The sequence below is a fragment of the Neovison vison genome, chromosome 1, assembly GCF_020171115.1.
Source record: "Neovison vison isolate M4711 chromosome 1, ASM_NN_V1, whole genome shotgun sequence".
NCBI lineage: Eukaryota > Metazoa > Chordata > Mammalia > Carnivora > Mustelidae > Neogale > Neogale vison.
The window spans coordinates 9,034,293-9,301,163 of record NC_058091.1 but is presented as its reverse complement, the minus strand read 5'-3'; the positions used below and the strand labels follow the sequence as shown (position 1 = coordinate 9,301,163).

General features: G+C 44.3%; 1 protein-coding gene across 3 annotated transcripts; it reads left to right on the top strand.

The window, feature by feature from the left end:
• Positions 1-32,248: 32,248 nt before the first annotated feature.
• TULP4 (TUB like protein 4) lies at positions 32,249-262,749 on the top strand. 3 transcript variants are annotated; one of them, XM_044243067.1, is made up of 16 exons: positions 32,274-32,317; positions 84,818-84,866; positions 90,653-92,874; positions 180,678-180,806; positions 194,043-194,204; positions 220,440-220,620; positions 223,051-223,185; positions 230,128-230,294; positions 237,814-238,038; positions 238,955-239,189; positions 243,454-243,598; positions 246,439-246,583; positions 247,863-247,956; positions 251,012-251,155; positions 253,812-256,330; positions 258,040-262,749. In XM_044243067.1, exons 3-16 carry the CDS (start codon positions 92,623-92,625, stop codon positions 258,154-258,156), a joined length of 4,650 nt encoding a protein of 1,549 aa, XP_044099002.1. In that variant the 5' UTR covers positions 32,274-32,317; positions 84,818-84,866; positions 90,653-92,622; the 3' UTR covers positions 258,157-262,749. The 3 variants fall into 3 exon arrangements, with proteins under 3 accessions (XP_044098992.1, XP_044099002.1, XP_044099009.1); XM_044243074.1 differs by lacking the exons at positions 32,274-32,317; positions 84,818-84,866 and adding an exon at positions 86,172-86,192 and having other exon boundaries at positions 90,653-91,200; positions 91,309-92,874; XM_044243057.1 differs by lacking the exon at positions 84,818-84,866 and having other exon boundaries at positions 32,249-32,317.
• The last annotated feature ends 4,122 nt before the right edge of the window (positions 262,750-266,871 follow it).

Sequence of the window (266,871 nt, the reverse complement as noted above, 5' to 3'; positions counted from 1 at the left end):
CCACCTGTATTATGTATCCATTAGAAATACATACTCTTGTGTTTTAAACATGAACGATATGTAAGAGGTATAATCATGTAAACCATCATTCTGTAATTCTTTTCACACTAGTTTTGAGATCTCTCTTATTAAACATTTGGTTTCATTTCCTTCATTCTAACTTATTACTGTCCAGTCATATGAAGACATACAATTTACACATCTCTTCTTTATTGTTGAACTGTTAGGGGCTCTCCAAATGTTACTACACTGAACACTTCTATGTGCATCTTTTCCTGCGCCTATGCAAGTGTTCTACATTGTTTCTCAGAAATGGAGTTACCAGGTCAAGATTAGACATGCTTTCAACTTCAAGAAATCTTGTCAGGGGCGCCTGGGTGGGTCAGTGGGTTAAGCCTCTGCCTTTGGCTCAGGTCATGATCTCAGGATCCTGGGATCAAGCCTGGCATGGGGCTCTCTGCTCAGCAGGGAGCCTGCTTCCCACCCCCCCCATCCCCCGCCTGGCTCTCTGCCTACTTGTGATCTTTCCCTCTCTCTCTCTGTCAAATAAATAAATAAAATATTTTAAAAAATAAAGTTATTTTAAAAATAAAGAAATCTTGCCAGATTATTCTCCAAAATAGTTGTATCAATTAAAACTATACCAGTGATATGTGAAAGTTCTATTTCTCTACATTCTTGCCAACACTTTTACTAAGCTGATAGATTTAAAAACTGCTTTTATCTTTTTATATTTATTTTCAAAAGCTCTTTCAGTCTTGTGCATGCATCATGGGTCATTAACACACCTCGTGTTTAGTGGAAAATTTATGGTATTTCAGGTCCATTATTACTCTTATTATTATCTCCATTATTCTTATAATTATCTCCATTATTCTTATTATTATCTCCATTATTATTCTTACAGGTTGACCTTTACCCTACCCTTTATTCTAGGACTAAACCAGTGGGCAAGTATCATTTGTAACAACTGAATTGTAAATGAGCTGTTCTACAAAGACCATTTATGGTCATAAATTGGGGACTTCCTGCAATAAGCTAGTTTTCCCTCTTCACTAGGTTTTGCCACAGATAGCGAACCACATGTGGCGTCTGTGAACAAACACAGCTTAGGAGCTGTAGCTGCCACAGTTGATCAGTAAGATGCGATAGAAGTTTTCAGGTTGAATTTTTTTTTTTAATTTTTAAAGGTTTGATTGATTTATTGGAGAAAGAGAAAGAGCATGAGAGGGGGAAGAGTACGAGGGAGAAGCAGACTCCCTGTGGAGCAGGGAGCCCGATGTGGGACTTGATCCTGGGGCTCCAGGATCATGACCTGAGCCGAAGGCAGAGCAGCTCAGGGTTGAATTTTCCAGGCAAACTTTTTAATTGAAGTGTAGCACAAACAAAAACTGCGCAGACCAGAAATGTACAGGTCTCTGAATGTTCACAAACTGAACACGCCTCTCTAACAGCACCCAGGTCAAGCAAAAGAAACTTAAACCACCATCCCAGAAACCCTTCCATACAAACGCCTTCAGTCATAACCTGCCCAAGGTTAAATGCTGTCCTGCTTTGAATAGCAGAGTTGTCTCCTTTTTAACTCTGTATCATTGTGGTCACGCAGCATGTCCTCCCGCGGCTGGCATCTGTCACTCGGCATTATATTTCTAAGATTCCTCTGTGCTCCTGCTTCATGTAAGACTGTCTCATTCTCATTGCTGTATGAAAAGTATTCCATTGTTTCTCAATGACACTGTAGATTTGGTTAATCTATCCTAAAAATTAATAACTATACATGTATTAAACTTCAATTTGAACTTGACAAACATCAAAAAATGTCATCACTGTGAAGTATTCATGCTAACAGGTTTTTTCCTGCCAATGTCAGAATGTATATAACTTTTTTTGTTTGTTTGTTTATTTGACAGAGAGCTAGAGAGAGAGCACAAGTAAGCAGAGTGGTAGGGAGAGGGGGAGAGAGAGAAGCAGGCTCTCTGCTGAGTAGGGAGCCCGATGTGGGGCTTGATCCCAGGACCCTGGAATCATGACCCAAGCCGAAAGCAGCTGCTTAACCAACTGAGCCACCTGGGCGCCCCTGTATATAACTTTGAGAGAAGAAATGGGAGTACAAAGTTTAACTGCAAAATATGTTAGCATTAGTTACATTGATACTCTGTGTTGATTATAATCGCTTTTTCAGTTCATTCAGTCCCTCACTTACTCATTCAAAAAATAAGTGCCTACCAGGTCCTAGATGTGGAGGATAGACACAGTTGTAATAAAGATGCATGAGGCACCATGTATCAGAAATGTCTGACTTCAAGTACCAGAACACCAAGTAAGAGTGACTTAGGCAATAAAGAAGTTTAATTGTTCTAGATAGTAAGTCTGGAGGCAATTCCAGGGAGTTCAACCCTCTTCTACTCTGCTATCCTAATAATGTTGGCTTTTCGTTCCTGGTTCAGTGCCTCATGGTCACAAGATGGTGGCTGCTGCTCCAAGGATTACATGTTCACAGCAGGAGCCCAAAGAAGGAAGGTTCCACTTGGCCTGCAGACAAAACAAGGAGGAACTTCCTTCTGGTATAACTGTTTCTTTTTATCAGAAAAAAACATCTTTCCTAGAATCTCCCCACATGTCCTTCCCTAGACCACTCACTGGTGAAGAGGAGTGGAATAATCATAATTGGCTTAGACCAATGACTCTTAACTTTAAAAATTACCTGACGTCTTTCTTACAGAAGAATCCCAAATAATTTCTATAGACTCCATCCAGTCCAGGTGGAGCTTAGTCCCCTGTCAGTAGTGTGGGCTGCTCTATTAGTGACTTGTTTCCAAAGAATAGATTTGGACAGGCTTAGTAAGTAACACTGTAGAGTAACCTGGAGAATACATTAGCCAAGTAATCAGAATTAACATCAGATATAAGTCAGGTTGAGAGCACATACCCCTAAAGTGATGTGATGAGAAGGGCATCTCACGACTATAGTTTCTTCCAAAAAACAACATGATCCCAGTCTCAACCTTGAGAACAGCATCAGACAGACTGAAGGAAATTCTACAAAACACCCGACTGGGGCTCAAACACATCAAGATCATGAAAAACAAGTCGCCACTAGGAAGCTTAGCCGTCTTCTGCAATGTGAAGTAGATTGTAGATGGGATCTGGAATAGGAGAGGAGTGTTGGGGGTGAAAACAAAATCTGTGTAAAGTGTGCAGTTTAGGAAGTCACAAACGTTGATTTTTCGTTGTGATAAATGGACCATAACTAACGTAAGATTGTATGATGTTAACTACAGTGGGGGTGGGGATGGGGCTAAGTGAACCAGGATTGGCGGCATGTCGAAAATGGGCCACAGGTCACTGGGGCCGTCATGCTGTTCTGTCTACTTTCATCTATCCTTGAAGATTTTCATTAAAAGTTCTAAAATGGATAAAGAAGATGTGGCATATATACACAATGGAATACTATGCAGCCATCAAAAGAAATGAACTCTTGCCATTTGCGACAACGTGGATGGAACTAGAGCGTATCATGCTTAGCAAAATAAGTCAAGCGGTGGAAGACAACTATCATATGATCTCCCTGATATGAGGAAGTGGTGATGCCACATGGGGACTTAAGGGGGTAGGAGAAGAATAAATGAAACAAGATGGGATTGGGAGGGAGACAAACCATAAGTGACTCTTTTTTTTTTTTTAAGATTTTATTTATTTATTGGATAGAGAGAGATCACAAGCAGATGGAGAGGCAGGCAGAGAGAGAGAGAGATGGAAGCAGGCTCCCTGCTGAGCAGAGAGCCTGATGCGGGGCTCGATCCCAGGACCCTGAGATCATGACCTGAGCCGAAGGCAGCAGCTTAACCCACTGAGCCACCCAGGCGCCCCATAAGTGACTCAATCTCACAAAACAAACTGAGGGTTGCTGGGGGGAGGGGGTTGGAAGAAGGGGGGTGGGGTTATGGACATTGGGGAGGGTATGTGCTTTGGTGAGTGCTGTGAAGTGTGTAAACCTGACGATTCACAGAACTATACCCCTGGGGATAAAAATATATGTTTATAAAAAGTTAAAAATTTAAAATTTAAAAAAAAGTTCTAAAATGTGAATATTTTCTTCTAGTGCGTAATATGCCTACATTTGTCCAATAAATAATAAAGTATAGGGTAATGGTTAACAGCATGGATATTAGGGTCAAGAATTCTGTATTTAAATCTCAGTTTTGCCGTTTAATAGTTGGTGACTTGGGGGAGACCTGGTTGGCTCAGTTGGTTAAGCGACTGCCTTCAGGTCACGATCCAGGGTCCCGGGATGGAGTCCCGCATCAGACTTCCTGCTCGGCTCGGAGTCTGCTATTCCCTCTGCCTGCTCCTACCCCCTCTCGTGCTCTCTCTGTCTCTCTCAAATAAATAAAATCTTTAAAAAAAATAATAGTGGGTGACTTGGGACAAATTCCTAAACTTTTCTAAATCATGGTTTGTGTGGAAATATAGGTAATATTATGACAAGCACTGAACAATTCGGAGGTTTCCTCACCAGCATATAAACTTACCTCCTTCAGTTCTAATTAACTGAAATGTATTTCAGTTAGATTAAGCAAAAAGAAGAAGGAGGAGTAGAAGAAGAAGGAATTTATTATGAGGTGTGTCTGATATAAAAAAACAAAACAAAACAAGGATAGCATGTAGCTGATCCTCATGTATGAGCTAAAACCAAAGATCTTCTGGCCCCTCTCTAAGCATACCTTCCTTCTTCCGGTGAGGATTAACTTTCTCTGCTTCTCACGCTTAAATTCAAGAGGGAACCCTGGTGGCCCACAGATAGGTTCGTATCTGTCCATTCAAGATTCCTGCCAGACCGATGCTAAGCTCCCTTGCTCCCAGTGCCTAATTTCCTAGGAAGGACTCACTACTCCTATCCAACTGTGGCCAGGAAAACCGTTGCATTGTACAGACATAAGAAATAACCCCGTGGATGGATATGGACAGCCCAGAGAGGAGGTGTGCACCAGAACCAGCTAATTGACAATCATGGGCTTTGCAAAGTATAATATCTTCACCAAATTCTCTATGTTGAAACATTAGACTACAATAAAATCCAATTAATACCCACGCATTTTTCATTCATTCAACAAATGTTTATCGCACACCTGCTAAATGCCAGATACTGCATAACAAGCTCAGGACAAGGGCTCCTGGGAGGCTCACTGAGTTAAGCGTCTGCCTTTGGCTCAGGTCATAATCCCAGCATCCTGGGATCGAGCCCCGCATCAGGCTCCTTGCTCAGCAGGGAGTCTCCTTCTCCCACTTCCCTTCCACCTGCTCTTGCTCTTTCTCTCAAATAAATAAATGTCTTTTTTAAAAAGCAGCTCAGGATATATTAACTGAGTCAGATTTACTCCTCATTTAGCAACATGGAGAGCAGAATTCAGTGATTTACTTGTATGTGCCTGAGACAAAAGTGTGAGCATCCAAAACTCTTCCAAACTCTTGAGAAAAATTGGTGTTCTGAGACAGATGTGGGGGTGCTGTGTTCACCTGTGACACCCGTGTGTTCTCTAACACCTTACAGTGTGCTTCCCAGGAGTGCATATACCCTAATTTCAGAGGCATCGAGTCTGGTTTTGTAGATAAAATGAAGGCCATCCTGTTGCCAAGTCTCCCTGCGATGTTTCTTGGGAACATTCCCTGCTTTGTTCTAATCCCATCCTGAGCGGGCAACCCTCTGACCTAACGTTTGGCCACCAGTGGTCAGTGCATACAGTTGTGGTTGTTAGCGGTTGTCCTCTTGTTCAGCTTTATTCTAGAACCAGAGACGACCTGCTTGATCATCGCAGGTACATAAGGGAGAAGCATAATCTTAAGGTTTGAAGATGTCTCTGTCTGTAAATAAATATATAAATTTCTAATTTCTGGAGAAAATAGCACAGCCTCAAGTTCTTGTTTAAGGACTTTATATTTGAGAGAGAACGCAGGGGGAGGGCTGGGGGGAGGAGGAGGAGGGACAAGCAGAGTCCCATGCGCGCTCCATCTCACAGCCCTGATTTTTGTTTTCTAAAAACCCAGATGAGGGCCAATAAGGTATTTAATAAAGCTCATAAGAAAAATAGAAGTTTATACTGTCCGGTGACTCTATACCACCATCTTCTTTACTCACATGACATTTATATTTGGGAAGAAAAAAGGCAATTTGACACATTAGCTCTTCAAGGTGTGTGTGTGTGTTAATATTCATTCTAATGTCAGATCTTGAGAGCCACATATGGCCCGGTGGCAAAACCGTATCTATACGGTTCCAAATTCCAAATTTGGAACCGTATAGGGCTTCCAAATTCCAAATGCACAATTAGCCAGTTGAGGTCATTTTAAAATAGCTACACCTCAGAGAAAGGAAGTGCCTGGTCTTTTCCTCCTACAGACGCCAGACAAGCAAAACCCATCAGAACCCTGGGCACTCCCAAAGCCTCCAGACTCCACGAGCTCAAGCTGATTAACAGAATTCCCTCTCTCCCTCTCCCCCTGCTCCTTCTCTCCCTGTGAGGCTGGAGCCTCAGAATAACCACATCAGTGGCCTCTTCTTTTCCAGAAAGCCAAATTTCAGCAGCGGCTAAGCTTCTAGGATGCCCTGACGAGTCCCCAACCTGCTCCGGAAGGATCCGCTCTGGGTCCAGGGAGAGGACCTGAAAACTGACTTGGGGAGCCACAGGAAGAGCAGATCAGGGGGTCAACGAGGGTCTTCCCAGCACTCGTCTTGTGCCTGTTGATCAACCTTGGGCCTTTCATGCATGTGACCTGAAACTGTACCTCCTGCCATCCTCCCAGTCTGGGGAGAAACGTAGGGATTAAAGACACGTGATATAGGGGTGGTGTTTGCGAGGAGGATTTATAATGTCACCCAGTCCACAGAGGAGCAAACACACTTTTACCAGCACAAAGCCAGGCTCATTACGTCACAAGAAATGGAGCCAAAGTTATGTTAGTAAAAGAAATACAAAAGGAAATCTGAGATGCCTCACTTCACAGATGGGAGGGACAGAGCTGCCCTGTCCGGTGCTTTGTGCGAGTTGGCAAGAGGTGGCAGGTGCCTGGCTTTGCTACTGGTCAGTGCCTTTGGATGAAGAGAAAGGGCGCCCTTTCTTCCCTGAGTCTTCACAACTCTAAGTAGGGACCCGGAAACCCTCAGTGCAGAAGAGAAATGACAACATGTGACAGGACAGCAAGGCGGCTGACTTTGCCTACCAGCTCACTCAAGTTCCCTCCAGCCATGGCAGACAAGTAAGCCGCTTCATTGGCCAAATCATACACAAATTCTATGACAGAATTTACCATTATTGCATCAAGAGTCATTAGATGTCTGCTTCTTATTTTTAGACGTTAATTTCCCCCTTTCAAAGGCAATATGTCATGGGGTGCCTAGGTGGCTCAGTCTGTTGAGCATCTGACCTTGGCTCAGGTCCTGACCTCAGGGTCCTGGGATGGAGCCCCAGGTTGGGCTCCAGGCTAAGCCGGGAGTCTGTTTGCCCCTTTCTCTCTCCCTCTGCCCATCCCACTCCCACTCCCTCTGCTCATGCTTGCTCTCTCTCAAATAAATAAAATCTTTTTTTAAAAATTTATTTTAAAAAAATAATATATCAGGGTGCCTGGGTGGCTCAGTTTGTTGGGCAGCTGCCTTCGGCTTGGGTCATGATTCCGGGGTCCTGGGATCAAGCCCCGCATCAGGCTCCCTGCTTAGCAGGAAGTCTGCTTCTCTCTCCCTCTGCCTGCTGCTGTGCTTACTTGTGCTCTCTCTCTATCTCTCTGTCAAATAAATAAGTGAATAAAAATCTTTTTTTTAATTCTTTTTTTAATTTCTTTTCAACATGACAGTATTCATTGTTTTTTCACCACACCCAGTGCTCCATGCAATCCATGCCCTCTCTAATACCCACCACCTGGTTCCCCCAACCTCCCACCCCCCGCCCCTTCAAACCCCTCAGATTGTTTTTCAGAGTCCATAGTCTCTCATGGTTCACCTCCCCTTCCAATTTCCCCCAACTCCCTTCTCCTCTCTAACTCCCCATGTCCTCCATGCTATTTGCTATACTCCACAAATAAGTGAAACCATATGATAATTGACTCTCTCTGTTTGACTTATTTCACTCAGCATCATCTCTTCCAGTCCCATCCATGTTGCTACAAAAGTTGGATATTCATCCTTTCTGATGGAGGCATCATACTCCATAGTGTATATGGACCACATCTTCCTTATCCATTCGTCCGTTGAAGGGCATCTTGGTTCTTTCCACAGTTTGGCGACCGTGACCATTGCTGCTATAAACATTGGGGTACAGATGACCCTTCTTTTCACTACATCTGTATCTTTGGGGTAAATACCCAGTAGTGCAATGGCAGGGTCATAGGGAAGAAATAAAAATCTTTAAAAATAAATAAATAAATAAATAAATAACAATATATCATATAACATGAAAATAAAAAATATTTGCCACAACCTCACCACCCTAATCCAGCCAAAACTAGCACTTTAATGTATTTCCTGCAAATCTTCTCCAGTGTGCTCTACAGCTCTGTGGACATCCCCTGGCCCAGGGAAACATCCCAGGCTATGCATTTGAGGAAGATGGACCACATTCTAGAAACCAGTGTCCGAACTGGGCTTCAGACCCTCTGCACGTTGATGTGGGCTCCACCCAACTATTCCCACACTGTCTCCAGGGGCTATCTTCTCACTGCCCCTGCTCTTTGAATTTAGTGCTTTGTAAATCAACAACTTATGCTTCTGTTGCAACTTGGGACATCCCCTTCCCCTGACCCCACGTCCTGGTTGCCAATCTGCTTTCTCCCCCGAGGCTATCTGTAGGCCACTGAAGAGAGTTCCCTCTTGGCTCAGTCCCAAACCCATCTAGCCGTAAACTCTACTTTCACCAAACGGTATAGTCCAGAACAATGCACTCTCTGCCTTCAACAGGAAGGTAGAATTTATCCATTATGTGTTTGTCACCGTATTTGATTACTGTCAGCTTTACCCTGTGCTATAATCGCAAGTTCATCTCAGCTTCTCAAATTCCTCTCAACTTCAAGGCCCACAAGACCAACAGTGTTCACTGCAAATGCCTGAACCTCCTGTTTTTACCCATTCTGCCTTCATTGCAGCCACTGATCCTCCCCTACCTTTTATTTTTAAAGATTTTACTTTTAAGCAATCTCTGTACCCAACGTGGGGCTCAAACTTACAACCCCAAGGTCAAGAGTCACATGCTCTACCAATTGAGCCAGTCGGCTCTCACTGATACCCCTTTTTAAGATTGTACTGTGACTTTTTAAGCTAAGAGATTGTACCTTCTGGCTGTTCCCCTTAAAGGATATTGGTTTACACTCTAGTTGCTGTCTCTGCCTATCCCAGACCTTTCTAGCAGCAGACCTAGTCTTAGTTAGGTCCTGGGGCATCACTTGGGGGACCATTGTAACTGGAGGATGCATGCAAATGCATGCCCAATGGTGTTATAAGCAATTCTCCATGCCCAATAGTTCCGTTAATAAAAACCGTAGATTTTAATGACTGCTGCCTACCTTCATGTATCATAATTTGTCCAGCCATTTCTCTATTGCTGAAATTTCGGTGGTTTCCAGTATTTTGAGTGTCTAAATAATACAATATGAATAAACTATACAAAAATGTAAGACTATTTCCTTAAGAAAGATTCTGAGATGTAGAGTTACTGGGTTTAAATATTAATATTTTTATGATATGTCTTGATATAGGTTTCTAAAATTGCTCTACAAAATGATGGTGCCACCAGCAGCATCTGAGTGGCCTAGTATCACAGTACATGGATCAGAATGTCTTCATTTTATCCTATAACAAACAGGCACTGTTAGGGACTGATTAGGGCTTGGGGAGTTAGAAACAAATTCTTTTCTGCCACAGAGCTCAGACTCTAGGGCAGCAAAGAGATGACAACATGATAAACACCATAAACTTATAACATGCTATATGAGGGATGGGAACATCTAATTCATTCTTTTTTTTTTTTTGAAGATTTATTTGTTTGACAACAGACAGATCACAAGTAGGCAGAGCAGCAGGCAGAGAGAGAGGGGGAAGCAGGCTCCTTGCTGAGCAAAAAGCCTGGTCCCAGGACCCTGAGATCATGACCTGAGCTGAAGGCAGAGGTTTAACCCACTGAGCCACTCAGGTGCCCCTACTTCATTCTTTAAAAAAATATATCCACTTATTTGAGAGAGAGCATGCACATGCACATGTGAGCATTCAAAAGCAAGTGGGGGGCGGGGCAGAGAGAGAGGAAGAGAAACTTCAAGCCCACCGCCCGCTAAGCCCAGAACCCAGTGCCAGTGTCCAGCCCAGAACCTTGCTGTCATGACCTGAGCTGAAATCAAGAGTCAACGCTCACCGACTGCCCCACCCAGGCGCCCAGGAACATGGAATTCTCCCTGAAACTTTACAGAGGAGCGGCATTCTCTAAAGACGTACTCATCTTCAGGCAACTGGACAGGAGAGGGGTTTCCAGCATAAAGAACCACGTGGACGAAACAATGAGGTGCCCCAAAGTGTGGCATGTTCAAGGAACTGCAAGCTATTCAGTAAGACAAGAGGACAGGCAGGGTGTGTTCAGGAGAGTGGCCGGGGAGGAGATCCCACGGGACCTGTGTTTGCATGATAGCATGTCTGAATTCCATCCTGGAGGCAATGGAAGCCACAGAAATTTGTAAGTGGAGTAATTTCATGATTTGCCCTCATTTATGCTGATAGAGATTCGTTTCTGGCGCCATTAAAGAAGGTCAAAGGGGGAGAAATAATAAAAAATAAAATAAAAAGGGTCAAAAGGGCCATTGGCAGGAGGAGTACAGAAAATGAACCTGAGTGGTGTGGACTGGCGGCAGCAGATCTGGTTAAGAAGTCATCGCATCGTACCAGGTGAAAAGTCAAGGGCTCTCTAATACCAAGGTTGCAATGGAGCAAAGGACCTAAGAGGTTGGGTTGATAGGAGTTGCTTAGTAATTGCATGTGGGGGGCGCCTGGAAGGCTCACCAGGTTAGGCATCTGACTCTTGGTTTCAGCTCAGGTCACGATCTCAGGGTCCTACAATCGAGCCCTGTGTTGCGCTTGCTGAGTGTGGGGCCTGCTTAAGATTCTCTCTCCCTCTCCTTCTGCCTCCCCCACCCTCAACTGCGTGCACTAGCACAAACACTCTCTCTTGTTTGTTGTAAAACAAACAAAACATAATTGCCTTTGGGAGGAAAGAGAATATGGATTAACCCAGAATTATGGAAGAAAATGTGCTTGATTTTGGAATGTATAAGCTGACTCCATGCAGATGGGGAAGTCCAGGGACACAAGGCTATATGTATGGTTCACTGTTCAGGAGAAAAAGGAAAATAACAACAGGGTAGCTCTGTGAATTTGGGAGTGAGTATAAGGGAGGTAGCTGTAGTTTCGACCATTTCCTCCTGCGTTTTACCTAGGTATGCGGGTCTTACTTATAAGTTTTGGTGAGCTTGTTTTATGTAATTATCTGTCCTATTAGTCAAAAATTAGATGTCCCTGTAAACCTGTTCTTCCTATTTTAGTCCTTTCATGTGGAATAAAAATAAAAGTTTAATAAATTAACATTGTCCATGAAGACAATAAGCTAAGTGAGCTATAAATATGGTGAAAGAGAGAGGAAATAGCTACTAATATATTTTAGCCAAAAAAAAAAAAAAAAGGCAGGAGTGATGAAGATTTATAATACACATCTTACACTCAGCCACAAAAGAGAACAATGCAAAGTAGAATGACACCAGCAAAGGGCGTAGAATTGTAGCTGGTGTCAGCGAGCTGGGTCATGGGTTCTCGATTGACAGGTAGCATATGGTGGAGACTGGAGCTTATGATGTAGCCAGTCTTAGGCAATAACCCAGCACCCCACAGCTTGCTCCCTCCGCCCACTCCTGTCATGGTATCCTTGTCTTCACACAGAAGTGCGGTTAGGATCTTTGCCTCATTTTTATTTCCTTCCTCCAGTTGTGTCGTCTCCCTTTGTTCCTCTAATGATGTGGAAGCTTTGGACAATGAAGACATAGGACCAAAGACCGCTTGTATTTTATTTTATTTTATTTTTTATTATTTTTTTTTATTTTTTAAGATTATTTATTTGAGAGAGTGTGTGGGCAGAGTTGGGGGGGAGGAGCAGAAGGTGAGGAAGAGGGGAAAGAATCTCAAGCAGGCTCCATGTTCAGTGTGGAGCCTGATGCTTGGCTCGAACTCAAGACCCTGAGATCATGACCTGAGCTGGAACCAAGAATTGGAAGCTTAACCAACTGGGCCACCCAAGTGGCCCAAGACAGCTTGCATTTTAATAAAAGTTTCCTCTCTGGGCGAAATTTGAATCTGATTATAGTAATTTAATGTTTATAAATATATATATATTCATATTCATATTTATAAATTCAAAATTAAATGCAACAATGTTTTTCATAAACATGTTGTTTATAATATTTTACTTGTTATTTTATTATCATAAAAGAGCAAATAAAAATTCAATATTAAAAATAATTGTAAAAAAAAATGGGGGAGCACCTGGGTGGCTCAGTGGGTTAAGGCCCCTGCCTTCAGCTCAGGTCATGATCCCAGGGTCCTGGGATTGAGCCCCACATTGCACTCTCTGCGGGGAGCCTGCCTCTCTGCCTACTTGTGATCTCTGTCTGTCAAATAAATAAATAAAATATATTTTTTTAAAAATGGGGTGCCTAGGTGGATCACTGGGTTAAAGCCTCTGCCTTTAGCTCAGGTCATGATCCCAGGTCCTGGGATCAAGCTCCACATTGGGCTCTCTGCTCAGAGGGGAGCCTGCTTCCTCCTTTCTCTCTACCTGCCTCTCTGCCTACTTGTGATCTCTGTCTGTCAAATAAATAGACAACATCACTCTTGCCCTAACAATGAGAAGTAAACTAGGTATAGTACCAAATCATTTGTTTCATAAACTCATCAGCAATCTGAGGCCACAAAGAAACCTGACTGAACTAAATTCCAGAAAGTGATGAGACCTTTCCAAACAGAAGAGATCTATAATCATTGTCTTTCTTGCCATTGCAGTAACAATCCTCAAGGAGGAATCTGCCATAGACGGAAGTATGGAAAAATGAACTTAGCTTTCAACAAATTTTAATGGCTTTATGTGGGACAGCATGATGGATTGAACTCCAGTCATCTGGACAGTCTGCATCCCCCTAGCAACTCTTCCACTGGTTTTTGCCAATGTGCACAAGGGGAGTATGGGCCAGAGACCTGAGAAAAATCCCACTAGAGCTGTCTGGGCCTTTACCTAGTGGTGTGCCTGTCCGAAGGCTGGGGTCAGAGCAGGGGAGCAGGAAGCAATGCCTCTAGTAGATTTCAGGCCTTACCAAGCACACTAGAGTAGCCTTCTGAAAATTGAGGCTAGGGCAGTAGGGTGAACAGAGACCTCCCAAGCACAGACATACCAGAACAGGACTGGAGAAAATAGAGAACCTTCTAGCAGTACCCCAAAGCTGGCAGCCAGGCTATTAATTAACCATAAATCACACAGACCTATCGTTCACCGAGCTGGTGATTGGGTTGCAAAATATCAAGAGATCTCTAGAGTCCCACTGGTGCTCAGATTCCAACCCGTATAAAAAGGAAAGTCTGAATTCGAATCTCAATACATTAGGATAGGTGAAAATCTAAAGCTGTCACAGAGCCCAGACCCAGCTTATCTATATATTATTTTCAGTCTCCCCCTCCTTCATTAGTGGCATGACAGGAGAAGCAGCATGGTCTTTTCTGAGATTAAATGACTTTTCCATATCTACTGTTCTTTTGCTCATACTGTCATTCATACAGTAAAAAATGCAAAAAAGAAAAATGTGACTTATGGTCAAAAAAAGAAATGATTAATAGATATGGGCATAGAGATGCCAGACTATTAGACTTAGCAGGTACAGAACTTAAACATACTATGATAAATGTAGTGAAAGATCAAGTCGAAAAGGTGGGCAATACGCATGAACAAATGGGGATATTCAAGCAAGAGATAGAAACTAAAAAAGACCAAATGGAAATGCTAAAAATAATTTTTAAAAGTACACCAGAAATTAAAATTCAATGGCCTTGACAGAAAAACTATATACAACAGAAGGAAAGATCAATGAACTTGAAAATAGGTTATGGAATATATTTAGGCTGAGATAGTAAGAGAAAAAGAATTTTAAAAGAAAAAAAGGAAAGAACTCCCAAGATCTGTGAAACACAGTTATATGGTTTAACATATGTATAAAGGGGAAGAGAGATGGGATTGGGCAGAAGAAATATTTGAAGGGAGAATGGCTGAATTTTTCAAAAATTGATGAAGGATATCAATCCACAGATCTATCTTCTTAGACATAGACACAGATCTATCTTCTTACATCTGTGGATTGATATCTCCCTCTGTCCCACCTCTCTGCCCTCTCCTAAAAAACAAAAACAAACAAATAAACAAAAACCTGAGGTCAAAATAAAGACATTTTCAGACAGACAAAAGCAAAGAGAGTTGTCATCAGCAGACCTGTATTTCAAGATATCCTAAGGTATGCTCTTCAGGCTGATGGGAGATGATGCTTGAAGAAAGCCCAGATCTGCTGGTAAGAATGGACACCAGAGAGAGTTGATACATGGACAAATATAAAAGATCTTAAAATTCTCTTTCTTTTCTTGTTTCCCTTCCCATCCTCTTTTTCCCATCCCTCCTGGCACAGAAACTAGCCTTGGAGGAAGTGAGGCAATGAGGGAGAGAGAGTGCTGCATGGAGCCTACAGCACAGAATGCCCCAGAGTTCCAGAAGAAGGGTCATGGTAGGGGGATAGGGTGTCATACAGAGATAGTAACTGATGCCCTGGTGGTGGGGGACATGGAGGATTGAGGGAGGGATGTCATGCAGAGGCTTTGGTGGAAGAGTAAAGTGAGAAGTGGAGGGAGCGTGCAGAGGTAGTTAGTGGAAGGCACTGGAGACAATGGTTGGGAGATTGGCTACGTTGAGCCCAAAAATCAACTGGTTGAGCAAAGAAGTAAATATACTGGGGATACTAGGGGCCAGGTTTCTCACTATCTGAGAAGATACTTACAAACATAGAAAGCGGGAAGGCTAGAAAGAACATAGGAATGTTGAACTGGGATCGGGACGCCTGGGTGGCTCAGTTGGTTGAGCAGCTGCCTTCGGCTCAGGTCATGATCCCAGCGTCCTGGGATCGGGTCCCACATCGGGCTCCTTGCTCAGCGGGGAGCCTGCTTCTCCCTCTGCCTCTGCCTGCCATTCTGTCTGCCTGTGCTCGCTCGCTCTCCCTCTCTCTGATAAATAAATAAGATCTTTAAAAAAAAAAATAAAAGAAATGATATAAACTCAGAGCACCTGGGTGGCTTAGTCAGTTAGGCATCAGATTCTTGGTTTCGGCTCAGGCCCTGATCTCAGGGTCATGGGATGAAACCATGAGTGGGGCTCTGTGCTCAGCTAGAAGTCTCCTTGAGATTCTCTCTTCCTCTCCTTCTGCCCCTTGCCCCCCAACCCCCCTGTCAAATAAATGAATAAAAAAAGAAATGATATATATTCACGAATATATATGCAAACCTACATACATATATTTATTTTATTTATAAATTTCATAATAACATTTTATATCCAGATACTTCTAAAAATAGTTGTAGATGTGTTTACAAAATTTCCTGTCTCTGTCTCCAGAAAGGGCTTAGGAAGCAATGACACCCTCATTGCAAAAGCACCTAATATTGGGTTCAAATGCTATCCTGTACTAAAAAGAAGAAGTGTTCTTTGGAGAAATGGCCAATTCAAGTCAGAGCACAGAAAGTATAAGATGAGTAAAGATATAGAACATTTGGACAACACTCTTCACCTATTTGGTATTTACAGAATAGTTCACCTGACAAATGCAGAATACAAGTTATACCTTAGAGATATGGCAAATTCGGTTCCAGATCACCACAATAAAGCCGATATTGCAATACAGTGGGTCAAGTGAACTTTTTGTTTTCACAATGCATCCAAAAGTTACATTTGCCTTATAATGTTGTCTATTAAGAGTGCAATAACATTATGTCTAAAAAACAATGTCATTAATTTAAAATTACTTTTTAAAAGACTTTATTTGTTTACTTTAAATTTTATTTTGAATTCTCCTTTTTAAAAAATTATTATTAACATCTAATATATTATTTGTTTCAGGGGCACAGGTCTGTGATTCATCTATCTTACACAATTCACAGAGTTCACCATAGCACATATGCTCTCCAGTGTCCAACACCCCACCACCCCATCCCTCCCACCCACCCCCAACTCTGGCAACCTTCAGTTTGTTTCCTGAGATTAAGAGTCTCTTATGGTTTATCTCCCTCTCCAGTTTCTTCCTGTTTCATTTCCCCCCCCTTTCCCTATGATCCTCTGCCTTGTTTCTCAAATTCCACATATCAGTGAGATCATATGATAATTATCTTTCTCTGATTGATTTATTTCACTTAGAATAATACCCTGTAATTCCATCCACATCATTGCAAATGGCAAGATTTCATTTTTGATGGCTGCATAATATTCTGTGTGTGTGTGTGTGCGCACGTGCACACGTGTGTGTATAATACACACACACACACACATATACACATCTTCTTTATCCGTCATCTGTCAAAACACATCTGGGCTCTTTCTGTAGTCTGGCTATTGAGGACATTGCTGCTATAAATATTCAGGCGCACATGCCCTTTCGGGTCACTACACTTGTATCTTTGGGGTAAATACCCAATAGTGTAATAGCTGGGTCTTAGGGTAGCTCTATTTTTAATTTTTTGAGAAAACTCCATGCTGTTTACCGTAGTGGCTGCACCAGCTTGCATTCCCACCAACAGTGTAGGAGGGTTCCCCTTTCTCTGCATCCTCGCCAACATCTATTATTTCCTGACTTGTTAATTTTAGCCTTTTTGACCAGTGTGAGATGGTATCTCACTGTGGTATTGATTTGTATTTCTCTCATCCCGAGGGATGATGAACACTTTTTCATGTGTCTGTTGGCCATGTGGATGTCTTGAAGAAATGTCTGTTCATGTCTTCTGCCCATTTCTTGATTGGACTATTTGTTCCTTGGGTGCTGAGTTTGGTAAGTTCTTTATACACTTTGAATACTAGCCCTTTATCTGATATGTCATTTGTGAATATCTTCTCCCATTCTGTCCATTGTCTTTTGGTTTTGTTGACTGTTTCCTTTGCTGTGCAAAAGCTTTTGATCTTGATGAAGTCCCAATAGTTCATTTTTGCCTTTGCTTCCCTTGCCTTTGGCAATGTTTCTAGGAAGAAGTTGCTGTGGCTGAGGTCGAAGAGGTTGCTGCCTGTGTTCTCCTCAAGGGGTTTGATGGATTCCTTTCTCACACTGAGGTTTTTCATCCATTTTGAGTCTATTTTTGTGTGTGGTGTAGTTTCATTCTTGTGCATGTGGCTGTCATCAATTTAAAAATACTTTATTGCTGGGACGCCTGGGTGGCGCAGTTGGTTGGACGACTGCCTTTGGCTCAGGGCGTGATCCTGGAGTCCCGGGATCGAGTCCCACATCAGGCTCCCAGCTCCATGGGGAGTCTGCTTCGCTCTCTGACCTTCTCCTCACTCATGCTCTCTCTCACTGTCTCTCTCTCAAATAAATAAATAAAATCTTTAAAAAAAAAAAAAATACTTTATTGCTAAAACATGTTAACCATCATCTGACCTTTTGTGAGTCAGAATTCTTTTGTTGGTGGAGGGTCTTTTCTCCACGTTGATGGTTGTTGACTGATATGGGCGCTGGTTGCTGAAGGGTGGGGTGGCTGTGGCAGTTTCTTAAAATAACACAGCAATGAATTTTGCTGCATCAGTTGACTCTTCCTTTCGCAATTTCTCTGTAGTGTGTGATGCTGGTTGATAGCATTTTACCCACAGTAGACCATTTTTAAAAAATCTCTAACCCTGCCATTCCTTATTAACTAAGTTTATATCATACTCTAAGTCCTTTGTTGTCATTTCAACAATCTTCACAACATCTTCACCAGGTAGATTCCATCTCAAGAAACCACTTTCTCTGCTCACCCATCAGAAGCAACCTCTCATCCATCCAAGTTTCATCAGGGGCAGCAATTCAGTCTCATCCCCAGGCTTCACTTCTACTGCTAGTTCTCTTGCTATTTTTACCACATCTGCAGTGAAGTTGTGAACCCTTCTAAGTCATCTGTGAGGATTAGAATCAACTTTTTCCAAACTCCTGTTAATGTTGGTGTTTTGAACTTCTTTCCATGAATCACCAATGTTTTGAGTAGCATCTAGAACCCTAGAAATGTGAACCCTTTCTAGGAGGTTTTCAATTTGCTTTGCCCAGATCCATCAGAATTACCATCTACGGCAGCTGTAGATTTAGGAAATGTATTTCTTCAATAATAAGACGTGAAAGTCAAAATTACTCTTTGATCCATGGGCTACAGAGTGAATGTTGTGTTAGCAAGCATAGAAACAACAGTAATTTCATTGTATGTCTCCATTGAACCTGTGGGTGTCTAGGTGCATTGTCAGTGAACAACAGTATTTTGAAGGGAATTTTTTCCCCCCCTGAGCAGAAGGTCCAACAGTGGGCTTAAAATATTCAGTAAACCATGTTGTGAACAGATGTTGTATCATCTAGGCTTTGTTTTTCCATTTATAGAGCACAGGCAAAGTAGATTTAACATAATTCTTAAGGGCTCTAGAACTTTTGAAGAGTAGGTGAGCATTGGCTTCAAATTGAAGTCAACAGCTGCATCAGCCCCTAGCAAGAGAATCAGCCTGTTCTTTGAAGCTTTGAAGCCAGGCATTGACTTCTCCTCTCCAGCTATGAAAGTCCTGGATGGCCTCTTTTTCCAAGAGAAGGCTGTTTTGTCTACATTGAAAATGAACTGTTAAGTATAGCCACATTCATGAACTATGTTAGCTCGATCTTCTGAGTAACTTGAGCTTTACCCTGTACTTGTACATCATGGAGACGGCTTCCTTCCTTAAACCTTGTGAACCCACCTGTGCCAGCTTCAGCCCTTTCCCCGAAGCTTCCTCACTCCTCTCAGCCTTCAGGAGCAGTGAGAGTTAGGGTCTTGCTCTGAGTCAGCCTTTGGCTCAAAGGAGTATTGTGGCTGGTTTGATCTTCTACCCAGACCACTAAACCTTTCCCCATATCAGCAATGAGGTTGTTTCGCTTCATCTTCCTGTGTTCACTGGAGTAGGCTTTTTTCCTTAAAGAACTTTTCCTTTGCATTCACTGCTTGGCTAAGAGTTTATCACAAGAGGCCTAGCTGTTTGGCCTATCTCTGCTTTCAACATGATGTCATCCCTAGATGTTTTTTTTTTTTTTTAAGATTTATTTATTTATTTATTTATTTGAGAGAGAGGGAGAGAGAGACAGAGAGCACAAGTGGAGGGGAGGGGCAGGGGCAAAAGCTGACTCCCCACTAAGCAGGGAGCCTGATGCAGGACTTGATCCCAGGATGATCATGACCTGAGCCAAAGGCAAACGCTTAACCAACCGAGCCACCCAGGCGCCCCTAATCACTAGCTTTTTATTTGAAGTGAGTGCAACTCTTCCTGTCATTTGAACACTTAAAGGCTATTGTATGATCAATAACTGATCTAATTTTGATATTACTCTCTCCCAGGAAATAGGGAGGACTGAGGAGAGGAAGAGAGATGGGGGAATGTCCCGTTGGTTGCCACCTTATACAGGCACGATTTGTAGCACTCCAAAACGATCACGATAACAACATCAAAGATCCCTGATCGCAGATCACCATAACAGATAAAATAATAATGGAAAGTCTGAAATATTACAAGAGTTAGCAAAACGTCTGAGCAAATGCTGTTCAAAAAATGGCACTGATGCAGGCTTGCCATAATCCTTCATTTTGTAAAATAAAATGCAACATCTGCAAAGCAATAAATAAATAGAGCAAAGTGCACTAAAACGAAGTGTGCATGTACATTTTTTTCAAGGACATGTGTAACAGTCACCAGAATAGAGGATACACATTCACCTAAAACAAGTTTTGATAAGTTTGAAAGGGTAGAAAGAAAACACAAATTAGAAATATCAGGGATGGAAGAGCAAATATCATTATAGAATTTACCAACATTAAAAGGTTAATGAAGAAAATTACAAAGAACTTTGTGCCAATCAATTTGAAAACTTAGAGGTCATGCACAGATTCCTTGAAAAAATACAATTTATCCAAAATGGACGCAAAGTAAGATAGGAAAGCTGAGCGCCATTTTACTATTAAATAAATTATTTAATCAAAGATATTCCCACAAATAAAAGTCCAGGCCCAATTGAAATTCCATCACACATTTAAAGAAGAAATAATACCTTTCTTTTTTTTTTCTTTTTTAAAGATTCCATTCATTTATTTGACAGACAGAGATCACAAGCAGGCAGAGAGGCTGGCAGAGAGAGAGGAGGAAGCAGGCTCCCTGCTGAGCAGAGAGCCCGGTGCGGGACTCGATCCCAGGACCCTGAGCCGAAGGCAGAGGCTTTATCCCACTGAGCCACCCAGGTGCCCCGAAATAATACCTTTCTTAAACTCTTTAAGAAAATAGTAGAGGAGAAAACACCTCCCAGCTCATTTTATGAGGTCAACCTGACAGCAAATCTGAGCTAATATTATAAGAAAGATGATCAAGTAAGGTGTCTCATGAGGATAGATACAAATATACTAACAAAATATTATTCAGTGGAATCTAGTGACATATAATAAGGGGAGATAGACACAGATATAGACAGATATAAAATCTGAATATCTGAATTATACAATAAGGATAATATATGACCAATTGAGCAAGGTTTGTTCAATAGTCAAAAATCAATCAGTATAACTCATAACTCACTACGTTAAGAGAATAGAGGAGAAAAACAATATGATCATCAAATATGGACTGAAAAAGTGTTTGACAAGACTTAACATTCATGATTAAAAAAAGCTCTCCACAAATTAGGAAAACATGGGACCTTCCTCAATCTGATAATTGCATCTATTGGAATAATAACAATTAATATACAATGATAAAAGACTCTGTGCTTCTGCCTAAAAATTAGAAACAAGGCAAGAATATGTGCTTTGGGGCACCTGGGTGGCTCAGTCAGTTAAGTGTCTGCCTTCAGGGGCACCTGGGTGGCTCAGTGGGTTAAGACCTCTGCCTTCGACTCGGGTCATGATCCCGGGGTTCTGGGATCGAGCCCTGCGTCGGGCTCTCTGCTCGGTGGGGAGCCTGCTTCCTTCTCTCTCTCTGCCTGCCTTTCTGCTTACTTGTGATCTCTGTCTGTCAAATAAATAAATAAAAAATCTTTAAAAAAAAAAAAAAGTGTCTGCCTTCAGCTCAGGTCATGATCCCAGGGTCCTGGGATCAAGCTCCACATCAAGGAGCCTGCTTCTACCTCTGTCTCTGCCCCTACCTACCCCCCACCAGTGTGCACTCTCTCTCAAATAAATAAATAAAATCTTTAAAAAAATAGTATCTGCTTTTACTGTTTCTATTCAACATTATGCTGGAAGTCCTAGCCGGTGCTCTAAGTCAAGAACAAGAAACCACACGTATGCAGATCGCAAAGGAGGAAGTAAATCTGTGGTATTTGCAGACTGCATAATTGGTATGTTGGAAACCTCATGAAATCTTAAAAAGAAAGACAACTGATCATTGAATTTAGCAAAGTCCTAGGATACTACATCAATAAACAAAAATCCATTATACATATAAATTAGCATTATATCTCATATAAAAAATAAAAATTAAAAAATGAAATTTTAGAAATGCCATTTATAATAGCATTAAAAATATCAAATACCGAGAAAATAGATCTATACAGGTATCTTAGTTTCCTCACCCATGAAATCAAGATGATGGCAATCCTCTCTCATATAGTGGTTGTGAAGGTTAAATGAATGAATACTTAAGAGTTCTGCCAGGCAGGTCTTAAGTTCTTTGCAGATAGTAATCAAAACCTCAATGTACATATCAGTTGTAAGGTAAATGGAAGCTGTGACATGGATTTTTAAGAGTCACAATGAGAAGTCTTTCCCGTTCCACAAATAAGGAATATGTGATTTATTGATTATGCAACTCTGTGTTAAAAAGTGTGAATCTTGACCAGGAGTATGATGTACTGAATAAGTTTTTCCAGTAGGGGGAGCTCTGACCAAGCATTTTAAAAGCACAGACACAAGCTTCTGTCTCCGCTTTGGGAATCCAGACGGTTCGTGTCCTAGAATTTGTCCTCCCTTTGCTCCTTGTGTCATGTGAGTGAAATAAAGTACTGCTACAAAATATTTTTTTTCCTCCTTAAGCGCAGTCTATTGTAATAAATGAACCTGATTTGGATTTCAGACTTAATTTCTACCAGAGAAAGAATGCATTTACCTTTCATTGGCAAAATAGTATAGTTTCCTACTTTATAAATATCTACATTTGGGGATTACAATGGCATCTTTGCTATTTTTTCCTTCTTTGGAGACCACTGTACAGAAGATTTTACAAAGACTTTCTTGGCCCGACACTTCAAATTTACCCTTTTGCTTCCATACTCCCTTTATTATTAAAAAAAAAAAAGAAGAAGAAGAAGAAGAAGAAGGGGCGCCTGGGTGGCTCCGTGGGTTAAGCCCCTGCCTTTGGCTCAGGTCATGACCTCAGGGATCATGCCCCACATTGGGCTCTCTGTTCAGTGGGGAGCCTGCTCCCCCCCCCCCGCCTGCCTCTTTGCTTACTTGTGATCTCTCTGTCAAATAAATAAATAAAATTTTTTAAAAAAAAAAAAAGGAAAAAGGAAGAAGAAGAACCCTTGCCTCCCCCTACCACAGAGACTCTGGAGAAACATGTCTTCATCAGCAAGAGCCATTCTTTGTTGTCATGTTTTAATTTTAAATTCAAAACATTTTACCAATTTTCTTTTGACTTGTTTTTTACCTGTGTCATCCCTAGAAGTGCAGGGCTTTTGTTTTTATTGAGGTATATTTGACAATTAAGAATTATGTATATTTAAGATGTACAATTTGATGTCTATATATACAGTAATCACATTAGAGCTAAGCCACCTATCCATCTCTTCAAATATTTGCCACTTTGTAGGACACATTTATTATTTATTTATTAATTTTTAAAAGTTTATTATTTTTTTTAGTAATCTCTACACCCACCGGGGCTCCGACTAATGACCCTGAGATCAAGAATCACGTGCCTTTCTGATGGAGCCTGCCAAGCACCCCGGTAGGAGCCATTTTAAGTAAGTTTAATCGTTACAGGGAAAAGACAGAATATTCCAACTAAAATTACTATTTCCCAAACCAATCTCAATATCCTAGCATGTGGACTACATATACAGCCTTGTTCCTAAAGCTCATTTGCATGGCGCTAGCATTATGAATTTTATATTTTTGTCGTTCATCTCATAGTTGCCCTTGAAGAGCTTGATTTAAAATCAAGTCCATGAAAAGGGACATGTCTCACTAATTTCAGGTTGCTAGGCAACTAGTCTACTGGGTAGTGTCTGTTCTGTTCCCCAGGAGATTGGGGAGAGTTAGCAGAAAACCTGTACCATTTAAGAACAATACATACATATATATTCATTGACATATCACAAATGTGTACTTGTGTTTGTATATTTTAACTTTTGGGATTTTTGTTTTCTTTTGTTTTTGTTGTCTTGGTTTTTTTGGAGAGAGAGAGAGAGAGCATGCGTGGGGAGGGCAGAGGGAGAAGGAGAGAGAGAATCTCAGGCAGGCTCCAGGCTCAGCACGAGACGGGGGGCGCTCCATCCCACCAGCCTGGGATCACGACCTGAGCCGAAACCAAGAGTCACATTCTTGTCCGACTGAGCCACCCAGGTGCCCCGTATTTGTATGTTTTAAAAAGAACTATTTCTAGGAAAACTGTTTAACCTGAAGAATTTGTGTTGTCTTATTTTTCCAAGGAAACTCCCTACTCCGTCTTCTAGTCTTATTAAGACAAGTAAAATTAATATTTAGAATTCTAGTTTAGGGAAATGAACAAATGTCAACCGTATATTTTCTCTCTCATTCCCTGAAGTTTTTTGTATAGGATCTAAGTTTTTCTTAAAACTAATATCAAAACCAAATATTTTTCTTACTGTCTTACCAACTGATAATCATTATTATCACTGTATGCATTTAGGGTTGCAAGGTCAGAATTCTCGTAGTTGATAAGGTCCTGTAGCGTACCTTGCCTCTAATTATATGTACTTAATTTAGAATGATTACTTTGGTGTATAATCTGAAAACCATTTAGAGTTACGGGTTTCTTATGTCATCTATTTTTACTTCTTAAAATAATAATTTAAAAATCTAAAAATGTACCCATTATTAAAATAGCTGAATATAGAATACTTAATTAGTATATCTAATCACTTTATTTAATAGATCAGAGAATATCAAGACAAAATCAGTCCAATTATCTTTCCAAGCTAAATTTTCTCAATATGTCATACTCTCACCAAGTAATTGCCAGAAATAAAAACTAGATAACATATGAACCCTTTCCACAAATATTTGGGACAAATATTTTCCATAAAAATTCAGTATTATTTTATTTGAAAGTATTATAGCTTTCATATGAATCCCTAATTTATATATCTCTTATCTATTAATCGATTTATTCATTCATTCATTTAGTCATCGCAAATTAACCACTACCTGCCACTGTTCTAGACTCTAGAGATGGAGATACGATAGTAAACATGAGGTTGTTCTTTTTTTTCTCCTAAGGTCAAAAACTTTTCTGATGCCTCCTTAGAGCTTCAACGCTTTAAAATAGCTTAGAATCTAAGTTCACATGAGCTGCATTTTTCGGAGGTTTACCAGGATGAAACTCGTTTTGTACGCCTTTAGCAGCCTCACGGAGGCATTTCTGTCTGGCAGTCAGCTCTCCATCAGGACTGATTCAGAAATCCAGGCCCTTTAAGTCTGGTGGCTTTGTTTCCTGGGGCCCTGGGCTCTTTGCATCTAGCCCACAGAGGATGGCAAAGCACATTCATTTAAATGCCTTGACCAGTAGCAGCCCCTGTGACTTCTCGTGCTGCTGGTGAGCACTGGAGCAAGAAGGGGAGGAGGTTAGGAAATACTGTCCCAGCCAAAACCACCCTACAGCCACCCTTCACGTGACAGCCGAAGACAGCCCTGTAGTCCTATTCTCAAATAGTGCTTAATACTTAAGTCCTCCAGAGATGGTCTCCCTCTACCTGTTGGTTTTTTTGTTTTTTTTTTTTTTTAATATATGTAACAAAAGTTACTAAGTTTCTAAAAAGTGATTCTTTTTGGAGCAATGCTGGTCCTACTGTCCGGGTTGGTCCTACTGGTAAACATCACTTTCATCAGGCTGTGATTCTCAGAACTTGCAGCTAAAAAAAGCTAAGCTTTTTACTGAGTTAAACTAAAAATGGCTAGCATTAACATTACATAGCAATTAGCATAAAATTAACTTGTGCACAAAATTGGAATTACAGGGGTCCATGGGTGGCTCTGTCAGTTAAGCTTTCTACTCTTGATTTTGGCTCAGGTCATGATCTCAGGGTCGTGAGATCAAGCCCTGCATTGGGCTTTGTGCTCAGGGTGGAGTCTGCTTGAGAATCTCTTTCTCCCTCTAACCTCCCCCAACTTGTGCTCTCTCTCTCTCAATAAAATCTTAAAGGAAATAGGAATTCCAAAATTTAAGCACACAGTCTTTTTTTTTTTAAGATTTATTTATTTATTTGACAGACAGGGATCACAAGTAGGCAGAGAGGCAGGCAGAGAGAGAGGGGGATGCAGGCTCCCTGCTGAGCAGAGAGCCTGATGCAGGGCTCGATCCGGGACCCCAAGATCATAACCTGAGCCAAAGGCAGAGGCTTTAACTCACTGAGCCACCCAGGTGCCCCTAAGCACACAGTCTTAATCAAAGGTTTACTTTCCTAAATGTGTTGGTTCCAATATATTTTCATTATGTTTTTCCTGGGTTTTGGCCTCTGTTTTTAGAGAGCTGATGATTTCTGTTAACTTCCTTTACCTGAATCTCAAATCTTTTTAATGGAAACAAACCAAACAAATGTAAAAAGTCGCTGAGGTCCTCAGAGCTAAATGTAAATTACAATGGTTGGGAAGATTTTTCAGCTTCTAAGAAGAAACTCAACTTGACACTGCTGAAGCGGAAAGAGGACTTCTCATCTCAGAGAAAACGAAGCTTCCAGACAGTGAAGGTGCATAGGATTCACGCCAAGGTTGGGTCTTCAGAGGGTCAGAGGGACCTCAGAAACTGGTTCTCCGGGCCCCACCCTCCTGGCTGAGTGGGTGGTACCTCCCATGGTCAGAAGATGGCAGCAGCAAGCCCCAGCTGCCACCATGTCCTGGAGAAGCCCCGCTCAGACTTCCTTAGGACTTCTTCCCTTAACACTCTTAAAAATTAAAGGACCTCAGAGAGTTTGTCTTTTTTTTATTTTTTTAATGTGGGTTGTATTGATGTTTACCAATTTTATAAATTAGAACTGAGAAAATGGAAGCATGTTTATCAATTTATTTATAATACAAATAAACCTTTATGTGTTAACATAAATCACCATTTTTATTAAAAAAAAAAACAAGAACACTGTTATCTAAAACAAATGTAGTGAGAAGAGTGGCATTATAAGGCTCTGTAATGTCTGGCTCAACAGAGAGCAGGTGGGTTCTCATATCTGCTTCTGCACACCATCGGCGGGGATACCCCACAATGTGCAACCTCTGGAAAAGACCAGGGTACGTTAATGAGACAATGTGGGTGGACATGCAAATGACATCTTATTATTCGTATTATTCGTATTATGCAAATGACATCGTATTATTATGAAAACAGATCCCAAGGGCTCCCTAAAAATGGGGGGGTCCTTATATTTTTTTTAAGAGCTAAGAAGCTGTTCCCCAAAGGCTTCCCTCCTCCCCCAACTTCCCCCTTGTGATGAACTAACCAGCGCGGGATCACTTGCGTATTTCTAAGGGAAGAGAATCAAATGGGCAGGACTGGCTTATGCCAAGGATTCTTTCGTGTGCATCAGAATCTGTTAAAACAGATTGCTAAGCTCCCAATACCAGGGTTTGTGATTCGAGAATTTTGGGGTGGAACCTAAGAATGTGCATTTCTAGCAATTCCCTTGTAGGGGTGCTGCTGCTTGTCACCGTAGGCACCTGTTGTGAGACCCGGACTTGGACCAGTCAGGGAGTTGGAGGGGGGGTGCCCAGGCTTCCCGGAACACGCTGGGATGTGGAGGGCAGGGATAGCTTGATAAATTGGGGTTCGGTAATACACAAGAGGGGAGATGGCTGTTGGTACAACCAACGGCGTTTGCTGTACTTAACATTCTCAGAAAATTCATGGTAGATTCCTCCAAAATAGAGAAACACCTGAACACTGGTCCTGTTAGGTGACTTAGAGGAGGTCGCTACAAGTATTCCAAACTACAGAGAAGCGCAGGGTAGGAAAGGGCCTTTTCTATTCCTAGCAGTGGATTTCACTGAAAGAACGAAGAGAATTTGGGAGGTGAAAAGGACCGTCAGTAACAACACCCCGTCCGCGCTGTAGAGTGGGAGGAAAGGAGGCCGCGATGGAGGGAGGCCCCACGCTCCCCCAGGCACCAAGTGGTGCTACGAACCATACACCCAGCCCCAGGGAGCTCGTGTGATCTTTGGAAGTTCTTACTCTGGTCTTCCACGAGGTGGCTGAAGCAAAGAAACCAAAACCAAAACCGAGATAGGAGGAGCAGGCTTCCCTTTATTCTTTTGCAGAGTGAGTAGAGAAATACTTTTGGTCCTAGACAGTGGCCCTGGGGTTCCCTTTGCCCAGGAGGCATGCGGCCTGAGGGGGCGAGGACAGCAGTAGCTGAGGAGAGGTTCTCCTCCGCAGGGAGACGGCTGGCGCAGTCACTTCCTTGTGTCCAGCGAGGCTCACCAGATGGACAGAGAGGCCGGGGGCCGCTCAAGGCCACTTTACAAGGCTTACCACTCCCCCGAAGGACCACCCTAGGACAAGGCCCTCCCTTATCCGAACCAAATCCCCCTCCTGTAAACCCCCACACACTAGCTCTTGATTTGGAATGTGTTTGGTCCAAAGTAAGGAGCTTAATAAAAATTTTAAAAGGAATTTAAAAACATACAAAGTTCACCAGCATCGTCTTCTGGGGTTTTTGTTTTGTTTTGTTTTCTTCAGGTTAGACTTTCTTATTTTCTTCAACAGCTATTTATAAAACTGGGTAACATCGTAATAGAGTTTCTAGAGTCCCCTCGCCCCCCATGGTTGTCACCCTTCACAGGTTAGCTGCAACTTATCAATGTCCTTCTTAAAATGTCACCAGACCTGAGGGAAACGGTGTGGATGCGGTTAGCTATCCTAACTAGAGTGCTGGGCACCACGGGCATTTCCTTCCTTATTCTGACCACTATGTTTCCATAATGAAGACTAACTGCCTCTGGCATTTTTGGTTCTCAGGACATAGTAGAAGACAAAAGGCTTGATCTTATTCTCCGAAGGTTCTAGCTCCTTTGCCATGGACACTTTCTGGCTCTCTGTATCCAGGATCCACTTTCCTAATCCCTGTGCCGAGTGTCTTGGTGGTTGAAGGGCTTGAGCCAGTAGAAACTTTGGGCTCAGAATTATGTTGTGGCCGGGAGGGAGGGAGGGAAAATGTGACCAGATTCTGGGGGATAGAGGCAGGAAAGAGGTCTCTAAGGAGAAGAGTTTGGGATTGTCAGTATCTGAAAGTCTTTGCAGGAGGCGTGCAGAGAAGGTAGGGAGAGAAGGGCAGAGACCAGCCCAGGCCCCCGGTTGTGACTTTCGGGCTCTGCTTACAGTAGCCCAATGGGGCTCAGAGGCTGTGCTAGCCCCACTCTCCTTCACAGGTGCACAGCTGAATCTTGAGTGTAAAATATTTATGTCACAACCAGGTTGTCATAATGTTACCGAGATGCTTCTCAGATAGCATTGGAGTTTATCGCATGACCCAAAGCAGATATAAGGATCACAGAACTTTTAAAGAAAGGTCATGTATTTCTCAGAACTTTTGGAAGCTTGAGCAGGGTACTAAGAAGTTTTTCTCAAGCTCGAACCTAGAGGTAAAGGACAGCAGTTAACAGAGTCAAATCATGAATGCCATATGAGAAACACTTTCTTTTAATAACTGCCATTTAACAATTATTGCAGATTGGTTCATTTCTTCAAATGTGTTGCCAAACCTTCTACTATTTAAACACAACAAATACAAACACAATGAAACACACAAAATGAGCCAAGAAACACAACAAAATGGGAATTGTTGACCCAGCGGGATCTCAAAGGCTAGTGGAAGGGTTCTTTTTTTTTTTTTTTAAATGGTTTTATTTATTTATTTATTTGACAGAGACACAGCAAGAGAGGGAACACAAGCGGGGGGGTGGTAGAGGGAGAAGCAAGTTTCCCCCTGAGCAAGGAGCCCAATGCAGGGATTGATCCCAGGACCCTGGGACCGTGACCTGAGCCAAAGGTAGATGCTTAACCAAGTGAGCCACCCAGGCATCCCTGGTAGAAGGGTTCTTATCATCAATCTCCTTTCGAATGGTTCCCAGTTGCCTCAGATTTCTAAACAAGAAGAAATTTCCATTTCATAATTTAAAACTTTTTTTTTTAAAAGCTCAAAATGCAGGGACGCCTGGTTGGCTCAGTTGTTTAAGTGTCTGCCTTTGGCTCAGGTCACGATAGCGTGTCCTGGGATCAAGCCCTGCATCAGGCCCCACATGGAGCTCCTGAATCAGGCTCCCCACTCAGCGGGGAGCCTGCTTCTCTCTCTCCCTCTGCCACTCCTCGCCTGTGCAGGTGCCCAGTGTTTGTCCTGTGGTTAGCATTTAATAAACCTGATCTATTTTTGATTGGGTACCTCTAATGCATACAGCACTATGCTAAGTAATTTACATAAATTGTTCCATTTAATTCTTCCAACAGCCCTGTGAGGTAGATATTCTTGTTTGTACGTATGGTTAAGGAAATAGCGTCAGACATGTTGTTCTGGTTGTCACTTGTTCATAAGCAGTAGAAGCAAGACTTCAATGAAGACCCTTGCTCCCAAGACCATTCATGTAGCCCCGGACACTGTGGGAAGCCACAGTGTCAGAAAATAAACTTGAGGGCTTTTACAGTTTTGCAGAGAGTTGGCTGTACACATGCCCAACAGTGCTTGGATAAAAGAGTTTATACATGTGGGCCCTAGGGAAAACCATGGTTTTGGGAGAGTGGATTCAAGGTTAATGCTTTTTCATTTTGCAGAAGAAAGTACTGCTGCCTCCTGACGGTACCCGTTGCATCATATTTATACTGTTTTGTAGATGGCGTTCGTTAGGTCAAGTTCTTCAACCGCATATTTTCATCTTTAATCCCTTCTGCTGCTAACTTTCACAAGTCTGACAGTAAGGATCAGATTTGTCATGATTTGTTCCAGGCCCTGCTTGCTGATCCCATTAGTGTGTGTGTGTGAGAGAGAAAAAGAGACTTTAAAAAACACGTTATGTATATATTTTAAAGTAATTCTATTTAGAAGTTGATTATTTTGTGGGAAGGACCATCCTGGATAATTCCTTTAGTTTCTCCACAATGTTAGGCGTAATATTGAATTGTCATTTGAAGCATAATGGTCATTACCTTGAATTGAGTGAAGGCTATCTTTTATGTTTAAGGTACTCTGAGACCTAAATAAGATTGCTTATAAAATATTATCCAATAATGCTGATATAAATACTTCTATTAAATGTTTTATATTATGCACATACATGGAGGCAAATATTATCATTTAAAAATTAATTTTTATAAAATTAGAAGAAGTCTAGGTAGCACTTTCCAACATTTGCAAAATCATAGGCATGGAATTTCAGGACGCCTTGTCTGACTCCCCCCTCCCCTTTTTTTCTGAATCAGAAATTCACAGAAGCAGGAATTCTTAAAGCTGAAGCTGCCTCAAAGATTTGGCAAATAGGCAAAATAGAAAAGTGCAGAACCCATGCAAAGAGTGGCTGCTGTACTTAACTACATAGGACATTTATGCTTTCAGCTAGAAAGGATGCCGATCGTATTTTTAAAATTAATAATAATAATTATTATTTTGAGCAGGCTCCAAGCCCAGCCCAGCCTGGAGCCCAACAGGGGGAATGAACTCACGATGCTGAGATCAAGACGTGAACCGAGATCAAGTGTGGCAGGCTTCACCAACTGAGCCACCCAGCCGCCCCTGATCTTGTCTATTCTTTTTTTAAAGTGCAGGTATGTGAATAATCACAATCAGCGTTGTTATTTCTTCGTACATACGGAAAAGGAAGGATGGATGCATAAAGTTTCCGTTCCTGGGAGGAAAACTGTGAATTCCTTTTCTCTGATGTTAAAACGACGGACCCCAGTCTTTTCTCTATGAGACCAACAGAGAAAGAGACGCTGAGGTCTGAGATCACCATCACAGACACTTGAATGACTGTCTTCATGGGAAGCTAGCTGCCCTGATTCACAGCCCAAGCAAATCTGCGCTTTCTCGTGGCTTTCGGTTTACGACAAAATGTGATGTCCACTTCCGGCTCAAATGAAGTTGGGCCCGCGCGCACATCATGACCTGACCCGTGGGAAGACTGCTCAAGTTAGGTGTTCCCAGGCTGGACTACTTCAACCATTTTCATTGTTGTAACAGGCTGGGAAGTAACCCTGCAAGGCGAGGGCTGCGAGTTGTGCGTGTACACGCGCGTGAGTGTGGTGTGTGCCCGTGAGTGCGCGCGCTTGTGAGAGCCGGTGTGTGCCCGTGTGCGTGTGTGCACGCGTGAGTGTGTGCTCGTGTGAGCGCGCCGGGGCCGGCGGGTCTGTGGAGTTGGCGGTTTCGTGAGTGCGAGCAGGTGGCCGGCGGGGCGGCGGCTCGGGCGCGGGGCAGAGCGCCAGGTGAGGGTGGCAGGGTGGGGGTGGGGAGGGTGCCCAGCCCGGCCCGGGGGGCGGGGGGGCGGGCGTCAACCGCCGGGGCGCGGGTCCCCAGCGCGAGAGGGCGCGAGGCCGGCTGGGGAGGCGCCTGCCAGCCGCGCCGGGTCACGTGGCGCGGTCACGTGGCGCGGAGCCGGGCCCAGCGGCGGCGACGGCCGAGGGAGGCGGAGACTCGACCGAGACGCGGCGGGGGGGGGCGGGGGCCAGGCGGCGGCGGCGGCGGCGGCGGCGGCGGCAGCGGCTGTGGCGGCGGCGCGGGGCTGCTGGAGGCGGAGGCGGAGAGGCGCGGAGGAGCGCGGGGCCGCCGCCACGGGCGCTAGGAGGTGAGGCGGGCGCGGGGCCGCTGTCACGGGCGTCCGGAGCCGGGCGCTGCCGCCCTCCCGAGCGGGGAGGCGGCGGGCCCCGGCGCCGCCGGGAGCGCCCTCCCGAGCCCCGACCGGGCGCCGGTCCCTCGAGGTGGTCGCCGGGCCCCCGGCTCCGGCCAGGCCCCTGTGCACGCGCGGGCGGGGGGCGCGTCGGGCGGCGCCGGGCCGGGAGGGCGGCAGCGCCGGGGCTCGGCGGGAGGGCCGGTCCCCGGGCGGGGGGCGGGCGGGCCGCCTTGGGTGGGCTCTCCCGAGGGCGCGGTGGGCGAGGGTGGCGGACCCCGGGCTCCGGGCGGCGCTGGCTGCTCTTCTGCTGTTTTAGCCTTTTGTTTCAGCGTACAAGAAAATGGGGCGAAATAGAGCTTGGTGTGCGTGTGTGTGTGTGTAAATCAGGAGGCGTTTGGCTTGGAGCCATTTTTTTTTTCTTAATTGTGGAGAGAGAAAATCCCTTAACACGGTTTCCCCGGGGAGACGGGGCTGTGCTCCTCCTCTTCCTCCCCAACGTCTGGATGGAGTGGATTTCCCTCCCTGCCTCTGCCCACCTTCTCGTCCTCCAGTCTGTCTCCCTCCCTCCTTCTCCTTCCCGCTCCACCTCGGTGAAACCCCCGAGCGAGCGGGGTGTCTGCAAAGCGGCCCGGTCACCTGTCGTGGCAGCTGCATGGAAATGCTGGCGCTTCTGCTGTCTGGTCTGTGCTTTTTCCTCTGGCAAATCACGGAGATTCCGCTCAGAATACCAACCCTTCCTCTTTTCCCTGCGCTTAAAAACAAAGTGTATGATGCTGGTTCCAAAGTTTGACCCGCTTGGGCAATTAGCGGGGAGAGGTGTCTGCTTTCTCCTGTCACACCACTTCAAGGTTGGAAAGGTGAGGGCCATGTAGCTTTGTGAAAGGAAATGAGGGTGACACAGTCCCACCGGGGATGGATGTGACTTACCTGCTAAATTGCTGTGGTGATCAGAAAGTCTTCTAACACTTCTCTTCTTGGGGACAATCAGCTTCCCTTGCAGGGAGCTGTTTCCTAGATTTCTGGGTTTGGGGGCTCTCCTGTTTGTATTTTTGCAGTTCAGCAGCGCCCTAAGGACGTTTTTGAAAAAGCGCAGAGAAAAATCATTTCTAAGGTTTCGAAGAATGTAAAAATCTACCTTTGCAGGGGTTCCTTTCTTTCTGCCTCTGTCTGTCTTGGGTTTCCATTTCTTGTTCGCTGGACTTGAGCTGTTGCCCTCAGGGCCACTGGGAACAGTGCTGTGGCCCTGGAGAGGACTCCTCAGCAGGCCCGGCAGCATCAGATAGCTGGGGTTTGAGGTTGTGATGGATGTGTGGTGACAGGGCACCTTGCACAGAGCCACACTGTGATCCAGGGAGCAGCTGCCCAGCCTCCTAGCTGCCTGGTGGGGCCTTTTGGAAGCTGATCTCAATATTGATCTCTAATGATAGCCACATTCAGACTGGGAGGACCTCAGGCGTCCCCCTTGCGTCTTGATTGTTTACTGTCTACTGTCGTGGAAGTGAACCTGTGAATCAAATGTGAAAAGCCAAATCCAGTGTTTAGTTCCTCAATTTAAAGAACAATACTTAATTTGTAGGAAAGAGTTATTTGAAGATAGAAATTTTAAGAGTTTTGAGTGCTCTGTTTTAGTAAGGGCGGTGAAAGTAGCAGGATCTTCTGTGACAGGGGAGGTGGTTGACCTCTCGAGTTAGAAGTATGTAGACCTAAAAAAAAAAGTATGTAGACCTGAGTTAGATAGACTCATACAGGGAAAATTTCTAACACAGTGGAGTTCTCAGGGGACAAGAGTGGAAAGCCAACATGGCTTTCTGTGCCTGAGAAAGAATAATAATGTGTTTTCTATTGTATATTTTAAAATTGACCTCATTTAGAAAGGATGTGTGTGTCATACTGAACTTTCTTTTTTCATATGGAGCTGTAAGTGTGGCAGTTTGGTTATTCACACACTTTTCCCACCAAAACTCTGAATTGAAAAACAGCAACAACAACAGAAAAACTCTTTGACCTATGAAAAGATACATGGTACATGAAACTTGATTCAGCCTTAATGCCGAGATCCCAAGTAATGGAAGACTGGGAAAGAGACAGCAGCCTTCCTTCCTGTGGAATGTTCGCCTTCTCACTAGCTAGCTTAAGGGGAAGCCCAGGTTTTCTTTTCGGTTTTACTGCAGATTCACTGAGTACCGGAAGTCAGGAATGTTGACTGAGTGCCTACCACGTGCGTGGCGAAGCTAGGACATCGTTTTTCATCTGTTCCACTGCATTTACAGTGTCAGTTGGAGGCTCCCCGTTCTTTTCTGCGTGTGGAGATAGATTGAAGAGAGATTGAGTGGGCCAGTGATGCATGTGATTCCTAAAAATTCGTTAAAAATTGAGTAAAACTTCTGTTACGAAATACTTTGATTTAGTTATTGCATTGGCTCCTGTTTAGGACTCTGTGAAGCGGTTTTGGTATTACCTTACTGAAGTTGTTCACTTGCACTTAGTAAGACTGCTGAGACAGCAGGGAATATGTAATTAGAATGTAAAATTGCTTTTTAATTTGGCTGGGATAATGTTAATGCGGTTACTAAATTTTAACGTACCAAACGTACTGTTTATTTCTGTGGCAAAATATACATATGAAATTTATCCTCTTGGGACACCTGCGTGGCTCAGTGGATTAAGCGTCTGTCTTCGGCTCAGGTCATGATCTGGGGGTCCTGGGATCGAGCCCCGCATGGGGCTCTGGAGAGTCTGCTTCTTCCTCTGCCTTCCACTCCCCCTGCTTGTGCACTCCCTCTCTCTCTGTCAAATAAAGTCTTAAAAAAAAAAAAAAAGAAATTTATCATCTTAACAGTTTGGTGGCATTAGTACATTCCCATTGCTGTGCCCCTGTCCCCGCCATCCACAGCCAGAACTTTTCGTCTTCCTGCACTGAAACTTCGTACCTGTTAAACAAATGAGGGTTCTCATTCCTTCCTGCCTCTGCCCTGGCAATCACTTTTCTTTTCCACTTTCTTTAGGAGTTCAGCTACTTTGGGCCCCTCAGATAAGTGCAGTCATACAGTATTCGGCCTTCCATGACTGGCTTACCTCACTTAGCATGTCTTCAGCGTTCATTTATCCTGTAGCTTGTGTCAGAATTTCTGTCCCTTTTAAGGCTGATTAATAAATGTTCCATTAGTGTATGTATGTGCTACATACACATGTGTACACCGCATTTTGTTTATAAACATTCTAAATCTTATACTGAATGTTAATAATCATGGTAACCTCATGATGATCAGGAACTTGTCACTGGCAATTGTAGATACCTGTGTTAAAACAGAAAAGTTGGTTATTTAGTGCACAGTACCTTTAAAAAATAAAAGATCCATGAAGGGGAAAGCTAATATGTATGTTATGACCTTGCAGGGTCCTGTGGTTCCCTTGCATGTGGATTGTGACATAGGGCACGCCTTTTTCAAATCTACGGGTGACGCAGATGATGTTTCTATTTCCCAGCTGATGTTGTAATGTGGCATATTTTGCTGCATGGAAGGATGTATAGGGCACACCCTGAGGTATAGATTGTATAGGAGGGGTGGGGAAAGTGTCTGTTTCCCTTTATTTACCACTTAACAGAATCATGTGTTACTTCCCTAGCATCCTCCAGTGGTGACAGATGAGGGTTTCTCTCTCTCTCTCTTTTTGGAGTTATCTTTAGGAACACCTCTGTTTTAGCATTTATGATACATTTCAGTCCATTTCAGTTAGCTTCCTTTTGATGCTCAAATTGCCCTATCTGTGACTAAGGCTTAGTCAGGTTGGCTCCAAATCCTTATGACATGCCTCTAATAATGTATAGTAGTGCTTTTGCTTTCTGCTGTCACGAGATGTTCCAGGCTCATCTTGTACCCTTCCTATTCCAGCTTTGGAATCAGAACAGACCATTTTCGAAGGGGAAAAAAAGGAAAAATAAATGACCAATAAACATATTAAAATATGCAATTTCACTAGTAATTAAAAAAAATGAAATTCAAAGCAGTGATAAGATGCCATTTGTTATGAACTGAATGTGTCCTCCCCAGATTCCTGTGTTGAAGCCCTGACCCGAGGTGTAATGGTATTTGGAGATGCTGCCTTTGAGAAGTAGGCTAGTTAGGTGAGGTCACGAGGGTGGAGCTCTCATGATAGGATTAATGCGTAGGAAGAGACACCAACAGCCTGTTGCCCCCTGTCCTAGTCAGGCCCAAAGTTGAGGTCATGTGAGCACATGGCCAGATGGCAACTACCTCCAAACCGAAGGAGAGGCCTCAAGAATGAATGAAGCCTACTTGCTGGCATTTAAATCTTGGCCTTAAAGCTTTCAGAACTGTGAGAAATAAATTTCTGTTATTTAAGCCAATCAGTCTGTGGTATTTTGTTATGACAGCCTGAGCGAACTAAGACACCATTTTTAATGTATTGGGAATACTTTTTTTTTTTTTTTTAAAGATTTTATTTATTTATTAGAGAGAGAGAGACAGAGAGTGAGCGTGAGTTGGGGGAAGCGCAGAGGGAGAGGGAGAAGTAGGCCCCTTGCTGAGCAGGGAGCCAATGGAGGACTGGATCCCAGGACTCTGGGATTGTGACCTGAGCCGAAGGCAGATGCTTCACGGACTGAGCCACCCAGGCACCCCTGTATTGGCAGTGTTATTCGTGTTATCGCTAAATGTGATGTGATTTGGTAAAGCGTAATATATGTAAAGTATTATATTAATAAGATTCTTTTGTAACCTCTCTTGGTAGTCTCAATATTTGGGCATCTTAGTCTGGAAGGGGAATAAGGCAGATAGTAATTTCCAGTGCTGGGGAAGGTGAAGGGAAACGTGTGCTCTGTTTTAGTGGAGATGTAAATCGATGCACTCATTCTGAATAGCTAGCTGGTATGTATCGAAATGGAAACCTTGCATAGCTTTTAGTCCAGCAAGTCCATGTTAAGTATTCATCCTAAAGAACTATATAGTAGAAAAAGTTAGCACAGGATATAAATACATAATAAAGAACTACTTAACTGTATGCAGTTACATAGTAAATGACTTTGAGTAAAGAATTGATTGAACAGATTGTGGTACTTCTGTTCCATGCAGCCATTGAAAACAATGATATGGATCTGTACTGTTTTCGGTCTGGAAAGCTGTGTGTGACATATTATTGATTTAAAAAGGCAGGTTACAGGACTGTAAGCATAGCACTTCCGTAAAATATAGGCATAAAAAGTGCTGAACAACTAGGCTTTGGATGCTGAGAACCAGGCCTGTGAGGACCTAGGCTTAGGGAACCACCTATTGGATGGTCTGGTTGGTCGCCGTGTCCTAAGGCTCTCCCAACTGGTTTCATTCTTGTATAATAAGATTCAGTTTTCCTGGAGAGAGGGCATATGATTGGCCTAGTTGGGGTAATTTGTTTGTGTGTGTGTGTGTGTGTGTGTGTGTGTGTGTATGAATGGTTGTTCTCAGTTGTTTCACAAAGACCTTATGGCATGCAGGAGGAGTCACAAGAAGAGTTGGGGTGCTTTTAGCTAAAGAAAGGAAAAGACATTCTAGGAAGACAGGAGATAAATGCCAGTACATATTTAGTTAACATTAAATAAAGTCTTTGCTGAAAAATGTTGAATTCATTACCACATTTCCATAAATTACTGCAAACTCTGATAAACTTGGTCTTTCTTTTCCCTTTACCATCCCATTTTGGCATGATAGAACCTATATCAGTGGGTCAGTTCTATTTGGTTTCTTGCTTTCATGGAGAACATTGGGTTGAAATTAAAATTTTTGGTTATTTATGGGTTTTAAAAGTTATGCCGTTTTCCCCTTTAAATGTGATTAAATCAAGATCACATATATTTCTCCAATGTCAGTGAGTAGGAATAGAAGTCTTGCATATGTGTGGTGTCAATGATACCCACCCTTAAAAGAGAATTTTAAGAATAGAATTGAAAAGTCATGTTTCTCTTGAAGCACTGAAAAAATAAAATAAAATAAAAAAAAAAAAGAAAAGTAGTATTTATGGACAGTCTTCAATAGTAATGGTTTAGTAGGTTGTAGTGAGTAACGAATTATTCTTTAGGTGTGCATAGGTGCTGTGCAGATAATAATAGACTTATTTGAACAACTTTCTCACTTGTTTTCAATCAAAAGCACAATTAGAGTCAGTATGGGTGTGAAAGCTCTGAGAAAGCACACGCTACGATTTAAGATATTAATTTCTTGGGGTGCCTGGGTGGCTCAGTGGGTTAAAGCCTCTGCCTTCGGCTCAGGTCATGATCTCAGGGTCCTGGGATCAAGCCCGGAATCCGAATCCAGCTCTCTGCTCAGCAGGGAGCCTGTCTCCACCTCTCTCTCTCTGTCTGCCTCTCTGCCTACTTGTGAGCTCTGTCAAATAAATACATAAAATCTTAAAAAAAAGATACTAATTTCTTACTTTTGCAAAATGAAAGACTTAATTTAGACCTTAGTGGGTGTGAAGGGTTTGGAAATGCATAGTATAAGGTGTTCTGTCGTTACGGTTATTTCTGCTCTCTTTTTGGTAGTCTTGACCCGTAGGTATCTCCTCCCAGCTTGGAATGGGCTCGGGCCACAGGTTCAGAGTTTCTGTTGTACTGGCTTTTTCTTGTCTAGTTAAGGCTAAGTCGTTGGCCTTTTTTGGTTTGTTTTTAGATTTTATTTATTTATCCGAGAGAGAGAGAGAGAAAGTGAGAGAAAGTGAGAGGAGCAGGGGGAGGGGTGAAGGGAGAGGGAGAAGTGGAGTCTCCGCGGAGCAAGGAGCCCGACATGGGGCTGGGTCCTGGGACTCTGGGACCATGACTGCTGGCCACCCAGGAGTCCCAGAAGTTGGCCAGTGGCCTTTTTTTTTTTTTTTTTTTTTTTAAGATTTTAAGTGCTCTCTATACCCAGTGTGGGACTCAAACTCATAACTCAGATCCAGAGTCGCGTGCTCTACGGACTAAGGCACCCAGGTGCCCTGAAGTTGGCCTTTTTATTGAATAATTTTTATGACAAAAGTCTCCACCTTTACTTTTAAGTCTCAGCTGTGGATCCAGCTAGTTAATGGTTGGAACATTGGGTTCTAAACGCTCTTTTGTATCTACTTTCAAAAACGTTCCCTCGGTGTTTTCAGATTCCACTTAAATGTTATAGATGGCTGTCACTGCGCTCTTTCATCCTGCTGAATGTTTCCGTTACCAGTTTCTGGCAAGTGACAAAGGGAAGGTTCGTTTAAACTTCTGAGGCAGTTACTCCTGATTTGTGTGTGTGTGTAGTTTTCAGTCTCTCGCAAGGGAAATCAGGAGTCTTGTGCAGAAGACCCTTGCAGTTCCACATTTGTTGTTCCCTATGTTCTTTTCCTTCCTGTGCAGCTACTAAGCGTACATGGTACCTCCCCTGGGGGAACGCATGACTTTAGGACTGAGCATCAGGACTGAACAGTGACAGAGGTGCTCTGTGAGCAGCGGCCGAGCTTAGTCCTGCGACTCTTCTCTTGTTCCTAGAAAGTTGGTCAGTGGCGATGTTAGCATATGCTGAGAATATTCAGGATTATCTTTGCACATAATCTGCTTCTTAGGCTTCAGACAACCCGCTTAGCCATAAAGCCAGATGGACAGATTGAGCTCCAACGGTTAGATATCAAAACATGCATCGTAAGAAGTTAGGCTTATGCTGTGAATGAAAACTCTGGTCAACCAAAGCTGACATTTTTAGGCAGCCAGACTTATTACTGTTGGGAATTGTTAAATAATCGGAAAATTTAACTGTGTGTCAACGTTTGTCAAATTAGAGAGGAATGCCTTCAAAAAAACAATCCCCATGTTTAATTTAGAGGAATGAGTTGAAAGAGGTTGAATTATGGGCATAACCAGGTAGATGAATGTGGTTTGAGCTCCAGTCCCTGAGTTTTTCCAGCCTTTGCAAGTAATTTGAACCTTTTTCATTTTTCCTGTGTTCTTCTCCTGTGAAATGGGAAACCCTGTCTTGTGTTTCCTGTCTAGGAAGTTAACTTTTTTGGACTCATTTTCTGATATCTGTGATTTGAAATGCTTGAATAAAAACACAATTCTTGGGCGCCTGGGTGGCTCAGTGGGTTAAGCCGCTGCCTTCGGCTCAGGTCATGATCTCAGGGTCCTGGGATCGAGTCCCGTATCGGGCTCTCTGCTCAGCAGGGAGCCTGCTTCCCTCTCTCTCTCTCTGCCTGCCTCTCTGCCTACTTGTGATTTCTCTCTGTCAAATAAATAAATAAAATCTTAAAAAAAAAAATTAAAAAAAATAAAATAAAATAAAAACACAATTCTTAGCAGAAGATACCTCCCAGTTTGCATATCTTATTCCATTAGTAATAATTTTGAATCCTGTGACAAGTGAGAAGGAAAGTGGCATGCATATTGTTTTGTCTCCTTCCCCAGCTTTGATTCTAAGGGACTTGGGAATAAATTAAATAGTATGGGATTGGGGTGCTGCCCAGAATCTATCTGTTCTAGCTTACTAGAGCATCAGTTCCCAGCCTTTTTGGATTTATGGCGTCCTGTTTGGTTTGATTTTTGCATCTCCCTCCACCTCACCATTGTAATGGCTGTGACAGCGAGGACTGTGTTGTCAGGGGAGAGCTAAGTGCTGATATATGCAGTCCACACATTATCACCATAATTCAGTTTTATCTAATTATGTCAACCTTTAATTTTAAGTAATTACTGCCATTAACAAGCCTCACAATTTCATTGCTCTGTGAAATAGATTTAAGTTTTTCATCAATTAAAATTAATGTTGTTTTGAAAAATTTTATGAAAATACAGTGAATAATATTTGTGTCTTATGTATATTTATGTGCAAGGAATGTGCTAGAGAAGCATTAAGTACCGTCGGGGGTCCTTCCTAGCCTAAAAATGCTTTCCCATGCAGAGGCATATACAGAAGCAATAGTGTTTGGAAAGTGCTTTGAAATCAGCTTTCTATGAATTTAATGTAATAAGTTTACTGTAAGTAAATAGAGGGGTCGTGGGGTTGATCGTATGGTTCAGGAATGGTGTATCTTTTTTTAATTCTGAGAGCCCAGGGATGTCACAGTGTCTTCCCTTTCTTAGCTTTCTGTGTGTTGCACGTAACTGGTCCGCTCGGCGGACTTAGGGTCATAGTGGTGCCATCTCTTTGGCTGTCCTTCGCCCATGTTCAGATGGTGGAGTTCTTTGTCTTTCACATGACACAGAAAGATGGCATGTGCTTGGTTTGGGGGAGTCCGTTTGTTTCTCTGGTGTATATAAGACAGCCAGAACTTTTTGTGGGAATAGGAGAGGTGCTGTCCTGTGAGAGATGCCGCTAATGTGTGGAGGTCAATTGAAACCAGTTCCTTCAACTTTTAAATTTTATTCTATTATTATCAAACCTTTTACTGGATTGCTAATGCCTAGCAAAATTGGTTTGAGTTGGACCTCTTTGATGCTGATGAGTGGTAAAGTTGGACCTAAGGTGAAATGTCTGGAGAAGGAGGCATGCTGGGGAGACTGGACTTACTCACAAATTAGATCATGAATGAGCTTCCAGAAGTTAGGATTTGGTGTAACCCCTTCCTTTTCATTTTGTGCCTACCTGTTGTTACCACATACTATGATTTTGAGAAGTGAACTGTCTCGTCGAGTGGGAAACTCCATGCAAGAAGGGTAACAGAGATCGAGATCTGCCTGGGGGTATTGGGTGAAGATAGTCCACTGGGATGCAGACTTTTAACCACTGAATGTTTAATCCAGTGGTTTTAATCACAGTCACACTTTCCTGTGTGAAAAATATTTTGTTTCTTGGCCTCTATATTGTTTTATATGTGGAACTTCAGCGTTGCTTGAGATTTATAACTTTCTGCTTACTTAATTTTCAGTATAATAACATGGCTAATATTGTTAGTAGTCTCACTCTGACTTAACATACATGACATATATATTGGGACATCTAGAAAGAAGCACAGTAGTCCTTTTTTGTGCACGGGTTTGCTTTCTGTGGTTCCTCTTACCCCCATCAGCTGCAGTCTGGAGACAGATGGTCCTCCTCCTGACATAGCCCCAGAAGGTCACTGTGGCCAAGAGCTCTGCGCAGGGCCAGCGTCATTCGCGTCCTCACGTAGACACTGTATCCTCTTCACATCATCGCAACAGGAAGGGGGAGAGTAGCACCAGGTATTTCCAGAGAGAGGGAGAGAGATCATATTCATATAACTTGTTAGAGTATATTGTTACAGTTGTTCTATTTTACCGTTATTGTTGATTTCTTATTGTGCCTGATTTATAAATTAAACTTTATCACAGGTAAGTATACAGGAAAAACAAAACATAAATAGGGTTCAGAACTATGTGTGGTTTCAGGCATCCACTGAGGAGATTGGGTATGTATCCTTGAGAATGTACATATTCTATCTATTCTCTCTTTGAATTCTCAGTCCCCTGATAAATTTAAAAACAAAAGAACAGCCCGTACGTTACTAAGATAGTTTGGTTTGAATATAAACTTCTGAGTTACTTGTAAATGGATTTTTTTTTTTTTTTTTTTTTTTAAAGAGAGAAATGGGAGAGTGCAGGGAAGGGCAGTGGAGATGGGGAAAGAATCCTAAACGGGCCCCATGGCCAGCACGGAGCCTGATGTGGGCTTGGTCCCGCAACCCTGAGATCATGACCCAAGCTGGAATCAAGAGTCAGACCTTCCACTGATTGAGCCACCCAGGTGGCCCTAGATTAACTGTATGTTATTTAGAAAGATGCTTTTTCTTTGACTGAATCTCTCTAGAAATTCAAGTAAATGAGGATCTAAGTGGGAGTGACTGCTCGCCTGTGGTAAAGGCTTTCCTGCTTCCCTTTTTCTGTCCACCTGATTGGCTGGGATAGAAGTTTTGAGTCTGGTTTGCCTTGTAGCGTCTTCGTATTCCTTTGTGTTTGTTCAGGGCTCCCACTTCTGGTTGTGGTTTGACCTGTTTTCATGACTGTGGGCACCAAGTAGCTAAGTTTGACATGACTCCGCACATAAAGAGGAAAAGAGTTTTGGATTCTATAAGGAGAGTTTGGTTAGGACTGGTTGAATGAATTAACCAGAAGGTAGCTGCCTCTGGGAAATGCTGCTCGGAAGCTCTGCCCAGGCCAGGGCAGTCGGAGCCAGTGGGCAGAGTGGGAAGAGATACAGTTTATGGTTTATGGAGGCCCTGAGTTTGAGTTTGGATATGTCATAGACCTGAAGTGTGTGTGCAAATAATAGTGGCAGATAGAGGACCTATGCATGTAGATTTTTTTTTTTCCTTTAAATAAAAAATTTACTGGGGTGTGTTGGTGGCTCAGTTGGTTAAGCTTCCCACTCTTGATCTTAGCTCAGGTCATGGTCTCCGTGTAGGATCGAGCCTGGGTCTCCGCACTCCTCAGGCGGGAGTCAGCTTGAGATTCTCTCCTTCCCTCTGCCTCTGCTCCATCCCTCCTTGCACAGCAAGCCCTCTCTAAAATAAATAAATCTTTTTATTTTTTAAAAGATTTTATTTGACAGAGAGAGTGAGAGAGAGAGAACAGGTGCACGCGCACGCGCACGCACACGCAGGGGTCGCAGCGGGCAGAGGGAGAAGCAGAGAGCCTGATGTACGGCTCGATCTTAGAACTCGGGGATCATGACCTGAGCCAAAGGCAGACACTTAACCAACTGAGCCACCCAGGAGGCCCTAAAAAAATCTTTTAAAAAAAGTTTACTATGTTATGGATACTGAACCCCCTTTCCTTTGTGTATGTTATCTTTTCCCAGTTGGTTGGTTGCCGTTCAACTCTTTCCCTGTTCATGACGTATTTTGACGTATAGAAGTGTAAGTTCGCCATGTATTCAGGTCTACCGGCCTTTTTTCCATGCTTTGACTTTGATGGTTTGCTTAGAAAGTTTTCCATAGATTACTTTTTCTCTCTTTTTTTAAGCAGACAAGTATTTATAACTTTTAAAAATAAGCTTTTTATTTTGGGATGATTTTGGATATATAGAAAAGGTACAAAGGTAGTACGAAGAGTTCCTGTATGCCTTTCCCCCAGCTTCCTCCAATGTTGATATCCTGTGTAACTACAGAACGTTTGTCAAAACTAAGGTACTGGTGCAGCATTTACTAAACTTTCAACTTCTTTTAGAGTTCATCAGTTTTTTTGCAAGTGTCCTCTCCTAGGGCACCGTGCTGATGTAGCGGGGTGGGTTTTAAAGAGGCGGCTCTGGATGGTGGGGTGCTCCACGCAGTAGCTGTGCCCACAGCATGTTTGTGCGGAGTGTTTCCAGTCCTTTCACACAGACGGGATTTAGATGGAGAATGTCTTTGATTGCTGGCCTTGTGAGACCTATGTGCCTGGGGAGCAGACGTCCTGGCCACAGCACTGTTGAGTGTGTGGGACCGGACGGAACTGGGGCCTGGAGATGCCTCTCAGGTTATCCACACTGACTGTGCTGCTTCCCTTTCTCCTTCCTGGTGACTCCCTCAGGTGTCTTTGCTCCCACCCTGTCACCTCATTCTTCTTTTGCCTGGACCAGAGTGTGAACATCATGATACGTTACTGATTTGTGACTCTAGGAGAGGAAGGCACCTCTACTGTGAAGAGGTTTTTTTATATTCTAGACATCAAGGTAAACCCAGAATTTCACTGCCTTCACCCTTCAGAATCTTGGTGTTAGGTACGGCCGGTCTTCTGATGTACTGCCTGGAGGAAGTGTGTTGTACCTAATGGGAACAGTGTGGTTGACACAGATAAATGCATGTCTTACTCCTTTGAAAGCTCTGACAATCTCTGTGGCTTCTTTGCCCATCTCTTCCCTGACCTTAAGTGGAGACAGATGAACAGAAGTAAGGGGTGGATGGGGCGCCTGGGTGGCTCAGTGGTTAAGCCTCTGCCTTCAGCTCGGGCCTTGATCTCAGAGTTCTGGGATCGAGCCCCACATTGGGCGCTCTGCTCAACGGGGAGCCTGCCTCCCCCCCCCCGTCTGACTCTCTGCCTACTTGTGATCCCTGTTTGTCAAATATATAAATAAAATCTTAAAAAAAAAAAAAAAAGAAGTAAGGGGTGGAGAGGGCCGGCCTGGGATTAGGCGGAGGAAGCGGAGGAAGCGGTGCTGGGTGGCTTTGTGCCTGCTCTGCTTGATAGAAGTAGCTTCAGCTGGGGAGGCCTTAGATGCCTTCGCACGTACGGTCTGTAGGCTTCGCAGCTCTAGCGGGTTTCTGTGAATTGGGCTGAGCTTTCTCATGGGTAATGAGTAGCTTCTGCTTGTGCGTTCAAGTCAGTCTCCCTTCTCCTCGCTGAAAACACATTTTCTTAACTTTTCCTGACTTGGGAGACACTCCTGCCATCTAGGAAACATGACGGCCGTGTGTGCTTTAGGAGGAGAGATCAGTGAAGGAGCAAAGAAGGCATTGGCTTTGGTTTTCTATAAACCTTGGATTTCTGTAGCCAGTTTCTGTGGTGTTGCTCTACTCCATCCCAACTGGTAGAATCAGTTGATGATACTGGAAAGCCTCTAGCCAAGCCACAGGTAACCAATAGGAATATAATTTTTAAAGCAGAATGTCCTTTGGTGGATGTACTAGCTTCTGTTTGGCCAAGTAGGAGTCAGCCTTTTTTTTTTTTCTGGAGATTTTCTCAGTGGTTTGTGACTTTCCATTGCAAGTAGTAATGCTCGTTCACATATGCTTAGCACGTAGTTCACAAAGCACTTGTCCCCCTGTGCCATTTTATTTGGTCTTCACAGCAACCTTGTATATTATGTCAAGCACATATTTTCTTATTTTATGAGGAAACTGAGGCCAAGGGCTTTGCCTGTCATCATATAGTTGTTAAGCAGAAGTCTTGGGGCTTGAACCAGCACCATCTGATTGAAAGTCCTGTACCCCTTCCTGTATCCCCTTCCTCGCCCTCTGGCCTCCCCTCTGAGCTGGTCCTGTCAGCTTGTAGGTGTGCTGCAGGCGAGGCTGGTGGGGGTTTGCTGTTGGCCAGTCTTACATACTATTGGGGACAGAGCATATATGCCAGATGGAAAATCAGCAGACCTGTGGAGTGCATGTCTACCACTTTTCTTCCCTTTTTCCTTCATAATGGGATTGGGTTTTGTTTAGACCTCCTCCCTCTCCCCAGGTGACTGCAGAGAAAGTGATCTATCCCCTTACAGGGATAAATCCTGATGTATTTCAGCCCCTCCTGCCGGTCCCATTCGCTGCCAGGTGATTGCTGGAGGGGTGAGCAAGAGATCTGCCGGGTCCTGGCCAATGAGATGTGAGAGAAGTCTGCCAGGAGGTTCTGGAAAATTTTCAACCATAAAATGGCAACACCAGCTAGTCCCTTTCCTCTAAAAACTGTCTAGATGTGATGCCTACAACTAACTGTTACAGTCATTTTGCTGCAATTTGAACATGAAGCCAGTGTACTGGAGAGGACAGAGCCAATAAAACAGCATAGAAAACTCCTCAGAGCCTATCACCATCCTGCTTTTGAGTTGTTATGCAAACTAAGTTTCCTTGTTGATTAAGGCAATTTGAATTGGGATTATTGGTTACTTGAACCTAACGACATGCTAATTTATGCAGTAGCTACCAGGTTGATGGTTTGCTTGCTTACTTGATTCACTTATGCATGAAGGAGAAGTACAGGATATGAAGGTAGAATTTGATCTAGTCAGAGGGTCAGAGATGGCTTCCCTGAGGAAATGGCAGAGACCTTGGTGAGGGAGATTTCCTTTTCATGCTGGGCCTTGTATCCCATGTTTAAGGATTTTGAATTTTATTGCAAAAGCAGAGCCATTGAAGGGTTTAAATACATTGAAGGATATGGCAGGAGGGCAGTGAGCTATAGTTAAGTTAGGCCGCTCCTGCTGAAGAAAATCTTTGCTTAACTTTCCAAAGGGTCAAGTTTGATTAGAGCAGGCAAGGAGTGGTCAGTGGTTGAGGCCGTGGTGATTAGCAGGTGCATCCAGAAAGCACAGAAGAGCGTCTCAGCTTGGAATCTCCTAGAAATAAATAATCCAGATTCTTTTCTTTCTCTTTCCCAGTATACACACACACACACAGAGAGAGAGAGAGAGAGAGAGAGAGAGAGAGGCAGCTTTCATGTGTTTTAATTTAAGCATAATTTGTGAATGAATGTCATTCTCTTAGGGTTTGAATCATTAAAGTTAAAAAATTTCAGCCAAGAAATCTGTGTTGGGGTTACAGAAACAGTATAGATGGTTTCATCGTAAATAAAATTTTAAGGATGCATTAATGTATCTGAAATTGAACTTTTAGCATCTCTGAAGGTTTTTCCTCCAGGTTCGATATAATAAGCTCTGCTCTGAATCTCATACATATGGATATATTAGCAAAACTGGATTCCATCCCAGTGTAAGCAGGCGGGGAAGCAGCCTGAACCGGAGAGTGGAAGTGCAATGGAAGCCGCAGTGTTCCTGTAATTATATTAGGATGTGATGTCGGCCCTCCCTATGTTTATTAATTAGAGGAGTTGTAATGAGACTTCCCCCCACCCTGTGCTTTTAAGGATGCTGATCAGTGGGCATCCGGGCAGGATTTTAGTTGTGTTTGGGAGCCTTCTGTGTACAAGTGGGAGGGATCCGTGTTTCAGGTAGTGGCAGGTGAGCCTCCCGCCAAGTTGGCATAATGGGGACAGGACTCATTCTGAGTTGCCATCTGTTTGTGGCTGATGGAAACCAGCAGTGGCTTCCAAGGAGTTTATGTTGAAATACTTAGGAATTAGTAATGTTAAGACCATGCTGATCAGGTATTAAGGGGTGGGGGAAAATAAGACTGTATGTAGCGATTTTTCATTATTACTTGGGTCGAATAGTCTCCACCCCCAGCCCCTGAAGACCCACAGCTCTTTTCTGCCCACCCAGGCTGACCAGTCCAGTCGGGCTCAGTTCTGCACTGAATTTCCCATGGTAAGGCAACACCCTGCTCACACCGCTCACGTGTAATTTTGTGCATGCTGTTTGCCGCTGAGGGGTTCGGTTTGTCTCCTTACCGTGTCATGTTATTTTGTTGTTTAAATTCTAGTGAGATACAGTTAACATAATTTATGATTTTAATCATTTATAACGTGTACCGTTCAGTGGCATTAAGTACATTCTCACTGTTGTGCGACCATCGTGATATTTTTAGCAAATACTTTGACATACTTAAAAAATTGTGAATTCTTCTTTTCCGTGTATCAAATGTATATAAAAAATAATGAGCATGCTCTGTCTAATGTGATGTCCCTTTGGATTTTAAGCTGGAATATGCTTCCTTTCCATATGGAAGCTGGCTAGGTGGGATAGAGGTGCTGTGCCCACGTCTCTGGGTTTGGTTTGCTACCTTGCCCTGGGAGACCCTACCGGCCAGGCACAGTGGTTTTCAGTGGTGTGGGAAAAGCCGCTGTGTCTCCTGATTGATACTTTAAAGCAAGGATATGGAATAGAGAACAGCTCACTTCTCCTTGAATCCAGCATCACTTGCTGTGTTAGCTGCAGGAACTGAACTGTGGGGGCCTGGTGAGGTTGTGGGCAGTTGGAGTTAACCCTGTTTTTAACCCCTGCCAGAAAAGCAGGGTCTGGGATAGTGCCTGTCACTTCCTGGCTGGAGCCTGCTGGGTCCCACCTGGAGGTTTCTATCTTGCCTTTTTTGAAACAGTCAACAGAAAGGACTGTAGAGCCCTCTATCAGGGGTTTCTTGGTTACAAGTCAAAGAGACCTAAGTGAACTTATGCAAAAAAGGGAACTTAGTGAGAGTGCTCTGAGCTATGTACTGCAGTCTTAGCAGGGATGCAGGGGGGTCTCAGATCAGGACCCAGAGACTGGGATGCTCCACAGATGGTCCTATTGGCTCATTCCTTCTCTCTCTCCCCCTCTTAGCTTCCTTCACTGCCTTTGACTTATTCTTTTTTTGTCACAGACCAGCATTCTCTATTCCTTATTTCCTATGGCAGACATGGCCACCATCACTCAGGTTTTCCATATTATGAACCAAGTGTCTAGAGAGAGACTGGTTTTTCTGTGTTCCAGAATTTCTGGGAAGAACTGAGAGTGGTCCTGGAAAATGGTGACACTTGTGGTGCGCTGTGGGAGGGCACAGGGCAGTTGACGAGGTCACTGAGGTTTAGAGAAAAGACTTCTTTGCTATAGTTTACAAAATGTGTTAACAGTTATGAAAGGACCCAGGCTATAAAAGCACCTCAGCTTTGCATTAAAATTAAAGCAAAACGAAACAATAAAGCTAAAAACTAAATCAAGACGCTACCATCAGAAAGATGCTACCATTACTAAAAAATCCTGTAAGTTCAGGAGATGAACCTACTAAATATATTCTGGAATTACGTTTTCTAAAATTAAGTGTCTTTTTTAGTAGAATGCATTATAGCTTATTTTCTTATCCGCGTTGAGTTTAGAGAAATTGTGATCAAAGTTTAATCAAGCAGGATAGCTTGATGTGGGAGACATATTCTTAAAAACTTGAGTGTAAATAAAATATTTTAAATGCACAGGGAGAGCTTGCTAGCAGAAGTCCATCTGTAATTTTTTTTCTAAAATTGGCTAGTTTGTAAATTTGAATCTTCCTGCATCACGGTCACTTAATTCAAGATGTATGAGGATCACGTATGGAAGTATTGGATCATGTTGAATCACTATATTGTACACCTGAAACTAATATAACACTGTATGGTAACTACACTGGAATTAAAAGAAATTAAAAAAACGGTGTGTCTGTGGATTGGCCATCCTTGTAGTAATTATCTTGTTCGGGTCTCCAGATCGTTCATTGGCAGGTCATGGACTCCACTGATTTCCGAGGTTATGAGGAAGAGCTGTTCCTATTTTTAGTGGTTTGGGTGCACACATAGATCCCCTGTGTGAATTTGAGAACCCTCTGTGAGCTGAAATTAAATTGAGATTCAGTACTCCGTGTGAGTTGTGAACCTATATGCAATTACCCAAGGAAATTTGACAGCATCACTCAGTGACCGCAAGCTGAAGAAGAGCGGCCTGATAATTTTGGAAATTAGTGCCCCTTGAGAATTTGGGAATTTATAAACGTGTTGGTTTGTCATCTTCCCAAATCATGATCTACTTTGCTCGTCAGTTGTAAAAGTGTTTTTTGTTGTTGTTGTTGTTTTGTTTTTTTACCCATTTGAGTTTTAGTATATTTCAAGTTAAAACTCAACCAGTTGTCCCTCCTTTGACCATGTGGGTTGTGTGAAGCATGCCAGGTTACCAGAGCTGAGGGGAAGGGCGTGGTCCGCACCTGAATAAATGTGGCTGCAGTGGAGGGCACCCTCTGGATGGCTGCTCGAAAATGCCCCTTAACTCTGCTAGCTTTCCTGCCTTCAGAAGGGTAGGGAACATTTCTTACTGCTTTAAAGGATTGAAAAACCCAGTGGTATTCTAAATTAGTGCTGGAAGAGCCCTGCTGTTGAATAAAAATTGGGAGTGTTGCATGTAGGTCATGAAAAGCCCTTTATCCCACCTGACCTTTCTCTTCTGTGGGCTTCTTTCCACAGACCCTGGGGGATGCCCCTGAAATGTCAGGTCTTAAATAGAAAGCCTTGAGCCCTGCTTCTCTCATCAAAAATGCAGAGGCCGGGGAGTTCTGAGGACTGGGAAGACTCGGTGTCTTCAGAGTGACAAGTTAGAAGTAATAATGTAAAAACAGAAAAGCATATAGGAAAAGACTAATTTCATGGGCTACCTCATGGCAGCATAGAAAACGATCAAGTTAATATTGTGAATTTGACAAGGCATCACCTTTTAGTTTAAACATATGTTACATTCTTCAGAGCATTTTTTATGAATGCCACTTTTGATTCTTATTTGTTGATAAAGTGTGGAGCATATAGTCTGCACACTTACGGATGGGAAACTGAGTTAGGAGAAGCTGCGTGACTGATGCTCAAGGCTCCCAGCCACTAGCCAGTGGAGCTGCCCAGATCCTCTCTTCTGCTTCCTGGTCTGGTTCTTTTCCCGCTCACTTCCTTGCCTGTCCAGCTTAAGAGAATTTGTATTTGGGGGTGCCTTGGGGGGGTCCCAGTTGGTTAAGTGTCTGCCTTCGGCTTGGGTCATGATCCCAAGTCCTTGGCTTGAGTCCCACGTTGGGCTCCCTGCTCAGTGGGGAGCCTGCTTCTCTCTCTGTCTCTCATGACTAAATAAATAAATAAATAAATAAAATCTTTTTTTTTTAAAAAAAGCAAGAGGATTTATATTTGATGAAAACTTAATTTACTTATTTAGACCCTGGGCTTCTCCCACAAGAGAGTTGAGATAGCTTAAAAGTAATGACTGAAAAGAAAGTTGTGTTGATAGAAAATTTTGGCTTAAGTAAGGGAGATACGGGCTTTCTTCTTAAACTTTAAAATGGGGATCAGAGGGAAACTGTTGATTTGATGAAAATTAAATCCTCGCTGTACACCCAGAGCTACCAACCAGATCTTAGGTCATTGCCCAGCCTGCAAATATTAGGCATTATATAAAAACTTTTTGTTTTGTCCCGAATTTAGGATTGGATGAATGGGGAAAGGAGTAAACAGATGAGGGAACTCTGTGTTTGCAGATACCGTGGCTTTGCTGTCTTGATATTACATCTGGCTTGCTAATTTTTTTTTTTTTAAAGATTTTATTTATTTATTTGACAGAGAGAGAAATCACAAGCAGGCAGAGAGGCAGGCAGAGAGAGAGAAAGGAGGAAGCAGGCTCCCTGCAGAGCAGAGAGCCCGATGCGGGACTCGATCCCAGGACCCTGAGATCATGACCTGAGCCGAAGGCAGCGGCTTAACCCACTGAGCCACCCAGGCGCCCTGGCTTGCTAATTTTTGATGTTTTTATAAGTTGAAGCATAAAAAGCAGCAAAATATTATAGTACATTTATAAAATGGAGCAAGATCATCTGGTCTCCACCATTATTACAACTCCTCACCAGACCTTTATTTTTAATCCTTTTCTCATACACATTTTTTCATGGTTTTAATCAAGACTTAAAAATACCTTAGGGATGCCTTGGTGGCACATTTGATTGAGCGACCGGCTCTTGGTTTCAGCTCAGGTTGTGATCTCAGGGTCATGAGATCAAGCCCCATGTCGGGCTCTGTGCTCGGCTGAGGTTGGGAGGGACCTGCATGAGATTCTCTCTCCCTCTCCCTCCGTCCTTCCTGCTTGTATATGTGTACTCTCTCCATTCAAAAAAAAAAAAGCCTACAAACACCTTTGAGTGCTTTTAAATATTTAACAGGGCATAAATATTTTTCATGTTTCTATATGTTCTTCATAATTATACTGTTATTGTGATAAAATATATATAAAATGAAATGTATCATTTTAACTGTTTTAAAGTGTACAGTTTAGTGTCTTAAGGACATGTGCATTGTTTGCAGCCACCATCCATCTCCCAGAACTTTCTTTGTCTTCCAGACAAAGTGTCCATTAAACAGTAAGTCCCCACCCCTCCCGTCCAGCCCCTGGCAGCCACTCTTTTGCTTTCTGTCCCTCTGAGTCTGACTACTGTAGATTCCTCACATAAGTGAGGGCGCCCGCCGGATGTCTTACAGGGTGCTTGTGACGGGCTTCCTTCACTCAACGGGTCTTCAGGGTTCATGCATGTTGGAGCACGTGCCGGCGCTTCCTTCCTTTTTTTTAAGGTTGACCGATAGTTCGTGGGATATATATGCCACACTTTGTTTATTCGTTCACCTGTCAATGGACACTTGGGTAATTATACGTTTTTGAAGACTGTAGTTTTCCATCAAGCACAAAAATTAAACTTCAGTATTTGGCTGTTATGGGGTATTTGGATTGCTTCTAATTTGGGACTGTTTTTTTAAAAAAGGTGTGATAAATATTGTCCTACTTTTTGATCCTCCTGGGTTGTTTCTTTTGACTGGGTTATGCTAGCACTCATGCTCCGTGTTGTTTGCTCTCTCCTCAGTTCAAGTTCAGGCTAAACTTTGAGCTGAAGAGAATTTCGGTATATGCTAAACAGAATGCTTTCCTCTGCAGTTTACGCGAACACACCTTAGTTGAGGGAGGAAGGACCACCCGGAGAATTCCTCCCTCCCTCGGGGTGTCACCTCAGCCAGAGCAGAGTGCAGTGGCCGCAGATGTCAGAAGTGACCGCCGTTTCCCAAGGTGAACCGATGTCAGGACGGTTCACAGGCGTCTGTGGGATGGTGAGGCGGTCACACCAGTCTTCAGGAGTGATGCACGTGCAACGCCGAGACCGTCATAGTCGCAGGACCCGGTGGTCGTGCTGGGGAGGAATCGCTCTGGCTTCCTGGTCTCACGGTTGCCGGTCACCGGCCCGTCTGGCCCTCAGAGGTCGCGCTTCCCGGTTGGCATGCCAGCATGTCACACAGAAGAGCAAAGCCGCAGTGAGCCGAGGATCCAGCCTGGCTTTACCCAGAGGGAAGGCAGCCTTCGCTGCTTTTTATTTGGCCCGTCGTTAGACGGAGGGCGCGTAGGCCCCGAGAGGCCGCAGGAGAGTTCAGTTCGGGCTCCGGCCCGGCTCCTGCCGTGGTAGCCCTCTGTGCAGGGGTCGCGGCCATCCTCTGGGGAGTCTTCCAGATCACTGGGCAGGCTCGCTCCTCTGCCGGTCACCCGTTGCTGTGGCGCTCCAGTGGCACCCCAGTGGCCCCCCAGTGGCCGTCCGGCCCGCGGAGGCCGTGCAGGCAGGCCCGCCGGCGCCAACGCGCACTCCCCCCGCGGGCCCCGTGCCGACAGCCGTTGTCTGGGGCTCTGCAGCGGGGATGCCGTGTGTGCCTTCGCCTGGCGGGACGAAGGCTCTCTGGTACTTTCCTGTCAGTCCCGTCCCGTCTGCCCCGTGTCTGTCAGAAATTCCTCAGTGGCCTGTCAGTGTACCTGTCTCTGTTTTCTGCACATTGTTTTTGTGTAACTTATTCTCGTGTATTATTTTTTCCCATTGTACTGTATTCTCTTAATAGTCCTAATTTCATTCAATTCTGTTGGGTTTTCCAGATGAAAAAATATTTACAAATAAGGGTGGTTTTGGTTCTTTCCATTTTTATGTGAGTTCTTCCTTTTTTTCCTGTCCTAATGCACTTGTTGGTGAACATCTCGGGCTTAATCCTCCCCTTAGCCAGACCGCCTTTAGCCCTGTCGGCTTTACTCCGTTCTGCCCGTTGCCAGACTGCTTTCTGGGAAGCTGGGCCGGAGCTGGACCGTGTGCGTTATCCACTTCCTCCCCAGTGCTCAGTGACCTGGGCATTGGGAAGGCTCTTCCTGATCCGTGGTTCTTACATTTTTACATCAAATTTGGGTTTGGTCATTTGTTATTTCCTCTAGAAATTCTGGAGTCCATGAGAACGGTTAGAGTTGGCTTAGTTTCATACATTGTTTGGTTCTCATCAAATAATTATACGTAACTTTCCCTCCCTGTTGCAAAGCAACACGGGCGTAGAATGGAAATTACTGTTAATCCTAGCAACACAGTTTGGTGGAAAAAGTATGGGCTTGGAGTCAGATATCAAATCTTAGCTCTGTCACTAACAGCCTGGGGAATTTTGATAAGCTTAACTTAAACTCTTTGAGCCTTGGTTTAATCGTTTGTAAAATGGGGATTTTAGTATCTCACAGGGAGGCCGTGAAAGTGGAGAGAGATGTAAAGTGGGTCCTTAGTAGCGCAGAAGTCCTCAGTTTTTGCCCCATGCTTCTTCCTCTCTCCCCAGTGGTTCATCAACACAGTTGGGCCGTTCTGCAGCAATTGTCAAAGGTTTGGTAGACTTTAATTTTAATTACAGATAAGTTTACCCCCCCCAGTAATTCTTTGTCTTTTAATTTTTAAGTTGAATTAGGTGATTGTTTTACGAATTCTTTTAATAGTTTATGCCAGATTTTAAATGTTGTTTAATGGGCAGAATATAAATAAAATTATAACAAGAGTGTCTAATGTTTATTGAGCAGTTATAATATGTGACAGGCAGCTGTTTAAGGTACTTTTCACCCGGCTTAGGAGTGTGACCCAGCCTGCACACCCAAGGGCCTGACTTTGGCCACGGCACGGCCATCGGGGCTTGAAGGGCTTGTCGTCTTTATTCTGGCTTCATAAGCCCATTCTCTTGTTTATATGTGGAGAGACATAGGTAGAAAAAATAAATCTGGGTTTTTGGAAAAGCTAATAAATTATGAAGTTAGATAGCAAGTCTTAAATATAGAGCATTCGTATTTATTGAATACTTTAATTCTAATCTGTATCATTACGACTTTTTTCTTATCTTGCCAGTATAATTTCATTTATACCCTCTTGAAACTGCCACCCAGATCTGAACCTTCTACTATATCTGTAGAGCCCTGGTTTAACTTTGTCCTAGATTGTTATAAAATCTTCATTATTGGGATGTTAAAAAACGTTTTTATTGTAAAATATATATAACATGGAATTTACCATCTTGATCATCTTTTTAAAAAGATTTTATTTATTTATTTGACAGAGATCACAAATAGGCAGAGAGGCAGGCAGAGAGAGAGGGGGAAGCAGGTTCCCTGCCGAGCAGAGAGCCCTATGCGGGACTCCATCCCAGGACCCTAGGATCATGACCTGAGCCAAAGGCAGAGGCTTAAACCCACTGAGCCACCCAGGCGCCCCCATCTTAATCATTTGTTTAAAGAATAGTTATTTTTTAATGCTTGAGTTCTTTATTATTATTGTTTTTTAAAGATTTATTTGAGAGAGAGCAGAGTGAGAGAGAACACAAGTAAGGAGAGGGACAGAAGGCGAGGGAAAAGCAAACTCCCCACTGAGCAGGGAGCCCAGTATGGGGCTCAGTCCCTGGACTCTGATATCATGACCTGAGCTGAAGGCAGAGGCTTAACTGACTGAGTCACCCAGGTGCCCCAGTATTTGTCTTTTTGTGACTGACTTATTTCATTTAACACAATGCCCTCCAGGGTTTATCTGTATTGTTGCATGGGTCAGAATTTCATTCCTTCTTAAGGCTGAATAATATTCCTCTGTGTGTGTGTGTGTTGTGTGCACGCGTGTATGCACACACATTGTGCTTGTTGGATAAGACACTTGGGTGCTTCCATGTCATTATTGGATATTATTGTCAATATAGTTTTTGTCAATAAATTCTTCTTGTTTATGTCCCAAGATTGAACTCTTGTTTTTTGCTTTGCTGTTGGATAGTTGTGTAGATCCTTCCCTGGCTTTATGTTGCCAAGGACTAGTCATTCAGTCAGGATTCTCTTAGCTCTGCCTGAGAGCACCTTGTTGGCCACTGGTTAGAGAATTTATCTGGTGGTATTGAAGTTTATCTCTTTCCTCCATCTTCTCCCACTCGGCAGGGAGCTCCAAAGCACTAGTCCCCAGCCCTGTGCCTGGGACTTGGTGGACATTTCTTGCATGAGTGTTTCTTGGCTGCTTCCCTTATCTCACAGTTCACTTCTGACTCCTGCAGCTAAAATTAACATATATCATCTTTGGATTTGGTGCTTACCTTTTTTTTTTAAAAGTCTTCCCAAGCTTTAAAAATTTCTTCCTGAAATTCTGGATCCTTCACTGATGAAATCTCATGAATTAGAGTTAATTTATCCCCGCCTTCATGGTGCTTACATATGGCAGCTTTTAGGGCTGCCTTCACTTTTGTACTTTTCTCTCAGAGTTTATATATACCAGCTTCTTGTAAACACAGACTATAATTGGTTTATTTAAAAATTTTATTTATTATTTGAGAGAGAGAAGGGCAGAGCACAAGCAGGGAGGGGGGACAGAAGAAGAGGGAGAAGCAGACTCCCCGCTGAGCAAGGAACCTGACATAGGGCTCCATCCCAAGACCCGGAGACCATGACCTGAGCCGAAGGCACCTGTTTAACCAACTGAGCCACCCAGGCGCCCCAGTGATTGGTTTGTTTAGTATAAGCAGTTTTTCGGTCGTCTCTGCTCTGTCCTATTTTGTTCTGTTATCAATTGTTGGTTATCACGTGGTAATCAAGAAAACACTGGAATTTTAGTTAGGTGGGTAGCTATTTCGGTCCAGTTTCCAAAGGGCTGTGTGCTGAGTCCTTTAAGAGGAGGAAGGGCATTGAAATGTCTCACATATGCTTTGTCTCTTGTAGTTCAGAGTTTGTGGGGTTTTTATTGTTTGGTTTTTTGCCCTTTAGAAATTTTGAAAGTGTTGCTTTGATTCAGGTGTAACTATCCTCCCAAAGTAAAATAACATGTTCTGAAAACTTGGGTTCTAAGGCTCAGTGGGTTAAGCCGCTGCCTTCGGCTCAGGTCATGATCTCGGGGTCCTGGGATCAAGTCCTGCATCGGGCTCTCTGCTCAGCAGGGAGCCTGCTTCCCTCTCTCTCTCTCTGCCTGCCTCTCTGTCTACTTGTGATCTCTGTCTGTCAAATAAACAAATAAAATCTTAAAAAAAAAAAGAATTAAAGTTTGAAAGCACTGAGAATGAATCTGCTGGGGAAACTTTGCGGAAAGTTACATGTGCAAATCTCTACAGATTTGCTTGAGGAAAGACATGGGGTGTGGGGAGGAGCAGGTGGTGGAGGGCCTTGGAAACCTTCATAGGGCACTCATGCAGGGGGACCTTTAAAAGTATTTGCAGATAGGGAGGGGAGTGGAAAAAAAAAAGTATTTGCAGATAAAATTTTAGAATCTTTAATTTCTAAATGAGAAATTTGGGAGTGGAATTTAGAAATTCAGGAGGGTGAGTGCTAAAGGATTTATTTACTACCCCTGACTATAGGCTGTCTGTGTGCTGCCCTCAGGAAAGTTATATGCTCTAGTAGGGAACAAAGCCTTACCGTCTATAATTAAGGTGCTGAGTTTCATGCAGTGGAGTGGCAGATGTGTTTCAGGCATCTAGAAAAAGAATTTTTTGAGTTGGGAATTACCAGCGATCCCCCGCATTTTCACCATTCTATTCTTTTTATTATTTTCTATATAGATCCTCTTCTTTCCTTGCCCCCAGAAGAGTGATCTTACTAATAGCGAAGGTCTTTGGTTTAGTATAAGATCATGGCTTTAATAGCTCCTGTTTGTTCAGTACATAATTATACGCTTTGTGATGAGCCTAGTGAGGGAGAGGATGGGGATGGAGAAGAGGGTCTGGTGGGGAGCCCTGGGGAGCCCCTGCAGCCGGTGTCCGTAGGGATAGAGGAGCCCCGGGGGGGAGGAGATTAACAAAGAACAGTTAAGAGGGAGGAGGAAGGCCAACTGGAGAGTTCCTGCTGAGATCTTTCAAAGACAAGTGTATTTAAAACCTTCCTCTACTCTGTGAGGTAGGTACTCATAATCTCCATTTCACAGACGCAGAAACTGAGACTTTGTGTGGTTGAACAGCATAGCTGTGCTCCGCAGTTCGCAGTTCGGGGATCGAACCAGGCTTTGAAATCAAGCATTTAGACTCCAGAGGCTCTGTTCTTAACTGTGGCTGCTTACCATTTTTTTTCTAAATTTATTTTTATTTGACAGAGACATAGCACAAGTAGGCAGAGCAGGAGGCAGAGGGAGAAGCAGGCTCTCTGCTGAGCAAGGAGCCTGATGTGGGGCTCAATCATGGGATTCCAGGATCATGACCTGAGCTGAAGGCAGTCGCTTAACCAACTGAGTCACCCAGGCACCCCTCACTGCTTCCCATCTTTACAGGTGTTACCACACTCAGTTACAATTTCAACCAGAAACAAATGTCACAGTTTTGTTTGTGTAACTTCGCCTGAGGCAGGTGTGTAGTCGTGGCACATTTTACACTTGATTTTAGCCAAAAGGTTCAGGAGTGATCAGTACATGTCTTAAATATTGAAAAATAGTTGTGGACTTTGATTAGTGGTTTTAGAGACATAGGGAGCCCCTGACCTGTGTTTGGGAATCTGGTCCAGCCTTGTCGTTTTACCTGTGGAGGAATGGATGCCCTTTTTGTTGAGGATCTTACCTAAGACCTCACTGGAACTGGACTTTGGTTTCTTGACTCAGAGGTCAGGGTTTCCCCCACTGCACATTGCCCTCGGAAATGCATGTTCTTTCACGGTGTTGCAAATGGAAGTTAAAAACACTCCCGTCAAGATCATGGATGACCTCCATGTGGCTACTTCTGGCGTATTCATCCAACTTGACCTTTCAGAAGTTGGGACTGTTAGGACCCCACTCGCTCTTGACTTTTCTTCTCCTCTGCAATGTTCTTTGTTGATTTCCTCTGCTGCCTCTTCCACCTTGGCCTGACCTGGGGTATTGGGGTTCCATAGGGCTCACCATTAGACCATCTCTCCTCCACCTTAATCTTCTCTCTCGTCGAGCTCACCATTTTCTGTAGTTAACTCATCTTTGTGTGGATGACTCTTAAGTTAATATCTCTTGTCCAGACTTTTCCTCTGAGGTTCAGATTCATATGTCCAGCTTTCTTGACCTTGACACTTGGATGCCTCATGGATACTGTAGACTTAACACACCAACTGCATCCCCTTCCATAGGCCCTCTGGACCTTTCCACAGTAGCCCCCTCCCCATTCTGTTCTTCACCTCACTTGTTGCCACCACCTGGGAATCATTCATGACGGTAGCAGTAAGGGCTGACATTTACTGAGTGTTATGTGCCAGGCATTTCCTTAAAGGCATTTTGTGAATTCACTCAGTCTCTTTAGTCCTAATACCAGCACCAGGTAATAGTAAAAGAGTAGATCACGCAGCTCCCACGAACCAGGCACCATTGCAAGTGTAAGTGCCACGTCACTGAAGTCTCACAGCCCGTCCGGGAGGTAGATCTGTGACACTCTGATTGGTGTCAGATACTGAAGCACGGAGGGACGAAGTTCCTGCCCACAGCACTCAGGGTCCCTCAGGCAGTGGGGCTGGGAGTACGGCCTCGGCAGAGACTAAGCGTGTGCCACGCCAGCCCTGCGTTTTAGTGTGAGTCTCCCCTGTGCACACACAAGGTGGCCGCTCCTCTGTTTCCTCGCCTGGATCTGGCTCTGCAGAACAGGGTCCAGGTTGCTCTCTTCTCCCTCTGGCCAGTGAGTAGCTTCGAGTCGGCCCCATCACTTTGCCTCTGGATCACGGCAGCCTCCTGCATCCTTCCACTTCCACTCCGGGCCCGGCCCATGGTGCTGGTCCCCACGTGAGAGCCGGAACATTTCAGTCTGCTGCTCAGCACTGGGCAGAGGCTTCCTGCTGCTGTCAGAATTAGAGTTGAGCTCCCTTCTGCAGCCGACGAGGCCCCTCCTAACCCTTATCCTGTCCCCTGGTTTTCTGCTCAGGGCCTCCCCACCCCCGGTCTTTTTTCACATCCTTGTGTGTGCCAGTCTTCCCTGGCTCTCCACCCCACCGTACCCTGGCTGCATCGCTTCTCTGGTCTGTGTTGCGGTCCCTTCTCAGAGGACTTCCCTCCCCGCCCCGCGGAGGGCCCTGCTTTCTCCTTCGTGTGCCCTCACTGCCAAGGGCAAGAACCTTCTGTGTTTGTCTCTTCCCTTTGGCTGTTCATCCCTCATTAGAATGTAAGTTCCTGGCTGGCTAGAGCTCAGTAAATATTTGTTGAAAGAGTAAATATAGGTTAAATTTTAGGCTGCACTAGAAACCTAAATTTTCCTTCTTTCAGAAAGTGTGTTCTAAGTTCCAAAAGGGCTGAATCTTCTATAGACAGGAACACAATGCTTGGCTCTGGTGTAAGTGCTTGTCCAGTCCTGCCGCTTCTGGGGCTCCCGGTTTACAAGAGTCCCGGGACGTTTCACCTGCGTTTTCCATTACTTCACTTTCAGCCCTATTCATTTGCCTCACGCACCACAGAACTTGACCCTCGGGAGACCACTGCTGCCCGGCATGATCCTTCTGGCGCTTTTGTTGGCAGCCAAAGGAAGCCGGGCAGGGGCGCTCTCCCCGACGGTGAGGGGCAGAGCATCCGAGTATTTGGCTCTGTCCCTACCAGGGAAGAACCATCGGATAAGGTGACCTTTAAGGTCCCAGTGCAACTGCGATCAGCTCTGTTCCTTCTGGCATTGGTCTACAGATCGAAGGCCAAGTTGAGACATTTGGATGGCCACAGGCACAACTTGCTTTAGCTCTCGCTTGGTGTCCGTCCTGTTCCTCTGCAGCTCTGTGCCGCTGTCCCTAGAGCTCTTCTGGAACCACCTTAGCTATACAAGTACTTTAATGGCAAGTTTACTTTGCTCAGTACTAATTCTCTCAGGATGGGGTCCAAGAAAATGTGTCTTATGCACATCCCTGGAGTAAGCAAAAAGGAATTTAGGCTAATTTTAGTAAAAAGGCAGTAACTGTTAGCAAATTAATTAAGATCTTGTTTATAGTTCTGTTGTGGAGGACAGTAAATTATCAGCTTATTTAAGACCCTGTGACTTCCAGAGAACTGTCATTCTGTGTCTGTGGAAGTACTTAATGCGGATGGGCCCCTACTAGGAGGCGTAGGAGTGAGCCGTGCACACATCCTTGCAGCATTGGAGCGCGTTATCTCTTACTGACCGCAAGTAATGACTGTAATGAACCAGGGAGACCTTTCTTCTAAAGCAACAAAAACAATATGTTCTTAGTTGACAATGGAAGGGTAAACGTGACCTTAGTTAATGACTACTTCAGCTGTTCTCTGGTCCAAACCTCATGGTGTAGACAGGTAATAGCCAGCCAGCGCGATGGTCCCGGCCTGGTAGCAATCACGCCCCATGGTACCCTTTCCCAGCGTCTGCTCTTCTTAAATTTGGACTGACTGGGAAGTGATGGGGGTAAAGCAGCGTTTTCTCCTCTGCAAACGTACAGAGGTGTTTGTGTTATGCCAATAGGCAAGGCCCAAGTTACCAGAATCTTCACTTGTTGGTTTGCCTGTCTTTCCCTGGTGCCGAATGTCCCCATTAACAGCCCCTCAGTTTGGGAGGTTAGGGAAATGAGAGTCCTCACAGACAGCGAAGAGTATGACTGGGGAAAGTACTGCTGGTGTGAAAGCCCAGTACGTTGTGGGTTACAGTGACTCTCGTGGACGAACCTGCCTAGCAGCGATGGTGCTTAAGACATGACTTCTTTAGAATTACCTAGAGTTCTGAGGAATCCATTGACAAACAGACTTTAACCTGCTAGCGTGTGGGGTAGCTGGGGAAGTTTGTGCTGGGGCCCCCAGAAGCAAGGATAGGCCTTGGCTGCTGTGGCAAGAGCAACAGCTAGCCTCCAGCTGTCCTCTGTGGGAGGGCTCAGTGTGGGCCACGTAGGATCTGTTTCCAGTGTCACACTAGGCCTGCCCACTCTGACTTCCTGGTGGCTTTTATGTGGAAGCTGTCACTCTGCACCTGAATATCAGACCTTCTGCCAGGACACCTTAGGATGATTCACAGGCCGTGCAGAGGACACTTCTACAATGCGGAGAGCCTGAATGTGCTCGCTCCTTCCTGCAAGAGTCTCAGGTGTGGGGGCACCGGGAATATTCTTTTTTCTTTTCTTTTTCCGAAAGCAGTCATCTTTGTGGGCTTTCTGGGCCATCTCAAGCTTGAATTCTGCTTTCTTCACTCACAGACTGTCCTGTTACCTCTGTCACCTGATTCCTGACTCTCTTCCCCACTTGTTTGCTACTGGAGCCCGACTTCATGTTGGGCCTTTTGGGCAAGGGGTGGAGGCAGGTGTGGGCTCCCTTCCTTCAGTGCTAAATTTAACATCCCCAGAGGGAGTGACAGAGCTTTTAAGGGATCTTCAATCTGTTGGTTGTCAGTCAAGTGGGCTACACTGTATTCACTTGAGATGCGGCGCTGGGGGAATGTTTTCACAGCTCCTTGGAGACCCAGAGGTGTCCTGCCTCGGCGTATGATACGGTGAGCGGTACTGACAGTCCTACAGCTCTGTGAGGCAGGAACCAAGGTCAGCACCGCACCTTCCCCTTTAGTTGTTTTGGTATAGTATATTTTGGAGTGTTTAGAGGGGAAATGAAGAATAAAATAGATTTTTTTGACTCCTTATTTTGAATGTAAATGATCCAGCACTTTCCAAAAATGTTTTTGTTATTAGAACTCAAGATGGTCTTCTTGCTTGTGTTGATTTGAAGTGCTTAATTTGAAAGACCTATGCTTTGATCTTTGCTAGGAAAAAGTGAGATGTTACTTTGATAATACCTTTTGCCTGGCTTAATATGAGGAAATTTTTATGTTATGGGTTTAGAAGAACAGTTGCTCTGCCAGTGAGAGGTTTTTCTTCTTGATCATTTTACCTATTTTATTACTCTATTTTGTTTGTAATAGATGTCAACGAGTATTTGTTTGATCCTGATTTTTTTCCCCCTTTTAAACATCTAATTGAACAAATACTTCTGGAGGCCCCACTCTCTGTGAGGCACTGTGTTAGGAGATTCAGACATAAATCACAGTTTCTGTGTTAGGGAGTTGTGTGAATGAGGTCATCCTTCCTTTACACGGGAGTCTGGAGGGTTGGTGTTCAGAGGACTGGGCATGGTTTTTGATAATGTAGAACAGTTAGTGATTGTGAAGAATTTAAATCTTGGATATGTTTTCTTTTTTTTTTTTTTTTCTTATTTTTATTAACGTATAATGTATGATTTGCCCCAGGGCTACAGGTCTCCGAACCATCAGGCTCACACATTTCACAGCACTCACCGTCGCACATACCCTCCCCGGTGTCCATAACCCTGCCCCCCTCTCCTTACCCGCCCACCCCCCCAGCAACCTTTAGTTTGTTTGTGAGATGAAGAGTCTCTTATGGTTTGTCTCTCTCCTGATCCCGAGAGGGAGACAAAATATAAAGGAAAAATATATTTATTTATCTTGTTTGGATATGTTTTCTACCATCTAGTTGAAACCTTTAGAAGATGCCATTAAATTTAACATATAAACTGCCTTAAGATTTTTCCAGTGATTTAGCTCAGGCCTGATAGAAAGATGTGATCTTTCCTTTCTCTGTTATATTATGACCTTAATGTCGGGGGAAGATTATAATATACAGCTTGATAGTAATGTATCTATATTATATACTGTACACTTTAAGTGTACAGTTCCCTCTCTGTGTGCATGAGGAGTCCTCAACATGTGGCGTATTTAAACTGCAAAAAAGTAGTTTCAAATGATTTCACCGGTGTTTAACTTCGGATAATTACAACAAAAAAGAGAAGAAAATGGCTTGTCTCCCTCTCCCAGCCCAGTCATTTGATACTGGTTTAACTGGGACAGCATCCTCCGTCTGTCTCCTTCCCCTGCCCTCCCTTTTGTTCTTACTGAGACATACAGCAGACCTGGTGCTTCTCCCCCTAGAGCTTTCAGGCACAGTTGGTACTTGGCTTGGCTTGGAATTTAGCATGTGAGCCTCTTGACCTCTGCCTAGAAGGTCATTCCCTGGATCATACGGCTGTTATTTCAGAATGCTGTTGTCAGGTGGTGCCTCTTTAGGACCAAGCCAAAGTGTGGCACTAACTAGGATGGGCAGGAGATGCATCGTGGTGGAGGGAAGACTCACTTTCTCAGTAACTGAGGAGACAAAATTGACAATTCAGTAAGTAGGAGAATGGCGTATTTTTCTTTATATATTCTTTTTTCTTTTTCTTATTTATCAGCTTGAATGTTGTTGAAAGGTAAGCCTCGGTGTTAATTTTAATTAGAACTGGAGTATGACATTTGTCTTGTGGCAAGACTAATATGAATACATTTAACGAAAGGAAACCTGAGATATTATAAAATGACTGAATGAATATGCATTTTATGCCATTGTATTTTGGGGGGAGGATGTTATTTTTTATTTTATTTTATTTTTTGGAAGATCTATTTATTTATTTTATGGGAGAGAGAGAGTATGCAAACGTGGGGGGGCAGGGAGAGAGAGAATCCCAAGTAGACTCCCCACTGGGCACCAAGCCCGATGCAACCTGGGGCTCGATCTCACGACCTGAGATCATGACCTGAGCTGAAACCAAGAGGCACATGCTCAACTGACTGAGCTACCCTGGTGCTGGGTGTTTTTATTTTTGATATTTTAACACTGGTTATTTATTACCTTATCCTCCCTTTTTTTTTTTTTTTAAAGATTTTATTTATTTGTCAGAGAGAGAGAGGAGCGAGAGCGAGCACAGGCAGACAGAATGGCAGGCAGAGGCAGAGGGAGAAGCAGGCTCCCTGCCAAGCAAGGAGCCTGATGTGGGACTCGATTCCAGAATGCTGGGATCATGACCCGAGCCAAAGGCAGCCGCTCAACCAACTGAGCCACCCAGGTGTCCCTCCTCCCTTGTTTTTTAAAGTCATCTTTTCTTTGTTTTCTTCATCAGGAGTACCATTTTCTTGACATTTTGGAATAAGTGGCAGCCTAACTGTAGATTTTATTTTTATTATGAAGACTGAGTTCTTAAAGAAATTCTTCACTGAAATTAAAAACCACTTCACACCAAAGGAGAAAACCATGGTTAAAAGAACCCACTGCACAGTTTGATTTCACACTTAAATGGTGGCCTTCGGTGCCTCTGTAGCTGTGAAAACTGTTGGCTCAGTCCCTGGGGACAGAGCTCAAAGCCCTGCTGTCCTTAGGAGGGTGGCTAAAGTCAGGTGATTAATTGAAGATGTGATTTTGTATTTGAAGCCCTGAGCCATCTTCAGGTTGGCAGGAGACAGACAGTCTTACAATCTAATGGTATTTAAAGGTGCATTCTTATCGTGCAGTACACATATTAATTGTTCAAATTGGGAGAAACACTGTCATTTGTCACCTAAATTAGAAGGTCAAGGCTGTGTTTTATTCATAGTTTCTGCACTACTTAGCACAGAAGCTGGGATGTAGGGCGGTCAAGTGTTTGTTCAGTGAATGAATAGATGGACAGATGGAAGGGTAGATGAGTTTACTTAGTTTTAATTTAAAAATATTTTATTTAAAAATAAACAGCAACAGATATCTTATGTAAAATCTGAGAAAAAGCCACTTTGAGTTCCTCCAGCTTCCAGTTCCTTGGGCACATACCTGGGAGGGAAGTGGACCATCACATGGGGCCAGGTGGAGCTGCCGCAGCTTGGGAATGTTCTGGGAAGGATATTCAGAAAGGTAGAAGGAGAAAGAAACAGAATCTCCTTTGTTTCCATGCATTTTACTAGTATCTGAGAGGGTTAATTCAGATTTTGGGCTCCCAGACTGAAGTCCCTTCCTTAATTTCCTGATTTATAGAACCAGCTTAAACCCTGAAGTCTTTCTTTCCTCATCCTGATTTTTATTCTTTCATCAGTCCAAAGAGATGACGGGGACAGGTGGCAACATTTCATGGGTAAACAGGGAGGCAGGGAGTTAGAGTACATACCTTAGAGCCATTAATCTTGTTCATTAACTAGGTTGATTGAGAGTCTTCCTTTTTAGGAACGATGGGAAGGGCATGTTCTGTGTCTATTCGATCTATAGTACATTTTGGACCATATTATCCTAGCCCTCAAACAGTTGCTTTTTCAGAATTACCATTAGTGTCGAACCTTTATTCATACCTGCTGTGGGAAATAATTACAAATCCCGTCGTGCTTTTGTGTGGGGTTGTTTAGACATCATCCTTTTCATCCTCTGGTGGCTCTTCTGTGCTGCTTTAACGGTGGCTTCCTTTTCCTTCAGCTTTCAGTACTAAAGAAAAGCTGTCTTTCCTGTTTCTTCATTTCTGATAATAAGGTTTTTTTTTTTTTTAAAGATTTTATTTATTTGACAGAGAACACAAGTAGGCAAAGAGGCAGGCAGAGAGAGAGGGAGGCAGGCTCCCCTCCAAGCAGAGAGCCTGATGCGGGGCTCGATCCCAGGACCCTGAGGTTATGATATGAGCCGAAGGTAGAGGCTTAACCCACTGAGCCACCCAGGCACCCTGTTAATAAGATTTTTGTCAGCCATCCCGAGTCTCCTTTTGCTTTGATGGCAGGCATACCGAAGGACAAGTTTTTTGTGCATACCATTATCATTTTTACTGTCTCCATTTTCTTAACTGTTTCTCCTTTGAAAATTCTGTTTTATAAGATGATAATCTTATTTTGTATGTGCTTTTTATAAAGTGCTTTTTTTTTTTCTGGAGAGAGTCATGTTTTTTATAGATTCATTAAAACAAACTACATATTCATTAGTCATTAAATACTCATTTTGAGTTTATGCTTGTTGGTACTACAAGTTTTTCCCCTGCTAATTCTGGTCAGTTTTTCTTTTCTTTTCTTTGTTTTTTTAAGTAGGCTCCCACGGGGCTTGAGCTCACAACCCCTAGATCAAGATACGAGCCGAGATCAAGAGTCAGGTGCTCAACCGACTGAGCCGCCCAGCCGCCCCAGTTTTTCTTTCTTATTTCTTCTTGGCCTTGCTCAGTATCTCCAAATGTATGTGTTCACGTACTATTATATTTAAGATCTTAAGGTTGTGGTGAAAGAACTTGAAGGAAATAGAGCTGATCTCTTTCTTCCGAAAGCTAAGCTTTTGATAAATGATTATGAATCCTTCTGAGAACCTGGGTGATATAAATCATTGCCTGAACACAAAACTCATGTTCATTATCTCCAGCTATGATTATAGCCCTTAATTGAAATGTGGTTTAAGGGAAGATTTGGATCATTATCCTGTTCTCTGCTACCCAGTGTCTGCTCTTTTAGTTGAAGTAACACTGTTTCCTGGGGAAGAGTGTTACTCTCCTGATCAGGTGGAAGCACAGTGGAGATTTAAATTCCTTGTACATTTTCTTATGTTTTATTTGCATCCCTACTCAACAGTACTACAAATGTACTGAATTTTCCCTTCCACTTTTCTTTCTTGTTGGTGTTATTGTAACCATACCTGTGGGCTGCAGGCAGCTGGAACCTGCAGGGACACAGACATCTTTCTTGATGAACCCATTTCATAGCAACCATTTCTGTTTTGAAATCTTGTAACTATTTCATATACAGAATGTTGTATTACTTGCACATCTGTGGAGACATGTGTCTGTAAGTGTGAAGATGTAGATGTAGTGGTGTGACTGTGGGTCCTTATTCAGCTTCCTTGAACTTTATTTTGCCAACTGGTAACTCTTTAGTTACTGTTACAGTAAAAGGAAATACTAATTAAAAATCTTGAAGCATTATGCCTTTAATAATTGAGGCCAAGCCTTTGGTGATGGTCCACTTGTTCTCCAATGTGAATAACCAAATTTCTGTGTGAAGTAGCTCCGTGATGTAGAATGGGACATGATTTGGCCTGTGCCCTGAGTCTCCTGGTAGCATAGCGCAACTAGTAACTTTTTTCCAATAATGGAGCATCTACTTCATCTCATTTTATGTACATTGTTTCCACTGCTTTATCTCCTACTTTTCTCCTGTTCTCTGCCATACCTCCTACCTGAATTTGATCTAACTCTGGATCTGTGTGCTTGTCATTTTTTTTTTTTTTGTAAGTTCTGCATACAGAGATAGTACTGTATCCCTGAATTATCCTCTTTAATTGGTGGACGGTACAGTAAATATAAGCTTTGTGTTGTTTGCTGTCCAATCATCCTAAAGAACTTCTTTCCTAAGTTGAGGTTGGTCTCCGTATCATTCGGAAGTCAGATGCCTTTTGTCCTCTGCCCCTGCCCCTCTTGCCTTGCCACGCCAGGGCTGGCCTCCTTTCTAGCCAATCCTAGCCTTGCTCTCCTGTTGACTTCTTGTGTTTCCCTCACCCACGCTGGGCATCTCCTACTTTGATTGCTTACCTGGTTTCAGCTCTTGCTCACGTTGGGGACGATTTCTAAACCTAGACGTGAAGGTGAGAGGTGGTAGAATACGGCCTCCGCTCCTGGAAATGAGGCTGACTGGGTATTGTGGAAAGAAGAAGGAAAGCTTTTTGCTGTAAACACTTCCGGTAGAAATACTGGAGAAGATAAACACCCTTTTATAATCTTTATTACAAGAAAGCGAGAAACTCACAAGTGGGGAAAAAGAGAATGAGGAGTGAGCATTCTTGAGAGAAAGAGGAAGAGTGGGAGGCCCTGCGGATAGTGGGCTCCTAGTGTCCAGAACAAACTTTTTTTTTTTTTTTTTTTTGGAATCTGTTGGGTTTTTAAATTTATGTTATCTATCTGTGTTACCTTTGTGGTCTAGAAAACCCCAGGCTGAGAAACTCATCTCAGTACTTCTGGGTTAGAAGCATCTAAGGGCTTGGCAGAAGTAAACACAGATTCACTCTGGAAGAACGATGCCCTCAACCCACTGATGAAGAGCTCTGGAGTACGAGCAAATGAAACATACTAACCATAGAAGGAAATGAGCCACCACGAATGAGGGTCACCTTAAAGTTGATCGTCGTGTGTCATTTGTTCCATCCATTCACCCACACATTCTTCAAGATTTTATGCATCATTCGTTATATACTGGGTACTGTTCTCAGCAAAGTTTTTCCCCTGGGGAATGGGAGTTGGGTCTTGACTTGAGGATTGACTACATTTGGCTCAGGGCCCTGCCCTCTTGAGGGCTCGGAGTCACTGCCTGAAAACTCTGGTGTTTGGCTGGTCCCAGGTTGAAAACTATTGATTTATGTTAATTCCTTTATTTTACAAATGAAAAGACCGAGACCGCAGTGGTCTGGTAATCTGCCCAAGAGGAACCTCAATTCCTTTGTCTATAGAATGGGGGTAGTATCTGCCCCAAAGTGGAGCTATGACAGTGAGAGTATAACTAGCATATCATCTGCCACAAGTAGGCCTTGTCTTCCTTCTCCATCCCTCAGATAGTCTCAAGTAGCACAGACACAGACACTCAGTCCTCTTGATTTTCAGCCCAGATGCTTTTCTTTTGCTGTTTGACTCCACAAGATCTTTATTTGTCCAAGCCCATACAGAGTCCCACATTTTCACTATTAATTGTTCTATGATCATTTCATGTTTATTAGTTTTGCTGCCATGGGTAGGTTGTGAACTGTTTAAAAAGTCCAGGGACCAGATTCTGTGTTTTATATATATATTGTGTATTTATATGTATATAATCTAGTCTTGGTTTGGTTACTTGGTAGGTGTTTTATAGTACTCATTTATTGTGACTTGATTAAGCACGTAATGCCATTGTTATGAGGAAATAAAAATACTTCTGTCCAGAGAAGTTACTGTGGTCCTTATGTGAGAGTTTGGGCAAAACAAAAAAATGCTTTTGCTGGCCACCTATGAAGTAGACATCTGTATCCTGCTCTCTCTGTCCCTGATTGCAGAGATCATGCCCACATGGTATTCTGCTGTAGTTTTCATTACGATGCAGGACTGCCCATTCATTCAGCGCCAGGGATGGTCATCAGTGCTGCTCATTGGGCTGGGGCTCTTTCTGGGTGCTAACACTTACAGATACCCCACAATTGCTTCTGTAGTCCCAAGCACATGTTTGTAACTGCAGATGTGTCCATTTATATGGGCATAGGGTCATCACTTAGCTCTGGTCCCTTGCCTCCTTGCCATCCGCCCCACCCTCTGCCCCAGTGCCAGGCCTCGAAGAACGGTCGGGCCTGCTTTCTGTGTCTGCGCTGTCCATCTCTTGGCTGAGGGTCAGGCACTCCTGCTTACCATTGGAAGCAGGGAGGAATCACTTGGACATGATCCCTCCCGTAGAACCCATCTGAGGCTGGGCCAGAGCCAGGACTCTGTTCTCTGTGCAGTGGCTGGCTGCATTTCAGCCATCCATTTGAGCCCTTTCTATATGAAAAACATGAAAGTGCCAGGGGATTATTTTTGCAAGCAAAAAAGATGGCAGCAGATGTGAAAACAGATTTACTCATCATGATGTAAATTGGTGCTTTGTTTTTATTTTTGTTTAACAATAAATAGGTATTCATGAAAATATTTGGCTGTAAAAATTAAGAAAAATAACAAATTGCGATTGTCTATTATAATCCAATTCAGTTTCTTTGGAAAGAACTTCAAGTTGTAAGTTAAAAATTTTACTGAAATTTATGTTAGTATTGCAATAAGCTGAAAAAATTTTGAGAATCCACGAGACATATTAATATTCAGATCTATTATAATCATTTGTACCTGTTTTGTGTAGATACAATAGTTTCCAGGAACTGGAATGTGGTAGGGGATCTAATGTACAGTTGTATGGCCACATCCTTTATTATTCTCTGGCATTTATTTTTATGTTTCTTCTTTTTTACAAAGGGAGTTGTTTGTATTTTGTGTTTGCTCTGTGACCGGGAGGGTGATTTCTCACTACACCTGAACTTGTTTGCTCTGGATAACGCGCTCGGCCATAACTGGCTTGACTGGCCTGCGTTGCCTTGCAGCTGGGGGAAAGGTCCTGTGTGGCTGGTGTTCCCGGTCAACGTCATTGTGGTGGTACGGCCTGAACACTGCCCAAGGGTCACTGGCAGGAGCTGGGGACCTTTTTAGCTACACTGAAGTTTGTATTATGATAGTGTTTATGAGGGTGCCTGGGTGGCACAGTCAGAGGAGCATCTGACTCTTGATTTTGTCTTGGGTCATGATCTCAGGGTCCCGAGATGGAGCTTAGAGCTGGGCTCCCCGCTCAGCAGGGGGTCTGCTTGAGATTCTTTCCCTCTGCCCCCCCCCATGCACCCACACACCCTCTCACTAACTAAATAATAATGGTTGGTATTTCAAGACCAGTTTTACTTGTTTTGTAATTATATTTGACGTATTTACATCATCCAAGACTATGGTGTTGAGTTGATTGGAACTTAGCCTTTTAAGAGCCCCCAGATTTTTAGCTTTTTTAATGGACACATTTCTAAAATAAGCAATTCCCTTTTTAATCAGAGGATAATGAATATAATAGAACCTGTGATTTATCATTTAGGGCTTTCAGTTGATTATTTTGTGAGGACACAGACTGTTGTTCTTGGAAGGGTTTGCATGTTGGGCTTCTTCCTACATTTAACCGTCATTCCCTTAGCAATACTGAGTTCTTGTGTTGGTCTGGAGATCGGAGAGAAAACGTATTTCCCTCTCTCAGAAGATTGACCAGGACAAAAGTCTTAGGAAGGCAGGCTGGGGGTATATATGTTTGGGATCCAGACAGATCTGGATTCAGATTACAGGGTGAATGAAATATATTAAACTCTGTGAGGCATTTGTGTCACTGGAATGGTGCGTGCATGAGTCTATTTATCTCTGCATGTGGCAGTGGGAAAGATTTCCCAAAGTTTACTGGCCTATGAAAAAAATATAATTTATAATAGCATCCTTGAGAAAGCATTTTTATTGCTTTATAAGATCATTTGTTCCTAGGGGAAACCCTTTTTTTTTAACACCACATATAAATAAAAGCACTTTTATTCAATTGAATGCACATTTGTTGAGTACTTACTGTATACAGTGTAAAAGATGTCTTGACCAACAGGCATCCAGAAGTCCTTACCCTTAAGTAATGCCCAGGCCAGTGGGGAATACCGGGGCCCAGATTCCTGCAGCGTGGTGGAGAACTAAATGAACAACTCAAGAAAGATAGAAAAGTATACTGTGAAGATTAAAGAGGAGAAGTCTATGCTCTGTAGGGAGACGCTGGCAAGGATGTGTGGAGTGGATATTTTTGAAGATACATCTGGAAAGATGGCTAAAATTGGGGGATTTGGAATGAGCTTTGCAATCAGCAGGGTAAGTTCAGGGCTTGGTGAATAAGCAGAAAGTATACTTTGAAAGGAGCATAATTTTTAGAGGTCAGGGTGGAAGATAGGCTGAAAAGATAGGTGTGGGTCTCTTCTGTGAAGAGCCCTGAATGACAGACCGAGGAGGGTGTCCTTAGGTAGAAATGAGATCCAGTGCTATGATGAATGCTGCTCCTGTGATGAACCCAGTTTGATCACAGTTTTGTTTATATGCCATTTGATTTACTAACGCTTAGTTTAGGTCTTACTCATGAGGGATATTGTCTTTAATAGTCCATTCTTGCACTCCCCGTATCTGATTTGGTATCAAGGTACAGTAGCCTCCTAGGATTAGTTGTGGGTGTTAGAACTTTTGTTCTCTGGAGGGGTTTCTGTAGTACTCTTGTGGTCTGTTCCTTGAGTGGTGGTGGAACTTACCTATAGAATATCTGGACCTGGTGTTTTCTTTATGGGCTGATTTTAAACTACTGAGTCCCTGTTGTAATGGTTATGGAGTACTTTAGACTTCATCTCTCCTTCTTGAGGTAGTTTTGTTAAATTATGTTGCCTAGGAATTTGTCTGTTTCATGTGTTATCAGATTTTTTTAGCATTAAATTGTTCATGATATTCTTTGATCTCCTTAATCTTCACTGTAGCTACAATTATACCCCTTTTCTTTTGACAGCATTGCTGATTTGTGCTTCTCCTTTATCTTGTCGGAGGTTTGTGTCTCTGATTACTTTTTTTGAAGAGTCAACATTTGGCTTGGGTTAGCCTCTCTAATGTTACCTTTTCTATTTTATGAGTTTCTGTTTTTATCATCTCTTTCACTTACTGTCTTGGTTTATGCTGTAGTTTTTAACTGAACATTTAGCTCCTCAATTTGCAAGTTTTTTTTTTTTTAATGTTATAAGCATTTAAGGAAATACATTTCCCATAAAGTATGCTTTTTCTGTAGCAGACATGTTTGGCATATATTAATTAATATTCAGTATTTTAAACCTTCCATTATGATTTTCCTGTCTCATATTATTTAGAAATGTGTTTCTTAAAAAAAATTTTTTTTAAGATTTTATTTATTTATTAGAGAGAGAGAGCACAGCAAGGGGAGCAGCAGGCAGAGGAAGAGGGAGAAGCAGGCTTTCCCCTGAGCGGGGAGCCCAACATGGGGATCAATCCCAGGACCCTGGGATCATGACCCAAGCTGAAGGCAGATGCTTAACTGACTAAGCTACCCAGGCACCCCTAGAAATGTCTTTCTTAAGTTTAAGAATTTCCAACATATGGTTTTATAATTTATATTTTTATAATCGCCTTTAACTTAATTGTTTTGGGGGGCACTTAATAGTTTTAAGTCATATAAGAAGTCTCTGTGACACTTATTCTTAGAAATATGTTGCGACTGACTTTATGTGGTAAGTTTTTGTTAATGTTCCTGTGTGCTTGAAAAGAATGTGCATCCTCTCAATTGGATGCAAGGTTCTATATGTGTTCATTTTGACCAAGTTTGTTTGTTTAAAGATTTTATTTATCTTTTTAGAGAGAGAGAGTGCATGAGTGGGGGGCGGGGGGCGTGGTTCAGAGGAAGAGAGAGGCAGACTCCCAACTGAGTGCAGAGTGCAGTGGATGTGGGGCTTAATCTCAGGAGCCAAAAGCTAGAGTCTGATGCCCAGCCACGACTGAGCCAAGCAGATGCCCCTTGACCAAGTTTGTTAATTATGATGTTTGCATCTTCTAAATGTTTACTTTTTTTTTTTAGCTTGTAATTGAGGGAGCAGATGATAATGTGGATTTTTTGGATAAATACAGTACAGTGTTATAAATGTATTTTCTTTTCCTTAATAACATTTTCCTTACTCTAGCTTATTTTATTATAAGAATATAGTATATAATATGTATAACAAAATACGTGTTAAATTGTTTATATTATCAGTAAATCTTCCAATTAACGGTAGGCTATTAATAGTTAAGTTTTTGGGGAGTCAAAAGTTTTATGTGGATTTTTGACTGCATTGGGGGGTTTACTGTAATTTTTTCTTGTGTAATCTGATACTTTAACTGTCAAAAATAGGTTTTTAAATCATTGACCTGTTGTGATTGCTGATATATTTGCATTTCTACCATCTCTTTTATTTTATTTCACCTTTTCTTTTTCCTCTTATTGGGGGACTGATTTGAGGTATAGTGTCTTGCCTCGACCTCTTCCTACCTTTGTTTCTCGTCTTTTAGTGATTGCCCTTGAAATTTCACCATGCTTACCTGAACTAATCAAGTATGAAGTTTTTTCAGCATTTTACAGTACTTCAGCTCTGGTCATCCTTCCGATGAAACATTTTTTTTTTTTCCTTCCCTAAATTTTTTCTTTCCTCCCCCAAAAAGACAGACACAGCTTGGTGTTTAAACCATGGGCTGGAATCTGGCAGTCTGGTTTGAATCCCAGCTCTGCTTCTAGCGGATGAGTAACGGTGGGCAAGGTGCTTCCTTTCCCGTACCTCCATTTCCTCATCTGTAAGTGCAGACAGTAAAAGGACCTTGTCATAAGGCTAAGGCTTTTAAATGAGAAATGCAGTGCCTAAAAGCATTTAGAACTATACCTAGCAGTTAACAAGTACCGTAAAAGCGTTTGACGCCATTGCTGTTCTTTTTTTGAAAAGACATAGTTTATTTTACTTGTATTTTTGTGTTTTTTTCATTGTTTCTTCTGTCTTAGACCTTCCTTCTGAGTCCTTTTCCACTTAATTTGATCAGTATCCTTTAGAAGTTATTTTTTGATGTCAGTTGGTTTTAAAATTTAGGTTTTGTTCTTTTTAAAATGCCATATTCAACATTAATTCTTAAAAGATGGTTTTTCTGGATGTATAATTCTGTGTTGGATGTCTGGAATCTAATTCTGTATTTTCCTTCCAGTACTTTAAATATATTAGTTCATTGATTTCTGATGCCATGGTTGCTGTGAGACTCCTGCCATCAGTCTGATCGTTGTTCCTTTGGAAGTACCTGTCTTGTTTTTGGCTCCTGTTCAACTCCCTTCTCTGTTTTACTAAAATGTGCCCAGGTGTGGGTTTCTTTTTTACTTATCCTGCTTGGAATATATTATGCTTCTTATATCTGTGGATCTTATATCAGTTCTGGCAAAATCTGTCAATATGTCTTCAGATCTTTTCCATTTTCTCTTATCTTTTTGGAATTCCAATTAAACTGGTCCTCCTCAATCTATCCTCCATTTCTCTTAATTTCTCCTTTATATCTCCAGGTCTCTCTGTGCTACAAAAGATTTCACAGAGTTCTTGAGCTATTAGACCCAGTTCATTAACTCCTTTTTTTGGCCGATGTTGTGCTCATATTATTGTATGCAGTTTTAATGATTAGGTCTTCCTTTTCTGAACGTTTTATTTGATTCTCTCTGGATATTTTAGATCATGTCTCATTGCTTCCTTTTTCATTCCTTTAAACATTTCAGCTACTTTATTTCTTCCTTCCCAATCTGTACACTGTTTATTTCCTTGTCTTACTACATTAGCAAGGACTTACTGTACAATGTTGAAAAGCTGCGGTGAGAGGAGACTGCTTTGTGTTGTTCTCCACCTTATTGGGAAAGCTTTGAGTTTCTCACCATTAAGTAGCTGAATGTTTTTTGTAGATAGCCTTTATCAATGTGAGGAGGTTCCCCTCTGTTCCTAGTTTACTGAGAGTTTTTGTCGTGAATGGGTGTTGGATTTTCTCAAATGCTTTTTTTTGTGTGTGTGCTTATTGATTGATATGACCATGTGGTTTTTCTTTAGCCTGTTGATGTGATTGATTACATTAGTTGGTTTTTGAATGCTGAACCAGCTTTGTGTACTTAGAATAAATCCCCCATAGTTGTGGTATTTAATTCTCTTTATACATTGTTTGATTCAGTTTGCTAGTACATTGTTGAAGATTATTGTATCAGTGTCCCTGAGAGATATTGGTCTGTAGTTTTCTTTTTTTGTATTGTTTTTGCCTGCTTTTGGTCTTAGGTTAATTCTGGCTTTATAGAATGAGTTAGAAAGTATTCTCTTTGATTCTGCCTTCTGATGAAAGAGATCACAGAGAACTGGTATAATTTCTTATTTAAATGTTTGGTAGAATTCACCAGTGAACCCACTAAGGTCTGGTGCTTTTGGTTTTATAATGTTCTTAATTACTGATTCCATTTCTTTTTTTTTTTTTTTTTAATTTTATTTATTTATTTGACAGACAGAGATCACAAGTAGGCAGAGAGAGGGGGGAAGCAGGCTCCCCGCTGAGCGGAGAGCCCAATGTAGGGCTCAATCTCAGGACCCTGGGATCATGACCTGAGCTGAAGGCAGAGGCTTTAACCCACTGAGCTACCCAGGTGCCCCCTGATTCCATTTCTTTAATAGATATAGGACTAGTCAGATTGTCTGTTTCTTCTTGTTTAAGTTTTCACAGATTATGCCTTTCAAGGAATTAGTGTATTTCGTCTGGATTTTCTAATTTGTGGATTTTTTTTTTTTAAGATTTTATTTATTTATTTGACAGATAGAGATTACAGGTAGGCAGAGAGGCAGGCAGAGAGAGAGAGGAGGAAGCAGGCTCCCTGCTGAGCAGAGAGCCCGATGCGGGACTCAATCCCAGGACGCTGAGATCATGACCTGAGCCGAAGGCAGCGGCTTAACCCACTGAGCCACCCAGGCGCCCGGATGTGGAGTTCTTGATAGTATTCCTTGATTATCCTTTTAATGTCCGTGGGATCTGTAGTGATGTCCCCTTTTTTACTTCTGATATTAGCAATTTGTGTCCTCTCCCTTTTTTAATTAGCCTGGCTAATGAAGGGCAGTCAATTTTTTTTAAGGCACTCAAATTTTTAAGGATTTCATTTATTTATTTATTTATTAAGAGAGAGAGAGAGAGACCACCACAGAGGGAGCCTGATATTGGGCTTGATCATAGGACCCTGGGATCGTGATGTGAGCTGAAGGCAGATGCTTAACCGACTGAACCACCCAGGCAACCCAAGAATAAGAAAAATTAAAGTTTTTATTTTACCTTTACTTGTTGCTTCTTTGATTCTCTTTCTTTGTATGGGTTTGAGTTGCTGACCTATATCATTTTCTTTCTCTCTGAAGAACTTCTTTTAATATTTCTTATAGGTATGTCTACTGTTGACAGAGTTCCTCAATTTTGTTTGCCTGAGAAAGTCTTTGTCTTTCATTTTTGGCGGGTAAGTTCACAGGACACAGAATTCTAGGCTGGTGGGTCTTTCTCAAGTTTTTAAATATTTCACTTTCTTCTTGCTTGTGTGGTTTCTGAGGAGAAATTGGGTATACTTTTGTCTTTCTTTCTCTATAGATGAAGTGTTTTTGCTGCCTCTGGTTTCCTTCAGGATTTTTTTCCTTTATATTTGATTTTATGTAGTCGAAAGTGATTCCTAGGTATGACTTTGGGGGCATTTTCCCTGTATGGTGTTCTCTGAGCTTCCCGAATCTGTGCTTTGGTGTCTGACATCAATTTGTTGTATAAACCTGGCATGACTGTTTCAGATGTTCCTCTCTTCCCCTGCTCTCAGTCTTCTCTTTCTAGTAGTCCTGTTATGTGTATGTCACACCTTTTGTAGCTTTTCCACTGTTCTTGGCTATGGTGGTCCCCCCCCCTCCCCGGTCTTTTTTCTGTTTGCTTTTGAGTTTTGATGGTTTCTATTGAGAAATCTTCATGTAAAGAGATTCTTTCCTCTGCTGTGTCTAGTCTTCTTCTTTTTTTTTTTTTTTTTTAAAGATTTTATTTATTTATTTGTCAGAGACAGAGGGAGAGAGAGCGAGTGAGCACAGGCAGACAGAGAGGCAGGCAGAAGCAGAGGGAGAAGCAGGCTCCCTGCCGAGCAAGGAGCCCGATGTGGGACTCGATCCAGGACCCTGGGATCATGACCTGAGCCGAAGGCAGCTGCTTAACCAACTGAGCCACCCAGGCGTCCCTGTGTCTAGTCTTCTGATAAGCCCATCAAAGGCGTTCTTCATTTCTGTTACAGTGTTTGTTTTCTCCGTGGCTTTTTTGATTGCAGCATTTCTTTTTTTTGTTTTGTATTTCTTTTCTTTTCTTTCCTTTTTTTTTTTTTTTTTAAAGAATTTCCATGTCTTTGCTTATATTGCTTATCTGTTCTTATATGCTGTGTACTTTATCCTTTAGAGCCCTTACATGTGAATCGTTGTTGTTTTTACTTTCTGGTCTGATCATTCCGGCATCTCTGCCATTTCTGAGTCTGGTTATGATGCTTGCTCTGCCTCTTCAAATTTGTTTTCTGTCGCTGGATATGTCTTGTAACTTTTCCTTGAAAAGGGGATATAATGTACTGGTTAAAAGAAACTGTTGTAAATAGGTGGTGAGGTGTGAGGGGAGGAGAAGCATTCTACAGTCATATGACTACATCTCAGTCTGTGTGTGGGTGTGTGTGAAAAGGTGTTTTTTTTTTTTAATTGTAAAAAATGCATAACATAAAATATACCGTGTCAACCATAACTAGAGTGTGTAGTTCAGTAGTGTTAAGTATATTCACATTGTTGAGCAAGCAGTTTCCAGACTTGTTTCATCTTGTAAAACTGAAACTCTGTACCCATTAGACAACAGCCTCCCTTTCCTCTCTCCCCCAGCTCCTGGCAATCAGCATCCTACTTTCTGTTTCTGTGAATTTGACTACTCTAGGTACCTTATATAAATGGAATAATTTACTTGTCTTTTTGTGAGTAACTTATTTTACTTAGCATGATGTCCTCAGGGTTCATCCATATTGTAGCCTGTGTCAGAATTTCCTTCCTTTTTAAGGCCAAATAATATGCCTTTATATGTGTATACCACATTTTATTTATCCATTCATCTGATGGACCCCTGGGATTGTGTCTGCCTTGTGGCTATTGTACGTAATGTTTCTGTGGACATGGGGGGTGCAGAAGCACACTCCTTTGGGAGTGTATCTGGGTATATATACAGCTGGATACTCGTGTACCTAGTATATCTAGAAGTGGAGTTGCTGCATCTTACAGGACCTTGCTGAGGAGCTTCTGTACTGTTTTCCATAGCGGTTCTACCATTTTGCAGTCCTGCCAGCAGCAGTTTCTTCAGATCCTTGCCAACACTTTTTTTGTGTGTGTACTAACCATCCTAATTAGTGTGACGTGATGCCTCGTCGTAGGTATGTGTGTGAATAGATGTCCTACTGACGTTCTTCAGAGTTTCTTCAAAATGCCGTTTTCTCTTCTGCCATGGGCTTTGGATGTCTACCCTATTTGCATGGAGTATCTCCTCTTGCCTCCTCCACCTCTTCTTCCAGTGTCTAGCATCCACTCTTCCTTCAGATCGAAGCCTTCAGAACACCATAACTCTTCCTTGTGGCATTTGGCATAGCCATAATTACACAATTAATGCCTAATCTTCATCAGTGGACTGTAGGCTCCTTCAAGGTAGGATCATATCTGTATTTACTTAAAATTGTCTTTTCAGCACCCAACTTAATGCCTGATATATAACAACAACAACAACATTAATAATCGATTGTACTGTGTAGCATTTACTGTGTGGTGAATACTATTTTTAAAAATATGTAAAGTATCTGGGGTGCCTCGTTGGCTCAGTTGTTTGAGCATCAGACTCTTGATTTTTGGCTCAGTCTGATGTCAGGGTCCTGGGACTGAGCCGTGCATCGGGCTCACACTCAGCAGGAGTCTGCTTAAGGATGCTCTCTCTCCCTCTTCTGCTCCCCCTGCTCACATGCTCTCTCTCTCAAATAAATAAATCTTTAAAAAAATTATGTAAAGTACCCTTTTTAATGTGTAGTGCTATGCACTTTTTTATGGTAGGCTCCACGCCCAACGTGGGGCTTGAACTCCTGACCCCGAGATGAAGAGTCACATGCTCTGCTGCCTGAAGCCGGCCAGGTGCCGCCATAGTTCTGTGCATTTTTGACAAATAGACAGTTGTGTAACCACCACCTCATCAAAAATATGGAACCGGTCCCTCACTCCCCAAGATTTCTCTGTGTTGCTTCCTCCCCTTTCCTTCTGAGTATTTTCCCTCCCTGTGTTATTGAGATATAACTGACATACAACATTGTGGAAGTTTAAGGTGTATTTGCAATGATATGATACATCCTGTCTTACAAAAAATGGCCACCGCAGTGGGTTAGGTAATGCCTGCACCGCTCACATAACTACCATTCCTTTTTCATGGTGAGGACATTTAAGATTTACTTTCAACAGCTGTCAAATATCTAACATAATGCCGTTAACTATACTTACCATGCTATGTATCCCCAGAACTCTGGGTCTCCACCTTTTTGTGGGCCTTTTCCTTGGACAGGCTTCATATATTTTTCTGTTTACCCCATCCCTCTTAGGTGGGACGGGAAGGCCAGAATGGGCTGCAGTTGGGTATTTTTCCCCCCTCAGGTCAGTTAGGTTCTGATAAAATCCTGATTGGTTATACCTTGGTTAAATTGTTTTTCCTGAAGACAGACTTTTTAAAAAAGAACAGAATGCTCTGGTATCTTTCAAAATGATTCCTTTTCCCCATCCCCACAGCTGGAAGCACAGGGGGATTTTCCTCTGATACTTACTGTGAGGATCTAGTGAGCTCCTGAAAGTAAAACACGAGTCTAGGGGCCCGACGGCTGGGTCCCCTGACGTTTTTCTTTCTCACACTTGGCCACACCGAACCTCCAGCAGTCCATCCATTACAATCTGGGTTTGCCTACCCCGGGGCTGGTGTGCACAGAGGTTTTAGCACAGTGGTTTCTGCTCTCATCAGTGTAGTTCTTTGCAAGAGCCTTTTGGACTTCCCAGTTTTAGATGCAGTGGGTGACTTACTTTTCTTACAGATCTGAGAAGAGTTGATTTTTATGTTTGTTTAGCTTTTTACTTCTTATTAGGACAGAGTGATGATTTCTGAGCTTCTTTTATGGAAGACTGGAACCCAGAAATCCAAACCTAAATTCTAAACTTAAATTATTTTAAATTCTGTTTATGTTCATTTCACTTTCTGAAATCCAGTGGATCTAAATTTGTTATTTCTACTGACAGCTTGTGATGCCTTCTTTTCTTTGTATGTTTGGTAATTTTTGATTGGTACCTGATTTTTGGTTCAACCTCATCTGTGGGAATCATTAGGTCCTAAATTGGGAATATTTTCACGTGGACAAGATTTGCATTTGCTCCAGTCCAGAACCATGGGGTGCTAGGAATCTGAGATAGTTTTCGCTACCTCTGTGGCCCCTGCAGGATATGTATGATTCAGTTTCTCCATCATGAGGTTGGACCAAATTTTGGATATCTGATAGGGTGACCAACTGTCTGGTTGGGATTTCCTGGGATATGGGACTTCCAGGGTAAAACTGGGACAGTTCTGAGCAAACTGGGATGATGAGGCATTCTAATTTTGATTCCAGGGTTTATATCTGCATTTTTCCAGATAATTCTGGACATATATGCATCTTACATGTGCATTTGCCAGATAACCCTGGCTTTCTCTTATGTTTGTGTGTATGTGGCTTCCCTGGAGATTTCTCATACTTCCCTACAAGTCCAGCAAAAAATTATGTCTGTTATAATTTACCCAAGATCTAGTGATATAGTATTGGGCAAGCTCTTCAGAGCATCCTGGAAGTATAACCTGTAATTTTACTTTTTACTTAAGTTATTGAGAACGTGTTTCCATGTTACTCCATAGTCTTCTACAGTATAATTACTAGGGGTTGCATAGGATTGCGTTTTATGTCTGTACCAACACTTACTGAATCAGTATTATGAAAAATGCTGTAGTGAAAATCCTTACAGCTGAATCTTTGCACAGTTCAACATTATTTCCTTATGATAAATTTCCAGAAGTAGAGTTGCTGAATCGAAAGGTATGCAACATTTTAAATCTTTTGAATCATATTGCCAAATTGGTTTCCCATTTCTTTACACCTTGTATGACACTGGGAATTATCATATCTTTCAGTCTTTATCACTTTGAGAAATAATAAAATGCTCTCCTTTGTTAAATAAGGGACATGATCTTTGCTACTAGTGAGCCCAATGTACGGTACCACCGTATTTCGACAGCCAGGTTTCAGGTACACATTCGTTTTTAGAAGTGTCTCACTGGAAATGTACCTCTTTGCTGTACTCTGAACACAGCAGTGGGCCCCCAGCTTCCTCCCTTACTCACATGTACTTTGGTGCCTGTCTGCCGTAGGCTTTCAGAAGACCCAGATTTCGAGTGGCTGGTGCCGACCCGGGGTCTGTACAGAGAACTTCATCAGTTAGCATTTACTTCCCTTTTTCTTAGACAACTGAGGCTCTGTAGCATATGAAGTACCTTATTGAACATTTACTTGAATGCAGTGCTGGTGGGTACTGGATAAAAGTTGGAGTGTAGGAGTTTGTTTTTTAGTAGATCTGATGACTGACACAGAAAGATAGCTCTACCACAGGCAGAAAAGAGCCTTGCCATGCGAGTCTGCATAGCGCTTTGGTGTCTGCACTACATGTGCAGGAGATGGTGTTCAGAGTGAGACTGAAGCCCTCTGAGGAATGCGTCTCTGAAATTGATGGCGCAAGTCAATGGGAAAATGATTGGATATGAACATGCTTGTAGTAAGCACGGATCTTTTGCATAAGCCTGGGCATAACCATGCACACACAGCTTCATTATCTCACTAGCACGTTTTAAGAATTCCGGGCTGGTGAATGAGAACACAGTAAATGCATTAGATCATGACTGAACTCCGCTATCCTTGCAGGGGTGTTGTGTTTTCACATGTATGGTTGTTCGTCTGTAGGTAGCTGAAGGACAAGTCCCTTCTCGGAGTACCCCTGCCTTAAAAGGCAGTCTTGCATGGCAAATTTGAGCTAGCCTCTAGGCAGCTATTGAAACTAATTAGGAACCAGTTAGAACTGCTTTGGGCTAGGTGGGTATTTGTGGGTTGTGGAAAATTCCCCAGGGAACAGAGTGACTGTAATTAGAGGCAGGTTGTTGTAGTTACTTTAGTTAAGAAGAAATGTAGAGTTCAGGGTCTGTTGCCAGCTGTGGAAGGGGGCAGTCAGGGGCATAGGGAGAGCTGCCTGGCCGTAGAGCTGAGTCCCACACAGTAGATGAGGGACAGCAAAAAGGGGAAGTTGGGGTGGGTTTATTTCCATCACCATGTAGGATAATACTCATTTTCCTTTCCTTTGCTTCACTCCACCTCCAGACAACTTTAGGGTGTTTGGAACATTTTTATTCAAAAGTTTCTATGGTGTTTTTTTTTTTTTCCCTCTCTCTGCTTTGTATTCATTTAACATCTGTATATTTTTTTCCTGAAATTGACTGTTTGCTTCTCATCTCAGTCTTCTGCTTAACCATTCTATTAAATTTTTATTCTTTAGAAAGAAAAGAGCTTTATTCTAAAATTTCATCTCCATTCATTACTCTTTACATGCATTTTCTTTGTGGATGCCTCCTTAGTTTGAGAACTTAGTGTCTTTGGAACTTTATTGGGATTTTCTAGATTGGGAGAGTACTTGTTAAGGTTGGATATAATAATTTTTAAAATTCTTACTAGTTGATTTAAGTTTTCTAAAAATCCAAAAGGATTGGGGCGTAATTTAGTTTCATAGTTTATTAAACCTGTTTATTTTGAGATATCATACATGTTGAATATGTTTGACATATAGGTAGTAAAGTATAGTCAGAGAGTTAGCACCCTGTAATCACCACCCATATGAGAACATGGGATATTGCCAGTACCCCGGCAATACGATGTGTGTTTGCCCCTTCCCATTCATAGTCTGCAGCCCAAGGTCACCACTGTGCTGCTTTGTGTTATCTTTTCCTTGCCTTTAAAATTCTAGTTTTATTATCTTTGTCTGCAGACTTAACTGGTAAAATTAGTTTGGCCTATTTTGAACTTTATGGATTCATATTATAGGTATTTTTTCGTGGGATCTCTTTGCTCAACATTATTTTTGTGAAATTCTGTAAAATTCTGTAAAATCATATTCTGTATTGTGTTCATTACAGTGCTGTATACAATTCTGCTGTTTGAATCTGAGGCGCTCCCTCCATTCAGGTTGGTGTCATTTTGTTTTGGCTCTTGCACACGATGCCACACCTCCAGCAGGGAGTCCCAGGGAGCCCAGCCCTGTGTCTGGTGCACACATTCCAGAGTGGGCTTCCTGGTCGCTGGGTACTCCTATCTGTGGTGGTCCTAGCTACGGTCCCAAAGTGGTTGCATTCTTACAACTTTCAGTAAATGTATTTCTATTAATCGTGGAAATGAAAAAAATCTTTCCTAATTTATTTTATCTCTGATCTCTAACATTAATTCAAGTGATTAAAAATAAACCAAGGATGTATTTTTCTACCCACCTCTCCCACTAGTGAATTTTATCCATGTTGGTGGAAAGTAGGAATCAGAACAAAATACAGTGAAATAATTCTAATTAGAAAATAAAGTATCTAATTACAGACAAGGGAGGCAGAGAATGCAGCACAGGGGCCTTTTGCCTACTACTTAGTTAAGATTTGTTGGTTGATTAATCTGGGAGTGTCTAGTTCTGCAAGATTTCCTCTTCTGAACAGTGTACCATCCTGTCCCTACATTGTACTTTTCCGAATCTGGGGCTCCTGATTTGCCATCAAGAACTGGGTGGTATGGAGAGTCAGATTGGGAAACGTCTTAAAAGTTTACTGACTCTTTCACCCCTGTCAGGTTATGAAGTCAGTCAGACCCACTTACTGTGTAAGACCGTAATCTCCAAAAAGCAGGGCTTGCTTTTTCAGTGGTTTATAAGAATAGTCTGAAAATAAGCTCTAATTACCAAAAGCAGGCCTAGGCCTGTATTATAGTGCTTAGGGTAAAAAATACTGTAATGTCAGATTTAGGAGTATTTACTTTCAGTCCATTATTGAAAGACTTTTTAAGTATAATTGCTTTTCTTAATTTACTCGATTTTAAAATTAAGGTGAGGGACGCCTGGCTGGCTCAGTTGGTTGAGCAACTGCCTTCGGTACAGGTCATGATCCTGGAGTCCTGGGATCGAGTTTCACATCGGGCTCCCTGCTTAGCAGGGAGTCTACTTCTCCTGCTGACCTCTCTACTCACGTGCTCGCTCTCTCTCAAATAAATAAATAAATCTTAAAAAAAAAAAAATAAATTTAAGGTGAAATATACATAACAAAACTTACCATTTTAATCACTTTTAGAGTAGACAACCCAATGGCCTTAAGAATATTCACATTATTTTGCAGCCATTGCCACTGCCCATCTCCAAAAATGTTTTCATCATCCCAGACTGGAATGCTGTCCCCATGAAATAACAGCTCCCGAGGCCGCTCACCCCCAGCCCCTGGCAGCTACCATTCTACTTTCAGTCTCTGGATTTAACTCTTCCAGGTACTTCATAAAAGTGAGCTGACAAGGTTTGTCATGCTGTGACTGCTTGTGATTTCATTGAGCGGAATGTCTTCATGGTTCATCCCTGTTGTAGCACGTGTTCAACAGAATGTTTTTTCTTCTTCTTGGGTTTTGTTTTGTTTGTTCATTTTGTTCTATTTTTTTAAGAGAGCATGTGCACATGTGAGGGGTGGGGAGGGGCAAAAGGAGAGAATCTTGTGAAGGCCTCAGTCCAGGACCCTGAGATCATGACCTGAGCTGAAAGCGAGAGTGGGATGCTTAACCGACTGCGGCACCCAGGTGCCTGTAAGTTCTTTCTTCTGAAGGCTGAGTCAGAGTCCCCTGTATGTGTAGACCACATTTCACTTATACATTCCATCTGGCTGTCGACACTGGGGTGGCCTTCACCTTTGGCCTGTTGTGAATAATGCTGCCATGAATGTGGGTATAAAATACTGTTGAAGTCCCTGCTTTCAGGTGTATAGTTGCTTTTTAACTTTATATACCAGAACGCTTTTACTTAGGAGTGTTGCGCTGATAGTGAACCGCTCTCTGAAGCCGATCAGTTATATCTTCAGTTTCTCATCCTCCTGAGTACGCGGAGCTGAAGGAAGGGAAGTGTGCCGTGTCACTGATTGCTGTCCATGGTCACGCTAGAATAGGGGCCAGCCTTTCAGTGACCGGGATACCGGTATTTTGTTGCTGACTTTTGTATCCATTATTCATCTGAGTCATCATAAATTACTATGCCATTTTTTCTTTTTCTTTTTAATTTTTTTCTTTTTATTTAAAAATTTTTTTTATTTTTTATTTAAAGATTTTTATTTATTTATTTAACAGACAGAGATCACAAGTAGGCAGAGAGAGAGGAAGGGAAGCAGGCTCCCTGCTGAACAGAGCCCGATGTGGGGCTCGATCCCAGGACCCTGGGACCATGACCCGAGCCGATGGCAGAGGCTTTAACCCACTGAGCCACCCAGGCACCCATAGGTCATTTTTTCTTAATATACCTGCCTTATTTGTTTAGCCTATATAGTGCTTTATAATTTTAAAAGTTGGGTTGAAAACCATAGCCACATATAAAAAGTGAAACACTTTTGTCTATGCTTTTAGGAATTTATCCTACATACTTTAGTATAATAGTTATTGAAGGCTTACATTTTGGAGAGTTAGCATATATCAGTGGTTTTCAAATTTTTTGGTCTCAGGGACCCTTCATAATCCTAAAACTGTAGAAGACCCACAGGGCTTTGGCTGATGTGCATGTTAACTGTTGATATTTACTGTACTAGGAATAAAACTGAGAAATTTTTAACAGTTATTGATTCATTTAAAAATAATAAGCCCACTAAACCTTTTAAATATGTTTCCTATGGGGGAAAAAAAAACATTTTCTCACTAAAAACATTAAAACCAAGAAGAGTGGCATTATTTTACATCTTTACAAAATACCTTTAACATCTGACTTAGTAAAAGATAGCCGGCCCCTCGGATCTGCTTCCACAGGCTGTGGCAGCATGCTGTTCGTGCTAAAATACATGAAGAAAATCTGATCACACAGACATGTAGTTGGAAAAGGAAGAAGTATTCTAATAATCTTTTCAGATAATCATGGATTTTTTTTTATACTATATTAAAACTTAACAAGTGACAGTTTCTTAAAGGTTAGTAGCAATAGGGAATTTTAAATGTTATTGGTGAGATTTTTCATACTTGGTTAGATCAAAATCCTTTTGTCTTTCTTGCACCTCAATGGCCCTTTTGCTCAAGTGTAACTTGTAGCCTTACGGATTGGTCACTTGGAAAATATTGGTCCATCAAGTTATGTGAATCTTCCAGATACACACTATTAGATATGACATGTAATATAAAAAATGCACATTTGTTAATGTTTACCTTCAGTTGCATGCAGAATATCGTTAAATCTTAGGGAGCTGTCAAGCTCATGGTGGTAGACACTGGTTTTCCCAAAGTTCTGGTTTTAACTTGAGCACTCAACTTTTGTTAATAGGTAGCAAATTCTGTCAGTTTTTTCCTTAAAGGGACATGCTCCCTTTGTTCATGTTCGAGAAAATGTCTGCCAAAGACCTAAGCCTGGATTACCCTAATTTGTCATTCATTCTTCTCAGAAAACAGGGAACAAACCTCAGCTCAGCTTGTAATTTGCACGACAGCACAGGTGCTTCTCCCCGGTCACCTTTGTACTTCATGAGTGAGCAGGGATGCGTCCTGTGTGCTGGGTGGTTTGAAACGCAGAGTATTAACCAACCATGTGCTAATGGTTGAGACTTAATAAAATTAATAATATGTACTGCATCAAGAATATTCTTTTTTAAAAAAGATTTATTTTCTCTCTCTTTCAAAAAAAAAAAAAGGATTTATTTATTTATTTTAGAGAGAGAGAAAGCACAGAAGAGGGGGGGTAGAGGGAGTGAGGGAAAGAATCTCAAGCAGACTTCCGGTTGAGCACAGAGCCCTACTTGGGGCTTGTTCGCAGGACCCTGAAATTGTGACCTGAGCCAAAATCAAGATTTGGTCACTTAACTGACTTAACCACCCAAGTGCCCCTGCATCAAGAATACTGTGAAGTGAAACTGACATTTTTACAAAACCCTGTGAGTACTGGTACCTTTTGGTACCAGTGCCTTCCCTGGCACTAAGGAGCTGAGTCTGACCCACTGTTGCTTTTGCACCATTGATATAACTGTCAGTACAATGAAGAAGGCAAATAATGTCTTAGTGTTATTATGAAAATATTTTTGACATTATGGATCCCCTGGGAGGATTTCAGGGGAATTGACAGTTTACCCTGTCATACATAATGTGGATGCTTTAATAATCATGGATTTAAATAGTTTAAAACCTGTGTGTATATAGCTGGGTCTTGAGAAGTTGTGTCTGCTTTTCCCATCTGTGGTAGCCCCAAGTCAGAATAGGGACTAAGGCTATATTATACAGTGGTGTCAGCATTTTAGAAAGAAGAACGTGGTGTTACCTTGAATTTTATAGCATTTGTTTTTACTCCCCCTCCCACAGGTACAAGTGCTTCCTTGAGAGAATTCCCGAGAGAATTCGGTGGTTTTGATTTATAGGCTCATACAAAACAACATACCATGACTCATCTGAGTTAGAGTATCTCAGGGAAACTGCACGTAGCTGCTGCCTTGCTCCTGCCTGCCTCCCGTCAACTTTGACTTGAATACCTAGTTTACACTGAATTCTACGCCAGGAATGAGAAAGACAGGTTCCCTGCCCCAGGAGCCTGGAGAAGAGTGTTCGGATGCAGTGATTGAGTGCCATTCTGGCAGGTAGTGCGAGGTGCTCTGCGAGGCTTTGCCGAGCAGTTGTTACTGCAGGCGGCTCTTAAAGGAAGTGTGTGGGGGCTTGGCAGGGAGTGGAGACGTGAACGAGAGGAACGACACAGTACTTTCCAGGGCAGGGAATGTCCAGATGCAACAGTGTGACACAGGCGGGGCTGGACCCAGAGGCTGTGGCCAGAGGAGAGGAGAAAGGTCTTGCTGGGGTTTGATCCCATAGATTGGAGGTTCTCAAAACCTGGTCCCCAGACTAGTAGCATCAACATCTCCATGGAACTGGTCAGAAATGCATAGACTTTCAGTGGTGGGTGTTTTTGGTGGAGCGAGACTGTTTAACTGCCCTCTAGGGGACTTCCTGGGCCAGGGGAGAACAGTGTAGGTTCTTCAAGTAGCCTTGAAACTTAGAAAGGTCACCCTGAGGGCCCTCTGGAAGGTGGGATAGTGTGGGATAGTGTGGCATTGTCCAGTGTTTTTGTGGATGGGACGCAGGCCTGGACTCATGGCAGTAGGAAGGAAGAGAGAGCGAGGATTTGCTGGAGGTGGATTCTCCAGGACTTTGTCACTGGTAGACAGCTTATAAGCTATGAAAATAGCTCTTCTTTGCTCTGATGTGCCAGCACTCAGGGATGGAGGCATTCTTAAAGGCCCTTGCTTCTTGTGTCTTCAGGCAACAGCTTTTACCTATAATGAAAAAGCCAGTCAGGTAACTTGCCTGAGCCTCTTGAGTCTCCTTTTCGAGGTTGCCCACTTAATTAGGAAGATGGCCTCCAGAGGGACAGAGTTGGCACATGTGGGACGAGTCTTAGAAAGGATGGCGCGGTCTGGGAGAGTGGGGGGGATGATTTTATTCAGATACGCCCAGCTGCTGGCAGATTGAGTAAGTGCTACATGGCATTCAGACTCCCTTTGTTGTCCATTGGCTCTGAGCGGGCTAGGTGCACCACTTTCCTGTTTGAATTTGAGCAATCAGTAGCTCTGTTTGGTGAGTGTGTGTGTGTATATATATATAGTGTGTGTGTGTGTGTGTGTGTCTGAGTGTAAAGATGGGGTCCTCCAGTTTCAGTTACAGCAGTTACTCAGTTAGAACCTTTCTTCATCAGGGTGTTGAAGTTCTTTTTTTTCCTATCGTATTTTGTTTTACAGATTCGTGAGGCTCCAGGGCCTTCAAGCTGTGATTACTCAGATGGTTCCTGAAATGACTGGGAAGGCGGACGCTTTGGTGCCCATCGAAGAGCATATGTCTGTGTATATCTGAGACCTTCTTTGTACACACACACATTTACACCAGAAGACAAGCTCATTCTTGTGCACACTTGAAGAGTTTTACAACTGATGAAAATTAATTTAAGAATCAGATGGATCAACTTGACACTACTGGGCCCAGGAGCCCGGGGAGAAAAATATGTTACTGATGGTCAGTTTTCCACATGGTCTTCACGGGTAAAGAAAGTTTGCAAAAAGAAGAAAAAAAAACTTTCACGGTTCAAGCCTCAAAAATACCTCTGCAGCTTAAAGAAGGAACTAAGTGAGAAGGTGGCTGGGGGAGAAGTGTGTTGTCGAGCGGCGCAGGCAGCGTCATGCAGTGGGCTTTGCACTTTATTTTCCAGTGTTTTTGGTAATTTGGACAGACTTCAAAACTCTGGACTGAGAAGTAATTCTGGCTGTGTGTGACTTCAGGAAAGCAAGGTCAGGTATGATGGGACAAATCTGAACGATGAACTGGTTCCTTTGCCTTTTTCAGTTAACTGTGTTCTCGAAGTTTTAATTTATTATTTTCCTTTTCCTTTCCCGATCTATAGGATAATATTTTAAAGTAGCAATTGAAACCAGTATTTACAAAGTAAGTATCAAGGAACATCCAAGCAAAGCTTCTTTTCCTCGGACTGCACCCGTGGTGTTTGCACGCATCTCTGAATGTGAGCCGGAGAGCGCCCGTCAGCGGGACAGGCTGACTCTCTAGGGAGCGAGTGCGGGAGACCCCGACTCTTGTCTGCGCTTCCTCTGAAGGGCTTCTCTTCCTGTCGCGTCCAGGAAGCCCTGCAGATAGGAGGAAGAGTACTTGATGGACTTAATTCTGAGAGGAGTCTTTTTTTTCAAGATGGAGAAATAGGTGATCTTTAGGAGTGGAAAGGGGAGAAGCCAGAAGGGGAGGGAGGAAGGAGACGGGGTAAAGAGACAGAATCCTGTAGTGACGCTTGGTTTTGTCAACCAGAGGATTTAGGATTCACCCAAAGCGAACACTCAAGAGCTTTAGAACCTTCTGGCTCCGAGTGAAGCGGTTTTCTCTCTCCACCTCTATGGCACCGAGGAGCGCACCGGTCTGTGGCGGGCCGGTCAGATGGAGCCCAGCTCTCTGCGAGGACACAGCAACCTGCCTGCCGGGAAGCCAGGCCGGGCCCTGAGGGGGAACGTTTCTGGTTCAGAACAGTGGGGAGAGTCTTTTTCCCTTCCTGAACTTGGACTGCTGTCTGCACAAACTCTGGTCTGTTTTGCACGGTTTGTGTGCCTTTTTTTCCCTTTATGCAATCTTTTTCAGCTTCAGCAACAGAAATTTGTCTAGTCGAGAAAACGTGCCAGAGGGTGGCTTCAGAAGGAAGATGATCCCATGTGTTCTCTCTCTGCATCTGAACTTTTGAAGAGAAAATTCCAGCTCGAGGGATTCTTTAAAGCCTTAAGTTACTTGAAATCTATGTATTTGCAACCCTTTGTCTCTGGAATCATATTACACTAAACTGGAATCTCAGGCTGAATGAGAATAACCAAGTTGAGTGAAAAGAAGAAAACCCCGTTTCTTGATCAGCACGTGGTAATGTCGCTCTTCCTCTAAGGACTTGAAAACAAAAATGGACACGTGTTGTTTTTAAGCATTACCTTTTCCTAGCAGACTGCCATCATCTTTTCTAGAGGATTTTTTCACTATGCATTTGGGTGGATCTTTATAAAATACTGACCTTGTAATTAGATCCAGGTCAGTCTTCATTAAAAGGGGTCGGGGAAAACAACGCAAGCCAACCACAGAATCACATCAGTCAGTTGATCCATGAAAAGAATTAGTTTGAGTTTTTTGGCATTCAGCATTACTTTTTAAATAAAACGGTTCACTGAGAAAAAGTATGTATGCAGCAGTGGAACATGGGCCTGTCCTTTGCAGTGACTCCAACATCCTCTGCCTATCCTGGAAGGGGCGTGTTCCCAAGAGTGAGAAGGAGAAGCCGGTGTGCCGGAGGCGCTACTATGAGGAGGGCTGGCTGGCCACGGGTAATGGCCGTGGCGTCGTCGGGGTGACCTTCACCTCGAGCCATTGCCGCCGGGACAGAAACACGCCGCAGAGAATAAACTTCAACCTGCGGGGCCACAACAGCGAGGTGAGCTGGGGCTCGCTGCACTTTCTGTCTCATTGTCTGTGGTCTTGAGCCTGCTCCCCGTGGGTTCAGGCTTTGTCGTTTTCTCCACTTGCTGCCGAGGGACACTATTCAAACTGTGAATTCTGTCTCCCGTGTCCCAGTGGGAATGCGTTAAGGTGGACACGGTTCCCAGTAGCCTGTGTCCCTTCCCGAGCGTGTCTGTTCTCTCGGGCGCCCTCACTCTCCTCTCCTGGCAGCATGCTACGCGCCGGCGCGGGCACGGGCACCAGGGCGGCTCTGCCCAGGCTGGTGGAGGGTCGGTTGGCTGATCTAACCAGCGTGTCGTGCTCTCGGCCTTTTTAGTCACTCTTTCTGCGTAACAGAGTTAACTGCCCCTGTGTGAGGCTGGTGCTGTCAACAGGAGGGTGGTGGTGTCCTTTTCACCTTCAACGGTTAACAGCCGCCTTGCTCTGGGTGATGGTTTAACACCTGCCGTGTATTTCTTGTACTCGGAGGTGCAAGAACGAAGGAGTTAATTGGGCAGAGGTGACAGTAATCCACTGGACAAGAGCCATTGATTTTCCTATCTGTTGGGTGTATGATACTGATATTATGCTCTATCTGCATACTTAACACAGTTAAGGATCTGTGCACTAACACGAGTGAGAAAATATGACTAATTTGGGGTGAAAGCCAATGAAAAATCATTGCAAATCTTTTTTCTCTTCCTTATAAATTCTTCACAAAAATGTGAGTTGGTGGATTTGTGGTCTCCCATTGTGGTTTCCTAGTGATGGCTACGGGAGGGGACTGGGCTGTGTTTCCGGGGTGCGGTCCTCTTCTCCCATTTCTGTTCCTTTTTTCCCCATATTCTTGTTAGAAGAAGTTCTAGCTCCACCATTTAACTAGCTGGTGTGGTCCTGCGCGAGTCATTCAAGTTATTAGATCACTCATGGTTAAACTGAAATAATAATTCCTTTCTTTCAGAGTTGTTGTAAGGATCTGTGAGAATATGGTTTTGCGAGGGCTTTGAAAATGGCAGGTGCTGGGCATGTGGATGACATTGTGTGCCTCGTACGCCGACTTAACTGTATTCTTACCATCCAGCCCTTGCATGCTACTCAGTACCCTTCCATTTCCTTACTAGTCTGACTCGTCAGGCCAGGAACAGTGTTTTTTGATTTTTGGTTCACAGTTGAGAGTTGAAAACACATATGCAGTCGGTAGGTGTTCGTGGCATCTCTGCCGAGTGCTGGGTGCTGTGTGGACTCCCCACCACGGGCCGAGATGAATTATGGATTGTGCCTGCTGGGAGTCTACCATCTGGCAGTAAAGGCAACGTGTGCACCTGGATATCTCTTTCTCTGTGTGTGTTTCAGCTAAGTATGGAAAGAAAGATTTGGGTCATTGAAAGAACTAAGGCTGAAGTTTGCACAGATTTTGTTATGAAGAGGACCTTTCTGCGGGGTCTTGAGAAATAGAATTTGGATAGGTTCCCCCCTATCCCCCCCCCGCCCCGAGTGATGCAAGAAGATTAAGCTACATTCTGGCCTCAGAGAAGCAGTTTCTCTCTTCTGTGTGACATGAGGTGCTGAGTTTCCTTTGGCTCCAATCTAAGCACGGGTCTGTATTCACCTTATCACACCAGGTGTGCCCCCAGGAAGATGCATTTGGAGTCTGGCTGGACAGGGACATCACCTGTATGTATATTTTGCCATCCCTGGGACAAATCCACCATAGTCGATAGGAGGTTGACATGCTTAGCTCTTCCCGCTGAACTATGATATGTTTACTGTGTACAGGTATACCCTGGTTTGTAATGGGGATTTTACTCATATCAGGTCATTCTGTACGCCAGTTAATCCAGGGCAGAAGGTTTAAGCAAGGTGCTGCCTTAATAATCTATCTGATTTACACAGTGCTCAGATGTAGCTGTTTCTGGGCTTAATGTATCAGCATGCAGTTGCAGTCAAGTTTGAAAATTGACATGCTCGTCTTCACGACCTGAGTTAAATAAATATAATTTGTTAGTGACTCACTTTGGGTGGCTCTTCTGGTCAAGCAACGAGCTCTGTTTATTGGAGCATATTTGAGAATGCTAGGTGACCATGTCTGTCTTGTCTCCTTCCCACTAGGCCTTCTAAGTGCTCACCATGTAGATGCATCCCGTTCAGAGAGCATGAACCAGAAGCCGCTGTTCTTTGTTGTAATTGATGGGGAGGCTCTCTGTAGGGTCACCCTGCTGGTGCAGTGGGGGCAGAAGGAGCTCACGGCTGCCAGGTGGAATTGGGGGCTTTGTTGGTGTGCACAGGAGATTTGAAAGTTTAATTATATGCAGATAATTAAAGATACGAATTGCAAAACCACAGTCCCTCAGCCTTTCTTACAGTTTTTCAGGTAAACTTGTATATAATAACAATGAAACAAACAGTGGGAACTTACCTAATTTTATATGCTGGAAGGGAATTTAAAACTAAAGGGTACTACTAAGTTGATCCATTTTTATTTTCCAGCGTTAGTATTAAAGCTTTTCTGAGTGGGGAAAATGGGATAAGAGGATCTTCATAGTGAGGCTGGGAGGGTGGAGCAATATATGAATGAAGTAAACATGTTTAAAAATTTTATTTTTGGGGCGCCTGGGTGGCTCAGGTCATGTCTCAGGGTCCTGGGATGGAACCGCCTCATCTGGCTCTCTGCTCAGTGGGAAGCCTGCTTCCCCCACTCTCTCTGCCTGCTGCTCTGCCTACTTGTGATCTCTGTCTCTTACTGTCAAAAAATAAATAAATAAAATCTTTAAAAATTGTTATTTTTTAATTTCCCAATTGTAGTCATAGTTTATTTAATTTTCCTGGTGAGGGATATATCTTCTTTTTTATTTTTAACTTTTATTTTTTAAAAAAGATTTTATTTATTTCTTTGATGGAATGGGGAGGGAGAGGGACGGAGAGAGCATGTATGCATGAGAGTGCACACAGGCAGGGGCATGGCAGAGGGAGAGGCAGGTTCACCCCTGAGCCCCTGCTGGGGCTCCATCCCACAGGATCATGACCTGAGCCGAAGGCAGACCTTAGCCAACTGAGCCAGGTGCCCTGTCTTCTTTTTTAAAGTAGACTCGAAAGCCTGGGTGATGGTCGTGCTGGAGTGTGGAGAGCTGCGGTCTGCAGGAGGAAGTCTTGGGGCCAGGAGTGGCTGGCAGTGCTTTCTGGGGGCGGAGCTGGATCTCGGCCTTCGGTTGGCCGCTGCTGGGCTTTGGCTCCACAGCCACCAAGGAGCAATTTCTGCCCAGGTGACCTGTGTGTGTGTCAGTGGATGGATGTGGTTTGCATGGAAATAAAGTTGGTGACCGTAACTGCTGGTGACACTTGCCATGTGTTAAGTGGCCACAACTTTCTATGCGTTTTATGTGTGTTATTTTGTTCAGCCCTCGTAACAGTTCTCTGCAGCTCTGTTTATTCCTCTGTGCGGCTGAAGAACCTGAAGTTCCGAGGCGTGCTGGGGTTGTCCGAGGCATGGAACTAGAGGAGGATGGCAGACCTGGGATAAAATTCATGTCTGACTGTGTTTCCTTCTGTGAGATGCTGCTTCAGCAAAGGTGAACCACAGTGAAACGCAGTGATCAGAGGAACAGAGTCAGGAGTGACTGTGTTTCAGATGGTGAGGTTTGGTGTGAAGGGTCGCAGCCGTGTGGGCTGCGAGGTCTGGGCCCCGAGGAGTCAGGATGAAAACACAGTAGTGATGAACGTTCGCGGGATGGAAGGGGCGCTGCTTTTGGTTCAGGTTGTGTTCTAAGACCATTAGAAGACTGTTGTATTCAGAAAGAAGTGCTGAAAAATTCAAACGTCCTTGTGAATGAGTTCAGTGTGTTGATCCACCGATGTAGAAAGCTGAATTAATAGCATTGACTTAATTTATTATGGAATTTATTTGATTATTTTAATATTTATTATGTTCTTTAACTTATATTATTGTATTTATATATTTATAATTTTAAGATAGTTTATTATAAAAATAATAGTCTTCAAGAAGTAACGTCTAAACCTGTCATCCTGATGCTATGATAGTGTATGGATGGCTTCAGGAAGACTCTTGAGTCAGAGTTTAAACAGGTATTATAGGTGGAAGGTGTATGTGAGAAACAGCTCTTTTAAATGTGTCTTACGAATTGCTATTTTGTTTTGTTTTGTTTTTTTAAAGATTTTATATAGTTATCAGAGAGAGAGAGGGAGAGAGCAAGCACAGGCAGACAGAATGGCAGGCAGAGGCAGAGGGAGAAGCAGGCTCCCCGCTGAGCAAGGAGCCAGATGCGGGACTCGATCCCAGGACGCTGGGATCACGACCCGAGCCGAAGGCAGCTGCTCAACCAACTGAGCCACCAGAGATCACAAGTAGGCAGAGAGGTAGGCAGAGAGAGAAAGAGAGAGAAAGGAAGAAGCAGGCTCTCTGCTGAGCAGAGAGCCCGACGTGGGGCTCGATCCCAGAACCCCGAGATCACGACCTGAGCCGAAGGCAGAGGCTTTAACCCACTGAGCCACCCAGGCACCCTGACAAATTGTTATTTTGGACAGGGAACTGTTTTAGCGAAGAAGCAGAAATAAGACTATTTCTCTATATTGAGATCAGAGTTTTGTTTCACCTAACCTGGCTTACCTATTTTTATGCCAGAGCTCAGGAGCGTGAGTTCGTCTTTATCACAGGAACACGTACACACGGGTAAATGCTAATAATGAAAAATAGTGGTGTTCTCACTTCTGTTTCCTGCCCCCGCCTCCTCTTCAGGCTGTTCACTGAAAGCTTCTTTATTACCTGTTTGATTAATCAGTATTGGGATTTTGTATGTTGGCTTCTTTCCTGTCTTGGCAGGTGATGCGGCTCTCTCTTCCTTAGTTGCTCAGCCCAGCCTTGCCCTGCAAGCCAGTCATCCTGGTATTGCTCTGTCGTAATTGGATAACTCATTATTCAGTGTTTACGTTATTTAAACCGTGTCAGTATTGTCAAGTCAAGTAGGATACTATGATTATATTTCCTTTACTGTTCAGGAATTTTTTCCTTTGCGAGGAAAGTAGTCTTACTTTGCAGGATGCCTGGGTGGCTCAGTTGGTTAAGGTGGCTGCTGTTGGCTCAGGTGATGATCCCTGGGTCCTGGGATTGAGTCCCACATCGGGCTCCTTACTTGGTGGGGAGCCTGCTTCTCCTTCTGCTTGTTGCTCCCTGTGCTTGTGCTCATGTGCTTACTCACTCTCTCTGGCAAATAAATAAATAAATAAAATATTTTTCTTTTAAAAAAAGGTCTTATTTTTCCTAGTGGTTTGGTTTCTTTATCTGTTGCAAATCTTCCAGCATTTTCAGTATTTTTCTACATGTTCAGACCAGTAAGATGGTTTATTCTTTCTGTTTTTGTTTTTTTCCCCGGGGACCTCCATCTGGGAGTCCTTTGTCCTCCTGCTACTCTTTGGAAGACTTGCTGTCCAGCTCACTTCCTGAACTTCCCTTTTTCATCACCTTGATAATTTCCGTTGCCTCTTACTTTTGCTATATCTTTTGGTTCTTTGACTTTGTATCTTTCTCTTTCTTGGTTTACCTCATTTTTTCGCTGGAGCATAATCACCAGTATTTTCCTAAGAAAAAATTTGTAAGTCATGAATTTCAAGACGTATGTCTGAAAATGTCTTAATTCTTCCTTCACTGTTGATTGATAGTTTGTCTGGGTATAGATTTCTAGGTTGGTTTCTTCCACATTTTGACAGCATCTTTCCATAGTCTTCAGACTTAGCTATTATTGGGAAGCACAGTAGTTCAGACGCTGAAGCTAGACTCCATATTCTAAATTTAAGTATATTATTTAACATCTCTTTACTGTTAATCTTCTCATTTGTGAAATGGTTTACAAATTGTACTTTTCTCATGTAGATTTGTTGTAAGGATTAAGTGAGTAACTGTAGGTAAAGCATTTAGAACAGTGCCTGGTACATCATGGGGGCTTTATAAATTGACTGTTATTATTCTAAATCCTCTATATGTGATCTGTTAAAAAAAATCTGCAAGTTTTGGCAACTGCTCTTTAACGTAGATATTCTGGAATTTCATGATGATGTTTAAAAGTAATATACCATAAAGCTGTTTGGCACCTCTGTGTATGTGTGCATGGGAGGGCGTTTCAGCTGGTGGATTTTACTGTGGAATAATCTGGGGGAGAACCGACAGTTTCTTTGCTAACTGCCAAATGTCAGCATCCAGGCATATTTCTCTGGGGTTGTTCAGTTTCTCTAGATAAGGCCCTTCCAGTCACATGCCTGTGAATTTACTTTTGCTGCCAGCATTAGAGAGCTAAGGGGTGTGTGTGTGTGTGTGTGTGTGCTGGGGAAGAGGAGGCGATAGGAAGAGGTGAAGCAGCTGGTATTCTCTTGTGCCACTCGGTGTTGGACGCCATTCTAAGAGCTTTAACTCATTTAACTCATCAACTCTCCGATTTTTGAACCTGTTTTTATCATCTTTTATAGCGGAGGAAACTGAGGTACAGAGGGAGGGGCTAAACAGCTTGCCCAGGGTGACATATCTCTCTCATTGACAGAGTTGAGACTGAACCAGGAGCCCCATAGATTCATCCTCTTAACCTCTCAGAAAATCACCCAGGGTTCAGTCCCTGTACCATCTTCACGGTGCCAGGACCCAAGGCTGCTGTCTTTGGTTTGTGGTGCCGGGAGAATGAGCTGTCATCATCTGACACTGTGAGGGACAAGCCTGCTTGCTTCCATCAGGAGTGCTCTGAGGGAAGGAGCATCCGCTGCTGCCCTGTGCCGTGCTGACTCGTGTGTGGCTTTTCTCCTGGCACCCGGGCTCATGCCTAAATCTTTCTAGGCTTTCCGCTGCTGGCATCTCTCTGGAGGCACTCAGTTTAGCTTTGTACTATTCTGGGACTCCACTTGCCACTCCTTATCCATTTTCTGTCTTCATTTGCTGTGATCTGGGCGTCGTGGAATATGGCCTTTGTGTTTGTTTTCATCTCTTTCTTTCTTTCTCTCTTTCTCTTTCTTTCTTTTTCATGAGCAACAGAGGGTAAGAGAGAAAGAGAAAGAAAGTGCACTATGGGGGCAGGGGCAGAGGGGAAGCATACTCCCCACTGAGCTGGCCTGATCTCCCCATTAGGAGATCATGGCCTGAGCGCAAACCAAGAGCTGGTCACTTAACCTACTGAGCCACCCAGGCACTCCTGTGAAGTGATTTCTGGGAGAAGGATTAGGATCATCTTTAGTTTGAAAACTTAAATCAGAAATCTCCTGTTAAGATATTTTTGAAGGTTCTTAAAAGCATTAAATATAGATTTTTCCCCCTAAACCAAAGCCAGAATATAATAGAATTCTATTTTGTTAAAAAGCTAGAATTTGTTGAAATGATGGCATTAATTTTTTTTTCCCTTAGCAGTTTGTGTAAAATTTTTTTTCTCCTAACAGAAATAAATAATCATGTCTGCAAGTAACTTCAGTGTAGGAAAACATGGTCTTTTGGGTGTATTTCTGTTAGAGAGAATGAGAGAGGAATGTGGACACAAGGCAATAATTTTTTTGGTAATAGCCTCCTAGGGAAGCAGCTTCAAGCTACATCATGTCAAAATGAGAGTGAGTGAGATTATTACTGAAAGTTCTGGGCAAATAAATATTTCTCCCCGTATAGAATCTGTGTTCATGATTTATTAATAGGTGAGCCCATGGGTTCTTGGACCTGACTGCCTCTGTGCTGTGGTTGTATTATCCGTAAAGGACGATGACACCTGCCTCCTGCAGTGCTGGTGACCGAAGTTGGAATCCACAGATGATATACACGAAAGAGCTCATAAGTCTTTGTTCTTTCTTGATAACTATTAGACTCACTGTCATCCTTGGGTATTGTACTCATCTGTATTTCCTTTCAAGGCTAAAACAGTGGAACCGTGGCCTCTCTGCTGAGGAGTAGCCTCATGTTTGCAAAATATGGGAGTGGAATGTGAGGTGGGAGGCAGGTGAGGTGTTAGGAGCAGGTTGGAGGTGTTCTTGCTAGGAGTGGGGCTGGGCTCGTGCCAGTAGTTTTATTATAGGTTTGGGATTCTGGAACATTGGTCACCTCATGTGTATTGCTTCCTTACCTGTAAGGCATTCCTGACTTTGTTTTAAGCAGGGCTCATTCATCCCGCCTACTTCCATCTGAGCTCACCGCACCTGACTCATGCCCTCAGGTCTGTCAATCCCCCGGCAGGCACGATGCAGCAGTGGGTGCGTGGTACGCGGGACAGTGGGTGTCGTGCTCTAACAGGAGGTGTGTGGCTGAAGTTGAGCAAAGTTGTCTCTCTGGGATGTGGTCTGGGCCGGGCCTGGAGGGTGCGGGAAGGGAGCGAGAAGGGAGCATCTGTACTGTGCCACAGTTGGGTATTTCTAATTGGGTCCGCCCACATGCTTGTCTCTGAACTTCCAAAACAAACATGCCTGTGCGTTTTGCCCAAGATTACACCGCTGGGTGTTTTTGTTGTACCTTCTGGCAGCCTACATTTGGTTTCTCTTCCTCGTTGTTGCTGTTTTATGGAATCTTTACTGGCATTTGTTGTTTTTCCACTTGGCCTACTTAGATTTGGTCTACTAAATACAGAGGAAATTGTCTCCGTCCCAGGGGCCTTTCTTTGTCCTGGAGTGACCCTCCTGTTCAAGCTCCCCTCTAACCTCTCCTGCTGCTTGTGACCCCCTAACGGTGCTCAAGACAGAAGCCAATTTTGTCTGTCTTACCGCTCTTCTCTTTCCTTACTTCTTAGGTTGTAGAGTTTAAGGACATGGTCATTAATCAGAGCCTTAAGATAAATAAATAACGTTGGAGATAACATGGTTGTGAGGTCTATTTTATTAACTCCTTTGTAGAAGAAATAAATGTTTAGTGGCTTTGTTGATAAGATGCTGTAAGTTAATGTTGAGGGCTTGAGAAGTTGATCTTATTCATTTTACTCAGAGTTTGAAAACAAAAATGTGAAAAACCGGCTATTGTCTCTCCATTTACTTGATGTTTTCATGATCTTGGATTTTATTTTTCCCTCTTCAGGAAATTTGCTATAGATGGCATTTGTGACTAATTAGGGACTTACCTAAACAATACGACTGAAGAGCTCTTTCCTGTGATCTGGGCCTTGAAATTTTCTTCAACCTTAATTATGCCTTCAAAAAGCCTAATTATCTACCTTAGTTCCAAGATTGAAATTATTTTAAGGTAGTTAGGATCTGTAACATCAATTGACATTTTCCCCTAGTAATGACATACTTGTTTAATTGATGAATACCTTTTTATTTATTTTTTAAAGAGATTTTATTTATTTATTTGAGAGAGCACATGTGCACATGAGCAGGAGGGAGGGGCAGAAGAGGAGGGAGAAGCAGACTCCCTGCTGAGCAGGGGCTTGACCCCGAGATCATGACCTGAGGCAAAGGCAGACACTTAGCTGACTGAGACACCCAGGAGCCCGAGATAAAATACCTTCTTAAAAAAAAAAAAATTACTGTATTTTAGATCAGCATTGTGCAACAGAAACACGATACGAGCCTCATATATAATTTGAAAGTTTTTAGTAGCTACATTAAAATAAAAAGTAACAAATGAAATTAGTATTAATGCTTATATAACTCAATATATCTAAATATTTCAACTTGTAATTGATATAAAAACTATTATGTTCTTTTTTCATATTAAACCTTTGAAATCTGGTCTATATTTATATCTGGTCTATATCATTTCAAATTAGCCATATCTCAGTTGCCACCTGTGGCTCGTTTGGACACTGTAGTTTTGGACAACACTGTTTTGAGTATTGTGGCAGAGCTGCATGCCTACTCCAGAGAGATTTTTAATGTATGTCTTAGAACCTTGGATGAAAGGCATTTTTAAAATGTTTTTATTGGGAAATAATTTCAAACTTACACCAAAGTTGCCAGGAAGTAAAAAGAACACTGAGTTTTTACTCAAAATCACCTCTTGTTAACCTGCACTCATTTGTTTTATGTGCTCCCTCCTTCTCTTGAGCCCTCCCTTCCATGCCTCTGTGTGTGTGTGTGTGTGTCCCTCCCAAATCATTTGAGAATATTTATCTTGATCTTTATCCTGAAGTATTTCAGTGTATATTTCCTAAGAATAAGGACATTCTGTCACATAACCAATATAGTACAGTTACCAACTTCAGCAAATACAGCATTAATTTAGTACTTTAATATATATATATATATTTAATTTAAAAAATTTTTTACTAACACATAATGTATTATTAGCCCCAGGGGTACAGGTCTGTGAATTGCCAGGTTTACACACTTCACAGCACTCTGCATAGCACATACCCTCCCCAATGTCCATAACCTCCCTACCCTTTCCCTACCCTCCCACCCCCCAGCAACCCTCAGTTTGTTTTGTGAGATTAAGAGTCTCTTATGGTTTATCTCCCTCCCGATCCCATCTTGTTTCATTAATTCTTTTCCTACCCCCCAAACCTCCCACGTTGCATCTCCACTTCCTCATATCAGGGAGATCATAAGATAATTGTCTTTCTCCGATCGACTTATTTTGCTAAGCATAATACCCTCTAGTTCCCTCCACATCGTCGCAAATGGCAAGATTTCATTTCTTTTGATGGCTGCATAGTATTCCATTGTAGATATATACCACATCTTCTTTATCCATTCATCTGTTGATGGACATCTAGGTCCTTCCGTAGTTTGGCTATTGTGGACATTGCTGCTATAAACATTCAGGTGCACGTGCCCCTTCGGATCACTACATTTGTATCCTCAGGGTAAATACTCAGTAGTGCGATTGCTGGGTTGTAGGGTAAGTACTCTAATATATTTTTGTCCATATTCCACTTTTGTGAACTTTTTTCTCTAGTACAGGATCTAGGTTAGGATCACATGTTGCATTTAGTTACTATGTCTCTTTAAGCCTCTTTACTTTGGGACAGTTCTTTAGGGTTTTGGTTTTGTTTTTCGTCTTTTATGACATTGGCATTTTGAAAGAATACTCCTCCCCCTCTTTAATAGAATGTTCTGCATTTGGAGTGTGTCTGATTTTTATTATTATTAAATTCAGGTGAATCATCCCTAGCTGAGTCCTCCATGAGTTATATTGGATGTTGGGTCTTAGGGTATCACATATGGAGGCACACGGCATCTGTCTGCTCCTCGTCGCTGATGTTAATTTTGATCCAGCGTTCTGGCTGTGTAGTTATTGTGTTTTCCCCTTGTATCTACAAGCAGGCAGTGGGAGGATACTTTAAAACAACGCACATTTCCTGTTCCTATGTGGATTGATCATCCGTTGATTCTTGCTTGAACCAGTCTTTACTGTGATGGTTGCAAAACGCTGATTTTAAACTCCAGTCCTCCCTGCATATATGTATGTGTGTGTGTGTATATATACACACACATAGTATATATACAATAGTATATAAGAATTTATATAAGAACACATCAGCCTGACAGAGCTTTCACTGACCAAATCTGGAACAACCTGAGCAAACTGGGTATAATTAAGTTAATTGTGCATATATATTTATATAGATAGATAGATAGATAGATACACATGTATAGATACATGTGTATCTATCTATATTTAGATACATAGTATCTATCTATCTATATATAGATACATAGATATATATAGATACATAGTATCTATCTATCTAAATATAGATAGATACACATAGTATAGATACATGTATATATATGTATATATGTATATATATGTATATATATACATATATATATGTATATAGTATATATACATGTATAGATACATGTGTATCTATCTATCTATCTATATAAATATATATGCACAATTAACTTAATTATACCCAGTTTGCTCAGGTTGTTCCAGATTTGGTCAGTGAAAGCTCTGTCAGGCTGATGTGTTCTTTCAATACACTCCAGCCATTGGGGGTGCCTCTTTGGGACATGGCAAGATGTCCCAGCCTCATCTCATATATAATTTCTCTGAGGAGAAATTCTGCTTTTGTCGGGGTATGGAGGGATATGGTGGTATTAGACACCAAGATCTGGCCTCTAGATGTGACCATTGCTTCTGGGTGTTCCTTGCCATTGGGCTCTCAGTGGATGTATATCTGTGAATATACGTACCGTGGAGGTCTGGGTCAGTTAGGAGACAGAAACCCCATTGTAGGTTAAACAGGGAAAGTTTAACAGAGAAATTATTAACTGATAAAAGCGTTACAGTAAATACAAAGAAACTGTATGGGACCCTAGGACTGGGGGTGAGGACCTAAGGAAAAGACACGCTTGGAAGGAGGCTCAGATCTCTCTGGCAAAGGTGTGGTTCATCCCAGCAGATAGCAGAGGAGTTTGTTGGCTGAGCGAGACTGGAGCAGTCCAAAGGCGAGCAGTAAACGGCTCTTTGGAGAGCAGTCAGAGGAGCGAGTGATCACCACCTGGCGGTGTGGGATGCAGGGGCGGTCTGCGGGTAGAAGGTTCTCAGAGTGAGTGGGCCACACTGGAGCTTGGAGGAAGGGGGCTCACAGAAGGAGTGACCACTCAGTGTGCAGCCTGCCAGGCCATGGACAGCCGGGAGAACAGGTGGCAGGGGCTCTGGTTTCTGTGGTGAGGGGACTGCAGAAATGTTACTAGCCAAAGGCCAGGGGGTCATAAGAGAGACTGTTCTGAGCCAGTGGCTGTGGCAGTTTCTACTGGATTTCCTCACACCCACCCAGCATCCCCCCACCTCCATGGCCCTTGGGAATTCTCATTCCCCAATGGTGTCCCTCCAGTGCCTTGTACCGAAAAAGTTGAACATCACGCTCACATTAAAGGAGAAACGCTTAAGAGAATTCCATTGTCTTACCAGTGCAGACATGGAAAGGTGCATTTGGAGCTGAGAGGTGATAAACTGACACACACGTGTATAGCACATGTGTGTATTTAGGAGTCCTGAGTTTACGCCAATATTTCCAATTCCATACCACCCACATGGCTTCCTTCATTTGATATTTGTATTTTTCCTTCCATAGTTTGCTCAATCTCATAATACATCTGAAATAGTCTCAGAGTCTCCCTTCCTAATACAGAAACACACCTACGTAATAAGATATTACAGACTGAATGTTTGTGTCTCCCCAAGATTCATATTTTGAAGCCCAGTCTGCCAATGGGATAGTATTTGGAGATGGAGCCTTAGGGAGGTGGTTTGGGTTAGGGGAGGCCATGGAGTGAGGCTCCTCTGATGGAATTCGCTCCCTTGTAAGACGAGACACCAGAGAGCTTGCTCGCCCGTTAGTGTGCAAAGAAGAGGTCAGGTGAACGCACAGTGGGATGCTGGCCGTCTACAAGCCACAGAAGATGCCTTGTTATGAAACCTACTTTGTTGATCACTTTGAACCTGGATTTTCAGCTTCTAGAATTGTGAGAGATAAAATTTTGGTTGTTTAAGCCATTCAGTCCATGGTATTATATATTAGCCACTGAGCTAAGAGAGAAGAGCTCAGGGTCTGCTGGCATGGTGTCCCTGCACGCCACCTCCCCCCACACTGGGGACAACTGGGCAACAACTGATACTCTTAAATGACTTGGATTAGTTCCCCTCTACTTTTTCTTTAGTTTAGTTAAGTAATTCACCTGAAACACAGTTGGGTTTATTTGTTTCAGTTTCAGTTTCATTTTTGGATTTTCCCCTCTATCCGTTCTTGTTGATTTTGTTTTGTTTTGCATATGTAGAACCTTAACATCCATTGAAAACTAAAAAAACACACAAAGGTATTCTTGGAGAACTGACATTCCTTCCCTTACCTCTTCTACCCTTTCCACCCTCCTGATAAATTCTCTTGTTACCTTATGATATTTGTTTGCCTTCTATAAAAGTGTTTCTATGATTTATAATGTTTTCTTCCTTCCTCTTCTTTCGTTGACAAGAGCACTTTTTATGTGTGTGTGTGTGTGTGTGTGTGTGTACATATATATGTGTGTTTATTGCCTGTTTTATTGAGATAGAATTTTACATATAACATTGTATTAGTTTTAGGGGTGTGTATGTGTGTGTGTGTGTTAGATACACACAAATGCTTTCTTATACTTTGCTTTTCCACTTAACATCTGGAGGTGACTTCGTGTCCACTCGTGCAGATCGCCCACAGCCCCTTCCAGCCCACGGTGCTCTGCTGTGTGTATGTGCCAGGATCAGTTCAGCAGCCTCAAGTTCGAGTATGTAGGGAATTTCCTGTAGTTTGTAATTATAAATAATGCTGCAGTGAATCACTTGTGCATATGTATTTTCATATTATTGGAGATGTGTCTTCAGGGTAAGCTCTTAGATGTAGGATTGCTGAGTCAAATGTGAAAGCATATGTGGTTTTGTTATATATTGCCAAACTCCCTTCCGTAATGGTACAACTATTTTGCATTCCTACCAGCAATGTATGAAAATACCTTTTCTCCCACAGCTTCACCGACAGAGTGTATTATCAAGCTTTTAAGCTTTTGCCAATCTGCTAGATAAGAAATGGCACCTCAGTATAGTTCTAATTTGACTCTCTTTTATTACAAGTGCACTTGAACACGTTTTCAAATACTTAGGGCCATTTTTGTTATCTTATGTAGTCACATCCTTTGTCTGTCTTTCTACAGGATTTTTAGTCACTTTGCCGTCTTCAAATTTTAAAAGTTCTTAGTTGGGGACATTAGTTTTTTATTTGTGATATGTATGTTTTCTCTCTTTTATTTATCTTTCCACTTTGCTTATTATTATTTATCTATCTATCTATCTATTTATTTATTTATTTTTGGCCTGCCAAAGTTCTGAAAACTTCTTATTTTGTTAAATTTATCAGTCCTTTATTACATCTGGATTTTAAGTCATAATTAGAAAACCCCTTTCTATACCTCAGTTATAGGTGAATTTACTCATATTTTCTTTAGGTTCAGGAAAAGACTCGTAACAGACTATTGCTAGTAAGAAAAGCAACGTATACTTTGTACTTGTTATGGACTCTCTCATGCCTGGCTTTCTTAAAATAGGACCAATGGTAATTGGTTAGTTTAGTGGGACCTGCTAGGCAGTTTGCTTTTAAATTCATGCGAATGGATATAATCTAAAGAACAGAGAGGTCACCCTCCAGGTGAAGTTTGAATTTTAGTCAGTCATAATATTGAGAATATGGTTGGTTCTATTTTTTAAAAGATTTTATTTATTTACTTGGGAGAGAGAGCGCACAAGCAGGGGAGAGGGAGAAGCAGACCTCCCGCCGAGCAGGGAGCTCCATGCGGGACTCCGTCCCAAGATCCCAGGATCATGACCTGATCTGAAGACAGATGCTGAACTGACTGTGCCACCCAGGCACGGTGAGAATATAATTCATTCCTCTGTTTGATTTGTCCGTTTTGAGTTATCCTTAAGACCAGGCCACTCTTCCTGAGATTCTCGTCTGTTTATTGGTCCTTTGTTTAAGGTGGTTTCTCCCCGATTCGATGGAGCATTTGGCTCAGTCTCATCAGCATCTGAGAGCTCCGTCTGTCTGACCTCAGGGCAGCGGTTTTCGGGAGAGAGGTTTTATAGGCCGTGATATTTCTTAGCTTGTTGCCTGTGACCCTCACTGAGGAGAGTGAGACTTGAGATGCTGATTGGGACAGGCGGGTACTAAGCAATAGGTCCTCACCTCCTTTCTCTGTAGAGACTTATGTGAAAGGCCCCCTCTGCTAATGAGCCCACAGCAGTCCGGAGGCTGGGAGGGAGCTAGTTCCCTTTTCTTACTGAGTAATTGAAAATAATGTGGTGAATCATTTTCACACAGTGAGAGATGAAGATGGTGCCAGGGAGCAGTCACTTGACACTGAGCCATCGTCTTCTCTTTGAAACTCCCCTTGTGATGATGGACCCAAATAAGCAGGAAGGAGCCTGGGGTTCTGGTACAGTTCTGATAGTCTTTGCATCCGTGACCATGGGCCAGCTACTTTCTGACCTTTAATTTTGTTTGTCCTTAAAAATCATACAGTCTTTAAGAACTTGTCTAGCTCCAAGGTTCCAAATTCTTCGAGTTTCTTTTATTTCCTACTTTTAACACTTTTAATTGTTCCATTCCCCAACTGCTAAGTACTTGAGTCTTTGCCACCCCCTCTTCTTTTTTAAACCAAATATTCACCTTCTGAAAATTCTTAGTCTGAAGACTGAGTCTTAGTCTTCAGATAAGTTGATAGATACTTGATATTTTGTCATTTGTTTGTGTGTAAATTCCATGGGAGCTGGGAATTTCCTTTGGCACCTTAAAATAAATGGTAAGTAGTGTATTTCTTCTTAGTGTGGCTTTGTTTTAGAAGGGAAAATCAATTCTAGGGTCTTAGTGACATTGAGGTAGGCCTTAATGATTCAGGTTTATTACCATATAGACCCCAGTAAGTTGACTTTGTTTCATGGCCCTGAATTATACCCATCGGTAACTATGGCCAGAGGTCATGAAAATGCATTGTTGCAGAAGGAATTAGGTGATAGTGTAGCTTGATCCTTACAGACCCATCCAGGCAACTTGAAAAACAATTCAAAATATGGTAATGAATTCATATTAAAACCCTCAAACCTCCCCTCCCCCAACCCAGCTTTATTTTCTTCTGTTTCATTTATATAATGGGATTTCCTTCATGTCTGAGAAATGGATAATTTAATTATTAAAAGAGAATCCATTCTCAGTTGGGATGACATTTATTAGGAACATTTGGCCCTGCTGTTGAGCAGCTATCTTATTTTCCTTATGTGGAAAAAGAGCCAATTAAATTTTCAAAGATGTGACCCAGAGCCAGATGTTCTCTTGAAGTAGCCCACATCCCTTTTTTTAATGACCAAAAGTATAAAATAATTCATGTTGCCACATAACAGCCAATGATTGTCATAGATTTAGCTTAATGTAGAAGGAAAGGCCAAGACTTTTCATGTAGTGTGAAAGTTACTGAAGTTCTGTGGATTTACAATAACGTCTATAAATGGAAAGCTGCTTTTCTTTTTTTTTTTCTTTTAAAGATTATTTATTTATTTATTTGTCAGAGAGAGAGAGAGAGAGAGAGATCACAGGCAGGCAGAGAGGCAGGCAGAGAGAGGAGGAAGCAGGCTCCCTGCTGAGCAGAGAGCCCGGTGTGGGGCTCGATCCCAGGACCCTGGGATCATGACCTGAGCCGAAGGTAGTGGCTTAACCCACTGAGCCACCCAGGTGCCCTGGAAAGCTGCTTTTCTAGAATAGATTTATACCTGGAAAGTCAACTTCTGATATATATTTTTTAAAGATTTTATTTATTTATTTGACAGAGAGACAGCGAGAGAGCGAACAGAAGCAGGGGGAGTGGGAGAGGGAGAAAAGCAGGCTTCCTTTCTGAGCAGGGAGCCTGATGTGGGGCTCAGTCCCACGACCCTGGGATCATGACCTGAGCCAAAGGCCGACGCTTAATGGCTGAGCCACCCAGGCGCCCCTCTCATAATTTTTCCTTAGTGATGTTGAATTGTGGCAATTGTTTTACTGTTGATATTTTAAAAAATTAAAATATCTCAAATATTTAAGTTTTCATTCAACTCATTTGAAAAACACTAAGCTTCTTCTTTGTGCTAGCTACCATGCCAAGAGCTGTGGGTTTTTGCTTATTTATTTGTTTTTAAATATTTTATTTATTTATTTGTCAGAGAGAGAGCGAGCACAAGCAGGGGGAGCAACAGGCAGAAGGAGAAGCAGGCTCCCTGCTGAGCAAGGAGCCTAATGTGGGACTCGATCCCAGGACCCTGGGATCATGACCTAAGCCAAAGGCAGATGCTTAACTGACTGAGTCACCCACGTGTCCCAAGTGCTGTGATTATAGGGATAAATAAGATGAATACAGATTTTAATTAATTATGATGTATTTGGTTGCAAGTACAAAACTCCATCATACTGATTTGAGCATTTAGTAAAAGAAGTGTGTTTGACTTGTGAAACTAAGAACACTCAAGGGATATCAGGTTTGAGTCATGGCCGGGGCCCTTGGGACCTAGTGTCTCTCCATCTCTCTGTTTCTGTCAGCGTTGGCTTCATAGACAGGCTCATTCCTCAGGCAAACAGTCTCCCAGTTCTTACTGCATTGAAAAAGAGAGACTGCTCTTCCCCAATGAAAGTGCTGGGCTTGACTCTTATTATATGGAGCTGGTCATAGGCCTAAACCTGAACCAGACGTTGTGGACAAAGGTAGACAGTGCTCTGATGGGCCAAGCCTGAGCCTGGGGTGGATGGAGTCATCCCTTTATTAGCAAGTAGACTGAAAACAGGGCATGGTGGTCGTAGGGGAAGATCAAGGCTCTACCCTAGAAGCAGAGAATGAATGGAGTTAGCAGTAGCCAGTATCTGCCTTCCAACCTCTATGGTGGTGGCAGTGGTGGCCGTGGTGGCTGCGGCGGCACTGTCATGATGGAGAAAATCCAGGCTGCTGCAGGAGCACCTGGCAGGAGATTTCAATACAAACCTAGCTGAAAAGTGTGAAGAGTAACAACAATGAAAAATGGACACTTAAGATAACATGCTTCAAGGAAGCATAATTTGGTGAAGGCCCATGGAAATTAACCTTGTTTTGGACATTTGGGGGCAGCAAGCCTATTGACTTGCCTGTGGGAGTGCACCTGTGAGCTCTCTCTGGTGCAGGTCAGAGCTGCAGAGCTGTGACCTGTGACTGCCCCAAGGCAGTGATGACGAGCTCCAGGTCCTGTGGAGCCTTCTACACCGCCTTCTGTTTGTGCTTTCTGTGAGGGAGCCGGCCAGTGGGCTGCAAGGTGAGATTTGCTTTGGGACTTGAATCACTGCCCCGAGGCAGAGCCAGGACCACGGAGGGACCAGATATGGAAGAGGGGACTTTGGAGGTGAAAGGGTGATCACAGAACATTTCCAGCATGGTTTTGAGATTTGCCTTGACTGTGACAGAGTTTGCTCTTGACTGTGGGAGCTTTGCCTTACTTCGTCTGCAGTCTCCCCTCCTGGGAGTCCCTGAGGACCCCTCTTCTCATGTGAATGTAATCCCTTCCGGTTGGGCCTTCTCCGTGCTCAACAGTGAGGACCGTTCTCAGAGGGATCACAGAGCTCAGGGAACATTCATCCAGTGGCCAAGTGAGCTTAGTTGAGGATGATCTGCTCCCGGGTGATGAATGGTGCTTGCTGTGAGGACAGAAGCAGGAGTGTAGTCTGACCGGGACCTTGAGGACAGCTGGTTGTCCTTTGGTGGTGACCTCCAACACTGTTGACCTTCAACGCTGTTGGAACTGCAGTAGCCACTAGTAGACATAGAGATCTGTCATTTTATGGTGGAGCGTACTCTAACCTTGGTAATTTGGTGACCAGTGAAAATGTGTTTTTCTGGGGAAAGTTTATCAGAATTGTTTTATATTTATGTAGCCACTAGATTTAGCAAACCTCAAGCATAGTATACACATTCAGTTTTTGGCCACTGGTAACTGCTGAGCACAAATCGTGTTTACTGATTAGGTCCCCATTAATTTAGATTTTTTTTCTTAAGTTTGTCCCCGAGTCGCTAGGTGAGTTTCATTCCCTGCTGCCTTCTGCTCTGTGTGCATCCCCCCTGTGTGTATGCATGCCTTGGGGCGGGTAGCGAGGGCAGGGTAGGGGGCACACAAGCGCACACATACGAATCTGGTGGGATTATCCCTGTCGGAGGAAGAGGTGGTCCTGCAGAGGAGCCCAGACTTGGTCCCGGAACCGTCACCACAAGCACATTGGCCCTGGGCTTTCTGACTGTGCTGTCCCAGTCCCACCTCTCACCTTCCCGAGGGGAGTTCCCTTGGCTCGGACCTCACCGGGGAGAAATGGTTCAGTTTTTTGGACTCCTGTTTCGTCCTGCCTTTTCCCAGAGTGCCCTGCCTCCCACTTCAGCCCCTGCCTCCCACTTGGCACTCGTTGCTCGTACCGCTCGCTGCACAGAAAACCTTTTGCCTTCTGCGATGACTGGGGACGTGTACATCCCCTGGTTTATGCTGTTTGAGTTAGAGCCTTTGAAGGACTGCTGAGCTGCTGGAAATGGCACGGGTGGAGTAAGACTGAAGAATTAATGAATTTTAAGGCTGTCCCTCTTTTGAAAGTCTGCTTAAACTGCTGCACTTAAAAAGATTAATTTACATAAGCATGTATTATTTATCAACATGAGTAGCGTCTGAATTTTGTTGTTCATTCGCACACACTTTAGACCCGAATCCTGAAAACTAGTGTTTTGTTTATGTAGCCTGGGTCATCTGTGGAGGGACAGTGTCTCCATATGGCTGAGACGTTTGGGGAGGTAAGTGCACAGCTAACCTGATAGGTATCCTGGGCATGTTGGCTTCCTGGAACAACGGAGGAACTCATTCTATAGTACGTGTTTGGGATTTTACATTTGACACTTCCAAGTGAAAGTGTAAGACCACGTGGCATTGCCCATATTACCGATCTTTTGAAAGGGTAGATGACAGACACTGTCCTATGAAGGACGCAGGATTTGGAGTTAGATGGACCTCGCAACAGTTCCGGGTTTTACTACTTAATGATTGTATTGTCTTTCACACGGTATCTTAGCTGTGAAGCAAGGATTATAAAATCCTGTAGGGCTATCATGAGGACCAAATGGGATAATGCGTATTTACTTCCAACATAAGATATCTGGAATAGTGTTTGACCCTGAGAAGCTGCTCAACAGATAATCCTAGGCTTTCTGTAGGACAGAGAGATTAAAATGAACAGTATGCCTCGGGCCCAAACCTTTAAATTCGGGCATACTGCTTCACACTTCTAATCAGCAGAATAGTGGTTTGCTGTGCGGGTCAGTGGAACCTGGCCCCCGACCCAAGGGCTGTACCACCAGGACCGGCCGGCCCCAGGGGGTGGGGGAAAGCAGACCCACTGCAGCAACAGAAGCAGAGGGAAATGGGGTTTCAAGGAGGTGGCATGTTGAGGTTGGCCAAAGCTCACAGTTAGTAGACTCCGGAAGGGGTAGGAGTTGTGCACAAATTGTGCTCCTTGGGTGTGCTTAACTTGGAACTGCTTGTGAGCGAGTCTGGGCTTTGTGCTTTGTCTACAAATTGTTACTCCAATTCCTATCATAGGGCTAAGTGAGAACAGAGCTCATGCTGGTTGAAACTGAGTCCAAAACAATGTTGTGATTTAGCTTCTCCAGACTTTGGCTGGTTGAGTCACCATTGGTATGCTTTTACTTTTTGTGTGTTTCTAACCAAACAAAACACAAGTTAATGCTGGGAGGGGGCCATGATGAAAAGACTAAAGGCTCTTCACTGCCTTTTTGTTTTATTTTGTTTTAATCTGACAGGACAAATAGTTTCACTTAAAATGAAAATACTAATAAAATGAAGTATATATACTATTCCTATCACTCTGCCTAGCGTATCAGATATAAAAAGGATCTATGTGGGCTTCTTTTTAGTGCTAAACGGTCCAATATTTTCAATTTTAAAGTCTCGCTTAGGCAAAGTATTTACTTTAATGATTTAAGACTGGTCTAGACTTTCAGCTTTGGCTGGAACAAAACCCCTTGAGCCACTCCTTTCCTTTTTTTCCTAAAATACAAACAAGCTTACATTTCTTCCCTTACTTTATGACAGGAATAATTATGATCCCATAATTCTTTGATCTTTGCTACCAGCTAATCTGGCATTGCACTTTAATGTATGTGCATTTTTTTTTCTTCAAAACTTGGATATAAAGTATGATCACATCTGTAGCAAGATAAAGTTCGGTTATAAAATCCCATAATGGAAATGTTAGGTAGGTTTTTTTTTTCCTAGAAAATAATTTTTGTTGCATTTTCCCCCTAAAATAAACCATTACAGTAAAATATGGTTATGTAGCTTTCGATAGATTGGAAGCCTTACAGTCCTACACTGCAAGGGTAATTGTCATGAATAATGTGATCCTAAGGCATTACAGTGTTCCAGAGTGCCGTTTTAACCATTATAGCAGGGTTATTTTGAGTGTAGTATTTTTGTTCATTAAATGTTATTGCATGATAATTAATCGAAAAGTGGAGCTCTCCATATTTCATATACACGAGAACTTTTTTGGATATATTTATTTATATATATTTATTTACTTGAGAGAGAGAGAGCACACAGTGGGCTGTGGGGGGCAGAGATAGAATCTCAAGCAAACTCCCTGCTGAGTGCAGACCCCCCAACTCAGGGCTTGATCCCATGACCCTGAGATCATGACCTGAGCCAAAACCAAGGGTCAGACACTTACCTGACTGAGCCACCCAGGCACCCCAAGAACTTTCTTTTTTAAAAAGTGGTACATGATCCATAAACATATATGTATATATATACTTACATATATGCACACACATATATACTTATAAATGTACATAATTATAAATATGGACATATAAAATATATGTATACATTCTTAGTCTAATCACTTCTTCCCATTCTATTGCTAAGCCTGGTTGAGCCGCCATGATCTTTGGTTTGGATTACCGCACTGGTCATCTAGCTGGTCGTCTGGTTCTCTGGACTTTCCTTTAATCCACACTGTGGTCAGAATATCATTTCCAAGCATTAGGATATCCCTTACCTCTCTGACTCAGGTATTCCTGATCTGCCCTTTCCTCTGACTTCCTCCTTTCCCCTCTGAAGTGCAGTCTGCGCACTGACCACCTTCTGTGCTCTGATGGGCAAGGCCCAAGTTTCACAGCCCTTCTGCCCAGTTGGTGCCTTTTCTCACTTAGATGCCCTGTTATTTAAGGTTGATTCCTCCGAGGGGCTTTCCCTGACCAAGCCACAAGTTATCCCTTCTCCAGCTTTCTTGCCTATCACAATTAGATTTTGTTCCTTGAAATCACATTTGGATTCCATTACCTGTGAGATTAAAAATCTAGAAGGGTTTTCTAAATTGGTATCAAATGCGAACTCTCCTAGTTGGATTTCTTTCTTGATTTACTGTGTCATGTGAACATTTATGTTTTATACAGTGTACTTAGAGTCCCTTCCCTTGCTGAGATGCTTCTAACAGTTGGGTCACTTGATAGTGTCATAAATAACCTATTTATTTTTATTATTTAGGTATGTCATAAATCCCAAATGCTGACTACATGCATGGTTTTATGTTAGGGTCTTTCTCCGTGTTTGTGTATGCTTTTACAGAGCTTAAGTGGGTATGTACCTGTCCTTTGGTATTTTGTACTTGTATTTTTGCGTACATCAGATGTTCCTGAGTTGTGTGGTACCGAGCCACACATGCTCACACTCACTTAGGCTCCTTGATGAAAAACCAGAATAAGAAGAAGGTGCTTGGTTAAGCTGTTCTCTGTCATGGCCTGCTATAGTCCCTCGCTCAGCCTGTGGACCAAGGTGAGAGGTTCTTGTGGTGATGGTTGCATTTTTGCTTCTCCAGCCCTGTGTCGGGTCTGTTCTTGAGTTCTTGAGGCAGAGGCTGAGCAAGACTTAATTTGACTTCCTGAGCAGAGTAGGCCCAGCTCCCTGCTTATACATATTAGCAACAGTAAAAGTAGGCCTTGCTATTAACTTAAAATGGTATTGTTTCATTTACACTTAATGGTTACACGGGTTGTGTTCTTTTTTTCTTTTTTTAAAAGATTTTATTTATTTATTTGACAGAGATCACAAGTAGGCAGAGAGGCAGGCAGAGAGAGAGGGGGAAGCAGGCTCCCAGCTGAGCAGAGAGCCCGATGCGGGGCTTGATCCCAGGACCCTGGGATCATGACCTGAGCCAAAGGCAGAGGTTTTAACCCACTGAGCCACCCAGGCACCCCACGGGTTGTGTTCTTAAGAGACGAAGAAACACTGGTGTCATTTCCTGGGAAGAAGTCTTGGGTGGTAGTGCTCCCTTTTATAACCGTGAGCCAGTGTGGTGCCACGGACTCACTGAGTAGCTGCCTTGTGCAAATCAGGGTTGTCTGCGTCACTAAAGCTCAGTGTGTCATGATTGAGTAGCATCTTGTCTTGGAGCCATACCATTCTTGATTTAAACATTCACTCACTGAGGGCATTTAAAAAGTATTTTCAGGTTTTCCTAAGAGTAAATAGGGCTACTCTCTTTATAAGTTCCGTTGGGATTATGTTTTGGAGCTCCATTCTCAAAAGTGGGATTTAATAGGATTACCAACTTGAGTAATTTAAATGTTTGTTGTATATTTCCAGAAGGCTTGGCAAAATGACTAACACCAGGTATTTTGAAGACTTCTGGAGTCTAGAAGTTCTAGCTCATATGGAGTCTTAAATTTTTTTTTTTTTGCAGCTAATTAAGGGGCTTAAAGTAGTATATTACAGTTTTAGTTTTTATTTCTTCATTTATTAATTAGGTTGAAATCTTAAAAATAATATTTTGTCATCTGTGTAGACTGATACTGATTAACTTTGGGGATATAGCAAATTTTTATATGTTACGTTTAAAATTGTTTTCTCCGCCCATTAAAATATTGGGTACTTAAAAAAAAATCAACAACCTATTTTACCTTTAATCACATCCTCTATATCTCTAACAACCACATTTAGCTTTATTTTATAGTTAAAATAAATACGTAAATATCTCTGTTCTAAATTCTTATTATGATTTAAACAGGATGGGGAACGGCAAATAAGGTTTTTTTCCTTTCAGAATATTCTTTGGTATTTATGACTACTTACTTCTTTCTGATAAACTTTAATATCTTTTTTTAATTCCTAATAGCCAGGACTGCAGAGAGCAGGTTCTAGCTCTGAAAAACATTTGGGCCCCAGATAAGGGTGAGCCAGCTAGAAATGCTCCCACAGGGTTGATGTTGATCTGTGGCGTGTGGTCCATCTGCCTCCCAGACTGCCCGGCTCCGGTCATTCGTCTGCTTCTCCCATCCCCACCCACTGTGGCTTTGCCAATAATTGTCTGTGGGGAGTTTGATAATGCTTCAAACCTGCATATTCACTGGACACATGCCTCTGTTACTATATTTAGTATCCCAGATAGACTCCTAATGTCTCTCTCCATTTGTCTTTCTTTATCTGTCATTAGGTCTTTATAATTTTCTTTAAATAGATTGCTTATATCCTACTTTAATTTAATTCCCCCAAACTATGCTTATTGAAGATATGATTGCTTTACAATTTCACTTCCAGATCATATAGATCTCTATTAATTTCTTAAAATTTTGAAGCCAGAGGATAGTAAACATACCTAGTATATATGTATATTTCACTACTCTTTGTAACTTGAAAGTTGTGTGCTTAGTAAAATGTACAGTATGTTCTCTTTTCTACTCTACATGAAAATACCTTTTTACCTTCGAGCTACAGCTTCTCTAATTCAGACATCTCCTCTTTTTTTTTTTTTAAGATTTTATTTATTTATTTGGCAGAGAGGCAGGCAGAGAGAGGGGGGAAGCAGGCTCCCCTCCCAGCAGAGAGCCTGATGCGGGGCCTGATCCCAGGACCCTGAGATGATGACCTGAGCCGAAGGCAGAGGCCCAACCCACTGAGCTACCCAGGCGCCCCCAGACATCTCTTTTTGGAGTGCTGCTCTTGGTTGAGAGACATAGAAGGACAATTGTGTGTTAAGACATGTTCAGATACAGTGGTATTAGTATTTTCTGTTTTCATTTTAGATCCCCGAGAATAGATTTTTTTTTTTTTTTTTGAGATTTGCCTGTTTATTTTAGAGAGCAAGCAAGCAGGGGGAGGGGCAGAGGGAGAGAGAGAATCCATAAGCAGGCTCTCCCCTGGGCATGGAGCCTGTCCCAGGGCTTGAGCTCATGACCATGAGATCAGGGCCTGAGCCAAAAACCGGGAGTTTGTGGATCACCGAACTGAGCCACCCAGGTACCCCAAGAATAGAGCATTCTTAAAGTCCCTAAAAGCACTAATATGTAGTTTTTTCTGGATATTGAATATGTGAATTCTTGAACAATAAAACTCTTCTAAATAAAGCCTTTGATTTTCAGATGCTCTGAAGTGGTTTTACGTGGGCACTTGTTAAGAATGTCAGAGAACAGTATCCTCTTGGAAGTAGCCGCAGTGGTTGCTGGTGCAGCTGGCTCTGGAATTTTCAGGGCATCTTCCCATGGACCCTGGAGATGGCGCGTCCTTGCCCTGAAGGGGAGGTTCTTCACCACTTCTGGTTTTCGGAGCACCCCTGGAACCCTCACAGTTATGTTTTAACCACTGTACCTTAGGGATTTTACTAGAGGATTATTGTCTTTTATTTTCCCCAATATTTCCATTTCTTCTTAGAGAAGAGTAATTTAATAAGGGTTAGTTGACAGAAAGAATGAGTGAATTAGTAAAGATAGAAGCAAAAGTGTGAGTAACTTTTCTGTGTTTTAACTTCTTTTGGTTTGTCTCTGAGGCGTTTGGAGAGCGTCCAGCTGCATGATGTCATTACTGAGCCGGCGAAGTGCACATTCTAGTGTGACTAGGCCAGCCTTTTCCATTCTGTGTTAGCACATTTGCAGGTCGGTGTCACCATGAGCAAGTACAGAAGTCCGTCTTCTGGGACAGACTTGGAATGTGTGTAATAGGCAGACTCAGCCAAGTGTTCATTTTCTCCTCTTTCTTCACTAAAAAACCCCCAAAAAACCCCCAAAATACTTGTTGGTGCGACTTGGTGGCAAATGCGAATAAAGAGTGGTTGTTGTCGGGTATAAATAAAATCGCCATCCAGTGAGAGCGTAGTTGGCTGGTGGTGTGTGTACAAGGTGTTTTGGAAGCAGTGAGGAGAATGTGACAGAATTCTTCAGGGGACGGCTCAGAGTGGCTGGGTTATAAGTGATTTCGAAGGGTAAATAGAAGTTTGTGGAGACTCGTTTGTTCAAGGGTGAGCATATTGTGGAGTAAGTGGGGCCATGTGTACCAAGGAAGGGATAATGTTATTCCCATTTATGGGATAACATTATCCCATGACAGCAGCTGAAGGCATTTCTGTAAAACGCATTTACTGAAGCTCCGTGCGTGTAGCGTAGGTTCTGAATTGAAAGAGAAGAGGGACTGGGAACCAGGGCTCCAGGCCTTTGCGGGAATCCTGGCACATGTTTGCTTGGGCCGTAGTGTTGGGAATAAAGAGGGCAAATTTGATAGAGACAGAGGAGGTCAAATTGTGGGACTGCTGACAGGTGTGATGGGGATGGCAAGCAAGGAGGGACTCAGAATTTGAACTTCTAAGTCTGTGAACAGATGTGACGGAGATCGCTGATGGAGACTTCCATTTTGGGACTGGTTAGTTGCATTTGAGGATGGAGATACGGTGTCTGTTAAAAGTTCAGGCAAATTTACATACAGAGCAACACGGATAAGACTCAGGAACATCATACTGAGTGAGGGAGATAGACACAGACAACTCCAGGCAAAGTGCGTGATTCCATTTCAGTGAAACTCTAGAAGAGACAAATCTAATTTCTAATGTCCAAAAGCAGACCAGTGGTTGTCTGGTGGATAGCATGGTTTGGGGTGCTTTAGGATACCCTGTTTGGGGTGATGGAATCTTGATTGTGGTCAAAATTCGTTGAAAGGCACCCTTTAATATGTGCATTTTATTGTATGTAAGTTATACCTCAATAAAATTGATTTTTAAAAATTCGGGTGCAAGAGGAAGGTCTGGGCCAAAGGTAAGTAAACGTTGGGGTAATGTTAGTAGGGTTTACGTTGTGGTTGAAATTCCAGGGGTTGGTGAGATTATCCTTGTCAAGTATGAGGAGGAAAAGAGGGCCAGAGAAAGAGGTCGGGGAAACCAACCTTGAGGAACAGGGGAAGGAAGAGGAGCCTTTGGAGAAAAGGCTAATGGTTAGGGGTGGAGATGAACCAGAGGTCAGTGACATGAATCCTAGAAATAGAATTCCATGGAGGGAGGGGCCTGAGGTTCTGCTTGCTGCAAAGGTGTCAGGTGGGGACTCTAAGAGTTAGCAGTTCAGAGGTCACTGTTTTTCAATGACATCACAGTTGTTTGTTGAAGTGGGAAGGCTGACGGTGTGGGAGACAAATGAAGGCGCAGGCTGGGAGTTCTTGCTGGGAACTTTGGCTAGGAATGGACCTGGAGAAGTGGCAAGATGTTGGGGGAGTCAGGGTCTAATTCTTAACAACTTCAAGATCCTTTTATCTTTTTTTTTTTGGTAGGTTGAGAGGCTCTTGTGGCAAAGGCCAGGTTTTAGGTCAAGGCAGTTGGTGGGCACGTCCTCTGAGGATACTGGTGGGTCAGGCTTTGACCCAAGGAGAAGAGCCGTTTCCCATTTCTCTAAAAGCGGAGGGATAGAGGTGTCAGGTGTGATGCCCAAGTAGGAAGTGGGGATGGAAGGTGGGGGACGGGGCCGACCAGCGGCTTCCAGAACATGGTGAAGCCTTGACATGGCCTCCTGGAAGCAGGAAGGGGGCCTGGCCAAGGCTGAATGAAGGACAGCTGGGTGGAGGTAAGCCTTGAGACCAGAAGCCACAGAGCAGTGCTGGCTGCAGGCTGTGGTCTCTCAGTGTGCCCAGTGTTTCAGAAAGGCAGGTTTCTGTCACTAACGTACAAAATGTTAGGTCATCAGATTAATATTGTCTTTAATCTGGTTACTAAGAAGCATTACTTTACATGCCACAAGATTATCCATTCGTAGCCACTGTTCCCAGAGAATACTGAGCATTGTCTAGGAGGGTGGGAGTCATGAGCCCGCTGGCCCTCCCATCTGTGACCCACACACACTGGAGGGAAGATTGATAGGGGTTGTATAGGTGACTGACTTTGTGACTCCCCCGGTAAAGAGTTGTTCGGCTAGAAATTAGAGCCTTTTGCTTGAAGAGGATATGTGTTCTTTTTTATTCTTAGCTTTATTGAGATGTAATTGACAAATAAGTTGTGTAAATTTAGGGTGTAGAATGGAATGATTTCGTACATGTGAATGTTGCAAAATGACTAGTACCCACAATAAGGTTAGTGATCGTATTTGTCACCTCACAGAGTTACAGGGCTTTTTTGGTGGTGAGAGCTTTCTAGAACTTAGCTCCCTTCAACTACCCAGTAAAGCATTAACTATGCCTCTGTGCTGTATGTTGCAGCCCCAGAACCATCCTCCTGATGACTGGAAGTTTGTACCTTTTGACCCCCTTCCCCCATCTTCCCCTGAGCATGCGCTTTTCATAACGAAAACACGTGGAAGGGTTAGCAGTTGGTGTTGCCCCGTGGAGCTGGGCACAGGGCTTATGTCGGCTTCAATCTGAGCCATTAGGCCAGAGTCATTTGTTTGTGGTCTGTCTTTTAACAGGCATTTGAAATGTAAATCTTCGCTTCTGGTCTGAGGACCACCCTGAGAAGGCTGTCTTTCCTAGGAATCCATACTGGCACAAAAAGCACATCTGGGACCCTACTTTAACTGTGACCGCAGTGAGCGCGTAGGACCCCAGACACCAGCAATTCGAACAGATTAGTGGAGAAAGATGTGGTTTTTGCTGTTGTTTTTACTGGCCAGGAGAGCTACACCTTTTGCTGTGATCCTGTGCCCAGAAAAGGAAATGTCTCCTGGAACCTAAAATGTTTCTCTGGTTTGAGGCCTGGCCCTGCCCTGCAGTGAGTGCGGCATCAGGCCATTTTACCAGGGATTCCTGCGTGTCTGACGTTTTCCAGTTGCTGGATTGTTGGGCTAAGCCAGGCAGAAAGCTTTTGTGTCCCTCTTTGCTGCTTACTGGACTCTCTGACCTCCTGATTTGTTTGTAAAACTCAGGACCTCAGCTACATGCATGGGTTTTTGAAGACCCTTTGGGGTTGAAGTCCCAGGTACAACACTTAGTTAAGAAATGAGATGTTGTATCACTTACCCTTCGCACCTAGTGTTCACTTCTAGAAGCTAGATTATGACTATGTCTGTCCTGCCTACAACACTGGCATGCCCTAGGCATTAAACAAGAGGGCCTAACCAAAACAGTTCAAAAAGTTTAAAGCACCACACTAATGTTAGTTGTCTTTCTTATTGTTACAAGTCCAGAGAAGACCCTGATTTTCAGTCTTTTCAGCCCTTCCCATGCCACCCAAAGATGTGTTTCTCAACATCCTGTAAAACCTTACTGAGGTTGTGGGGGATGGGCAGTTATGGGACCCAAGAAACTGTGTTAAGTTTTTTTGAACTAGACTTGTTTAAATTAAGGTAATGATACAGATGTATAAACTCTACTTAGAGGCAAAAGTGATTGTGTGTGTTTTTTAAGTGTGCTTTTTCTTTATGGAGCTCAGAAAGCTCTACCCTCGCTCTGCTAAGGTATTTTATTTATTTAAACAAACCTGTCAGTCCTTGGTAGTATGTGCTGTTTTATGAGGTGGGGGGGAGAAGGCGAGGGAGAACTTTAATTGAATTGGTCCGGTTGGGAAAAATTGACTCACGGGAATTTATGCCTTGCTTGGGCAGTTAGCACCTGGTTTGTGGAGAACTTCAAGGTGAAGCATTTCTCAGTATCATTATGGGTAACACGAGATAACAAATGAATTTATTGGTTCTTGAAGTAAAAGAAGTGTCTTCTGTAGGCTAGTCATTTCCTTATCATGGAGTATAAAAAGACTTAATGAGAAATGGTTCTGTACTCACAGGGCTCTTACTTGTGGGTAGGTGACACATCTGTAGGCCAGTAATCTACAAAGCATGAGAAATTCCAGAGTACTGAAAGACTAAAAGCACTGTGATAACTTCGATATCTCTGACGATGTCAGAGAACCCTCCAGAAGCAGTACATTTGAATTGGATGTTGACAGGTGATTGTTCCCTCACTGAAGAATGGCGACCAAGTCATGCCATCCCAGGCACTGGTTGGGGGGATGTGAACCAGCAGCTGGTGTTGGGTAGGGGCCTGGGGAGGCCTGGGGTTGGACATGGGTTGGAGACAAGTTGGGCCAGGTCCGGAAGAAAGTGCTAATCCAAGCTGTGGGATCTTTTTATGCAGTAAACAAAGGTCATTCGTTGTATGCACGTTTCTCTTCAGTACAGATTATCTGGTATCTTGTTGTAAGATAGCTTTTCATAGGAAGATAGGTAATTATTGCTTTATTCCTTCCTAGTTATATCAAAGGCAGATAATATCTCTAACCTGTAAGCTAAATTTCTTTTCTTTTTTTTTTGAACTAAATGTCTTAAAACCCAGAATATATTTCTTCTTCTCAGTTAAATGGACCTTGGCATAAAAGATTGACATTTTTGTCTAATTACGTGATGAGCTACTCTGTGGGTTTGGGCCCTACGGATTAGCTTTTGGTGTGTCAGCTTTTGCCCTTTGCTTGTTCATTTCCCCTGGCCTGGGGGATTTGGTGATTGTTAGGCAGTGTTGGACCAAGGGTCAAAGCTAATGTTTTTATTTTGTTAAAGGAATTGAAGTCGTTGTGCGTCCCCCTGCCCTCCACGTTCTGCTCCTCACAAGTGAGGCTGTGGAGCCATATGTGACAGGCGTTACAGACTGTGTGCTGATGCGAGGTGCCTGGCGGCTGCTTCCGCCCAGCTCTGCTCCTGTTGGTCCCGCTCTGATTCTCGGTGTCCTCCTGTCCCTCCGGGAGTGTTTGCTGGGGTCCAGTGGAAGCAGAGACCTCTAAGAGCCGACAGACCCTCAACTCACCTGCTTCTGGGCGTGCAGTCTCATGAGAGTACCGGTGTCTGCCTAGAAGGATGTATTCCTATATGTCATGTACCTTCGGGTTTCCAGGTTGATAGCTGTCTTTCTGAGTCATGTGGAAGATTAAATTCAAAAGAATATTGTCGGCATGCAACAGCAGCAGCTAGAGTATTGCATTTATGAAGAATTGGGTTGTGTTACAGAAGTATGAGTGGGCAGCAATAACTAGAAAATTGGGTAGAAGGGGAAGAAAGAAATGAATATTTATTTGGGAGATTTTGTTGCTCATATGCTTACTAAATGCTGGAAGACATGGAAGATTAGAAGAATAGTATCTCACAGGCTCTGAGCAGGTAAGTAGGCTTTGGTAAGTGAAACCCAAGAAGTCTAGCAAGAAGTTCAGCCATGTTGTCCCCTCACCCCCACCAGAAATCAGCTTGTTACTGCATTTATATGCTGTTGACAGAATTAACACATAATTATTGATGTGGTTGGACTTAAGCCTGCCACTTTGCTGTTTTCTACTTATCTACCTTTTTTTTGGTTCCTGTGAATCTCCTGCCTTCTTTTGAGTGAACCAGGACATTTTTTCATGTATCTTTTTAATCTTTCTGTTGGTTTTTCATTTCTGTTTCTTTGCTGTATTTTTTTAGTGATCGTTCTCAGGATTATAGCATTCATCTTGGACTTACCACATTATGCTTTAACACTGACTCACTCCTGCTCAAATACAGGAGCCCTGCAACAGCACAGTTTGACTGACCTCCTTTCCCCCGCCAGGTCGCCCTGGCCGTGGGATGGTGCTTTTTACTCTTGAGATTAGGATTGTTGGAGGGTGGTTTTGTTTTGTTCTGTTATTTGGACTGTTGGAGATTTTTAAGCAGAGGATCAAGAGAAGCTTTGCGTTGCTGTTGACAGTACACCTACTGATTATTTGAATAGAGTTATATTTAATTGTAGTTTTCATAAAAATTTTTAAAAAATTATAAGTAGAATGTTTTTCACTGTTTGAAAGTAGGCTTCTCGTAAAGACCTGAGCTCTGTTACCACTTTCACGTGTGTGCGTCTTTTCTCTCTAATAAAGAGCAGGTACTCCTCCAAATTCTTCCAACTTCCTCCTGATTTTTGAGGTTTAACTTAACAGATGAGTCTCTGCGTGTTCCATCTAGTTTTCCCTATGGCTTCGAACATCTTACAGTCATCGACATAAACATTTTAGGGGGCTTATTCATTTTGCCTCAAGAATATTCAAGCTCTGCAGCTTTGAAAATTTCTCTGGTAGTTGAAAAACTCACTTAGATTACTTTTATTGGATTCTACACAGAAGGTCCCATAGCATCATTGAAATAGCTCTGTTGCATAACTGTCCTGTGTCTAAAAATAACAGCTGAGTAGCATCAGCTCTTGCCCAGGGATATGAACCCGCACTCGTGGTAATTTATACTGACTCTGACCACAGACTGGCTTCCAGCATGTCCTGCCAAGTGAGCCTTTATAGAAAACACCAAGCCTATCCCAGTGAAGTCTGATATTGTAGTTGCTGACAATACAACAGACAGACTGCGTTTGGTGTCTGTCCAGATCGGAGCTGCCAGCACTGAGGGATTTTCATAATTGTACTTCTGCTTCTCTTAGGTCTTTGGTGCCTGGGAGTGTAGATTGTCTCTATCTGCGCTTCACCCATACACAGAAAGTGCCGTGCAGTAAATCTGACTTGAAGAAAGTCAGGTACAAGGTCACAGTGTCTGGTTTAGGGTCAGCGTGTGTTTTCCAGCTACATGCTGTTTGAAATTAATACCCTCTTTATTGCCTGTTATATCACATGAGAAACTGTAGACCCTCCTCTTGCTGGCTAAATGTACGAGGTTATAGATCACTTACAGAGCCTAAAAACAGGCAGATGATTGCTCTGGGATCCAGATGTGGAGATTCTGAGATGACTTTTTTAGGCAACATGTTAATGTATTGCAGATTGTGTAAGGGAACCAACTGTTTGTATATGAGTCGCTCTTATGTCTTTGAAGACACCCATTTCTTTTTGTTCGTTGGAGTGCTAGCTAGATTTTTATCTATTGGCATTTCAGTCTCTATTTCCATTTCAGTTAAACATAGGATAGTCACAGATGTTTTCATTTTTATTAAGTCAGTACCAAATTGGTATTTGCAAAATCTTACTTTAATGAATGCATATTAGAATAGTGAAATAATATCACATTAAAGGAAAATCGCAACTTTGTTTAGAGAGGCACAGAATTTCTCTTCATTTAGGTGCAAATCAAAGACAATTAGGAATTATAACTTCACCTTTTAAAATAGGTGAAAAGAATCATGAATTTTTGTTAAGTATGGAGGAAATGGAACATACTGCCCAACTGACAAAGGAAAGGCACAGTATGTGAAATGACTAGTAAATAACTTCTTTAGGCATTCTTCCTCATTATAATCACCCTGCAGGGAAGCTTTTAAATTTAGAAAGGAGAGATAAGGATCTGAATGTCGAGAAAAATAGTAGGAGCTGTCAACTCGTGGTTTTATATCTGGCTGGAAGTTAGAAATAACAACGTACAACTGAAAAATTAAGAGGCACAAAGTTAGTTTAGAGGAAAGTATACTGAACTCAAATCACACAGGACTCTAATTTGTCTGAGTTACTTACTACTTACGAAACCTGAAAGAAGTCTTTTCATTCTCCGTCTTGGCGTCTTAGGTCCCCTTCCTTCCCTTTGGGTTTTTAAAATGACTTTTGTTGAACTCTGCATCCCTTCAGTGGTTCCAGTAACTGTCTGTGGAAGGTAAACCCAGTCTTTATGTTTTCTCCTCACTCTCCTCGGGTGTGGAATGCTAGATCGACAGAGCTTTTCCCTCAGAACTTTGAGTATATGATTTCATTCCTTCTGGTCTTGTTGCTGTCGAGAAAAGTTTGCTGCCAGCTTCATTATCATATTCCCTTTGAACCCATTTTTTCACTTGCTCCTGATCTTCAACATTTCCTCCTTCTCATTGGTGTTTTCCAGCCTCATTGCAGCCCGCCTAGGAGGAGACTGATTTTTGTTTGGTCTCCTTAGCACTCACTGTTGAAGAAGTTTTAGGATATAAGTGAGATTTGGAGTGGTGAGGTCTGGAGCCCATGACCAAGGAAGAATTTTTGAGACGTCTTTGGTGCAAAATGGTGGTTTATTAAAGCGCGGGGACGGGACGCCCGGGCCGAAAGAGCTGCCGCCCCGGCGTGGTGAGCAGTGGTCCGTTGTATGCTTGCAAGTTGGGAGGGGTCAGGGATGGCTAGGTCTCTAAGAAGTTTTAGAAGCAAGATTTCCAGGACATTGAGGGGCTAGCTGTTGTTGAGAAAAGGTCATTTATTGCTGTCTAATAAGACCTTAGTCCTGAGACCCTTCAGATGTATATCGGTGGGCTCTATGCTTGGGGATGATTGCCAGCACGTATCTTGGAGGGTTTAGAGATAAAGGAAGTTTCCAAAGTAATTTTTATATGTTAAAGTAGACCTACGGGATCCCGGTTGGGGGTGGGGAGCGGTCAGGCTAGGATTGCCTTTTGCCCCTAGCGAAGTATTAGGGTGGAGGCAGTTGAGTCCCTGAGGAGCGTCACTCTGGTGTCAGGGACTCATCAGTGGGCTCTAGATAGTAAGGAAATTTGGTAACTTTTCTTCTGCCTCGGTTTCCCACATCACTGTGAGCTTTCAGCATCAAGAGTCACATCTTCAGTTCTGGAAATGTTCAGCATTCGTTCTGATGTTGTTTCCCACCATTCCTTCTAGCTTTGTTTCCAGAAGTGCTATTAGGTGGATGTTTATTCTCAGTTTACCTGTTACATTCTTTCCCTGTCTGCGAGTCTTTTAGCTCCTTTTTGTAATATAAGTAAGACTTAGTTTACTAGTTTTCCCTTTGTTCCTGTTCTGGAGTTCCTCCCGTCTATGGAGTTTTTAATCAGGGACCACATTTCTCATTTCAGGATTTCAAGTGAACTTTTGTTTTCAAATTTACCTCTTGATTGCCATTAGGCTGATTTTGTGTCAAAAAAAAAAATGGGGGGTGAGTGGGTATATTTCTCTGGTATCTCTGAAGGGGTTGCACATGGAGATGAGCAGTCCTTTCCAGGTGGCCGCCTTTTCACGCGTCAGGAGTGACTGCCTCTGCCTGTTGACACACGCTGACACACACTGACACATGTGTCAGTCGGCCTTGAAGTTCGTCCCCCGCCCCACCCCGTGTTGGGCTTTTTTTGTTCAGAAGCCTTCGTAAGTGGGAATCTTTGTCCCTCCCGCTGCCCTCACGTCTGTCTGTGTTGTGGGTCCTCTGTTGTGTCCACCTCAGCCCGGGCCCCGCTCAGCACCCGGTCTTCACGGGAGGTCCGGGCTCCGTCCTTCTCGCTGCTGAGGCCAAGGCCGATCTCGGCCCTGGCCCCGTTTCCCGTTTCCGGAACAGGCGCTCTGCTCCCCGCGGCCGGCCCGGGCCTTGGCTTCTCGGCAGCCGCCGTCCCGGAAACCTCCTCCGTTTCTCTCCACAGGCAGCCGGTGGTTCCTTCACGAGGCGGCGTCTGGCTCTGAACCCTTCGCCTCCCCTCCGCCCGCCCCTCCGCCCTCTCCGGCGGGGGGCCTGCCTGTGCGCTCGGCTGCCGGGTGCGCTCCCGGGTGCGCTCCGGGGCGGCCTCCGCTGCGGGCCCGGCGGCGCAGCCCGGCTCGGGTCCTCTCGCCAGCCGCTTCTGCTCCGCGGTCTTGTTTCTCTGTTTGTAAACACGACTGACTTCCTTCCTCCGTTCCTCCCCCCACTTCCCTTCCTCCTAAAGACGTTTTATTTATTATTGCTGTCATTTGGAGTAGGGAGTAGTATTTAAAACCTGAATTCACGGGGCATCCTGCCTGGAAATTCTACATCTTAGTTTCTTCCTCTTTCCTGAGTAATCCTGAAGGTCCCTCCCCGCTCCCCAAACTGGATCTTGCCCAGAGGTTCTCGGGGCCACGAGAGGAGTTACCTGTGGAGTCACGCGGGCAACCCAGTCACTCTGCGGTCCCTACTGATCTGGGCAAAACAAGCTCGTGAATTAGTGATCTCAGAAGAGGTCTAAAGTGGGGAGGCCTCTGTAGAAGCCCTTCCAGCCATTATTTGCCTTCCCAGTTAGTTTTTTCACACTGGACTTTGTAGGAAAAAAACAAACGTCAGACTTCTCCAAACCATAAGAGTAATGTCTTGGTTCTCACTGGCCCTGGGATCGCATAGCTGTGGGAGTGGAGCTGGCCCCCTGTCTTTTGCGTCTCCCCACGTACATCTCCTTGCCTCTGGCGTGACTTCAGAGACCTGGGTGCTTCCAGAAACAGCTTAAGATTTGGGACTTGTTTTCATTTTCTACTGGGAAGTAATAGATTTTTCTAGCAATCTGACTATTCCAGCATGGCCCAAAGGGGACTCCAGAAGGAGGGGTCATTGTTAGAAGGAGGCGGAATTTACTTTTCTACAAGCTTCTGAGGTCTCTTTGTGGATGATCACTAGAGCTGTTTATGTTTTACAAATCGTGTTTAATGTAGAACTGCCAAAATTGCAGTTAACGTTTTTTGAAAAATAAATACCTTAGGAAGTAGCCAAGGGGTGTCTATTTAAAACTGGAGGTACAGTTTGTTTTAAAAAATAGACCTACAGAGGGGTGCCTGGGTGGCTCAGTGGGTTAAGCCTCTGCCTTCAGCTCAAGTCATGATCAGGTCATGATCCCAGGGTCCTGGGATCGAGCCCCGAATTGGGGTCTCTGCTCACCTGCTTCCCTCTCTCTCTCTCTGCCTACTTTTGATCTCTCTCTCTGTGTCAAATAAATAAGTAAAATCTTTAAAAAAAAAAAACAAAACACCCCACAGAAAGGCTGAACACAAAGGGAATCACTCCCTCCACTTTAATAAAAATGGTATTTAACCATTTCTGGTTAAATTTTAAAATTAGTCTAAAGAATTTTAAACTGTTACAAATAGTATATTAAATTTGGTGGGCAGAAATTCTGAGGAAATAGGAGTTTGATTCCAGTGTGATGATTCTCAATGATTTCTCTTATTATTGACCTTCTCAGTAGAAGAAGAAGTTGCAGGTGACTACAATTTTAGGGAATCAGCTGCTACTAGAGAAGAGGGAATGAGGGCCCGGCATTAGGAAGGAAAGCAAGAAGTAGGTGATAACGGAGGAGGAGGAGGATGACGAGCTCCTTAGTGACTCACGGGGAGGAGGTGGTGCTGCTGGGACCAAATGCCTGGGCCTGCACTCTGTCACGCTTGAACTCTGGCATGCACACGTGCTCCCAGAGCTGTAGAACATCGGGCCCCCCAAAGCGGGCCCGACAAAGTGATGTATCAAGTCTCGCAGAATTTGAGCTGTCCACAAATTTGCTCTTGTTGCTTCTGTTGCCTCTATATTGGTTTGTCTTTAGAATAAAGGACTGTTTATAAAATGATTAGAATTTTTGCATGACGTATTATGATTGTTAATGTTGAGATGGTTTATTACAGAATTGAGTTGTTCTCTTCAATTTAACTGCTTGTTTCAGTGTAATGTTCTTAGCCCTTTGGAACAGCATCTGATATGTCTTTTGTCTTATATTTAAAGCACATCAGGAACCCATCCCTGATAGTCTTCGATGGTATTTGTGAATGGGGCGGATGGCCCAGTTGGTTACAGCTCTCTGCCGGTGAGAGGGCAGTACGGCTGCAGCCTCTGAGTCGGCCAGTTCATTGCTTTCAGTTCTCTGAACACAGAGCCTTGGTTCCAGAAGAGGAAGGGATCCTCATGTTGTCACTGCACGAACAGTTTCAGGATGCATGACTTGGGCATGGCATGTGCATCAGTACCTCTGTCATTCAGCACACACATACTCTTTTCCAAAACACATAAAAATTATGTAGTTGCCCCTGGTATGGGACAGGCAAAGAGTTCAATTTTAAATAAATTTTTGATCTTTGCAGGATTTGTAGTGTTCAGGAGATTTTTCTTCATCACTGTAGTACAAAGAATCCTTATCATGGGGTTCTAGGTCTCTCGGTGACTGTAACTTTGCAGGAAAATGTGCTGTGATGTAGTTTTATCTCTTTGGAAGGTACTTGTTAGAGTTATTTTATAGTGCCAAAGAGCCATGGTAAAAGATACGGTGCCACATTTCAAGAAGCATCTTCTTTTATATCTTATTTGAATCAGTTAAAAAAATATAAATTGATTTTTACTGAAAGACCATGATTTTAACCTTAAGATAGCTCTTATTTTTGTGCAGCTTCTATTTTGTTACAGTGGCTTTGTGATGACTGTCATTTTACAAGGGAGAGAAATTGAATGTGAGTTAGCCTTGGCCATGTGAAGAGGCCAGGGTAAGAAGGGGACCCTGAGACTTAGGGTGTCCCTCTGGGTGAGTAACGTCATTGTATCTCCTATCAGGATGTCTTCACTTGAGACTTAAAGGTGGGAGCTGATGGGGTTTCTAGTATGTTTTTAAAAGCAAGGTGCAGAGCAGATGATGCTGTCATCTGGTGTTGGTAAACCATATATGTATGCTTCTGTATATACATCAACTGCCTCCAGAAGGATGCACAAGCAAATGGTAACTGTTGGTTGCCTCTGGTTGTGGTCAGTTACATAGTGGTAACAAGATGTTGGTGGTGTCAGATAGGATATCTAAACATAGGCATTTTTTTTTTTTTTAAGATTTTATTTATTTGTCAGAGAGAGAGCATAAGCAGGGGGAGTGACGGGCAGAGGGGGAAGCAGACCCCCTGATGAGCCAGAAGCCTGATGTGGAACTTGAACCAGAACCCTGGAATTGTGACCCGAGCTAAAGGGAGATACTTAACCTACTGAGCCACCCAGGCATCCCTAAGCGTAGGCAATTTATTTAAAGTCTCTTAAGTCTTGGTTTTTTTTTCTCTTTTAAAAAATGAGGAACGTGGGTAGATATCAGATGTGTTTGACATCTAGTCTCCATCCAGTCTTCATGCCAGACATACCTGTTTCCACCGGGCTCCTGCGCAGCTTGGTGGCCATGGGTGGTCTGATGACCCAGGCCTAGGCTTTGGAGTTCCTCGCCAACAGCAGCTGACTCAGGAATGGGGTATTCTGACTTCTGGTAGTGCATCTGAGAACAAAATTCTTTTTCTTTCTCACTTGACATGAGTGAGAAGAGTGTGTGAGGTTTGGAGCTGGAGAAAAAGCCAACATGGGGGAGACCATGGAACTGGTGACATCAAAAACTCATTCTGCTCCTGGCCCATGGCTGGATTCCCCACTTACATGAGCTAAGAAACACACTTCTTGGCTTTAGTTAGTCCCTCTTGTCATGTATGTCAGAAGACAAAAGCCCAGGTGTGGTATAGGGTAGTAACAATTAAATTTCATGGTTACGGATAATTAAATGGCATTTATCTAAAAAGTGCAGTGACTAGCACATAGAAAGCACTCAGTGGTAATTTTTAGAATATCTGGTTAGACATCCATCTCACATTTTACTAAGAAGTCCATCTCATGTTATTAATCTGCTCTAAGGTGAAGTAGAGGCTACAAGAAAGGTAATAACTGTTTATTTAGTTACTTAGCCTGGCACAAATATACTTCTATTCAAGGCCAAATACTTTAAGATAAAATGAAAGTCCCTTTGATATGTTATAGCCAGGAAGCAGTAGCTCTGCTTAGTTTCCAAGTTGAATGAGTCCCCTATTTTCTAATTTCAAAAAAAGAAAAAAAACCCACAATTCCATTCTATCTGCTAATTAAAAAAGAAAAGAAAAGAAAAGAAAAAAGCTGTGTAGGGTGACTTAAATAAAAAATAAAATAAAATAGAATAACAAAACAAACCCCCTCAGGAATTCTAGAGTCGTGAAATAGGTAGAGACTGATCAGCCATTCAGAGGACGCCACTGCATGAGGATTTTGACTCCCTTGCTTCTTCTCCAGCTCCACCAAGGCAGAAAAATTAGAACAGGCAACTATAGAGATGGGACTTTTATTTTTAAGCTGTTAACATTGAACCCCAGAACCCACTGTATTACACAGTAGCAGAAGTATCATTGTTTTCTGACATTGCAACACTCTCCTAAAAAGTGCAGTGTGGCATACTTATTAAAGATTCAACTGAATTAAACATCAATTTGTATTTTGAAAATCTGAGTCGTGAGATAATTGGGAAGGCCCTGGAGTGTGTTTCGGTAATGGTTGAGTATCATTGTTCTCAATAACAGAAATGAGCTCTCAAACATAAGCATTTTATACAGTCTAGCTAACCTGATTTTTAAGATAAAAATGTTTCTAATGCTTGTGGAACTTATGGCCCCCATCTACAATAATCTTGACATTTTTTTCCCGTTAGGACTTTATATGATTATCTCATCCCAGACACTCTATTTCCAGAGTGTCTTTTTTATTACCCACAAGTATAATATGCAATGTATGGTTTTGTTTTTGTTTTTGCTGCTTCGTTACTTTGACATTCTGAAACAGGAGCACACACTATAGCAAATTAGAAAACATTAGGTACAAATAGCCAAGAACTGGGAAATCAAGCGGATATTTAGATTATTTCCAGGCGGTAATAATGGAAACCGGGTTGCATTCGGCATCGGCGTGAATTACTAATAATGAACAAGGTCTGGCCAGCTTGGCGCTGCTTAGACAGAAAGACCCTGAAGATTAAAACAGGTAGTGCACAGAGTGCAGAGCTTGGCTGTAAATAAACGTGAGGTCAGTTCTTACAGAGAAAATGTAGTCTTTATGTGGAAAATGTAGTCTAATAATGGTGGTAAGAGGATTGCTACCATAATCGTTTGTACTTAACGTAGCTCTGACACAGCTGCCCCTGCGGTCCCAGCGCTATGTTAAGCACCCTTGGTGAACTGGACTACTGAGTCCTCCCAGCAGCCTTCGGACGGCGCAGGTGTTGTGGCCGCCGCCCAGTCCTGTGGGAAGCTGAGGCTCGGGATGCTGAGGTGACTCACCCAGCAGTTCGCAAGTGTGGAGGGAGAAAGCTAGTGCGCTCTGTTCCCACCTGTCCTGCCTTCCTGGTGGAGCATTCTCGGTGAGCCAGTGAGTCCTGGGTGAGAGAGCCCAGGCATGCTGCTGCGGCAGAGACCTCGTCAGTTGCGAGAGCGTAGCACGAACTTGATGGAGCTCCAGGCACACCTTTCTCGCCATCGTCCCTGATGGCTTTTTGCAGCTGGAGCATGCTGGGAGGCCAGGCCAGGCTTGACAGGGTAGGAGAGTCTTGAAAAACAATTTGTTCTGTTCCGCTTACAGTTTCCGAGTTGGTCTCTACATGATAATACTGTCCGAGTGACGGGAGTGCTTCCCGAGGAAAGGACATTTGGATTAAACGGGTTGGAGCAGCCCCGCGGTATGTGAATGGTCACCTCCTCTAAGAAGCTCCCTTTATCCTCCTCAGTCCACACGGATTTTTCCTTAGGATTTGTTCGTAATAGCTATTTACCCACTGCCTCATAACCTATGTTTTTAGTTTTTTTTCATGTTGATCCATTCAGCAGATGTTTGCTGAGGCCCTCCTTTGTTCTAATCATTGGGGATGGGATTTTGGACCCAAGTGGCCCTTGACAACCAAGCAGGTTCCACACAGGCCGGGAGAAAGAAGATCTAAATGCGAGCAACAAGTGTAGTTCAGAGGTGAGTGTGAGGAAGGCTTATTTTCCTTGATTCTAGAAGGTTACGTCAGACGAGGAGGCTGAACCTGTGTGGACACGTCCTGCTCTTTGGGAACCTTGACCGCACACACTGTCCCCGGAGTTCATTGTTTTGGTGATGCCGTTAGGGTACTGCCGGTAACAGGACCGCCAGGGCCTGCAGGGCTGCCGGTGCTCCTGGGGGCAACGTGCAGAGCTTTGCCAGAAGGAAAGTGGTTCGGCGGACGTACCCCGGATATGAGTGGTTTGTGGGTTACGTTGATTTTCCAAAAATGGAAAGAAATTGGGGATGAGTTTTGAAATTCAAAGAAGATAACGTACTTCATGAGTTTTTTAGGATTGGCTCCCCAGTTTGGAACTCCACCAGGTGGGAGAGGACTGGGGAGCAGGTCAGGAAGTTGCCGTCTGCCTGCTGCTACTGAGGCGGCGCTCCTGCCCTTAGGTCCTCATGTCGTCTCAAGTACTCCCTGTCTTACTCCTGAGATCTTAGAAGTAGCCAGACAGGGTTGCCTGTAAGCACGTTACTCTTCCCAACAACACTGCTGCAGTGAGCACAGATTAGACTCTACACTACCAGCTCGCGTAATGTGAGAGTTTCTGGTTTCAGCCTTTCAGCAGTGAATTTGTTCAAGAGTGTTACCTCCTAGGAGTCACGATAAAACAGGTCTGAAATGTAATATCCTCCTATAGTAGCTTATTAAGGATATTTCTCGGAGTGTATATGTAGTTGTCAAGTTATTATTTTTATCTTTAAAACTGTGGCCTTGCCACACTCAGTTTGCCACTTGCCTAAACTCAGTAAAACTTAAAGAAGTCAGGTCCTCAAGCATAATTTAAACAATTAGATGGGAGGTGTTTTTTGTTTTTTGTTTTTAAATTTGGGATTTTCTTTTCCATTACTTGTTGGCAATTCAGGATGTGTTATATGTCCTTCTGCCTTCACTTGTCAGACCTTTGCTGCATACCTAATGTGTATCAGCATTTGGTGCTGAGAACAGAAAGCTGAACAAAATATGGTCCTTCCCTCAGTAATGATGTGGTTTGGTGAGGAGACAGGCGCACACAAGTCCCATATAGTGGACCAGAAGAGAAGGATGTGAGGACGCTAAGGAACTCGGAGACAGGAGAGAGCCGTTCTCGCGGAGGATGGGTGGCATCAACCAGGGTAAAATTTACAGAGAAGTTGGATTTGGTCTGAGTTTTGAAGTGGACAGAGACAGACCATCACCAAGTGGTAAAGGGAAGCCTATCTTTATGGTAAAAAAGGAGTTTTTAAGAGACATTGACCATAGCAGAAAGCACAGACAGATGTTCGTTCCACTGGGCAAGTACTTACTCCCTTGCGTTCCTTACCTGGCAAAGACTAAACCAGTATATAAAATGCAGGAATATGTCGAGATCTCCATGCCCTAGAACTCAGTCTAAGAGTCCAGAATAATGGGGACAAAGAATAATGTGAGTGAATAGAAGTTTTAAATTGGTACGGGCAGAGATGAGTGAGCTGGTTGTGATTTAGTGGAGGTGAGGTGGCTGGGCTCTGCCTGGAGGCATCTGTACTTGCGCTGGCTGGGGCCGCTGTTCCAGGTGAGGGAGAACGGAGGCACGAGGGCTACAGAGAGCACTTGGTGTCTGGGGAAAGTGAGGACAGCATGGGATGGGTCCCCCATGGGTCCCCAGACCCCTTTCTTTTGCCACCCTTCCACTGCTTATCTGTTGCTGCCTTAGAAGTCTACCCAGAACTCAGTGGCTTAAAACAACAGTTACATTTGTGATCTCCCATGGTTTCTGTGAATTCGGGACTCAGGAACAACTTCGTTGGACTATTCACGCTGAGGGTCTAAAATGAAGCCACAGTCGGATGGTGAGGACTAGGGTTGGGGCCGTCTGGAAGGCTCTTCATTTGCATGTCTGGTGCCCAAGCTGGGAGAGCCCTCCTTGGGCCTCTCTGTCTCACCGTGGTCTGTCTACATGGTCTCCTTAGCATAGCCTGACTCTTTACTTGGAACCTCAGGGCTCCAGAGGCATACATCCGTGTCCTGGACGAATACAGGTGGAAGCTACATCACCTTTTCTGACCTTGTCTTGAAAGTCACATGGAATTCACCCACGTCCCCTCTGCTGTTGTCAGAAGCCTGCCCAAATTCAAGAGGAAGGCCCTGTAGTGGGGGAGTTTCAGTGTCCTTGTGTAAAAGCATGTGGAACAAGATATATTAGATGGCCGCCTTCGGGAAATACAACCTGTCACAGCCTCAGAGTCTGCAAGAGCCAGCAGCTTGCTTTCTCGGCTCTCTAAAGGGATGTCAGTGAGACACAAGGAGGAGTTGTCTGGCAGCCCTGGGAAAACTTTTATTTTCCACATAGCAGGAGTAGCCATGGCTGTGACCCCCTCATGCTTACCCTACTGAAAATGGCTGTTATGCCAGGAGCTGTGGCAGCCATCTTGTGGCCCTGAGGAAAAGGCCAGAGGAGTCAGAGGGGCTGGCTCTGGCAGGCTCATAGTCTGCTCCAGCTGCCGTAACAAAGGACCGTGGTCTGAATGGCTTTTAAACAATAGGAATTTATTTCGCATCATTTTGAAGGCTGGATGTTTGAGCTCAGGGTGCCAGCACGGTCATGTTCTGGTCATGGCCCTCTTCCAGGTCACAGACTGCCAGCTACCCATGGTCACACTGCACATGTGGAAAGGAAAAACTCTTCTTTGTCTGAGATACTGTCTCTCAGATTTCTGTGGCCTATACCTGAAGACTTTCTATGGAGATAGTACATGATACTACATAATATGGCATAGGTGAGTTGGTAAGATTTTTTCAATTTTTACTACATGAAATTTTAATGGGCAGTGGGAAGCCACTTGAGCTTCTTGTATAGAGTGTGAAATCAGTCTGTTAATGAAATATTTCTCGCGAGTTTGCTACATGCCTTGCACTATGTTATTATGTGTAAGGGAGATAAAAAAAAGCCCCAAATAACATGACTGTTGCTAAGTAACTTACAATTTACCCGAAAAGAGAAAAGCAAATGGGTAATAACAATAGACATATGTATACTGCCTCTCTTCGTGTGCCAGGTATTAAGCTCAGATGTTACATGATTTATCGAATCAAAGTCGGAAATAATGAAGAAGTTGCGCATATTTTTAATAGACGAAGAAACAGATGCTTAGAAAAGTTTAATTTTAAGTTTATGCTGCTGTTTCTAGTTTAAGAAGAATTTTCCCTATAAGTAGAGTTTTCTGACCCTCACTTGACAGTCCTTTAGCTCACATCCAAGCCTCTGCGTCTGTGCGAGCCGCCGCTCCTGGGGTCGAAGGCGCGGAACGAGCACGATGGGAGCTCGGCTTCTGAGGAGCCAGTCCAGCCGGGGGCTGAGTTCTCCAGAATCACATTTGGAATGGCACAGCATTTACTGAGGGCCTTCTGTGAGCTAGGACATTTTAATATGTTCTCTTGCAATACATGGAGGTAAGTCTTATGATGGGAATTTACCATGGAGTGTAACAAACCATTCCTGAACTTAGTACCTGGAACACCAGTTGTAGCTCACGATGCTGTCGGTGAGCGGTTGGGCCGGGCTGAGCAAGGTGGTTCTTCTGGGCTTATCTAGACCCAATTGGGTATCTGTGGTCAGCTGCAGGGAGCGAAGGTGCTCTGCTCTGTGACCTGGCAGGCTGTCATTTGGAGAGACAGGGGCAGCCAGGCCACGTGTCCTCATCCCACACGCTGGGCTGGGCTTGGTTTCACCGCAACGTGCTGGAACCTGAGAGAGGCCAAAGTGTTCAGGATCTCTTGCACCCAAGGCTTGGGACGGGCACACCCTCTTTTGGGCGGTGTTCTGTTGGCCACGTCACAGGGCAAGCCCAGATTCAAGGGGTAGGTAAATAGGCTTTCCCTCCTGAGGGGAGTGACTGTGCAGGGTCACACGGCAAAGGGGAAGCGGTGAATTGTGACCGACCATTCTGCAGTCTCAAGCAGTACAGTAGAAATGTGTGCCAGTGCACCGGGACTCACAGGACAGTCTCCAGGGTTTCTGTCTGGGGGGTGTGGTGATACCGGGCACAGAACTTGGGTGACTGGGATGGTGGGACAGTTTTAGTGGGGAGGTAAGTTCAGTTTGGAAATGTCGAATTAGAGGTGACTGGGTTATCCAAGTAGACGAGAACTTGTATTTAATTGGAAATTTGGACCTGGCGAAGTCAGGGTTCAAGAGTGAGAAGTTGGAACCATTTCAGTCTTTGAGGGAGGAGAGAGGAAATCTTCACTGCTCTTGGCAGTAAACTGGCCTTGGGAGGGCCAGGCTGGAACAGGGGGACCAGGTGGGGGCTCTGGAGTCACCCGGGAGACAGACAGGGCTGGTGGCACCTGTGAGGACAGTTGGAATGGCTATATTTGGGACATATTTTGAAGGCAGAGGAGCTTTTAGATGGCTTAGTTGGTTGGGTATCCACCTCGGGTCATGGTCTCAGGGCTCCACCCTCAGGCCGGGGTCTCTCTCTCCCTCTCTCAAATTAAAAAAAAAAAAAAATTAAAAAAAAATATATATATATATTTTTTCGGTAGAGATGACAGGATTTACCGTCTGAGAAGTGAAAGAGGAAGAGAGGACTTAGAGCTTTCTGGGGCCGATGAGCTGGAGGAGGCGTATGAGGCCGGGATGAGCGAGTGCCGTGTTGGGGGCATTGACACAGCATTCTGGAGCTCAGGGAGGAACTGAGATGGAGATGAAAATTTGGGAGTGCCCGTGTGTCCCTGATACTTAACACCACTTAAGCAAAAGCCACTAGATTGGATGAGATCACCTAGGGGTGCTGTCAGGATGCGATCGGGGCTGGATTCAGGGTGGTGGCAATAGGAACAGAAAGTGGGAAATGCAAGAATTACCTAAAAGAAAAATGAACAGGGCTTGGTGACGGATACAAGGATACAATTTAAGACGCTAAGAAAAAGGAGGCTTTACAGGTATCTCCTGGATCTCAGGAGGAGTGTGAAGATAAGAGTAGAGAAGCTTCTTGGTTTTGTTTACTTTAAGGTCTTGTCAGCAGACACTTTATTACTTTCATCTTTGTTCCAGGCAGCAGGTGTGATCACTTGGCCTGGGGCTCCGGAGGGGCCCTCCGCAGGGGGTTGTCACACTCTCCGAGACCCTCGCCGGCGCCTGAAGCACACTGTCCCCTTCGCTCTGGCAGTACCGCAGCGTTAGGAAGCAATTTTGCTGAACAAATATTTCTCAGCCCTGAAGTGGCCTTTCTATGTTTAGCAGCCAGGCCTTAAATAGCTCACTCGGTTCTGTCTCACAACTTTCAAGCAAAACACAGTTCTGGAAGAAATGCTCCTGACCCAGGCTTTAGTCCACGTTGCTCGGAAGGCAAGGGCAGTTTGGTTAGGTTGTTTGTATGAGAAGTTGGACCCGCTGAGTAGGGCTTGGGGGCTACATAGATGATTTTTTATTTGATAAGAACCCAGGCTCCAGACAGAAACAGGTTGACAACGTGCTTGCCCTGAGGCTCTTCCCCTGGTGAGAAGTCAGCCATAGCCGTGGCTGTGGCCGTGGCCAGGGTGGCCGCACGGTGGGTTGGCCAGGAGGAAAGCCGGGCAGAACCCTGCGTGACACGGGTCAGTGCCGGAGAGCCCTTCCGGCAGGGGCGCTGGCCCTGGGTCTCGGGGTGTGGGCAGGACTGCCGGGGGGGAAGGCAGACGCCTCATGTTTGCACAGACAGAGAGTCCTCTCTTTCAAAGTAGTGTCTCTTTGATTTCTGACATGCTCTGTGCCTCCATGCCATCATTTTATCTGAGACCGATGTTCTGACGTTTTGGGTGTAGAAGGTACGAGATGCACACAGCACGGAGCATGGAGGCCTCCTCACGGGGCGGGAGCATCACCTCGTGATCAGACATCATGCTGCAGCCGCGCTCACTGAGCGGTGCGAGTAAAGGCTTCCTAGAGCCCTGGGCCAGTTCACAACAGATTTTTGTAGCCAAAGAAGTCCGCTCAGGTTTTGTCATCAAATGAGTTAGTGAGAAGTAATAGATTTTCAGAGATTTTGAGAGTTCAGAATTGTGGCTAACTGACGGTGGACTCCTGTTCCAAGTGTAGGATTCCGTGTTTTATTTTCTTCTCCTTTCACGGGCTTGATGGTCCCGAGTGTTGTGGGGGATGCTTTAGGACGCGGGGTGAAGGGACCGAACCTGTGGCTTCCTGTGCAGGGTGAACTGTGCGTTCTGAGCTGTTGAAGCCAGTCGCTATCCGAAGACTCAGGCGTGTTTGTTCTTTTTTTTTTTTTAAAGATTTTATTTATTTATTTGACAGACAGAGATCACAAGTAGGCAGAGAGGCAGGCAGAGAGAGAGAGAGGGAAACAGGCTCCCTGCTGAGCAGAGAGCAGGATGCGGGGCTTGATCCCAGGACCCTGGGATCATGACCTGAGCCTAAGGCAGAAGCTTTAACCCACTGAGCCACCCAGGCGCCCCAGGTGTGTTTGCTCTTAAGGAAGGTTAATATAGTTTGATTTGTCTGTCTAAAAGCTCAAATTATGAGTATTTAAATTCTCTCTCTCTCTTTTTAAAGACTTTGTTTATTTATTTATTTGACAGAGATTCAGCGAGAAAGGGAACACAAGCAGGGGAGTGGGAGAGGGAGAATCAAGTTTCCTGCCAAGCAGGAAGCCCCATTCAGGGCTCAATCCCAGGACTTGGACGGTAACCTGAGCCGAAGGCAGACTCAGACACCCAGGGGCCCCTATCCAAATTTCTCTTTATGAAACTTCAGGCAGAATGACTTGCCAGCTTATTTGTTTGCCTGTCGGTGTCTCTTAGTAGGCAGGAAGCTCTTTTCAGGTTGGTGATGTGCTGGCGCCTGGCATAGGAGACCCGTCTGCCTGCACACGTGTGTAGGAAAGGCAGGAATAGGAGGAGGAGTAGGGATGTAGCTGCAGCTTGATGCTTAGACGCCAAAGTCTCCCATGTTTATCAGAAGCTTCCAGAGCTGGTGGTGTGCTCTCTTGTACTAAACTCTCACAGGCAGACTTTAAGAAATAGATTTCTAGGAAGTCGTCTGCCTATGTGACTGCTCTGGGGTTGGGGAAAATTTACATATACCTCTATCTGTCTGATTAGTACTGGGCTCTGGCCAGGGTCTCTTGTACCTGCTAATCCTTGAGAAGTGGAAGGCAGGAAGTTGGTTTCCATGCCCTGTGAAGTTCTGGGGACTTTCTCTTATAGCTGAATGGGAAGACAAACCTTCCAACACTGTAGGTCTCCCCCTCTAAGAGAATAATGGAATCCCTCCTTTCTTCTTCATTTGCCAGGTTCCTCTGGGCAGCCGAATGGACAAGAAAGAACTTTGGAGCCCAGCAGACTAGGGTTTGAGTCCTTGGTCTGCCATTCCTTACTAGTTACTTTTTGTTAAAACTACCTTAAATCTCTGAGCTAGGTTTTCATCTCTGAAATAATGATTAATAGATAAGTTCTATGTCACGGGTCTGCAACAGAGATGAAATTAGGTACTTTCAATAATGTGGTGCAGGACATGCCACCCAGTAAGCCTGGAACAATGACAGTCTCCTTTGACCACTGACTGTCTCTTTGTGCGCCAGAAAACTTGTGGATAGCTACGTCTGGCATTTATCTGGGAAGTTGAGATGTCATTACAGCAAGGATTGACATATTAATTAGAGCAGTGTCCTTTTCACGTAAGCAAGTCAAATACCATAATAAATACCATTAATCTTGGGAAGTTGAAAAGGAAGCCCCAAGAGGCAAAGAGAGCAGTGCTCAAAGTGGAATGAGAACTTGGGGTCAAGGATCACGGTCACAGCCAATTTAGCAACCAGTGGATCCTAAGCATTTGCAGGAGCCATGTGGCAGATTTTGTTGAAGCTGGGACCAAGTGCAGCCCATCCTGCGGTGGACCATCCTGCTCAGCACCTGCCTCGAAGTCCCATCATCGTTCCGGTGTAGAAGCTAGATTCAAACTCAGTCTTGCAACCTCAGATCTGGGGTGCTTCCTGCCACCTTACCCTCTCTTAGAATACCACCACCTACCCAGTGTATGTTTGATAGGTGTCAGTGATAATAAAACTTTACTTTGTGAATTCTGTGACATCTTGTGTCCTGTTTCCCTGCCTGTAAGATGGGGATATTTACATCTACTTTTATCGTACTTCTGTGAGGATTACAATGGAATGGTTTAAGTCAAAGGGACACTCACAATTTTACAGCTATTTTAGGTCTCATTATCAAGGTGTGGATTTACATTGTTTGAATTAGAGTAGTACCTGCTTTTAAGGTCATGGATAACTAATTTGGAGGTGAAGCTTTTATAAAAGTGAATAGAAATGCACCATGAGGATTACAGGAGGAACAGATAACTAACCCACACCTGGGATGGGGCTGGCAGGTGAGGACACAGTGACTGCGAACTGTGCTTTAAGCTGGACTTGAAAGGTCTGAGGGATGCAGGCGGGCAGAGGCAGGCCTTTCTGAATCTGTGGGCGCAGCCAGAGTAGAAACCTGGGGAAGGGGCACCTGGGTGGCTCAGGGGGTTAAAGCCTCTGCTTTCGGCTCAGGTCATGATCCCAGGGTCCTGGGATTGAGCCCTGCATCTGGGCTCTCTGCTCAGTAGGGAGCCTGCTTCTACCGTACCCCCCCACCCCCCCCACCCACCCCCATCCCGCCTGCCTCTCTGCTTTACTTAGTAAGTGATCTCTTGCAGGTGATCTTGTAATCCCTTGATCACTTGATTACAAGTGATCTCTGTCAAATAAATAAATAAAATCTTAAAAAAAAAACAGACCTAGGAATGGCTCCTCAGGGCACACGGCACTGTACGATAGCACTGGCCTAATGTGCTCACTGCAGACCCTCACACAGAGTCATGATCTTTGAGATTAAATGGTAACTTTCAGCAGGGCCAACTGGATAGGCACACTTGGTGAACCCCATTAAAGAGTTCCAAAGTAGGTGACTCTCACTCTTCTAGGAGTTGAATGTGGCTTACAAAAGGCTTTGGTAGAAAAGGAGAATAAAAAAGGAGCTGGATTTGGCAGGGAGTAAGTGGGTGAGGATCCGTGCTGCAGAATGAGATCTTACCATGAGACTGTGGGTGCCGGAGGTGGGTCCAGCAGGGGCTGCCTGGACTGTAACAGAAGAAGTAATACTCTGTTTCTTTAAAATGTGTCATCTCCAAGATTCTGAACACAAGTGCTTTCTAACATCTAAAGGCAATTCTTTCTTTCTTTAAAGATTTTATTTATTTGAGGTGGGGGGGGCTGAGTGGGGGAGGGGCAGAAGGAGGAGCAGATGCCTTGCTGAGGACCTGGACTCAGACATCATGACCTGAGCTGAAGGCAGGTGTTTAACTTACTGAGCCACCCAAGTGCCCCTAAAACTGATTTATTCCCTGAGCACAGCACATGTTATGACGGGAGTAATTTATTTTGAAATTTGACTTTTAGTATAAGAACTGTATACTTGTTTAACATTAACTTTCCTGTCATCTTCTTTTTCTTCTTCTTCTTCTTCTTTTTTTTTTTGAGAGAGAGTGTGGGGAGGGAGGGGAATGGGAGGGGACAGGAGAAGCGGGGGAGAGAGACTCTTAAGCAGGCTCCATGCTCAATACAGAGCCCAGTGGGCTTGATCTCCCAACCTTAAAACCATGACCTGAGCTGAAATCAAGAGTCCAACACTTAACTGGCTGAGCACCCAGGTGCCCGCACCTCACCTTCCTTTTTTTTTTTTTTTTTTTTTAACTTTCCTGTTTCCTTATTAATTAGCAGTGGTTGGTCCTTTCCTCAGTCCAAGTGTTTTAATTTGCTTGACAGGTCATTAGACAGCTGCCTGAATTGGTTTGAGGCAACATTATCACCCTAACTAGAATGAGCAGCTGACTGTGCGTCTGTCTGAGGTGTCAGACGTGAACTTGTCCTTGCTCTTTGTGGCCGATGGATTCTGGCAGCAAGATATTCTGGGGTGTGCGCCGAGGGGCTTGTTGGTTTAGAGCACAGTCAAGGGCGCACCTCATAAATGTCTAGAATGTTTCATATGAAGAGACTGCAAAAAAACTATCTGCTTGATAAACTTACCAGAGGTAGCCTTAGAAATTCTAAAATTAATTCAGGATGATATCTCTCAGTACCCAGCCCCAAAGTCAGGCTTTTATTTGGGTTAAGAGTTGGTTGACTAAAATAAAGAGATGCTTTGATCTGGAAAGCGGTTGCTCTCACCTGTCTCAGTGGGTTGCTGGTGTGAATGTGGGTTCTGAGTTTAGCACTCCATAATTACCAAGAAAAAATAGAAATAGTGCCTGATCACCTCCTGGCCTCCCACCCCTACCCCAGTTATCATCTTGGTAAAGACACCAAGGGCTTGTGATGACCGTTCATGACAGGCAGAACGTTCTAAGACCCTTCTTGCCGACTTTTGGTGCATCTGGCTCCCAGGATGTGTCACCTCTGCATTCAGGGCTTCCAGCCCAGTGCCCCCTTTAATTAGGCTGTGCAATTGAAGGTAGCTGACAGGAGGGTTTTGGTCAAAACAAGGAACACATTGTGGCAGAAAGTGCATGGCCTCAGGAGTCAGCAGACTCTGGCTTAGGATCCTGTCTTGCAGTTTAGTAATAATGTGTCACCTTGAGCAGACTACTCTTGGAACCTCAGATTTTTCTCTGAAATGGTGATACCACCTGCTTCAAATTGCTGTGATGATTGAACTAATATGTATATGTATAAGACATATATACATATATAATTACATACACATAATGTGAAGTTCCTTATTTAAGGTTAATTTTTATTCTCCCTTCCTCACTAGTCATGCCATCAGACATGGGGCCGTATGGCTTGGCTTCTGTCAGTCAGAAGTTCACAAATACGTTGTATAATATCTTGATTATAAGATTGCAGTTGTTTAGCTGAAATTTTTACCCCAAATCTTATTTTATTTAAGCCTAGCCACAATTGTCAGATTACTCTCCCTCTTAATAGTTTCATTATAAATTATATAACAGGTAAGCTTGGTTTCTGAATTAGAATAATAAATTGGGAATTCCAGAGCCCAGACCTTAATAAAGCAGTGAATTCTCCAAATTTAACAAATAAAACCTTTTCAATTAGAAATAATTTGGAGGACATCCAGTCTTTTGTGGTGACAAAATGACATTTGTCAGTCAAGTACTAGTAGATATATACTCCTAGTCCTGTTTCAGAAGAGTAGTATTTGCATAAAATGTCTATAGGTTCTAATAGAAACAGTGTAGTACAGTTTCTTTTTACTACTTACTACTTTAGTATATCTTACAAATACATTTTTCAAACAAAATAATGCATTTATAAATTTTAAGTTACATTATAAATTTATAATATATATTTTATTATAAATTTATAATATATATTTTATAATATGTTATATATAATATAACAATTATAATTTGTATATAATTATAAATTTATAAATTATAAAGTACATTTATAAATGTAATTTATTTCATTTATGGGAAGAAACCCTTAACTCCTTGACTATGACTGTAGTTTGACAGAGTTGCAAAGTTCAGACGGGACATTCCTCACTGGGAAAGGCGGTACATACTGCGGTGGCTAAGTGCCAAATGAAAGCCAAACCACCGGGGTTAGAATCTGCATTAGCCATTTGTTAGCTGAACCACCTTGGGCAAGTTCCTAAACCTCTCTGTTTTCTATATTCTTGTGCAAAATCAGGACAGTAATAATTTCTGTCTCGTAGGGCTGTTGAGAGGATTAATTGAGTTAATACCTGGAAAGCACTTAGAATTATGTCTAGCACATGTGTGTTAGCTGTTTCTAAAACTTTGAAAATTGAGGAAGAATTTGTTTATTTTGTTAATTTCTTTGATCTCAAAATGACTGTAGGAATAGACAGATTTTGGGGAAAAAGTCAAATGGAAAAATGTTGTAAGAGCAGAGGATAAAATCAGGCAGAAACGGCATGCAGCGCAGTTGGCAGAGTGGGTTGAGCGTGTAGGGGCTAGAGAGGAGAAGAAGTCATGTCACCGCATAATCAGTGTGGAACTCTTTTTACAGTTCTGTCTGTTAACGCTTTTGTGCAAGTTCGTTGTACCACACCGCAGTGCAAACCCAAATTTGAAGCCCATGTCTCGTCTAGAGTATCAGAATTTCTGTATGCTTTATATAGGAATGACCCCACATATATCTTAAAGCTTCACGAAGTACTTACCAAATAGGTGTCCTTATTTGAAGGGATTGAGCGAGACTGGCAGGTAGTTGATTAATACAAAAAAAAAAAAAAGGGGAAGAGAGAAAGGTTGCTTCAAATAGGGAATCATTAAAAACTGACGCATAGGGCGCCTGGGTGGCTCAGTGGGTTAAGCCGCTGCCTTTGGCTCAGGTCATGATCTCAGGGTCCTAGGATCGAGTCCCGCATCGGGCTCTCTGCTCAGCGGGGAGGCTGCTTCCCACTCTCTCTCTCTGCCTGCCTCTCTGTCTACTTGTGATCTCTGTCTGTCAAATAAACAAATAAGGTCTTTGAAAAAAAACAAAAACAAAAACTGATGCATAGGCACCTTAAAGATTTTACTTAAAGCATAATTTCTGAGTAGCATATTAACCACTAAACAGCTTTCCCATCTGTTCACTGCCTGGATCCTGTGATGTTTTCCCCTTGCCCAGGGCATGTGCTACTCGATGTGAAACACGGCACTGCCGGTATTTTACTTGGGAGAGGCTCCGATGGGATCACAGCTTGTCTTTCTTACACACAAATGCACATGCACACACACTCTTTTATTTCTTTTAGAAGTTTTACTGAGGTATAATTCACATACCATAAAACTCACCTATTTGACATTTCCATGTATAATCTAATAGTTACAACCATTTATTATGAGTAGGATTCTAAAGCCGCCGGGAAAGGAAAGCCAACGGTGTGCACCCTCTCCCTAGATTATTTTCTCTGGTTTTTGAGAGTTGTATCACCCTCACTTAATTCAACTGAAATCTTTTTTAGTGACCTGCCTTTATTTATTCTTTGCAAATTTAACTTAGGTTTCATGGTAAAATTCATATTCATGAATGTGCCTGTGAACACCTCAAACTCACTCCTCCAAAGAATGAATTCTGTAGTTAGTCGGTTTGGCTGTCATATCTAGGATTTGTTTGCATAGTTACTTGGAGAGAACTAACTGCTTTAGGAGATTCAAGTATCTAAAATGGTTAAATAATGATCTCTTTTCCATTTTCCTAGCAAATTGCCAAACCCCATGGAACTCATACAGCACAGGACTTGGTGATTTCTGTGCTTAGCTAGCAAATAATTAACCCTGAGATTTTTTTTCTATAGAAGAGTGGTAATAAAATTGGTTTTATCCATCATATAAAGTGCTTAGAGAAAAATAGTATCCTCATTTTCTAATGAATCAAAGTCCTCATCACAGGTGTGGTTTTCTGGGCAAGTATGGGTAGTTTTTGTTTAACAAAACAGTCACCCAAAACTAAAATCTGTTTTTAAAAAAATAGGTTTCTAAAGTCCTCACAGTAAATCGACTCTAACTTATGGTCAGTGTTATCATGCAAATCTTACTACGAACTATAGAGCACAGACTCGACTGCACTGAGTTTTCTGGTGACAGCAAAGGTGATACTTCCCGCCCCAGGCAGTCACCCTCGCGGACATTAGGACTTCCTTTGGAGAACACAGGCCTGTGTCACTCTGTCCAGTGTTCAGTATCTCTCATCCCTTATCTGAGCTTTCAAAAAGGAATGTCCCAGCTCAAGAAGATGGGGCTTGCTAATTCATAGTTTCAAAGAGATATCATGAAGCCAGAGTAAGCAATGTCATAATTTTGCCCATTGTGGTACATTTTTTTGTTGGATACTTCCAACAAACAAGATATTGTTGTATAAATTATTTCTTAGGCTTTAATTAAAATAATTAATTGCAAAACTCTGTAAAGGTGCGTATGATTTGTGTGGTGTGCGCTTTTTTCCTGGAAGCTGGCAAACAATGCTTTTGACAAGACTTCTGTTTATCAGTATGGATTTGTTCAAAAGATTGCCAGAGCCCATTGGTACCTCTGACGCCTCATGTGTCGGAAAGGCCCTTTGTTTGAGGTTAGAGTATCTGGGGGAGAATATAGCCGGGCTCAGGTTTGTTGAACAAAAGTTGGGGTGCCTGGGTGGCTCAGTGGATTGAGCCTCTGCCTTCAGCTCGGGTCATGGTCTCAGGGTCCTGGGATCAGGCCCTACATCGGGCTCTCTGCTCAGTGGGGAGCCTGCTTCCCCTCTCTCTCTGTCTGCCTTTCTGCCTACTTGTGATCTCTCTCTGTCAAATAAGTAAATAAAATCTTTAAAAAAAAAAAAAAGTTGTGCACGTGGAAAAGCAGTTAGGCTAAGTAGTTGTGTTTAGTTTTAATAGTGTTAAAACATGTTTAATTACATAAGTCACCTGTGCACAGTGAGAAGTAAAGAAGTATGTGAAGTGAAATGTCCTCTCTAGTATCTGGAGAAGCAACCATTGCTGGCGGCGCGGTAGTCTTCGCGAGCTTTTCCCTGCACACAAGAACGGGCCAAAAGACACATGCAGTGCATAGAAAGGAATGCAGGTTTTTGTAACACAGACTAAATCATGGTATACCTAATCAGCAGCTTGTTCGTTTGTTGGTTTGTTTGATTTTCTGTACATTAACTATATGTGAACTTCTTTTGTCAGTATGTTTAAAAAAAAAGAAAAAGAAAAAGAGAAAGAAGAAAAAAAGAGAAAAGGATTGTTATTCAAATGAATGGGTGTACCATTAAGTAATTATTCAGCCATGTACTGGTGACTGTTTTGTCTGTACTGACTTGTTAGCATCTCCAAAAAAAAAGTAACAACGTGAATTCCAATCTGATTCTCCGAATTCTGTCAGTTCCACCGTATGGCAATGTGCTCCTGGCTAGGGAGCAGTATCTACAAATAACTGTGTTACTGCACTGTTGACCTCTTCCAAAAGCTGACTTTATGCAGCAGAGTGTTTATACATAATTTAACAAGGTGGCCCCTAGGGTAAATTGGGCCTAACTGTTAGTCTTTATACTTCATTTCATCAAATACATTTGTAAGTGGAAGTGTCTTCAGAGACCATCTATAGGATGGGGTTTATATGGCAGTTTCCTAGATAAGGAAAAGTCATTCCTCTACCCAGCAGATGGAAAATCAGATCACAGCAGGAAAAGGAGCTGACAACACGCTAAGATCACAGCCCATGTACCAAGTAATTGGAAAGTCAGATGATCAAGAGGAGAAAAGCACACCATTTATGGTTTTGTGGAAATTGAAAACTCAAGGCTGTAGAATTTCACTCAACTCAGTACATTTATTTTATTTTGCATGGGTACTATGTTTAATATAGGAGTAAAACAAATATTTGTAATAAGAAATGGCATGGGCACTTGAATGTAGTAAGGATTTCTTAGTGTGTGGTATTTGTATATTGATGTTTGGGAGGCAGAGTATTGCTTATTTAGTTATTTGTTTATTGCTTCTTTCTTTCTTTCTGTAAAATGTAAAATAAAAACTATAAAGTATTTTATTTTATTTATTTTTAAAGATTTTATTTATTTATTTGACAGAGAGAGATCACAAGTAGGCAGAGAGGTGAGGGAGGGTGGAAGCAGGCTCCCTGCTGAGCAGAGAGCCCGATGTGGGGCTTGATCCCAGGACTCTGAGATCATGACTTGAGACTAAGGCAGAGGCCCAACCCACTGAGCCACCCAGGCGCCCCTAAAGTATTTTAATATGAAATGGAGTACTATGGCCTTGTATACAGCAAGGTCATTAGCTGTCATTCTCTGTTTCCTTTTAATAATCCCAAGTGTAAAGAGCCGCATGCCCCAGACAAGGATTAAGGAGTTGCGATTTAAACCAAACAGTCAGTAGCCATTGTTTAGAATCAGTTGTAATTGATGAGGTCTCTCTTAGGACTTCTAAACATACAAGGCAAATTTGGTGAATACTTTACAATGTATTTTTCTCTTGGCAACACCATGTTTTTTTCCTTAAGATAATATTTAAAACAGACCAGAAATACTGATGGCAGGGGCTTCCAGATGTATTTCCATATGTGGGGCGAAGGACCTGAAATTCCTGGGTCAGGAATCAGGGAGCCTGCAGTAGAGGTGGCAGCAGGCTCCTCTGCTCGTTTTCTGGCGTACATGGTTACGTGAGGGCAGCGGTGTTCACTGTGTCTTTGCCAGCGCTCGGTGTGGTGTCTTACAGTGACCCCTTGTCATTATTGTGGCTTAGGAATAGACCGTTTGTGTTACCTGCCCTGCTTTCCCTGGGGGTGAAGGAAGCTCTGCAAGGGTGGGCTTTTCTCCTTTGCTCACTCTGTATTCCTAGAGCCTGGAATAGTGCGGGGAATGTGGCAGACACTCAGTAATGCTGTTGAGTGAAGTAACAGTATCTGCCCAAGTGTAACTGACACAGAGTAGGAATCTGAGTCACATTATAGGAAGCCCAGAGGCAAGTGGCTCCTGCCATTTTTCAGAAACCTGAGGCAACATTTCTGCAGTCCTCTTGGCCTTTGCCTCATGACCACAAGCTGGCTACTGCAGCTCACTCCATCTCTCGAGAGGTAAAGGCAGGAGAAAGCAGGATGGGGTGGCTTCGGCAGATATCTATCTGCTCACATCACATTGGCCAGTCCTGACTGCGGGGGCGGGGGCGGGGGGTGTTGGGAGCAACGTTGGGTATTTCTTTGCTCACTAGGAAAATTAGCATTTCCCCTGATTTATTATTTAGCATTTTCTCTTCATTTTTCTTTGTATTTGGTAGACACTTTTTTCAGTTCATTTTAATTTTTAAGTTTACTGATTTAGCAGTTTCAGTTAGCATTAGTTATATCTATTTTGGTTGTGAGTTACATAAATCTGACTTTAACTTAACCAAATTAGAAGATTATTGCCTGTTGTGACTGAAATTCCCCTGGGGTTTACGCACTTAGGGGGCATCTTCTGCTCTGCTTTCTGCATGTGTTGACTATATTCTCTTCCATAGGTTCTTCCAAAGTATCTGTTTTATTTTTCATTGCAGTGCATTTTTTTAGTTCTTTCTTGCTGCTTTTTTGAATTTTTAAACTTAAATCCAGTTAGTTCACGTACTGTGTTATATTAGTTTCAGGTGTAAAATACAGTAATTCAACACTTCTCCACAACACCCTGTGCTCATCACAGCAAGTGCCTTCCTTAACCCCCATCCCTATTTCCCCCACTCCCACGCTCCTCCCCTCTGGTAACCCTCAGTTTGTTCTCTATACTTAAGAGCTTGTTTCTTGCTCTCTCTCTCTCTCATTTTTTCTGTCTTTACTTGTTTTGTTTCCTAAATTCCACATATGAGTGAAATCATAACGGCGTTTGTCTCTCTGTGACTTATTTCACTTACCATTATACTCTGGTGCCACCCACGTCATTGCAAATGGCAAGATTTCATTCTTTTTTATGGCTGAGTAATATTCCATTATATATCTATACCACATCATCTTTATCCATTCATCAGTTGATGGACACTTGGGGTGCTTCCATATCTTGGCTATTGTAAATAATACTTCTATAAACATAGGGGTGCATGTAGCTCTTTGAGTTATTGTTCTTGTATTCTTTGGGTAAATACCTAGTAGTGAAATTGCCGGATTGTTAAGTAGTTTTATTTTTAACTTTTGGAAGAACCTCCATACTATTTTCCAGTGGCCGCACCAGTTTGCATTCCCACTGACAGTGCACAAGGGTTCCCTTTTTGGAGAAAAAAGGAAACACTTTGCCAACATTTGTAGTTTTTTGTGTTGTTGATTTTAGCCATTCTGACAAGTGTGAGGTGGTATTGTAGTTTTGATTTGCATTTCCCTAATGATGAGTGATGTTGAGCATCTTTTCATGTGTTTGTTAGCTGTCTGTATGTCTTCTTCAGAGAAATATCTGTTCATGTCTTCTGCCCATTTTTTAATTGGGTTATCTGTTTCTTGGGTGTTGAGTTTTTGAAGTTCTTTATATTTTTTGGATACTAGCCCTTGCTCAGATAAGTCATTTTCGAATATCTTCTCCCATTCTCTAGGTTGCCTTTTAGTTTTGTTGATTGTTTTCCTTTGCCATGCAGAAGCTTTTTATCTTGATTGTCGAAGTCCCGGTAGCTTATTTTCCTTTTGTTTCCCTTGCTTCAGCGGGCATATCTTGAAAGACGTTGCTGTGGCCAACAACAGAGAAGTTACTGGATGTGTTCTCCTCTAGGATTTTAATGGTATCATATCTTATGTTTAGGTCTTTAATCCATTTTGAATTTCTTTTGTGTATGGTATAAGAAAGTGATCCAGTTTCATTTTTTCACATGTAGCTGTTTAGTTTTCCCAACACCATTTGTTGAAGAGTCACTGTAGGTGTTTTTGATAGCCCCAGATATCTGTGACCCCAATAGCTCATAGAGCCAGGTAGAAGGTAGACACGCTGTCCCCCAGGGCTGGTGTAGTCACCATGAGCATCTGGGTGGAAGGCCTGGTTGGGGTATGTGAGGGTCCTCCCTGTTGCCAGCTGGCCGGGAGGCACAGGGACGTGGTATGCTGGCATACACACGTGGGTGGGTGAGGAGTTGCTCCCTCCCTTCTGGAAACCAGGAGTGCTAGACACAGAGAAGCAGGGGTGTCCACTGGGGATGTGAACAGGAGCGTACATGTTTCTCTATAGCCGGTCTCGTGTTTTTCTTTGATTTTCTGCTGTTGCCTCGAAGCTTGGTAATTGTCAGTGTTTAAAGATGTCATATCTGTACAACTCTGTTTTACACTGGCTATGCTGTGGTTTGATATTTCTCTACTATGCTAAGTCCTCCTGGAGTTGACCTGAAATGTGATGTGGGTGAGATTGCTGACTTCGCCTCACGGCTCTGAGCCACGGCAGCTGTGAGACCTCAGGCACATTGTGGAATCTTTCTGTGCCTCCATATTCCCATTGTAGGGATAATAGTGGTTCTTACTAGTAGAGTAATCCTCCAGCGTAAATGAGAACATGCATGCGATCCCATCACCCGAGAGCCCAGCAGAGTGCTGGCCCACTGCTGACCCAGTGTGCTCAGCTGCTGCGTTAGTGCTACCCCCTCTGGCATCCCCTCTCCTCTACCCTGTCCGGTCACATCTGTCATGGGAAGGTGGAGCCCTGCTTCTCTCTTCCCTTTTGTCTTGTTCTCATGCTGACTTTATCACTTGCGTGTTCTTGGCAAGAATCATCCTTGCTTTTCGGCAGTTCAGTCAGATGACTAAGAAACATTTACAAAAAGCTTAATTCTGTGTGTGCCTCTTTGGAGACAGAGGTGCATTTTTTACGAATCAAGTAAGTTCTGTGGTAATCAGCTTTTGCTTTCTTTACGTCGGGGCAATATTTTAAAAGGTAGCATTGAAGAGGTACCACAGCTAATCCGTGAACAACATGGGTTTGAACTGTGTGGGTCACTTATATGCAAACTTTTTTTTAAAAATAAATACAATACAGTACATAAAATTTTTCTTATGATTTTCTTAATGTTTTCTTTATTGTAGGAAGACAGTACATAATACATATACAAAATAATGTTAATCAAATATGTTATCAGTAAGTGTTCTAGTCAACAATTAACTATTAACAGTTACTTTTGGGGGACTCAAAAGTTACACATGGATTTTTGACTTTGCAGGAGGTCAGTATCCTTAATCCCCATGTTTTTCAAGGGTCAACTGAATATGGAAGAAGAATTAATTATTATGAAATAGATCTTTGAAAATACACTAAAGGAACCAAATTTTTAATATAGCTTTTCTAGTTTTCATGTAATCACATGTATGAAGTTATGTAAGTAATATATTTATTTCGTTAAAAAAAATGCATACCAAGAAGAATATGAAAGCCTTTTAGAGTCCCATCTTCTAGAGATAAGCATTGTTTACATTGGGGTATCTCCTTGCAGACTGCTTTTGTATACAAACATACACATATATTGTGGTATCATTTAATTCAGTTAAATAGTCACAAGTAGGAGAGGTTTAGAGGGTTTTTTTTTCTCCTTAAAAAAAAAAAAAAACAAAACTTAATTGTTTTAATTCCCTACAAGAAATACAGACCCATTTTTTGGAAGCACACACATTCAGAATGCTGGAGGAACTGGTGGAGCCTTTCTGTCCGTACTCTGATGGGAGCACAGTGGGAGGTAGTATGGCTTCAGGCTGCTTCATTTTTATACCACATTGACTCGGGGTTGAAGAAAGTGGATCCTGATGGGATTGAATAGCTGAGGTAATTATGAAAAGCAAGAATGTGTTTGCTCAGTGGGAGAAATATTTTCAACAATAAGATGAATTTTAGGCGGAAACTGACAACCTCGTGGGGAGGAACCAGAGGGCATCCTGGGAAGTGGTCCTGGAGGAACCCCTGCAGCAGGGGTGCTGTTCAGGGGACAGACTTCATGGACACTGCCTTGAGTCGGGGCACGTGTGTCTCAGGGTCGCCCTGAGGGGCGCGGCTCAGCCCAGGCCAGAGTCCAAAGTGCCTTCTGGAATCTGGTCAAGACGGGAAACTGCTGCGCTGGTGTATCACCTGTCAGTTCTCCGCCGACCGGGACGTGACAGGATCGCCCTTCTACTTCCCTTGGGGTTCGGTGTTTTCGGTTAGCCTGCCATATGCAGGGAATCTCGTGCGGAGCCTGGAGAAGCTCTGCTGATTTCCCACGCCCCCTTCTCCCCCACCCTGCGTTGGCGATGGGGTCCCCGCGTGAAGACAGTGTGCCACGAGCCCCCAGCTCACACTGGAGGGTGAAGCGTGGTCGGGGAATCACCCTGTGCCCTTCCAGCCCGGGAGAGGTGCAGCATTATTCGTTCTTGCAGTGAATCCTGACGGCCCCCGTTTTTCCATTTATCCTGCGAACTTGGAAGTCCGTGGCCTGCAAGTCCGAAAGACACAGACCTTATGGAGGGCGGCGGGGGCGGGGGCGGTCACGGCCCAGATGCCGTTGGCGTCCGGCGGGGACGAACGCCCCCTCTCCTCTACCCACGCGAGGTCCCCAGGCGGATCTCTCGACAGAGCACCGATGAACAAGAGGAGAGCGCGCGTGGGTTTACTGTGTGTCTTACGTGGCACGAGAGTCTTCCCGAGGAAACACGCTGCGAAGAAGGGAAGGGGCTGAACCTGTGTGGGCGGAGGCGACGTTCGATGAAGCGCCGGGAGTCGCGGCCGCGGGCGCGGAGCAGTTGGCTGGGGAACGTGGCGAGGCCCGTGTGCTCCGACCCTCTCTCCCCCTCCTGCCGCGGAGAGAGGGACGCTCCTTGGCTCTCGGCCGGTGCTGCTTGCTTTAAACACTGACCCCTCGGAAGCTCTCTGTGCGGACGGGCTAGAGCCCAGCTTAGCGAGCACCCTCAGCGCTGCCCGGCCGCCGCACGTCTGCGCCGAGCTCCTTCACGGTTCTGTGACTTTCGAGAAAAGGGTAATCCGGAAGGGGTTGAGAGTTTTTATCTTCCGTCTGTCTCTGGCTTGTCGGTCAGCCGCCGCCCTGGGGGGTTCTCACCAGGCTTTCCGGCCCCGGGCCCGGAGCAGGCACGGCCTGGCCTCGGGTCGCTCCGGCTGCGCGGTCTGGCAGCCTCACGTGAAGACCACGGATCGCGGTTAACCGATGAGGGGTTCACCAAGCAACATTTAGCTATGCCAATTTATTGAGGATTACCATTTTGATAAAGTCTATCAGATTAAAGAATTTTATTTCAGAGACCTTTCTGAGGTTACTAAAGTGAATTAAAGTAAAGATTTTTTTTATGGAGGTACGATCGACATCCTAGTTTCATATGTACATCATAATGACTCAGTTTTGCGTGTATCTTGTGAAACGATCACCACCACAAGTCCAGTTAATATCTGTCACCACGTGGAGTTACAGAAAAAGTTTGTGTGTTGGACTAGGACTTTTCATATCTACTCTCTTCTCAGCTCTCAGATATGCAGCGCAGTATCATTAACTGTGCTCCCCACGCTCTCCGTCGCAAACTCGTGATTGTTTTGTAGCTGGAAGTTTGTGTACTTTGGACCCCCTTCACCTGTTTCACCCACCTGGCGACCCTCAGCGTTAGTCACCACCGATGTGTGGTGACTCTGTAGAGCCTGTATGTCACCGTTGTTGTTTTAATTCCATGTGTAAGTCAGGCCATATGATATTTGTCTTTCTGACCTGTTTCACTTAGTATGATACTGTCAGGGTTCATCCCTGTTGTCAAAAAAGGCAAGATTCTATTCTCAGAGGTTGAGGGGCTGAAGAGTATTCCACTGTGTGTATGTGCCCATCTTCTTTATCTGTTCATCCGTCGATGGGCACTTAGCCTATTTCCGTATCTTGGCTACTATTAATAATGCTGCGATAACCATAGAAGTGCATTTTTCTTTCTGAATTAGTGTTCTCTTTTTCTGCAAATAACTACCCAGAAGTGCAGTTGCTGAATCATAATGATAATTCTATCTTTAATTTTTTGAGGAACCTCCGTACTGTTTCCCGTAGTGTCTGTACTGGTTCTTATTCCCACCAACAGCGCCCAAGGGTTCCCTTTTCTCTACATCCTCGTCAATCCTTGTTATTTCTTGTCTTTTTGAGTTGAGCCATTCTAACACGTACGTGGTGACATCTCAGTGTGGTTTTGATTTGTGTTTCTCTCATGATTAGTGATGTGGAGCACTGACTCCACTGGCCATCTAGGTCTCTTCTTTGGAAAAATGTCTGTTCAGATCCCCTGCCTATTTTTTTGATCCAGTGTCTGGATTTTTGCTGTTGAGTTGCTGGAGTTTATGTATTTTGGATATTGACCCTGATCATCTCCTTTGGTGAGCAAAAGCTATTTTTAGTTTGATGTAGTCTCACTTACTTGTTTTTACTTTGGCCCTGGTTTTTTGAGCCAGATCCAAAAAATCACCACCAAGACTGATGTGAACAAACTTACTGCCTATGTTTGGTTCTAGGAGTTTTATGGTTTCAGGTCTTACATTCAAGTCTTTAATCCACTTTGAGTTAATTTTTGTGTGTGGTGTAGGGTGGGCTTTGGAATCTGACTGATCACGGTCCTCCCTGGCTCCATCCCACTTGCTGAGAGATTTGGGGCAAATTCATGAATACTTCCAACGACCGTTCCCTTAGTTTTACAGTGGGCATGGTCCTAATGACCCTTAGCAGTTTTGCATGGGGATTAAATGAGATGATGTGCAAAGTGCCCAGTCTCGGTAAGTCCAGAATGAACGCTGTTTATTATTCTCTGTAGCAGTTTTACTCTTCGCAGCAGTCCTGTCTCTTAGGTGTGGGTGCGTCTGTTCTACAGATGCAGGAACTGAGGCTCAGGGAGGTGACACAACTCACCCATAGCCACACTCCCCTGGCAAGTCATGTGTGTCTTTTTTGATTATCCGTGCTCATGATGGAATAGAGTTGACTCTTGTTTTTCATTTAGAGGTGGCTGAATTCTTTGACCATCCAAGCTGCCTTTGATAATTCCCTTCAAAAAGAGTTTATGTTCATATCTGTCAACAGGCTACAGATATGTATGGAATAATGGAAAAAAGTGAAGCTTTAATAAACAGTAACACGTAACTGAATGCAAATGCAGAGTTGCTAAGATGGAATTTAGGTTAAAAAAGAATTCAGGGTATGTATCAGGTAATTCAGATATTGACCAGGAGCCCATGTTAAGTTACACTACAGAAGCACATGATACCAAAAATTCAACACTAAGACGTGTTTTAAGGGAAGGGGGACCCTAAGTGTTAAATATGTTAGGGAACATGTGAAAATGTTCTGTTTGCAGCTGGTCACAAGTCCACTCCAGTTTCCACTCTACAAGGGAGCACTGGGCAGGAGAGGAGTCACTTGGTTGTTTAAGAAATTCCAGACAATTAGGTTTTAGCAGGGAGTGCTGAAGTCCCCTGACTTGGGTGTTTGGAGACATGTGACAAGGGACACCTCCCCACCGGTCCTCTGTGTGCCGCTCCTTAGCTCTCTGCACATAATCCTAGCATCGCCTACAGAACTCACTGCTGGGTAGTGACTTGCATACTTGTCTCCCTGCTCAGAGCACTTCAGGTGTGTGAGCCCAGGGTCGTACTCAGCTAGATCTCTGGCTCCAACACGGTGTCAGATGTATTTGAGTGCTCTGTAAAGGTAAGAAGTCCCTTGGGGTCCTCCAGGACCTTTTATACATTTTATTTTTTAAGATTTATATATTTATTTGAGAGAGTGAGAGAGAGCACGCGCGAGTGGGGGAGGTGGGGGGGACGGGAGAGGGAGGGAGAGAACCCTCAAGCAGACTCCCCTGCTGAGTGCGGACCTAACACAGGGCTGGATCCCAGGACCCTGAGATCATGACCCGAGCTGAAACCACGAGTTGGCCGATTCACGGACCGGGCCACCCAGGCGCCCCCCATACCTTTTAATTGCGGTGTAGCCAGTATCACTTGCATATTAATTCTGTAGTCTCACCAGGCCCATACTTGTAAAGAATTGCGTTGGAAATGACTTACATCATCCTGGTTATAGTTTCGGCAATGCAGAGTTTCATTCCTAGCCTTTTGAAATCAGAAAGACTCCTACTTGAATCTGACAGGAAGCACAGCTGGGTTTTTTCCCTCCTAGTTCATATTTATTTTGTGTATTTCTGTGTGTTGTGTAACTGAAAAAGAATGATGACATTTCAGCTCTTCATACAGAGCCATGATGGAGCAGTACGGTGTTCTCAGCTGTGTTTAGAAGTAAGCAGAAACCAAGGCCTCAGGAAGGCCTCAGGAAAGCCTCTGGATTGGGAAGAGCTATGGGTAGTTGTGAGCCGACCAGTTGTTCCCGGAAAGGAGCCAGGACTGCAGAAAGCATGGTGCATGTGTGTGCGGGCATGGTCCAACTTTTGTCTGCCGCCCTTGTTCCGGATTCTAAGTGTAAGGTGTCCCACAGCCCAAGAAGTAAAAAGCAAGTGTCAGACGGGTGAGTGACAGATGGAGCTGCGTGGGGCCTCCTTCACTGGGAGGTGTCCCTGTGGAGTGACGCCCTGGCCTCAGGTGTGTGCGCGGCCTCCCCAGCATCCTCCCTGACCAGCAGCTCTCATGGGCTTGACCACTCATCCTCGGGTTTGTAGCTGCCTGAGCCAGGCCGCCTCAGGTGCTGCGCTTCCAGTGCTGTCTTCTAACTCGCACTGCACCTCAGAAATGCCTCGGGAGGTTGGGGTCACACCTCCGCACTCTGTTCTTTTTGTTTGTTTCATTCTTTCAGATGGACACAACTTCTTTGTAATTCTGAGTGACCGACCGGTTTTTATAAAGGCCTCTGTCCCCACGTGCATTTCACTGTGGTTGAAATTAATCACTCAGGAGCAGTGCGGTGTTCTGGAATGATACTCAGGAGCCTGAATCTTAGTGCTGGCTCTGCAGAAAGCAGGGAAGCGTCTTCGGTAACGCTTGTGTGTATTTTGTCTTATATGCAAAATGCTCTCTGACTGATGAGAACATTATGAAGGTTCCCATGGATATTATGAGGACAAGTTAAATGAAATTCTTTCGAGATACTTGGAGCTTCAGAAGCAAAACCTAGTTCTAAGTTGACCTCCTGTAGATGATTCATGTCTTCCATATGGCATTGTCTTCTTGATAACCATGCCTTTAAAAAACTGAAATGCTGTTCTTAAGGCATCAAGGAGAATCCAGCAATAATACTTAAATACTGAAGTCTTACCCCTCTTCCCCCCTTTAACTAGGAAGTGAAAGAGATTTCAGTTAATTTTGGTGACCACGACTTCCTGTGTGGGACTGCCGCATCTTCATTCCTATTTTCTCACCGACATCCATTCTTCATTATCCTTATTTTTGTGCTACAAGTAATTTTATAACAGTAACCATGGTCAGCACTCTCTGCTCACTGAATAAAAGAAAAAACTGATCCATGACTGCATCGTGCGCTCATGGTCTTTTCTACTTCAATTCCATTTCAGCTGCTGAGCACTAGCCCTGGGGGAGGACTCCTCCAGGCCCCGGCAGCGCCAATGGTCACGGCACAGTGCAGTGCGCAGGGGAACGCAGCCGAGTTGGAGGGTAGCTGCGAAGTGGGACATGGAGGCAAGAAAAGCCTGCTGTGGGAGGTCAAGTCAGCTGTAGCTGGCCCATGGAAGTTGGTCCTCCGTGTATGCTTTCACCTCTGCTCCCCAGACTGCGGCCCAGTACCAGCTGGCCCGGGCCTTCATGCTGCTGCCAGCTGAGAACGCCGGGCAGCTCCTCCTTAGGCTCCTCGTCTAACTGGAGGCTGTGCCAGTTCCAGGAGTGCCAAGAAGCTCTCAATGGATACAGCCCTTTAGGAAAGCTGTCCCAGGACTCTGGGGAAGATCACTTGGTGGTATCACTGAGGAGGGCTCCTGTCCGTTTCTGCCAGGATGTCCTAGTTGGTTCATAAGAACTTTTACTAAGGGAGCCACTTCTGCCTAGCACCAGGGCCCTGTGAGGTGGGGAGAAGTCTGGGGAGAGTGGTCTCTCTGCCCATGAGTTTGTGGGTTAGCTTAAATATAAAACACAGAAATGGGAAATCATTTGAAGACTTCTTAATGTGTGCACAGAGGTTGACAGGGAATGTGGTCACTGGCGGGGGGATATGAGGAACTTACCACTTCGAGGAGGATGAGTGCCCATTTATTTGGACTAAGGTGTCGTGTACATCCATTAACAGGGGTGGGGCCAGGGGGAGACAGAAAATAGGAATCGGGAGGAATGTGTCAAATACGTTAAGACAGTTGTGTTGGAAGTACTGAATTTCAAGACATTTTCTATTTTCTTTTTCTTTTTTTTCCTGTGTAGTCTGAATTTTGCTTAGTGTAAATTGACTACGTTCATAGGGAAAAAAAATTAAAAGGGGAAATTATAATAAATATTTGACAAAAATTTTAAGGTATTTTTAACTGAAGCGTAAATATTGAGCCAGATGGGGAGCAGTCAGAAATTCAGAACAAAGTGTGTTTGTGATTCTCAGGTTAGGCCGTGTAGTGGTCAGGGTTTTCCGGGGTCAGCCAGTAGAATGCCTTCTTCCTCCCTCCACCGTGGAGCAGCAGCCCCCCCCTTCCCTGGGTCGTCACGATCAGCCCCCAGCTGGCACAGCAGCTCCCTTCTCTCCCGGCTGATGGCTAGCGTGAGGAGCCCAAGCTGGCTGGATGGCAGTATTAAACTTCTGGTTTAATAGGATCTGCTTTAGTAGGTGGCGTGGAACATGGGTAAGACGGTGAATTCTGTAATTACAGGCCCACTGCCATACTGTTTTTACTGTGAAGTGAGTTTCTTGATCAGAAACAGTGCAATGGGGGCGCCTGGGTGGCTCAGTGGGTTAAGCCTCTGCCTTCGGCTCAGGTCATGGTCTCAGGGTCCTGGGATCGAGTCCCGCATCGGGCTCTCTGCCCAGCGGGGAGCCTGCTTCCTCCTCTCTCTCTCTCTGCCTGCCTCTCTGCCTACTTGTGATCTCTCTCTGTCGGATAAATAAATAAAATCTTAAAAAAAAAAAAAAGAAAGAAAGAAACAGCGCAATGTGGAATACCATGGTGGTGGACAGGGTATGCTACAAATCCGTGGTTGGTCACTTTTGCTCAAGCATAGTGTGCAGGGAAGACAAATCTATATTCAGAATGTCTATTTCAGTAAGACCAAAATGCTTCTCCTTCCATGAGGGCCACAGACAGACAGATAGCAGGTAGCTGGCAGATCCCCCTGGGGTAATGGCACGGTACTGCCACTCTGCCGCTGGCTGATTGGGCAGTCAGCAGTGGCCATGGCCGGGTCCACCTTGGTGAGCGAAGTGGACGTTGCCGAGCCCACGCATAACCTCGGTCCCTGCCACCGTGGCACTTTGTTCAGGAGCCCACTGGGACGTGACCAGGGCAGCTGGGGAAGAAGGTTTACTGGTGTCCATAGACTGGGTCATCCTAGCCATTTGAAGATTAAAATCCTCCTCTGCTGAGGCCATCTTTCACGGGCATTTTTGGGACACAGAGATCTTCACTTTTGAGGACAGGTCTGTCCACATTCCTCTTCCCCAAGTGTCTTTCTCACCAGTTGTCCAGTCCTGTTCCTTTCAGGTACCTGCCATCCGTCAGCCCGACCATGGCCACAGCCCAAGAATGGACAGGGAATCAGTCGCCCATGAGGCCATCTGTCCTTCCGAGCTGCGTGAGCAGCCAGGCGCACTGCTCGAAGTTCTGGCCACGGGGAGGCTGTCCCTTCACTGTGTCCTTCAGGGGTGTCCCGGGAAGATGGCGCCGTAGCTGTCTGCTTTCAGGTGGCGTCTACATCCCATGCAGAACCATCTGTAAACCAGGCCTGAGTCTTCTCTTCGTCTCTTGGCTGACCTTCGACAACTCCCCGGGCAGCCACAGAGCAGGCTGGGAGAGGGAAGATGGTGTAGCAGAGTGGGGACCGTGGGCATGTGGGCCACTTGTCCCCATAGGGCCTGTTCACATACGTTCCACTTCCCTTTGCTGGTGGGGTGCTGCCCTGTGTGCCCAACTTCATGGCCCGATGGGACAGATAGCACCCAGGTCACGATGGCAGCTCCAGTCACGATGGGTAGCTTGGGGGCCCATGGGTAGGCGTTTAGTCTCTGCTGAGGCCCAATAGCAAACCCAGAGCTGTTTCTCACAAGGGGAATCATTATCGGGGGATGGGGGTTGACAGCAAGGCTTGGCTCCAAAATCCTAAGGGCCTGCTTTATTACTCACCTCTAAGGCCCTGCCAAAGGCTCCAGATGGCATCCCTGACTGCTCTGACATTCCAGGTGCCACTGGCGGTGCTGGATCCCATGGCCCCAGCCTGGGAACAGAGCAGCCTGTGTTGGTGGCCTGGACCTGCTGGGAAGCTCTCTCTTGTTCTGGGTCCCACTCAAAACTAGCAGGTTTTGGGGTCACTAGGTAAATAGTCCAGATTATCACACCCAAATGAAAACTGTGTTGCTTCCAAAATCCACAGGGGCCCCATCAGATTGACACATAAAATTAACCATCCCAGGCAATGTGATATGATGCATAGAAACTCAATTTATATGTAACTCTTGAACTAATTATTTAACAGGTAACATACCAACTTTGAATTGAAATATTACTCCAGTATTCACTGAGCTCTCCCCTCCGCCGTCGCCTCCTCACCCAGCTCCCACCAGCGTATGGCCTGATCTATGTGCCAGATTTTTTTCTTAGGTGGTGAATATTTAATAGTTGTAGGATATTGCACTTAGAAACAGGTATGTTATATTTGCTTAGTACTTGACCAAATAGAAGCTGATGTATCAAAATATCAGATCTAGAAGATTCCTTAGAAATTATGTCAGCCATCTTGATATTTAAAACAACTGGAAGAAGCAGAGGTTAAAGTTCAGACTAGCACTCAGATTTTCTGTCGTCAGCTGAGAACAGGTTCTCTCTTCTGGCTTTGCTCTGCTCACTTGGGAGTTGAGAGGCATGCTTGGGACTGTGTTGATAGTTGGGCTGTCAGAAGATGAGCTCAGGTTCCATCGTCAGCTGCCAGCCAAGCGAACTTGGCTACGGATCAAGGGTGGCAGCAGTGTGTTTGGAGCAGTGCCATTTCCTGACCAAATGCTGGATGCACTGGGCGGAAAGGGAGGGATTTTAAAGATCAGGATGTTGACAATCCTGCTGTCTTACTGCTCTGAGAATTGAACATCTTGAAAATTAATATAGTAGATTAAATGTAAATGATGACTACAGTATACACCTGGTTGACAAGATTATTATAATATTTAAAATATAAATTTTTAATCAAAGTAGCCAAGTTAATTGAATTTAACTATAATAATTGAATTTCTCTTGGGGTGCCTGGGTGGCTCAGTCAGTTAAGCATCTGCTTTTGGCTCAGGTTTGGTAATTGGGGTCCTGGGATCAAGTCCTGAATTGGGTCTGCTTCTCCTTCTTCCTCTGCCTCCTTCCTCCTGGCCCATGTGTGCGTGTACTCTCTCTCTTAAATAAATAAATAAAAATTTAAAAGTATAATTGAATTTCCCTTTAGCAAATTTAGTGGAGGTTGGGCATGTTTAAAAAAAAATTTTTTTTTGGTATGGGGGAGGCCATACCATTACTGATGTCAGGAGCACTGTTAATGTTGTGGTCTTGGAGCTGGGTGGTGACATGCAGATAGGTCCTCCAGTTAGAATCCAGCACCCCCCCCCCACGCCCCCTTGGTGAGTTGCCTCCTGGCATCCTCGGCAATGTTGTCAGGCCCCTACTTCAACCCCATCCAGTGTGCCCTGGTTCCTGCTGGAGACAGCCCCTTCCATTAAGGGACAGCACTCCTTGTGAGTAAGTTCTCTTTCGTAGTAAACATTGTGCTGCTTTAATTTGTGCTGACATCTCCTAGTTCTGCCCTGAGGTTTTTTCTGGTTTTCTCAGAATATTTTTTATAGCTCATTTTGGATGATCAAAAGTTCTACCAAAAATTTCAGCTTTCTAATTTAAACAGTTTGAGCATTCCTCACAAATAGTCATTTTCCCAGGATGAATAGGTGTTCCCAAATAACGGGATTGTCAAATGATTCTGCCTTCCTTTATTTTTAGCAAAGGGAGGCAGTTCCGGGCCAGAATGGAAATACCTGGTTCCTGGCCCCTGCTCTGCTCCTTGCTGATGGGGGACTTCGGGCCAACTCATCCCTCTGAACCTCAGTTTCCTTTTTTGGCAAAGTGAAGATGATAATGCCTTCTCCAGGTCCCATTTCCATGGGGTCATTTTGAGAATCAGATCCTTTTGTATTCTATCCATTTTCTTCCAAGTATAGGATGTTCACTCTCTTGTTTTGGAATGGAACATTTTGAATCATAAATACGACTTAGCAGGAACTTAGATTACACAAGGTATGCTGAAAAGAACAGATGATGATTTTTGGCATGTCTTGAAACTCCATGAATATGTAGGTTGACAGTTTAGTTTATGCTTTTCTGTATTTATTATAGAGGCTGAGAAGAGTCTTAAAGAAATTCAAGAATAAATAAAATATATGAGTTATAACATGGTACCAGATTTACTGGCTTAAATTAACACTGCATACATCTAGTCCAGGTCTGTGTGAAGATCTTGATTTGAGTTGGGATCTCTGCTACAAATTAGAATCCAGTCTAAGTGCCACGAGGGGGGGGTATCATTTGCTAATAGACAATAGTGACTTTAAGAAATTAATGACTTGCTAATTTTTATGGGATTATTGCTCTTTATTCAGAATACTAATGTAAAGTCACAGATAACGCTACACCTGTTAGAATTTATTTTTGCATGCTCTTTTCCATTTTCAGTTTTTTTCAAACACTGTCTATCTCACCAAATGAAAGTGCGTTGCTTATTGAGGAATTAATCCAAGGTATGCAATGAGATTGTTTCACAGTTGTTTTTGGAAAGTAATAAATATGACTAAAAGGAAATAGTGATACAGTGTTTTAATTGAAATTGGTGCTTGTGACACTAGTTTTGAGCTTTCTGTGTATATGTGTGAATTACTCTTTTACAAGTAAAGCTTAGTTTTTCTTTTTTTAAGATTTTATTTATTTATTTGATAGAGTGAGAAGACAGCAGGGTAAGAGGCAGAGGCAGAGGCAGAGGGAGAGGAAGGAGCAGGCTGCCCGCTGAGCAGGGAGCCTAATGTGGGACTCTATCCCTGCGGGACTCGATCCCAGGACTCAGGGATCATGACCTAATAAGCCAAAGGAAGATGCTTAACTGACTGAGCCACCCAGGTGTCCCATGTAAGACTTAATTCTGTATGATAACCAGTGTTTCTTAAACCTCATGTCCTTTTTTGATAAAACTCTTACATCCTCCTTTAATATTATTTGAACTTCGGAAGGAAATGACTAAAAATCTATTAAAGCATGTGTATTATGTTTCAGTAACATTTTTTGAAAGCAAATCAGAGCAATTAGACTTGCTATGCTTTTCACATCCCCCCATTTACCCCCCGCCTCTAAATCTTATGATTCTGGTATATTCTCCATTCCCTTGTTGAGATGTACTGCCTAGCGTGTTACTGTAGGATTGAATGGATACTAACTAAAATACAGCCTTAAGCCTCAAAAATAATGCTCTTAGATCTCTTTGTATATGTATGACAACGATCTGATATCTATAAAAAGTACACATATTTAAAAAGAATAATAAGCCTTAAGTGACTCCATTACCAACAGGAGAAAGTCCAAGACCATAGAATTTCTTTGGAAAACACTATTGGACCTGACTTAATACTTGGGAAATTTACACCCGAGGTAGGTGGAGGGGTGGGCGCCTGAGTGGCCCAGTTGGTGGAGCATCTGACTCTTGATTTTGGCTCAGGGCGCGATCCCCATCCAGGGATAGAGCCCCATGCAGGCTCTGCACAGAGACTGCTTATCCCTCCCGCCCCCTTCCTCCCCATTTGCATGTGTCCTCTCTTAAAAATAAATAAATAAATAAAATTACAGCAGGGGAACAGGTATTATATTTCCTTTGTTTATATCAGAGGAGTACAAGGATCAGCCAAGAAAAGTTGGGATTTGAACACAGAAGTGCTGAGTATTCTCGGAAGTTAATGTTAGGCCTTCTAGTAAGTGTAGAGTTATTCACTGTGCTCTTAGTATTTCCTAGTGACTAATGATGTTGAGCATCTTTTCATATGACACTTGAGTATTTTCTTTGGTGAAAGGTCTGTTCAACTCTTGTACCTCTTTTTTTTTTTTTTTTTAATTTAAGTAGGCTCCTTGCCCAGCGTGAAGCCTAACATGGGGCCTGAACTCACAACCCTGAGATTAAGACCTGAGCTGAGATCAAGAGTCAGATGCTTAACCAGCTCAGCCACCCTGGTACCCCAGCTTTTATACCTTTTAGAAAAGATTGGGTTGTCCTTATTTTTGAATTGTAAGAGTCAGATCTAAACAACATCCATTACATGCATTAGGTTAATATGTTTTTAAAAAATATTTCGGGGCACCTGGGTGTCTCAGTGGGTTAAGCCTCTGCCTTTGGCTCAGGTCATGATCCCAGGGTCCTGGGATCGAGTCCTGCATCAGGCTCTGTGCTCAGCGGGGAGCCTGCTTTCCCATCTCTCTCTCTTTCTGCCTGCCTCTCTGCCTACTTGTGATCTCTCTCCTTCAAATAAATAAATAAAATCTTTAAAAAATTTTTTTAAGATTTTATTTATTTATTTTTCAGAGCGAGAGGGAGAGAGAGAGAGCACAGGCAGACAGAGAGGCAGGCAGAGGCAGAGGGAGAAGCAGGCTCCCTGACGAGCAAGGAGCCCGATGCGGGACTCGATCCCAGGACGCTGGGATCACGACCTGAGCTGAAGGCAGCTGCTTAACCAACTGAGCCACCCAGGCGTCCTTTTAATCTGTAGATTCCTCATCTCTTTATTGTTTTCCTTGCATTAGGAAAACCCAGAGCATGAGAAATTCTATAGTGTAAATGGATTTTCCCAGTGATTACCCCCCCAAGGTGGTTGTTTTTTTTTTCGTTTGTTTGTTTGTTTAAGACGCTGGGATCGTGACCTGAGCCAAAGGCAGCTGCTTAACCAACTGAGACACCCAGGCATCCCACAGGTGGTTGTTTGATATGTTTTTCTGTGTTCTGTATTTTTTGTAAACTAGTTGTGTAGGTCAAGAAACTTCAAGTTTGGTGTTTTTTTTGGGTACTAATTTATGGGGAATGTCATGCCTACCATCAGGAGGTATATAATGTATGATTATCTGCCTTTTTGTGATATTAAAATTGATCAGTTTGTTAAGGGTCGTCATTTGGATCATTCCAACTATAGTCCTGTCAACCTTCCACCTAACGATTTTAGCAACATTGACAGTCATTGCCTAGACCCACTGTTTCCTTATGGTGCTATCTTAATTTTGTCATTTCTTCTTTATTTATTAACTAGAATACTTACACCGAGAAAAATTTTGCCTTGTCTGTTATTTGTTCTGGGCTACTGATTTCAAGTGATGGTAGGCTAAGTATGGGTTTAGTTTTTTTCCCTTTGCTTACCAGTTTTCAGAGTACTACATTTTATACCATTCTTTAAAGGTTAACAGTGAGAATTGTTTTGCTTTTTGAGATAATCATGAACGCATGGGCTTTAGCATACGTGAATTTTAGCATTCTTGTTTCAGTGCCTTATACTAATTCTTTTTGATGCTCAAATTTGATGCTCTTGGTCAGTGGAAACCCCTTCAGGTTGGTCCTAGAGAACTTTTGTCTCTTCTTTGTGGGGAGGGGCAGAGGGAGAGAGAGAATTGTAAGTAGGTTATATAGCCAGCATAGAGCCCAGTGCAGGGCTCTATCCCACAACCCTGAGATTATGACTTGAGCCAAAATGAAGAGTTGGACACTTAGCCAACTGAGCCACCCAAGTGCCTCAAGTTCTAGGGGCCTTTTTGTATTTGCCTTGCCTTCTGGAATAACTAGATGTCTCAGGTTTATAACATGATGGTTTTGGGGTTTGTTGTTGTTGGGTTTTTGTTTGTTTTTTTTTGGTATCAAAAGCTATTTACCCATTCTAGCAACAGTGAGCACACCTAGATCTTGTTTTTTTAGGTCTAGCACTCAGATCTTGGTTAGTCATACCATTTTCTAATAAAAGAAACCACACTCTGTGGAGAAATGTGTAATTCAAGAACTGAAACAGGAAATATACATAATGAATCTGGAGCAGTGTGTAGTGTCAGAAAGTAAGGTGCTGCTCAAAAAACAAAACAAAACCACGCAGTGATGGGCATATGTCAGAGGGACATGGGAGCCAACCAAAAGAGCTCCTAGTGGCCAAAGCTGGAAAAATTGGAGCAGTGAAATAATAGAATAGTATTGGATTATAACCCAAACTATAAAGTAAATATCCAGGTGTCCATACTGATAAAATAACTAAACAAATGGAGAAGAATAGGCAAATCTCCCAGGCAGAGAAATTATGACTAACTTATGTAGATACCCCCCTCCAGGAGGTGGAGCATAATCCACTACCCCTTAAGTGTAGGCTGCCTGTGGTCACTCCCGTCCAGAGAGCATGGTGTGGAAAGGGGGGAGAAAGAGTAACATGTCAGTGAAGAAACCCGACAAACGCTACTTCCGGCAGGTGCGTGAAGGTAATAACATTGATAAGTGACATTGAGAGTGTACACCCAATGATGTGATGTGACTGGAAGGGCACTTCACCTCTGGTCATTCTTCTTAAACCCTTACCTTCAGCCTAGAATGGGAAAACATCAGACAAATCTCAGGTATTAACAAAATACCTCATGAGTCCTCCTTAAAACTGTCAAGGTCGCCAAAAACAAGGGATGTCAGAAAAACTGTCCTAGTCAAGAGGAGCCTAGGGAGGCATGGCAGTGAATTGCAGTATTCTTCATGGGATCCAAGAACAGATGAAAGACACCAGATTAAAACTAATGAAACTTGAAAACAGTATGAACTTCAGTCTGTAATAATGTATTCATATTGGCCCATGAATAGTGACAACTACACTATTCTAATGTAGCATGTTAATAATGGGGACTAGCTATGGGGCATGTGGAACCTCTGTACTATCTTGGTGATTATTCCGTAAATCTAAAACTCTTCTAAAATTTAAAGTTTATTTGGAAATCTAAAGAGTTGTTTACCCTTTGGCTGTAGCTTCAAGAGCCCCTCTTTATATAGTGTATCAGTGTCTTCAAACGCATTTACAGTTCCTTTCTTTGAGTTCCTTCCTAGTTGCTAGTTAGGCAAGGGAATTCTTTTTTTGTGAGCGTTAAACTCATATCTAAAAAGCATGTAGGACCTAGTACCACTGTTCAAACAACTGCAGTGGTAAAGATAAAGTGAAGAGTGATCTCTTTTGCACTGGCTGCTTTTCTTCAGCCGATTACTTCACCAGCACGGAGGGACGTGAGCACTGCGGGAAGCCTTGCCTGAGCCTGGGGATCAGCACTGTCTCTGCCCAGCCGCCTCCCCGCCACCATCCCAGCTGGTGACACTGAGAGGCAGGGAAGGGAGTCTGCTTTGCTGTCTGTGATGCAGGAAGCAGATGGGGCCATTCATGGGACCAGAGAACACCGAGGAGGAGCAGCCTAATAGGAAAATGAGTCCAGAGAACCATTAGGGACGTGATAAGTTTGTGTTGTCGGTTAGGCATCCAGGTAGAGATCTTGAATAGGATGTAGAATAAGGAAATGAAGGAAGAATTTGGAGGTCATCGATGTTTGGGTTTAAAGATGAGACCAGATCACTAGGAAATCAGATAGGAAGAGGAGAGGAGGGTCGGGACAGAGCCCTCTTGCTCTCCAGCAGAGGATGGAGGAGGATGAGCTAGCAGAGAGAAGGCTGGAAAGAGTAGTGGAAACCACAGGTGGTGGCCACTATGAGTGCGGGCTGCTTTGGCTCACATCCTTCTGGAATAACTGGATGTCCCAACAGCCCATCCCACCCAGCAGCCAGCAGCCAGCAGCCAAGGACTGACCCCCAGGGGGGCACAGAAGCTGTCCCTTGCCTCATAGTGGGAGCATCTGTGGTGCAAATCACAGCCTGGAGCTCTGCTGAGATCAGGTTGAGTCAGCTGGTCCCCAGCCAACACCCCTTCCTGGGAGCACTCCGGAGAAACCACGGTAAACCATTACATGCACAAGGATCCTCTTCTCAGGCTCTAACTAAAGACGCCACGCATGGACGGTTGGTTGAGGAATGAGGAAAGCACCGTAGTAAGTGGCAGCTCTCTGTCCTCCCCTTTCCCGACTGCCTGGGGCTCCCTCATGGTGGGTGTTCTCCCCACAGCGGGGATGCTCTTCCTGTCCCCAGTCCTTGCTCCACTGGGTAAGGGTCCTGAACCTGGGCCACATCAGACAGGAGGAGGCTGCCTCTAGTGCGGGCCTCGGGGAGGTGATGAGAGCACACCCGGGCGAGAGACCAGCAGAGGGCCTGGGCAGCACGCAGGAGGGGGCTTTTAGTTGTCACAGAGGCGGTGACACTTGCCTGCACGTTGAAGGAACTCCTGCACCAACTTTGAGGCTTTCCTCGTGCTGGGAGGGGGAGAAGCCCTGTGGTTAGCTCTGGCGGGCTCAGCTCTGGGTTTTACAGCCTCTCTTCTGAGCCACCCAAAGCACAGCTGCCCCTCCTCGGCCTCTCTTCTCAGGGGCTCTCCAGGCAGGCCCTGCACCGTTCACTGTTCAGGCCGGAGCAAGTGGCCGAAGAGGAATGAAGAAGACACAGGAATTATGTGAGTCTGCTCAAAGCTGATCACAGCTGTGGCCAGCCAGAATCCGCCACCTTCCCCATCTACCCCGTTCTTCTGGGGCTGCAGTCTGCGCTTCTCAGAGGCACGGCTGTGCCTTCTCTCTTCTCAGCCCTCACAAGGCCTTGTGTGTGTAGCAGGTGCCTAGTAACGACTTCTGCATCCCTAAGACTCAGTTTCTTCTTGGCGGTGATCAGAGAGCTGGATGTAGTTGGTGGAGGGCATGGTGTGGGACGGAGTTATTCTGTTCCCTAAGCCCAGTGGAGGAGACTCCCAGGGGAGAAGGAAAAAACCTTGGCATGTCTTATCAGAGCATGAGAGCACTAAGGCCTTCTACGCTGGAGAGACTCTAAGTCTGGAGAGAAATAAAAACCAGAAACCAGATACATGATTTTACACCTGTCAGACTGGAAGAAATTGAAGAGTCTGGCGTCATCAGGTAGGAAACAAGGCAAAGGCAAGGTGCTGATAGGGCCTCGGCTGCTCTGGTCTCTCTGAAAGGGAAGCTGGTGAGGTCCGTAAAGGTCTGCACGGGCCTTTAGTCCACTTACCCTGAGCGGCGCTCGTTCACAGGGACACTTGTAGGGGAATGTCCTTGAGCAGCGTTGTTAGGAGAAGCAGGAAGGAAGGAGGAGGCAGCCTGCATGCTTATCAGCAAGAGAACGAATACGTAAATTGTGGTATATTCCCATGGTGAACCTGAATGAGTTAGAGCTGTCTATGGGAGTGAACTTCACAACATGACACCGAGGTGTAGAACACATAGTTTCTTAAAGCTTGAAAACATGCAGAGATGTACATTTTAAAAGCTGGATGATGGGCACATGGAAGGTTGTTATCCTAGTTACATTTCTTTGGTGTATGTTAAAATTTTTCTGTAATATTTAAAGATTTTAAAAGAGAATATTTAAGTGACGATACATTCATACAATATGTAAGTACGAAAATGCATGTGAATTGAAAACATGAACTACCCAGGAAAGCATTTTTTCCTTAGAGGAGGAAGGCTGAGGTGTGAGAAGAACACACAGGGGCTTTCAAATTGCCCTGCTGGTATTTTCCTAAGCTGAATGGGGAAAGTGCTTTGAGGAGATAAAAGTTTTTTTTTTTTTTTTAATTCACTCTTTTATATATGTCATAAATATTGCCTGGTTTTTAAAATGTTTTTTAAAAAAGTCTGGGGAGATTTGCACCTTCTCTCAGCTCTGCCTTTTTGATGTATAAAATGGGAAGGTTATAGTAATGGTAATACCTCCTTCTAAGATACTTGCAAAGACAAAATAAGCTAATGTATGTGAAAAGGATGCAAACTATTGATTATCATTATTACTGCTAAAAGAAATTGTTCAAATTTCCTGTCAAGGGGTTACGAAAAGCTGAAATATGTTCATTTTGGGAAAATCAGAAGATGTAGAAAAATTCTGATAAAAATTATAATCTAATGCTAACATTTTAGTTTATTTCTTCTTAATGTGATTTTTGTTTTCTTCTATCAGAACAGAATTTTTTGATAAAAGTTGTTTTTCAGAAATGTATGCTTCCCAGAGGTAGGATAGCAGGACTGCATGCTTACTAATAAGAAAGGAAAAGTGGAGGAGCTTCTCCGGGCGTTGTGTCACGTGCTGCTTGAGGGCAAAGCCTCTATTCCGTCTGAGGGTGTCCCTGTGAGCACCTAGGTGATGCTGAGTGACAGATGGCTACGGGCCAGTCTGGTTGACCTTGGGAATGGAGACAAGTGCCCAGAATAGGCAAGGAGACTGCGGCTCTGGCCCGGACCCTGACCCACCTGGAACCCGCTGTGTGACCTCAGGCAGGCCTCTCCACCCCATTAGCTTCCCTTTCCTCCTGGTGAGACTGAATGACTGTGTGAGCTCTAACCTGGCCAAGGCCAATACTACTGTCTACACCCTGTACAGATTTGTGAGAGTAAGGGGGAAATGATGCTGGAAACAACTAGCAAGTTCCTCATGGTAAGGTGCTTTGAAACCTCAGTCAGTGCAGGATGGAATGTGTAGCTGTGAGTTTCCTGTGAAGAGTCCTAGAGAAGCTGTGTCTGAGAAGGGCATCCCCCAGCGCATTCCCATTCAGAAGTATTCAGAGGCCCTGTGGTCCCTGGATTCTAGGCTCTGGCCACCGACCTGTGTTCTCTGAATTCCTTTATTGTCTCTGGTCATTGCCTTCTTGGAGTTCTTCATCAACAACTCGAACTAGATGAATGCATGAATGAGAACTGGATTTATTGACATTTAAGTGAGGGAAATAAGACTATATGGGAATAAAAGCTGAAGTTGGTTTTTTTTTTTGGTTTTTTTTTCCAGATATGGTCAGTGTTTCAGTGGGCTTAGAAAGAACTTCTCCCACTCAGTAAGAAAAAAGATAACTGAATTAAGAAGGTGCAAGGGAGGGTGGCTCAGTCATTAAGCATCTGCCTTTGGCTCAGGTCATGATCCCAGGGTCCTGGGATCGAGTCCCACCTCGGGCTCCCTGCTCTGCGGGAAGCCTGCTTCTCCCTCTCCCACTCCCCCTGCTTGTGTTCCCTCTCTCGCTATGTCTCTGTCAAATAGGTAAATAAAATCCTTAAAAAAAAAAAAAGGTGCAAGGGATCTGAATAGACACTTCTTCAGCCAAGATATATAAATCCCAATAAACACTTGAAAAGACGCTCAACATCATTAGCTGTCAGTAAAGTGCAAATCACAACCACTGGGCACCCACTAGGATGGCTGTACTAAGAAAGGCACGATAGCAAGCTTGGAAAGAAAGGTGGAGAAACTGGAACCTTTACCACCCGGTGGTGCTGGTGCTGGGAATGGGAGTTGGTGCGGCCACTTTTGAAAACAGTTCCTCCAGAAGGTAAACACAGAATTGTCATTTGACCCAGCACCTCCACTCCCAGGCATATACCCAAGAAAAACGTGTCCATACAAAGACTTGTACAGAAATGTTCCTAGGAATATTATTCATAATAGCCAAACAGTGGAAATAACCCGGATGTTTATCAGCTGAGTGGATGGACACAGTGTGATGTATCCACACAATGGGATAGTATGTGGCCGTGGAAAGGACGTTAGTCCTGTTACATGCTGACAACATGGATAAGCCTTGAAAACATTATGCAGAGTGAAAGAAGCCAGCCACAGAAGGCCACATGTTGTATGATTCCATTTGTGTGAAATGTCCAGAATAGGCAAATGAGTACAGACAGAAAGAAAATTAGTGGTTGCCTAGGGCTAGTGGGGAGATTATTGGGGGGTTGATGAAAATTTACTGTGATAGTTGCATAGCTCTGTAGATACAGTAAAACCATTAAATTGTACATTTTAAGTGGGTGAATTAAATGGTATATGAATTTTGTCACAAGCTGGTACCCCCCAAAAAAATCTTATTTGAACTAATCTTGGTTTTTTTTTTTTTTTTTTAAAATGATTGTATTTATTTGTGTGAGAGAGAGAACAAGAGAGAGCAGGAGCAGGGTGGGGCGGGGAGAGGGAGAAGCAGGGAGCCCCATGCTGAGCTTTACCCCAGGACCCTGGGATCATGACCTGAGCTGAAGACAGATGCTTAACCAACTGAGGCACCCAGGCGCCCCTCATTTGAACTAATCTTAACTAATCTTATTGTTGAGAGAGAATATTATAAAATTCTACAGAAATATGGTTAATCATCATTCAGGAGTAGTTCAGTTTAGAAAGATTTGTGGAATATCCACTGAGCGCCTGGCACAGTGCTGGGCTCCAGGACCAGGAAAGCAATACGTTCTCAGGCAGTGAGGAGCCGGGATGTTTGAGGGAGCAAATGCAGGGTATGAACACTGTGGAAGGTACTGTGGAAGTGGCAAGAGGGAGCTATAGCAATGTCAGGGAAGGCGTTACCACAGTGTCAAAGGGCAGAGGGGTATTTTAGGCCAAAGGTGCCAAGAAGTAGGTGGTGGTAGTGATTTTTTAGATACAGAATTGGGTGGGGAGTGGGCCTGGGAGGTGGGCCTGGGAAGAGGGATTGACTTTCCAACCGTTTATCTTCTATCAGAGAAGAGGAAACTGTACATGTAAATACTGTGCTAGCAAGTCTCTATATTCTGGAAGTTTTAGCTCACACTTGAAAAACACAGAGCTCTCACTGATGGGCTGTTTGCTATGTGCCTGGAACTGTACTAAGTTCTTTCTCAACGTACTCCTCATACACAACAGAAGGATGTGCTGCTGCTGCCCCATGGGCAGGAGAGAACCCCAGGCCAGTCAGTGAGTTGGCCAGTCTGGTGAGTTCCCCGGCCGGGACCCAGGTCCAGAGCCTGCACGCCCCCTAGAGCATTTCAGGCCCCGGGTGCTGGTGGGCATCCGTCTGGAAAACCACTCTGCAAGTTCACTTTTTTCCAGCTTCCATTTCAAGATGCTTTTGGTTCTTTGATAAAATGATAAGTGTATCTAAAATTCGTATCATTTCTAAAACTCATTTTGTTTCACTAAATGTATCTAAACTTAAGCTGGCACAATTGGACTTACTTCTGTTTCACTGAACAAAAATCACAGGATAAGAAAAACGGAATGGTGATAATCACAGGGATTTATTACCCGAGCTGTTTGTGTTTAGTACTTGTTCAAGTTACATTCTTTTTAGGTTGAGGGAAATACTTCCAAATGTTGGTGATACTGGTCATTCACTGAGATGGTTTCCTATATATTTCTATAAAATATAATATTTGTGTCTCCCAACACCCATTTAAAAAGTTTCTGCCTGAAAAGATAAACATCTTTGAGATGGGTTAACTGATACTTGTTTGTTCTCCCTAAAAATAGATGGGGTGTAGGAAATGAGGTGGCTTACTGAGAGCCTTACCTTATATCCAAATAGACTTTCAGCAGACCTGCCCTGTATTTTTAATGTAGATTTCTATACCTTTAATAGTTTTCAATAAATACTCATTAATAACAATAACTATAAAATGATAGAATGTTCGTCTAACATTGGAGAGAGCGACAGGTTGGCACTTTTTTTTTTTTTTTAAAGATTTTATTTATTTATTTGACAGAGAGAGATTACAAGTAGGCAGAGAGGCAGGCAGAGAGAGAGAGAGGAGGAAGCAGGCTCCCTGCAGAGCAGAGAGCCCGATGCGGGACTCGATCCCAGTACCCTGAGATCATGACCTGAGCCGAAGGCAGCGGCTTAACCCACTGAGCCACCCAGGCGCCCTTTTTTTTGAATAATTGGAGACCTGTATCAGTATTTAGCTTATCTTCTGACTTTTTAGTAGAACACACCCTTCAGCTAGTGCTCTCAATGCCCAAGTTTTTTAGTGCCCAGAGTAAGCTGGAGCCCCTTTTCCTTGACCGAGAGAAGGGGAGCCTTCGCATCTCTGGGGAGAGGCTGAGCATCCTGCCACGTAATGCGGGCCACTGGACCCCTAGTTTGTAGTTTCTCAGCACTCTGGTATGTCCTGGTTTTGCCGGCTAGACTGGAAGGATTTGGAGAACAGGAAATAAGCTACTGGGAGATAAGGCGGCAGCCGTGAATTGTAGAGGAGAGAGGAAATGAGAATTCTAATCCAGGGAAACAACATTAGCAGTTTGACTTCATTTTTAAACCAAGAATCATTGGAAAGATTTCTTTCTCTAATTTAGAGAAACCAGCTACACTTATTGGAACCCACAGCAGAGATGTGTGGACGGAGTCTGCGTTCCCGTCCCCTGTTGCTCCTGTGCGGATCCAGAATTACAAAAAGATGAAACTAAGTTTGTGTACCCTTTATTTATTCAACAACTACTACTGTGTTGTCACAAAGCCAAGAAATCTTTAAAGTGAAAAATAACCAAAATATTTTTTGCCTTTGCTCTCTTGTGTCTGTGTCGTGCTGTGACTCCGTGGCGGTTTTCATGAAGAAGAGGCTTTTGTTACTGATGTTAACTTAACATTCAGCCAAACCTGGCAATGGATGATCAAGGCAGAAAAGCAAAAGTACAGAAAATGTGACCAACCTTTCTTTCCTAAAATACGACACCTTGTCATCAAATGTTATCTACAGGGAAGGGCGGGGCAAATGAATGGGCTCTGTGTTAACTTCAGGAAATAATTTAAAAACTGATCAGTTGTGAGTATCATGCTCTTACTTGTCATACTCCATCTTATGGTGGCCATTCTGAAGTACAGTCGTGACTGTGGGCTCCAGCAGTGCCTGTGGGTCTCGAAGGCCCAAATCGGAGCTACACGCACGCCTGTGGATTGCAGTGCTCGGGCCAAGTCGTCGTGGGGCTGAGAGAAGTCTATGAAGCTGGCCTTGATTGATTGTTTGGAAATTCCAAACTTCATGACACATTCATTGTCCTCTCGAGACTTCTGCTGATGATGATGTTACTGGATTTTTCTTAACTAGGTCAGTAATTTATATAGAGAATTTTATCTTTGTTTATTTTTTAAATAGAAAGTTTAAAAAACTGGACTTAAAAAATGAATCTGGGTTTGTTTCCCCCTCCCGCAGTCCACCTGGGTTGAGGCCTCTTCCCGTGTATGTTCACAACTCAGTCCCTGCCTGTAGTAGAGCACTGTATTGGGCTGTTGAGTGACCTGAACTCCGCGAGTGCAAAGATGTCTTAATCTCTTCCCTCAGCACCTACAGACCATCGTAGGGAGGCAGGCATGCGCTGCTGGCTGTCATTAAAATGCCTTTGGGCATTGAAAATCTCCTTCTGGATGTCGTTGTCAATAACCTTTTACAGTTCAAAGATATAATTGAATAAGGATCATGACTTCTAATTATGTATTACTCTTTGGCCCAGCACACTCAGAATTACTGTGTGTCAGTATTCAGAGATGAGCCGGCCTCTGTCCCTTTCCTCGGACGCCCAGCTCAGCGGGGAGGCGAACGTGTAAACCAGCGGTCAGGGAGGATGGTGGCCATGCCGCGCTTGCGGAGCAGTGCCAGAGGGAGGCGGTGGGTCCAGCGGGGAGAGAGCAGGACGCGGCTGCCGAGGGCGTGGTTGGCGTCTGGTCTGTGCAAGCTGGCTTTGGCAGGGAAGCCATCAACTAGGTGAGATTTGTCTTGTGATTGTCAGGTCTCAAAGGATTGTAGTCTCACAGCTGTTTTTTATTATTATTATTATTATTATTATTTTTTGCAGAGTTTTAAAAAAGAACTGCAGTGTCCTTACGTTTTAAGGGGGTAATAATTTCCTCTTGCATTTTTTTTATGTATCTTACAACCAGTGCTGATGCCACCAAGTGTGGCAAATCAAGGCTGGGGGCCTCTACAGCTCTCTGGTCCCTGAAAACCAACTGAAAGACCTAAAATCAGGTGTGCCCTTTGCACAGGTTTGAGAAGCAATAGGACTGAGTCTGGTTTGGATGCAGTGGGGGATGGGGGGTTGAGGAGGGTTCAGGCCATTACAGAGGTCCTGACGGCCTGTCCTTGGCCTTACTTGTTTGCTGTTTTACAATTGGAGACCATTTACACTGGTGCTCCCTGTTCCTCAGGGTCATGAAGTGAGGTCCTGGGGGGAGATGGGGTTCAGATCTTTCTTATGAGCAGCGGCTGTGCTCGGGCAGGTTAACGACAGTGCTCATGTGACAGACACACATTCGTGTATGTCTGTGCATCCGTGAATGTCCTGACTCTCAGATGGACTTTTACCTCCGTGTGTGGGGCCGGGTGCTCTCCGTCGGGGCATTGGTCACGTAATGTCACGCAGTGTGAACCTAGTAAGTGCAGACCAGACGTCTGACTGAATGAATGGGTTCCTCACGGTCACCAGCATAGGCCAGTGGGGTGACACCCGGGAAACGTTTCCCACAGTGAAGGCAGGGTATTGTTTTGTGGTTCGTGGGCTCCTGGGCCCACCTCATAGCCATGTGTACTGACGGGTTTTACTGGGCTCTGTGAGCCCTGCCCTCAGACTCCTTTGTCATTTCCCTGATCGCACAGACCACCCACCAGAGAGGCCACCTTTGGGATGAAGGAGTGATAGTTGAGAAAGATGAGAGTGATTTGTCCAGGATCAGAATTTTTCAAATTAAAAAATTAAGTTGTTATAACTCACAGATTTTGAAGCTTTTAATTTCTTTGTATTTCCTCTCTGGTAAGTATGAAATACTTAGACATACCAACTGTATTTTTTTCTAAGTTGTTTCGATTCTGAACTGTTCTTGCACTTGTCAGAGGCAGGGCTTCCTCTCTGTTTTCTAGCAATGGGCATTTTTGTGCCACAGCTTATTGTTTGCCCAGGTGTCTGTCGTTTGTCAGGAAGCCTTGTCATGGGCGTCTAGTTCCCTGTGATTCTGCCACCTGTGGCTGTGCCCTGTCCCCCTGCTCATCCCCACAGCTCCCCTTAGCCATTCATTCCCTTTGACGATGCCTTCTCTTCAGTTCTGGTCTCCTCTCTTCAGAGACATGCTCCTGGCCCACTGCTTCATTCCCTGTGGTAAATACCTTCTTGGTTATTTTCTAGGTTGTGCTGGTGAGATGGAATGAGCCATACCAGAAGCTGGCCACGTGTGACGCAGATGGAGGGATATTTGTGTGGATTCAGTATGAAGGGAGGTGGTCTGTGGAATTGGTCAACGATCGAGGGGCTCAGGTGAGTGGGCAGGAGTCTCTTCCAGTGAGACATTGCTGGAGAGAGAATGCAGAGCACGTATTCCAGGGCAAATGGGAGCTCCTTCCAGAAATAGGTGGAGTAGAAGTAAATAGAAGTTAATAGTAGAATCCTGCTTTTCATTCCTCTCAAGTGTATCACTTGATAAAAAGAGAACGATCATTCTTCTCTATTCAACTATTCTGTTGTTGTGAGAACCCTCCAAGTTTTAAGCTTTAATTAAATCTGTGAAATCATTTTTTACCATTCATTGTTGTGATTACATGTTAAATTTGGATCCTCTGAAGTACTTATGGCATATCACTTTTCTGCTCCCTTTGAAAGGTACTTTCCCTGTGTTGTAATCTTCATAGTTTTCTTGCAGGGAGCTCCACACGAACTGTTCTCACAAGCTCCTTGTCAAGCTGAGTTTTTAACACTCTCTTCTGTCAGGTTTCAATTAGCGTGGCCACCTGTTGTCACCCCTCAGCTCTTCCTTTCTGATACAAATTTGTCTCTGCTCTGAGGAAAACAGGCGCTCTAGGGACTCCCTGCTGAGTGATGCTATTTTTAAACCTGCTCCAGAGATTCTTCTGGTTTCTGGTACAGATCTGGCTCTTCCCTCTTCCCCCTGTGAGGATGGGCCGTATGGAGCTCCACGTCTTGTCTTGTGTTCTTAGGGACACAGGTACCATCCCCGGGATTTGACAGAACTCTGGCTTCAGAACCCAGTCCTCATGGAACCTTTCTCCATGAGGGCTGTCTTAGACTGTTTTCCCCGATCCGGGGATGGTTTCCCTGGGACTGCCTTTCTTTACATTTCTCAGAAAGTGGATTCTCACCCTCTTTTCTCCCATCTGTTGCTTAAATAAGCTATGAGTTCCCCACGTTTAAAGATACGACCAGTGAGGTGACGCAAAATTGCAAGGAACAAAGATCCGTTAGCAGTTGCTAATGTTGTAACAATGTAAGTTGTCATCACGGAAGACAAATCTACCCTTAGGTAAAAGAGAACATTCTTTTTGAGTGAATTCATGTATTTGGTAGAGTAAATGTGACCATTTTGACTGACTCAAAAGGCTGCACCAGTCTCCTGTGTACCTCCATGGAGTGAAAAAAGGAAGATGTAGAACCTGTGGCTGCTAACCAGCCACCGTGAAGTAGAGCCACAGATGTGGACATCTCTGTGGCCATGAGAAGTTCATGCCACCCAGACAGTAGACATTGTGGTCAAGGAGGTGGGCTCTGGAGTCAGACCGCAAGACCAGGAGTCTCACTCTGTGATTTCTCAGTAGGGGATACTTCTTCTCGGTGCCTCAGTCTTCTCATCTGTAGCATAGGGACTCTAATGCTACCTGCCTCAGAGGATCGCTAGAAAGATTAAGTAAGATGAAATGTAGAAAGTACTTTGGACACTGTACATGACAGTTGTCACTGCTTACTGCTCTAGTGCCTATAGTATTAGGAGGCACTACGACCTCGTACCCCTGACCACAGAGGGCACCTGCCCTTAAATAGCAGCCAAAATGTCGGGGGCGCCTGGATGGCTCAGTTGTTTGAGCCTCTGACCCTTGGTTTTGGCTCAGGTCGTGATCTTGGGGTTGGGAAGCTGGGTCGCGCATTGGGCTCTGTGCTCATGAGGGTTCTGCTTGAGATTCTCTCCCTCTGCTCCTCCCCCAACTCGCACGTGCATGCGTGCTCGCTCTCTCTCTCTCTCAAATAGATAGATAAATAAATTAAAATCTTGAAAAAAAAATAGTAGTCATACTGTCATCACCAAGACTGTCTTCAGGCCTTGAGGCAGCAGCACTTTGTGGCGTTCTGTGAAGAGGAGACGTCTCTGAGTTCATGTGTAAGGGTCTCTAAAACACTCTCATGCCCCCACCCACCAGAGCGTGAACTCTTTTCCTTAGGTCCAGTGGTCAAGTCTGACGTGCCTTCAGACTTTGGACAACGAAAGGTCTCTAACGCATTGCTCTGAGAAAAGCCACATAGAGAAGCTCGGACAGACTCCCGACTGCTCGTCATTTCGCGTGTTGTCTCTCGGTCTCCACAGGACCCCTCCTGGGCAGATGCCATTTTCAGTTAATGGAAGGAACAAACCCTGGTCAGGGAGGTTGAGTAAGCTGCCCGGGGAACTTCTTGGGTGGTAAAGCGGAATCTGAGGCAAGGTCTGAGTCCAGAACACTCTGTCACACTGTCTTCCTACCAGGCAAGACGCTTTTTTCTCTTTTAGCAGAAATGCATGTATTCACAGTATCCGAAAGAGCTCAGACTTCACTACGGTCGAGAGTCCAGCCCCTCCACCAAGCATTGCTGGTGCCCCACTGTTTTATCCTGGCGGCAGCCTCTCGGAGGATGGGACCTTCTGTCATCCCCGTAGAGCAGCTGTGTGGTTTCCACTACCACCACATCCCTCAGCTTTTCTTTTCATTGAGAATCTGGCACAAAAAAGCGGTTCAGAAATGAGAAAGGGAGGATGAATTCAGAGCTGGAGGTGAATGAACTTACACGGACCGTAGAGGAGCCGGAAGCCGCCGGACTCTGGCGGATGCCTGTCCCTGCCACGCACGGAGCGTACCCACTGCATCTGTGACCTGATCCGGATTTTTATAGAATTTTTCTCATTTGGAATCCTGATTCTGCGATCCTCGAAACCCACTGAGCAGTTGTCAGCAGTGAACACTTATTTCCTGGGAAGGTTTGGTTGCTTTAAATTGTGTTGGCATCAGAACTTACCTGAGTAAAGAAACATCGCGCCCTGGGGCTGATGACTCACTGGTTGAAGAAACAGTGGCTGTCTGTGCCCCTGAAACGGCACCTGCTGGGAGGAAGGACAGTTCTGTGCTTGGAGGAAAAGGATCCTTGAAATCTGCTTAGAGGAAAATAATTCATTTTAGAGGAAGTGACGGGATCCGTGTTCCACAGTGTGACTTGCACTGTCCTGAAGGAATGAAACACTTGGCCAAACCTAAGTGATGCCTTAATGGTTTCTTTTTCAGGAAACGATTATGAGTCCTTTATTTCAGCAGCAGGTCTGGAGCAGTGCATGCGTTATTGTGTAGGATTAGTCACCAAGGATGGCTGTGCCCTGCACAGGCATGGGCCGTTGTGATGAAAGCTGCCTCGGGCCGAGGTCTGACAAGGCTCGTGCTCAGACACAGCTAGTCCACGTCGGACGCCATGCTCACTGGGCAGCCAGAAGGAGGGGGGCTTCCTGCTTATTTTCTTCACAGCACTGGATATCAGTTCCCTACTTCTTGTTTTTCCATTTGTGGTATATTCCTGTCACTCTATGCTGACCTAATTTAGTAAACCCAGTGAGTTCATGGAGACATCCTTTCTTATCATTTTCTCCGACTGCATGACTGGTGGAGTCTTGGGGAAGCTTCTTTTCACTGGCCATCCCCTTCCACCCCCTAGTAGGATGTTTTTCTTTTTAGTACAAATCTCTACCAAGGTAAATGAGTTAGAATCCATATAAATAAGTAACATTCCTTTTGCAAAACGAAAAGCCTAAAACTAAAAAAAAAAAAAAATTTTATTTTTCTTAAGAAAAACGAAATAGTGTGGTTAGCTAAAACATAGGATCAGTGAAACCAAGGTTTTGAGTTTACCCTACTAAGGAAACAACTTTTTTCAGTAACCTCACACCAGCTGTTGAAGGGCTGTCTCACAAACCCATCCATTGTCACGGTGTGGACACGCTAACTACTGTAACCTGTAACCCCTGCTGGGAAAACAGCAAGTGTTCATGTCCTTTTGGTGTCCATTTAGTGTATTTTATCTGAAATGTGATATATCCAGTAATGTCACCAATTTTAAAGGAAGTTATACATTTCCAAGGAACAGTTTTATGAATGAAAGGTAGGCATAACTATAGAGATTACCAGGTAATCAAAGGCAATTAAAAGGTAATTCAGTAGGGGAAACAATAGTCTTTAGGTTTTTTTCTCTTGAGATGTAATTGACATATAACATTATATTAGTTTCAGGTATACAGCATAACGATTTGATATTTGTACATACAGTTGACCTTTGAACAACTGCAGTTTGAATGGCATAGGTCCAGTTACATGTGGGTTTTTTCCGACAAATACAGTACAGATTGGGGGAGGGTCTCAAGCTAAGATGGTGGCGTAGTAGGAGGACCCTAGGCTTGCCTCGTCCCTTGAACACAGCTAAATAATTATCAGTCAAATAATTCTGAATACCCAAGAAATCAACCTGATTGCTGACAGAACAAACCGTACAGCTAGAGGGAGAAAAGAGGCCACACCAAGGATGGCAGGGAGTGTAGAGGCGTGGTTTGCAGGAGAAACCGATTGCAGGTCCTGCGGAGGAGAGGGAGCCCTGGTTGTGAGCAAAGGTGGGAGAGAAGAGTGCGTGGGATCGTACAAGGAGAACACTGCCCCAAAGCCACTGGTTGGGAAAATGAGAGAGGCTGATTTTCCTGATTTTGTGCAACCAGTGGGGCTCAAAGACTGGAGTTATAGAGGTCTTGGCATGGCTGGGATAGAGCCTTGAGGGCGCTGCCCTACTCCTGGAGAGAAGGCAGACAGGGAACCTGAGGCAGATGGCAGAATCCGAGGCTGACCTAAGACTCACAGGGAGAGACTGTTCCTCTTTCTTAGAGCGCCTCTGTGAGAGGTGGCATTGCCTCTCTGGGGACAGAAGAGCTGGTAGTTGCCATTTCCGTCCCCTGCCCCTCAGCATAGGCTCAGAGACACCTGGTAAGGAGGCTAATGTGGACACTGGCTCTTTAGCCTGCTTTGCTCCAGATCCCGTGCCCCTCTGCTCTGGCGTGACACCCTTTCTGGGTCAAACTTGGATTGTCCCAGCACAGTGAGACCCTCTACCAGAAGACCAGTGCGGGTCCCCATCACATCAGGTCCCTAAAGTTTGGAGTTTTGAAAGTGAGCCAGCTTGGCTGGGATCGCACCCAAAGTGCACTGCGCTGCTCCCGGCAGACAAGCAACCCAGAGACAGTGTGAAAACAGCGATATGAAAAACACATGGACGCATGAAGGAAAATTAATTGCTTTTCTGGGAGGGCTTCCCTGAGGGCAGCAAGCACGGACCCCACTCTCCCAGGACAAAGGATGGCTGGTGCCATTCCCCTCCCCTGGCCCTCTGCATAAACCAACCTCAGTAAGTAGTACAGTGCAGACCCTGGCTGGCTAACCTGCAGACACCAAGCCCTGCCCCCCTGTGCTCTCCTGGTTCTGGTTGTTTCTCCCAGGCATGCCTAATGACAGCACAGTGGGTTCCTTCACCAGAAGACCATCAGAACCCTCCCCGCCCACACATACACACCATTTCTGTCAACCATAGAGTTCTGCAAGGCTTCTTTTCTAGTGGAAGTCGCATCTGGTCTCATTTAACAAGCAGACCAAAGTACACCTACTTAAAACTCACCACACGCTGGCCAGGGTCTAAACACTGTCCATCGCAGATAAGGAAGAGCCTCTGTAAATGACTGATCTGAGGGATAGAGCAGCCAAAACACAGCAGCAGAGTGCATACAGCACATACCAGGGGCACTTCCTGAAGCAGCAGGCCCTGGACATTACGTGACCTCTTCTTCATAAATCCATTACTCTCAGGAGTTGGAAATATGACAGGATTTTCTAACACAGAGAAGAAGACAGAGACCCAGACAAAATGCCAGGACGAAGAAATTCATCCCAAAAGAAGGAATAAGAAAATGTCATGGCCAGAGATCTAATCAAAACAGATTTAAGTAATAGGCAGAATTTAAAGCAACAGTCATAAAGGTGCTCACTGGGCTCGAGAAAAGACCTCAGGGAGACCCTTACCACAGAGATAAAAGAGCTAAAAAACAGAAATGAAAAATGCAGTATCTGAGATTCTAAACCAACTGGATGTCATGACCACAAGGATAGAAAAAGTAGAGGAACAATTAAGTGATACAGAAGGTAGAATTACGGAAAATAATGAAGCTGAACGAAAGAAAAACTATGGATCGTAAGAGTAGGCTGGGAAGCATAGTGATTCCATCTAACCTAATAACATTGATGTCATAGTCCCTGAGTCCTGAAGAAGAAGAAGAGAGAAAAAAGGGTGCAGAATGTTTGTTTGAGGAAATCATAGCTGAAAACTTAATCTGGAGAAGGAAACAGATGTCCAAATCCAGGAGGCATAGAGAACTCCCATCAAAATTGATAAAAACAGGCCAACACCAGACGTATTGTAGTTAAATTTGCAAAATATAGTGATAAAGAAAAAAAATCCTAAAAGCAGCAAGACAAAAGAAGTCCCTAACTGACAAGGAAAGGCCCATAAGTTTAGCAGCAGATCTCTCCACAGAGACTTTGCAAGTGAGAACAGAGTGGCATGATACAGTCAACATGCTAACTGGGAAAAATCTCAATCAAACAAGACTGTCATTCAAAATAGAATGACAGAGAGTTTCCAAGACAAACAAAAACTAAAGGGGTTTGTGACTAAACCTACCCTGCAAAAAATATGAAAGGGGACTCTTTTAGTGGGAAAGAAAGACCAGAAGTGACAAAGACTAGAAAGGACCAGAGAAAAATCTTAGAAACAACCACAAAACAGGTAATAAAATAGCACTAAATACATATATGTTGATAATTATGCTGATTGTAAGTGGAGTAAATGCTCCAATCCAAAGGCATAGGGTGTCACAGTGCATAAAAAAGTAAGACCCATCTATATGCTGCCTACAAGAGATTCATTTTAGACCTAAAGATACTTGGAGGTTGAAAGTGAGGGGATGGGGATATACTTATCATGCAATAGGAGTCAAAGCCAGAGTAGCAATACTTCTATCAGACAAACAGATTTTAAACCAAAGACTATAAAAAGAGATGAAGAAGGGCACTATATCACAATAAAAGGGACTATCCAACAAGAAGATCTAACACTTGCAAATATTTATTGCAAGTGTTATGCAATAAATTTATAAATTTACACCCCCAACTTGGAAGCATCCAAAACATAAAACAGTAACAAACATGAAGGAACTCACTGATAATAATACAATAATAGTAGGAGACTTTAACAACCCACTTATATCAATGGACAGATCATCTAAGCAGAAAAACAAGGAAGCAATGACTTGGAATGACACACTGGATGAGATGGGCTTAACAGATATTTTCAGAACATTTCATCCCAAAGCAGCAGAATATACATTCTTTTCAAGTGTACATGGGATATCCTCCAGTGTAGATCAGGCCTCAGCAGGTACAAAAGGATTGAAAACATACCAGGCATATTTTCTGACCACAATGCTATGAAATTTGAAGTCAGCCACAAGAAAAACTTTGGAAAGATCACAAATACATGGGGGTTGAACAACATGCTACTAAAGAATAAATCAGTCAACCAGGAAAATAAAGAAGAAATTTTAAAAATACATAGAAACAAATAAAAACATGGTGGTTCAAAACCTCTGGGCTACAGCAAAAGCAGTCCTAAGAGGGAACTGTATAGCAAGATAGTCCTACCTCAAGAAGCAAGAAAATTTTCAAATAAACAACCTAACCTTACACCTAAAGGAGCAAGAAAAAGAACAAATGAAGCCTAAAGCCATCAGAAAGGAAATAATGAAGATTAGAGCAGAAATAAATGATACCAAATAAATGGTATCAGAAAACTGTGGAATAAAGCAATGAAGCCAGGAGCTTACTCTTTGAAAAAAATTAATAAAATTGATAAACCACTAGTCAGACTTCTCAAAAAGAAAAGAGAAAGGACTCAAATAAATCAAATGACAAATGAGAGAAGACAAATAAAAACTAACACCACAGAAATACAACTATAAGAGAAGATTATGAAAAATTATATGCCAATAAATTGGACAGTTTGGAAGAAATGGATGAATTTCCAGAAACATACAAACTATCAAAACTGAAACAGGAAGAAAAATAGAAAACTTAAACAGACTGATAACCAGCAAAGAAATAGAATCTGTAATCAAAAACCTCTCGACAAACTAAAGTCCAGGGCCAGATGGCATCACAGGGGAATTGTACCAAACGTTTAAAGAAGCAAATTGAATCAAAAGGTATACACTTAAAGAATTATTTCATCAAAATGAAGTAGAATTTATTCCTAGGCTGCAAGGGTGGTTCAGTGCTTGCAAATCAAACAACGTGATACACCACATCAGCAAAAGAAAGAATAAGGACCTTAGGATCCTCTCAATAAATGTAGAAAAAGCATTTGGCAAAGTACAATACCCATTCATAATAACAAACCCTCAACAAAGTAGGGATCGAGGGAACATACCTCAATCTGATGAAGGCCATATACAAAAAACCTACAGCTAATTTCTTCCTCAATGAGGAGAAACAGAGCATTTCCTCTGTGGTCAAGAGAGGGATGTCCACTCTCACCAGTTATTTCACAGAGTATGGAAGTCCTAGCTGCAGTAATCAGATAACAAAAAGCAATAAAAGACAGCCAAATTGGCAAGGAAGAAGTTAAGCTTTCACTATTTGCAAACAACATGCTACTCTATATAGAAAACCCAAAGCACTCCACCAAAAAATTGTTAAAACTGATAACTGAATTCAGTAAAGCCACAGGATACAAAATCAACATATGAATATCTGGTGCGTTTCTATACTCTAGTAATGAATCAGCAGAAAGAGAAGTCAAGGAATCAATCCCATTTATAATTGCACCAAAAACCATAACATACCTGGGAATAAAGTTAACCAAAGAGGTAAAAGGTCTGTCCTCTGAAAATTATAAAACACCAATGAAAGAAAGTGAAGATGACACAAAGAAATGGAAAACATCCCATGCTCATGGATCAGAAGAATAAATATTGTTAAAATGTCTATACTACCCAGAGCAATCTACACATTTAATGCAATCCCTATCAAAATACCACCAGCATTTTTCCACAGAGCTAGAACAAACAGTCCTTAAATTTGTATGGAACCACAGAAGACCCTGAACAGCCAAAGCAGTGTTGAAAATGAAGAGCAAAGCTGGAGGCAAGTACTTCAAGTTATATCATAAAGCTTAAGGCAGGATGGCACTAGCACAAAAACAGACATGTAGATTAGTGGAACAGAATAAAAATCCCAGAAATGAACCCACATCTCTATGGTTATGGTTAACTAATCTTTGATGAAGCAGGAAAGAATATCCAGTGGGAAAAAAGACAATCTCTTTGACAAATGGTGTTGGGAAAACTGGACAGCTACATGCAAAAGAACGAAACTGTACCACTGTCTTACACCACACACCAAAATAAATTCAAAATGGATGAAAGGCCTAAATGTGAGACAGGAAACCATCCAAATCCTAGAGGAGAATATAAGCAGTGACTTCTTTGACATTGGCCACAGAAACTTGTTATTAGATATATCTGTTGAGGCAAGGGAAACAAAAGCAAAAATGAACTGTTAGAACTTCATCAAGATAAAAGACTTCTACACAGCAAAGGAAACAACAAAACCAAAAGGCATCCTTCAGAATGGGAGAAGATAATTTGCCAATGATATATCTGATAAAATGTTAGTATCCAGAATCTATAAAGAACTTATAAAATTCAACACCCCAAAACCAAATAATTTAGTTTACAAAGAGACAGAAGATATGAATAGATACTTTTCTGAAGAAGACATACAGATAGCTGACAGACATATGAAAAGATGCTCAACATCACTCATCATCAGGGAAATACAAATCAGAACTACAATGAGATATCAACCCCACACCTGTCAGAATGGCTACAGTTAACACAGGAAACAACAGATGTTGGCGGGGAGACGGAGAAAGGGGAAACCTTTTGCAAAGCTGGCAGGAAAGCAAACTGATACAGACACCCTGGAAAACAGTATGGAGTTTCCTCAAAAAGTTAGAAATCGGGCCACCCTACAATCTAGCAGTTCCACTACTAGGTATTTACCCGGAGAATACAAAAATACTGATTTGAAGGGATACATGCACCCCGATGTTTATAACAACATTATCAACAGTAGCCCTCGACTGATGAATGGATAAAGAAGATGTGATATGTATTACACACACACAGTGGAATACTACTCAGCCAGCAAAAAGAATGAAATCTTGCCATTTGTAACGATAAAGGTGGAGCTAGAGAGTATTATGCTATGCAAAATAAGTCAGTCAGAGAAAGACAAATACTGTATGATTTCACTCGTGGAATTTAAGAAATAAAACAAACGAAATAGAGGAAAATTTTTTTAAAAAAAGAAACAAGCCAGAAAACAGACTTAACCATAGAGAACAAACTGAGGGTTGCTGGAGGGGAGGTGGGCAGGGGATGGGGTAAGTGGTTGATGGGAATTAAGGAAGGCACTTGTGATGAGCACTGGGTGTTGTATCTGAGTGATGACTCACTAAATTCTACACCTGAAACTAATATTACATTGTGTTAACTAACTAGAATTTAAATAACTTAAAAATACAGATTAATACTGTAAATGTATTTTCCTTATGATTTGCTTAATAACATTTTCTTTTCTCTAGCTCAGGAGATTGTAAGAGTACAGTATGTAACAGCTAAATATACAAAATATATATTAATTGACTGGTTTTTTGCTCTTCATAAGGCTTCAGGTCAACAGCAGGCTATTTACAGTAGTTTTGGGGGGAGTCAAAAGTTCATGTGGATTTTCAGCTGCATAGGGTTCAGCCTCCAATGCCCTGAGTTGTTCAGAGGTCAACCATATTGTGAAAGGATCACCATAATAACTCTAGGTAACATCCAAGGAATCTTTTTGACATGGTGCTGAAACAACTGAATGTCTATATTTAAAAACAAAAAAGCCCCTGGGGCACCTGGGTGGCTCAGTCAGGTAAGTGCTTGCCTTCAGCTCAGGTCATGATCTCAGGGACTTAGGATGGAGACCCATGGTGGGGGGTGGGGGAGCTCCCCACTTGTGCTCACTCTGTCTTTCAAATAAATAAATATTAAAAAAACAACAACAAGCCTCTATTCTGACGTTATCCTCTGTACAAAAATTAATTCAAAATAAATCGCAGATATAAATGTAAAAACTAAACTACTCTGGAAATCCTGAGTTTGCAGCCTTGGATTAGGTAAACATTCAGTGGGATTGGACATAAAAAGCATGAACCATAAAAGAAAAAAAACTGATACTGGACTTCATCAAAATTTAAGGCTTTTTGAAAGATACCACTAAGAAAATGCAAAGGCAAGCCACAGAGTTAGAGAAATTATTTGCAGCATACATATCTGACAAAGGTTTGTATCTGGGATTTTTATAATACAATAAGGTGGAAAAACTCATAATTCATATACACACAGACATAATATATACATCTGTATGAATATTCATACACATAACACATATATATGAATAAATGAATAGATACCTATAGCAAGGGATTTGAACAGACATGTCCCAAGAGATGATGTGCAAATGATCAGGAAGTATGAGAAATGTTCAATGTGGCTGCATTGGAGAAATGCAAATTAAGAGCACAGTGTTGTTACCACGTACCTACTGGAACAGCTAACACGAAAGAGACTGAAGTACCAAGTGTCGGTGAGACGTGGACGTGCCGGTACTTTCTCACGCTGCTGGGAGTATAACATGGCCTAACCACTTCGGAAAATAGTTTGGTAATTTCATATGCAGTTAAACTTAACACTTACCATACGGTCCAGCAATTAATTCCACTTTTAGGTATTTATTTACTTAAGGGAAATGAAACTATATGTCTACAAAGAGTCTTGCACATGAATGTTGATGGCAATTTTATAATAGCCAAACAGTGAAAATAACCTAAAAGCCTGGCAATTTGGGTGGATGAATATACTGTGGTCTATTGATACGACAGAATACTACTCATCTGTGAAGAGGAATGAACTGCTGACGCACACAAGAATTTAGAATACTCCTAAACCATAGTACTGAGTAAAAGCACCCATACACAAAGTGAGCATATTAGATACACGGTTCCATTCGTGTGCAATTCAAGAATAAGTAGCCCGTGAGTGAAATTAGATCACTCTTGCCTTGGACCAAGGGTGAGGGTAGGGATCTGACTTCTGAGGGGGAGCTTTATTTTATTGTATATAAATTATACCTCAGTAAAATTGATTTTTAAAAAGATAAATACTATAAGCAACTACTTGCCAGCAGTTTGGAAAACATACATAAACTGGAAAAATTTTTAAATAATTCAGTAAAACTGACTCAACAAGAAGAAAAAGCTTTAAAGTTTCATTAGTACTAAAACTATTAAGTAAATTAAAGCAGTGGTTAAAATTATTCCTACCAAAAAATTCAGAGCCAGATAGTTTTATAGGCACGTTACATCAAACTTTCAAGCAATAGGTCATCCCAGTTCATACAGATTCTTCCAGGCAGTGGAACGAGAGGAAGAACTGTGCAGCTCATTCTGAGAGGTCAGCATAACCTTGAGAAATCCAGACAAACGCATTACAAGAAAGGCAATCAGAAGTTTATTTCACTCATGAATACAGCTGTAGAAGTTCTGAATTCATTAGTATACCAACTTCAGCTGTATCTATAAAAGACAGTACTTCACCTCCAAGCTGGGCTGCTGCTAGGCATGCAAGGGTAGTATAATTTGAGGAAATCTGTAGAAGTAATTGACTACACTAATAGAATAAAAGATTTTTAAAATGTGGTTATTTGAATAAATGCAATAAACTCATTTGATAAGTTTGTGTGATTTTCCAGTTACATTTTTTTTTCATTTTGATTAAGGGAATATTGTTAGCAAGATTGGGAAAGTCATGTAATAAGAGACTGAGAACTTTCCTATTTTGGTAAGTGACCCAGAGACACTGATGGAGAATCTGTTACTGTGGGCGGGAGGCAGGAAGCAAGGACACTGAATGGTTCTCGGTGAGGCCATTCACCAGACGTGTGTGAATAAGAATAAGTTACTTACCCCCCCCACCCCCCTACCCCCGTGTCTTTTTTCTCCATAAAATGGGCATGATAACACCTCCCTCGAAAAAGGCTTAAAGAATTAACATATATGTGAAGCGCTTAGCACTGCACTGACACTTGCTTTTCAAATGATATCTTTTATATTATTTTTTTAATCTTTTATATATTAGTGTTGTAATACATATATTTTACATAATGTTCTCTTTAAGGTCATCTGACTCTTAGCCAAAGGCTAAGTTAATGACTGTAGCCTTTGATAAAAGTGCTTTCCCTTTCTAATTACAATTGACACCTTTTGTCTATGTGTGTCTCAAAGGTGAGTGATTTCACGTGGAGCCATGATGGGACTCAAGCACTCATTTCATATCGAGACGGGTTTGTCCTGGTTGGTTCTGTCAGCGGACAAAGACACTGGTCATCCGAGATCAACTTGGAAAGTCAAATCACATGTGGCATATGGACTCCTGATGACCAACAGGTAAAGCCTCTTGAATACAGGTGTGTAATGTTAAAACCATCTGAGCTGAAGAGGAAGTGAATTGCTTACAGTCACACAGGGAAGGGGTAGGGGAGGGGGAAGGTGCTCAGAAGCCTCTTTAAAGAATCTTAAAAGTGCAGAACGATGACTATGTCCAGGTAGAAATTGAAACAAAACTTTTAAGTGAACCAGAGAGTGGAGAAATAGTATTTCCCATCATTATGGGAAACACTGGGTTGGCATTTTAGAAAATATTCATGCAAATATACTTTTTAATCTACATAAATAGTTGATAAATGGATAATGGCCATAATGTTTCACCAAGGAAGTTCAGCTAATCAGTATTCATATGGTAGAAAAGTATGCATTTTCAGGAGACAGATAAAAAGTAACATAGGATATGGTTTCACTTATTAGCAAAGAAAATAAAATGATACAGATGATATACTCGTTAATGATAAGAGTTCAGTCAAAGGATTCTTACTCATTGCTGGTAATGATGTGTACTGAATGTTTGGGGAAGCAGTTTGGGCAGAATATGTCAAAAGTCTTAAAAAATTGTTGTTCACTTTGACCTGTTAATATACTTTAGGAATGTATCTAAAAGAAATAAAAGGGAAGAAAATAAAAGTTATAGTTATTAAAGCATTATTTAGGATAGTAAAAATTCAGCAGCAGCCTACTTGTCTAAAAATAGAGTGGTTAAGTAACTGTGGTATTACCACGGAAGGAATTATATAATAAGTAGTTCAGAAAGTTGTGAGTTGTGGTTATGAAGGCGGTATAATAATCGGGAAGAGCTCTTATGGTATGATGACAAAAAAATCAGGAATATGAGACAGTGTATGTGGTATGATTACCATGTCGAACTGCAACCAAAAGAAACCCATCCACAAGCTGGAAAGACCTGGAAGGAGACAAAATGCCACAGGTGGGTTGTTTTACAGTGATGAACTTTTGGGTCATTTCCTAAAACCCAATTTTAAAATATTCTTTATCTATTTTACTTTCATGATAAAATAATATATAGCCTAATAAAATTACATATTGATAATTCCTTTTTTAAATAAAAAGGTTGACCAGGTAAAAACCTTTGTAAATATGAAGCTTGTGTTTTCCAAGCACAACAAAATCCATAAAATGCCAGGACATTTCATAGCAGAGATTTTAGTTCATTATTGGTAAAAGCAAGCCATATAAAAGGAACCATAACTTCCATTTTTTAATCTTTTTTCTTTTAATTCTTTTTCTTCTTTTTTTTTTTTTCCCCCAAATATAAGTGGTCAGTATTTTTTCCTTTCTTCTCAAAATTACTACTATGAGAGCTGCAAAGAAACAGTCGCAACTCCAAGTTTCTTCCACGGCTCCGAGGCTCCTAGGTACCCCGCGCATATGTGTGTTTTCAGGTGTTTACTGCCCCTAGAGTTGCTCTGAGAAGTCGGCTGGGGCCCATTAAGTGGCCTTGCCCACACACCTCTCTGCACGGTTCCTTCTCTGTGGCGGGGGTGTGAATTATTTCCTGCTCTTTCCCCCGGGCTTTTGTAATCAGATGAGCAAACAGATGTGAAAGCACTTACACATGTGGAAGTGAAAGTCTTGGCTTCACATTCTTCCCTTGCCTCGAGGGATGGAACATGGGAGGCTCATGTCCCAGTGTCCTGATAAGCTACGCCTGCTGGACAGACATACTTGGAGAGTGACAGGCACAGGACCCAGACATGCCAGGGCACAGTGGGCAAGACTTGGAACCTGCCTTTGTTGTGCTGGGGGACCACAAACGTCCCTCACTGCATCCCGGCAACGTTGCTGGGGTAGCAGACACTGTGCAGTGGTGGGCACGAGGGAGTGCAGATGGGCTACAGCTTTAAAGCCAGGCGGAGGCACTTGAACTTGGCTCTGTAGACCTGTCTGCAGGATCAGAGAGTGATCCTGGCTGGTTGTTGGTCTCCTGGCCCACAAACTCTGTCTAAAAGACTGCTTTTACTGGTTCTGTATTTGGGGCTAACAGCTAGGGTGTCATTCAGGGAAGGTGCTGCACTCACTGCCTTTCAGAAAGGTTGCAGACCCCTGAAGCAATGAGGGTCCTTCTAAGAATTTAACGTAGAGAAGGGAGGGACGGGTACTCCCATCAGTCATACTTGAACTGAGACATGGAAAAATAACATTCCTTCCTCTTTGTCTGTCACTCTTTCATACCTCTTGCTTGGTTCGAAAATGATTAATGAGAAAAAAGTATGAAGACAATTCGAAATGTAATGCCCTCAGCTCTTTACAGTGGGAGCTGATGTTCAAAGCTGTACCTCCTCCTCTTCCTTTGCCCCAGAGGATCCCCTGCACTTAGCAGAGTAAAACGTCATTCAGATGAAGCCGCCTCCTCCCATCTTGAGATACTCCAGATCCTACAGGACTTCAGGTTGTTTCCTAACTTTAAAATGTAAGCAGTACTATTTTACAAGTGAGTTTGAGAGTCTAGCTCTTTTCCTATTTGTCATATATTTTCTTCAGTTTAGAGTGGTGTTTTCTGTACCCTTTTGGGGATTATAGACTACTTGAAGTATCGGATGGAAATTGGGAGCCCTTTTCCTGGAAAAATGTGCACACGTACATACATGTTTGTATCCATCACTTTGCACAGGATGCTGGGAGCCCGTAGGATTCCATGCATGAACACTCCCCCTTCAGATTCCTGATCTAGACAGTCTAGAGTGATACTTGGGGTCATCTTCCGCAACTTTCTGGTACGCATATATTCAAACATTGCAGAAGAGCTGAAAGAATGTACATTCCTTAAATTCACCAACTAATTGTTTCCTGTATTTGTGCGTGCTCCCCTCCTCTCCCCCTTCCTGCCCCGCTTTCTCCTTCTCTTTCCTTTCATACATGCACACATTTTTGCAGGATTATTTTTGAAAATAAGTTGTAGACATCGTGTGCATCACTCCGAAATATTTCAACATGTTTGTTGTAAGAATAAAATTTTTCTCCTACATTATCGCCTCCAAGAAATTAGCACTGTTTGCTCATTATTCCCTAAGTGTTACAAGAATGTGTTTTGTAAGCTTTTCTTTCTTTTTTTTTTTTTTTTTGGTTATTTAGAACTGGGATCCAGGTTATGTACAGCAACTGTTTATTATATCTTCTGTCTAGAAAAATTAACTCTTTTTGTTTATTTTTTGACAACATTACCTTTCTCACAAGTGTAATGCAGTAACTTTGTGGAATAGTCCGCAGTCTAGGCTTGTACCATTGTTTATCCATAGTACTACTTAACTTCTACTAGCCTCTTTTTTCTGTCATCTGGAAGTTAGGCTGAGATCAGGTTTGGACTAAACAGTTCGGGTGAGGATGGTTAATAGGGGATACCCTGTCATTCACACGGAGCCACATTAAAAGCGTATAACTTTCGTAAAAGCAAAACTACTTTTCAAAACTTACTAATTTCATCTGTACATATAGCGGATTTTTTCAAGTGATGTGTTTTAAGTTAGGTTAAAACTTGTCTTCCATTAAATTGCAAGAAGGGAATGTGACGTAGTACCCTCGGGCTGCTGTAGAGAATTCTACAGGCTGGAGGGCTTAGACATCAGGCGTTTATCTCTCACAGGTCTGGAGGATGGAAGCCCAGGATCAGGCATTGGCAGGCTTGGTTGCTCTTGAAGCCTCTCTCCTTGGCTGGCAGGTGGCCCCCATCTTCCTGTCCTCACATGGCCTTTCCTCTGTGTGCTCATCCCTGGTATAGCTTCCTTTTCATATAAGGACACCAATTCTGTTGGTTTCGGGCCCTATCCTTTCGATCTCATCTAACCTTCATTACCTCTTTATAGGCTCCATCTCCAAGTACAGTCACATTAGGGCTTAGGGCTACAGTGTATAAATTTTGAGGGGGATACAAACATTCAGTCCATAACAGCCTTGTAAAAAATACGAGTCTTCAAAAAATATTTTGAAGAATAGAAAATTCTCAGAGAAGACACTTCTATAAATTTAGCTTGATAAATTTGAGATGTATTATAAATGGAACAGTCTTTGTAGGGCTTGGAAGAAAAAGCAAATGATATAAATAGAAAATGTCAGAAATAAATACAAATATGACTGGGGAAAAATTTTCTTTGGGTCCCAAGTTGATCAGGAGTCACGCAGCAGTGAAGCTTTTGCCATTTCTAGGAAACACCCAGCGTCACAGCACAGTATGTAGGGGGAGAATGCAGAGTTTCCTCTACGGTCTCCAGGGCTCTGGGAGAACACTGTGCCTCTGGCTACAGGAAAGTGCTCTGAGACGCCTGCATTTACACATGACCATCTAGCGTTCTCCAAATCTTATGTGAGCATCGCTCCCTCTGAGAGCCTTTGAACCAGAGAAGGTTGCTGAGAACATGAGATGCGTTTCCATCAGGAAGTCAGAGAGGCCAGAGCATAAGTCACGTGTGTAGACACCGCCGTGACTCTCCTAGAACAGCCACTGGCTGGTGGACCTGTGGGAAGATAGGACAGAAGGAAAAAGCCTCAGACTCACATCTGAGGAACTGAGGTTAGAAGCGGAAGAAGGGGTGCACCTGCACCCGTGCGGGAAGAAAATCCCAGTCCCGCCCTTCTCGGGAGATCACCTTGCAAGAAGCAGGCTCCCGGGAACCCCCTTCTGCCCTGGGCACAGGAGGTCTGCCAAGAACTGCTTCTTTGGCTGGTGCTTTGTCTCCTCTTCCCGGTGTCCGTCATCTGCCACCCTCCTGGAGTGTGGCACATGCGGAGTTAGGGTGCCTGAACTGCTTGAATTTATTTTATGGGGATCTGGAGGCGCCAAAGCTGTGTACACTTCAGGGAGGTGGCAACAGCTGTTGTCACACACAGCGCAGCCCCAGGTCAGATGCCAGGCGGCTCCTCCGGCGTGTGCTTCGGCAGCACTTTCACTACAGTTGGAATAATACAGAGATTAGCTTGGCCTGTGCGCAGGGGTGACACGCGGACGTCATGTGGTTCAACCCAGCCTCACCACTTGCTCCCTGACCCGGGTCCTTTACAGGGATCTCAGCCATCGCCCGCTGGCCTTGCTTTGCAGCTGATCCTGTGTTCTCGGGCAGACCTCTCTCCTGAGGCTCCCAGAGCTGCGGAGCTCTTTGCTCACGTGACGCCTGTTCTCCAGGCAGTCCGGGGCTTCACATCGTCCCCCCTCCACTGCCCACCGCCCCCCCCAACACTCCGACTGCATTCTCTGTGATCCCAGGCCGTGTATCCAGGCCTCCTGCTTTCTGGACACTGCTCTCCCAGCCGGCAGCAAGGCCTCGATGGCCAAGTCCAGTCCATGTTCCGTCCTTGTCTTTCCTTTTCCCAGTACCGCCCCGCACAGCCCGCTCCTGGAAACCCTCCCGGCCGCCGGCTTCGCTGACCCAGCCTGCGGGGATCCTGTGCTCGCCCCTCGTTCGTACCTGGTCCACTTCCCTAGCTGGCCAGTGGTGGGCGTTTCCCCTTTCTTCTGTCCTCGGGGTGATTTCTCCCACTGCCACCGCTCGTCAGCCCCCACCTGAGCGTGCGGGCTGCCCAGGCTGCGAGCTTTGTGAGCCATCTGTCCCTCTTGTCCCTCCTGCTGAGCACTCGATGCCCAGACCCTGCTCAGATCCAGCTTGGTCCCAGCTCAGCTCGTCAGTCCTCCTCCCTGCCCTGGCCTCTGTTGCTGGTCACTTGCACCCAGCGGGGGGGGGGGGTGTGCCCCTGACCTTGCCCTCTTCCTGGTCTTCACCTTCCGCTTAGTCACCAGGGCCTAGGGATTCCACTTCTTAAATCTTTGTGTGTCAGGGATTATTTATTTATGTTCAAAGGCTCAAGATGGTTACGTGCAGACCAGCTTGAATGAAAGGGCGTCAGCTCTCACACCCCTTGCGTCCTGTAACAGGGCTGCTGGACCGGCCACAAGGTTCTCCTTGTCGCTCCTCCGCTTCAGTGGGGTTCCCTTGGCTGGTTCCTTCTCTTTGTCAGTGGCTGCTTCTGGCTCCGTGAGCTGCCCCTTTCTTGCTTCCTGAGCAGTGAGGGAATGAGTGACTTTTCAAATCTTTGAAGTTATTTAAAGATCTCCCTTTGCCTGCTGCCACAGCCTGCAAACTGTTCCTCGCAGAGTTCCGTGGAGCTGCCTTCCTAGGGCAGGCGATGGAGGGAGCTGCGGGGAGGAGGGGCCAGGAGCACCCGACCAGATCCCCAGGCACCTCCACTTCTGTTTTAGGTAGGAAATTGGAATATGTCTTGCATTTTGTTTTTGAGGGAAAATCTATAACAGAGACATGAGTCTGGTTATGTTTCCTGTTTATTAAGTTTTAAAACAATAGTTCTTAAAAGCCCAATAGTAGTACTACTAGGCTTATAATGAAAAATTTACAAAGCAAACAAAACACAGACACCTTTCATTCCTGGTACCATCCCTCCCACTCCCTGATTCCTGCTCCCTATGGCAACCACTTTTAACTCTCTGCGTTCCTCTCCATATTTTGAATGATGGGCTTGTTTGGTCAGATCTTGATTTTTTGGACTCCAGTATTCTCTACTAACTTCCTACCTGGAAAATGAGAAGCTGGCTCTCTTGGAATGCCCCTTTCTATACCAGCCCCTCAGCGTGCTCCTGTCTGCACGGCTGGTCGTTCTGTGCTCAAAGTGCAATTCACAGATGACAGACAGACACACTAGATAGGGTTGCATTGCCTGCTTCGTGCACTGTTGGCTTTGGCCACAGTTAGTAATGTTGCCTTACCTGTTGCTTAATTGTCTGCGTATTGATCACAGGTTAATTCCAACCCCCCCCAACGGAAAAATATTAGAAATCTCCTCCAAATGAGTTTCATCACTTGGGAGGTGATTTTCTAGCACTGCCCTTCCCAGGGCCCTTGGCTCCCTGCCCCAGCCACACTGACTCCCTGTGCCTTGGTTCCCTTCTCTCCCCTGGTGTGGAAGCCTCTATTTCTGCAATCACCTTGATTTTGTGGTCTGGTGGAACTCTTATCATGGTGGAACATTTCTTCCAGGTGTTGGAAATTTCAAGATGGTTGTATTTTTAGCTGGGACACCGAGACCCCTTTGCAACCCGTGCTTTCAGCTCTTTGGTATTTTCTTTTCTCTTTCTGAAAATCTTATAACTTAGATGTTGCCCTTCTAGATTGATGGTCTGATTTTAATATCCTTTCTCTCCCAAATTCTTTGCTTTGCTTACTTATCCTATTTTCTGGGCAATATTCTGAGCTATATCTTCCAAATTCTTTGACTTTAAAAATTAGCACTATTTTTAATTTTTAAGAACTCTTTTTTGTTTTCTGATTGTGCTTTAAAGAAAAACATTATTTGTGAAGGATGAAACAACATGAAGATATTAATTAGAAGTTTTGAAGTATCTTTCTGTATTTTTCATTGTCTTTTTCCTTCAGATTCTTTCTGGCTTTGTTTTGGCTTTTTTTCTTCATATTAGATGCTTTTATCAGCTGTCTTGTTGGCACTGGTCATCTGCTCATATTTAAGAGATGGAGACCATAAAATGACCTGGACACTGGGCAGTGGTGGCATTCTTTTTTTTTTTTTAAAGATTTTATTTATTTGACAGAGAGAGATCAAAGTAGGCAGAGAGGCAGGCAAAGAGAGAGAGGAGGAAGCAGGCTCCCTGCTGAGCAGAGCGCCCGATGTAGGGCTCGATCCCAGAAACCTGAGATCATGACCTGAGCTGAAGGCAGAGGCTTAACCCACTGAGCCACCCAGGCACCCCCGGTGGTGGCATTCTTAACGGATGGGCTTCGCTGTAGGGCGGCCACTGGACCTGTCCTTCCACGTGTCCCTCATCTGGTGACTGAGGTGGGCTCGTTTCTGGCACCAAGTTGCCAAGCTTTCCCCATAGGCCCCTGAGCTGTGTCTGTGTCCGTCCCCCGTCCTGGGCTTCTGTTCAGCAACTCCAGCAGGTCAGACAGATGCACACCTGTCCGCGTGCACAGGAGAGGATGTATGGGGGTTTGCCTCTTCATTTTCAGGACTTCCACCTAATCCTCCTGTCTTCTCCCCACCCTCACATCCACTTTAGAAAGGTCTTTGGCTTTTGTGGCAGACATAACTTACTCCCTGTCTTCCTCCTTGCTGTAGGTTTGGGCTTCAGTTTGCTCGGGTCTGTTTGGCCACTTACCATGCATCCATTGCTTTCCAGTTTCCAGATATTGGCTTCTCTGTCTGCTGGCTTCCTCTCTCCAGGTCTCTGTTAGAGTTTCCTGCACATTACTGTTAACTGAGAGTTTGGGAAGGTGTCTAGGCTATCACTTTCTAGTGACTCTCCATCACTTTCTAGCCTCTTCTCTGGGCCCCGCTCTCCTACACACTAGCCACAGTGGACTGCCTTGTTTCCTATATCCATATTTCTCTCCTACCTTTGCACGTGCTGTTCCTCCTCCCCTTGCCCATTGTGTGACCAGGGAAGTTCCACCTGTCCTTGAAGACTCAACCCAAACGTCACCTCTGTACAGTCTGCTGCCCTCCCATCTCCTCACCCAGGCAGAGTTACAGTGAGTCTGGCTCGCTGGTGCTGGTGTTCCAGGAGTGCCTCCTGGGTACCACGAACACATTTCGTAACATTTTCCACATTGTGTTGTAACTGTGGTTGCGTGTTTTCTTCCTTCCCATATGTGAGGGCAGGCACCACGCCTCATTCCTCCCTGTAGCTGGGACTCCTTGGGGCAGTAGTGTAGGCATGCAGTGAGCGAAGGAAGAATGCTTTCCTTGGAAGTGCCAGCTTCCCTCCTCTCCGTTCCTGGAGACAATTAAGTCCATGGCCTCGCCTCAGGAATTGCCATATTCCCTACCCATCCCCAAGTACCACACGCACGCACGCATGCACACACGTACACAAGAGGGATTCCTGGTTTACTCCGCATACCCTGTCCTGGGAGAACCCAGCATTAGATTTTCATTCATTCTGTTTTATATAGAAAATACTATTTTATGCAGAAAAATCTAAATTTGGGGGGTTTTCCACATCTGCCAGTATCGGCATGGAGATTTCATTAGTTGTGGCTGATTAGATTCAGGTACTTTTTGTTTTGTTTTGTTTTCATTTTTCAGACTATATGGTTATTGCTCCTTTAGAAGGCAGTTTGAATGGGGATCCTAATGTCTGAATTATTCTTCCTGCTCAAATCCAAAAGCAGTTTCTGGATGTGAATCATTGCCAGTTTAACCCTAACCCATGGTATAGAAAATCCAGCTCAGTGAGAATTATTAGATATTAGGATACCCTGCCAAGAAAATACACGTGATCTCCTTGGATGAAAGCCTTTGCAAGATGACATGTTCCTGTTTCTTGGCACAGTGCCCCTGCAGTGCTGCCTGAGGACAGCAGGATAGAATTGATGACATCTTCACAGACCACCTGCCCTAAGACTTGTTTTCACCTGTTCTTCCTGCGTCATATCTGTCCTCTCTTTACCTCTCTCCAGCAGTTTTTTACTCTATAGAAATGACAATTTTTATTTATCCTGAGCCAACAGACTTTTTCGCGTTACAATTGTGAAACTCTCTTCTTTATCCAGTGTGCCTGTGACACAAATTCATGATGAACATCCTGGATTTACCCAAGAAGGAAACTTTAAGCCTCACTTCCTTTAATGAGGACACAAGTCAGTATTTTTAAAAAAATCATAAAGGCGAATGCTTGTTGTTCATCAGCTTTGGAAGTACTGATAATTACTTCACAGAGTTTATCCAGATGATGAGAGATGCAAGCCATGATGAAATTATATAGCAGAGATGTTGTCTGATGATTATGAACTTAGAAAAGATATCAAGAACACAATCTCATACAGTAAAGGAAAGAGAACTAGACTTTTAAAAATACATTTTCTAACCCCACTGTGTAGATGGCCCCCTCTTAACAATGGTTTGACTTATGATACTTTGACATTATGCTGGTGCAAAGGCGGAATGCATTTAGTAGAAACCATCCTTCACATTTTGAATTTTGAATTTGAATCTCCTCCCTGACTAGCATGGCACTCTCGTGGTGCTGGGCAGAAGCTGCGGCTCCCAGTCCGCTGTGCAGTCATGGGGGTGAGCAGCCAGTATCCTTCTGGCCTCAGACAACCAGTCTGGTTTTCCCTTTCAGTATAGCCTTGAATAAATTTCAGGAGAGATTCAATACTTCATTGTAAACTAAGCTTTGTGTTGGATGATTTTGCTCAGCTGTAGGGGCAGAACATCATGGGCTGAGCTGTGATTGTCAGTAGCTTAAGTGTATCATAGGCATTTCCAGGTTAGGGTATTTTCAACTTATGATGGGTTCATGGAGATCTAACCCCATCATAAGTCAAGGAAGATCAGTAAGGCACAATCTATAAGGGAAAACTATGATTTCAACAGATACATACTATACCTGACCTTCAGTTACAATAAAGAACCAGCAGTTTCTCCTTTGGAATGTTCTGTTAGGAAAAAGATATTCGTCACATGGTTGGAATATTTTAAGTATTTGCTGCAGGTGTTCTTAGTCCTAATGAAATACAGGTATACTCCTGTATACCTTATGTAGTAGATTCTAAGAGGTAAGTGAACTGAATTTTTGGAATTATGGTTGTATTTTAATATCCATGTAAAGGAATCTTCCCTATTTAAAAGAATATTCAGGAGGTGCCTGGGTGGCTCAGTGGGTCAAGCATCTACCTTAGGCTCAGGTCGTAATTCCAGAGATGAACCTGGCTTCTAGCACCCTGCTCAGCGAGGAGCCTGCTTCTCCTTCTCCTTCTGCTACTCCCCCTGCTTGTGCTCTCTCTTTCATATTCTCTCTTTCGCAAATAAATAAAATCTAAAAAAAAAAAGTTTAAAGACTGTTCAGTAGAAATTGTTCTTGCTTAGAAGGCTGTTGTTTGGGGGGCACCTGGGTGGCTCAGTGGGTTAAGCCTCTGCCTTTGGCTCAGGTCATGATCTCAGGGTCCTGGGATCTAGTCCCACATCGGGCTCTCTGCTTGGCAGGGAGCCTGCTTCCTCCTCTCTCTCTCTCCGCCTGCCTCTCTGCCTGCTTGTGATCTCTCTCTGTCGAATGAATTAATAAATAAAAATCTTTAATAATAAAAAAAAAGGCGGCTGTTTGGTGAGAAATGAGAATTCTTCACCTAGTATGTTTTTTTTTTGCTAAATGTCCAGACTTAGTTTTCCAGGACTAGAGGTAATATTTGTTTATAAACACTAAAACTCTTTTTAAAAGAAGCAGATCTTGGGATACCTGGGTGGCACAACCAGCTAAGCTTCCGACTCTTCATTTTGGTTCCAGTCATGATCTCGAGGTCATGAGGTGAGCCCCACGTCCGGCCCCACACTCGGCAGGCATTCTGCTGGAGATTCTGTCCCTCTGCCCCTCCCCGAGCTCGGGCTCATGCTACCGCTCGCTCGCTCTCAAATAAATCTTTTTTTAAAAAAAAAAAAAAAAAGGTCTTAAGTAATTAAATAGACCTAATACTTTAAAGTATTAAGGCACTTTAAACCATGATTTCAAATTAAGTAGAAGTCTGGGTCAGTGCATCTTAAACAACCCCAAGGTAAGAGTTTCCGTTTTTCCAGTTCAGCACCTACAGGTATAAGTGGGGCGACATCTTCTTCCCCAGCCTCTGTTCTGCTGTGTTACTGCTTTGTTGCTTTTGTGTTCTTTGACCTAGGAAGAGGGAAGGTGTACTCTTTTTGCTTTGGGGCTCAAAGTGTAGGTCCCGAGGCTCTTCTCCACAGCAGGAAGGAGGTTTTTCACAAAATGTACTCCCTCCTTAGCTGACATGTGGCATCTGCTGCTGTGATCAGTGACCCCGAGTCCCGCAGTGTTTGTACGCCACCTTTAAATCCTGCTGGTGCCAGGACGGGGACAGCAGTGAGAAAAATCACTGCAAATACCTGTCACACCTTTGCGGCATCTATGAAAGGAAAACTGGCTTTATACCTTTATACCTTGCAAAAAATAGAACGTTTATTTCCCATTTGGAGTGGAGTCAAGTCAGGACTTGAGTGTTTAGGAGCAGGGTCATTAGAAGGGAGATTCCAGTGCAGTCTTTTTAATTTACTTAGTTTAAATAATTTAAAAACTAAAAATTTTACATCGTTTCTACACATCTTTTCAGAGCTATTGCTGAAAAAGAGACTATCTTAGATACTAATATACATCTAAAGCTTGAACACATTAATCAGTTACAAAAAGTAATTATTCATTTACCGTTTAAGTATAAGGTTATGATTGAAGTACCAGCCTAGAACTCAAGGAGATTTGCTAACTCTCCAGAAGTATTTAAGTGATAAATAATTCTGGAGAGTTTTTTAATTAGATAATTTTTAAACTTTGATTATTAAAAAATCAGTAGTACATCAAAAATAAATAAGGAACCCACAAAATATCCCCTTAAAAAATAAATAAGGAACCCACAAAAATAAGGAACCAACCCAAATTGCCACATTTGCCTTTTTAGCCTTTTATTCTTTGTTTAAATTTGCTATACGTAAAGTAAATCCCCAGTAGCATGGCTTATTTCATTATAAACCTCTTCGGAACGTGGCATTTCCTTCCATAACTCTACAGGCTGTGCTGACACCGCCTGTTTACTTCAAAGAAGGCTCTTGTCAGATTGAAGCAAATAACTTGTCTGGTACTTGGATTAGCGCTTGGCTGTAGAGGAGGACATCTGTTGCGTCCGAGGAGACGGGCGTTTGTTCTGAAGCTCTTCTTCATCTTGCACTGTAACACGGAAACCGCTTACAAAGGAAACTTTACAAAGTCATGTAAATCTTTGTTTCTCAGCTGAAAAAGTGGTGTTGCCACCACAGTTTTTTTTAAATGAAAAGTAAATGGCTGATATTTGACAAAACATGTAATGACTACCTCATAGATGAGGGCAACTCTTTGACAGAATAAAACCTAGCAAAACCAAATTTAAAAGAATCACAGTATACTCTTTCCAAGGAGTTTTTTATTCACTTGAGAAAATATTTACCTTTGCTGGCTCATCAAGTGCTGGTGTTTGGAGTGACTCCTCTGACTGACTGCCCCTGGTTTTTCACCTGGTCTTTTAAGGTAGTAAGTATAAGTAATTCTAAGTAATATATAGTATTACTAAACATATAGTAGTATTACATTACATTACTGTATATTTTATATATATATATCTCTTACATATATTACCATATGTAGTATATCATATACTATATATTATAGTATCGTGTAATTATAAGTAATATATGGTATTATAAGTAATATATAGTAATTATAAGTGCCGCTATCAGTTTTAGCTTCACTGGAAAGACTTGAAAGCCATTGTGCTCAACACAGCCCAACAAAAAAGAAATGTGCAGAGCTTTCTCACATAAGCTCTTTTACTCAAATTATTCATCATTTTTAATATGCACCAACTCACTAGAATGACCCCTCAGTGATCCGTTCCAATGCTAAAGACCCACAGTCATGAGAGAACTGTAAGTAGTTAAAGGACCTGTGGAATAGAGCTCCTATCTAGCAGTTTGTGGGAACAACTTTGAAATCAGATTTAGTTGAAACCGTTAGAAAAAGTGATTTTCTTCCTTGCTTCCCCATTAGATTTTCTCATGACTTTTCAGTAGGGTGTGTACTGCAAAAGGGAAGCCCATTTTATTTTAAGCCCTAAACGGAACATATATAGGAATGGTTTTTGCCAAAATAGGCAGGGAGGATGTGAGCAACAAAGAAAATAATAGAAACATACTTAGGAAGAGAAGTCAGGAGATAGCCTCCCACCCTTTGTGGCTCTCTTAATGCAACTCGCTGTTGACACTGTTTAGTTTTTTTTAGATGTTTCTTTTTTCTTATGCTGGAAGTTCGGTCGAGCTCTTCATAGGAGAAAATAGATTTCTTTAGCAAAAACAGGTGCAGATACTATGTTTATACTTTTTTTGTCAATGCTGTTTTATTTGACTGACAATGGTAATTAAGCTGTTTAAAAATTAAATTGTTCTTTATTATCTCTAGGCTTGGATCATTGATGAATCGCTATATAGAATACTCAGTATAGATAAATTATAAAATACATTAAATAAAATCTTTCTTGAAATTTACATTGAACAGTTTAGTTTAAGAATGAAAGATGGAGGGATGTATGGGTGTCTCAGTCGGTAAAGTGTCTGACTTCAGCTCAGGTTATGATCCTGGGGTCCTGAGATCAAGTCCGTCATTGGGCTCCCTGCTTAGCAGGGAGCCTGTTTGTCCCTTTGCCTGCCATTCCCCCTGCTTGTGCACTCTCCCTCCGACAAATAAATAAAATCTTTTTTTTTAATAAATAATTTTTTTTTAAAAAGTGAAAGATGGGAAGCAATTATTCATATACATGGATTATTAAGTGTGTCTTCTGAAAGAGTATGTTGGGAAGGAGCAACATCAGTAATGGGTTTGAATGCAGTCCTGGACCCTCCTTCCCCAAACAGACACAACAAATCAACAACACACCAACCAATTCCCTTTGTGAGAAATCCAGAAACTAGTTGAAAGGCTCCTGCACCCCCAAGGTGAGTGTGAAACCAGCCACGGCAAAGCTGGTAGGAAAATTCAAAATACCATCTTGCCATAATCACTACCCCTGGCAAAGTGTAATTTGATCGGGAGAAAACCCCCAGCCCCCAGCTTTACCCCAGGAAGAAAAGGAAAGAACTGAATCATATGTCTAACATTGTGATTTTTTCTGGGCATGGCTGAAGCACTGGCTTCTGTCTCACCCACCTCAGAGGGCTAACAGGATGCATGGGGGCCACTGAGAACTAAGATAGTGATTTGAATTAGTGAGGCAGTACTCACAAGAGTCCCTCCCCCTCATCCAGTGCAGGGTGAACAAGAGAGGAAAAGAAAGACAAAAGGACTACAATACTGGCATAATACACTTAATAAGATTACAATAATAAATTCTTTCCTATCAATAATTACTTTAAATGTAAATGGATTAAACTCCCTAGTAAAAGGACATGGAGTAGTTGAATGGATTAACAAAAAAACAAGGTTCAACCCTATGTTGCCTACAGGATGCTCTTTAGATTTAAGGTCAGATGTATGCTAAAAGTAAAAGGATGGAAAAAGATAACTCCATGCAAATGTTAGCCAAAAGAGAGCAGGGGTGACTGTATTTATATCACACAAAATGGACTTTAAGTCAGAAACTGTCACAAGGGACAAAGAAAGACATTATATAATGGAAAAAAGGTCAGTTTGCCTGGAAGATAGAACAATTATAAATATATGTGTGTGTCAAATCAGAAAACCTAAATACATAAAACCCTAAATATGTAAAGCAAACATTGATAGAACTGTGAAAGGAGAAATGAACTGCAATATACATAGTAATGGTAGGAGACTTCACTATTCCACTTGTAGTACCAGTTAGAATATCCAGACAGAAAATCTGTAAAGAAGCAGTGGACTTCAACAACACTATAAACCAAGTGGGCCTAATATCTACATAGAACATTTCACCCCATAGAAGTAGAATATACTTTCTTCTGAAGAACACAAGAAACATTCTCCAGGATAGTTCAGGGGTTAGATCACAAAATGAGTCTTAATTAACAAATTTAAGAAAACTGAAATTGCATCAAGTATCCTTTCCAGTCACAGCGGAATGAAACTAGAAATGAATAGAAGTAATCCTGGAAAGTTCACAGATAAGTGAAAATTTAAGAATACACCCTTGAGGGACTCCTGGGTGGCTCAGTTGGTTAAGCAGCTGCCTTCGGCTCAGGTCATGATCCCAGTGTCCTGGGATCGAGTCCCACATCAGGCTTCTTGCTCGGCAGGGAGCCTGCTTCTCCCTCTGCCTCTGCCTCTGCCTGCCATTCTGTCTGCCTGTGCTTGCTCTCTCCCTCTCTCTCTCTCTGATAAATAAAATCTTTTTAAAAAAATTAAAAAAAAAAAGAATACACCCTTGATTAACCAAATGAGCCAATGAAGAAATCAAAAGGGAAATTAGAAAATACCTTGAAACTAATGAAAATGAAAACACAACATGCCAGAACTTGCAGGATGTAGCAAAAGTTGTACAAAGAGGGAAGTTTATAGAAATAAATAGTTTATAGTAATAAATATTGACTAAGAAGAAAGATCTCAAACAATCTAACTTTATACCTCAAGGAACTAGAAAAAGGAGAACAAACTTAGCCCAAGTTAGCAGAAGGAAAGGGATACTAAGATTTAGAGCAAAGATAAAATGAAGTGGAAAATAGAAAAGCAATAGAAAAAATGAAACTAAGAGTTGATTTCTTTTTTTAAAGACCAACAAAATTGACAAAATTAAGTTAAAAAAAAAGAAAGATGACTCAAGTAAGATCAGAAATTATTTGGCTGGGTCAGTCAGTAGAACATACGACTCTTGATCTCTGGGTTTTAAGTTTGAGCCACACATTGGGTATAGAGATTCCTTAAAAATGAAAACTTTAAAAAAGGAAGAAGAAAGAGGAGATGTTGCAAATAATGTCACAGAAATAAAAAGGATCATTAGGGACTACTAAGAACAATTCCATGCCAACAAATTGGATAACCTAGAAGAGATGTATAAATTCCTGGAAACATACAACTTATCAAGACTGAATCATGAAGAAATAGAAAATCTGAGCAGACTTCTAACTAGCAATAAGATTGAATCAGTAATCAGAAATCTCACAAGAAAAAAAATGCCAGGACCAGATGGCTTAATTGGTGAATTCTGCCAAACATTTAAAGAATTAACACCATTCTTTCTCTCTGTCTTCCAAAAACTTGAAGAGTAGGGAACACTTCCAAACTTATTTTAAGTGGCTAGCATTACCCTGATACCAAAGCTTGACAAAGACACCATAAGAAAAGAAAATTACAGACCAATATCCCTGATGAATGTAGATGCAAAAATCCTCAAAAGAATACTAGTAAACTGAATTAAGCAGCAAGTTAAAAGGATCATATGCACTAATCAAGTGGGATTTATTCCTGGTAGGCAAGCATGATCAACATATGAAAACCAACTAATGTGATACACCATAATAACAGAACATAGGATAAGAATCATAAGATCCCCCTCAAAGATGCAGAAAAAAACATTTGACAAAATTTAACACCTTGTGTAAAGAAGAAAACCTAAACAAATTAGGAATAGAAGGAAATTACTTCAACATAATAAAGGCATATATGAAGGTCCCACAGTTAATACCAGTTTTAGCTCTGGGATCAAGAACAAGACAAGGATGACTACTCTCTCCATCTCTATTCAACATAGTACTAGGAATTTTAGAGCAATTGGGCAAGAAGAAGAAATAAAAGACATTTAAATAGGAAAGGAAAAAGTAAAACTGTTTACAGATAATACAATCTTATAGATAGAAACCCTTGAAGACTACACACACACCCACACACAACCCGTTAGAATAAACAAATTCAATATGGGCACCTGGGTTGCTCAAGAATCTGCCTTCGGCCCAGGTCATGATCTCAGGGTCCTGGGATCAAGCCCCACATCGGGCTCCCTGCTCAGCAGGAAGCCTGCTTCTCCCTCTCCCACTGTCCCTGCTTGTGTTCCCTCTCTTGCTGCCTTTCTCTCTGTCAAAATAAATAAACAAAATCTTAAAAAAAAAAATAAACAAATGCAATAAAGTTGCAAGATCAAAATCAATACACAGAAATCAGTTGCATTTTTATATACTGGCAATGAACTGTTTGAAAATAAAATGAGGAAAACAATCCCTATGTACAATAGCATTAGAAGAATAAATGTGAATAAATCTAACCAAGGAGGTGAAAGGCTTGTATAGTGAAAACTAAACACTAATGAAAGAAATTAAAGAAGACACAAATAAATGGGAAACATACCATGTTCATGGACTGAAGACTCAATATTGTTAAAATGTCCATACTACATGAAGCAATCCACAGATTCAGTGCATATCAAAATCCCAGTGGAATTTTTTACAGAGATAGAAAAAACAATCCTAAAATTCAAAAGGAACCAAAAGGAACCTGGAATAGCCAAAGGAGTTTTGAGAAGAACAAAGCTGGAGTAATCACACTTCCCAATTTCAAAATACAGTATGGACCTACATGAACAAAGCAGTGTGGTATTGGCATAAATACAAGCATAGAGACCAGTGGAACAGAATAAAGAACCCAGAGATGAACCAATGCATATATTGTCAACTGCGTTCCATCAAGGCTGCCAAGAATATACAATAAGGAAATGATAGTCTTGTCAGCATATGGCTGTAGAATGACTATATTCATATGCAAAAGAATGAAATTGAATCCTTGTCTTAAAGCATATACAAAACTCTACTCAGAATGGATAAAGATTTAAACTCAAGATCTTAAACTGTAAAACTCCTAGAAGAAAGCATTGGGAAACTTTATTGGGAAGCATGATTCAGAGTAGCCAAAATGGGGAAACAGCCTAAATGTCCATCAGTGAAAGGAAGGATAAAGAAAATGTGTTTGACACACACACATCCACATATATGTATACATACACATATATACATACAATGGAATATTATTCATCCTTAAAAAGGAGGGCTGAATAATACTTGGATAAACCTTGAGGTCATTATGCAAAGTGAATATTCCAGTCACTGCAGGGCAAATACCTCATGACCTCACTTAAATGAGGTATCTAAAATAGACTCAAAGAAGCAGGAGTAGAATGATGGTTGTTTAGGGCTGGCGGGGGAGGGGAAAACAGGAAGTTGGTGTTCAGTGGGTATAAAGTTTTAGTTACGCAAGATGATCAAGTTCTAGATCAAGATCAAGGTGATCGGGGTAACATTGAGCCTGTACTTAACAATACTGTATTGTAAACTTAAAAAGTTAATGATATACATCTCATGTTAAGTTTTCTTACCACTGTAATATATTGAGGGTCTAAATTTATTTTCAAGTCAGTTTCTTGTTCATGTACTGTTATAATTTCTTCATAAGCCCTTATTAATACCATAGCCTGTTGGTGGCTGTGGTTTGATGCAGAGCCCCTGTATGAATGCCAGTGTTTGTTCAGATGGCTGAACTTCAGAATTAAGCTTCCCAGGGCTCCCTGTAGCACTCCTGAACCACAAATCCATTGTGGCTCCGGACAACCCTACCCTTGGCATTGAGTATATCCTTGTGTCATGCTGAGGAGAGGTGATGTGTGTGCCATTAGCAGTGATGTTCTCCTGATTACATTTTAGGCAGGCCCCATTGAGCCCTCTCCTTAACTAGGCCTCAACCTTGGCCTGTGAAACTGGATTCTCATCACAAATTATGTCATACGCACACACATGCACACACACAGTCTAAGGGACTTGAACAAACACTAGCATAGTTTCTGTCAACACAAACTATGTCGCTGAAGATGACAACTCCAGCCCCGTTAAAAAGAATCTCCTGTTTGTTCCAGATAGCACCTGACACTAGTGCCCCTATAACCCAGACTCTGTAGGACCCTAACTTCAGGAAGCACCAGGTAGCGAGCCCAGGTGGCCCAGTCACACTGACAAACCAACCCCTCCTTCCACTTCTGTTTCTGCTTCTGACTCCGCTCAACAGCACCCCCTGCCGGCCCCCATTCTTCCTTTAAAATGCCGTCACTCCTGTCTTGATCAAGTTGAGTTCAGTTCACGCTGGACTCTCTTCTTTATGGCAGTAGTTCCTACTGGTTATAATCTGTTCTTACCTCCTTAGTTTCTGGTTTTGTTTAGCTTTGACACCAATCACAGGTGCTGTTAGGTCAGCTCCTGTCACCGTGTACCCCAAGCGGCTACGGGTGAGCCAGAGACGCTTACTCTCCTCAGAGTCATTTCAGAAGTCACTTCATCTTAGCTCTCCTGTTGAAGAAGTTTATTAGTAGCCACGGGAAGAAATTACTGTTTTCATGTACTAAGAAATATATTTAGTTTTTTTGTTTTTTTTTTTAAAGCTTGGAGCATTTTAAAACAGGAAAGGATCTGAGAGCCCATTTAATAAAACTTTTTTAGCTGACAGAGGAAACAAGCATTCAGGGAGGTAAATGATGAATTCAAAGTTGCATAAGTAGTTCGGGATGAAAATAAAACCAGATACCTGGCCAGCTGACTCCCAGTACTGAGTCCTTCGCAAATGAAAGCATGTTCCCCCAACAGAGTCAGACTGTCTAACCAAACAGGCTAAGCAGATGCCAGTGTCACTTAGCATCTCCTTCCCAAATTAAAGGTACATATTTACCCCCCAAGGACCGTGTGATGGTGAGTGCCTGAAGTAGGCATTTTCACCTACTCTAAAGATCTGCTATAGAGCTGTATTCCTGGAACATTTTTTCTGCCTCATTCAGTGCATACTTAAATATATATATACACATATATTTAAGATTTTATTTGTTTAAGAGAGATAGAGCACAAGAGGGGTGAGGGGCAGAGGGAGAAGCAGGCTCTCCGCTGAGCATGGAGCCTAATGCAGGGCTCAACCCAAGGACCCTGGGCTCATAACCCGAGCTGAAGGCAGACACCTAACCAACTGAGCCACCCAGGTGTCCCTTAGAAATATATTTTAATAGTATATTCACGTAGTTGAAAGTTTAAATGTTCAAAAGGTTATCTGATGAAAATCCCCTTTCCTCTACTATCCCCAGGCCACCCAGTTCTGTTCCCCAGAGGTACTGGCTTCTCTATTTACTATGTATCCCTCTGGAGATATCCTAGTTAAATGTGTGTTTTAATTAGTATTACACTCAGACTGTTCCCCTCCACCACCAGAAGCCACGTGTGGGCATCTTAGAAGAGTGAATAAACTTAAAAAGGGAGTCTGAAAGATAATGGGGAAGAATGTTCTAGCAACAGGAGTTATTTAACATTAAAATTGATCCCTGAGACCGAGTATTTCCTTCTCTGAAACTCTTTAAACAGGATAGTGTGTCATCTTTATGAGGTAATTTGTAAGTGGTTATTCTCCAGTGAAACCATGAAATAACCAAAATTACATGTTTAGCGCAAGGATACAAATTTTTTATTGTAGATATTTTTGGTGAGATTTCTTTCCCATGTTTATCAGAATAAGTGTGTTTTACAAATGATTACTGGGGCACCTGGGTGGCTCAGTTGGTTTAGCATCCCACTCCTGATTCTGGCTTGGGTCGTGAGCTCAGGGTTGTGGGATCAAGCCTGGTGTCCAGCCCTGTGTTGGACATAGAGTCTGCTTAAGATTCTCACTCTCCCTCTCTTTCTGCCCCTCCCCACCAACTCTCTCCCACTTCCCCCTTTAAAAAAAAAAAAAATGATTGCTATAGTCAACTGTGAAATTACATTTCATCCTTTTTATTTAAACCAGGAAATACTCTGTTAACCGGTTGATGAATTCTGTCATTTACAACAGTTTGATTTCAGTGACTCTGTGTTTCTTTAGTTTAAAAATATTCAAATCTAGCCTTTAAAGCATTTGAAAACTAGTGCTCTGAAACTCCCAACAGAGAGGTCTTTCAAAAATAAAGTTCTACTTCACTGGCATCTCTGAACAGAAGATCCTTCTAGAGAGCAAAGGGACATCACGGTATGTCCCTTTGTTCTTCTCTCCATCATGGCATGTTTAGACATTTGCCAGCAGTGGGGCTGAGGTTACTAGGAGGAGCATATAATCACTTTGTTATCTGCTCCCCTAGCTGAAAAGATGAAAGCAAAATACATAGACAAAACGGTTAGCTCCTTCTGGAACTAGTCCCCATGGCTGCTAGTTAAACTCTACTACAAAAAAGGTGAACATTTATAGAAGCATGTATTTTTATAGTTGAATTTCCCAATATGGTCTGTATTCAAAAATGTAGATGAATGCTAGTCTTCAAAAATAAAAGTACTGGAGAGATACTGTCACTGATTCCAAACGTAAATGTTCTGAACGATTTTACATTTTCTTCCTATACCACCTTTGGCTCATGGTTTGGCTCATTTTAAATTACTGGTATTAATTCTGTTACATTTTTAAATAATTACATCTAAAAATCGTTTAGAATGGAGTACACTGATATTGAACGCTGCTTGCAGTAAGGGACAGCCATTGAATGGGTGGCCTGAGGCCCGCAGCTTTCCACCAGCCTGTTTGGTTCTCGGTGTACGCAGGCAGAGGGCGTGTTGTCTCAGCCCCATGTGAAGCCTGCAATCCAATAGAGAAGACAGCAGGAAAAATAGGAGACAGAAATTTACTTCATCCGTTATTGGAAGTATTTTGGAAGCCAGTTTTATAGGAAGATTTGGGCATTGGTTTATAGTTTAAAAAAGAAAGAAGCTTTTGCTTCATTTGCAGGAAAACTTAGGACAAAGGCTGAAGTTTGGGCACAAATACATTTACTAGTAGTCCCTAAGGATCTGCTTGTGACAGGCAGCATGTGACAACTTGGGGTGCAGGCCTGCCCTTGAGAAACTCGCAGATTAGTGGGGAAGAGAGGCGTGTGCAAACTTGCAGATTAGTGGGGAAGAGAGGCGTGTGCAAACACAGCAAAGTTGAGAGTAGTGAGGAGCTCAGGTTAAAGTGAGAATAATCCCCCCCAAAAAATGTGAGAATAATTCTGTATGGTGGGTCCCCAAAGCCTTCATGCATGATGTCTGAGCCCCTTTCTGTACCAGACACCGTATTGGACATTGGAGATAAAACACAAGTCACGGTTTTGCTTTGCTGTAAGAAGACCTGGTTCTGTGTGTGGGCAGGGAGGGGAGCGGGGGGTGTTGCTGGGGAGAGGATAAAGTCCTGAGTTTCGTCTGGGAACATGTTGGTTCTGAAGGGCCTTTGGCACATCCAGGGGTAGATGACAGGTAAGAAATATCCGATGTGGGAGTCTGGAGTGTAGGGAAGAGACCTGAGCAGGGAGTCGGCCCTGATTGGGCCTTTGAGGCCATGGACACAACTGCGATCTAGAGAGGGAAGACAGCCGAGGGCCAAGCTTAGAAGAGACAGAGCTGGGAAGGAGGAGCCGGCACCAGCCTTTCGGGAGCTCCAGAATGCGGGAGTAGAAGCAGAGATTGATGCATGTGCCTATTTGTGTATCATTATTATTAGACTTTTCATTTTTGTTCTCTTAAAGTCCTTTGTGTGCATAGGCTTTGTCTCATTGGAAGTGATTAGGCAGGAAAAGAACTTGAAACAGAGGAGATTTTTTAAAATCTGATTTCATGTTGTATCAGTGTACTTCAGTTATCCGTGACCTACTTGTTCCCAAACAGAGTAACTTCCTCCATCATTGCTTGACAGCTAGACTGCGGGAGCTGCTTTTTCCCTTCCCCCTGGTCTTAATAACGCAGTGTCTTCCCAGGAGGGCTGTGGCTGGGATTGATTCATGGTGGAGAATTTGGGGGCTGGCTTTCGTGTGATGTTGAACCCTGATGCCTCACTAAATCACCCACCCTTTATTCAGAAATTAGCTGTCTGTTATTGTCTGGTATCTGTTCTCTAAAATGGAGAAATGTGAGCGTTACTCAACAGATAGTTCCATACAGAAGCATTTCTTCCCTCCCTTCACAGATCGTTACCGCCACGTGCCATCCACTGGGACAGGCCCTGGGGAGATAGTAGTGAGCGCAGCGCACATAGGCCGTGTCCCAAAAAGGTTCTAGGCTAGCGGAGAAGTCAGACGGAATGATGGCACGGTGAAGTACAAGAACGGTGGGGCTCGCACCGGTGGGAGACTGTCGAGTAGTGCGGCCCTGTAGCAGGAGGGGCTGGAAGTGGTTTGGGATTGATACATACCATCAATCCAGAGTACCTGGGAAGAGTAAGTGTCGGCCATGGCCTGCTCGTGTGCTGTCTTTATAGGAAACGGCCACTGTAAATGATAAAATAACCCCTTCACCCAGCACCAAGGAACATGGCTGCTCTTCAAAACACACTTGAGCAATGAGGGAGAATGTGGGGAGAGGACAGAAACAGCCTGCTTCCTGGGGACATCACCCGTGACACTGGCCTCAGAGAGAGGCTGCCACATGTCTTTTCCTTCTGAAATGTATAAATTAGGAGCACCTCGGGGCCTCAGTTAGTGAAGCGTCAGCCTTCGGCTCAGGGCATGATCTCAGGGTCCTGGGATTGAGTCCCACATCGGGCTCCCTATTCAGCCGGGAGTGCTTCTCCCCGCCCTGCCACCTCTCAAATAAATAAATAATATCTTTTTTTTTTTTTTTAAAGATTTTATTTATTTATTTGACAGAGAGAGATCACAAGTAGATGGAGGGAGAGGCAGTCACAGAGAGAGAGAGGGAAGCAGGCTCCCTGCTGAGCAGAGAGCCCGATGCGGGACTCGATCCCAGGACCCTGAGATCATGACCTGAGCCGAAGGCAGCGGCTCAACCCACTGAGCCACCCAGGCTCCCTAAATAAATAATATCTTAAAAAAAAAAAAAGAAAAGAAAAGAAATGTATACATTGTACATTTTGGTTGAAGTTACGAGAAGTCCTGGCCCGTCTTTATCCCTGGTGAAAACCTCCTGGTGAGCTCATTCAGCGCCACCTCCTGCTTTAGCAGGCAGGACCCCCAGCCCTGGTGCCCCGTCCCTCTGTGTCGGTGCCTTGGGAGGTCTCTGTGACATGCTGGCCAGTGCTTCCTTTCTCCACTGGCAGCCAGAGAGCCATCATCTTCTAAAAGGTTCCATTGTGTTCCTAGTAGTTTGTGGTTTGTGTGTTTCTTCTTTAAGATGAGTGTAGTAACAGATTCCTCACTGCCTCTGCAGAAAACTGATTTAGCCTTTTTTTTTTTTTTTTCAGTTTTCAGTCATTGAAATGTAGATCTGTTTAAAGAAATATTTGATGGACAGTGTATTCTAAAACAGTTCGGTAAATTCTGTGAGCTTTTTACTACTTAAATATAACTTCCGTTGCAGTTGATCTGTCTTAATCATCAGGATTTATGTCCTAAAAATGCCTTTTGGTGGTCACTGACTTTACTTCATTTAACAAGAAGTACTGTTAAGTGGTCTCTGTGTCCAATGCTGTTAGGTACCAGGGGGACAGCCGTGGACAGTCTTTACCCCCAAAGAGCTTAATGACAAAATGTTAACAGCAAAAAGGGGCAGGGACCTAACAAGCCCTAAGTAACTTTCCCTGTGTGTAAATCCTGGTCCTTGCAGTAGGATAGCCTGCTTAACGGCCTTGTCAGCTGCCCTGACTGCTCAGGCTGTTTCTGCGTCTGTAGAACGGAGAGGATTTGTGTGCCTTTGACAGTCATTGCTGACAGATGCACAGATCTCAGGAAACACAAAAGATGTAACGCTTTAAATGCCAACGGGTACAGAAGCTACAGAGCCCACCACCCAAAGCAGAAGAGAACATGGTATATTCTCTACGAGATCCTGCTTGCCGTGTTGCCGAGGTCCCCCTTGTTTCATCCCATTAATGTCATCCGTGCATGAACCAGCAAGAGGACACAACTCCTGTCGGGGGCTTCTAGAAGCTGTGAGGCGCTCCTCTGCTGACCTGATGGGAGGCTGGGGGCTGGGAGTAACCCTTTCTTGGCCCTGCCTCTGCTTTAACTCTGGCCATGGCACGTTCCTGAGCATGTGCTCCAGGGCCAGGTGAAGTGAGGGGAATCCTGGGCGGCCGCGCTCCGCACACCGAGGTGTCAGCCTAGCTGAGCTCCGTATCGACAGTGCTAGAACTTAACTCCCAGGACTGTTTTGACAATACACAAGGTAAAGCCCTTAGTGTAGTGCTAAGCATGAAGTGAACACTCAGTGACTGCGTTAATACTGTTAGTACATTATAACATTAATTACTAATTAACACATTAAAACTGATACTATTCTTAGTTAAATAGAACATTAGACAAAGGATTTCAGGAGTACCATCTTTCCAAGTGTGGTTAGATCAGCTGCTTATGTAACCAAATATATTTTCTCTTTTGTCAAACTGAAAGCTGAAGTGTTTCTTCTAAATTTGGGAAATCCTTTCCGAACCTTTGCTGCTGCTTTTTTTTTTTTTTCAAGAAAAATAAATATCATCTTCTTAACCCTTGTTCTCCAACCAGAAAACCCAAGCATGCAAACAAAAACAACCCACAAGAAGTGAAGCAGTGATTTTGCTGCTATTGTTTGTACATGTCCCCACAGTATGACAGATGTGTTTCTTTTGCCATCAGTCACATTTCAGTGCTAGAGGACTAAAATTCTTGCAATAATAACCAGCTAAGTTTCTGGTGAACTGCTCTGTTTTCTCAGTCATAAATACATTTTGTCCTTCTGAACAAGTTGGGGTGACGAGTTTTGCCAGGACCGCAGCCCATCTGCGCGTCCGTCAGGGGTGCTGGTCCTTGCTTGCAGGTGCTGTTCGGCACGGCTGACGGGCAGGTGATCGTCATGGACTGCCACGGCAGGATGCTGGCCCACGTCCTCCTGCACGAGTCCGACGGCATCCTCAGCATGTCCTGGAACTACCCCGCCTTCCTGGTGGAGGACAGCAGCGAGAGCGACACCGACTCGGACGACTACTCCCCGCCCCAAGGTAGCCAGCAGGGGCCGGGGCAGGGGAGCGCGCACACAGCACCCTCACCTCTGGGAAGGGCTCTGGGGTCGCGCAGCGCAGGTGGGGAACGTCTGGGCCTGGACTCTGCAGCCTCCCCTCGGCGGCCTCCCCTCTGCCTTCCCTTTTCCCAGAGTCTCTGCGCAGGCTGAGGAGACTCCATGGGCTTAGGTTTCACTAGACGTGCCGTGACCCTGCCCCGTCCCTAGGGTGTTGTGCGGCTTTGCTGCTCAGCGGGACGCCGGATTGCTGGCCTGAGAACCGCTGTGCTGTTACTGCGGCTTCGTCTGTGGTGTCCCACGTCCCAGTGTCCTTAAAGCCCACAGCTTCAGCTGTGCAAGGAAGGATTAGTTCTGCCAGGATGCAGACCAGGACGCTGGGCTGCTCTCTGTGCCCCATCTTTTTTATTTTGGGGGAAACTTCCTTTTCTCAGCTTGGAAGAACTTGTCTTCCCCCCATAAGCCTCACAGTGGGGTTAGACCGGACCCATTGGCATCCAGTTTTTTAATCTGGAGCGGCAGGGAAACGTTTTAGGCCTTTGGGGTAATTTCAGAATCCGGCCTCCTTCGCCTTTGCAGTGTCTTTTATCCCTCAAATGTGTAAGAGCTCCCCCCACACACACCAACACACACATCCACACAAAAGCAGAAGAAGCCGTTAGCGTCCAGGCTGGCCATCATCTACAGTAGCATTCAGCACTGGCCTACTTGCAGATTTGGCTCTTCCCCAGGACTCCACCCCTCTTTTTTTAAGGTAAAATATATTATGAATTGTGGCAGACTAGACGTGGCCAGACTGCCCCAGGACTTCTGCTCTCAGCCTGCACAGCCGCGTCCACGCTGCTCGCTGAGCGCGATGGCCGGGACAGTTTCTCCCCTTTCCTGTGACCGGGGGCATATTCATCCTGTGAGGGGCTGGTCTCGAGACTGTGCTTTAATTTTGTCCCCCAACAGCATCTGCCTCCATTGGTACTTGGAGTGCTCCCATTTTGTCTTCTGTCCCAGATGTGACCCAGTACGTGATACTTCCCAGAGACAGACACATGCTTGTTCAGTCATTCGTGTAGGGAGAAGACGATGCTTGTACAGGAGAGAAACTGTAGATGGGGGGTGCTGTTTCAGGATGGGTGGGACTGTGGGGGGTGCAGAGAAAGAGGACTTGCATTTGAGAAGTCATCATACCCTTTCCTGCTAGGACCATAACCCTGGGGGAAGTGTTGATCATTTCTCCAGCCTCATATTAATAAAGTCAGTGTCTTACAACATTGGATACTTTTCAGCATACTTTTAAAACAGAACTTCACTAGAGGGAAAGCAGGTTTACTCAGTTACATGTATTATGGGAAGAAACAAGATCCAGAGGCCAAGTTTGTGAAGCAGGTTCAGAATAAGTCCAAGAATAGAATTTAGTCCCTGGCTGCTACTCTAACATGAGCCATGTTTGGAAGTGGCTAGGGTTTGCCTTTCACCTAGAGAAGAGTTTTTCTTGGTGGCCCAGGGAATTTGAGCATAGAGGTGGGTACCTGCAGCATCTTAAAGTGAAGCAAAGGAAAGTAACAACTGAGGGTCATCCAGAGGCGGGGCTGAGTTGGGGGCGAGCCTGGGGATGTCAGGCCCTTCCACTCTGGATGGATGGCTGTGGGGGGTGAACCCAGCGTGGGTGTGAGGCCTCCAGGAACCCTGATTTATTCTGGCCTGTGGGAGGGACTGACTTTTACTTTTGAAATAATGTGAAAAAATCCAGAACATGACCCATCACAGCATTTCCCTAACATCCATGAGTACTCCTTGAACTTCCAAGGCCGTATTTTCTTTATACTGGCTGTGCACTGCAGATGTAGCAGAATTCTTTATGAGCCACATCCAGCCCTGGCCTTTCTCCACATTTGGGGTCTGTTACGATAAAAACTGAATAAAGGACTCAGAGTGACTGCTATGTTTCCTCATTTCCTAAAATGTTCAGCGAAAGAACATTGGTGTTGAAAAGCAACTTTTCTTTATTCATTGGGCCAGAATTAAGAAATCATTTTCATCCCTCTTTGACCATCCTTCCACATTATATGACATTAAAATAATTGATGTTTACACATCATTAGAAACATGACACATTAACACACAAGTTAATAATCTTTTCACACATATTCTCGCCGCCATAAAACAGAGCCCAGGGTACCCCCCTTGCTGCCTCCAGGGCTAGCTGTCGCCATCCTTCTTCTTATTCCAGACTTCTCTGGCAAGCGGCCCTCTGACGGTCTTGTGTAGGTTCTGAGTGATCTAAAACACGGCCGTCTTCGGTGATCGCCTGGCCCAGAGTCCAACTTGCAGTGGCAGGCCGTGTGCAGGACTGCAGCCGCGCCCAGATGGGGGTCCTGTGCGCCTGCTGCCTCTTCACTTGGCACTTTTGTCCCGGCAGATGGACCAGCAGCGTATCCCATCCCGGTGCAGAACATCAAGCCACTGCTCACCGTCAGCTTCACCTCGGGGGACATCAGCTTAATGAACAACTACGATGACTTGTCTCCTACTGTCATCCGCTCAGGGCTGAAAGGTACAGAAGGCCCCTTGGGAACCCAGACCCACACTCAGCCCTGTGTGCATTTGCCTTCCAGTGGGGGTCCTACGCCTAGTCCTTACCCATTCCCGTCCCTCTGCAGTGACCTCTCCCAGGCTTCATGGAGTTTGTGAATGAAGGCCATTTTCTTACCTCCTCTGCCAACCTGCCAAGGCCATACCCAGGCTTATTGCAAGGAGGGATTCATCTTTGGCTTTTTGTTCTTTCCCTGCTCTGACAAGAGTGGTCTTTCTCAGGTGTGTGGTGTTGGCCTCTGGCTGATGTTCTCTGTCTGGACAGCATCAGGCCTCAGCACCTGCAGTTCCTGAAGCGGCAGCCCGTGTGCGGCACAGCTTCGCAGAGGCCGCTGTCATTTTGAGGCTTATTAAGGATCTGGTGGTTGCGTGGTAAAGTTACCTCAGCAGACTGGCGCTTCCACAGTTGCCAGACTGAGACACTGATGTAAAACATCAGCTGCCAAGTACTGACATTTTCCTGACAGATGTTATGAAATCTATTCTCTCGTGAGAAAAATCGCTGTCTGTGGGCATTTGGTGTTTGCCAAATTTTGCAGTTTGAGAATATTTACTCATTTTGTGACCCTGATGAGTTCTTCGGGAAAACGGTTTTCTGTCTTCAGGATTAAATGGTGCAATGTAGAAATTTCTGGACTGCCTCTGGTCTCAAGTTAAAGGGGACTACTCTAATCTGAATGAGAGGTAAAGGGCAAACCAGAACCTGCAGTTCAGCTTCCTGCTGTCATTCAGAACTGGCCGTCAGACCAGAGAGTCCTGTCAGGTGCTTCTTGTCTGAATTATTCATGAATCACAGGGATAGGGAGACTCAAGTCTGTATACTTAACTATTATTGCCTGGAATGCATCATACATGTCCGTACACACCCAAGCACTTAATAATTCTATTTTAAAACTATAGAATTTTTTAAAAGATTTTATTTATTAGAGAAAGAGAGAGAACATGAGTTGCAGGAGGGGCAGAGGGAGAGCCAAATGTGGGGCTCAATCCCAAGACTCTGGGATCATGACCTGAGCCAAAGGCAGACACTTAACCAACTGAGCCACCCAGCCGCCTCAGAACTATAGAATATTTTTAGAAGTTCTGCTCCCTTTTATGGGTGTCCCATTTTGCTGTTTCAAAACTGTAATTATAAGGAATTATTTACCCTATAAACTCCTGAGGGACATGAACTATGTAGAAGTCCCTCTTTATTCCACAAATGGGCTCCTTTAGAAGCTGAGTAAGTATTTTTTACATGTGATGATGATGATCTTAAATTCCTTGCTCTTTTCTGTGTTGTTTTCTGAAAGTTGTGACCTTTGTAGAGCTAAAATGCAGGGATGGTCATCAGAAATTCTCACATATATTTTGTAATCCAAGCTCTTTTTTCTTCATCAGAAATTCTGTTTTCAGGGGTGCGTGGGGGGCTCAGTCAGTTAAGTGTCTGCCTTCAGCTCAGGTTGTGATCTCGGGGTCCTGGGATCCAGCCCTGTGTTGGGCTCCCTGCTTCTCCATCTCCCTCTGCCCCTCTTCTCTCAAATAAATAAAATCTTGAAAAACAAACAAAAAAAGAAACTACTTTTAAACCTTTAACCAAGTTGATTAATTTCATCAGAACGTGCCTCTAATCTGGAGTCCTGACCTTTTCCCCTACTGAGTATCTGATCAGGACTGAAAATAGCATACTTACCACTCACTTCCTCTGTATTCTTTATATAGCAAATTTTTCCAATTCTTTGCTATCCTACTTGCCTATGGAAACTATTTTTTTCATTCTTGGCCACTGTCTTTCAAACTAAATTGTATTAGAGTAGTACTTCTAACACACCCCCACCAAGCGTGCACTGGATGATTCACACATATGAGGTGGTTTATGAAGGTGACCTGGGGTGACCTTCCCAAATGTGCAAGTTTTTGACTTGAGTTTTATCCTAAAAACAGTCAAATTTAACATTCTTTTCATTGCCTGACTAGAAATCTAAATTTAACATGAAAATATTTTCAACCTTACACTTTCATGAGTGACATGCTTTTGGACAGTCTTCTTCACTGTAAGAAATTAGATGAATTTTAAGTGAGTCGGTGTCATGTGATAGGGGCTGGGTGTAGGCAGTTTGTCTTGGTTTCAGAATGTTATGAGGACTTGGTCTTACTTGTAGTATCAACAGCAGTATTTTTTTTTAACTCATTTGTTTTTTTGTTCACTGCTTTGTGGGTTATGTTAATAAATACTGGGAAGAGGTAGCCAGAAAGCTGCCAAGATGCCCCGGGGCAACTTTCTCCATCCACTGGATTCTATCCTATTGTGGACAAGTCAGTTGCTTGTCATATAAAGTGGACTGAAAGGGTCTAGTCTTTGTCTGTTACTGTTTCAAAAGAAATATCAGAGAACTTTTCTAGTGAATTAACATCACTCATGATATTTTCTAATGTATCACCAATGCTTTAGTTTATGTCATTGCAAAATAACAGAATGGCAAATAGCTCACAGTCCCCATGACCAGCCTCTTCTCCACAACTGTCAAACTTTTTGCAGATTCATGGGGTGGTGGGTAATTTTGCTTTGCAGATATTTGCTGAGGAAATTCTGCCTTGAGGAAAAATCTGCAGAGTATCCCAACTTTGGGGACTTCTGTTTATCACATACTGAACCATAAATTAGTTCACCTTGCTGGGGATTGTTGCCCTTTGTTACTATACTCTTCCTTGACAATGTAGGGGAGGAAAGACTTTTCCCTCTAGAAATCTTGGGTTCTCTGGGGCCCTAGAAGTTAGACTGACAAAAGACAGATTAACGAGAGAAAAAGAAACAAGTATATTAACACGTGCATTGCATTTACCTGTGGAAGTGTTCAGAGATGAGTAACTCAAAGGGGTGGGTAGAACTTGGGCTGTTATAGCATGTTAACAAAAGAATAATGTGTTTTTTGGAGATGTGGCAAGACAAAGGGAAAGGCTTGACGTTTCTAGGGCAGCAGACTGTGGGAAGGTAAGCATATTGGAATTTGGTGGGAGAAAGGGCTCCTTCCTGAAGTTTGTCATGTAGATTCTCCTGATTCTGTCTGTGGGCTGATAAGGGTCTGGAGATGTCCTCTGTGATTAACTTCTATCCTTTATGGTCAGGGGGTGCAGTGGGGGGTGGGGCCCTCCCAAATTTACATCCTGCATTTTGGCGGATAGGGAGGACAGAGAGAGCTTTCTTTGTATCTGCTGCTTCTCAGTTGCCTTTAGCTCAAAATAGTTTTTATCCCAGTGTGGCATATTTCGAAGTGTCCTATTCTCCTACCCTTCAAGGAAAAACAGTTGAGTGATGTACTCAGAAATTCTCTGGCCTAACCAGTTCCTCTCTTGGGTAAAGCAAGCTCTCAAAGGCACTGTTCATTTCATCCGATATGTGTCTTAAGATCAAAGAATTGAAACCCCTAGGCTTTGTTTCTTTGTTTTACAGAATTTCCTCTTTTTGTCACTTCATAGAACACACTGAGAAGGTCAAGAGGGGGGTTTTGATTTTGAGGTAGAGGGGTTTTGGTCAGCAGTCCTGTCTACACCTGTAGTTCAGGCTGGTAGACATTGTAGCCATCAGCCTGAGTACACGCTGATATTCTGTCCTTAGTATGTTCACCGGAAGCACTGTTATTAAAGAAAAAAAAAGAAGCACTGTTATTAAAGAAAAAAATGTATGTGTTATTTTACCATCACACAGTTTCCTGCTTTGTGCATGTGCTTACCTTCTCCCTCTCAACCCAAACTCCATGTACACAAATGCAAGTACACAATGTCTAACGTTTAGTAAAATGATCAATCATCAACATGGACATCCAAGGGACAGAGGCCTCTGTGTACTTCAGACTTCTAGCCAGCAGCTCAAGTACATGTGGTGTTTGGTCAGAGCACTGTTCTTTCTCCACTAATCCTTGGCTGCCTCTTTTGGACCCAGCACTAACAGCACCTGAGGGGCTCTTGTTAACAAAAAAGCACCGAATTTTCTTATTACTTAATACATGTAAAATTTTGATCCTCCAGGCTTTTATCAAAAAGATCCATAAGGTTATCTGGCTAAAGTAGAACAGTGGGGCTGTGTTACTTTTTGTGTGTGTGCAATGTTTGAGAGACCAAAATCCCACAGACACCTCAAAGTCATTAAGAAAGGGGCTCCTGGCTGGCTTAGCCAGTCGAGGATGTGACTCTTGACCTCGGGAGTGTGAGTTTGAGCCCCACGACATTGGGAGTAGAGATAACCTTAAAAAAAGAATCGCCAAAAAATGGGTACTTTAGGAGGATGGACCTCTTTAGTGCCTTGGAACTCCCTATATCCCTAGAGATGCTGTGCTAAAAACTTCAGGAAACGTGAAAAAAAGCATTACTAAATAAAGCATTAGTTCTTTATTTCTGGCTTAAATTTTTTTCTAAGATTTTATTTATTTATATGACAGAGGGAGCACAAGCAGGGGGAGTGGCAGGCAGAGGGAGAAGCAGGCTCCCCCACTGAGCAGGGAGCCCGACACGTCACAGGACTTAATCCCAGGACCCTGGGATCATGACCGGAGCTGAAGGCAGACATTTAACTGACTGAGCCACCCAGGTGCCCCATTTTTCTGGCTTATATTTTAAAACAAGTTTTTAAAGTTTTTAAAATTATAAAATTATTACCAAAAGATTGGGCGAAGGTATTTGGGTTATTTTCTAGTCTAACCTAAGATGGGTATAGCTTACAAAAACTTTCTAGGATAGGAAAGGTCTGTCCTGACCACATCTGCGTTTCTATGTTCTTGTTTCTTTATCCTAGGAAAATCTAGATAGTGAATAAATATGCAGTTTTCCTTTCACTCTGTAGTAATTTACAAGGATTTTGAGCTCCTGCCGTGGGAGTTCAGCCCCCGTGGGAGTACTCGCACACTCCTGCTTGACGCTCACCGGTCTGCAGGAGCGCGTTCTTGTGCCCACTCCTGAGTTCTTTGTGTCAGGGTTTTCTAAGTAAACCTATTTCCCCTGGTGACCGTGTGCCCTTCACGTGCAGCAGGCTGCGTGTCACGGGGCCGCAGCCCTTGATGGTACGGTTGTGTTGTCAGCAGAACAAGAAGTGGAGTTGTTCCTGTGGAATTGGTGCTCTTTTAAAGAACGGCTTGCCTGTGGGGACCCCTGCTGTCTCCCTAGAACTTGATAACTGAGCTCCGTGGGGACGTGTGGACTCGGACTTAGCGGGGACTGAGGGTGCTGGCGTAGGGGGCAGAGCCTTTGCTCTTCGAGCAGTTTCTGAGTGGACTGCATGTCCGGGCCAGGCCTACAGGGGCAGCAGCCCACTTTTCTGTTGGGAAAAACCACAGAGTGGCAAAATTCAAAGAATCTTACTAAACTAAGTAACTAGCAAGAGGGGTGCTGCAGGGCTGTCACAGGGCTATCACTGCCCCCTGACCAGAGCGGGCTGGCAGAGGAGCCTCGAGAGTGGGAGCCCGGCCTCTTCACCCGCGCAGAGCCGCGGTGCGGCTTGTCCTGAGCCACGGCAGCCTCCGGGCCGCCGTTGTCAGTACCTGTCAGCGTGAGCTGCTGCTCTCGTGGACTTCTTGGGCTGCCAAAACCTGTCCCCCGGAGAAGGTCTTTTCAGCCCGGTGATCACGGCCGGCTTCTCAGCAGAGCCCCGAGCCCCCGTGGGCTTCCCGAGCTCACATCCTCCAGCATCCTCCTCTCGTCCTGTTTTCCATCTTACTCACCGGGATATTTAGTTGATTCTTTGACGTGATTTTTCGTTTCCTGGTTTGTACTTTAACCTTCTTCGTGTCTTTTTGCAAGAAAAAGGAAAAAACTCTTTATTGGTGCTTTCCCTCTGTCTGATGGCAGAGTCGCTGCGCTCTGTGGTGGCGTGCAGATGCCTCCTCGCAGCCCTCTGCTCCCTCGGCCCCGGCTCCGGCTCCGGCTGCGGCTCCCCGGGTGTGCAGGCTTCCGCTTCCCTGGGTCCAGAGAGCCGCCTTGTGCTGGGGACCACTGTCCGGGCTTCTGAGGAAGTCAGGCAGCCCTGGTGACCTCAGAAGGTGATGTGACTAAGAGAAGGGTCACGTGTGACCTGCTGGAGGCCCGGCACTGCTGGCTTCTAGAACTGGCTCTGCCGCGTGTCCTGTCACGACCGGGCACCTGTAGGCTCCAGCCATCCTTGCTCAGAGAGGCCTCTGAGCTCTGGATTTCAGTCATCTCTGTGTGAGCCAGAGGGGGTCCTCGGGTCTTGATGGGGACGAGCTGTGCTGGAAGTCTTAGTGCGAGTAGCTCGTTGGAGCGGCCAGAGGGAGTAGATTGCTCACGTTGGGATTAGACAAACCATGTCACAGCCATTTCTCAGAGGTACAGAACGGCTTATAGGTAGGCGTCACATCTCCAGGGTGAAAATTTCCGATAATTCTCCCATACAACAGAGGTGTTTCTCGACTTTCTAAGCCCCCACAACATCCCAATGTGGAAGATTGGGGCCTTGTAGGCAGTTAATGTCCTTTATCTGAACTTTATCTGCCCATTAGTGCACAGAAATCAAGTGACTATGAATCTGGACTTTGCTCTTGACCTACTTTCTGCATCTGTAAACTCTAGAGTCACTGCTGGGGTCGGGGACACAAGCCATGGACGGACAGTCCTCGGTTGGGTCGTCTTACCTGTGCTCCTAGTCGTGCTGGTTTCAGGATTCGACACTTAGCGTGCTGGCTTTGGCGGCTGTGCTTTTACCTGGCAGAGTTGTGTCTCAGAGGAGCCGCACTCCCCATCCAGGCAACAGACCCCTGTTGAAATAGAGTCTATTATCTTCAGACAGGTGGGTAGCTGTTGTCTTCATGAGAAAAAGGGGAAGAGCCACCTTGTATTTGCTCAGTAGCTTTATTTTCTAAACACTGAAAGTTCAGGGAGGGGCATGTCATCATGCTGACCATCATCTTTGTGATTTCAGAGGTGGTGGCCCAGTGGTGCACCCAGGGAGACCTCCTGGCCGTCGCTGGGATGGAACGGCAGACCCAGCTTGGTGAGCTCCCCAACGGCCCTCTTCTGAAGAGTGCCATGGTCAAGTTCTACAATGTCCGCGGGGAGCACATCTTCACTCTGGACACGCTTGTGCAAGTAAGGATGTGTGTCAGCTCTTCACTGTGTTAGTAGGCTCCCTGGGCTCTGTGAGATCCCGAGACTTGGTTGTGCTTACTATAATTATCGTCAACAAATTTTAATCTCTAGTTGACCTTAATTAAATTATAAACCAGAAAAAATCAGGGAGGAACAAGTGTTTGCCTTTAACCAGAATACTTCATTACATTCCCCAGTCAACAGAGGGGATGGTGAGTGAGCAGAGTGAACTGGTGTTTATCGTGAGTCCCAGGCGGAAGTTAGGAACTTACAGACGCGTGTGCTGCGTCTTCATTGATTCGCTCTGATTTTTTTTTAAATGCCAATAATGTACTTTTATACCTGAACTAAATTATTATTAAACATTAGGTAAGAAAGCTTAAAGAGCTTTAGGGGAGCATGCACAGGTAGCCCTTTCCTGTTTGGTTTTATTTCCCAGAGATCTTTAGACCAGTTCACTTCAGGTCTGGATCCCGGTCATGGGGGACGAGAGTCTCAGTGGGGTGTAGTGGAGACAGGTCTGGCAGGGAGTTGAGGATTGACAGGGGTGATAACACATTAGAGACTCACATCCTAACCTCATTCAGCTCAAAGAGGCAGGTATACCAGATTTGGGGAAATTTGTAATTAGATGAGAACATACATTATTTAAATATATCTTTTTTTATTTGTGGAAAAATACACGACATAAAATTTACCATTTTAAATCATTTTTAAGTGTACATTTCAGTAGCATGAACTGTATTACATTATTATTTGATCAATCTCCAGACTTTTTTCATCTTACAGAACTGAAACTGCCAGTGCATTGCCTTGAACATAGTAGGTGCTCAGTAAATATTTGCTTGGTGTGACTGATGGGCAGACAGTTGTCAACATATGCTTCTTTAATTCTCTCTGTTGATAGTTTGAACCATTAAGCTGTGTGACTTCTCAGTCAGATATCATGCTAATTTTCTGTCCCTAGCCTAACTGAAAGATGAGTAGGAGAGGACGGGATTTTCTAGCTCTTCCTGAATTCATAAGGCTTCTGCATTTATTAGAATATTTGTGAATTGGAGTGCCAAAACCCACTCCAGCTAGATTCAGCATTGTCAACTCTTCTTTCTGACTCAGGGCACCCCTCCTTGCTGGCATTCTGTTCCTTCTATGAGGAATGTCCTTCCCTGCCATCTCAGCGTGGGGAAATCTATCATCCTTAATGCCAACACAGTCACATCCTTTTGTAAATCTGCCAATGATTGTGACCCCTCTTCTCTGTGAAGCATCCCCTTGGCGTGTTTGACATTTCTCATACTTATTATACGTTTCTGTCTACTTGTCTTATCTTCTCGAAGTCAACCCCACATTTTCTTCATTTCTCTGATTGTCATTGTGCCTAGAATATGGTAGAGGCTCAGTGGCCTCAACCATTGCAGATGTTTTCATCAACTATAATGTGAAACTAACATAGGTCTTTAATTTTTCAGTTTGGACCTGAAGGATAAAAAGAGAGCTTAGCTGATCTTCTTGGGAGAAAAATGACCATATAGTATCTCAGCATTTTAATAAATTATTCTTTTTTTCATTTGAGGATCTGTTTCAACCATTGACAAAATTTCCTCAATAACATAAAGTTAAATAATGATGCTATTAAAAATCAAGTACAACATTAATTACAGGTAGCACCAACCTAACTTTTTCTGTAATGATTCTAAAATCACATGTTATCTGTGCTATGCTATTCAAATTGTCCAAAGGCAGGGACATTTTTATAGCAGGAAGGAAGTTAGGAAATTTATTGGGCTGTTTATAGAAAGAACTAAATGCAATTTAGATTGGATAATTTATTTCTAAGTTAATTAGATTGTATGCTATTGCGTACAAAGCCGTTGCTGGGCACAAACTTGCGGTGGCCTTGGCTTTAAAATTGATTCTCCTGATTTACTCATAACAACAAGGCTAGTGGCTAAAGCTCTTATAAGAAAATATACTGCAATTTATTTTCCTTTCTACCTGTTGTAAAATTCTGCATTTTACCTCATTAGCTGTTTCTGTGACCAGCTATATGTGATTGCTACTCTGACGACGGTTCTTAGAGTTAGTTCTACCCACTGACGCCATGGGCTGCAGTTATTTGGGCCTGGGGTTTTGGTTGGTTCGTTGGTTTTGTCTTAGCTTCATGAATGTTTTTTGCCTGAGAGACATATTGGAGGAGTCGACGTGTATTCTGTAAGGTTCAGTAGTCAATATAAGATATCTGGATAAAAAATTAAGAGAGACGGGAGAGGGAGAGGTGGTGTGGAAACAGAAAGTGAAATGAGAGATTGCGTCTGTGGTCATCGACTCTGTACTCCAGGAGTCCCATTAGCTGAGGTCTGTGTCACCGCCTCTTCACTGAGGACTCACTGTACATGCTCTGACGAAGCTGCTGCGGGAGTGCTTTTTCCCCCGTTTGCTCTAAATAGATGAGAAGGTACTTGCTGAGCTTGTCTGCTTCAGAATGCGAGAACGGTGTGTCCTTTTAAAACTGAGAGGTGGGCGCCTAGATGCTGCGCTGGCTTTTCCCGCCGCGCCCCAGTGGCCGAATCATCAGAGCATAACATTCGGAGCTGTCCGCGGCTCCGGCCGACACAGTTGGGTGTCCCTGAACTTGGTCTGTTTTAAAAGTGAACTGTTCTGGAAGGCTTTCCTTCTTTGTACACACTTGTACAAACAGTAGACATTCCCTTTGTACACACTCGTACCAACATTAGACATCCCCTTCAAGTATTAGACGTTTGAAGTGTATTTCCTCTAAGACAGAATCATCCCACCTTCTTAGGGGAGCTGCAGAAAGGAGGGGGAGAGCTGCAGTGCCTGGGAGGCCCAGGGGGCCCCTGACACCCAGAGGACCGGACGCCTCCGTGGGCCACATCCTCTGTCCTCAGCCCAGGGCCCTCGTCCACCAGAAACTGGGTTCAGACAGCCTCGTAGTCCTTCTTTTGGGACAGCTGGCTTTGACCCTTTTCTGTCTGTTTTTTATTTTGCTTGAGCAGCTTATCTTTAATATGGAAGGAACATCCTGTTTTTTATTCCTCTTAAATTTTTAAAGGACTCCATGCAACTCACTGCAGATGCAAATATAGCAATACGGTGAGGAAACTTTGAATGTTTTAAAATAAATAAACTCCCCCATCTCGGTCAGGCCTCTGTTGAAACTACCTCATTGGGACAGCCTTCTCTGCTCCCCTCTGTCCGAACGACGCCCTCCTTCTTTCTCAAGCCCCTTATCCTGCCCTTCTTCACCACCTGACGTAGTCAGGTAGTCCCCATCAGAGGGACCAAGATACGCATCTCTCTCCCTTTCCCACCTCAGGGTGTCAGGTCCGTGAAGACAGGGAATTAATTTCTCTCAGTATCGGTCCCCAACACTCAGGTTGTGTCTTCCCCTTCCCCGCTGTGTGCATTTCCCGGACAGTTACTTGGACGTGTGACTGGCTGAGTGTGTGGGGTGCACTGTCCAGCGGCGGGAGGTGAGGCTGGGAGGGATGTGACGTGTCTCCACGTGCCAGAGGAGCTGAAACTGGCCATTTACTGATACAATCTGTGCCCTGTAGCCGAGGAAGTCCGAGGAGCAGACTTTCCTGCTTCCTTCACGTGGCTCAGCATCAGACGGAGGGACGGGAGGTCCTTGAGGGGACAACCACTCGCCAGACCTTCATACAAACAGCATCTTTCCAGCTGATTAATACCTCTCCTTGTTCCATCGGACTCTCCAAAGCACCTGATTTCTACCACACTAACGCTCCCTGAAATGTAGCTCATTTTCTTGTCCTTTCGCCTTGGATTTAGACATGCAAAGTATGTGAACTTCCCTATACAAATTAAGATTTGAATGTTACCAACTTCACAGTTCTAGCCATCAGTTCTAAAAATAGTCATTTTGTGTGATTCGAGAGAAAGAGTAAGCCCACAGATTTACAGCTGAGTTTTTCCCCTAGCAGACAGCAGCTGTTCAAACAAAAGCATTAATCTGTGGGAGCGGCGTTAGTGTGCACCCTTATCTGTTCCAGGTTTACTGGAATTAAACATTCGGTACATTTCTCTCCTGCTGCAGCGAGGCCTGGCAGGTGGGCAGTTCTTAGGGAGGATGGCGCTCTGTGGGCGAGGGCTGTGGGTGGGCAGACCGTGGCTTCGTGCTCTGCCCGCATCACAGATCCTGGGGGACGGAGGGCAGAAATCACGGATTGGGAGGCAGCGGACTTGAGACACCCCACACCCCATATCTGCGGGCATGTGCGCTTACCTCCACTTTGAGTCTGGTTCATTCCAAAACAGGACATTTGTAGGGAGGGCTTTGTAGGCTGAAGTACCCATAAACAGCACAGGAAACTCAGCACCAAAAGGAAATGAGACTTTAAAAAAGTAAGATGACGTATAAAAACAGTATAAAAGTATTTAGAAAGGTATAAAAGGATTTCCTGTGTGGTTTCTTATTTATTTCCAGCTCTGCTGCGTTGACATGAAGGTTGTGTAAATTTCAAGTATGCGAGTATGGATTTGATGCCTTTATGTACTGCGGCAGGATTGCATCATAAGGTTCACAAACACCTCCGTCACAACACATAATTGCCGTTTCTTTTTTTGTGGGAAAAACATTTAAGATACATTCTCTTAACAACTTTCAAATACATGGTACAGCTTTTCTATAGGCTTACAGGATTTAAAGGTACCCTGAGGTCAGGGCCCCACTGCCGCCCTCCTCCACTCAGTGGGAATTAACAGTGATCAATTTCCCCACATCAGGGAGAACTCAGAACCTTCAGACAAGAGCATCAGCTCTCACTATCTGTAAATTCTTCTTTGCTTCTCTGATAGAGCCTTAAAATTTAGTATAGAAAGGTACCTGTATTTGTTTTGCTACTTTGTCATCTTTTTTTTTTTAACATTTTATTTATTTATTTGACAGACAGAGATCACAATTAGGCAGAGGCAGGCAGAGAGAGAGGGAAACAGGCTCCCCACTGAGCAGAGCCCGATGTGGGACTCCATCCCAAGACCCTGAGATCATGACCTGAGCCGAAGGTGGGGGCTCAACCCACTGAGCCACCCAGGCGCCCCTGCTACTTTATCATCTTACATGGAGTATATGCTGCAGAAATAACTTACATGAGCATGTGTTCCCCCCTTTACTGAAACAGACTGTCACTGACGCAGACAAGTAGGTGATGCTCATCCCCAACACTGGCTATCAATCCCTGGTGGTATTCTCGGTACTTGCTGGTAATCTTGCTCTGAACCCTCGCAGGTTATCATGTCCTCAGGCTGCCGCATACCTCCCACCCTCAGGAGGGTTCTGGGTTCTGGTTTTCACTCTTTCCACCCTCTCCGCCCTCACTGCGGAGAAGTCTGTTTCCTCGTGGATGCCATGCACTCAGCAGGAGCATGGTCCTCCCTCCCCTTCCAGACAGGGCTGTCCTCTTGCTCTCTGGTGCACCTAACAGTATTTCGGGGTTAATTTGTCTCTGCTTTTGTGCCCACATGACCTGCAGATTCTTTTCTGCTGTAAAGAGTCGTTCTGGTCATTGTCCATTTGCTAATGATGCAGCCTGTTTCTCCTCCTGTTTGCCTCTTCTGCAGACATGTCCAGTTTGTTTCTGAATGAAAGTGCCTTGATCGAATGGACTAAGGGGGCAATTTGGGCCTCTTACTCTGCTTGTGACTGGCCGTTCAGTTGGTTCATGGGACATTCTGCCCTCTTCAGGCGGTTGTGTGGTGTCCGGACAGGAGAGGAGGGAGCCCCTGCGGAAGGAGCACAAGCCGTGGGGTTGAAGGGAAGCCGGTGAGAACTGTGGCTTCCTAGGTGTTCGCTGTCCTTAGCCTCTCTGAGCGACAGGTTCCCGGGCTCCTGGTGAGGTCAGTGAGAATCGTGCTTCCCCCATGGCAGAACTGAGAGGGTTCGGTGGGCCGCTGTAATTGGTTGTGAAGCTGTAAGAGAATTTTCATCCACTTTGAAAGTCTGTATACGTGGCTTAAGTTCCGTTGTACAAAGATGTGAGATACATACTTACCACAATGATAACTTTATGTAAGATCCTCCCAAAACATTTTAACTGCTACTATGAAAAGCAGAAGGACAGAGGGGGCAGGAGGATAAATATGTGACCCGCACTTATGGGGGTTGATGACAGCAGAGGAGTGTTCCGTGTATTTTGTGTGTGTTACCTGCCTCGTCTCCAGTCATGAGTACGGCTTACTCTGTGGGGTCTGCCCCACTGGTGGGACCCTCTTGTAAGGAGGCCCATCTGGAGGCCCACACACTTGAGTTCCCGCTCCGTGGTCCTCCTCCGGGGGGTCGTGCCCGGGGTCCCAACCCGCACTGCCGGGGCTCACAGAGATGGAAAGACAAGATGGAGTATCTTCAGCCTGGCATTGTTTCGAAGTTGAAACCAGGATTAGCTGACCCTGGAGGCTATTTTAAGCAAGTGTCTTCATCTCTTCCTTTTATCTTGTTGTTTGTCACTAAAGTGCTATGAAAATTCTGCTCCTGTCACTCCTGTAATTGATTCGACACCCCACTTCTGATCTTTGCAGCCCATTAAGACCTCCCTAAATTAGAGCCCCATCCAGCTGGACCGGAAGGAACCAGTTCTCCTGCGGCTTCCCCGTCACAGCCCTCTGCCTCCTCCTGTCTTCCTTGGTGTGGATCTTGCTTAGCCGGCGCCCCCAAGCCTTGGTGTCTTGTCCGGGCAGCTGGTTTATGACTTGCCTATTTAGATTTGGCCTGCCTTTTCAAAGCAGTGCTGGCACAGCCCCCTTGAGCAGTCCCCACAGGAGCTTTATGTCCGCTCACCACTGTCCTCTTCCTGGAGAGCTTTCTGCTTTCTTCCTCTGTCCAGAGCTCAGGGGTGGCCAAGGAGGACCGCAGTGCAGCGTCTGTGGGCTGTAGCCTGTGATAGACCTCAGAAGTACCTTTGACATCTTCCCTCCCCTTTAATCCTCACAGCTCCCATTCTACTCCTGAGAACAGGGGAGACATCCCAGGGTTGCAGAGTAGTCCCTAGGTCACACGGCATGTGACTCCAGACCAGTGTCGATGTCACTCTAAAGTGCAACTTGTTACAACTGAAGGGACCGGCTCTCTGGTCTCACACCACCTCCCCAAGCCACAGGAACAGCCACTGGTTTCTCGGGGCTCCAGATAGCCAGAGCTCAGTAAGGGGTGTGGGTTACTGTACCCCAGGCTAAAAGCATCTTCCAGTAGAAACATCATCATACAGAGCTAAGTTAGGGTTTATGGTACCAGATCAAATGAGATAATACACATAAAATAAACTATACAAAACCGTTCCAGTGCTTTGCATTCTGGCCTGAGCATCTGTTTCCCGAAGAAAATACTGAATTTCTGTGATGTAGTATTTCATGGTGTGTTATACTTTTTAAAACCAATATTCTCGGAAACTGTTAGGTCACTTTGTTTTGCTTGACACACGCATGCATGATCTGTGCTTTACCACAAGAGTAGAGCCCAAGTGTCGCCTCCCTCACTTCCCGGCAGCGCCCCATCGTCTCCATCTGCTGGGGACACCGGGACTCGAGGCTGCTGATGGCTTCGGGGCCGGCCCTGTATGTGGTGCGCGTGGAGCACCGCGTGTCCAGCCTGCAGCTGCTGTGCCAGGAGGCCATCGCCAGCGCCCTGCGGGAAGACAAGGACGTCAGCAAGCTCACCCTGCCCCCTCGCCTCTGCTCCTACCTCTCTACCGCCTTCACCCCCACCATCAAGGTAAGACCTCTGCACCCTCTCCCTGCTGGCTCCCCCGCCCGGACGGCTGGCCCCAGGAGGGCAGGGTCCGGGAAGGCCAGCAGGCATCCCAGAGCGGGTGAGCAGAAGTCGTGTCTGCTCCTCGACGGAAGGATTCTGCCGATGACCGCCTCCGAGTGCTGTCTGTCCCTGGCCCCACTGTCGCGCCAGAGACTCGCCTTGTGTGAGGGGCCTGAGCTTCCTATTGGCAAAGGCAGTGGGAGAGGCTGATTCCTGAAGAGCGTTCTGCCGTGTGCAACCCTCACTGCCCGGCAGATGCTTCAGAAGAGTGGGAAACCTGTTCTAGAAGTTGGAGTAGCGTGCTCCACTGCTAGTTCTGGGAGCAGTCAGACTGAGCCGTCCTGGGGTGTCCCCCACCCTGCACTCGCTGTCACTCGGCCTTTATGTGGACTCTGGCTCGACACTTGTCCGGTTTTGGTGAGGCTCTTCACGTGCAGACAGGTGTCCCCCCTAACCTCGGGGCCTCCGCGCCTTACATTCTTGCCTGTGCTCTCTGTTTTGTGTTCTGTCTCTGCTTCCCAGTGTCAGGTACACTTGTTCAAGGTGACTTTTTTTCTTAAAACATCAGTTTAGAATCTTGTGATCTTTCTCAAGCTGCTTTACCGTCTCGGTTGTGTACAGGGATTCTCCGCCCTGGCAACATATTAAAACCCATGGGGAGTTTTTAGAAAATACCACAGAGACTCTGATTTCATTGTTAGAGGTGGGATCCTAGCTTAGGTATTTTTTTAAAGATCCCACGGGATTCTTCCATGCACCCCGAGTTGAGAACCTCTGTCCCACATCACGTCGTTAAGCCTCCCCGAACGAGCAGCCAGTGCTCTGTTGTAGTTCTCAGTGACATCGGTACTCTTTTCTGTCCATGTCCTGCCTCTAGCCCCCAATTCCAGATCCCAACAACATGCGAGACTTCGTCAGCTACCCCTCCGCCGGCAACGAGCGCCTGCACTGCACCATGAAGCGCACGGAGGACGACCCGGAGGTGGGCGGTCCGTGCTACACCCTCTACCTGGAGTACCTGGGCGGGCTCGTGCCCATCCTCAAGGGGCGGCGCGTCAGTAAGCTGCGGCCGGAGTTCGTCATCATGGACCCCCGGACGGATGGCAAATCAGGTGGGCTCCACGCCAGAGACACTAAGACCTCATTCTCAGGGGAGGTTGAGGAATAGGTTTCCTGACAGCCCATGCGAAGACAATGCCGCGTATGAACCGTGAGCCTGTGTTGTGGCTAGCATGGAAGGTCCTCGGGCCGCCCCGCTTCCAACGTTGTATTGAAGATAACGACTCTTAAAATGTCCTTTCTGATGGTTTTTTGTTTGTTTGTTTCTGATGGGTTTTTAACAGCAATCTGCAAGGCTTTGTGTGGCTGGGCCGTAGATAGAGCAAATGTCAGCTCTCTGTCGGGGAGGCGGGCCTGGGCTTTCTGGGAATGGTAGATTCTTCTTTTCGTTACTTATCAGGTGTCATCAAGGGCCTTAATGCACTGTTGAGACCCGCTGAAAACTGCAGTGAGGTGCATCTCTGCCCTCCCAGAGCGAGGGATAGAATTAAAATTCTCAGAGCTTCAGCCTACTCCTCAGCCTCCTGCTAGAATCTTACTTCTGTTCCTCCCTGATCCACCGTGAGTTGCTTTTTAGCTGATTACCAAGGAAAATTCCTTGCTCATCCATAAAGATTTGGCATGATGACTCAATCTGCCCTTCTAAGAACTCTCTCCCACACCGGTCTTCATTACTGGCCTGTCCTCAGGGTGCGCGCTTCTCGCTCGCCTCTGCCATCCGAGACCGGGAGCCTCCCGAGCAAAGGGACTTGGCTCTTTGTTTTTGCACCTTGGTGCTTGCCCAGTGTCCTAAGCCAGGGACTGCTGAGGCCCCCATGCCCTGCCAGCACTGCCTGCCGGCTCCATGGGCTGCTGTCCCCTGCGAAATCCTGCTCGGGCCTTGAAGCAGAGGGAGAAACGCTGCCCTCCTGGGCCAGCCGCCTGTCACTCGGGCTGCTGGGGTCCCACAGGGCCCATGGTGCTTGTTGGGCCAGGGTCTGTCGGCCCCCTGAGTCCTGAGGGCCTGGACGGGGTCACTGAGTCCTCTCTCTACCCCAGGGCCTGGCAAGCACATGACCTGGAAAGGGATTTGTTTCATGGGTGCCTGCTGCTCTCCACTTCCCTTCTCCTCCTGTCTCTCAGACTGGCCCTGCCCCTCGTGTCCCTGAAGGCGCGGTGACGTGTTAGTGTCATGGTCCAGCCTGGCGTGCTCGCTCACCCTGGTGCTTGTGTAGCTGCCCCACCTCTGTCCGGTCTCCGTTACTGGCTCGGCGTCTGGGGCTGCGGTCAGTGTCACCGTGTAAAGTTGAAAGCGGTAAAACTGTACTTTAACAAATTGGGTATTCGTCCATTTGTCTTTTGAGTCATGCAGAGAAGCAGTACCAAAAGCAGAGGAAGTGAGCGGAAGAACCGGAGGCTGACAGGGCGGTGGGTGGAACAGAGGGAGAGAGAAGCCCGAGAAGGCAGGCAGGCGACGTGAGGAGAGCAGGAGAGCAGTGGCCGCTGGCCGCGAACGGGAGGGGGAGGAGCCGGTGGTGACCAGTGATGCCCGAAGGGGTGAGGCGCGGAACGTGTGCGTCGTGGTCATCTCATGGAGGAAGGTCGTTGTGTCTGAGGCTCCCGCTTGTGTTCAAGTCTGTGAAACCTCCCTCAGGTTGCATATTTGAAGGGAACGGGCAGGACGAACTTGCTTCTGTCCCAAGTGCATAAATTCCTCCCAAGAAATAGGACAGAAGACGCAGGCGAGGGAGCTGCGGGCACTGAGGCTGTGACCTCCCAAGCCCTGCGCTGGGAGCCTGGCCCCATCCCGGACCCGCTCCTCTGTACGTTCTCGTCCAGCTCATGGTAGACACAGACGGGCTTAGGTGCTGGCAGTCCTCTGGGGAGTAAGATGCCTTATTTTCGAAATGGAAAGAGTCAAAGTTATAAAGCAGAGCAGGCCCACAGTATGTGTTCTGTGCTCCCTCTGTCCGCGGTTGCTGGGTCTCCTGTGGTTGTGGGGCGATGCCAGTGTCTCTGCTTCCGGGGGGTTCTGAGTGGGAGCAGCACTGACTTCGGGAAGCCGGGAACTTCTCGTGAGCTGATCAGCTCTGAAGCTTCTCAGGATGCGGTCCTGGGCCTCCTCTCTGCAGATCACCTGGGGAATTTATCTGAACACAGGTTGCCACGCCTGCCCAGTAGCCTCCTTCCCCGGGTCTGGGGTGAGGCTGCCGCGTCCACACCCGCCACTGCCGGGCAGACAGTCAGGCTCCAAAGCTTGGGACCCGCTGTTGGATGTGCTCTCCCGGCAGCTGAACACACACACTCCTCCGAATGACCGGTGTGTATTTTTATAGTTGAGAACATACACGAGAGCGTGTTTTGTTAAGTAAAAACCCACCAATTTTTAAGAGGAGTCTTTGTCAGAGCTTATTACTGTGGGTGGAACTGTGTCCCCCAGACACTGACGCATCGAAGCTCTCCCCTCCCGTGTTACCGCATTTGGAGATCAGGCTTTTAGGGAGTGATTCAGGTGAAATGAGGCTGTCAAGGTAGAGTCCTGACTTGACAGTAGGATTGGTGGCCTTGCCAGAAAAGCGGGAGGGCTCTGTCTCTGCCCACCCGCTAAGGCGAGGGCCCGGGAGCACCCAGCGAGAGGGGCCGACTGCAGGCCAGGAGGAGAGTCATCGCCAGAACTTGATCCCGGACTCCAGCCTCCAGAGCTGAGAGGGAAGTTTCTGTTGCTCAGAAGCCACCCAGTCTATGGCATTTTGTTAGAGCCGCCCAGCTGGATTAAGACATGAGTCAAAGACTAAAGCAAATGGTATGACCTAGAGCAGTTGTGAACTCCTGGGTTAGCAGACCGGCCGGGAGCTGAGCAGACAGCACGGTACTGAGTTTGGGCTCACAAGCCCGCAGAAGCTTTCTGTGCGTTCACATGGCTGGCGTGATTCATGGCCAAGCGTCGTTGCCCCGCGTGACTCCTCAGTTACCTGATGTAAAGCGCCGCTCAGGGCACGTGAATTAAACCTTCTTACTTGATCGAACGCAGGTTCGAATGCCTCCTGATAAGGAAGTTGTTTAAGAAGAGGATGATGTGGGCCTCAGCTGGCCTGCTTCCCAGGAGCTTCTCGGCCTCCAGGGCCCTCAGACAGGTCCCTGTTCACAGATGTCCCCTCCATATGTTCAGAAACACTAGAGTTTACCTTAGCAAATTCCTCCTTTCAAATATAAACATCTCTTTTGAATGATAAAGTCACTTAAATTCCATAAATGGTTTCATTGCAGTTGAACAGTTCAGCTTTTTTATAACTTGGCAAGGTTCTTGGAGCCTTGAAGGAATGAGGCTTTTGTCAGCAAAACAAAGTGATTCGCGGGCACCTGGGTGGCTCAGTGGGTTAAGCCTCTGCCTTCGGCTCAGGTCATGATCTCAGGGTCCTGTGATCGAGTCCCACATGGGGCTCTTTGCTCAGCAGGGAGTCTGCTTCCTCTTCTCTCTCTCTGCCTGCTTCTCTGCCTACTTGTGATCTCTGCTTGTCAGATAAATAAATAAAATCTTAAAAAAAAAAAAAAAGTGATTTGGAAGATGGGCTTCCTACCATGAGGGCAGAGCAGGGTTGGGAAGTGAAGGGATGAGAGGGGTGGGAGAAGGGATTTCGAGGAGGGGGTCAGACACAACCTTCCTCTACAGTACAGTTTCGTGATGGCCCAGCCTCCGTGCACACTGTCCTCTGCCGCAGGCCCTCAAACCTCCTGCCTGGTGACCAGCAGTGACACTCCAGCAGCTTCTGTTCTGGCACCCCTGCAGAGCCCAGGATGGCCAGGATGGCGATGATGCAGTTGCCCAGGGCTGTATTCCAGCCATCGCTCAAAGCGTAAACGTCTGGGAGTCCCTGCCATGGCCCCAACCTTGTCAGGTCACTAGTCCACAGCAGGCCTGGAACCCGCAGGGGCCTTCGTAGGCCCCTGCTCAAAAGCAGGATCTTGGGGGCGTCTGTGAGTAAGCAAGCCCCTTGCTTGGCCTGGCTCCTCCAGTTGCCTGCAAGCCCGTATGAACCCAGACGGATGCTTGTTGTACTGGGAGGTTCCCGCTTTGGGCACAGTAAACGCGGCCAGATGATTGTGTACTTTCAGGAGACGCTGAAATTCAGGCCCATTTTGATAACAGTAGAAGTTACTACCTCCTTTTGCTTAGGAAATGTTACAGCATAAAAACGGAAAAGGGAACTTTCTCTTTCAACTCTGAACTTAGATTGCTGGCCCAAAGAGTCGGTATGTCCCGTAGTTTCTCGTGCTAACCATCCTCACTAGGGCCTACCTGATCGCACTTTCCGGCATCTGTGGGTTGTGTCTCACCAGATGAAATCTACGGAAATGGGCTGATCTCCACCATGCTGGACAGCTGCAACTGCTCGGACTCCAGCGATGTGGAACTGAGTGACGACTGGGCTGCCAAGAAATCCCCCAAAATCTCCCGAGCTAGCAAGTCACCCAAACTCCCAAGGTAAGCTCGCTCCCCAGGGCTGGTCTCCCTTGTTAGGGCCTCTGGGGATGTCTGTGTCCTGTCTGCAACAGCGTCCCATTGAAGCCGACAGTGGAAGGGCCCCTGCAAGAGGGCATCCCTGCCTTTCATCGGGAGGGTCTGCCAGCAATAATTATAGGTTTCCTTTCTTTTCTCCTTTGGGTAGAAAAAGCCATCCATGGGAAGTTTGTAAGCCTCTGAACTCCTCAGGGTTAGTACTGATGGTGGGGGCACAGGGCGGCCAGAGCTCCCTGCTCACTTGTTTGTTCTTCCAGGTCGAGAAAAGTAAGAAGAAGGTTTTACAGGAAGTATAATGTACTGTGTTGAACGGAATGCCCAGTTTAATATCTTATAATGCTGTTATTGGAAATAAATCATAAACTAAAAAAATTTCACATGCCAAAGGTTTGTCCTAAAGAGTGGCCAAAAGCTTAGATTAGGTAGAAGGGCCTGTTGTGTCTTAGGTAAGAGCCCCGTCCGCTCCTGTATGAGCTCAGGGTGTCACCTTGAATGAACCCCTGACCGGATGCCAGTGTCCTTACCTGTGGAAGGGAAAGGGTGGGCCAGATCCTCACTAAGCTCTCTTTAACTCTGAAATTCTGTGATGCTGTGCAAAATTAAGATCTAATTTATGTGCAGATACATACCTGCCCAGATCTCAAAGACCTGATTTCCTGTGCAGGTGATAAAGCAGAATATTTATCACCCAGTTGAAGGTAACATTTCCATCATCCTGTAAAGTTCTTCATGTCCCTTCTCATTCGATACCCACTCCCCAGGGTAATCACTCTTCTAAGTTCTGTCACTACAGATGAGTTTGACTTGTTCTTGAATTTCATATAAATGGCATCAACAATATATACTCCTTTTTTATTTGACATTTTTTGCTCAACATAATGACTGAGACTCGTTCGTGTGGTATGTGTCAGTGGTTTTTTTTGCTCTGTGGTTTCCATTGTAGTGGACATTCTACACTTTGTTTATTCCTTTCACCGGAAGGTTGATCTTAGGTAGTTTCCAATTTGGGGCTGTTAAAAATCAGCCCATCATAGGCATCCTTACACAAGACCTCTTGGGGGCACATGCACTCATTTATCTCGGGTATACACTTAGCGGGGGACTTGCCGGGTTCTGGCACACACGTAACTTTCTTAGAAACTGCCAGCCAGTATCCCAGGGTGCCCCGCTGTTCTGAGTTCCTGACAGCGGCCTGTGAGGCTTGTGTCCCCACCCATGTTTGCACTGTCACTGTGAGCAGACAGTTTTATCCCTTCTGCTGGGCAGGTGGGGGCGTCGGCAGTCTCTGGTGATCGCCGCTAGCCAGTTTTTCATATGCTTAGTGGCCATTTGGATCTCTGTTGGGTCTTTTGCCCACTTTTTACTGAGTTGTTTTTCTCACATCAAGTTGTCAGTCTTCATGTATTCTAGTTTTGAGTCTTTGGGCAGAGATACGCAGTATCACATACGTGGTCTAACGCAATATGAATTTCTTCTCTTATGATTAGTGCGTTTCGTGTCCTATTTAGAAAATCTTTGTCTACTCTTCGGTCATAAAGACATTTTTCTGTTCTTGTCCAGAAACTTTGTAGTTTTAGCTTTCATACTTCAGTCTCAGATTACTTTTTGTGTATGGCGTGAGTTTTTCCATGTATATACCAATTGCTCAGATAATTTGATTTTTTTTCATCTTTATTCTAAGCATATTGAAATTACAAATAAAATTATGAACTTTCCTACACTTTTGTAGTGTTTCAGCTTTTCCCATTAATTAAGGGAGAACATTTAACTTATAAGCAACCAAACTCCTTGTAAATGTCCTTTCAAAGTTCCTGGATGTGGCGGTCTCTGGCGCTGGTCCTCGTTCCTTCTGTCTTTCCCTGTGTTGAATCATCCTGCATGCCGCAGCCGGACTAACCGTCCTCACACAGAGTTTTCACAAGCTCAGTCCCCGTGTCCCCCCAAACTTTGGGAGCCCCCGCTATCATAGCAAGCTCTCAAGCAACACTCATGAGGCTCAGTGCTTTTCTCTCGTTGACTGCCGTTGACCTTAACATACTCATTTTTATAGCACTCTCTGTGGGTAGACTGGCATTAATACGCGTGTCCCTGGGTGACAAACAGAACTGAAGACCAGAGAGAGAATGTAGGATCAAAAGGCAGCAGGGAAAAGTAGACCCACAGATTTGATTTAAAATATGACAGCTGGTGAAAGGCTAGATCAGTCTGTCGAAATCCTAACATTGTGGTAGGAATTATAAAATCGTTGTGGCCCAAGGTGAAAAATGGCTCTTCCCACTTGGTAGTTTCCCACATGCAGAAGGCGTGTGGACGTTTCTAAACTTAATTATTAGTCAGTAGAAAGTTAACTACATTTAATTCTCTGAGGTTCCTTACAAATGAATCACTTGGTCTAATCCACCGTAAATTTTTTTAAGATTTATTTATTGGAGAGAGGAAAATAATGACAGAGAGCACAAGCAGAGAGAAGGAGAAGCAGGCTCTCCACTGAGCAGGGAGCCCTATGCGGGGCTTGATCTCAGGACCCTGAGATCATGACTTGAGCCAAAGGCAGCTGCTTAACCCACTGAGCCACCCAGGCACTCCCTAATCTCACCATATTTTCAAATATATGTTACATGATATGCAATTCTGTTCTTTCTTCACATTCACGAAGCAAAAGCAGGTGGGAGAGGCTTGGATAAAGGGACCTGGCCCCTGGAACATGGCACCCGTGGTGGCCACCAGAGCACGGAGTAGAGGGCCATGGCAGTGGGCGCCTCCCCCACCTGTGGGACCTGACCCTCCTGGCCTTGTCTCCACAGGATCAACATTGAGGCCCGGAAGTCTCCCAAGCTGTCCCGGGCTGCTCAGGAGATGTCCAGGTCTCCCCGGTTGCCGATGCGCAAGCCCTCCATTGGCTCACCCAGCCTGACACGAAGAGAGTTTCCCTTTGAAGACATCACGCAGGTAGCACCTGGGCTCCAGGGCGGTTCCGTGTGTCTGATGCTCTCCTACTCTTCTTGCCGTCCTCAGTGTGTGCCTGATGGGGGCGGAGCCCTCGGCACAGACACTCGTCACACCTGCACTCGCCACCCCAGCCTCCGTGCCTGTCACTGCCGTTCCAGACACGGGGCGTAGAGAACCAGAGCCCTGTTTGCCTTCCTTACCTCCCCTGCCCTCAGGCAGGCCCCAGGACCTTCACGTCCCCCAGGACCTCCTTCCCACCTCAGACACCCCTCTGTTGCCACGTGAGTCTTTTCACAGATAGCTCTGGTTGAGACCTAGCCACACTCCTCACTCCTCCCCTCTGCTCCCTCTGGCCACGTCTGACCCTTCGGTGACTTTTGGTGTCCACAGGAGCCAGTCCCTGCTGGCGGCCCCCCATCTGGTGCTGTCTGTCCCTCCGTCCTGGTTCTCCTCGATGCCCTCCAGGTGCCACAGCCTCACTGTTGACTGGCTGCCTTCTGCGTTTGTGCCTTCGATGTGCCTGGGTCACCAGGGTGCCCTGGTTTCCCCTTCCGTCTTCCCTTCTTGCTTCTGCTGGCATCACGCAGAACCGTCACGAAGGCGTCCGTCCCTGGCTCAGCCGCAGCAATCCCCAAGCACCTTGTTGTACCTCCCTTATACCATTTCTCAGTGCCTGCCTTATCTGCAAATAATTCTAAGCCTACATCCTGCACTGGGTTATCAGCCCTTTGAGGAGCTACAGTTTATTCATCTCTGTTATCACTCTTCGCACATATATACACACGTGGCTGAAGCATACTGATCATTTTTAAAAACTTCCTTAATTGAATGAGGAAACAGATAATTGGCTGGTTTGTGGACATACTCCTTTCAGTGCAACTGGTATTTCTAGGACAAATGGACTCAGAGCTGGGTATACCCTCTCTAGTTCAGTGACTGGAGGAAAAGAAAAGGTGAAGAAAAATGTGCCCAGAGCACCCTTGTGGACTTTGTAACCTGCGCACGCGTGGACACACTGAGACATATCCCCTCACTCCCTACCTGCGACTCTCCGCTCCGTGAGCCACCGCTCAGAAACACGCGCCTGACATGTTCTCATTAGCTTCTGGTCTTAAAAAGGGTAGAATGATAAAGAGAATGAGTATTTCCAGCAGTGCCCACCGTTTTCTGTGACTTTCTAAGCAAAAACGTTAACATTCGTAGTTCCTAAGTCATCAATAGAAAATATGAAAACAGATTGTGATTTTTTTTTTTTTCCCTTTCCCCCCTCTTCCTACAGCACAACTATCTTGCTCAGGTCACGTCTAATATCTGGGGAACCAAGTTTAAGATTGTGGGCTTGGCTGCTTTCCTGCCAACCAACCTCGGTGCAGGTAAAAACCATGTCCTCTTCTCTTCCCGTTCTGTCAGTTGAAACTGAGACTAAAAGGACCATTCAAATGAGTTCTTATCGCACCAAAACATCAGCATGTACTTGATTCACCTTCAAACTTTGCCACTACGCACTGCGATTTCACAAAAACTAGAATTATTACTCAATTGCTTTTTGCCAGCCGTGCTTTCATTTTTTTGTGTAATCCTGACTTACGAAAAGACAGAACCAGCTGCAGTCTCTAACAGAGGTTTGATAGGGTTCTGGTTATCTGATTTCCGGCCTTTCATTGTGGGCAGGTTTAGGTACCAGTATCTTTAGGTTCTCGAGTCAGAAGACAGTTGAGGTTCAGAAGGCATTAAAGACCATAAGAAGCGGCCTGTTAATCCAGTTCTGTGTGGTAAACCCTTAGAGCTGGCTCCTAGAAGTCCCAGAGAAGTGCCCTCTCTGTGAGAAGTTTGAGACACTGAGGAAAACAAAAGTATGGGAGTAAAAGCTGGGCTAGAACCTGACATTTGCGTTCTTTCTGTACTCTTGCTCGAATGAGTAGTACTAATGTGTTATGTTTACTTGGGGACAGCGAAGGAACGAAATGACAGAAGGTCCTTTTCAAAGCAGCCTCATGCCAGTAGGCACATCCCTGGGTGGGCTGCGGACACATGCTGTCGCCCCCCCACCACAGCCTTGCTAGATTGCCTCATCGTTTGGCACACACAGCTCTCTCTGGAAGGCCAAGCTTGCCAATGGATGGTGGGCCCATCTTTTTTTTTTTTTTTTTTTTTTTTTTTTAAGATTTTATTTATTTATTTGACAGACAGAGATCACAAGTAGGCCAGAGAGGCAGGCAGAGAGAGAGGAAGGGAAGCAGGCCCCCTGCTCAGCAGAGAGCCCGATGCAGGACTCGATCCCAGGACCCTGAGACCATGACCTGAGCCAAAGGCAGAGGCTTTAACCCACTGAGTCACCAGGCGCCCCTGGTGGTCCCATCTTGAATGGCTCTGTGTAACCCACTGCTAAAAATGGTTTTTGAAAAATTCTGAATCTGCCTATTGGAGTTGTTTCAGACCCAGATCCTTTCAATTAAATAATTTTTGCAGAGCAGGTGTTAAGTAGAGCTGTGCCATGTATGCATGGTAGGAGACTAAATTGTGCTGCATGCGGATTTTTCCTTTTGCGGTTTCTCAGCTCAAAGAAAAAGAGGAATGAAAGTAAAACATAAAACGGACTTAGAAAATACAATAGGCTGTTCCTGCACATAATGCCAAGAAAGGAAAGGCTCTGATAACCACGGAAGCGTGTTCTTCAGTAACGCAGCCATGCCCCACTGGTGCACATGGGGATGCTTGTCACCACAGTGTGAGTGCCCTGTTGTCCCCATCCATGAGCTGGGAACTGAGCCATCTGCCTACCGTACGTACACACTGAAAAGAGAAATGGAGTCTTAGTGCATCTTTCCCTTCTGGATGTTGAGTAGATCCACACATAAGTCAAGGACCTTGAGACAGGAGAACTTCTAAGTGCCCTCACTGTACACGGTGCTCCAGTGTGAGGAACTCAAGTGCCCAGGATTAAACTTCCTGTAGGACTACAGTGAAATCACCGTCCTGATCACATACCATTTTTAAAAGAGCATTTTAGCTATTACTATTCATTTGTCAAGCTAAGCAAATTTTCCACTTGATTCTGTCTCTTGGATTCTAAAAGATGTGTAAGTTACATGTGCCACCCTCTTAAATAATTTTTGGCACTCTAATGTCAAAACGTAGAGTACTGTTGGATATATTTTATATTGGATAATTTGTTTGCTTCAGTTGAATTATCTGGCCCGTGAAATTTTATTTCTGATTTTTTGCTTTCTCTATTTAAAAAATACAGAATAAATTCCAAATTCAAAAGATTTGAAGTGGTATTCAGTAAAACTCCGTCTCGTCTTTATCTCCAGCCACTTAGCCTTTTCCCCCTTGGAAGCAACTTTTTTTTTAATCCCTCCTGAGATTTTATGATTTTATTTCTTTTATCAATCTAAACAACAAAGAATAGCCCTTTACATCATTAATTTTTAAGCTGTAGTGAATCGTCCAGAATTTTTAAGCCAAAATTCATATTGTCTTCTGTGGGTGAGAGACGAACACACGAATAAGGCCTGGGTCTTACTGGAAAAGTCGTCCTAGCCCACAGCAGTGCAGGTGTCAGCCTCACAGAGGACTTTCATCAGTGAGGTCCTGCTGGGCTGTAGGAATGTGAGCCAGTCAGCCACCGGGTGCTGGCGGGCAGCTGTGGGGCCAGAGCTGGGTCTAATAAAATGAGAATCACAGTAATAATTCAAGAACTTGTACTTACCTTACAGGAAAGAGCATTAAACATAAAGGAAAGTTGATCCTGACTTTAACCTCCTGTGAAACCTAAATTCATTGTTTTTAACCAATTTCACCTCTAAATATTTGAGTTGCCATCCAGGCATTGTCCTAAATGTCCTTGTTGATTGAATAAAACCTTAGCATGTAAAGAAACAGTGTGGAAGTTCACTAAATCTCTGTCCTGATCATGAGGTTGAAGTTGAAAGTCAGGAAGATGAGAATCCAGTCCTGAGTAAGGGCAGGGTTTAGTTCCGACCTGACCTGTGTCGCCCCGTCTCCTGGGTTGCCTGAGATCCCCTGAGCTTGGCACTCTGCTTATCACAACTATTTTTATTAAATTAGAATTCCAATCTCAAGTGAGGCTTTAAAAAATTGTATTTCTCCTATCCCAACTCATTCCAGAAAAGCATTTAATTCTAGGACGTGTTTTTGAAGTTTGAAATGTGGGGTTCCCTAGACAGACCACTTGGCAAAGTGACTGGGCTAGACCGAGGAGTTGCTGTAAGGGAATCCAAAGCGCGGCTGGGTGGCCAGAGGCGTGTGGGAGGAAGACGAAGACCCGCTGTCGGACTCCCCCCTGCTTTCTCATGGCAGGGACTCCACGGCCCCATTTCTCTTCCCGGGACTCTGCCGGTGCTTGGCTGTCCTCGTGCACATCTCTGTTAACAGCACTTTTCTCCTTTCCCCCGACCCCCGCAGTAATCTATAAAACCAGCCTCCTGCACCTCCAGCCACGGCAGATGACCATCTATCTCCCAGAGGTTCGAAAGATTTCCATGGACTATGTTAATTTGCCTGTCTTCAACCCGAATGTTTTCAGTGAGGATGAAGATGATTTACCAGGTGTGTTCTTAGGGGATCGTGACGGGGGCAGAGCGCTAAGTAGTAGAGGATTACAGCATGTCCACCCGTGCCCTGGTTTGGAAGAGGTATAACTTCCTCAGTTGGTGGGTGTGCTGAAGGTTGTACTGTGGCTGCTTTGGGGAGAAGGGGGGCTACCAGAGCAAGGACGATGAGGGTGACCGTGACGCCTCATTTCCACAGAATATTCTGCCATCTTGCTTCATCTTCACAGAGGTCCTCAGTCATGCACGCAGACAGAGAGGTTAACAGGACTGATGAGAATTCCGCAAAATCAGAACTGAAACCGGCTCTCGGCCCTAGGCTAGCCTTCCTCCTGTCAGCCCCCGCTTAGAGAGCAGGGTCACTCCCCTGGTCCCGTGACTCCCGCAGAGCCCAGGGTCTCGGACGCACCCCGTCTCCAGGACAGGAAGCCTTTACTTGCAGACCGCTCTCTCCCGCTGTGCAGCGCACATCTCGGCGGACAGAAGCCTGGGCTCAGTTAAAGGTGGATTCTGGCACAAGCTTTTAAAATCCCAGTTTACAAGTTTTCAAATATCTATAGCACTTGAATTAAGGGTTTTCTAGGGGGTGGGGATCCTATTTTGATTAACAGAGTAGAATGATTTCTAGGTTATCTGCCAGTTATTTCCATGTAAGTGGTTTCAAAAAAATACCTACCTGTAACTTTATAAATATGAGGACTTCTCTACTTAGAACCAAGCAGGTTCTGAAAGTATCTGGTTTTTGAGCCAGAGGAATCCTACACGGGCTACTGACTTCTGTGTCTGGTGGGTTTGGAACAGAGGGGCTGTAGTTCTCGCCGTGGAATAGGGAAGGACATGCAGGCCAGCTCAGGCTCTGAACTTGGGGGGTTGGTGTTTACCTTTTTCACAGGTTTTTATCTGTGAAATTATTCATACAGTACTTTCGGAGAGGAGCCGCCTTTGGTTTTCCCATGGTTGTAGCTCTCCTCAGAGGGGCAGCAGGAGTTCTAGACCGTCCAAGTTCTAATGGGCACGGTTTTGCGGCCCCATCAATCTGCGGTTTGGTGAAGCCTCACACACGTGAGCTTCGTATACAGCACGTCCCCTGCCATTTCAGAATCTGAAGCAGCATCAGACCCACCTTCGGAATAACGCCCTCCCGGGGCTTCCGGAACGAAACTCGGGCTGCTCCCCAGTGCTCCGCGCTCACCTGCTGCTGTTCCCATCTGGGCTTCCCAGTCGGGGCAGCATTTTCTCTCAGGCTTCGCACTTAATGCTGACGACAGAGAGACTCTTCTTTGTATCAGGGAAGAGCCCGGCACTCAGTGCTCTGTGCAGATGGGTGAACATCTGGAGGAGGGTCTGAATAGGATTAATAAAAAATGAGACGGACCCAGACTCACGCAGCCAGGAGATAGTTGTATCTCACTAGTGGGCCCCAGGGAAGGGGGAGTCCGACTGGAACCAAGGGTGGGCTTAGCTTTTTTTCTTTTTTTTCTTTTTAAGATTTATTTATCTATTAGAGAGAGAGAAAAAACGTGAGTAGGGAGCAGCAGGCAGAGGGAGAGGGAGAAGCAGACTCCCCACTGAGCAGAGAGCCCAATGTGGGGCTCGATCCCAGGACCCCGAGATCATGACCTGAGCTGAAGGCAGACGCTTAACCAACTGAGCCACCCTGTGCCCCCGGCTTAGCTTTCGATGAGCTAGCTGCCCTCATTCTGTAGCTGTGGTAAATGGTCAGACAGCCTTTACAGCTGGCTAGTCAAATCCTGCTTGCTGCGCATACACTAGTTGCCATGTAGCACTTAAAGGCCCAAATAAGCAAACTTGCCAGTGCCTGATGGTACTTTAAGCAGGACAGTCTAAACGGTGGTTCTGAGCCCCCGCCTGTGGTGTGTAGGGCATCGCTCAAATTTGTGCTTTGTTAAGTTCCCTATCTGTACAAATAGACTATAGTTACAGGGTTTTACAGAGGGGGGCTGTACCTTACACACTGTTAGAAATGCTGAACAGCACATAAATTAGGAAATGATCCTCCCCAAATAATGCTTATTTGCTAGAAGATTCTTTTCTTTGGTATCTCTACTGCCTTTTACATGGTTCTATTTACAGAAACTTAATTTGTGTACAAATTTCACATTACATCTGCCGCTTAACACTTCCCATATTAACCAGTCTGTAATTGTGGATAAACCTACCCAGGACCCTAGGCAGTCTAAGTGCCCCATGGAGTGTCATGCTACATATCATAATTCTCTTCTTGCATAAAAGAGTGGGCCATTTTATGAATTCATGAGTAAAAAGCATCTTTTTGAACAGTTAAGTATTAAAAAATAAAAATAAAATTTTTTAGTATATGTGCTGCCAAAGCGAGCACTAAATAAAATTTTCTAAAAAGTATGTGCCCTAGTACCATTTAGGTACCAAGTTCAGAAGGTTCAAAAGTATATTCATTGGAAATCTTTGCCTGTGTCCTTCCAGAAACCTTAGAGAAACTGTAGAACTTGTGTGAAAGGTTTAGCTTTTCCCCAAGCAAACTTCTCTCTGTTCATAGCAATTGTATTTTGTATGCAGAAGGACTGGATGAGTTGATTAGTTGTTGTATTACTTATTCTGATCCAGTTTCATAGCACTGTTTTGTAAGCAATTCATTTTTTCCCTTTTCCTCCCAGTGACAGGAGCATCTGGTGTGCCTGAGAACAACCCCCCTTGCACGGTGAACATCCCTATTGCGCCCATTCACAGCTCGGCACAGGCTATGTCCCCTACTCAGAGCATAGGCTTGGTGCAGTCCCTGCTGGCCAATCAGAATGTGCAGCTGGACGTCCTGACCAATCAGACCACGGCAGTGGGGACATCTGAGCACGGAAGTGACAGTGCCACCCAGTACCCTGTCTCCAACCGCTACTCCAGCCCCGGACAGGTGATCTTCGGAGGTGTGGAGATGGGCCGCATCGTCCCCAGCCCTGCTCAGCTGTCCCTGCCGCCGCCCACCCAGGGAGCCATCCAGCTGTCGGTGGTGGACCATGGAGACCGAGATCATGACCACCTGCAGAAGTCCGCCAAGGCCCTGCGGCCAGTGGCGCAGCTGGCCGCGGAAGGGGATGCAGTGGTGTTCAGTGCCCCACAGGAGGTCCAGGTGGCGAAGATGAACCCACCACCCCCCTACCCCGGAACCATCCCCGCAGCCCCCACCACCGCAGCACCGCCGCCCCCGCTGCCGCCCCCGCAGCCCCCGGTGGACACCTGCCTGAAGAAGGGCGACTTCTCCCTGTACCCCACAGCGGCCCATTACCAGACGCCCCTGGGCTATGAGAGGATCACCACCTTCGACAGCAGCGGCAACGTGGAAGAGGTGTGCCGGCCGCGGACGCGGATGCTGTGCTCCCAGAACACCTACACCCTCCCCGGCCCGGGCAGCTCGGCCACCCTGAGGCTCACCGCCACGGAGAAGAAGGTCCCCCAGCCCTGCACCAGTGCGACCCTGAACCGCCTGACGGTCCCCCGCTACTCCATCCCGAACGGAGACCCACCCCCGTACCCCGAAATCGCCGGCCCGCTGGTGCCCGGCAGGGGCGCTGCCCAGAGGCCCGACAGTCTCATCCACGCCACGCTGCGGAGGAACAACCGCGAGGTGGCGCTCAAGGCGGCGCAGCTGGCCGAGCCCCCGAGGGCCCCACCGCAGCACCCGCCCAAGCCCAAGGGCGCCGTGCAGTTTCCGGCGAGGCCCCCGCCCGCCCTGTACACCTGCAGCCAGTGCAGCGGCGGGGGTGCGGCTGGGCGGCCCGAGCCGGGCGCCGGGGGTGCGGGGGGCGCGCAGCCGGGATCGGGCCTGGCACATGCCGCCAGCACCTCCCCGCTGACCTCCCAGTCGTCCTACAGCCTCCTGAGCCCGCCAGACGGGGCCCGCGACCGCGCTGACTATGTTAACTCGGCCTTCACGGAGGACGAGGCACTGGCCCAGCACTGTCAGGTGGAGAAGCCCCTGAGGCACCCCGCGCTGCCCGAAGCTGCTGTGGCCGTAAAACGGCCACCACCTTACCAGTGGGACCCTGTGCTGGGGGAGGACATTTGGGTTCCTCAGGAAAGGACAGCACAGACTGCAGTGCCCAACCCCCTGAAACTGCCCCCCCTGATTGTAGGTCAGAGCCAGCACCTGGATGTGTCCCGCGTGCCCTTTGTCTCCCCCAAGTCTCCCGCCAGTCCTACTGCCACTTTCCACACAGGCTATGGGATGGGAATGCCGTATCCAGGAAGCTATAACACACCCCCTTTGCCGGGAGTGCAGACTCCCTGCTCCCCAAAAGATGCCCTGTCCCCCACGCCGTTCGCCCCACAGGAGTCGGCAGTGGTTCTGCAGCCCACCTACCCGCCCAGCCTCTCCTACTGCACCCTGCCCCCCATGTATCCGGGAAGCAGCACCTGCTCGAGTTTACAGCTGCCACCTATCGCCTTGCACCCCTGGAGTTCCTATAGCCCTTGCCCGCCCGTGCAAAACCCCCAGGGCACTCTGCCCCCCAAGGCACACCTGGTGATAGAGAAGCCCCTCGTGTCCCCACCGCCCACTGACCTCCAAAGCCACTTGGGTACCGAGGTGATGGTAGAGACCACAGACAACTTCCAAGAAGTCCTCTCCCTGACAGAGAGCCCGGTGCCCCAGCGGACAGAGAAATTCGGGAAGAAGAACCGGAAGCGCCTGGACAGCCGAGCAGAGGAAGGAAACGTTCAGGCCATCACGGAGGGCAAAGTGAAGAAGGAGGCGCGGACTCTGGGTGACTTTAATTCCCTCATCTCCAGCCCCCGCCTGGGGAGGGAGAAGAAGAAAGTGAAGAGTCAGAAAGACCAACTGAAGTCCAAGAAGTTGAACAAGACGAATGAGTTCCAGGACAGCTCAGAGAGCGAGCCCGAGCTGTTCATCAGCGGGGATGAGCTGATGAACCAGAGCCAGGGCAGCAAGAAGGGCTGGAAAAGCAAGCGGAGCCTGAGGACGGCCAGCGAGCTGGAAGAGTTCAAGTGCCGGAAAGCCAGCGAGAAGGAGGACGGGCGGCTGGGCAGCCAGGGCTTCGTGTATGTCATGGCCAACAAGCAGCCTCTGTGGAACGAAGCCACACAGGTGTACCAGCTGGACTTCGGGGGGCGGGTGACCCAGGAGTCGGCCAAGAACTTCCAGATCGAGCTGGAGGGGCGGCAGGTAAGCAAACGTGTCTTGGGCCATGGCCGGTACCGCTTGCGTTCTGGTCTTGACCGGTGGGGTGGGGCGGGGGCTGAAAACCTGCTGAAGGATGGCCCTGCTTCCACCTGCAGGAGCCCCGGGAGAAATGGAGAATACAACTGTGGCTCTCAAGTGGGGCCGATCGTGGTTGTACTTTACTGGGTGCCATTGCTGGCTTTTTTTTTTTTTTTTTTTTTAACTTATTGTCAAAGCAGCACATGTACTGATTTTTCAAAGTCAGATGATTCTGCGAGATCCAGGAGGAAAACTAGCAGGCCCCTCCCTGCCCAGTGCGCGGGCCCCTCCCAAATGCCGCTCTCCTCCGGGACACACATTCCTCCAGCTCTGTTGCTTCTGGTAGTTGACAACGTGTTCCCACTTGTGTTTATTGATTTTTCAGTTTTTTCACATCATGTATCGACTTGTTCCTGAGGGGTAGGAGGGTTGGTTTGGATCACCCCACTGCCTTGTACGCACACGTGAACTTCCCCTGTTCTTACTCAGTGTACTCAGTGGGTGTTCATTATGCCCGCGTACACGATTTACAGCTGAGCCACAGATGGCGGCTTATTTATATTTCCTTTTTCCTATTCAGTTTTTCTTTCCCTAGACATAATAATTAGCCAGTGTGGGTTTGCCTCTTCCAGTGTATTTATGACTGAGTCCTTCCCTGATTCTCTGGCATAAGGTACATGACACGCGGGGTGACTTGTCACTGGTTCCTGCTGCAGCCTGAAACGGTAGCTCTCCCCGTGCCGTGTCGCTGTCGTTCTGCACACACACCTCCTTACCGTCCTGGGAATTGCCGTCACCCTGCATGTTTAAATCTCGTGTTCATTCATTCACTCAACAAATATTTAGTGAGCGTCTGCCTGGCAGTCCTCTGAGCCAGGAGTCAGCAATTGGTGGCCCACAGACCAGTCCATCCTGCTGCCTTTTTTAATAAAGTTTTATTGGAACGCAGCCGTGGGCGTCCGCTGAACATTGGCTGAGGCTGTTTTCGTCCTGCGGCAGGGTTAGAGCTGTGGCAAAGACCCTGTGACCCACAAAGCCTAGAACCCTCATCATGAGCCCTTCACAGAGAGCTTGCCGGGCTTGCTCCAGGTGCTGAAGCTAGAGCCCTGGGGAAAACAGGGAAAGTCCCTGTGCTCCTGGAGTGGAGCCCAGTGGAAGAAAGACCGTAAACACACCCGGATGCATGTTGTGCAGGGATAGGATGTGGCCGGCAGGTAAGCACTGAAAGGACAAAGGAACAGGAGCTCAGGAGCTCGGAGAGAGGAGCACCAGGGGAGGGAGGGGACTGTTTTATCCCTCTCTGAGCAGTAACATTCCACTGTGAGGACTGATGTGTCTCTTAACCCTTTACTAGCCTATGGATTCTTCCTTCAACTTGTCCGTTCTCCTTTCTGCTTCCTTGGTGAGGAAACCGCTTTATTTGAGCTGCGGAGCTTTCCACGCTCCGAATTTTTCTCATTATCTTCCCACTTGCACGGTTGACATGTTCCCTCACCCGCTTTATTTCTGACAAACTCGCGGTGAGATCGAGAAGCTTGGTCAGAGTCTCCGGTCGGCACACCGGTCTCCCAGCCTGGCCGTCCCCTTCCCTCGGGAGCGGCGTGGACGAGGTTGTTTCCCACCTCATGTTCTCTTCATGTCTCTGCTTCTCTGCCCTCTCCACCCGACTCCAGGTGATGCAGTTTGGAAGGATTGACGGCAACGCGTACATTCTGGACTTCCAGTACCCCTTCTCGGCTGTGCAGGCCTTCGCCGTGGCCCTGGCCAATGTGACTCAGCGCCTGAAGTAAGGACACTGGTGTGGGGCAGACGGAGAGGCCTCCTCGCGGCGCCGCTCGCTCGAGATGTCGCCCGGGGCCCCGGTGTCTGGGACCAGAAGACGAGCAAAACTGGAAGAATCTGTCAGGCCCAGGAGAAGGGACTGACCTTTCATTGTTGTCGTTTGTTTGGCCTTTTATAATCCTTTATTGTTTCTCTTTCTTCTTTCTTTTCAAACAAAAAGAATACGGGAAGAGTGGGATTTGCAAGCAGAGGACGTGAGGCACCTGGTGTCTTTAGGAAAGAAGACACCAGGTGCCTGCTGTGGGGATGTCCTGCTGCGTTTGCTTCTGTCCGCGCCAGGGCAGGGGTCCCCGGGAGGAAGGGACACCGCCCGCCCGCGGATCTCTGTGCTCCACGCGTCTCACTTTGTGACGCCTTTGTACCATAACCACTTGTCTGGAAACAAAACGCTTTGTAAAAAGAACCAAAAGCCTGAGGGTCCAGGTTCTTGGAGGGGGCGTTGAATCCACACCCGTCCTGTTATTCCCCGGGGGCGACTCGGTGGCAGTTGGGGGTTACGGAGGCCGCGCTGTGGGGCTCCCAGGAGTGGGCTGTGCGGTGCTGCCCTTAGCAGGGGTAAGCGCGGAGGGGGCGTCCGCGAGGGGCCCAGCCGGTGGGACCAGGAATGGTACATGGGCTCGGCTCCTCTCGGAGGCTGTTCGCATGAGAGACCCCACCCGTTTCATCTTAGAACACGGCAGAATCCCACTGGTTCAGGGAGGTTTGCCTTCAGGAGAAGGGAGGGACAAAACGGATCGGTCCTGGCGTGTCGTGGGGTAGCTGCCTGGTCACCTAGTGCCTTGGGCGACCACTAGGTACTCACCTGCTGAAAAGCCACCTTAGTCCCCTCCACCCCTCTGTTGTTTAGTCTGGAAAGCGTGGCCGAAGACGTTCTCCTTCCCACTAGATAAGCTGCCGCACCTTCTCTTTCCGGAGATGCTGAGGCGTTGGTCTGAAAGCGCGCCTTTCTTCTCAGCCACGTTAAAACCCAGTTGACTAGAGATGCTTCCTGATAGGTTAGAAGTGTAACAAAACCGTAGGCATTTGCCAGGGTGTTAAAAGAGGTATAGTAATCTCTTTGAAACAAGTCCCACAGTTGTACTGGGAGGGGAAAAAAAGTTCTTTATTAATTGTATAGACTGTTTACTGAGGAGATGAACCACTGGGAACACATTATTGAAATTATAGTACTTAAGACAGCTGGTTAATTACAAAAAAGAAAGAAAAATCTGAGATGATCTTTTCCCTCCACCTCCTCCTTAGGGGACGCCGTGGGCAGCACTGAGCCCCGGTAACAAACCCGGTTCACCGTTGTCAGTTACTCCCAACATGTCATGTGTTTAGGGCAGGAGCATGGGACTGTCTACTGGCAGGGAGTCCTCCGTGTGGATTTTGTTTGGAGCAGACAAATGAGAGACACTGTAGAGAAGTCTTTTGAAAGTATGTATTTTTACATTCCTTGTTTTGGTTTAAAAACTAGAAAAGACACCGGCCCATTCCTTCCCACAGCAAGACAGCATCACTCACCATTCTCTCCAAACCCTGAAGAAACACAGATGAGGACAGCTCCCAGCTAATGTCTGAGTTTTCCATCTTGTATTTTAAAATATTGAACCTGATTTTTTGTGGGTCAATTCTTTGAGAAAGAATTTAGCAGTGTATTCAGAATTATATAATTCTTTTATAGGAGTTTCTGTAGCTTGGTAAGATGTTTCAATGCTTATTATTAGTTGTGCAATAATGGTTATGACCTATTTCTAAAATAATTTAAATGCAGTTCCCCTGTTTTGTTGTCCAAGAGATTATTTATCTTGCTTTATTAGTGTTCTTAGGAATTCTTTTGTTACTATGTACTGGTGAGTTATGCCCATTTTATTTATTTAGAAAAATAGTGTGTTTGTAATGAGTTATTTGGTAGCAGCATATTTTGCTGCGAGAAATAAAGAAGATATGATAGAAGGTTTTTTCTGCTGGACAATTTGTAACTTTTCTAATTGGGAAAAAATTCCTATTAATCCTTTACAGACAATTTTTTTTTTTGCATTCTTTGGTATTGATTATATACAGAAGAGTTGATTTCTTTGAGACAACACATCCTAAAATAATAGTGTCCCCTCTTTTGAACATTTTATTTTTAGTTAAAAATAAAAGGTGCTACGAAATGTAAAGAGGAATGAGAGCAGCAAAGGAAGGCACTATTGTCAGTAAGTGTCCGCTTTCCAGATTCTCAGATTCGTTCTTAAGATACAGAGACCATGAAAAAATACATTTTAGAGTTTTTCTTATTACTAAGAGCAAGTAGAGGGGGAAATCCTTGGAATAAAAACTGCAGATATATTTGTGAAAAGAAAGTGAGTATTTGTAGCAAATAATTCAACTAATTCAACTTTCTAAATTCTGAGCTCATTCCCCAGAAGGCCTCTTCTGCACGTGGAGACAGAGGCCTGGTCCGGGAGGTCTGCGTACCCAAGGGGCAGCGGCTGCCCAGCCCTGTGCTCTGGCCCAAAGGAGGAAAACAGGCCCACGCACCTCATACTTCGACGGGTCTGCGCACTCGTGATATAGTATCTTTCAAGTTGATGCGATGGCTTCACTTACCTTAAAAGTCATTTTTATTCAGAGTCTCAATTTATTAAATACTACTAAAGTAGTGCTTTAAACAGTAGAATTCTACATACTTCATGTTTATTAATAGCAACTTATGAATATTGAGATACCTCATTGAATCTCTAAATTTAAAACCATCAGCCGCATCAACTACTTAAAGAATCCTTACCTTTTTGAAGGAAGCTGTGTATTAACAAACATAAAAACCGATTTTAAGTTTGTTTCAACTCTAACCTCATCAAACCAAAGGCGCAGATTTGTGGACGGCATATCCACTGAATGCATATCCTAAGAAAAACCGATGCCACAGAAGCAGGAAAACGCCAAGGCTCTGATGGCAGCGGAAGTCAGGACTTTGCAGGTTAGTCTTTTTCCCCCGTGTCCATCGCTCCCCGGTGGAGTGTCCCATGAGGACAGGCAAAAACCTGTACTTTCATCTTGTAATCCTCTTGAACCTGGGGTCTAGCCTGCTCTGCCACCAAGTTGGAAGGTGACTTCGGGCTTCCATTTGTCCATCTGTAACATAACAGGGACAACCTGGCCTGGACAAAATTCTCCATTCCTGTCCAGCTCTAACAGCCTGAGGGCTCAAAGTGGGACCGTCTCCTCATGCCACTGTACGAACTTGGAAGGTATGTTTCAAAATCATTGCCTTTTTACAGAGAAGCATTGCTTTTCCAGCATTAATGAGCTCTCCCGTGAGTATGAACCCGTGCATTTAAAGTAAGCCTTAGCAGGTTCATCTCTAGAAACAGATGCTTTTGGAATGGTGATTGTTCTCCTAAAAATCACACAACAGCACCGGTTTCAGTCAGGTAAGACACAGGAGCCTCCACATGCATGTGCCCTGCCCGGTGGACTCCCTGGAGAACAGCCCCCGAATAAGTCCCCATTTACCCCCGCAAATGGTAGAGTGGGTTGAGAAAAGAACCAAGGAGGCTGTGCCCAGGCAGGTGTGAATTCTTGAGTTACTTCTGCAGTGTTCGCTATCTGCAAGTTGAAGAGATTTTTTGAAAGGAACCCATCGTGTCCCTGTGTGGGCCATCTATCCCTTGGCCAGGTCAGTAGTTGTGAACAAAGTTAGTTGAGACAAAATGTGTCAAAACTGTTCTTTGAGTTCCTGGGATTTCGTCATCACACATGACTCAGATCTCGTCACCATCTGTGTATTTCCTTCGCTCCGGTTGATGGAAACTCTGAAAAGTTGTGGCTAATTTTATTTTCATTTCTTTGGCTTTGTGCAATTTTCTTGTAACTTGTATCAATATTTCCTGTTTACAAGTTCTTTTAAAGGGGAGGGGGTAGGTTTCTAAGATCCTGTTGTTTGTTGTAGATAAATTTTTTTTCATGTTGTAGAGAAGCATGGGTTATGCGTTTGACTGAAAAAGGCACTGTATTATTTACCAAAGGGGTATTGTTTTCGCATTTGTTTATAAATGCATTATTTTGGTACTGTAAATTTGAACATAATTTCTGAGTTTATTACTACTGGCATTTTCTTTTTCTTTTCTTTTCTTTTTTTTTTTTTTTAAACTGTAAGTGCACAGTGCAGGTGCACAGGTCCCTGACCAAACCAGACCACCAGCATGTTCTTAGCCAAACCTTGGGGATAGCGCGCTGCTGTGTGCGCCTCGGTCCCACTCGTGTTGCTTTATTTCTCAGTTCCAGCATCCTGCTTTGTTTGACTTTCCAAGCAAGATCTGCTGAGAGTCCCACTTGCACTCTAATGAGCTCACCCTTATTTGGCTCTCTGCTGATGTACTTTGTGTATTAGATTGTGTGGGAGGTATTCTAGAAGGCATTCATGGTTTGCATTCAAAATGACGTGGTTGGTCCAAATTATTTTCTGTCTTTATTACTGAGATGGATTAATCTCTTTTTTTTTTCTTGATGATTTGAAGTTGTAAAAGTTGTCCAGCTATTGCTTAATAAAATTTTCCAGGTCAAAAAAAAAATGACTTGTGTGCAGAGTTCCGGGGTGGGTCTTGAGTCCTCTGAGAAGGTGTCCGATGTGCACTGGCATGGCCTGCCGTGCTCCCAGCTGTGTCTTCGTCCCTGGGTCACTGCCCGCGCGCTACCTGGGCACCCTGGGATCCTTACCGTCGTTCTGTTTGGGAGAGGTCGTGCTGTCTTTCTGATGAGTTCTTCGTCTTGTTTTCCTAAGAGGACCCAATTCAGGAGGCCTCGGCCCTCGCACCTACAAGATCAGAGACGTTAGATGACCTGACACCTTCTTTGTTACTTCATAGGAAACAGTAAAACCCGATTTTGAGCAACCGCGCTCCCCGTTCTAATTTCTAACTGTTAATTGTTGTTTTTACTGATGAGTCTTAGTGCACTTCCTTGCTCTGCCCTGGAGGTCCCTCTGACCTCTCTGATCATGTGACCTCTGGCCATAGGGTGCTCGTGCGCCTATGTGCGCAGGTGTCCCGCACACATTTCCACAGCTCCCCTTTGGGTTTTTTCAGAGATAGAAGTAGATGCGATCGCCGGGCTTTAGGAGACCACCAAAACCATGGTCAACTCCTATGCGTGAAGTTTTAAAATAGTCACAGGACTATAAATTTGCGATTTACATAGCAGGAGTCCTACAACGGTAATGAACTATCTAAGGAACTAAGAACCAAAATAGTTTTCATTGTATTATGAAAGTTTGTGAGCTTCAAATTAATACTCATTCTGCCTTCACTACTTAACTCAGGTAGCAGGGAGACCTGAAAAAAAAATGAACTCCCTCGGGGCGCCTGGGTGGCTCAGTGGGTTAAAGCCTCTGCCTTTGGTTCGGGTCACGATCCCAGGATCCTGGGACCAAGCCCCGCATCAGACTCTCTGCTCAGCAGGGAGCCTGCTTCCCCCTCTCTCTGCCTGCTTGTGATCTCTGTCTGTCAAATAAATCAATAAAATCTTAAAAAATAAAAAAATAATAAAAATGAACTCCCTCTTTCCCTCCCCTCACAAAAACGAGGGACCCAAACCCTGACAGCTAGGCTGTACCTGGGTCAGTGCTAAGGACGCACATGTAGGATTGTCTTCTCCAGCAGCCCCGTGTCAGCTTTGGGGCCATTCAGAGTGAATCAATGTCTCCAGAGTGATTGACTTTTTTTTTTTTTTTTTTTTTAGTATATGTGCTGCCGAAGCGAGCACAGAGTGATTGACTTTTAAAGCTCTGGTAAGAAAATGTAGTAAATCCCTTCAACTTATTTTGGAAAATATACATTATATGTTTATCCCCGCATTCAGTGTCCTGTTCCTGGCACCATTAAAAGAACGGGGATCTTAAAAGATCTCGAAAGAGGGGATTGGCTTAGCTTTCCTACCCAAGCCCCAAAAATTCATTGCAGAGAAAGGACTGCCTCCTAGAGATCGCATCCCACTGTTCCAAGAACACAGAGGTAAGTCCCTAAATTCCATTCCGAAGTGGATGTCTCCTGCCTTCCTTTCAGAAGAAAGTAGAAACGTTCAAAGCCTGAAATGACTTCTGGATTCCATAGACAAAAATCAATTATGAAATAGAATCTAAGATTTCTGGGTCACAGTAATGAACAGACCTAGTTTATGCCCAGCTTCCACTCTGGTGTTTTGTGCTAATTTGCCTGTGATGAGCTGTGAGCTGCCAACACAGTCTTCTGCAGAAGCAGGCGGCGCAGGGGGCTGCCCTCACCCATCAGGCCGTGAGCTCATCCTCCCGCCCGAAGCAAAAGCTCTTCTCTGAGCTGTCAATGTTGCGCATATAGCTCTAGGCTCTCACCACTCACGGGGTGAGTTGGGGGGCGGGGGTTGTGGTCACAAAGGAGCAGGTCTGTGTGGATTTGCTCCTCTGCTATCTTGGAAACATTCTGCTCAGTGCACTAAAGGATATGAAACCACCGTCCACGTGAAGAACAGGGTCGTTTCATATGAAGTTCCTGTTAGATTGATAGCTTCGAATAATAGAGGGTGCTCCGGGGCCAAAGCAGGACTCATCCCTTCTGTTTCCTCTTTCTGGATCTCCCGCTTTTCCATCACCTCACTCTGGCAGGAGTCGGTTCTCTGTGCTTTATGGGGCGTCCAAGCCACCCGCCTCGACTCACGAGAGCCGTCAGTGCCGTTTCAAAACGTATTCCCAACTCAACGAATCTGTTAAACTTCGGCCACTTAGGGTGCTGTGCAAATACTTGGAGAAGCACTTCCTGCCATACGAAATACATTCTTTTTCCCAAAGGGATGGAATCAGCATTTCAGATGTCCTATTTGCCACTTGGCTTCTGCCCTGTTCCGGACCATTTCTGAGCACAGTGGCTGTGCAGCGTTTTCCTGTGTGCATGACCGCAACCCTTCACCCCCAGACAGGATGGGGGGAGCGTGGATCGTGAAGCCTGACCCTGTACAGTATCTCAGACTACTGCTGAGCTTGCCTGCTCAGTCGCGCTAGCCACTCCAACCACGAGGATGTGGAGAGAACCCCGTACTTTCTCTTTCCACTTTTCTCCAAAATAGAGGATGGCCAGTGCTGACTCCGTTCCCCACGTGTGCAGGGAACCGAGGGTCACCATGTCTCCTTTAGGTTTGGCCTCCAACTCATTCAAATGGTCTGTGGTTTCTCGTCTCTCACAAATTAACTCAGCGTCTCCTTCCTCCCCCGGTGTCATCGTGAGGGTCTTCTCTGAGCCACCTGTCAGCGTCTTGTACCTCACCCAGTAGGGGTACAGTCCCTGTCATTAAAGGGAGAAATCCTTCCATCTCTGTTCTTTTCACGCCTGGTAGCACGGAACCAGGACTTTGCCAATATTACGTTTTCTTCTGCCAGCAAAAAGGCTAGCAGTCCAGATGTCACTGTACTTGAGATGAGAACGTGTGACGGACTCCTGTAAGGAGAAGGATAGTCGCTGGGAACTCATTTCTTTCTGGGCTTGAGCCCTACGGGGTCCTCGGAGCCCTGCTTCCCTCGAATACCTGTGAGACTACAACAGGATTGTGGTTTCTTACTGGCATGAGGTTTAACTTCTTCAAATCTTGAGAGAAAACGTTCCTCTGACAGGAAGAGACCGTCTCCACCCGTCCCACTGGAATGACCAACCCCGACCATGTCTTCACGTCCAGCAGCATGGAAGGCTTTCTGGCACCGCTTGGTTCATTTGCTGACCCTCAAGCCCAAGCCAGCTGGGAAGGGAATTTGTTCTAAAAGTTGCCCAGCGTTCAATTTACTGAGCTCTTGGGATCTCTGTCCCCTCTTAAGCCATGTGGGGTTAGCCTTCCTTCTGTTTCATCAGCGACACCCCGTGGGTCTCACCGCTGCTTCCAGGGCTTCCCACCCGGGGGATGAGATCAGAAACCCCTGTTTTCCAACCCTCACTTCCCGGCAGGTGCTGAACTCCTGGGAGACTGAGGAGAACTGGGCGCAACAGACTTTGGAAGGGATCTGCCAAATTTCTCCGAAAAACCGTTCCCAGACAGGACTGTCCCCAGGAAACCACTGGACCAGACCACATTCCAACAACCCGCTCAGTTCCCGTGTGGCTCACTTGGTGGATTTTGCCTGTCAGTGGCCAGACCAGTGAAGGTGAAACTCCGTGGCCACCCTGCCTCCCCCGAGGGCAGAGACGGCAACACAGGGTGCTGGTGCCACCATCCCAACAATCTCGGGTCTGAGTATTGTAGTTTTCACGGTGCAGATCTCTCAAGACTGTGCTTGAAGCATGCTATTCGTCATTCTGGAATAAAGAACCAGTAAGCTTCTATTCAAAAACCAAACTTCTAAAAACCAGCCGGATTAGCACAGGTGAGCGCATCTATCCCAAGACTATTTTTTTTCCTTTTTTCTTTTTTTAAAATTTATTTATTTGAAAGACAGAGATCACAAGCAGGCAGAAAGGCAGGCAGAGAGAGAGGATGGGAAGCAGGCTCCCCGCTGAGCAGAGAGCTTGATGCGGGCAGGACTCGATCCCAGGACTCTGGGATCATGACCTGAGCCGAAGGCAGAGGCTTTAACCCACTGAGCCACCCAGGCACCCCCCAAGACACTATTATAGGGAGTCTGGTACTTTTTTTATGTTCTCAGTACGCTGAAAATAATTGAATCAGCTGAAGTCTTCCAGCTA

Excerpts from the sequence above, each read along its gene's own strand:
- TULP4 (XM_044243057.1), top strand. The coding sequence starts at position 92,623 with ATGTATGCAGCAGTGGAACATGGGCCTGTCCTTTGCAGTGACTCCAAC. Across the intron at positions 180,807-194,042 it reads TCAACGATCGAGGGGCTCAG|GTGAGTGATTTCACGTGGAG; the intron begins GTGAGTGGGCAG and ends TGTGTCTCAAAG. Across the intron at positions 220,621-223,050 it reads CGACTACTCCCCGCCCCAAG|ATGGACCAGCAGCGTATCCC; the intron begins GTAGCCAGCAGG and ends TTGTCCCGGCAG.